This window comes from Hyla sarda, chromosome 4 (assembly GCF_029499605.1).
Source record: "Hyla sarda isolate aHylSar1 chromosome 4, aHylSar1.hap1, whole genome shotgun sequence".
Classification (NCBI taxonomy): domain Eukaryota; kingdom Metazoa; phylum Chordata; class Amphibia; order Anura; family Hylidae; genus Hyla; species Hyla sarda.
The window spans coordinates 62,653,110-62,940,169 of record NC_079192.1 but is presented as its reverse complement, the minus strand read 5'-3'; the positions used below and the strand labels follow the sequence as shown (position 1 = coordinate 62,940,169).

Sequence of the window (287,060 nt, the reverse complement as noted above, 5' to 3'; positions counted from 1 at the left end):
ATAACACCTAGACATTTATATTATTTTTATGTATTAAATAATATACACAATTTATATGATGCAACCAGGAGTAAGCCCTGCAGGAGAGCCCTATGGGAATGAAGGGACTCTGGCTGAGGGGACTTTAAACAGGGACAGGACCAGGTCCTGTACCGGGACACCACACTTGTAATTTCTGCTGCGCTATCCATAAGCCATTCTCTGAGAAAAAAAAATATAAATAAGCCATACTGACCCCGATTCCCTACATCACCTTGTCCTCTGTGCTCTCTACTCCTTCCGATTAAATTCTGACCCTGCAGTGGCCAGTTATTGGCTGAACAAGCATTTACTACATGAACAGGATCTTGTAGGAAGCAGGAAGAAGACCGTACACAATAAGAACGGAAGCAGTGGGGGATCGGGGCAGGTGAGTATTGCTTACTTTTTGTTTTTGCAGCACCCCTTTTTACAAAACCCTTTTAATGGTTTGACATCGATATAGGAGAACTCAGTTTTTCTGACCCAATACATTTTATAATTCTAGGTGCAAGCAGATACTACAAGGGAGCATTAACTGTTTGTGGGTTTATAATGTGCAGCAGTGGTCTTCAAACTGTGGACCTTCAGATGTTGCAAAACTGCAACTTCCAACATGCCCGGACAGCCAACGGCTGGTCCACAGTTTGGAGACCCCTGAGGTACAGTAATAAACCCAATGGTTGCCTCACATATCTGTATCTCATGAGCTCCCCCTTGTGGTGGCTGCAGAAAGAGGAATCAGTTTGTTGTGAATGCTCTCCTACTGTTAGGTCCATAACAAATATGAATTTATAATATTGCCAGAAGCAAAAAAAACTTTTTTTTTTTTTAATGGTAGACAAATAGTTGGATCTGTAGGCACTTCATATGCCTCTTTATGGTGGTTCGTGTGGCACCATATTACAAGTTTATTTTCCCGAAAAATTTTAAACGCCTGTTTTGCATATGGGAAACCAGTTAGCGAATATTTTTTTCTTACAGGTACCATAAGAAGTGGTCCTTCATTTCCAGTGGTGCTGCAATATTGGAGTGCAATGGATGGCAGCAGAGATGGAAGCCTCTTGGGCTCAAGTATGAGAAAAATAAACTTTAAAGGGGTTCTCCGGTGCTTAGACATCTTATCCCCTATCCAAAGGATAGGGGATAAGATGCCTGATCGCGGGAGTCCCACCGCTGGGGACCCCCGTGATCTTGCACATGGCACCCCGTTTATAATCAGTCCCCGGAGCGTGTTCGCTCCGGTTCTGATTACCGGCGACCACAGAGCCGATGGCGTGTGACGTCACGCCTCCGCCCCGTGTGACCTCACGCTTCGCCCCTCAATGCAAGCCTCAATGCAAGCGGCGGGACTCCCGCGATCAGGCATCTTATCCCCTATCCTTTGGATAGGGGATAAGATGTCTAAGCACCGGAGAACCCCTTTAAAAAAAATAAGCTCACTGGGAGAGATTTATCAAACCCTGTGCAGAGGAAGAGTGGTGCAGTTGCCCATAGCAACCAATCAGATTGCTTCTTTCATTTTCCACAGGCCTCTAAAGAGGCCTGTGGAAAATGAAAGAAGCAATCTGATTGGTTGCTATGGGCAACTGCACCACTCTTCCTCTGCACAGGTTTTGATAAATCTCCCCTACTGAGTACTATAGAATAGGATCTCACTATTCAGCTCAACATGGAGTTCACTGGGGCAGAGACGGTGTCCGATGGACAACGTGCATAGGTAATCATTATTTAGTTTGCGTTAAAAACAGTGCGGTGGTTCCTGGGTCTGACACATTTTAAGTTACAGCACCGAAACACATCAGACCCGGGAACAGCACCACTATGTGTTTTTAACATGGATTAAATAAAGATTCAAGTTATTACTTCAGTGCTGAATTTCTCCCATACCTTGGTGATACAGGTCTGAGCACAGGCCCTGGAGGGGCCTAGTATTAGCAAAGAATCGTAGGTGGAACTTGTGCTTCTCCATGACATTGAAGGGTAGCAGTCTGGTCGAGGCTCTTGGTGCCAAGTGGGTAAACGTGAGGACGTTGCTATTTGAGGCGCAGTGGGTAATGCTGTGGGCATGTTTGCTCTTGAAGAACAGGCCTGGGCTTGGACACCAAAGCACTAACTTGCCCCTATGCAGCTGAGTCCGGGGGCACTGGAGAGTGTTGAAGGCCTCTATCAATCTGATCAGGGGGTCTTCTGTGTAGTAGTAAGGGTGAATTGTCATGGGAGAAGCAGTGCTATTTTGACAAGTAAGGCCAAAGGTGAGCTAGTGAATGGCTTTTACTATTTTTGGCTTAGTAAGTCACTGGCCCTTGGAAGTGAGTGAGGCGATGTAGGTTGAGTAACTAGCTCTGGGGAGTTCACTAGGGCTGAGGGACAAAGTTATTGCAGTATGGGCAAACTGTAGGGAATGACTGGTGGAGTGCTCAAACTCAGGGGAGGCTGCAAACACAGTCCATGAACAGCTCACCACCAGGGCCGGCTCTGTCTATAGGCAAAATAGGCAGTCGCCTAGAGCGCCCTCTTAAGAGGGGGCGCTGCTCTGCCTGGTGCAAGAAACTTAGCCAGCTGGCATATGAACCACCCGCTCACAGCCGACACCACTTCCCCTGTTACAGTGTGTCACCCCAGTAGTAAGGCGATTACATGAAGAGGAGGTTTGTTACAGTGTGTCACCCCAGTAGTAAGGAGATTACATGAGGAGGAGGTTTGTTACAGTGTGTCACCCCAGTAGTAAGGAGATTACATGAGGAAAAGGTTTGTTACAGTGTGTCACCCCAGTAGAAAGGTGATTACATGAGGAGGAGGTTTGTTACAGTGTGTCACCTCAGTACTAAGGAGATTACATGAGGAGGAGGTTTGTTACAGTGTGTCACCGCAGTAGTAAGGAGATAACATGAGGAGAAGGTTTGTTACAGTGTGTCACCCCAGTAGTAAGGTGATTACATGAGGAGGAGGTTTGTTACAGTGTGTCACCCCAGTAGTAAGGAGATAACATGAGGTGGAGGTTTGTTACAGTGTGTCACCCCAGTAGTAACACCATTGAAACAATGGGTGGAGATAATCGACGGGGTCAAGGGGGCAGCAAAATCTGCTTTCACCTAGGGTGGCAAAAATCCTTGCACCAGCCCTGCTCACCACAGAGTCCCATGCACGCGGCGGAATTTACTCAGTGAAAACATCTGCTGCGGAATTTCCAATTCCGACCTCCGCAGAAAGAATTGACAGGTCAATCCCATGTGCGGATTTCGCTCAGAAATAAATTGTCCTCTGTGGAGATGAACAATTTCCGAGCGGTCCTAGCGCCAGCATGTTATGCCCAGTGTCTGCATATCTACAGGCCTGATGTCTTCACTTAAAACATAACATTTTGGCAAATTTTCATAAAATATAGCCATATCACATGATCACATTGCATTGTGGTGAAACCCATGTGACATGTCACCATTAAAAATGTAAAGATCGCTGTGGAGATATACAGTATTACAATGTAGATACACTAAACATGTGACATATGATCATTAGTGTTGCTCGCGAATATTCGCAATTCGAATATTATTCGCGAATATCGCATATTCGCGAATTCGCGAAATTCGCGAATATAGCGCTGTATATTCGTAATTACGAATATTCGTTTTTTTTTTTTTTTTTTTTTTCACAGTACACATCACAGTGATCACCCCTCTCTGCTTCCAGCTTGTGTGGTGTAAAGAAGGCTGTAATACTACTGTGTGAGACTGGCGTGCGAAAATTCGCATATGCGAACATTAGCATATGCTAATTTTCGCATATGCGGAAATTCGCAAATGTTAATTTTCGTATACGCGTATTTCCGCACACGCGAAAATAAAACGAGAATATAACGAATACGCGAATATTCGCGAATATATGACGAATATTCGTCCATATATTCGCGAATATTCGCGAATTCGAATATGGCCTATGCCGCTCAACACTAATGATCATATATAACTCTGGGTTCTATGGCAAATGCTCCAGATATCATTTACAAATTTAAGATACGTATAGAACTAGTACAGTATATAGCAGAATCCTGGCATAAATATCCAAGTATGAGATCTTGGCATAGGTTTACACCTTGCAGTATATAGCTACATTTTTAGGCAAATTACCTCTCCTCCAGAAGGAAGAAACTAGTCACATGTAGACTTTTTTGTATCTGGCCACAATTGGGCATCATTAATACATGGGGACACAGGGGGGACATTATTTATATATGGGGCACAGGGGGAGATTATTAGTACATTGGGGCACAGGAGACATTATAACTGCATGTAAGCTCAGTGGGGGAATTATTACTAAATGGGGGCACAGAGGACATTATTAATGTTGTACATGTACCTGAGTAGGAGGCACAGTCAGGGCATTCTTCGTGAGGACATTATTATCATATGGTACATTAAAGGGGCACTCCAATGGAAAATAATTTTTTTTAAATCAACTGGTGCCAAAAAGTTAAACAAATTTGTAAATTACTTCTATTTAAAAATCTTAATCCTTCCAGTACTTATCAGCTGCTGTATGCTCCAGAGGAAGTTGTGAAGTTCTTTTTAGTATGACCACACTGCTCTCTGCTGACACCTCTGCCCGTGTCAGGAACTGTCCAGAGCAGGAACAAGTGTGGTCAGACAGGTAAGAACTCTACAACTTCCTCTGTAGTATACAGCAGCTGATAAGTACTGAAAGGATTAAGATTTTCTAATAGAAGTAATTTACAAATCTTTTGAACTTTCTGGCACCAGTTGATTAGAAAAAAAATTGTTTTCCACCGGAGTACCCCTTTAAGGGAGACAGCAAAGTTCAGAGATGGTTCGCAGTTGGGAGAAATCATCCATTATTGTCATTGTAGTCTATGGGGCCCATCTCCTAAAGAGTCAGAACTAGCATTGAGCCAGGGAATGTAGCACACAGCCAACACAATACATGTAAATCCTAACACATAATCCCAGCATTGGGGATATATACTGTACAGACGAAGGAGAAAATGCATATAGGCAGAAAGTGATATATCTTTGTGGTGGCCCAGTACAGGAGTTGCAATTCTGTACCCTTGCTGTCCCTCTGTGTCCCCTGAGTCCCTCTTTAATCTATGTACTGTAAATGGTTAACTATACCTTGTGTTATCTATCATAATGTCTTTATACTGTTATGTGCCTTTAAATACTGTTACCAAGTGTTGTAACCAAGGAAGGTACCAGTGATTACGTGACTAATAGGATGACCTATGGGACCCCTCCTTAGTCTCTACCATATAAACCCTGGGAGGAGCTAGTTCAGTTCAGTTCTATGCATGCTGAGGAACAGTCAATTCCTGAGAGAGTGTCTGGTGTTCTGAGGAGACCCAAGGCCGACCACGCAGCCACGCTTCCACTAATCCAGTGCCCCACAGGTGAACGTCAAAACCGGGAAAGCTACATACAGGGTTAAGTCAAGTCAGTCAAGATCAGTTTGTACCAAGACAGCGGGGGCCTGCAGCAAATTGTCCAAATCCACTATAAGTCCCAGCGAGCCCTAGAGTCTCTGAAGTCACTGGTCACCTCCTTGGGCCTAACTGAGCTGTCAAGACTATTACACCTGTCTACCTCAGTAAAGCTGCTGTTGTTCCGTAACTTGGTGTCAGAGTAATTATTTGCCCTGCGCCTGGCCCAGGATCCAGCGGTATACCTTCGGGTGGTGTAGAGGTAAAACCATGCCCTGGCATCACGAACACAAGGGGTTAATGCCATCTGCCCCTAGGGTAATTCCAACTGCCCTCACCACACCCTCACCACATCCAGCAGTCTGCACCACTCATCTATGGAGCTGGAGTGGTATACAGTATGTAACATCTATACACTACACAAGAGTTTATGTTTGACTATATTCTTCTATATATTACTCCCTACCATGGAAAATGTTATTTTTACTGGGAACAAAAGTTAAGCTAGGAGCAATAAACAGATCAGTTTCACATAAACAGCGGACTTATTAGAAACACATGTTCATTCATTACTTATCTAACCAACCAGACTGCAGATTAACCTGATCTCTGCTGGGTGCAACAATCTGAGGTCAATACAGGGGTTACATGGCCCAAAGCATGAATTGAGAGATATTGCAAATTTTTACAGTCATGTGACCACATGCAAAAAATGGTTAACATGTAGTTTGACAGAGCTGTCCCATTCATAAGCAATGCATCACCTAATATGATATAGTGATATAGAGATATACCTGCTAAGGGTGCGTCCACACAGTCGTCTGTCCCGTTTTTTTTATCCCCGTTTTGTTTCCTTTTTTGCAGGCTGTAAATGGATTCAAAACGGTTTAAAAAAATCCCATTCATGTCAAAGGGATTTTTTTACAATCCGTTTGCACCCATCGGCAGAAAAAACGGCACATGCAGTATTTTTTCTTCCGTCCAAAAAAACGGAAGAAAAAATGGATACAGTAAATTTAACATTGAAGTCTATGGAAAACGGATGAGCATTTAATGTCAACCGTTTGCATCCGTTTTTTCAATCCATTTTCTGTACACTTCATCAACACAACAGTCTCTTATCATAACAACAGCTTCCTTTGGAGATTGACAATGGTTGGGACTTTAGCTTTAAGAGTCTTTTGTTCTATTGCGCTGTTCCACTGGATTTAGGGGAATTAGTTGCGGTCCAGTAGTCATGCTAGCATTAGCAGGAATTAGGGTAAAACTCACGATTTTTAGCGTGTCGTTGAAAGTTGAACAGAACCGTCCTGTTAGTCCGGCATCCACGAGAGCAGCAACCCAAGAGAGCGATAATTGGACGCAGCTCCCTTATATGGGCAGGGGCTGGACTAATGTTAATTGGTCCAAACTGATCACCATTTAAGAGATTTCTGGGTAACATGTGACCCAAGGACCTCCTTAGGTCCTGCAACATATCATAGAGGTTACTAGCATGGCTAGATGACTGAAGGTCCGGCGACGCTGAACAAGGTAAGTACTACACATTTCTATACAATATAGATATAATTATTAATATATACATTTACCAATATTAAAGTTAGACTTAAGGAGCGGCGACTAGGGACTGTCCCACCTGAGGAACCCTACCTGAACGTAGTTACTCTGACTTTGGGGACCTCTACACTAGGTACTGGATGCAATACGGTACCGGGACACCACAAACTCATACAAACAGATAATATCCGTTTGCATCCGTTATTTCCGTTTTTTTTTAAGTCCGTTTTTAATTTTGACGGGAAAAGAACGGAACAGGTCTAGACGGCTGTGAACAAAGCCTTAGCATGACTAAGGCCTGGTTCACACTAAGGAATTCCGAGCGCGGCCAGCGCCAACTGGAACAGTTGGCACCAGGACCGCACAGACGTTGCTGTCCCCATAGACGGCAATGTCTGTGGTGCGGAAATCTGCCAGAACGAGTTCAATGTTCTGGTGGAATTTTTCAAGGGTATTTTCCAGGACTTGAAAATTCAGCAGTGTGCCTGTGCAGTGGAATCTCATTGCCAGCAATAGGACAACGCTGCACCAGAATTTCCGAGTTGAGTTTCAAAAAAAATGTTGCACGGAAATTTCATATTGTGAACCCGGCCTTACACTGCCATCATTTTTATATGTATGACTAATAATGCCATATAGTGCCCATCGCATGCCATATCATGTTACCAGACATTGAAGGCTATGTATGAAGGCTTTTACACTGTTCTATTGACTGTGTTTTGTCGCTATTTTCTTTATATGTTACTTTTTGCGACAAACAGTTGCGCCAAATGGTTTAGAACATTGTCACTGATTTGACAGTGTTAGTTGTGATTTCAGTTGAAATCATGCATTGGTTTGAAATTCGTTAATTGCGTATTTTCGATTTGGCACAACTTTTTGGCAAAAATACTTTCATTAACCCCTTAACGACACAGGACATATTTTTACATCCTGCGCCGGCTCCTGCGATATAACGGATCAGTCCCGGCGCCCATCAATGGCCGGGACCCGCGACGAATACCGGACACCACCGATCACGGTGATGCCCGGTATTAACCCTTTAGACGCGGCGATCAAATTTGATCGCCATGTCTGAAGTGAAAGTGAAACCTTCCCTGCAGTTCAGTTGGGCTGATCGGGACCACCGCGGTGAAACCGCGGCATCCTGATCAGCTGTACGGACACGAGGAGGATCCCTACCTGCCTCCTCACTGTCTGATTGCCGAATTACTTCTCCGTGCCTGAGATCCAAGTAGGAGTAGTCAAGCGGTGATAACACTGATCAATGCTATGCGATTGCATAGCAGTGATTAGTGTAGGAAATCAGTGTGTGCAGTGTTGTAGTCCCCTATGGGGGCTATAACATTGCAAAAAAAATGAAAATAAAGTGTTAATAAATGTGATTTCACCCCTTCCCTAATAAAAGTCTGAATCACCCCCCTTTTCCCTTTAAAAAAAAAAACTAAATAAAAATAAATATAAACATATGTGGTATCGTGGCATGCGTAAATGTCTGAACTGAAAAAATATATTGCACAGAAGAAAAAGACATCCTGGCACTGCTATTGCATACACCTGTCGGATGTCTTATCAATGGACACTTCATAGACAGCAGATGGTGGTGCAAAATTTATCATAGCATGAAGATAGAGTCCATAATATCCAGTTGAGTAAAGAACAAAATAAGTGCACTCACCACAATTGCAGCTTCATCTGTGTACTTTATTCAACATCCGTAAAAACGAACAGTGCAGGGAGGCGACGAGGTGAGCTTGGGCTACGGACCCGTCTCGCGCTAGCGCGAGACGGGTCTGTAGCCCAAGCTCACCTCCTCCCCTTGTCGCCTCCCTGCACTGTTCGTTTTTACGGATGTTGAATAAAGTACACAGAAGAAGCAGCAATTGCGGTGAGTGCACTTATTTTGTTCTTCACTCAACTGGGTAGTAAAAAAATATATTGTTAATTAAACAACACAGTCAATGGCGTACATGGAAAAAAAAGTACAAAATAGCATATTTTTGGTCACTTTTTATGCCACAAAAAATGAATAAAAAGCGATCAAAAAGTCAGATCAAAACAAAAATGGTACCGATAAAAACTTCAGATCACGGCGAAAAAAGTTAGCCCTCATACATCCCATAGCGGAAAAATCAAAAAGTTATAGGGGTCAGAAGATGACAATTTTAAACGTATTAATTTTCGTGCATGTAGTCATGATTTTTTCCAGAAGTACGACAAAATCAAACCTATATAAGTAGGGTATCATTTTAATCGTATGGACCTACAGAATAAAGAGATGTTATCATTTTTCCTGAAAAATGTACTGCGTAGAAACGAAAGCCCCCGAAAGTTACAAAATGGCATTTTTTTTCTCCGATTTTGTCGCACAATGATTTTCTTGTGGTTTCGCTGTAGATTTTTGGGTAAAATGACTGATGTCATTACAAAGTAGAATTGGTTGCGCAACCAATAAGCTATTATATGGATTTTTAGCTGGAAAACTAAGGGTTAGGATTTTTAAAAGGTAAGGAGGAAAAACGAAAATGAAAAAAATTGAAAAACGCTGAGTCCTTAAGCAAATCCACACCAAAAATAAAATGACAGAGAAAATAGCTAAAACAATAGAATGTAGAACATTTAAACAGTGCCCAACCAGAAAGTGGAAAAAAGGACCATGAACAATAAAAGAAGCAACTTGATTGGTTGCTAGGGGAAAATGCAACACTTATCCAAGGCAGAGGTGGGGATCATTATCCCCCCTAGGGTCTATTCACACGTACAGTATTCTGAGCAGATTTGATGCGCAAAGTTTGCCTGGAATTCTGGGGCAGGAGTCTGCGCCTTTTGTAGGGCTGCATTTATGCTAAAATTACAAACTTGTGTGCGACAATTAATAATTTTGGCGCAACTATGCTCCATTTGATGCAAAAAAACATACATAAAATCACACATTGCCACACCATTATTGATACATACCCTTCATAGGTCCCATACAACAATGACAGCAGTACCAGATACACTGATAAACACATTTATCAGTGCAAGGACGTACATATAATAGAGGCAACCCTTAAAGGGGTACTCCGGTGCTAAGACATCTTATCCCCTATCCAAAGGATAGGGGATAAGATGCCTGATCGCGGGGGTCCCGTCGCTGGGGACCCCCGTGATCTTGCACGTGGCACCCATTATAATCAGTCCCGGAGCATGTTCGCTCCGGGTCTGATTATTGCCGACCACGGGGGCCGGAGCGTTGTGACATCATGGCCCCTCCCCCATGTGACGTCACAATGCTCTGGCCCCTGTGGTCGCCAGTAATCAGACCAGGAGCGAACATGCTCCGGGACTGATTATAATGGGTGCTGCGTGCAAGATCACGGGGGTACCCAGCGGCGGGACCCCCGCGATCAGGCATCTTATCCCCTATCCTTTGGATAGGGGATAAGATGTCTTAGTACCGGAGTACCCCTTTAAAGAAAGTGCACCCAACACTGGTTACTTCTATCAAATATTAGATGGTGAGTCGTTTGTACCACCCTTTGTGGCAATAAGCCTTTGGCTGGCCATACCCTATCTACACGGGTAGATGTGTGGCTGATGGTCAATGATTTTTGAGTGGGTCAAAAAGACCCAATTGCTGGTCTTATTATAAAGGGCGATACTGGGCTGTTTGGCCAATGAGTGCCCCATCTAATAGAGCCCTAACTATACTTTTATTGCTGTCAGAGCTTTGTTTTTCTAAAACAGAGCTTCTAATCAAGTAGATTTAAAGGGGTACGCCGGTGAAAACCTTTTTTCTTTTAAATCAACTGGTGCCAGAAAGTTAAACATATTTGTAAATTACTTCTATTAAAAAATCTTAATCCTTCCAGTACTTATTAGCTGCTGAATACTACAGAGGAAATTCCTTTCTTTTTGGAACACTGATGACATCACAAGCACAGTGCTCTCTGCTGACATCTCTGTCCATTTTAGCAACCGTGCATAGCAGATGTATGCTAAGGGCAGCATGGTGGCTTAGTGGTTAGCACTGCTGCCTTGCAGTGCTGGGGACTTGGGTTCAAATCCCACTAAGGACAACAATAAACAAATAAATAAAAGACTTATTATTAGAATAACGTCAGCAGAGAGCACTGTGCTCGTGATGTCATCAGAGAGCATTCCAAAAAGAATTTCCTCTGTAGTATTCAGCAGCTAATAAGTACAGGAAGGATTGAGATTTTTTTAATTGAAGTAATGTAAAAATCTGTTTAACTTTCCGGAGCCAGTTGATTTAAAAGAAAAAAGGTTTTCACCGGAGTACCCCTTTAACAATACAAATATTTTGGCTACCTGCTGCCACCACTAGGGGAGCCTTGGAGCTGTATATTGGTTATACTTTGAATTCAATAATAAAAAAGCATGCAGTTAGCTTCCTCTACTGGCGCCTGCAGGTAGCCAACATCTAACTCATATTAGCCTTGAGAATCCAGCAAAAGCAAAGTTTTCCGTTTTTGTTGGCTTCACTGCATTCTAATAGTCATAACTTTTTTTCATTTATTGGAGGGGCTTGTTTTTATGTTTCAGGATGTTTTTTTTTTAAATAATATTTACGTACATCTAATAGAGCATTTAATGTATATTACATAATTATTCTGTGGGGGGAGGGGGTGTACACTTTAAGGGTACATTCAGACCTACAGGATCTGCTGCATTTTTTGCTGCATATTTTGTGCAGCTGATGTTGCTAAGGGTGGGTTCACACTACGTTTTCTCCCATACGGGAGCGCATACGGCAGGGGGGAGCTAAAACCTCGCGCTCCCGTATGCCACCGTATGCGCTCCCGTATGTCATTCATTTCAATGAGCCGATCGGAGTGAAACGTTCGGTCCGGTCGGCTAATTTTTGCGCTGTATGCGCTTTTACAACCGGACCTAAAACCGTGGTTGACTACAGTTTTAGGTCCGGTTGTAAAAGCGCATACGGCGCAAAAATGAGCCGACCGGACGGAACGTTTCACTCCGGCCGGCTCATTGAAATGAATGACATACGGGAGCTCATACAGTGACATACGGGAGCGCGAGGTTTTAGCTCCCCCCTGCCGTATGCGCTCCCGTATGGGACAAAACGTAGTGTGAACCCAGCCTAAGTCAATGGGTAGCAAAATCAGCTGCACACAATGGGGGGGAATTTATCAGTGGATTTACGCAGGTTTTTTTGTGTATATTTGTCGCAAAAATGACGCATGTGCGACTTTTTGTGCAACTATTAGTGGTACGCCAGCCTGCACGATTTCTCACTGAACAGATGTTTTACACGAGATCTCCTTTTTACTTTGTAGTTGTCAATGATTTACAATGTCGCAGATTTGTCGCTCAGCCTTCATTTACACAAAAAACCTACACCTAAAAAGAAAGTCACGCGGGTGGAAAAAGTCCCATAAAAGTCGCAGAGAAGGGGCCATACAAAGTGGTGTTCCGAAGTGAAATTTCACGTAAATGTGTACTAGCCCCATATTTATCAAAGGCCTGCATCATTTTATAAATTTGGTGCATGTACACTCCAACTACACCATCAAAACCTGTGTATAAAACAGCGCACCTACTCTGACTTTGATTAATATCCCCCAATAGAAGCAAAATCTGTAGAAGATGCTGTATGTGTGAACGTACCCCAAGTGTTCGTTCACACAGGCAGATTTGCTTGTTTTACGCTGCGAGTTTTAATGGAGGCGGGCTCTCCTTGGCAGATTTTTGGCAGCAGAATTGAAGTCAATGGGCAGCAAAATCTGCAGCAAAAAGAAGGATGTGTGTACTGACCCTTAAAGGGGTACTCCGCCCCTAGACATCTTATCCCCTATCTAAAGGATACGGGCTAAGATGTCTGATCGTTCCCACCGCTTGGGACTCCTGCGATCTCGACATTGGCCCCCCAGACATCCGGTGCACGGAGTACATGACTAGCGATGCGGGGCGGAGGCTCATGACTTCACGCCCCGCCCCTCCAATAGACTTGCATTGAGGGGGCGTGGCCGTGATGTCATGAGCAGGGCGTGACTGTCACATCACAAGCCTCTGGCGCTGCACCCGACGTTCTAAACCAGTGGTCTTCAAACTGTGGCCCTCCAGATGTTGCAAAACTACAACTCCCAGCATGCCCGGACAGCCGTTGGCTGTCCGGGCATGCTGGGAGTTGTAGTTTTGCAACAACTGGAGGGCCACAGTTTGAAGACCGCTGCTCTAAACGAATGCAATCAGACATCTTATCCCCTATCCTTTGGATAGGTGATAGGATGTCTAGGGGCGGAGAACCTCTTAAGGATCTATTCACACGTACAGTATTCTGCGCAGATTTGATGCGCCAATTTGATGCCCAGGATTTCAAGCTGTGTTCAGTCATTCAGTTTACATTGAAATCTGCAGATCAAAATCCTGCAGATCAAATCTGTGCATCAAATCTGCGCAGAATACTGTATGTGTGAATAGACCCTCAGGGTACGTTCAGACGAGCATAGTTACATAGTTACATAGTTACATAGTTAGTATGGTTGAAAAAAGACATACGTCCATCAAATCCAACCAGGGGATTGAAGGGAAGGATGTAAGGGGATAAGGGAAAGGGATGTAGTTTTATAATTCTGCATAAGCATTAATGTTATTTTGTTCCAGGAATGTATCTAACCCTGCTTTAAAGCTGTTAATTGTTCCTGCTGTGACCAGTTCCTGAGGTAGACCGTTCCATAAATTCACAGTCCTCGCGGTAAAGAAGGCGTGCCGCCCCTTTAGACTAAACCTTTTCTTCTCCAGACGGAGGGAGTGCCCCCTCGTCCTTTGGGGGGGTTTAACCTGGAGCAGTATTTTACGCTGCAGATCCGCCGCTGAAGGACCTCTGTATGGTACCTTTACATGTGCCTGCTCGGAGCGGCAATAAGCCGTTACATGCAGACACACTAAAGCGATGTGCGTGTCTTCGCGCATGCTCGGTGTACTCGCACACATCATGGCCGCTCCCCCAGCTCAATGAGCCAGGCCGAGAGCTGCCATGATGTGCGAGTATACTGCGCATGCGTGCGGCAACTCGCACATCGCAGTGTGTCTGCTCGTAGCGGCGTATTGCTGCTCCAAGCAGGCACATGTAAAGGCAGCATACAGCGGTCCTTCAGCGGCGGATCTGCAGCGAAATACGCGCAGAAAATCCGCTCGTCTGAACGTACCCTTAAGGGGTATTCTGAACTAATGACCATCCAAACCAACAGTAGCCATTTATTATGTTCAACAAAGAAACCTAAACTACATTTATATTAAATGGCATCAAGAGGTTGAAATGTGCACAACAAACCTTAAGATTATGCAAATAGAGGAAGCCGCAGATCTGCACATGATCACATTTTTCAGTACCTAGCTCCCACCCGTGGCATGTAGGAAGGGCTTCAATTGTATCAAAGCAATTTCAGGCACATGAAACCTCAGAAATTGGATCAAGTCAGTACAGTATAATTGTGTGGGTCTGTGGTAGCCCTTGGGGGGGTGTATGGTAGTGGTGGTATGGGATCCGTATATAAGGGGTTAATGTTAACCCTATAGTTCGTGACGCCAGGCTGAGGGTTGGTATGCTGAGTCAATGCTCCGGCCTATCGCCGCCCTTCACAGTAACGATAGGTGCATGAAATGACTGAAGGTCCACAAAGAGATTGAACTTGAACTTGAACAACTTTACAGAAGTGCTTGCAGTATCCAAGGCACAGTAACAGTCTCATATAAACAGTCCTTATCTTGCTTAGTGACTGACAGTTGTTGCGGACCTTGAGCTAGTCATACAGTCTCTGAATTTAGGGTAGATATTTGCAGATCCGTCCAGATTTAGGGGTATTATTAGGTCCGGTGATGCTGCAGAGTGTCTGGGGATTGATACACTCTAGATTTAGAATTGTTCAGCCGTCACCGCAAGGCTCGGGCCTAACTCACTGCGTTAGTTGCTGCGCAGATCCTTCTCTCATGACAGCCCACGAGGTAAGAGCTGTTGCTTGCTAAGCAACCCAGGAAAAAGAGAGAGAAACATGGCCGCCGCTCCCTTATATGGGCCAGGGGCGGGGCGAATCCGATTGGTCCGAACATCTGCCATTCACCATTACAGAAAGTAATGGGATTGCTTACATCACAGGGCCTCCAAAGGTCCTTAAGCTTAATACCATAGAGTTCACCTAGTAACATGACCCGCAGGTCCTGCAACGCCATAGCACAGGTAATAAACCATTTATTTACAGATATATCATTATATTTACATTAACCTTATATAGATCACTGGTCTATTAGTAGAAATAGAGGCGACAAGGGGTTAATTAAATGACAGGGATCCCTACGTCCTAGGGACCCACACATACATAGGTACCGTATAGGATGCGGTACCGGGACACCACAGGTCCTCCAATGAATGTGCCAGTTATCACCACTTGTCAAAAACTGAAAGGTACAGAATCCTTGAACTGAAAGACCTTGGTTTATCACTCCGGCAGATCGCGATGCATAGACCGAGATGTCAACGTTGCGTGTCCTAGATTAGAATGATGTGTAGTGATCTATTATGAAATTGGACATCATATACCAAGCCTAAAGGATTGAACAGTGTCTACACAAACCATCAGACAGTGCTTGCACTACAATGGGCTACAAGCCAGATGTCAAGTAACAGGTATTTCATTGACCTCACAACACAAATCTGAAAGGCCATCATGGTGCAGAGCAAGATGGCAGTGGAGTGAATAAAGGTCTATCCTACAGCAATGAATCCCGCTCTTGTCTGGGAAGCAATGCTAGGAGATTGGTCTAGTGACCCAAGGGCAATGCCATGAAGAGGCCTTCATGAGGGAGCATCACAATGGTCCTACTCCTGGGGTTATGGTGTGCATAATGTATGGTTGCAAGACTCACCTAGACTTCATTCCAGGTACACTAACAGCTCAGCATTCCATTGATTCGATCATGGAAACGGTTAATTTTTCGGAAATGTCCCAGGAAACATTTTTCATGGATCAAGATATACATGGATCAAGATGTAGATTGACCGACCATGGTATTTTGTCACTCATCTATATTAATCATAGGCACCCTCCAGCAGATGGTTGTGTGGGTACAGCTTTTATGCCCCCGCATGAACACCATCACGTACATGTGTGTAGATGTGTGGGAAGGTGAAAAGAAATCAATACTAAATATATGTTTCCTCTCCCATGCCAAAGTCATTGTCCTTCTTCTTTAACACCTTTCTTGTCTAACATATTTTGTTTCTTGGGTAGGCTTGTATTTTAAGTAATGGTACCACCAAATCACTATTTCTCACTACGGCACAAATAAACATAAACTGAGGGAACTGATCTGGACTAACCAGTAAAGATTATAGTGGTGTCTTGTCATTGTCATCCTGGAAACAAGAAGAGCAGGTTTTGGAAAAATACACAACAATGTGCTCCTTAGTGTGCCCAGGACAATGTCAACAGACCAGTGTTTCTTATTCAGTACTAGTAGGTCTTACCAGTCATGTCAGATGATGACGTCATCTATACATAACCAATGACATAAAAGAGTCATGACAAAAGAAGTATTCAACATCCTGAGATCAAGGATCTCTGATGAGTTCACAGAACTGGTTAGACCGGCCATGAAGTCATAGCTGATATGATCAATTCAAGGCTTCAGAATATATTAAGAGATAAGTCAAGGTGACATTCACTGTCAGTCAGAAACAGGAGAGCAGATCTTGAGTGCCATTACAGGACAATGAAAACTAAGAGCCAAGCTGGTATACATGAAAGGCTGATACTGCAGTTGGCACTTATGTGTTTGTAAAATTCTCAGAAGACCTAAGATTTCATGAAATGGAAATTAGTTTGTTTTTCATAATAAGTTAGATGACCTGGACATATTGGGTGTCAATAAAGTAAATTCCTCCAAAAGGAAGGAAGCTGTCTCTATAGTTTTTCCCAGGGATCATTGTCCTAAAGACACTCTACATGAGGATCGCTATAGAGAGAATCAGTACAGTCAGAGATTCATTGGAAAGTACAGTTGGCTATAACAACTATCGCCCCTGTCCCCCAGAACAATGGGGAGAGGAGAAAAATTCACTGGTGGTGGCTTATCTCCTATGATTCTCTCCCTCTATCTGCTGTTGGGGTAGAGATTGGAGGCTCCCAAACAAATCAGATCATTGGCTGACCCTGTTGAAATTGGCAGGCTGATCTGACTTTAGTTGTCAGTTTTAGTGTAAACCTATGTCTTAGGGCTGGAATTGGGAATAAAAAAAAAACCCTACCTATACTTACCCTCTCTGTTGTCCATGGTCTAGTGGTGCTGCTGCTCTGGAGAGTTCCCTGCAGAAGTGCTCCGTCGTCATCACCACATACTCTGCATGGGACGCTTTGGCCATTGACTGGCCTCAGCGATCACATGCACTTTCTCCTACCATGATCCTGCTCAGAGTTTACAGGATGTCGTAAAAGCACTTCTTCCTGGGGCTTTAGAGTGGTGAATGGCGAGAACAACAGAAGGGGTAAGTATATGTTTTTTTGTTTCCTCTCCTTAGCAACATTTTTTTTCTTATTGGAAAACCGTTCTAAAGTTGAGGTCACCGAAATTTAGAACCAGAAGATGTTGTGAAATGTGCATAGAAATGTAATACACTGACAGAGCAGGGGTTGTCATGAAAACAACCCCTGTTTATGTCACCTATCAGTACTCCCACTCTGAAGCCCCCTCTATAAACTAGAGTGGAAAATCATGTTATTGCCCAATGTTGTCCCAACCTACCAACTATACAACTTGGTTTATGCTCTCTTTAGAAATTATGTTCACATGTGGCAGATTTGTGGAATACCACCTAAACCATGCCACCTCACCTGGGTGACAGGGACCTAGCCCACTGATAGAAGATGCAGATTGTTGCCAGAGACAAGCCGCTTTGAACCACTTATTGGGGATATACAGCCTTTCAAACTCTATTATTTCAAAGCCAACTTCATTGACCACCACTGCCAAAGCTGCGATAACAGAAGGAACTCCATCCTGACTGGAGAAACCATGCAGAAAGAAAAACAGGACAAATAGCGCTGCCTTGTGCCGTTACCTTTGGCGATGCAGGTATTAGGTGCAATAGCGTTGCCTATGTACTTGGTGGTGTTGGGCTAAGAGCTCAACACCCCTAAGCGCATAGAAATAATTGTGTGGCTGCCCCGACCTGACTTCAGCCTCACGGGACGGGTATAGAAGAATCTCTGGAAACCGCTGGGGGACATCCAACGGAGGAAAAACGTCAAGTTTATGCCAGGCGTGCCGCGCTGCAATGGGATTCACTAAGAACTCCGTGTTAGGAATAAATAGGTTGTTTTTATTATTTAAAAAGTGACAACGCGTTTCAAGAGCCACCTGCTCTCTTTTTCAAGTCATACCTTTTTAAATAATAAAAAAAATAACTATTTATTCCTAACACGGAGTTCTTAGTGAATTCCATTGCAGCATTGCGTGCCCGGCATAAACCTGACATTTTTCCTTCGTTGGATGCCCTCCAGCGGTTTTCAGAGATTCTTCCATCCTGACTGGGTAATTCAATCTATTCCACCAAAACAAACTTTGAAACTGTCTTCACGCCCCTCTTAGAGTGACCCTCTACCACCCTATTTCAGTTCATCCAAATAATGTAATTGCCCATATGCCACGAGGGTGTAAAGTTGGCACAGAAGTAGAGAATTCCTTGGTTGTAGACGTTAGGATTTTCTTTTGACCTTTGTATATCGTCCCGAGTTCTGCACCAGGTGGAGGGTCTAATCCCAGGTTTAGGATGGGAAACAATCTGCGCTTGCCTTGCATTTTTCATGTGATGCAAGCAAAGATTCCGAAAAGGAGCTAAAAACATTGAACACACAACACAACCCTGTCTAGACACAATTCATTTCCAGATCTGCTCTTTTATTCCTAGGAAGTGAATGAAGACTAGCCTGTGTTGCTCGTTGCTCGTAGCCTGTGCGGAGGAAAGCGGATATACGCACCTGTGCTTGCATTACAAAGTACATATAATTATTGCTTGGATCCTAATATTTTAGGGGTCAGGTGTGTATATCGGGGGAGGAGCTGTTGATTTAATGGGTGAGTATGTTACATTTCTCCTTTCTAATAGGCCACTGGCACTTCATTGAGCACGACTAGTATACGCTCCGTGTGCCAAGAAATCGTCCATACACAAGTATATCCATTGTGGCAGAGCTACTTCCCTCCTAATGCAGGATTATTACAGGCCATAAATCTGCACCAAGCTCAGCAGACAGACCGCGCTCTCGCTGCCAGTGCCTTAAAGTCCTTAAATCTTTTCATAAAATATTCCTGAAAACATTTACTTCAGGAACTCTGGAACAGATTCAAGCAATGGCTAGAAAAACAGAAGTAACAGAAAGCAATAGGATTCTACTTCATGTCCAACAATCCTAATGTCTAATATCCAGGATCCCACAGTGCTGAGGATGTACGGTATGTGGTACAGTGGTCCCTCAACATACGATGGTAATCCGTTCCAAACGGACCATCATTTGTTGAAACCATCGTATGTTGAGGGATCCGTGCAATGTAAAGTATAGGACAGTGGTCTACAACCTGCGGACCTCCAGATGTTGCAAAACTACAACACCCAGCATGCCCGGACAGCCGTTGGCTGTCCGGGCATGCTGGGTGTTGTAGTTTTGCAACATCTGGAGGTCCGCAGGTTGTAGACCACTGTTAGAGGAAGTTGTACTCACCTGTCCCCGCCGCTCCGGACCGTCACCGCTGTCCTGGATGTCGCCCTCCATCGCTGTCGCCGCGTCCCCGAGGTGTCCCCGACGCTCCGGCAAGGCCTCTGCTTCCCCGGCATCCGCGCTCTATCGCATCGCTATGCACACCGCTCCTATTGGATGACGGGACGGCGTGCGCAGCGACGTGATGACGTCGATGGAGATCGCCGACAATGCAGGGGATCCCGAAGAGGATGCGCCGGAGCCCCGAGGACATGTAAGTGATCGTCAGCGGACCACACGGGGCACCGTAAACGGCTATGCGGCTGCAGCTGAAGCAGACTGACCTGCCGGATAGCCGTTTATGCGATGGCCCCGACATACAAAAGCATCGTATGTTGATGCTGCCTTCAACATGCGATGGTCTCTGAGAGTCCATTGTATGTTGAAATGATCGTATGTCGGGGCCATCGTAGGTCGAGGGGTCACTGTATATGGAAATCTTCTGCCTAAAGGATCAGGACAGGATCACACAATTTTGCAATGTATTTACTGTAATATCTGGTGATCTCCTGACGGCAGATTATCAGGACAGAATTAACCCCTCAAGGACCAGGGGTTTTTCCGTTTTTGCACTTTCATTTTTTCCTCCTTACCTTTAAAAAATCATAACTCTTTAAATTTTGCACCTAAAAATCCTTATGATGGCTTATTTTTTGCGCCCCAATTCTACTTTGCAGGAACATCAGTTATTTTACCCAAAAATCTACGACGAAACGGGAAAAAATATAATTGTATGACAAAATTGAAGAAAAAGCACCGTTTTGTAATTTTGGGCGCTTCCGTTTTAAATGACACCTTATCTTTATTCTGTAGGTCCATACGATTAAAATGATACCCTACTTATATAGGTTTGATTTTGTCGCACTTCTGGAAAAAATCATAACTACATGCAGGAAAATTTATAAGTTTAAAATTGTTCTGACCCCTATAACTTTTTTATTTTTCCGCGTATGGGGCGGTATGAGGGCAAATTTTTTGCACCGTGATTTGAAGTTTTTAGCGGTACCATTTTTGTATTGATTGGACTTATTGATCGCTTTTTATTCATTTTTTCATGATATAAAAAGTGACCAATAATACACTATTTTGGACTTTGGATTTTTTTGCACGTACCCCATTGACCGTGCGGTTTAATTAACTATATATTATTATAATTCACACATTTCTGCACGCGGCGATACCACATATGTTCATTTTTATTTACACTTTTTTTTTATGGGAAAAAGGGGTGATTCAATCTTTTATTAGGGAAGAGGTTAAATGATCTTTATTAACTTTTTTTTTGCAATGTTATAGCCCCCATAGGGACCTATAACACTGCACACACTGATCTTTATCATTGATCACTGGTTTCTCATAGGAAACCACTGATCGATGATTCTGCCGCTTGACTGCTCATGCCTGGATCTCAGGCACTGAGCAGTCATTCGGCGATCGGACACCAGGAGGCAGGTAAGGGGACCCTCCTCGTGTCCTACAGCTGTTCGGTGAAATCACGGCGGTCCCGAACAGCACACTGAGCTAGCCCGGGGTAGTTTAGTTTCACTTTAGACACAGCGATCAACTTTGAACACCACGTCTAAAGGGATAATAACGTGCAGCACTGCGATCAGTGCCGCGCACTATTAGCCACGAGTCCGGACCCGCTGTGGCCCTGCGTCATAGAAAGGGAGCATACAGGTACGTCCTTGGTCCTTAAAGGGGTACTCCGCCCCTAGACATCTTATCCCCTATCCAAAGGATAGGGGATAAGATGTCAGATCGCCGTGGTGCCGCTGCTGGGGAGCCCGGGATCCCCGCTGCGGCACTGCACTATCATTACAGCACAGAGCGAGTTCGCTCTGTGCGTAATGACGGGCGATACAGGGGACGGAGCCGCGTGATGCCATGGCTCCTCCCCTCGTGACATCACGGTCCGCCCCCTTAAAACGTCACGTGGCTCCGTCCCCTGTATCGCCCCCGTCATTACGCACAGAGCGAACTCGCTCTGTACTGTAATGATAGCGCTGTGCCGCAGCGGGGATCCCGGGGATCCCCAGCAGCGGCACCGCGGCGATCTGACATCTTATCCCCTATACTTTGGATAGGGGATAAGATGTCTAGGGGCGGAGTACCCCTTTAACAGGTTAAAGATGCCAATTTCAGGTCCGTTTAGTTAGATCTGGCAGTTAGATGTGATTCGGTCTAAATAAATTCAGTCCAAATCAAATGTGTCTCTATGGCCCTGCAAAGTCATATGACAGATTCCCAGCAGCAGTACAGTATGGGACATGATGGACAAGGCTGGAGATGTGTGGCTGTGTAGGACTAGTAGTAGTAGTAGTAGTAGTAGTACAGTATGGGACATGATGGACAAGGCAGGAGATGTGTGGCTGTGTAGGACTAGTAGTAGTAGTAGTAGTAGTAATAGTAGTACAGTATGGGACATGATGGACAAGGCAGGAGATGTGCGGCTGTGTAGGGCTAGTAGTAGTAATAGTAGTAGTAGTAATACAGTATGGGACATGATGGACAAGGCATGAGATGTGTGGCTGTGTAGGACTAGTAGTAGTAGTTGTGGTAGTAATAGTAGTACAGTATGGGACATGATGGACAAGGCAGGAGATGTGCGGCTGTGTAGGACTAGTAGTAGTAGTAGTAGTAGTAATAGTAGTACAGTATGGGACATGATGGACAAGGCAGGAGATGTGCGGCTGTGTAGGACTAGTAGTAGTAGTAGTAGTAGTAATAGTAGTACAGTATGGGACATGATGGACAAGGCAGGAGATGTGCGGCTGTGTAGGACTAGTAGTAGTAGTAATAGTAGTACAGTATGGGACATGATGGACAAGGCAGGAGATGTGCGGCTGTGTAGGGCTAGTAGTAGTAATAGTAGTAGTAGTAATACAGTATGGGACATGATGGACAAGGCAGGAGATGTGTGGCTGTGTAGGACTAGTAGTAGTAGTTGTGGTAGTAATAGTAGTACAGTATGGGACATGATGGACAAGGCAGGAGATGTGCGGCTGTGTAGGACTAGTAGTAGTAGTAGTAGTAGTAGTACAGTATGGGACATGATGGACAAGGCAGGAGATGTGTGGCTGTGTAGGACTAGTAGTAGTAGTTGTGGTAGTAGTAGTAGTACACTACTGAACATGATGGACAAATCAGGAGATGTGCGGCTGTGTAGGGCTAGTACTAGTTGTAGTAGTACTAGTACAGTATGGAATATGATGGACAAGGCTGGAGATGTGCGGCTGTGTAGGACTAGTAGTAGTAGTAGTAGTAGTAATAGTAGTAGTAGTAGTAATAGTTGTGGTAGTAGTAGTAGTAGTACAGTATGGAACATGATGGACAAGGCGGGAGACGTGTGGTAGTGTGGAACTTGTAGCAGAGGCCGCCATTTTGAGAGACTTGTCCAAAAAAATAATATCCAATGATATCCTGACTAAATGATCAGGACAGGAACATACATTCTGGAATGTCTAGTGATCTCTAGAAAGTAGCTGGGAAAACACAGTGCTGGTTATTTCTTATTTCCAGAAATCTCCTGGCTATTGACTATCATATCAGGATCAGGACAAGCTCACACTGTTTTTGGCTATATCTAATATCCAGGCTTCCCCTGAGTACATTACTGGGACAGAATAACATACTTCTGGTTATACCTAATATCCAGCAATCTCCTAAATAATGATCATAAAATGATCACACCATGCTGGTTATATGTAGTTTTAGTATATGGCAGCATACTTAATATGTACAGTATATGGAAATATTTTTTATATGTTCAATATGGTGGTTATAATAATTATTTTGCTTATAGTATGTAGTAATGTTCTTTATACGTACAGTATATGTCAATATTATTTATATGTATACTTTAGTGTTTGTTATTACTTATGTGCCAAGTACATTCATTTATTTATTTATTTTTTCACTTAAAATTTTGGTCTCTTTTTTGGTGATCTAATGTTACCTTTTAAGAAATTAAAATAAAAGTGGGCACCAACTAAATTTTTGCCTGAAGGCCTCTTAGTCGGTTATATCCCAGTCATATAGTGCAGTTTATGATTTAGGTTCTCTTCTGCTTTAAACTTAAAATTCTCCCCTAACAAAAGCAGCTTAATAAATTCATCCCATTGTTAAACCCCAAGAAACACCCGAGGGTCATTTAATAAACTTAAATCCATAGACATTGTATTATAAGGACAAGCAACAAGTTCCAGATTGTACTCAGAATCACTCCATTAAACCTTCATCTCATTTTTCTTTCTCTGGCATGTCCCTTAGCTCCATGAAATTAATTTTCCATGTTCTTATCAGTCTCCGCCATCAGAGTCCATTACATGACAAGGCCTTCTGTTGTAATTTACTGCAAAGGAAAAAAATACACAATAACAGTCTAAGATGAATATCACAGAAAATGCAGCCTACGAACATTTTATTTAAGAATTATTGTATTACTTTAATACTATAATACTATATAGGAAAAACAAACTTGAGCTTTTGCTGGGCGCTGGTTCACCAAGGTAGAGATTTGGACACAGTTACAAGTCCAAAAGGTTTTTTATTGCACTAAAACAACGGGTTTCTGGTCCGAACAGGACCCTTCCTCAGGTAAGGTGCTTACCTGAGGAAGGGTCCTGTTCGGACCAGAAACCTGTTGTTTTAGTGCAATAAAAAACCTTTTGGACTTGTAACTGTGTCCAAATCTCTACCTTGGTGGACCAGCGCCCAGAAAAAGCTCAAGTTTGTTTTTCCTGAATTGTCTGCCTCCTGGACTTGCAAAGCTAATGCCGGACAAGCCGAGGCTGCAGGTTCCCAGCCATACTCTAGGTGTCTTCTTAGGTGTTGTGCTCTGAGCGCAACCCTACTCGGTAAGTGGTTTTCTATCTACCTCTATTACACCACTGTGACGTACTTAACCATAGTGCGTATCGCCTTTTTTCTTTTTCTCTGCTATAATACTATATAGAACCTGTAATTAAATAATGTCATGTTCTGGACAGCTGTATATGGTATGAGAGGTAAAGTGTCACGCTGGACAGGGACATGTGCAGCCCTTAGCTTACCCACAACCTCTATCCCTGCCTACTTGCGACCCAAACATCAGACCCTCAACTGAATGAATGTCAAAACAATAAAGTAAAACATAGTACAGAGGTCAGGGACCAGGTTGGGATACAAAGGGTTAATCAAAGCAAAAATCAAGAAGAAAAAAACACAAGAAATGTCCTAACTGACAAACAAACAAATAAAGAGTAGACAAAAGAAGCCAGGCCCAAACTGAGATAGCAACAAGGTACTGTAACGATAGGCAGAGAATAATTAGGTAACAAGCAAAAGAGGTCAAAGCAGATAAACAGGAGATCACAGATATGAAGCCAGCGACCGGTTACAAACCAATATCACAGGCAAGGTGATAGGAAGGCATGGACATCAAGATAGATAACATTTAGGTCATTGTTCACACCTCCTGATAGGTCCGGGCATCATTACGGCAACAAGCAAACCCTAATCCAAGGATGGGAGGGGTTCCAGCTGCTGCTAGACTCAGAAGTAGACACAGCCATAACATAAAGTTAAAAGCAAAATAAATTTAATAAAATCTGTACATCTGCATTAAAACAATATGGCCATCCTTGCAGAAAAGATAGAACTCTGCAGATCGGAAGCAGTATCGGTGGAACTGTCATGTTAGGAACTGTCCAGAGCAGGATAGGTTTGGGGATTTTCTTCTGCTCTGTGCAGTTTCTGACATGGACAGAGGTGTCAGCAGAGAGCACTGTGGTCAGACAGAAAAATTAAAAAAGAAAAGAACTTCCTCTGTAGCATACAGCAGCTGATAAGTACTGGAAGGATTAAAAAAATTTATAGAAGCAATTTACAAATCTGTTTAACTTTCTGGCACCAGTTGATTTAAAAAAAAAAACCATTTGCACCGGAGTACCCCTTTAACCCCTTAATGACGCAGGATGTAAACTTATGTCCTGGTGCGGTGGTACTTAACACACCAGGACATACATTTACATCCTATACATTACTGCGAGCATCGGAGCGATGCTCGGGTCATGCGCGGCAGGTCCCGGCTGCTGATAGCAGATCACAGCATCTACAGCGCTGTGGTCACTAAAATGGATGATCAGATCGCCTGTAGCGCTGCCATGGAGATCTGATCATCCAGAATGGCTGATGGAGGTCCCCTCAGCTGCCTTCCACGGGTCTTCTGCTCTGGTCTGAGATCGATCAGACCAGAGCAGAAGATGACCGATAACACTGATTAGCGCTATGCCCTATGCATAGCACTGAACAGTATTAGCAATCGAATGATTAAAAGTGTAAAAATAAAAAAGTTAAAAAAATTTGAAAAACCCCCTCCCCAATAAAAATGTAAATTGCCCCATTTTCCCCCCAAAAAGTGTAAAAAAAAAACTTTGTGCTATGGCTGACAGTAATCCGGCACAGAGTAAAGATCGCTCCGTTTATGAGGATTACCAAGGCGCTGTGCTGAGGATCGCAGGGGGGGGGGGGTCCCAATGGTCGGACCAGTGGATAGGGCAGAAGATGTCCTGTAGCGGAGTTCCCCTTTAAAGTGAGAAAGGTCAAATGTGAAAAAATGGGGCATAGGTGCCGAACTAACACTAGGTGACTTTATTTGGATGATTTAAATGAATGGCATCTGTTGATCTCCGTTACAGTATATGGTGACAACCCAATTACAGCACGATGCTGATAGCGACACTTGACATAAGTACTAACACAGTGTGGACCTGGCCTTATAAGGGATCCTCAATGAACTCGGACTACAAGGTATACGAACAGTTACTCCAACAGCACCAACTCAGGTGACATCATTGGGACGGACCCTACACTGTGAATATACCTCTGTGAAATCAGTTTAACAGGCATTGCAACGTCTGAGAGGTCCAGCACCTTATACACAACAAATAGAGATGGGTGGGGTGCAGGAGCCAACATGGAGGTAGCCACTCCCCTGTATGTATAACATAAACAAGGATGAGTTGGCCAGCACTACTGATACCAGAACTACTGCATGGACTTGGCGTACAGATGCATGCTGCTAGGCTTAATAAACATAAACAGGAGAATACAGCAGCACACTGCTAGCACAAAGATACAGATAAAACATGAAATGCGTGACCTTGCAATGCTTGTTAAACTGATTTCACAGAGGCATATTCACAGTGTAGGGTCCGCCCCAATTAGGTCACCTTACCGTGGTGGGATGGTCCAAACTCTTTGAGGTAAGTACCTCACTTTTTCATTTTTTGCACTATAGCTGTATAGCATGTCATGTTTTATCTGTATCTTTGTGCTAGCAGTGTGCTGCTGTATTCTACTGTTTATGTTTATTCAGCCTAGCAGCATGCATCTGTATGCCAGGTCCTTGCAGTAGTTCTGGTATCAGTAGTGCTGGCCAACTTATTCTTGTTTGGATAGATAGATAGATAGATAGATAGATAGATAGATAGATAGATGGATGGTTGGATGGATGGATAGATAGATAAATAGATATGAGATAGATATGAGATAGATAGATAGATATGAGATAGATAGATAGATATGAGATACAGACAAAGAATAAGTCAGCCAGCACTTTAGTTGATACCAAACTATTATATGGACCTGGCCTACAGGTGCACGCTACTAGGCTAGATATACAGCAACAGAAGAATGCAGCAGCACACTGCCAGCACAAGGATATAGGTGAAACATGAACATGCAGATAAAACATGGAGAGCTATACAGCTATGGTGTAATAGATGCAAATGTGAAACTATGAAATAGTGAGGCACTTAGCTCGCAAATTTGTCTCCGCCGGCAGTCAAATAGCTTGGACCGTCCCACCGCGATAAGGTGGCCTCATTAGGACGGACCCTACACTGTGAATATGCCTCTGTGTGAACAGTTCAGTAAGCATGGCAGGATCTGGAACATCCAAGACACCTTATATACACCTAATGGAGGTGGGTGGGGTGCTGTATATTTAGCCTAGTAGCGTGCACCTGTAGGCCAGGTCCATATAATAGTTTGGTATCAATTAAAGTGCTGGCTGACTTATTCTTTATTTGTATTACACATACGGGGGAGTGGCTACCGCCATGTTGGCCTTGCACCCCACCCACCTCCATTAGGTGTATATGAGGTGTCTTGGATGTTCCTGACCCTGCCATGCTTACTGAACTGTTCACACAGAGGATATTCACAGTGTAGGATCCGTCCCAATGAGGCCACCTTATCGCGGTGGGACGGTCCAAGCTATTTAATTCACAAATGCCCCCTAGAGGGTCTACGGGCACTTATATACCAAACAACAACCTTGGGGATGTAAGTCCCCTCAGGGAAACCCTGAATAGAGACCCTCTGCGGTCTAAAACTTAACTTTTAATGATTACAAATTAATATTCAATGTGCTCAAAGATTTTTAGGTGGTGATGTATATTTAAAATTACAGTCCCTGTTAGTAAAGTTTTTTAATGCATGCTATGCAGGATGGTCTTAATCACGGAGTTCAGTTTGCAGCACTCTGCTCTGACACCGCCTATAGACATAGTGTCACTGCGCACCGTGATCCATCCATTTTATGACATGGGACTGAGCTAAAATCTACTCCTCTGGCTCAACGTTTCGCTAGTTGGACCTAGCTTTTTCAAGAGTATGAGGTACCTCATACTCTTGAAAAAGCTAGGTCCAACTAGCGAAACGTTGAGCCAGAGGAGTAGATTTTAGCTCAGTCCCATGTCATAAAATGGATGGATCACGGTGCGCAGTGACACTATGTCTATAGGCGGTGTCAGAGCAGAGTGCTGCAAACTGAACTCCGTGATTAAGACCATCCTGCATAGCATGCATTAAAAAACTTTACTAACAGGGACTGTAATTTTAAATATACATCACCACCTAAAAATCTTTGAGCACATTTAATATTAATTTGTAATCATTAAAAGTTAAGTTTTAGACCGCAGAGGGTCTCTATTCAGGGTTTCCCTGAGGGGACTTACATCCCCAAGGTTGTTGTTTGGTCCAAGCTATTTGACCGCCGGCGGAGACAAATTTGCGAGCTAAGTGCCTCACTATTTCATAGTTTCACATTTGCGTCTATTACACCATAGCTGTATAGCTCTCCATGTTTTATCTGCATAATCATGTTTCACCTATTTCCTTGTGCTGGCAGTGTGCTGCTGCATTCTTCTGTTGCTAGATATGAGATAGATAGATAGATAGATAGATAGAAAGATATGAGATAGATGGATGGATGGATGGATAGATAGATAGATAAATAGGAGATAGATCATTACAAAACAGACCTGTGGTGCCAGAGTTCCAGTAAATGCAAAGTACATTTATAAAAAAAAAGAAAAAAAAGAAAGTGTTTTTGGGAATGGGCTGCATACATGGCACACATTTCTCAGCCTGTATATATACATTACAGTGTCAGCTTGGCATTATGTTTCCCTTAGAGGGAACTCATACATCAGACAGCAGTCAGTAACCCCTTATATGTTTACAGGATCTTCCTTCCTCCATTGCACCACTCTGGCTCTGTTTCACGTTCCAGGGATCAGCGAGATGATTCAGACATCATTATGGGGATTCTCACTAAACAGAAGTGTAATGGATGACACCATCCTGAGAATTATTTATGTCATAAATCATCAAGCGCTGTCTTACAATAATACTACAAACACTCCTGCTGTATCTTCCCGGCTGATATGAATAACTAGACACAATATATTCATAAGTATTACGGAGACGGTCTAAACTTTAACATTATGCCTACCAACAATATAGATGCCACATTTACAGAACCAAAAAAATTAAAGAGAACATATAGATGAATATTTAATGATCACATTCAGTCAATCACACCTATCTTGTCCCCTTAGTTCACACAATTTAGTTTAGAAAAAAGAAGGCTTAGGGGCGACCTAATAACTATGTATAAATATATCAGGGGACCGTACAGAGATCTCTCCCATGCTCTATTTATACCCAGGACTGTATCTATAACAAGGGGGCATCCTCTACGTCTAGAGGAAAGAAGGTTCCTACACCAGCACAGATGGGGGTTCTTTACTGTAAGAGCAGTGAGACTGTGGAATTCTCTGCCAGAGGAGGTGATCATGGGGAACTCTGTAAAAGAATATAAAAGGGATTTGGATGCATTTTTGGAGAGTAATAACATTGCTGGTTATGTATACTAGATTTATAGGGACAGACCATTGATCCAGGGATTTATTCTGATGCCATATTTGGAGTCGGGAAGGAATCTTTATCTCTAGTATGAGTTTTTTTTTTGCCTTCCTCTGGATCAACTCAGTAGGGACTCAAGTAGGTTGAACTTGATGGACTCTGGTCTTTTTTCAACCTTATGAACTATGTTACAATGGAATTTCCATGCGGAAGTAAGAATTCTGCAGAGATTCTGCAGCAGCTGAGTCCCATTGATTTCAATGGGATTCTTCTGCACTATGCACACGGTGGAATTTCCACAGCAGATGTTTCTGCTGCGGAAATCCCATTCTGGAGTCCACAGAAAGAATAGACATGTCTATTCTTTCTGCGGAGTCAGCACAAAATTGCATTACTGTCTATAAGGTGCTGCATTTCCGAGCGTTCCTAGTGCCGGCATGTTCTGCTGGCGCTCCTCTGTCGGAGGATGGTCCGCATGTAAATTTTCATTGCGGACAATTGCCTGTCTGAACATAGCCTTAGGGTATGTTCACACTGCGGAATCCCCGCTCGCTGAATTCGGCGAGCAGAGATTTCTTCCGGCGGCCCCCGCTGAAAATACTTCAGCGGTAGGACCGCACGGGACATCGCCGTCACCATTGAAGGCTATGCAGTGCTCGCGGACTTCTGCGCAAAGAATGAACATGTTCTTTCCTTGCGCAGAACAATTTCAGCTGCAGAATTGTCCGCCGCTGAAATTCTGCAGTGTGAATGGGTCTCGCGGAAGACCCGTTCACACTGATGGTAATGTTCACTGCGGAATTACCGCTGAATTCCATGAGCGTAATGCCGCAAGTGGAATTCTGTGAGCGAAATTCCGCAAGTGGAATTCCGCTCACAGAATTCTGCGGGAATTCCGCAGTGTGAACATACCCGAAGTGTTCTCATACCCTAAGTGCTCTCAGGTTTTCTGAATGGATCATAAATAGAAAAGATGTATAAAGAAAAAGACTGAGACATCTCTTTATAAATCCTCTTTATAAATAAGTCCTAATGTTGGATTCAATAACTGAACCACAATTGTGGGAACACATCCTTTAATAACGAGGCTCATGATAACCTCGAGGCAGATTTTTTTTTTTACTTTTGCCTTTCCATATACTGTCAACTTTTTTCAATTTTCTGTCCTTTAACAAAGTACAGTTCTGACTTGAACAAGGCAAAAGCTTGTAATGAGACTTGATGCTGGTCTTCTTCTTGAAGGCCTCGGAAGAGATGTTCCTCAGGACAGGGCAAGCAAAGTACCTGGGTTATTACTTGAGGTGCCTGGCAAGAACTGGCTTGGTCCCAAGGGACCCAGGGTAGGCCTTGCCAACTAGCTACTCACAAGCTTCTCATGCGTGTGCTCTTACTCTACTCTACTGGTGGAAACAAGTAGAAAACAAATGTTTTCAAATCAACTGGTACCTGAAAGTTAAACAGATATGTAAATTACTTCTATTAAAAAAAAATCTTAATCCTTCCAGTACTTATTAGCTGCGCTATAAAAAAGAGAAATTTGTGAATTTCTTTTCTGTCTGACAACAGTGCTCTCTACTGACACCTCTGTCAGTGTCAGGAACTGTCCAGATTAGAATCATATCCCCATAGAAAACCTCTCCTGCTCTGGACAGTTCCTGACACGGACAGAGGTGTCAGTAGAGAACACTGTTGTCAGACAGAAAAGAAATTCACAAATTTCTCTGTTTTATACAGCTGCTAATAAGTACTGGAAGGATTAAGATTTTTTTTTTATTTCTCTGTAGTATATCTGTATTATACAGCAGCTGATAAGTACTAGAAGGGATTTACAAATCTGTTTAACTTTCTTGCACCAGTTGATTTGAAAACATTTTTTTTCCACTGAAGTTCCCCTTTCAGCTCTCTCTACTCATGCCCAATACAACTCAGCTCCAGTTCGAGTTAAAGGGGTACACTGCTGCTCAGCGTACCATAGACTTGCATTGAAGGAGCGGGGCATGACATCATGGGAGGCCGGGGCTATGACGTCACAAGCTCCTGGCACCGGCTCCAGCGTTCGGAACAGTTTGTTCCAAATGTTCAGCAGCTGAGTACCCCTTTAACGAAGGTTGGGTTTATACTACAGACTTTCATCTTTGAATTTCCTCTACTTCTCCATGAAAAAACCATGGCACACAAGTAACTTAAGGCATTTCCAAGCAGGATTTGTGAAAAAATGTGAATCATCGTGGAATCAAAGCTCTATTGATATAAATGGAAGTTCCTAGTGAGGATTATTTTCAACGGAGTCGCATTGTTTTTTATGGCAGATGTTTCCTCCGTGGAAATTCTGATTCCGATGTCTGCAGAAAGAATGAACATGTTCACAGATTGCATTGCTGTGTGTGGTGTCCAGGTACAGGACATGGTCCTGTACTATCTCTAGGTCCCCTCCAGAAGAGTCCCTGCAGTCCATAGGGTTCACCTGCAGGGCTCACCCCTTGCTCACCTTCTGTTAATTCATCGAAAATGTGTTGTGTAGATACAGCCTGTGAAGAAGAAATGTCCAAGTACGAGATGCCCATCATGGATCCTAAGTACATGAAGAGGTCAACGTCAAAAATACATGAATATAAAAAGGTAACAGTAAGTGAAATTGTTATCGAGATCCAGAATTCTAGGGGTAAGTGTGTAGTACCGATAGACCCTAGTAGCTAAGGCATTGGGCAGAAAGCCTGAGGCAACCCAATCCGCAGCCAGTGTATAACAAGGGAAATAATATTTGGTATTATATAAACTATATGTCAATAAAAAGGTAACAGTGAGATTAATTTCAGTATGTAGAAGCATTACAGTTAGAGATGAGCGAATTTACAGTAAATTCGATTCGTCACGAACTTCTCGGCTCGGCAGTTGATGAGTTTTCCTGCATAAATTAGTTCAGCTTTCAGGAGCTCCTGTGGGATGGAAAAGGTGGATACAGTCCTGGGAGACTCTTTCCTAGGACTGTATCCACCTTTTCCAGCCCACCGGAGCACCTGAAAGCTGAACTAATTTATGCAGGATAAGTCATCAACTGCCGAGCCGAGAAGTTCGTGATGAATCGAATTTACTGTAAATTCGCTCATCTCTAATTACAGTCAATAAAAAAAAAAAAGGAAAAATATGTCCTAGTCATAGTCAAATATCAACATGTCATTCAAAAGTCATACGTCAATAAAGTTTTAGCTATAGAGGGATGTTATAGCTAGGATCAAGTTAGTCATATTGTATGCCTAGTTGTTAGAGATGCATCATTCTAGTGACCACTACTCAACTCAAGAATAATATTAGTAGCACAGTAGCCTGCATAGATATTCTCAATACTACAAGTCCCAGCAAGCCTTCGAGGTATCCTGTGTCCCGGTTGCCTCAGAGAAACTGCATTACTGTAAAGACTGTGTGATGTCCCGGTACTGTACGTGTACTGTACCTTGTGTAATAAGTCCCCAAAGTCAGAGTTTCTCCATACTGATAGGATGCTCTTAGTGGGATAACCCCTAGTCGCCTCTTCCTTCTTTGATTTTATGTATATATTTTATATATTGTATAGTGTAAATGTTGCTTCCAGGACCTTAGGTCACATGATTAATAATTATGTTGTTCTGCTAAGGTTAAGGACCTTCCAGGTCATGTGCTCATGTCACGTGATGTACCACAATGCTTTGTATTAGGACTGACAGGTCTGTGGGACCAATAAGCTTGAAGCCTGCCCTTTTAGATATAAGGGCGCTGTTATCCAATCCTCGCTCTCTTGTCCGACTCTTTCCCTTGGGATATGACAGCGAGCGGAGCTCTGTGCTTACCTACAAGACAAATTAGGCCTGAATCCTACCAATCCAGAGCCTTACTAAACTGTGAGTCTACTCAATCCAAATTCCGTTAATCCTACGTGACTGCTGGACCTAAACAATACCCCTAAATCCAGTGGAACAGTGTAAAGCAAATCCTTCAAGCTTATTCCCTACAAGGTCCCAACCAAACCTGTGAGGAGCCTAAAGTCTGGTCCTCTGTAAAGACTGTTACTACGTTTAACCTGCATAAAATCTGCAGTAAAGTTCTCTTCAGTTTACTCAAATTCCGGTTGTGGACAATCCCTTATTCCTCCCTATCGTTCCTGGGACGGGTGGCGGTAGGATACATATACAGAGAGGAACCCGCACCCTGGTGTCACGACAGTTAAGGGTTAATCCAACACCCTTTCATCACTGCACAGCTACACCCTACCTACCCTACACCCCCAAGCAACCACAACTGTTTCTTAAGAATTACAAGTAAAAGTTCCAGTTCCTGCAAAATTCCTGCTGTGGACATTCCTTTATTGAAGACTGTTTTTGGGTTGGTTGATGGCGGTTACCATACCGGAATAACCACATCCTGGCATCACGAATAATCAGGGGTTAATAACACCTTACCCCACAGGGTCGCAGGACTATCACTGGGAGGCTGTCAGCATGTCACAATTAGGTAAAGTGTTTTGAGATATTGTCCTATTATACACTGACTAAACCTATATTGTAGGATTGTGTTATTGGCAACATTGTGATATTTGTACTTATCCCAGAGATATCCTGCTCAGCTTTTTGTTGTTTTTTTTTTAAGGGTGGATCATTTTATGAGTGTTTTTTCTACCTGTTTTGTATACATAATAAAGATTACATTTTTTAACATAATTTTGGGCTAATTTTGTAGGTTGTTTTAATACCACCAAACCCTGCTACACCATTTCAACACCCCGGCACCACATGTGTATGGGGACTTTTGGAGAATCCGCTCAGAAATGCATTGCCGTCTATGGGGGCAGCAATGCAGTGTGCGTGGTCCTAGCGCCACCCGCGAGATCTCCGGTGGAAATTCCATCTGGGGATTCCGCCGTGTGAACCCGGCTTTACTCTCTTTTTCAATGCTAGTAGCCTGGGCTGCACACCCACTTCCAAGCACCTGTTATGAGCGCTGCACATGGAGCATGCTGGCTTTAGCTCTTTGTTTCCTTACACCTGAAGAAAACCCATGCAAACACAGGGAGAAAATACAAACGTCATGTAGATGCTTTCTTTGGTCCAGTTTGGACCCAGGATCCCAGCGCTGCAAGTACTAACCTACGAACTATGCACTGTGCTGCCCTTCTTACATTGTATTTTTTATTATTCGTATATATAACAGGATAAAGTTGGGCTATTATTTCATCATGAACAGTGCACAAATCCGCTCTGTAAACCATTCACAATTGTGTCGGGGGGGAAAGCTGTGATCTCACCTCTGCACTGAGACCCCCAGTGTGGGAATTAAGGACTGATAGGGAACAGATGCTTGTACATTGTAAGCCATTCATCGCTCCGCTCTTGACTCTCTGTTTAACAGTACTTTACTAATGAGTTGTATATCCTAAGCCTGGTCATGAATACAGGAGTTACTCACCATAATAAATGGATTTTGCTGCACGGTAGTGTGGAGAATATATAAAACATATGACCAAATTGTAGACAGGGGCTGTCCTGCTGGATCCTCAGATCATGCCGACTCTCTATGTTAGTGAATAATAAAGTCACAGTCCTATATAGTATATCGTATAAGGTGAAATAAAACCATAAAATGTATAAAAGTTGACCACCGGCTGGGATGGCCACCTGTAAGTGGGATACCGTGAGCTGGTATGGCAGTTCACCATTGTTGGCCTGGTAGAGACAAGAATACCAGTCTGGAGAGCTGACGAATGTTTAGGGAGCAAGCTAGGCACAGGTGGGGGTTCAGCTGGAGTGTATAGGTGGACACTCACAGGTGGGCATATCCAGCTGCCAGGGTGAGACATAAATTGGGAGATAGACTTGCCCCCAGCAGGTGGGTGGTGTCATGGTAGTGTCAGTCCCACTGGATAAGTACAGACCCAGGGAGTACATACCATATTTGTAGGGCAGTACACTCTTCACGAGCTGTGTTTTTTGACAGTTCTGCACAGTTTATGACTGTAGGGTCGGGGGTATTGTAATTTATGTAAATAGGAGGTACCTGGCTTAGAGAGGTTGGAAAACACTGGCCTAGACAATTGTACAATGCTGGAAGCCTCTCCTGCAAAGCTCCCCCAACCTCCATACCCTGTAGATCAAAGGTATTCAGTATGTCTGATCCTAATTTTACCTGATATCTGCCATGAAGGGACATTTGGAGGCCACCATGCACGTAAGATTTCTTGTGTAATCTCACGTCTATGGGTAGAATATGTGGAAACTTAAGAGATTTTTTTTTTTAGATTCCTACCAAACCCAGAAGATATTGTTACGCCGAGCGCTCCGGGTCCCTGCTCCTCCCCGGAGCGCTCGCGGCGTTCCTCTCTCTGCAGCGCCCCGGTCAGACCCGTTGACCGGGACGCTGCACTGACATTGCCGGCGGGGATGCGATTCGCATAGCGGCACGCGCCCGCTCGCGAATCGCATCCCAAGTCACTCACCTGTCCCGGCCCCCGGCTGTCATGTCCTGGCAGGCGCGGCTCTGCTCCTTAGGGCGCGCGCGCCAGCTCTCTAAGATTTAAAGGGCCAGTGCACCAATGATTGGTGCCTGGCCCAATTAGCCTAATTAGCTTCCACCTGCTCCTTGGCTATATTACCTCACTTCCCCTGCACTTCCTTGCCGGATCTTGTTGCCTTGTGCCAGTGAAAGCGTTTAGTGTTGTCCAAAGCCTGTGTTCCAGATCTTCTGCTATCCACATTGACTACGAACCTTGCCGCCTGCCCCGACCTTCTGCTACGTCTGACCTTGCCTCTGCCTAGTCCTTCTGTCCCACGCCTTCTCAGCAGTCAGCGAGGTTGAGCCGTTGCCGGTGGATACGACCTGGTTGCTACCGCCGCAGCAAGACCATTCCGCTTTGCGGCGGGCTCTGGTAAATACCAGTAGCATCTTAGAACCGGTCCACCGAAACGGTCCACGCCAATCCCTCACTGACACAGAGGATCCACATCCAGCCTGCCGAATCGTGACAGATATACAGTAAGTGATCTACTACATCTTATACACAAATGTCTAGAAAGGAATTTGGCATTCAAAACGAAGACAAACTATTTCTGGTATATGAGCAGGGTTCCTTCCCAGAAACTAGAAAAAAAAAAAACCTTTCAGCCCATTATAATCTCTGTAGACTGTTGTTCCTGTTGCACGGTTCACATGTCTTCATCATCTACATGCCAGACTGTGACATCACCCTATCACTGAATCAGCTGTAATGTAAAGTCGGAACAATGTGGAAATCTGCCTATGTGTCTAGTGCAATGTTGATGAGCTGTAGTCTTCAATAATGTGAACAAACCCAATTTCTGCTTGCTGAAAGTGGACAACTTTGAATGTTCTTAACCTTGACCAATCTTTTGTCCCTGGAGGAGATAAGCCACTGGCATTTAGGGGTCTGACAGCAGCTTATTCCGTATTTCTATTGCAAAAAACGGCATGCTTAACAGTACATATGGGCGCGTATACTTTGACATCAATTGTAGTCATTGGCGGACATATGTAACTCTATAGACATACAGCCCTGTATATCTGAATATAGGTTCAGCAGAACTTTGACAAACAATCCTCCCAAGTGTAAACCCCAAACAAGGTGTGAATTTACCTCAAAATTGTCATTAAAGGGGTACTCCTCCCCTAGACATCTTATCCTCTATCCAAAGGGGACCCCCACGATCTCCCTTCTGCACCTGGCATTCATTTAGAGCATCGGGTGGAGCGCCGGAGGCTCGTGATGTCACGACCGTGCCCTGCTTGTGACATCATGGCCATGCTCCCTCAATGCAAGTCTATGCCAGGTGGCATGGCCGTGACATCACGAGCGTGGCGTGACCGTGACCTCACAAGCCTCTGCCCCTCATCGCCAGTCATCCGGCACAGAGCGAAGTTCGTCATGTGAGTTGTCATGTGATTGTTACCCAGGAGGTATCAGTAACCAGGAGACTTAAGGGTGACCAATGGCACCCCACCAGAGTCTCCCCCATAAAAGTCCTGGGAGTAGTCTCTTCTCTCTCTTAGTTCCTGAGTCTTTGGTGCAGTCGAGCCTAAGAGTGTGCTGTCAAGTCAACGTGGCCTGCACTAAATTGCCCAAAACCAAGTCCCAGCAAGCCTTTAAGGTCTCTGAAGTCACTGGTCATCTCCGTGGGCCCTGGCTGTATTGTATAGACTGTTCCATCTGTCACTCAGTAAAGCTACCGTTGTCCGTAACTTGGCGTCGGAGTCATTATTGCCCCCGTGCCTAGCCCAGGATCCAGCAGTATACCTTCGGGTGGTATTGAGGATAAACCATGACCTGGCGTCCCAAATACAAAGGGTTAGTGCCATCTGCCCCTAGGGTAATCCAATCTGCCCTGCATCTTATACCCCTACCACAGTTTAAAGAGATTTTTTGAATCACATGATCAAAGAATCTCACAACATTTATTAGTAAAAAGGCTACAGAACAACCAAATGCAACCACAAATGCATGTACTAGAACACACACTGGCCCACGTTCAGTATGCCTAATGTGCAAAAATTTGGCCCAGACAAGCATCTAAATTGTGGTGCACAGCAGTAGATACATATTTATTATCCTGCGTACTCCAAAAAGAACAGGAAAATGTTATGGGGGCACAACTATATGGGGCACAAAAGAGGAATATTAGAGTATGGGGCACAAAATTAGTCCATGTTCACACGGCGGAATTTCCGCAATTTCGCACAAATTCCGCTCATCAAAGCTTGCTGAACTGAATTTTGTAATTCCGGCAGAATTTCTGTGTTTTCTAAACACAGAATTCTGATAAAATTCAAGCTCCGTTGAGTTCAATGGGATTCCGCCCGCAAATTTCACAAAATGTAAAGACAGGTCTGAGGCAGAAATTGCGCTATGTGAATGGGACAGTGGAATCCCAATAAACATAACATAAAAAGTGAGGGTGTACCTGTCCTGGACCATGTGATTATGTGTTTATATGTTCCAGGTATTTTCCTTTAGTATAGGGAGTGGTGAAGGATGTGCATAGCTTCAGTCCTCAATAAAAAAAAGTTAAAACAAAATTTGCTGCAGTACAATATGCACTGCTGTTTTTCTGCAATGTGTGCAAGGTGGAGGTGGTGATGGGGAGTGGGCGAGGATACAGTATATGGGCTGGTGGGGGTATTGTGCCAGGGCTGCCTTCTAGATCCCAGTTCAGCCCCGGGTTTAGCAATCAGCCTGAGCCACTGTGGTCGGCACATTGGAAGTCTGTCTGTCTAAGTTTTCACTGTCTTAGACAGTTTGAGAAAATCCCCCCCCCCCCCCCCCCCCACATAGAAAATAATCACAGACATTTATAAGTTTTAGACAAAAAAGGCCACATAAAAGTATGTAAAGGAGGCCTTAGATATTTTTGGAAAATCTCCATATAATGAGAATCAGGACAACCGCCTCTTCTATATACAAATCAGCTCATCAGGATGGATCTGGCACCTACTGATGAACCCACCACTGAGGAACCTATGAAGTCCGTATGTTCTAACAGAGAGCATATGGAAAGACTAGGCGTTGTCTTAAAGGGGTATTCCGGGCAAAAATATTTTATCCCCTATCCAAAGGATAGGGGATAAGATGTCTGATCGTGGGGGGCCCGCTGCTAAGACATGAATGGAGGGAGCGAGGTTTCCGAAACTGGAGATTTAGCACACGCCTAGAAAGCGGGGGTCTCAGCAGCGGGCCCCCCGCGATCAGACATCTTATCCCTTATCCTTTGGATAGGAGATAAAATGTTTTTGCTCGGAATACCCCTTTAACCTTTCAGCCGTCTCTTTTATTATGGAGTTCATTGCTCAGGAGCTGGGACGTTTTTTTCTTATTAAAATTCTCATACTTATTAGAAAAAAATTGTTGGATCTCGACTTTTTTTCCAGAATAGTAATATTTGTGTAAACAGCGCCAAATCATTTTCCTAGGAATTTTGCCATTTTTACCCTAATGTGCGGCAATTGTTTTTAAATGGCATGGCTCCGAAAAAGGGAAGACAAGGGGGTAAGGCTCAAATTGCGCCACATTTTCAATAGTATGCAGCAAAAAAACTTGGCCTTAACTCCACCACCTAAACGGTGCAGACTAAGAGTAGAGTCTACTCAGTAGACAGTGGTAAGATGCGCCAGATTTTTAAACAGCCTGATACAATGTTAAAAATCTGGTGCCATCTTAGACTGCAAGTTTTGGAATATCTCTCCCAATGTGTTTTAGGCCAGCCCAAATGTTCCCCAATGTACGTGCCCAGGAGATGGCAGCGGGCAAATCTGAAAGCTGCTTATTCCCTTTTCTTGGCCAAGAGAAGATGTGGGGCTTTTTCACCTACGGTTGGCATAGTCCATTAGGCTTGTAATACACATAAGATTCATGTGTATGGGGGGGGGGGGATAGGGAGAGATAGCTGTAGGCCAAATGATCACTCAGCTGACAGCTATCTCTCCCTTACCCCCACATAAATGCACTCTGGGCTGGGCCCTAAATTGGGAGAGGGGAGGCAAGCTGCTGCCCGACTACCATGGTGATGGCTTATCTCTCCAAGAACAAAAGGATCAGTCATGTGAAATCCAACATTCCTGATCCTTTTGTCCCCAACAGAGAAGATTCGGGAGGTCACCATACACATTAGATTGTCAAACAGTTCCACCAAAATTGATGGATTCAGCTCATGCTCATCGAATGTGTATGACCAGCTTAAAGGAAACCAGTCATCTGTTCACCCACACTAAACCCAATACACTGGGTTATAGTGTGGGTGAACAAGAGACCGATGAGAGGTTAATGGGTTAAATACATACCTGCACATACCTGGACAGAGATCTGTCCCTCTGAAAATCGTCATCCAACTTCAGTGAATTGCGCGCTGGAGGCGGGCCCGCCTGCTCAATATAAATATTCATTGTCACGGGTCATGTAAGCACTGTGCTGACTGAGCGCTCAAGTGACCCGTGTCAATGAATATTCAAATTGAGCCGGCAGGCCCGCCTCCAGCGCTCAATTCACTGAAGTTGGATGACGATTTTCAGAGGGACAGATCGACAGGTATGTATTTAACCCATTAACCCCTCATCACATCCTGTTCATCCACATTATAACCCAGTGTATTGGGTTTAGCGTTGGTGAACAGATGACTGTTTTCCTTTAAGGAGACTGTACCGGTGGGGAAACACCTTAGAGGTATGACAAAAAGTTTTTTCCCAATGGATATTCTGACATTTCTTTGCTTTAAATGTAAAATGTATCTTAAGATTAAACTCAACACAGGTCTGACATATTTCCAAGATGGTTCATCACCATAGAAGAAGCAACTTTACTTCCCACCCATAGTTATTGGTCAAACTGGACAAGTAATCTACACATAAAAATTCTAATGCCAGTGGCAATACTACTGGTGAAACTGGAGCCTGTAAGCGAATATCCCTATTTTGTTTCCCTATTTCATTATATTTTTCTTGAATTCAGTCAGAAAACAGGCTTTCCATTCTCAGGTTCCTTGTTGGCAAAGGTCAAAGGTTAACAGTCTTTGTGATAAGGTTTTTATCAGCACAGAGCACTGCTAGACCTGGAGCCTGAAGGTCGTACAATTCTCAGAGTTTAAGATTTCTAAAAAAACAAAATCCAGGACTGTGCAAAGAGGGTGTGAGGGTGACAGCGTCTCTCAGTGCCCCAGGGGGTGCCTGAATTCTGGCAGGAAAAGCAAATTCTGTAATAACGCTGTTTTCTTTAAATGAAGGAACCATGCCCCCGAGACTCACCCTGCTGCATGACTATTAGATGAGGCAATCAACCATATAGCCCTCTGTCTATACACATGGTATATATGAGAATGTATATATGGGTGAGGGAGAAACTATCCAGATACATGATTGCCCTGGTAGCAGATAATCCACTTGGTGAAATGGATTTAGCATATTTCCTTTGGTCTTAGGTAAACAAGATACTGCGCTACTGTCTAATGTAGCAGAGTTCATTCTTAGGATCATATGCATGTTATCAACCCAATTGTTGAGTCAGGCAGAAGAGTGGGTAATAGGGGATAAGAGATAAGACCCTCACTTAAAGGAGTTATTCCAAGATTAAAGATAATACCCTATGGCCAAGATAGGTGAGATGTATTTGAACGGTGAGAGTCTGATGACTAGGACCCCCACCAATCGCGAGGGTCTCTTGTCCGGCATGCACACATCCTTACCTTTAAGGGGTATTCTGATGACAGGTAAAAAAAGAAGAAGCTGCAAATGCATACAGCATTGCTCACCTGTCTGCCCCAGTTCTCGATCATGTAAAAAATCACTACTTCCTGATTGAGGAGTCACTCAGTCTTACAGTTCCCAGAATGCATTGCTTTCCTTCAGCTCTTCATCATAACCCATTCACCCTGCCTATTCACAAAGCAATTCTGTCAGTTTTCTAGAACATAGCATTCGTCCACTGTCTGCTCCTCTGCCTGTGACATTGTTTAGCACAAGGTAGCATAGTATAATACAACTTATTCTTTCCCAAATGTCCCAATAAAAAAAATACACCTGCTCCCTTCCCCACCCCTTCCTGCAAAAAATGATTTTTAAATACTGTTTTTATCGGGGTATAACATGCACCGGCCTATAACACACACCCTCATTTTTTCAAGGAAATTTGGGTAAAAAAGTTTTTTTTACCCAAATATCCTTGTGAGGGTACGTTCACACGAACGCAGATTTGATGCACAGGAATTTCTGCTGCAGATTTCAATGTAAACTAAATGACTGAGCACCGCTTCAAATTGGCAGTTACAAATCCTGCGCATCAAATCTCCACAGGATCTTGTAAAATGAGGATGCGTGTGAATGCGTGTATGCCACAAAAAAAAATTTGGCCCCGCAGAAGCCGCTGCGGTTCAAAGATTTAAAGCTGCCGCTTTAAATCATGTAACCGCAGCAACTTCTGCGGGACCAGAGTCCCACCGCCGCCTGATTTCCATGTCCCTCCCTATCCCCAGCTTTCATATTTACCTGTCCTGTGGGCGCGCTCCAGCAGGCTCCGGCAGTGTCCTGTTCTGTTGTTGTGCACTGCGCACTGACAAGTGACATCGCTTTTCATAAAGCCATGTTTCTACAAAAAGGAGATTAAAAAAACTTTTTGGTGTATATTAGAAAGGTGAATATTTTGCCAAAATGTATAACATATAAAAAGTATTTAAATAAGACAGTGCACATTTCACTTCCAATACTGAACCTTGTACATGAATCATGCTGGGAGGCATAAGGGAGGGAGTAGGCATGCATCCTGCAGCTCAGCATGGCCTCTTTGCTCTTTGACACTTGAGCTTGGAAAGAAAACATGATTTTATAACTTTGCCATAACCATGAGCTTAGAAACAGGGAGATAAAACAAATTATATCTATCAGCTATCTGCCTATATTTGCAGCTCTGAGTATAATAAAGAGCTGAAAGATTTCCTTTAAAGGAGTAATCATATAATCGAAAAAAATCTATTGGGAAGAACACAACTAATGGATCAACGTGGGTCCAACCGAGCTGGCAATGTTCAGAACAGTTTTAAGTGTACATATTTTTCTCCTCCGTTTACCAGAGGAACTAGATTGCCAGCAAACACGAAGGTGGAGGTTTGGTCCTATGGCGATGAAGAAGGGGGAAATAAACCAATAGAAACTTCTCATTTATGTTTAACTTGTATACCAACAAATAAGAAGGTTCCAATAGTGTAAATAAACAAGTTGTAAAAAAAAAATTAAAAAAAGGGCATCGGATATAGCCCATAAGCAGAAAGTAGTTTTATTGTGTACCTTTAAGAACGCTTACATACCACAAGCATTAAGATTGGATAGGTAGGACACTGCCAAAAGTGGAAGTATAAATAAACACGCGGAAATGCCTGGATATGGGAGACTAAACTGTTACCACTAAGTTCTTCACGCAAACACCAAAAGGGTTAAGTGGGTTCAATAACCTCTAGAAATGATACATAAAAATGGAATGAAAAACATATTTCCTAGTTAGGGCAGATGGATGCCAAATTCTAAAATTTAATTGGCCAAAAACTTTGCAGCTCTCCAAATGTTTACTGTCCAAGCGTAGACACGAAGGAGGACATTACCGAGACGTGGAACATAATCATTTCTATTCCTCTGTATACTAATTTAGGGGGAATATAATTGGGAGAAATACTTTGTATTGCTTTAATTACGGTACATCATACTGTACACAATCATTGTGCGGTGGGACATAATGTACACGCACGCAAACTGAATAAAACCCGACAACAAGTAAAGTTCAGACTGCGCAATCTGAATCACGTCTTTCTCTAAATTTAAGAAACAAAAAGGGGTAAATGTCAGGAAATCCTTGTGGTGGAAACACTTGAGATGTATTTCATTTCATAATTTTCTTTGACAAGGAACTTGAGGTGGAGTTTGCGGGTGTGACTACATGTTGCTATTGGAATCATAAGCTAAGGGGATCCACTCAAGCGGAAGGGGGAGTGTTAATTGGGAAAAACAGCTACACAGAATTAGAGTTCAATGATAAAATTATACTGATCAGCTCTAACATTAAAGGGGTACTCTGGTATAAATCAACTGGTGCCAGAAAGTTAAAACAGATTTGTAAATTACTTCTATTTAAAAATATTAACTCTTCCAGTACTTATCAGCTGCTGTATACTCCAGAGCAAGTTATTTTCTTTTTGAAGTTCTTTCCAGTCTGACCACAGTGCTCTCTGCTGACTCCTCTGTCCATGTCAGGAACTGGACAGTTCCTGACATGGACAGAGGTATCTTCAGAGAGCACTGTGGTCAGACAGAAAAGGAATTAAAAAAGAAAAGAACTTCCTCTGTATTATACAGCAGCTGATAAGTACTGGAAGCATTTAGATTTTTAAATAGAAGTAATTTATCTGTTTAACTTTCTGGCACCAGTTGATTTAAAAAAAATATTAAAGTTTTCGACTGGAGTATCCCTTTAAAACCACCTGTCTTATATTACTTCGTACCTTCGTCAAAAAAGCTCTGTCTTTGCAGGAAATAGACACCATTCTATATCTCTGGAGTCTGTGTCCTGCAATCGATCAGCGAGCTAGGGAGTAAAGTGCACAACTACACGTTCCTCCTAGCTAAATGTAGAGATTGTGGGGGTCTCAGACCCAACCGATCAACACATTTGAGACAACTTTGTGACATGTCGAGTTGTATAAATTGTGAGGTGCGGCCTCTATGAATCAGACTTGTTTTCCAGAACACCCCACAATTGCTTGATCCGATTGAGATCTGGGGAATTTGGAGGCCAAGGTATCACCTTGTGAAACACATAGGAATCTTCTGGCATCGCTTCCTTATTACAGCTTTAATCCTGGCAGGAAAAATCAGCGCTACTGTGGACACAGGTCCACTCGTATCTTATTGTGATGGTGCTCAATCAAATAGACATATGTACACAGCAAAAACCAGTAGAAAAGATGAAGATGGCACTCACCACTTGAAGAAAAAAACTTTATTTCATGCGTGCAGGAACAAACACCAGCACCAGGGAGCTGAACACAGGTGCAGGGGCATTACTTGGGACTGCACAGTTTTGTGACACGGCACTTCCTCTAGCTAAGACACACACCTGTAATAAAGCTTTTTTCTTCATTAAGTGGTGAGTGCCATCTTCATCTTTTCTCCTGGTTATTGCAAGTTATCACCTTGTACTGTATTCTTTGTCATGTTCCTCAAACCATTCCTGAACAATGTTTGCTGTGTGGCCAGGGACATATAAAGAAAAAGGCCACTACCATTAGGTAATACCACGGGGTATGCTGCACTATAAGGCTAGCTGTTTGTGTTTTACCAACTTCTCAAGCTCAGTAAAAGCAGTTAACCATAACCTGACATTGGTGTGTTTCTTGACTCATCTTGTCTGGCCCAGGAAGACTGCTTCCCACCTTCGGACCGTGGTTCAGATAAACGGTGCCCTGGCATCACAAGGTATTAAAGGTACATCCTATTAACACCCTGTGGCCACCACAACCGTTTTTTGGTGCCACGAACAGGATAAATCCCTCATCGTGCACCAACGCCACACCACTGCCATAAAGTACAGACTTTGGGGGAGATTTATCAAGGAAAAGATGCCCAGTTGCCCATGGCAACCAATCAGCTTGCTTCTTTTATTTTTAACAAGGCCTCAGCAAAATGAAAGAAGCAATCTGATTGGTTGCTATGGGCAACTGAGCAACTTGTCCTTTGCACAGGTTTTGATAAATCTCCCCCTTTGTCTGTACAATGTTTAGGTAGATGGCACATGAAGCTGTGGTATGGGGTATACACTAACATGAATACTCACTTGTACGAAGATATGAGCAAAAATATATTACTCGAATATTTACAAATTTCTTTTTTTTTTTTAGTACCGCTCCACAGTTCTGGTACACTTTAGAGTCCTTAGTAAAGAATCACGGCTAAAAGCCGGGCACATACACTTATGCAAATGGTTACATATAAACTTCTTGACAAGTTCGTCAGGCATTCCTTCTTAAACGTTGCATAACCTGTGGAGAACAAAAGCACTTCACAAAGTAAAGTTAGTGACACATAGCAAAGCAGATTCTTCAACCTGGAAACTTGGCATCCCAGCTTCGCTGATCGGACTGCTTCCGAGGCTGGGACATGTAGTGGGGGTCCACAGGACTGTGCCCCCTCTAATGGACTCACGCGGGTGTTCCAGTACACCCGTGACAAAGAGAACTCTGTAATGGTGGGGCTGATTGTGACCCCCATTTGTACTGCAGCAGCTTGCGCCACTGGGGGAACAGCAGTTGGTTGTTGTTGGGCCGGCCAAACCTCCTCGATCAAAGGAGTAGGCCTGGGTACATTCACATATGACTTAGGACGGTATTTTGCTGCCACAACAGGTGCCTCGGGCATGTAGATTTCTTACTCTTTACTTCCTGAGGATTACTTTCTGAGTTGAGGAGGTAGTAATCCGATGGGATCTGCGTCCCAATCATCAGAGGGAAAATATGCAAAAGGAATCTTTGTGGGGTTCTTCAGACGGGTCACCGCTGCAGCCCACTCTCCTCGCATGCTCTGTATAGGAGTATACTCCACGATCTCCACGCTCTCTAGAGAATGCAATGATGGGGGAAGATAGTCTCTCTGCACTGCCCGACGATTGACCAAGACAGTCCCTCCATGACGACAGTCCATAAGAGTGCTAAACCCTCGCACTTTGTCAAATTTTATGACCATCGCTCTGCAACGATCCAGGGGTGGCTCTCCCTCTCGGGTTTGTTCTAGCTTCCTAATGTACAGGGCCTCCAATGCTTTTGTGTCCTGCTGCTGCGCTTGTCGCACCTCATATGGCAGCAGCTTCGGCCCATATCTTTCCATTCTCTGTGCTTCTCTTCTGGCCCTCTTGAACTGGGCTGGTGGGACTGGGGGATGGGACTTCCCTGGCAGGGTAAGAAGGTGCTCCCTCATATATTGTATTAGTCCAGGCTCATCACCAAACAACCACTTTGGAAAAGGTGGGGACCGGGGGACGTGCTGCAGACTTCTGGGCCTGGCGGGTTTGCTCTGGGCTAGGGGTAGAAGGAGGGGTAGAGAAAGCGGCTTCAGCCGGGGTACTCACATCTGACTCCTCGGTGTGGACTTTGGCCCAAGACCCCCAGGTCCGGTGATGAGGGGACAGCCTCAACGGCGATGATCCACGAGAAGATGCCGACGTGCCCTCCGCCGGAGTTGCTGGCCAGTCTCCATCGTCCTCAGGCAACGGGATTTGGTAGCAGGCCTCTTCGGCCCTGTTGGAGATCTTCTTGAGATGGTCAGCTAACTCTTACAACATGTGCGCCGCGGCGAGTTTCCGGGCCTCTGGCGCCATCTTGGGACTCTCTGCACCCTTGCTTGCCTGTTCCGCCATGTTGCTCCACTTGCTGACTTCCGGCAAACCGGCAGCGCTGCTCCTTTTATACAGGGCTTCGGGAGAATGGTCATCGGCCGGAAGTGCGTCAGCTGTGCAGTGCTGACTTCCGCTCCCCCAACAACAAGGGGCGGATCTTTACAGTTCCACTTCGGCATCGATACAGAAACATGGTTTCCACACCCAGGGGCAGGACACTGACCAGCGCGGGACATTTTCGCGCACTTCTTCGGCACATCTTTAACCCTTGCAGGTACAGGCAATACTTGACAACGTAACATAGCTTCTGATCTGATTTTGCACATGGTCGACACAATACAGTGATGCCAAAAGTTGTGGTATGGGGTGTGAGATGCTGGGCAGATGGAATTACCCTAGGGGCAGATGGCATTAACCACTTGTATTCATGACGCCAGGGCGTGGTTTATCCTCAATACCACCCGAAGGTATACCGCTGGATCCTGGGCTAGGCACGGGGGCAATAATAACTCCAGCACCAAGTTATGGATAACGGTAGCTTACTGAGGTTAGACAGGTGGAAAAGTCTATACAGGTCAGCCAGGGCCCACGGAGGTGACCAGTGAATTCAGAGACCTTCAGGGCTTGCTGGGACTTGTAGTAGATGAGGTCAATTTAATGCAGGCCACGTTGACTTGACAAATTATGACTGTGACTGACTTGACTTGTGACTGATGACTGAGAAGACTGTGACTGTGGTTACTTGCAGGTTTGTAGCTTGTGGCTGCAGACTGGACTTGGGGCCTCCTATGACTCAGGACACACACTTAGGCACGACTTGACCTCATCAGGAAGCAAGAGAGAGAGCAGAGGCTTTAGCCAGGGCTTTTATGGGGGAAGTTATGGGGGGACCCCATTGGTCACCCTTAAGTCACCTGGTCACTGATACCTCCTGGGTAACAATCATATGACAACTCACATGGTAAACAGTCTTAAAGTGACAACGCTTTCTTCACACATTACACAGTATAATACATAATAAACATATTTAGATGGGGACACTGAAGGGAGGCTGCCTGAAAGGGCAGCAAGTGTACGGGCTAACACCTCCCGTACTGGGCCACCACATTATAGTAACATCCACATGAAGCTAAGAACAACGTTGCCCAGATAATCACACTGCCTTCTTCAGGTTGTCTTCTTCCCATAGGGCATCCAGGTGCAATCTCATCTCTAGGTAAGGGACCCACACGCACCCAGGCATCCACATAATGTAAAATGAAATGAGATTTATCAGGAAACCTTTTTCCATTGCTCCATGGTCCAGTTTTGATGATCAGTTAGTTACCCATTGTAGAAACTTCTGGTGGTGGACAGGGTTCAGCATGGGTGCTCTGACTGGTCTGCAGCTACATGCTCCATGGGAAGGGGACCCCCCAATGCCCCCCGCCAACCAACTGCCCCTTAAATGAAAACACATACACTTGTATGGGGTAAAAAGGCCACGGCCGTTTATTGAGGGTAAATAAATAATTAACTTATTAATAAATAACCATTAAATAACCATCAATAATTCATAATAATAATTAACCTATAAACCATCAATCAAATTAAACCACTAGTAAAACTCTTTCACCAAAGCTGTCCACCCAGCAGATCTGGGTGACATACCCCACTCTTCAATATGTATCTATGTCCACCCAACTGGTGACCCCCTCAACAAACAGACCGTGACAGGGAGGGAGGGACGGGCCGCTGTTATTTCTTCAGGTAACTCTTCTTTGACTAGCCAACTGCCCAGTCATCCTTTTCTTAAATAGAATTCTGTTTTCCCGCCGTGGCATAGGTAGCCAATCCGTAACTCCTCTTCTTCTGCCCAGCAACAGCAACAACCTGTAATAAACGACTCCAAGTACAAGTTAATAACACTGTTAACCCTTTATATCCTTCACCTACTTCACTATCCTTTTTTTTTTTTTTTTTTTTTTTTTTTTTATATCTAAAACCTGGAAGAAGGGGGAATGGGGGGCCCATCCCATGGGGCCCTTCCATTACCTTTCAGGGCCCATTCATACACAGGGTTCTGACACCTTCCTATCATAGCCAGTAGTAAGTTAACCACTAAGCCATCCTAGACCCCTAGGGATATTAGTTTTTTTAGGTTTTAATCTATAACCACCCTAGAGCACTATGCATATTTCTGTCACCCTTATCACCACCAGCAAAGATATTATGAACTAACCCCAAATCCACTTAAATGGGCACTCTAATGAAAGCAAATTTTTGCTATTGCACTCCTTATGGGAAATAAAAATATTTCTAATATACTTTGTTTACAAAAATTTTAATTTTCTAGGTTTTATTTGTGCTTAAAAGAGCTCAAAAGCACATTTTCCCCCATCTCATACACAGACTTTGGACCGAAGTCCAAACACAGAAAGTGCAGCCTGGAGTGCTGAGGGGGGGGGGGTGTCCAGCCTCATCCAATCATAGCTCCTTTCACACATAACTGCCATATGCTGTTGGTTGGACACACACCCTCAGCACTCCAGGCTGCACTTCCTGCGTTTGGGCTTTGGTCCAAAGTCTGTGTATAAGATGGGGGAAAATGTGCTTTTGAGCTCTTTTAAGCACAAATAAAACATAGAAAACTTCTTTTTTTTTTAAACAAAGTTTATTAGAAATATTTTTTTATTTAGCATAAGGAGTGCAATAGCAAAAATTAGTTTTAATGAGAGTGACCATTTAACACTACTAAGGACATCATCAGGAATACTGTCGCAAAGCAAGTGAGTATATCAGGTGGTATTTTGTCATCTCAGTCCGGGGCATTAGTAAAGCACAAAGATAAGCTCACCAGCTTACTAGCTTACTCCTCGCTTACCTCCTCAGCAACACAGATGGTGCTTGGCAGCACCCTGGAACTACTTGAAAAGGAGGAATATTCATCATAGAAGATAGTGCTGGAAAATGTCCACCTTTATTGATAAAAATCAGATACACAGGTAGTATAAATAAAGTCACGCATTTCGGGTATTGTGATAGTCCTTGGCACTATCACATTTTAAAAACTCCTCTGTACGCTGTTTCTTTTTTTGTGTGTAAAAACCCAGCAATATGTATTAGGCATGGCCCTGATAGTCTTGTATAAGACATGGGCCTGAGCTCTAAATAGAAGTTCAAAACCTTTACTTATTGTCTGAACTAGAGATGAGCGAATTTACAGTAAATTCGATTCGTCACGAACTTCTCGGCTCGGCAGTTGATGACTTATCCTGCATAAATGAGTTCAGCTTTCAGGTGCCCCGGTGGGCTGGAAAAGGTGGATACAGTCCTAGGAAGGAGTCTCCTTGGACTGTATCCATCTTTTCCAGCCCACGGGAGCACCTGAAAGCTGAACTAATTTATGCAGGATAAGCTATCAACTGCCGAGCCGAGAAGTTCGTGACGAATCGAATTTACTGTAAATTCACTCATCTCTAGTCTGAACGGTCTCACAAGACCTTTCAGTTAGCAGCCCACATAACACATCACCTACAAATATGGGGGTCCACATTTACAGTAGATTTTCACAGTAAAGTTAAATATCTTTCCATTCTTTCTATCCCAACATCTGCTACCGGTGGAAAACATTATTATTATTTTTTTTTTTAATAAACTGGTGCCAGAAAATTAAACAGATTTGTAAATTACATCTATATACAAATCTTAATCCTTCCATTACTTATCAGCTGCTGTATGCTCCACAGGAAGTTCTTTTCTTTTTCAATTCCTTCCCAGTCTCACCACAGTGCTCTCTGCTGACACCTCTGTCCATGTCAGGAACTGTCCGGAGCAGGAACAAATCCCCATAGCCAACATATGCTGCTCTGGACAGTTCCTGACATGGACAGAGGTGACAGCAGAGAGCACTGTGGTCAGACAGAAAATAACAACTCAACTTTCTCTGGAGCATACAGCAGCTGATAAGTACTGGAAGGATTAGGATTTTTATATAGAAGTAATTTACAAATCTCAGTAAAAAAAGATGAAGCGGAGCACTCACCAGACCTTGAATGCAGATGGATTTTATTGACCGGTTTGATCAAAGGCACATCAGGGGGGGAAGAATATAGCGCTTTGATATAATATTGTATACCTTTATATCTCATATGTTAAGTAGATGCTTTTAATATGCACTTTTTTATGTGTTGTTGCAAAGTTTGTTACACAATCAAGTCAGCCTACCAATAGGATGTTACTTACCTGTAGCGTCATGGCTTGCTTGATCCCATAAAGCACACCTTTTCCTGTGACCTCATCATTCCCGGTCTGGAGAAGCGCTTCGGCGCGCAACGGTCCGTCACCGAGAGGATACCCCCGCGTCTCTAAGTCACACTCCCCTGTCTGTACCACCTCTTCCCCCCCTGATGTGCCTTTGATCGAACCGGTCAATAAAATCCATCTGCACTCAAGGTCTGGTGAGTGCTCCGCTTCATCTTTTTTACTGGAATTTCACATTGTCTATCAGCGTGGTAGCACCTGTATGTACCTCCAGCAGTTGCAAGGGGAGAAGCAATCAAGGGTCCTAGCCTTTCCCGTCCTTTTCATATACAGAGAGTGGTGCCGAGCTCCCTTCGATACAGAAATTTACAAATCTGTTTAACCTTCTGGCACCAGTTGATTTAAAAAAAAAAAAATTATTTACCGCCGGAGTACCCCTTTAACAGATGTCACCAAGTTAGGAGGCTGGAGTTGTAGTCAGGCAGCGCAAGGGTCATGGCAGACAGTGATCTGTAAGCAGCAGAAGACAGGCAGAGGTCAGGGCTGCTGACGGACCACTGAACATGGCCAACTTTGCGAGTTGGTACACCCCCTTAGTGTCAAATGAACTTTTTTGCTTAGGCCTAGAGTGCAGGGCGAGGGTCCTCTATAAAACAGGTGTCCTGGATGTCGTAAGACCCTAGATTAGGTCTCAAACTGTGGCCCTCCAGATGTTGCAAAACTTCAACTCCCAGCATGCCCGGACAGCCGTTGGCTGTCCGGGCATGCTGGGAGTTGAAGTTTTGCAACATCTGGAGGACTACAGTTTGAGGCCATTGCCCTAGACCTCGCAGAAATTACATTTATGAGACAATTTCAGAATTATGCGGAAATTGCTAATTTGCGCCATTCATTCTTGTGAAAACCGTTCAGTTGCGACGCCCTGACATCTGAAATAAAAAATAATAATATATTGCAAAAATCAATGTACATTGCTGAACTCCTTTGTTTATACTTATATACTCCTCCGTGCCTCTTGTAGCTGCACCACTAACAGCTGCTTATCCCCCACTAACACACAGGAAATCTGGCAAATACACAATCTATTGTCTCCATTGACCTTCATCCCCAGCTCGGCTGCCTGACACAGGGAGGTATCAATTCCTGGCTCCCAACTCTTGGCTAATGTGCTGCAGATAATGAGACATGGCCTGTTTTATATTATATTACAAGCATGCAAGCCAGGGAGCAGCTGTGACAGTGCAGGACATTGTTATACACAGAAACATGTGGGTTATTTATAAGAATAGTATGACATGGATCATCATGCAGCAATGTGCGGAGGCTTCAGATGCATTAGAATGGTCATTCCAATTGAATTCCGTGGCCAAGACAAGTACCTCAAACAATTTGTTTTAGACATACATAAAAATATCTATTTCATATTGGAGAGTTTTGGGTATACAAGAAGACTAAAGTTAACCATAAGAATAGTATGACATGGATCATCATGCAGCAATGTGCGGAGGCTTCAGATGCATTAGAATGGTCATTCCAATAGAATTCCGTGGCCAAGACAAGTACCTCAAACAATTTGTTTTAGACATACATAAAAATATCTATTTCATATTGGAGAGTTTTGGGTATACAAGAAGACTAAAGTTAACCATAAGAATAGTATGACATGGATCATCATGCAGCAATGTGCGGAGGCTTCAGATGCATTAGAATGGTCATTCCAATTGAATTCCGTGGCCAAGACAAGTACCTCAAACAATTTGTTTTAGACATACATAAAAATATTAATTTCATATTGGAGAGTTTTGGGTATACAAGAAGACTAAAGTTAACCATAAGAATAGTATGACATGGATCATCATGCAGCAATGTGCGGAGGCTTCAGATGCATTAGAATGGTCATTCCAATAAAATTCCGTGGCCAAGACAAGTACCTCAAACAATTTGTTTTAGACATACATAAAAATATTTATTTCATATTGAAGAGTTTTGGGTATACAAGAAGACTAAAGTTAACCATAAGAATAGTATGACATGGATCATCATGCAGCAATGTGCGTGTTACGCCTAGCGCTCCGGGTCCCCGCTCCTCCCCGGAGCGCTCACGGCGTCCTTCTCCCTGCAGCTCCCCGGTCAGCGCTGACCGGGAGCGCTGCTCTGCCATGGCCGTTGGGGATGCGATTCGCACAGCGGGACGCGCCCGCTTGCGAGTCGCATCCCAGGTCACTTACCCGTTCCCGTCTCCTGCGGTCATGTGCTGGCGCGCGCGGCTCCGCTCTCTAGGGCGCGCGCGCGCCAGCTCCCTGAGACTTAAAGGGCCAGTGCACCAATGATTGGTGCCTGGCCCAATTAGCTTAATTGGTTCCCACCTGTTCCCTGCTTATATCTAGTCTCCTCCCTTGCACTCCCTTGCCGGATCTTGTTGCCTTAGTGCCAGTGAAAGCGTTCTTGTGTGTTTATACCCTGTGTACCAGAACTATTGCTATCTCCCCTGACTACGAACCTTGCCGCCTGCCCCCGACCTTCTGCTACGTCCGACTTTGCTTCTGCCTACTCCCTTGTACCTCGCCTATCTTCAGCAGCCAGAGAGGTGCCGTTGCTAGTGGATACGACCTGGTCACTACCGCCGCAGCAAGACCATCCCGCTTTGCGGCGGGCTCTGGTGAAAACCAGTAGTGTCTTAGAACCGGTCCACTAGCACGGTCCTCGCCATCCCTCTCTGGCACAGAGGATCCACCTCCTGCCAGCCGGCATCGTGACAGTAGATCCGGCCATGGATCCCGCTGAAGTTCCTCTGCCTGTTGTCGCCGACCTCCCCACACTGGTCGCCCAGCAAGCCCGACAGATTGCCCAACAAGATCACCAGCTGTCGTACTTGACCACCATGACTCAGCAACTCCAGTCGCAGCTACAGCAGATTCAGTCTCAGCTACAGCAGCAGCAACCATCTCCTCCGCCAGCTCCTGCACCTCTTCCGCAGCGAGTGGCCACTCCTAGCCTCCGCCTGTCTTTGCCGGACAAATTTAATGGGGACTCTAAGTTTTGCCGTGGCTTCCTTTCCCAATGTTCCCTGCATCTGGAGATGATGTCGGATCAGTTTCCTACTGAAAGGTCTAAGGTGGCTTTCGTAGTCAGCCTTCTGTCTGGAAAAGCCCTGTCATGGGCCACACCGCTCTGGGACCGCGATGACCCTGTCACTGCCTCTGTACACTCCTTCTTCTCGGAAATTCGAAGTGTCTTTGAGGAACCTGCCCGAGCCTCTTCTGCTGAGACTGCCCTGCTGAACCTGGTCCAGGGTAATTCCTCCGTTGGCGAGTACGCCATACAATTCCGTACTCTTGCTTCTGAACTATCCTGGAATAATGAGGCTCTCTGCGCGACCTTTAAAAAAGGCCTATCCAGCAACATTAAGGATGTTCTGGCCGCACGAGAGACTCCTGCTAACCTGCATGAACTCATTCATCTAGCCACTCGCATTGACATGCGTTTTTCTGAGAGGCATCAAGAGCTCCGCCAGGAAAAGGACTTAGATCTCTGGACACCTCTCCCACAGTCTCCACTGCAATCTGCGCCTAGGCCTCCCGCCGAGGAGGCCATGCAAGTGGATCGGTCTCGCCTGACCCTGGAAGAGAGGAATCGCCGTAAGGAAGAGAATCTTTGTTTGTACTGTGCCAGTACTGAACATTTTCTGGTGGATTGCCCAATCCGTCCTCCACGTCTGGGAAACGCACGCTCGCACTCAGCTCTCGTGGGTGTGGCGTCTCTTGATGCCAAGTCGGCTTCTCCACGTCTCACGGTACCTGTTCGGATTTCCACTTCAGCCAGCTCTCCCCTCTCAGCCGTGGCCTGCCTGGACTCTGGAGCTTCTGGGAATTTTATTCGGGACTCCTTTGTGAATAAATTCCGGATTCCGGTGACCCGTCTTGTCAGGCCACTCCACATTTCCGCGGTCAACGGAGCCAGGGTGGACTGTACCATACGTTTCCGCACGGAGCCCCTTCTTATGAGCATCGGATCTCACCACGAGAGGATTGAACTTTTGGTCCTCCCCAATTGCACCTCGGAAATTCTCCTTGGACTTCCCTGGCTTCAACTTCATTCCCCAACCCTGGATTGGTCCACTGGGGAGATCAAGAGTTGGGGGTCCTCTTGTTCCAAGAACTGTCTAAAACCGGTTCCCAGTAACCCTTGCCGTAACTCTGTGGTTCCTCCTGTATCTGGTCCCCCTAAGGTCATTAAGGACTCTGCCTGCCACAGGAAATGCACCTCCCCCCCTCCCAGTTCCATCAGGCAAGCTTCTGTGTCCCCTCATGGCCCTCGTCCTGGTGTCACACTGCCCCGTGCCAGGTCCCGCCCTCTGCCCTCTCTCCCCATTCCTACTCCTGCGGTTCTGCCTGCCGTTGAGGAATCCCTCCATCCTTTCCCGGTGTCCTCATCCCAGGGGAGGCAGTTACCCGATAAAGAGAAGGGGAGACCTAAGGGGGGGGGTACTGTTACGCCTAGCGCTCCGGGTCCCCGCTCCTCCCCGGAGCGCTCACGGCGTCCTTCTCCCTGCAGCTCCCCGGTCAGCGCTGACCGGGAGCGCTGCTCTGCCATGGCCGTTGGGGATGCGATTCGCACAGCGGGACGCGCCCGCTTGCGAGTCGCATCCCAGGTCACTTACCCGTTCCCGTCTCCTGCGGTCATGTGCTGGCGCGCGCGGCTCCGCTCTCTAGGGCGCGCGCGCGCCAGCTCCCTGAGACTTAAAGGGCCAGTGCACCAATGATTGGTGCCTGGCCCAATTAGCTTAATTGGTTCCCACCTGTTCCCTGCTTATATCTAGTCTCCTCCCTTGCACTCCCTTGCCGGATCTTGTTGCCTTAGTGCCAGTGAAAGCGTTCTTGTGTGTTTATACCCTGTGTACCAGAACTATTGCTATCTCCCCTGACTACGAACCTTGCCGCCTGCCCCCGACCTTCTGCTACGTCCGACTTTGCTTCTGCCTACTCCCTTGTACCTCGCCTATCTTCAGCAGCCAGAGAGGTGCCGTTGCTAGTGGATACGACCTGGTCACTACCGCCGCAGCAAGACCATCCCGCTTTGCGGCGGGCTCTGGTGAAAACCAGTAGTGTCTTAGAACCGGTCCACTAGCACGGTCCTCGCCATCCCTCTCTGGCACAGAGGATCCACCTCCTGCCAGCCGGCATCGTGACAGTGCGGAGGCTTCAGATGCATTAGAATGGTCATTCCAATAAAATTCCGTGGCCAAGACAAGTACCTCAAACAATTTGTTTTAGACATACTTAAAAATATCTATTTCATATTGGAGAGTTTTGGGTATACAAGAAGACTAGCGTTAACCATATACCGTATTTTTCACCATATAAGACGCTCCGGTATATAAGACGCACCCAATTTTAAAGGAGGAAAATCTAGAAAAAAAAGATTCTGAACCAAATACAATGTAAAGTATAGGACAGTGATCTTCAACCTGCGGACCTCCAGATGTTGCAAAACTACAACTCCCAGCATGCCCGGACAGCCGTTGGCTGTCCGGGCATGCCAGAAGTTGTAGTTTTGCAACATCTGGAGGTCCGTAGGTTGAAGACCACTGGTATAGGAGGTAATACTCACGTGTCCCCGCCGCTCTGGACCCATCACCACTCGTCACCGCTACCCTGGATGTCACCCTCCATCGCTGTCGCCGCGTCCCTGTGGTGTCCCCGTCGCTCCGGAACGTCTCTGCTGCCCGGTATCCTCGCTCTCCGTCGCCGCCATGACATTGCTACGGACGCCGCTCCTATTGGATGACGGGACGGCGTGCGCGACAACGTTATGACGACGAAGGAGAGCGCCGGCCATGCAGGGGATCCCGGCACGGAGCAGAGACTGAGGAGGCAGGTAAGGTCCCTCTGGGTGTCCTGTAAGCTGTTCGGGACGCCGCGATTTCACCCCGGCGGTCCCGAAAAGCCCGAATGAGCAGCCAGGTTAGTGTCACTTTCACCTCAGACGCGGCGGTCAGCTTTGATCGCCGCGTCTGAAGGGTTAATACAGGGCATCACCGCGATCGGTGATGTCCTGTATTAGCCGCGGGTCCCGGCCTTTGATGGCCGCAGGGACCGCCACGATAGGACAGGGTTTTGATGTGTATTTGCCGTATAAGACGCACCAACTTTTCCCCCCCAGTTTTGAGGAAGAAAAAGTGCGTCTTATACGGCGAAAAACAGATCGTTATGCCGCGTGCTATTAACCCTTCAGACACAGCATTGATTGCCGCGTCTAAAACAAAAGTAAAAGCTTCCCGGCAGCTCAGTCAGGCTGACCGGGACTATCCCGATAAAATCGTGATGTCCCGATCCGCTAGGACGCGAGCGGGGGTCTCCTTACCTTGCTCCGTCGCGTCCGATCAGCATTTGATTCCTCCAAGCCTGAGCTACAGGCTTGAGCAATCAACCCCCTATAACGCTGATCTATGCAAAGCTATGGCTTTGCAGAGATCAGTGTAAAAGATCAGTGTGTGCAGTGTTATAGCTCCCTATGGGAGCTATAACACTGCAAAAAAAATAAAAAAATAAAGAAAAAAGTTAAGGGTCATTTAACCCCTTCCCTAATAAAAGTTTGAATCACCCCCCTTTTCCCATAAAAAAAAAAAGTGTGTAAATAAAAATAAACATATGTGGTATTGCCGCATGCGTAAATGTACAAAGCATAAAAATGTATTGTGAATTAAACTGTACGGTCAATGGCGTACGCGCAAAAAAATTCCAAAGTCCAAAATAGCGTCTTTTTGGTCACTTTTTATATCATGAAAAAATGAATAAAAAGCGATAAAAAAATCCGATCAATACAAATGTAGTACTGATAAAAACTTCAGAACATGGTGCAAAAAATGAGCCCTCGTACCGGTGCGTACGCGGAAAAATAAAAAAGTTTTTTTAACGTATAAATTTTCCTGCATTGTAGTTATGATTTTTTTCAGAAGTACGACAAAATCAAACCTATATAAGTAGGGTATCATTTTAACCGTATCGACCTACAGAATAAAGAGAAGGTGTCATTTTTATTGAAAAATGTACTGTGTAGAAACGGAAGCCCCCAAAAGTTACAAAATGAAATTTTTTCTTCAATCCTTTCACACAATGAATTTTTTTTTTGTTTCGCCGTGGATTTTTTTGTAAAATGACTAATGTCACTGCAAAGTAGAATTGGTGGTGCAAAAAACAAGTCATCATATAGAATTTTATGTGCAAAATTGAAAGCGTTATGATTTTTAGAAGGTGATGAGGAAAAAATTAAAACGGAAAAACACTGAGTCCTTAAGGGGTTAAAGTTTTTACTGTCAATAAAGGCGTTATCCAGGGAAAAAAAAAAATTTGATATATCAACTGGCTCCAGAAAGTTAAACAGATTTGTAAATTACTTCTATAAAAAAAATCTTAATCCTTTCATTACTAATGAGCTTCTGAAGTTGAGTTGTTCTTTTCTGTCTAAGTGCTCTCTGAAGACACCTGTCTCGGGAACTGTCCAGAGTAGGAGCGAATCCCCATAACGAACCTCTTCTACACTGTGCAGTTCCCGAGACAAGCAGAGATGTCAGCAGAGAGCACTGTTGCCAGACAGAAAAGAACAACTCAACTTCAGCAGCTGATAATTATTGGAAGGATTAAGATAATCAAAGTAATTTACAAATCTATTTCACTTTTTGGAACCAGTTGATATACCCCTGGAATACCCTTTTAACATTCAACATGTTGTCTAGACTTGTCAAAAGTTTAGATCACACGTCTGTCAATTCCGATTAATTCACTCCATATACTGTACTGGAGTGAATGTGACGGATCGGGGGGGGGGGGGTCAGCCAGACAGTGAAGCTCGCTGCTGGGCGCTTCGTTGGGTTTTAACTGCAGCAGGTCTCAGGACAAAGGTTTAGTGTGAACTAAACTTTTGACATGTCTGGACAACATTTCGCAAGTTTATTATTAATTATAATTAATATAATTATTTAATAAATGCCAGATAAACCTGACAATTTTAGCAGGAATGGCTAACCATCTCATGTTAATGGCAGATTCTGACTGCCACCTCCCACCCCACGACTGCAGATATTGGGGGTCACACAAGGATTGAGCAGCTGCAATATGCTTTTGTTCCCGTAAGATAAACTGCCTTAGAGGTGTCTGGCAGCAGCTTCACCTCTTCCCCTTACATCCATTGAAAACACATGGCTCAATGTGTATGTGGTGTTCCTGGGTCAGATATCTAAAGTGTACGGCTAGTTCACTGCAGGGTAGAAACATAGAATGTGTCGGTAGATAAGAAGGCCCATTTCGTTTTAAATACTATGAATAGTCCCTGGCCCTATCTTATATAAAGGATAACCTTATACTTATCCCTATCTTATATGAAGGATAGCCTTATATCTATCCCTATCTTATATGAAGGATAGCCTTATACCTATCACGATCTTTTATAAAGGATAACCTTATACTTATCCCTATCTTATATGAAGTATAGCCTTATACCTATCTTTATCTTATATGAAGGATAGCCTTATGCCTATCTCTATCTTATATGAAGTATAGCCTTATACCTATCTTTATCTTATATGAAGGATAGCCTTATGCCTATCTCTATCTTATATGAAGGATAGCCTTAAATCCATCCCTATCTTATATAAAGGATAGCCTTATACCTATCCCTATCTTATATGAAGGATAGCCTTTTACCTATCTCTATCTTATATGAAGGATAACCTTATACCTATCTCTATCTTATATGAAGGATAGCCTTATACCTATCCCTATCTTATATGAAGGATAGCCTTATACCTATCCCTATCTTATATGAAGTATAGTTTTATACCTATCTCTATCTTATATGAAAGATAGCCTTATACCTATCCCTATCTTATATGAAGAATAGTCTTATACCTATCTCTATCTTATATGAAGGATAGCCTTATACCTTTCTCTATCTTATATGAAGGATAGACTTATACCTATCCCTATCTTATATAAAGGATAGCTTTATGCCTATCTCTATCTTATATGAAGGATAGTCTTATACTTATCCCTATCTTATATGAAGGATAGCCTTATACCTATCTCTATCTTATATGAAGGATAGCCTTATACCTATCTCTATCTTATATGAAGGATAGCCTTATACCTATCCCTATCTTATATGAAGGATAGCCTTATGTCTATCTATATCTTATATGAAGGATAGCTTTATGCCTATCTCTATCTTATATGAAGGATAGTCTTATACCTATCTCTATCTTATATAAAGGATAGCCTTATGTCTATCTCTATCTTATATGAAGGATAGCCTTATACCTATCCCTATCTTATATGAAGGATAGCCTTATACCTATCTCTATCTTATATAAAGGATAGCCTTATGCCTATCTCTATCTTATATGAAGGATAGCCTTATGCCTATCTCTATCTTATATGAAGGATAGTCTTATACCTATCTCTATCTTATATAAAGGATAGCCTTATGCCTATCTCTATCTTATATGAAGGATAGCCTTAGACCTATCCCTATCTTATATGAAGGATAGCCTTATGCCTATCTCTATCTTATATGAAGGATAGTCTTATACCTATCTCTATCTTATATAAAGGATAGCCTTATGCCTATCTCTATCTTATATGAAGGATAGCCTTATACCTATCCCTATCTTATATGAAGGATAGCCTTATGCCTATTTATATCTTATATGAAGGATAGTCTTATACCTATCTCTATCATATATAAAGGATAGCCTAATGCCTATCTCTGATAGAAAACACAAGCAGGACCGGCACTACTAGCTCTTTGAAAAAGGAATGCCTCTTGCAATATAAGTGTAGGAGTACTGTTCACACGGTGAGATGCGGTGGTGCTCTAGCGTAACAAGCAGATGAAAAGATTTTCGAAGAACAAGAAATGCTGGCAACTCACCGATTCTTCTCAAATCTTCTTTATGGAAGCAACATACTCACATACAGGTAACTTATGGGGAGGGACACATATCAGGGGGGTACGAAGGCGACAGCAGCAGCCGTTGTTTCGCACGGGTTACATGGTTTGTCTGGCCGTATACAGGTGTCAGCAGAGAGCACTGTGGTCAGACTGAAAAAAAAAATCACAATTTTCTTTGTATTATACAGCAGCTGTAAAGTACTGGAAGGCCTCAGATTTTGAAATAGAAGTCATTTACAAATCTGTTTAACTTTCTGGCACCAGTTGATTTGAAAACATTTGTTTTCCACTTGTTTCCACCGGAGTTCCCCTTTAAGGTCCTTTACCTTTTCTGGTGAATCTTATACTGTAATCCATTTACAGTGATCCCCCAAATTACAATATGAATCAGCTCCAGGACGACCATTGTATGTTGAGACCATAACTCTATGGAAACCTGGTAATTGGTTCTAAAGCCCTGAAATGTCATCCAGAAATAGGAAAAAGTGAGGATTAAAGAAAAATAAGTAGATAACTAATATAGATAAAGCAAATCCTTATATATAAAAGTAAGAAAGATCTGCTGGGAGCTGTAAATCATTGTGTATGTAGAGGACAGGAGCTTCTTATTTCTATTACTTGGATAGAAGGTGGTACAGTTATAGGATGGGTAGACTTTGTGATTTAGCAGTGTTTTTTTTTCGTTTTGAAAATGTTTTTTTATTATATTTTTTTTCACACATTTTTTTTTCAGGCATTTTGACAGCCTTTCTATGATCTACGCACATTTGACCCTAAAAGCTCCCCAGACATGTCTGTTTTAGTAAATCAACAATTCCTAACCTATTTATTGTGGGGTCGGGGTGTGAGGTGCAGGGTAGATGCAGGGCAGATGTTATGGCCCAAGGGGCAGATGGTATTATTCTTGTTGTGACGCCAGGGCGTGGTTTAGCCTTAACTAGGTAACAGGTAATACCGCTGATCCTAGGCCGGGGCAATGAAGACACCAACACCATATTAAGGATAACGGCAGCTTTACTGAGGCAAGACAGGTGATATAGTCTTTGCAGTACAGCCAAATATCCCAGGGAGGAGACCAGTGACACAGGGGGACCTCGCAGGCTTGCTGGGACTTGCAGTAGTTAGACTGACTTTAGTGCAGGCCACGGTGACTACAGATGGACTTGACAGAGATGGTGACTGGCAATAAGATGACTTGACTTACTGATGACCGACTAGTGGCTGCAGGACTTTAGGCTTGAGGCCTCCAATGCTCTGGACACAGACGACTGCACTGGACCTCAGCAGGAAAGAGAGAGATTGCAGCCCCTCCCCTGGTTATATAGGGGGGCTGTGCAAGGAGCAAATAGGTCACTTTGGGGGGTTACCTGGTCACTGGAGCCCTCTGGGCAACAATCATGTGGTACAAACATTAAAGTACATCATTTATACACAACTTATGTACATAATGGGGGTATGCTGCAGGGGAGCTCTGGGGACATGCAGGGACTGTACGGGGCCACATCCTGTACTGGGACATCACATTATTATAGGTCTGCAGCCCATAGACTGGTTTGAGTGGCATTGGGGCCGCTTTACCGGTGGGTCGTTCCCCCCTGTGGGCATTGGTATCGCGGCGGTGGTGGTCGCCGCCCGGTGCTGCGCCATTTTATGCTAGGGACGTTAGGGACCCACTCTGGATAGGTGGCCTTGACGTGGCGAGTGGGCTTGTACTTTTTGATCAAAAATGTATACTAACAACCTGTTAGTTTTTTATATTATGCTGAGAAGCAATCAGATCATTATACAAGATTGTAGATGTGCACCATGTCTGTTTTTCTACCCAAATTCACATTATTATAGGTCTTTTCTTTGCAGCCAGAAGCTACTATAAAGTCTATAATGCATAATAGAACAAGCTACATACAAACCATTGTGGTTTGTGGCATTTTTTCAGTAAGGCTGCGTTCTAGACCCGTCCCGTTCTTCTCCCGTCAAAAATAAAAAAGGACTTTAAAAAAAAACGAACAAAACAGATGCAAACAGATGTTGTCCTTTTATATCCATTTTGATCCATTATTGTTCAGTTAATAAACCCCCCAAAAAATTTTTTTTGTTCTGACCATGCTCAGAAGTAAAAATGGATCAAAAAACGGATGCAAACGGATGACATTAAAGGCTCATCCTTTTTCCATAGACTTCAATGTTATATTTACTGTATCTGTTTTTTCTTCTGTTTTTTTATGGGAGAAAAAAATACTGCATGCACCGTCTTTTCTCCCGTAAAAAAAAAAAAAAGGAAATGAGCGCAGACAGGTGCAAACAGATGTGAAAGGATTGTAAAAAAAAAATCCCATTGACATCAATGGGATTATTTTACAACCGTTTGTAATCAGTTTACAAGCAGCAGTAACGGAAACTAAACAGGGAAAAAAAACGGGAAAAGACGGCTGTGTGAACGCACCCTTCCATTTTATTTGACGGCAGAAAAAACGGCACGTGCAGTATATTTTCTTCCGTCAAAAAAACGGAAGAAAGAACGGATGCAGTAAATTTAACATTGAAGTCTATGGAAAACGGATGAGCCTTTAATGTCATCCATTTGCATCCGTTTATTCAATCCATTTTTTGATCCATTTTTACTTCTGGATTTAATGAAGATGATTCTTCTACTACATGTTTTTATATATATTTTGCACAATTCCCCAATTTGGATCCCCTTGGTTTATTTTCATAGGATTCAATCTTTATTTAGAGAGTTAATTTAAAATGGTAAGCCGGCTAGGATTTGGATGGAGATTATTCAGAGGGATAAAGAAGCAGGGGGCTGGCTATTGCAAACCCTTTTTTTTTGTTGGTGATACAGATACAGCAACTAAAAGGTTGAGCACGTGTAGGTACATTGGGCCCAGTAGGCAAGCTTCTCGTGTATAGGGCTGGGGGGATGCTTCCGATTTATATCTTGTAACTTTAAGGCCAGACTGGGCCCCAGACACGACTCCTACATTGATCTTAATTCATATGGTCTGGAAAAAGCTTAAAGTATTGGTGCATTATGAGAGCTTTACTAAGTATACCCCGCTGTGGAACAGCCCTCTCCTGTCAGAATTGCAGGGGCTCCATTTTGGCTGATCGGCTCTCTAAACTTTTTCAAGAGGTGGACTTTTCGCTCAACTACATTAGGACATTTCTTTATAACATTCCTCTTTCTATCTTTATTTCCAATTGTGTCATGCAATTAATGCCCAGGCCCAGTTGACTCCTCTCGTTATCCAGTCACTTACTGCTGTGGACTCTCTCCTCACTACTAAGGATACTAAAGGGGTCATAATGGCTATATATGTGTGGATCTGCTATGTACTTATTATCTGGCTTTTCATTTAATGGTAAGAGCAAAATAGGAGTCGGGGGTAGGCCCTGTTCCAGATGACCAATGGTTTCATATTGTCTCTGTAACACTCACGTTTCTGAAGACAGGAACCCCGGTGGATGTGGATCCGCTGGACCTGTGTGGCAGATGACTCGGACCGTACCAGGGAGCAGAGTCTAAGGTGCTGTTGGTTTTCACCAGAGCCCGCCACAAAGCGGGATGGACTTGCTGCTGAAGGCGACACCCAGGTTGCTACCCATGGCTCGACCACACAGGCGACTGAGGAGATGCGAGGTATAGGAGGGATAAGGCAGTTCGTAGTCTGGATAGCAGAAGGTCAGGGCAGGTGGCACAGTAGCAGGAGGTCAGTAGGCAGGCAACAGAGGAGCAAGGTCGAGTCACAAAGAAAGAGCTCAGATACACGGCAAGGCAATACCAGGAATGCTTTCTCTCAGGCTCAAGGCAACAAAGATCCGGCAGGAAACTGAGGAGGGTGGAGGAATTTATAAATGAGCCACAGGTGGATTACACTAATGAGCATACTGGCCCTTTAAATCAGGTAAGGGGACCATGCGCTCACGGCCAGTGTGCCCGGCCAGAGAGCATAACGTAACAGTACCCCCCCCCCCTTTGGTCTCCCCCTCTTTTTACGGGAGAGAAACTCCTGAGAAGGTCACAGTCCAAGATATTCTCCTCAGGCTCCCAATATCTCTCCTCAGGACCGTAACCCTCCCAGTTGACCAAAACAATTCAGACTTTATACGAGAGAAGGCCTCTTCAGCCTCTTGAGGCCAAGATTTAGGATTACAGTGAGGATTAAAAGTTTGGGCACCCCAGGTAAAAATTTGTAATAATGTGCATTAAGAAGCCAAGGAAAGATGGAAAAATCTCCAAAAGGCATCAAATTACAGATTAGACATTCTTATAATATGTCAACAAAAGTTAGATTTTATTTCCATCATTTACACTTACAAAATAACAGAAAACAAGAAAATGGCATCTGCAAAAGTTTTGGCACCCTGCAGAGTTAATATCTTGTACTGCCCCCTTTGGCAAGTATCACAGCTTGTAAATGCTTTTTGTAGCCAGCCAAGAGTCTTTCAATTCTTGTTTGATGTATCTTTGCCCATTTTTCCTTACAAAAGTCTTCCAGTTCTTTGAGATTTCTGCGCTGTCTGTCACGCACTGCTCTTTTAAGATCTATCCATAGATTTTCAATTATGTTGAGGTCAGGAGATTGTGAAGGCCATGGCAAAACCTTCAGTTTATGCCTTTTGATGTAATCCCCTGTGGATTTTGAGGTGTGTTTAGGATCATTATCCATTTGTAGAAGCCATCCTCTCTTTAACTTCAGCTTTTTCACAGATGGCATCAAGTTAGCATCCAAAATTTGCTGACATTTTATTGAATCCATTTTTCCTTCTACTCGTGAGATGTTCCCTGTGCCACTGGCTGCAATGCGACCCCACACCATGATTGATCCACCCCCATGCTTAACAGTTGGACAGAGGTTCTTTTCATTAAATTCTGTTCCCCTTCTGCTCCAAATGTACCTTTGCTCATTCCGGCCAAAAAGTTAAATTTTAACCTCATCGGTCCACAGAACTTGTTTCCAAAATGCATCAGGCTTGTCTATATGTTCATTTGCAAAGTTCAAACGCTGATTTTTGTGGTGAGGGCGTAGAAGAGGTTTTCTTCTGATGACTCTTTCATGAAGACCAAATTTGTACAAGTATCTCTTTATAGTGGAATAGTGTACCACAACTCCAGTGTCTGCCAGGTCTTTCTGGAGGGATTGTGCAGTCAAACGTGGGTTTTGAATTGCTTTTCTCACAATCCTGCGAGCTGTTCTGTCTGATATTTTTCTTGGTCTTCCAGATCTTGCTTTAACTTCCACTGTTTCTGATGACTGCCATTTCTTAATTACATTCCGAACAGAGGATATTGACATCTGAAAATGTTTTGCTATCTGCTTATAGCCTTCTCCAGCTTTGTGGGCGTCAACTATTTTCAGTTTCAGATTCTAGACAACTGCTTAGAAGAACCCATGGTGCTGATTTTTGGGGCAAGGTCAGATGGGTCTGGGCATTTAGAAACCTTTGAGATTGACATCACCTGGTCTTCCCAGATGATGATTGAGAACAATCCATGACACTGGCAGGTCTCAGCTTTGCAAAGAGGGGAGTGCATGCTATAAATTATGCAGGGTGCCCAAACTTTTGCAGACGCCCTTTTTTTGTTTTGTGTTATTTTGAAAGTGTAGATGACGGAAATTAAATCTAACTTTTGTTGACATATTATAAGAATGTCTAATCTGTAATTTGATGCCTTTTGGAGATTTTTCCATCTTTCCTTGGCTTCTTTATGCACATTAATACAAATTTTTACCTGGGGTGCACAAACTTTTGATCTGGACTGTAGATGCCTTCTTAGTGAGATCCACAATAGGAACAACCAAGGATGGAAAATGTGGGATAAACTGGCGATAATAGTTAGCGAATCCCATAAAACGTTGAATAGCACGTAGGTCCGAAGGACGAGGCCAATCCAATACTGCAGACAACTTATCTGGATCCATCTGCAGGCCCTGATGAGAGACAATGTAACCAAGAAACGGAAGACTAGATTTCTCGAATAGGCATTTCTCCAGTTTGGCGTAGAGATGATTCTTCCGTAGTCGCTGAAGAACCAGATGAACATGAGTACGATGCTCCTCTAGATTGGAAGAGAAGATCAAGATGTCATCTAGGTATACGACAACACAGGTGTAGAGAAGATCACGGAAGATGTCATTGACAAACTTTTAAAAAACGGCAGGAGCATTGCAGAGACCAAAAGGCATTACAAGATACTCAAAATGTCCGTCACGAGTATTGAAGGCCGTTTTCCATTCATCTCCCTTGCGGATACGAATGAGGTTATACGCACCTCGTAAGTCCAATATTGGAGAAGACCGTAGACAGTCAAAAAGTAGAGAGTCATAAAGTTCTGAGATAAGAGGTAGAGGGTAACGGTTCTTGACCGTGATTTTGTTAAGTCCCCTGTAGTCAATGCATGGACAGAGTGAGCCATCCTTCTTCCCTACAAAGAAGAAACCTGCTCCAGCAGGAGAAGAGGACTTACGGATAAATCCCTTTTGGAGATTCTCCTGGATATACTCAGCCATGGCTTTGGTCTCAGGAACTGAAAGAGGGTATATCCTTTCACGAGGAGGAGTGGTACCAAGCAAAAGATAAATAGGGCAATTGTAAGGACGATGTGGAGGCAGACTCAGCCTGTTTCTTGCAGAAAACGTCAGAGAAATCTTGGTAAGGTGGCGGCAGGCCAGGTAAAGGAGGAAGACGAGAAACAACTTTAAAAATGTTGACAGGATTGTCCCCAGCTAATTATTTCTCCAGTTCTCCAATCCAGTTGCGGGGAATGGCATTGCAGCCAAGGAAGACCAAGAAGAATCTCAGAAGTAAAGTATGGCAGAACATAGAATTCAATCTTTTCTTTATGCGATACTCCCACTTGCATGACGAGCGATTCAGTATGGAAGTGAACCTTACAGTCCAGATTTTGTCCATTAACAGAGGAGATGAACAAGGGCTTGGCAAGCCGAGTAAGGGGAAGATGATAATTGTGGACTAAAGCTCAATCAATAAAGTCACCAGCTGATCCAGAATCCAAAAATGCTGTAGCGCTGAAGGAAGACTTGGCTGAAGTGAAGACTTGTTATGACTAGTTAAGGGTGGAAAGTTAGTATTCACACCCAGGGAAGCCTCTCCCACGTACCCTAGGTGCGGGCGAACTGTACAGTCCTCCGGGCTAGCACAATACAAGCACAAATTCTCATTACGTCGTCGTGATCTCTCCTGTTGCGTAAGACGAAAACGATCTCCTTGTACAACCTCTTCAGCAAGAGGCGCAGGAAACTGAAGAGGTGGACATTGAAACATGGGTATCAGGCGGGCAGGTTCCCTCTCTAAGCGCAGTTCCTCCTGTCTCTCAGCAAAACGCACATCAATGCGTGTGGCCAAGTGGATAAGTTCTGTCAAAGAAGATGGAGGATCACGTGCTGCAAGGGCATCTTTAATCCTGCTTGACAGTCCTTTTTTGAATGTGGCACAAAAGGCCTCATCATTTCAGGTTAGAATGGGGAATTGAACCGCGTAGTCACCAACAGTAGAATTCCCTTGACAGAGGTGTAACAATGCCTTTTCAGCTGAAGGGGTTAAATCAAATTTATTAACTTTTTTTTTTTCATTTACACCATTTTTTAGTCCCCATAGTGGAATATTGCATGCAATCTTCTGCTTGCATACACTGTTCCATGCTATGCCATAGCATAGATCAGTGTTATCTGTGCTCTGGTGATCAAGCCAATTTCATTGCGGTGGTCCTGGACAGCCCGACTGAGCTGCCGGGAACGGTTTTACTTTCATGTTAGATGCGGCGATCAACTTTGATCGCCATGTCTAAGGGGTTAATGCTTGGCATCACAGCGATCGGTGATGTACGGCATTAGACATGGGTCCTAGCAGCTGATAACCGCCGGGATGCCATGGCTATGATGTGGGGTCAGCCCAAGAGCCTGTGTCATAGCAGGGGAGCAGGCGCAGGGCATACAGGTAAATTAAGAGGTTAATAAACTTGCAACACTCTTGGCATGCTACATCCTGAATTAACTAAATGTGACTGACTTGTTTGGCTTTTGGGGCCCCACTTTTAATTTTGCCCAGGGCCACATTAAGTCTAAAACCGGCCCTGGTGGTCAGACTGGAAAGAACTACACAACTTCCTCTGGAGCATACATCAGATGATAAGTACTGAAAGGATTACGTTTTTATTTAAATAGAAGTAATTTACAAATCTGTTTAATTTTCTGGCCCCAGTTGATTTAAAAAACAATTTTTTGTGTTTTTGCCTTTTCCTTCTCCTATTCTAGGAGCCATAGCTCTTTCCTTTTGCCATCAACATAGCCATATGAGGGCTTGTTTTTTGTGGGACCAATTGTTCTTTGTATGATGAAATTAATCTTATGAGATCATAAACATTATACTTTAATAGCCTGGACAATGCTGCATGCAGGAATATCAAATATGTTTTTTTTTTTTTTTTTTACAAAAATTTGAATTTTTATAAAGGGAGGGGCTTTTTTTCAAAACTTTATTTTACACTTCTCATGTACCTGTTACGCCGAGCGCTCCGGGTCCCCGCTCCTCCCCGGAGCGCTCGCTTCACTCCCTCCGCTGCAGCGCTCCGGTCACGTCCTCTGACCCGGGGCGCTGCGATCCTGCTGTCAGCCGGGATGCGATTCGCGATGCGGGTAGCGCCCGCTCGCGATGCGCACCCCGGCTCCCCTACCTGACTCGCTCCCCGTCTGTTCTGTCCCGGCGCGCGCGGCCCCGCTCCCTAGGGCGCGCGCGCGCCGGGTCTCTGCGATTTAAAGGGCCACTGCGCCGCTGATTGGCGCAGTGGTTCCAATTAGGGTTTTCACCTGTGCACTTCCCTATATTACCTCACTTCCCTTGCACTCCCTTGCCGGATCTTGTTGCCTTAGTGCCAGTGAAAGCGTTTCTTGTGTGTTCCTTGCCAGTGTTTCCAGACCTTCTGCCGTTGCCCCTGACTACGATCCTTGCTGCCTGCCCCGACCTTCTGCTACGTCCGACCTTGCTTCTGCCTACTCCCTTGTACCGCGCCTATCTTCAGCAGCCAGAGAGGTGAGCCGTTGCTAGTGGATACGACCTGGTCACTACCGCCGCAGCAAGACCATCCCGCTTTGCGGCGGGCTCTGGTGAAAACCAGTAGTGGCTTAGAACCGGTCCACTAGCACAGTCCACGCCAATCCCTCTCTGGCACAGAGGGTCCACTACCTGCCAGCCGGCATCGTGACAGTAGATCCGGCCATGGATCCCGCTGAAGTTCCTCTGCCAGTTGTCGCTGACCTCACCACGGTGGTCGCCCAGCAGTCACAACAGATAGCGCAACAAGGCCAACAGCTGTCTCAACTGACCGTTATGCTACAACAGTTACTACCACAGCTTCAGCAATCATCTCCTCCGCCAGCTCCTGCACCTCCTCCGCAGCGAGTGGCCGCTCCTGGGATACGCTTATCCTTGCCGGATAAATTTGATGGGGACTCTAAGTTTTGCCGTGGCTTTCTTTCCCAATGTTCCCTGCATCTGGAGATGATGTCGGACCTGTTTCCCACTGAAAGGTCTAAGGTGGCTTTCGTAGTCAGTCTTCTGTCCGGAAAAGCCCTGTCATGGGCCACACCGCTCTGGGACCGCAATGACCCCGTCACTGCCTCTGTACACTCCTTCTTCTCGGAAATCCGAAGTGTCTTTGAGGAACCTGCCCGAGCCTCTTCTGCTGAGACTGCCCTGTTGAACCTGGTCCAGGGTAATTCTTCCGTTGGCGAGTATGCCGTACAATTCCGTACACTTGCTTCAGAATTGTCCTGGAATAATGAGGCCCTCTGCGCGACCTTCAAAAAAGGCCTATCCAGCAACATTAAAGATGTTCTGGCCGCACGAGAAATTCCTGCTAATCTACATGAACTTATTCACCTAGCCACTCGCATTGACATGCGTTTTTCTGAAAGGCGTCAGGAACTCCGCCAAGATATGGACTCTGTTCGCACGAGGCGTTTCGTCTCCTCGGCTCCTCTCTCCTCTGGTCCCCTGCAATCTGTTCCTGTGCCTCCCGCCGTGGAGGCTATGCAGGTCGACCGGTCTCGCCTGACACCTCAAGAGAGGACACGACGCCGTATGGAGAACCTCTGCCTGTACTGTGCTAGTACCGAACACTTCCTGAGGGATTGTCCTATCCGTCCTCCCCGCCTGGAAAGACGTACGCTGACTCCGCACAAAGGTGAGACAGTCCTTGATGTCTACTCTGCTTCTCCACGTCTTACTGTGCCTGTGCGGATGTCTGCCTCTGCCTTCTCCTTCTCTACAGTGGCCTTCTTGGACTCTGGATCTGCAGGAAATTTTATTTTGGCCTCTCTCGTCAACAGGTTCAACATCCCAGTGACCAGTCTCGCCAGACCCCTCTACATCAATTGTGTAAATAATGAAAGATTGGACTGTACCATACGTTTCCGCACGGAGCCCCTTCTTATGAGCATCGGATCTCATCATGAGAGGATTGAACTTTTGGTCCTCCCCAATTGCACCTCGGAGATTCTCCTTGGACTTCCCTGGCTTCAACTTCATTCCCCAACCCTGGATTGGTCCACTGGGGAGATCAAGAGTTGGGGGTCCTCTTGTTCCAAGAACTGTCTAAAACCGGTTCCCAGTAACCCTTGCCGTAACTCTGTGGTTCCTCCAGTAACCGGTCTCCCTAAGGCCTATATGGACTTCGCGGATGTTTTCTGCAAAAAACAAGCTGAGACTCTACCTCCTCACAGGCCTTATGATTGCCCTATCGACCTCCTCCCGGGTACTACTCCACCCCGGGGCAGAATTTATCCTCTCTCTGCCCCAGAGACTCTTGCCATGTCCGAATACGTCCAGGAGAATCTAAAAAAGGGCTTTATCCGTAAATCCTCCTCTCCTGCCGGAGCCGGATTTTTCTTTGTGTCCAAAAAAGATGGCTCCCTACGTCCTTGCATTGACTACCGCGGTCTTAATAAAATCACGGTTAAGAACCGCTACCCCTTACCCCTCATCTCTGAACTCTTTGATCGCCTCCAAGGTGCCCACATCTTCACTAAATTAGACTTAAGAGGCGCCTATAACCTCATCCGCATCAGAGAGGGGGACGAGTGGAAAACGGCATTTAACACCAGAGATGGACACTTTGAGTATCTGGTCATGCCCTTTGGACTGTGCAATGCCCCTGCCGTCTTCCAAGACTTTGTCAATGAAATTTTTCGTGATCTGTTATACTCCTGTGTTGTGGTATATCTGGACGATATCCTAATTTTTTCTGCCAACCTAGAAGAACACCGCCAGCATGTCCGTATGGTTCTTCAGAGACTTCGTGACAACCAACTCTATGCCAAAATTGAGAAATGTCTGTTTGAATGCCAATCTCTTCCTTTTCTAGGATATTTGGTCTCTGGCCAGGGACTACAGATGGATCCAGACAAACTCTCTGCCGTCTTAAATTGGCCACGCCCCTCCGGACTCCGTGCTATCCAACGCTTTTTGGGGTTCGCCAATTATTACAGGCAATTTATTCCACATTTTTCTACCATTGTGGCTCCTATCGTGGCTTTAACCAAAAAAAATGCTGATCCCAAGTCCTGGCCTCCTCAAGCAGAAGACTCCTTTAAACGACTCAAGTCTGCCTTTTCTTCGGCTCCCGTGCTCTCCAGACCTGACCCTTCCAAACCCTTCCTATTGGAGGTTGATGCCTCCTCAGTAGGAGCTGGAGCTGTTCTTCTACAAAAAAATTCTTCCGGGCATGCTGTCACTTGTGGTTTTTTCTCTAGGACCTTCTCTCCAGCGGAGAGGAACTACTCCATCGGGGATCGAGAGCTTCTAGCCATTAAATTAGCACTTGAGGAATGGAGGCATCTGCTGGAGGGATCAAGATTTCCTGTTATTATCTACACCGACCACAAGAACCTCTCCTACCTCCAGTCGGCCCAACGGCTGAATCCTCGCCAGGCCCGGTGGTCTCTGTTCTTTGCCCGATTTAATTTTGAGATTCACTTTCGTCCTGCCGATAAGAACATTAGGGCCGATGCTCTCTCTCGTTCCTCGGATGCCTCAGAAGTTGATCTCCCTCCGCAACACATCATTCCACCTGACTGCCTGATCTCCACTTCTCCTGCCTCCATCAGGCAGACTCCTCCAGGAAAGACCTTTGTTTCTCCACGCCAACGCCTCGGAATCCTCAAATGGGGTCATTCCTCCCATCTCGCAGGTCATGCGGGCATCAAGAAATCTGTGCAACTCATCTCCCGCTTCTATTGGTGGCCGACTCTGGAGACGGATGTTGGGGACTTTGTGCGAGCCTGCACTATCTGTGCCCGGGATAAGACTCCTCGCCAGAAGCCCGCTGGTTTTCTTCACCCTCTGCCTGTCCCCGAACAGCCTTGGTCTCTGATTGGTATGGATTTTATTACTGATTTACCCCCTTCCCGTGGCAACACCGTTATTTGGGTGGTCGTTGATCGATTCTCCAAAATGGCACATTTCATCCCTCTTCCTGGTCTTCCTTCTGCGCCTCAGTTGGCTAAACAATTTTTTGTACACATTTTTCGTCTTCACGGGTTGCCTACGCAGATTGTCTCGGATAGAGGGGTCCAATTCGTGTCTAAATTCTGGAGAGCTCTCTGTAAACAACTCAAGATTAAATTAAATTTTTCCTCTGCATATCATCCCCAGTCCAATGGACAAGTAGAAAGAATTAACCAGATCCTGGGTGATTATTTGCGACATTTTGTTTCCTCCCGCCAGGATGACTGGGCAGATCTCCTTCCATGGGCCGAATTCTCGTATAACTTCAGGGTCTCTGAATCTTCCTCCAAATCCCCATTTTTCGTGGTGTACGGCCGTCACCCTCTTCCCCCCCTCCCTACCCCCTTGCCCTCTGGTCTGCCCGCTGTGGATGAAATTTCTCGTGACCTTTCCATTATATGGAGAGAGACCCAAAATTCTCTCTTACAGGCTTCTTCACGCATGAAGAGGTTCGCGGATAAGAAAAGAAGAGCTCCCCCCGTTTTTTCCCCTGGAGACAAGGTATGGCTCTCCGCTAAATATGTCCGCTTCCGTGTCCCTAGCTACAAGTTGGGACCACGCTATCTTGGTCCTTTCAAAATTTTGTGTCAAATTAATCCTGTCTCTTATAAACTTCTTCTTCCTCCTTCTCTTCGTATCCCTAATGCCTTTCACGTCTCTCTTCTCAAACAACTCATCCTCAACCGTTTTTCTCCCAAATCTGTTCCTCCCACTCCTGTTTCCGGCTCCTCGGACGTCTTCTCGGTCAAGGAAATTTTGGCTGCCAAAAAGGTCAGAGGGAAAAAATTTTTTTTAGTGGACTGGGAGGGTTGTGGTCCTGAAGAGAGATCCTGGGAACCTGAGGACAACATCCTTGACAAAAGTCTGCTCCTCAGGTTCTCAGGCTCCAAGAAGAGGGGGAGACCCAAGGGGGGGGGTACTGTTACGCCGAGCGCTCCGGGTCCCCGCTCCTCCCCGGAGCGCTCGCTTCACTCCCTCCGCTGCAGCGCTCCGGTCACGTCCTCTGACCCGGGGCGCTGCGATCCTGCTGTCAGCCGGGATGCGATTCGCGATGCGGGTAGCGCCCGCTCGCGATGCGCACCCCGGCTCCCCTACCTGACTCGCTCCCCGTCTGTTCTGTCCCGGCGCGCGCGGCCCCGCTCCCTAGGGCGCGCGCGCGCCGGGTCTCTGCGATTTAAAGGGCCACTGCGCCGCTGATTGGCGCAGTGGTTCCAATTAGGGTTTTCACCTGTGCACTTCCCTATATTACCTCACTTCCCTTGCACTCCCTTGCCGGATCTTGTTGCCTTAGTGCCAGTGAAAGCGTTTCTTGTGTGTTCCTTGCCAGTGTTTCCAGACCTTCTGCCGTTGCCCCTGACTACGATCCTTGCTGCCTGCCCCGACCTTCTGCTACGTCCGACCTTGCTTCTGCCTACTCCCTTGTACCGCGCCTATCTTCAGCAGCCAGAGAGGTGAGCCGTTGCTAGTGGATACGACCTGGTCACTACCGCCGCAGCAAGACCATCCCGCTTTGCGGCGGGCTCTGGTGAAAACCAGTAGTGGCTTAGAACCGGTCCACTAGCACGGTCCACGCCAATCCCTCTCTGGCACAGAGGGTCCACTACCTGCCAGCCGGCATCGTGACAGTACCTCTGTCTAGGGGACTTTTCTAAGCAATCATTAGATTAGATTGCTTGTACTTATCAATGCTATGCCACAAACAATTGCTCTCTCTGTTCTTCTATCCATGGTGCAGTTGCTGTGGCGTTTTTCCCCAAAATAGTGCGTAATAGTATATGTTTTTTTTTTTCTTGTGAGTATTTCCCGTGTTTTTACTCATCACAAGTTTCTTTCATCATTGACTCTGAGCTAACATCTGGTCACAGCGTTTCAGCAACAAAAACTTTTTTTAAATGTGCAAAATATGATGTTTTGTCACATTTTCACTGAAAATGGTATTGCTGACTCTAGCCTGAAGCAGTTTTGGGGAGCATTTATCTCTAACAAAAAACAAACAAAAAAAACACACACACGACAAAATAGGTGTGAAAGAGACATCAGGCTATAGCCACAGTTTTATGGAGTACTTTTTGGAAGGTTTCATTTATTTATTTTATTATTTTCAGGTATTTATTACTAATCAGGTCTTCGCTTGCTCTTTTCAAGTTTTTTTTTTCTCTTTAACCTCTTAAGGACTCAGGGCCTACCTGTACGCCCTGAGCCTGGTCCCGGTGTTTAAAACGGGGTCACGCCGTGACCCCGCATCACACCGGGTCGGTCCCGGCTGCTATTCATAGACGGGACCCAGGGCTAACAGTGCGCAGCACCGATCATTGTGCTGCGCGCTATTAACCCTTCAGACGTGGCGATCAAAGTTGACCGCCGCGTCTGAAAGTGAAAGTAAACGCTTCCTGGCAGCTCAGTCGGGCTGATTGGGACATCGCGATAAAATCGCGATGTTCCGATCAGCTGGGACGCAAGCGTTGTTCTCCTTACCTGTCTCCGCGGCGTCCGATCGGGGTTTGATTGCTCCAAGCCTGAGCTACAGGCTTGAGCAATCGAGCCCCTATCTCGCTGATCCATGCAAAGCTATGGCTTTGCAGGGATCAGCATAGGAGATCAGTGTGTGCAGTGTTATAGCCTCCTAAGGGAGCTATAACACTGCAAAAAAAAAGTGAAAAAAAAAGCGATCAAAAAGTCAGATCACTACAAAAATGGTACCGGTAAAAACTTCAGAACACGGCGCAAAATATGAGTCCTCATACCGGCCCATACGCGGAAAAATAAAAAAGTTATAGGGGTCAGAAGAGGAGAATTTTTAACATATACATTTTCGTGCATGTAATTATGATTTTTTTTCCGAAGTATGACAAAATCCAACCTATATAAGTAGGGTATCATTTTAAACGTATGGACCTACAGAATAAAGATAAGGTGTTATTTTTACCGAAATATGCACTGCGTAGAAACGGAAGCCCACAAATTTTTTTTTCTGTTTCGCCGTGGATTTTTGGGTAAAATGACTGCCACTGCAAAGTAGAAAAAAATAAGCCATCAAATGGAATTTTATGTGCAAAATTGAAAGGGTTATGATTTTTAGAAGGTGATGAGGAAAAAATGAAAATGCAAAAACGGAAAAATGCTGAGTCCTAAACTTTTTGTGTGCTAACAACTAGATGATGTTTAGGCATAAAATGGAGTTTTTTGTTTTTTTTTCAATTTTGCTCCATAATTTTTTTTTTTGTTTGGCTATATATTCTGAGGTAAAATGATTGAGGTCATTACAAAGTACAATTGGTGGCGCAAAAAATATAATCTGTGGATAAAAAATAGAAAACGTTATAAGAAGGCACGGAGATCGCTCTGCGCATGCGGATTACTGGGGTACCGGGCCGGAGATCGCCGGGGGTCACAGCGACCGAACACCCGTGATCAGACACTTATCCGCTAACCTGTCAATAGGGAATACGATTTCTAGTACCAAAGTACCCCTTTAAGTGGTTAAAAGGTGAAATAGAAAAAACAACCACGATAAAAAATTTATTTTTCTGCGTTATTAAGAGGTTAAAATGCTAAAAATCTGTATTAAGAAACCCCATGGAATGGATTACTGCAGATTTATTGCAGCCATAACTCTCAATGGAATTCTAATACACAGTCACTAAATACTAAAAACCGCCACATTATCTGCTTATAAGCATCGCTGACAACCGACAGCAGCACAAACAGCATAGTGTGGACACTGTCCTACACTACTGGACAGTCGGTACTGAAGCGCGAAGTGCGCATGCTCCACTGGGGGAGGAAAAAAAAACAAAAACACGCTATCTCTGGCAGTCATGTGACTCTGGTCACGTGCCCCTTCCGGTACGCCCTTTCACGCACTTTACGGCTGTTGCTAAACGCTGCGAGAGCCACCAGACGGAAGTGGGTGAGTACGGTCTGTGGGGTGGGGGGAGGATTTGGTGACATTTATGTCTTGATATCGGGTCATGATGACGTAGGATCCTGTGGTATATACACGGTGCTGTGTGTATATCGTGCTGTATAGTCTAGGGGCAGGACTACTCCACTACTCTCACCATCATCTAGATTATGTTATTTGGCAGTGGTTGGTTTCTCCTCCATAGCTTGGGGGGGGGGGGGGGGGGGGGGGTGTGTGTGTGTGTGTATATATATATATATATATATATATATATATACACACACACACACACACACACACACACACACACACACACACACACACACACACACACACACATATATATATATATATATATATATATATATATATATATATATATATATATATATACACACACACACACACCCCAAGCTATATATATGAGAGAGATGACAAAAAGTGATACTGGCTGTGACACCCTATCTGTACAGAAACTACAACTCCCTGAATGCAGGCATGCTGGGAGTTGTAGTTTTGCTCCAGCTGGAAAGTCACAGGCAGTACTTTTGGTCAGTGTTTCCCAAACAAGGTGCCTCCAGCTGTTGCAAAACTACAACTCCCAGCATGCCCGGACAGCCTTTTGCTGTCTGGGCATGCTGGGAGTTGTAGTTTTGCAACAAGGGGGGGGGTGGGCTCCCTACTTGGGGAAACGCTGCTTTTGTTTAGATGCAAATGAATATACATTCAAATAAAGTGCCTTGTTTCCCATAGCAACCAATCACAGAATAGCAGCTTATGGATTGGTTACTAGGGGCAACAAGTTGACTCTTTCTGGTAGATACAACAGGCTAAGGCTGGGTTCACACTACGGTTCCCGTATACGGCTGGGAGGAGGGGGCGGGGCTTAATCGTGGCACCCGCACTCAGCCGTATTCTGGAACGGTAGTTAATGTATGTCTATGAGCCGACCGGAGTGAACCGCAGCCTCCGGTCGGCTGCTTTTTTGGCCGTATGCGGTTTCCCGACTGCAAGCAAAAAACGTGGTCGACCACGTTTTTGCTTGCGGTCGGGAAACCGCATACGGCCGAAAATGTTTTTGCAATACAGTTCCGTATCAGTTTTTCGATGAAAAACGGATTCCTTAAAACGTATGAAAACGTGTGTACAAATTTTTTTTCTTGTACACAGTTAAAAACCATATACGGATTGCATCCGTTTTTGTTTTTTTTTTTAAAGAAAAAAAAGTCAACGTTTTTAAGTTTTCACCTCATTATGAATAAAGTTTCACTTGTTTAATTGAAATTCCAAGAAAAAAAACTGTGCAAAGTCAAAAACCGTATGGTGAAAACCGGATGGAACCGTACGCACATACAATTCTGTACGGTTCCCGTTGACTCCCATGTTAAAAAAAAAAAAAAAAAAAAAAAAAAAAAAACTTATACGGTTTAATACAGTTTTTCATCTGGACCAAAAAACGTGGTAGAGGGTGGGTTCACACCATGTTTTTGCAATGCAGTTTTTTTATCAGGTTTTTGATAAAAAAAAAAAAAATGGATTCCTAAATTGTATCAAAACGTGTGTACAAAGTTTTATCTGTATACGGTTTGAAAAATGATGTCCGGTTGCATCCGTTTTTTTTAAGAAAAAAACGTATACGTTTTGAACTTTTCACTCCATTATGAATAAAGTTTTCACTTGTTTGATTGAAATTCCAAGAGAAAAAAAACGTGCAAAGTCAAAAACCGGATGGTGAAAACCGGATGGAATCGTACGCACATACGATTCTGTACGGTTCCCATTGACTCCCATGTTAAAAAAAAAAAAAAAAAAACGTATACGGGTCAATACGGTTTTTCACCCGGACCAAAAACCGTGGTAGACTACAGTTTTCTGACCAGAAAAAAAAAAAGTAAAAAACTGTGTGGTTTAAAAAACGGAGACACCCGTATACAATATGGTCAATACGGTTTTGAATGGGAAGTCTATGGCCTCGGTTTGCTGTACGGTTGCATACGTTTTTAAAAAAAAAAATTTAACATTTTTTTTTTAAACGTATCCAAAAACTGTAGAGAAAAATCGTGGTGTGAACCCACCCAGACTACGGTTTTGGGTACGGGGGAAAAAAACTGACAAAACCGTACAGGATGCAAAACGGACACAACCTGATGCATCTTTTGGCATACGGTTTTCAATGGAGAGTCAATGCATACGGTTTTCAATACGGTTCTGTACGGTTTTCACATTGAAAACGTATACAGGAACCCCTCCCCCCCCAAAAAAATGGACCCCATTCAAAGTGTACAAGGAGCGTAAGGCTACATTTCCATCCGTACCATAGGCCAGTGTTTTCCAAATTAGTGAACCTCCTGCTGTTGCAAAACTACAACTCCCAGCGTGCCCGGACAGCCTTCGGCTGTCCGGGCATGCTGGGAGTTTTAGTTTTGCAACAGCTGGAGACTAGTGTTGAGCACGAATATTCGAATAGCTAATTTTTATTGTCAATATCGGCACTTCGAAATTTTTCGAATATCTAGAATATAGCAGAATATAGAGGGACATTTATCAATGTTCGCTTATGTATTCTTTTTTTTTAGTAATTTTTTCCTTACTTTTTTTTTGCTTATGTGCGACTTATTTATCATCTGGTTTCAGTCTGTTGATAATTTTCTTTCACGTAAGCAATTTTTCCTTTTTTACTTTGGTAGTAGCTTTTTCTGCTCCATGTTTGAGCTGGAGTAAAACGAATACCTATGTGTGTATGTTCCAGCATCACGTCCAAACGGCTAAAGATATTAACATGAAACTTGGCCACATGTTACTTATATGTCAACAACAAACATAGGATAGGTGATTTAACCCTTACTCACCCCCATTTGCCAGGGTCGGTTTTTTTTGTTTAAAGTCCCATACAAGTCTATGGGAAATATGTTACTGCATAACTTCCAAACAGCTGGAGATATTTCGATAATACTTGGTCACATGTTACTTATATGTCCACTAAAAATATAGGATCGTTAATTTAACCCTCAACAACCCCCATTTGTGAGGGTCCGGGTTTTTGTTTAAAGTCCCATGCAAATCAATGGGAAATGTATGTTCTCACATAACTTCTGTACGGCTGGAGATATTTCAATACCTGGTACACATATTACAGGTCAACATAGGAGGTCGGGATATGGGGTCGGGATATGAGAACAATATATGAGGATGGGATATGAAGTCAAAAGCTTCCTCCTTTGTTTATTTTCCTCCCCAATAAGGATTAGGAAGGAAAAACCGGGCAACGCCGGGTACTCAGCTAATATATATATATATATATATATATATATATATATATATATATATGCATGCATATTATGATTTATATTTTCTATACCACAAAAAATCATACAAGTAGCTAAACGTGACGTATATTTGACTACATTGGCATAACGGAAGTCTATGGGTATATCACAGCATACGTTAAGGTCCCATTTACACGTATCTCCCGGTGTACTGCTGTTATATAGATGTGTACCAGCCCTATGATTGGTCTGCACTGTACACATAGTAGGGTATAATAATCTACATAGGAATGCTGCTTACTGGAAGCAATGACCTCTCATGGTGATACTAGGTCATGAAGGCCATGTGTGTCAATGGATTACATGTGCAGCCTGACAGACATACCATAACGTCACATCACATCCTAAATTCTATGCTCGTTGCTTATATCATCCCTAACCTGTATGTAATGCTCTCAATATGGAGCAGTGATGTCACTAGATAGTCTCTTCTGGACTGCTGCAACTGTCCCTATGAAGTGCATAAAAGTATATAAACTCAATAGAAGGCACCCCGATCACACTTTTAAAGGGGACTCCGCTGCTAGACATGTTGTCCCCTATCTAAAGGATCAGGGGGGTCCGGCCGCTGAGGAACAAAACTCCATGCAGTGCTGGATGACTGGCGCTCCATTCATGTCTATGGGAGGTGGCGTGACGGCTGTGTACAAGCCGTCACGCCCCCTTCTATAGACATGAATTGAGGGGGTTTGGCATGATGTGGTGCCACATAAAAGGTTGGTGCATAAAATGAGAATGCTTGGGCTGGGGGAAAATGTGTGCATATGGGTAAGTAACTGGCTCAGTGATGGGAAACAGAGGGTGGTTATTAATGGTACTTATTCTGATTGGGTGACTGTTACTAGTGGGGTACCACAGGGGTCAGTCTTGGGTCCTGTTCTGTTTAATATATTTATTAATGACCTTGTAGAGGGGTTTAATAGTAAAGTAGCAATCTTAGCAGATGATACTAAACTCTGTAAAGCGGTAAACACAATAGAGGACAGTGCACTGTTACAAATGGATCTGGATAGGTTGGAGGTTTGGGCTGAGAAGTGGCAAATGAGGTTCAACACTGATAAATGTAAGGTAATGCACATGGGGAGGAAAAATCTGGGCTGGGATTATGTATTAAATGGGAGAACACTTGGGACGACTGACATGGAAAAGGACTTGGGAGTCTTAGTTAATAGTAAATTTAGCTGTAGTGACCAGTGTCAGGCAGCTGCTGCCAAGGCAAATAAAACCATGGGGTGCATCAATAGGGGCATAGATGCCCACGACAAGGAAATAATTCTACCGCCGTACAAATCACCAGTCAGACCACACATAGAATACTGTGTACAGTACTGGGCACCAGTGTACAAGAAAGATATAGTGGAGCTGGAGAGGGTTCAAAGACGGGCAACCAGGGTAATACGGGGAATGGGAGGACTACAGTACCCAGAAAGATTATCAGAATTGGGGTTATTTAGTTTAGAAAAAAAGACTTAGGGCGACCTAATAACTATGTATAAATATATCAGGGGACAGTACAGAGATCTCTCCCATAATCTATTTATACCCAGGACTGTATCTATAACAAGGGGGGGATCCTCTACGTCTAGAGGAAAGAAGGTTCCTACACCAGCACAGACAGGGGTTCTTTACTGTAAGAGCAGTGAGACTGTGGAATTCTCTCCCGGAGGAGGTGGTCATGGGGAACTCTCTCTAAAAGAATTTAAAAGGGGTCTGGGTGCATTTCTAGAGAGTAATAACATTGCTGATTATGTATTATTCTAGATTTATAGGGACAGAACGTTGATCCAGGGATTTATTCTGATGCCATATTTGGAGTCGGGAAGGAATTTTTACCTCTAGTATGAGGGTTTTTTGCCTTCCTCTGGATCAACTCAGTAGGGACTCATTAGGGTTATGGGTTGAACTTGATGGACTCTGGTCTTTTTTTGAACCTTATGAACTATGTTACTATGATGTCACAATCACGGAAGCCTGTCACACGGCAACGCCAGCCTGGAGATCACGGGGGGGGGGGGGGGGTTGGGTCGAAGGCTGGCCGGGCATGCTGGGAGTTGTAGTTTTACAACAGCTGGAGGCCCACTGAATGGGAAACACTCATAAAGCACAGCACTGGCGAGAGTAAGGGCTCCTGTGGCTAGTCTGTGACCTGCCTTCCAACGTGTTTTCAGTGCAGAAGAAATTAAATATCATAAATAATCATTATTGTGGTTTACTGTGAACTAGGAAGCGTATTCCTATTTTAAACATTCGGGATGTGCACTGTGTTCGTCTTCCTTCTTCTTATTTTGGTGTGTATTACACATCTTAATACGTGCAGTTCCCGTAGTGGGAACATTGCCTAAGGTGAATTTAAAGGGGTACTCTGCCAGAAAACACCTTATCCCCTATGCAAAGGATAAAATGTTTGATTGAGGGGTTCCCGCCACAAGGTACCCCCGCAATCTCCGGGCCGGCAGCTTGGAGCTTCCGCATTCCTGAGGTCACTCCTTGCCTCCTCCATTCATGTCTATGGGACGGGGTGTGACGGCTATTGCATAGCTTTCCCGCCTCCTTCTATAGACATGAATGGAGGAGACATGGCGGCTGTATTCACCAGTCATTCGGCATGATGCAGAGTTCGCTCAGTACACGGACGACTGGAGTGCCGCAGCAGAGATCGCAGCGGTCCCCAGTGGCGTGACCCCCGCGATTAAGACATCTTATCCCCTACCCAAAGGATAAGGGATAAGATGTTTTCCAGCAGAGTACCCCTTTAAGGGGTTACCTGTTGTTACACACACGTTGTTGTCTTTTCATACATTGATTTTATATGTAATTCTGTACAGTGAGAAGTAATTGTTTATAATGTTTCTTTGCATTGTCCCCTCCAGATTGTGGCGTTTGTTGCCATGAGACCGCAGGCAGCTGTGGCTGGGAAAGTCTTTGTCCAGAGAGACTACACCAATGGCACCCTGTGTCAGTTCCAGACCAAGTTCCCCTCGGAGCTGGAGACCCGGGTAGGTTGGGTGAAACCTGCAGCAGTGTATCTCCACTAATAAATTAGAGCAGTGTTTCCCAATCAGTGTGCCTCCAGCTGTTGCAAAACTACAACTCCCTGCAAACCACCTGAACAGCCAAAGGCTCTCTGCAACAGCTGGAGGCACACTGATTGGAAAACTCTGGATTGGAAAGCTGCAGGTATGGTGTTTCTTAATAGAAACCTAATGCAAATTACTGCACATTAAGGTCTTAAGAACTAGTAAAATGACTTGTACAGGGTAATTCTATTTGCCAGTGCACCCAAACAGGCAACAATTTGCAAATGTGTAAAATAGTCTTTTTCTGTCATGGTTTCCTTACACCTACTAAACTGTGGTCAGGCCAGGACCTGTTTTAGTTTATTAACATATATATTTAAAGGGGTACTCCACTGGAAAAAAATTTCTTTTAAATCAACTGGTGCCAGAAAGTTAAACAGATTTGTAAATTACAGATATGTAGAAAGAGGAGTGGTCCCGGCACTAACTACCTGCTGCTGTTCAAACCTTGACACTTAGGGGGGTTTAGATGCTATCCCTTGGAGTCAAACCTCTAGCCTATCTGGTGCTATACACGCTGTGTGGTATAGTGCAGTCAATTATAGTAGAAAGAACAAAAGCGGAGCACTCACCAGGTTCTTGAAACAGGGACTTCTTTAATTCACTGCAATAGTGTAAACGGGCTTACAGACAGGGGAGCGAGGTGGAATACATGCAGGGGTATGCAAGCTGGCGACAGACCGCTCTCGCGCCGAAGCGCTTCGTCAGGCCGGTGCTTGATGACGTGGAGGAAGAGGTGTGCTTATAACAGGTAAGGGTTACCATAGTTACATATTAAACAAAAAACACCTAACATCATGTGCAAGTGTGAATCACATTAAAAACACATCCTATCTTGGGTTTTCATACAAAGAACATTTTACCTGAATTCATAAAGTTTCAAACGAATTTACTATACATAGAAATAATCTTATATGAGTGCATTTCATTCATACGCATCATTTAGGCAAAGCGGGCCCATTTGGCCTAAATGATGCGTATGAATGAAATGCAGTGAATTAAAGAAGTCCCTGTTTCAAGAACCTGGTGAGTGCTCCACTTTTGTTCTTTCTACTATAAAAGATTAGTAAATTTACTTCTATTAAAAAATCCCAATCCTTCCAATACTTATCATCTGCTGAATTTCCTTTCTGCTTGATGACAGTGCTCTCTGCTGACACTCCTCTCCATGTCCAGAGCAAGAGAGGTGTGCTATGGGGAGTTGCTCCTACTCTGGACAGTTCCTAAAATGGACAGAGGTGTCAGCAGAGAGCATTGTGGTCAGGCAGAAACGAAATTCAAAAAGAAATGAACTTCCTGTCTAGTATACAGAAGCTGATTAGTAATGGAAGGATTAAGATTTTTAAATAGAAGTAATTTACAAATCGGTTTAACTTTCTGGCACCAGTTGATTTAAAAAAATAAAAAAGTGGAGTTCCCCTTTTAAATAGCACCAACATATTCTGCAGCTCTTAACAATTTTGAGGTTACATACGAAGACGAGAAAATTAGACCTTGCAAGATTATACACTATTCAAATAAGAGGCTTGAGGGCCCTACCCTGGGGAGCTTATAATCTAAGAGGTATGGGTACATTTACACTTCCAGATCCTCCTGCTGCAGGTTTAGGCTGTAAACATCTGCAACAGACCCCATTGAAGTCAGTGTAATCTACAGTGGATTTTCTGCGGATGGAAACTGCCAAAAGTTATCCCCACCTCGAAAGACTCACAGAAGATCTGGCCATGTAATTGTAAATGTACCCTTAGGCTAGGTTCACACTACGGAATTTCCGCCTGCAATTCCGCTTTGAATTTGCAGCCAGAAATTCTGCTTGCTAAAATGTATATAGTGTAGTGAATGGGTTTCCGTTCACAAATTGACACTTCGGAATTTCTGAACAGAAAATCCGCATGGAAATTTCTATTGGAGACTGCAGTGTCTGCGCGGTCCTAGCACCAACTGATCCAGTCGGTCCTGGCCGCACTCGGAATCTCCGGGCGGAAATTTTCTGCCTTAGGCTATGTTCAGAGCAAATTTCCGAGTGGAATTCTGCTAGTAAATTCCGCTGCAGCAGAGTTCCATTGATTTCAATGGTATTCTGCTGCACGTGGTAGAATTTCTGCAGCATAGGTTTCTTAGTATGTATTGAATAGGATGTAGGATTTGCTCCTACTCTAGAGAGTACCGGACATGGACAGAGGTGTCAGCAGAGAGCACTGTGGTCAGGTAGAAAGGAAATTCAAAAAGAAAAGAACTTGCTGTGGATCATACAGCAGCTGATAAGTACTGGAAGGATTAAGATTTTTTTTTTAATAGAAGTAATTTACAAATCTGTATGCTACTTTCTGGCACCAGTTCATTAAAAAAAAAAAAAAAAAAAAGTTTTTTAATTGGAGTACCTCTTTTAAACGTTTGCTACCTGGTTTCTTGCCTGTGTCCACACCTACATACTAGAGCAGTGTTTCCCAACCAGGGTGCCTCCAGCTGTTGCAAAACTACAACTAGTTTTGCAACAGCTGGAGGCACCCTGGTTGGGAAACACTGTTCCAATGTATTATAAGACATCATTGAGACCGCAGTGTCTAATAATGTATTGAGACTGGATCAAAACTACAACTCGGGACAGCATGCTGGGAGGTGTAGTTTTGCAACAGCTGGAGGCACCCTGGCTGGGAAACACTATACTAGAAGATAAAGTTACCAGTGACTCAGCTAATGGTCGTCTTTCCACAGAGCTCCCAGAGCCATAACTGCATAAGCCAGGGGTCTTCAAACTGTGGCCCTCCAGATGTTGCAAAACTACAATTCCCAGCATGCCCGGACAGCCTTCGGCTGTCCGGGCATGCTGGGAGTTGTAGTTTTGCAACATCTGGAGGGCCACAGTTTGAAGACCGCTGGCATAAGCCAACCATGGTCTGTGTAATATAAAGAGTTTATTTAGGACGGCTACAATGTCTGGTTCTCTGCACCTTCTCTCAGGAAGAGTCATGAAGATTTCGGTGGATATTGTCAGATCCAGTCTTGGCATGGTGACTGTCTGGCTTAACTTGAGTGGGTGATACTGATGGGAATGCAGAGTTTCCTTGGCTGCTGCCCGCTCTTCGATGGTGTAAAGTATCATTGTACAAGGATCCAGTTTATTATTTTTTCCTCCCATCGCCTGTTTAGTTTGAGATCCTTTCAGCGTTGTATCTTCATTGTGTCTCTGTGGAGGGATTACGCTGACTTGCAGTTTTCCACAGAACCTTTATTCATTGTGCTGCGGATTGTTTCAAAGGGCTCGTTTGCAGAAATGTTGCTGAGTTAGATGCAGGCGGCCCTGGGCATAATGTGGGCAGCTTGTCTGATGCCATCTGCATCCAAAGTCCTACTCAGTAAGAGGAAGCTCATTTTATAGGACTTTATCCTTCCTAGTGGTAGGAGAATGGTAGCAATGGGTAAAGTCAATACAAGCTGCCCTTAAAAGGGGTACTCCAGCGTAATTATTATTATTTTTTTTAATATCCACTGGCTCCAGAAAGTTAAACAGATTTGTAAATTACTTCTATAAAATCTTAATCCTTCCAATAATTATCAGCTGCTGAAGTTGAGTTGTTCTTTTCTGTCTGGCAACAGTGCTCTCTGCTGACATCTCTGCTTGCCTCGGGAACTGCACAGAGTAGAAGAGGTTTGCTATGGGGATTTGCTTCTACTCTGGACAGTTCCCAAGACAGGTGTCATCAGAGAGCACTTAGACAGAAAAGAACAACTCAACTTCAGAAGCTCATAAGTACTAAAAGGAATAAGATATTTTTTAATAGAAGTAATTTACAAATCTGTTTAACTTTCTGGAGCCAGTTGATATATAAATAAAGTTTGTTTTCCTGGATAACCCATTTAAACAGATTTGTAAATTACTTCTAATTAAAAATCTTAATCCTTCCAGTACTTATTAGCTGCTGGATACTACAGAGGAAGTTCTTTTCTTTTTGGATTTTTCTGTCTGACCACAGTGCTCTCTGCTGACACCTCTGTCCTTCTAAGGAACTGTCCAGAGCAGGAGAGGTTTGCTATGGGGATTTGCTCCTACTCTGGACAGTTCCTGACATGGACAGAGGTGTCAGCAGAGAGCACTGTGGTCAGACAGAAAGGAAATTCAAAAAGAAAAGAATTTCCTCTGTAGTATTGAGCAGCTGAAGTACTTTAAGGATTAAGATTTTTTAATAGAAGTCATTTACAAATATGTTTTGACTTTCTGGAGCCAGTTGATATGGAAGAACCCCTTTTTCCACCGGAGTCCCCCTTTTTAATACATCAAAGGTCAATGAGGGATCTCTCTTCTGCTGGAGTGTATCCAATAAAACAAGTATGATGAATCCTGCCATATGAAGGAGGAGGGTATTTCCCAAAACAGGTTTATGTAGTACAGTAAAGTGAGGATGCCTTTGCCCTTGCGTCTTTTGCTATGTCTATAAAATATATATACGGTATATTTCAAGTTTTGTTAAGTATTATAGATTCACCTTTGACTCTTCAATAGTCAGCCTGTAATTTAGGGGTGTGCATAGCACAGTGTTTCGGGAACACTGAGAATTGACCCAGTCTCAATACATTAGACACTGCAATCTCAATGACATCTTATAATACATTAGAAGAAGTGTTTCCCAACCAGGGTGCCTCCAGCTGTTGGAAAACTACAACTTTTTAAGGGGTTGAGGTACGCTGCCACTAACTTCCCTGGCTTACAACTGGTGATCGTAGTGGGTCTCAGAAGTGAGACCTGGTGTGATCAAACCTTTTGTGCTCGGTCTGTGTTCCCAGAGAAGAGAATAAATGGAGTAAGAAAAAACACGGGGTTGTGCCCCTAGTGAGGACCGTTATGAGGGTAAAATAGCGTAAAAAACTATAGGGTCCTTACCCCTAGGTGTTGTGCTCAGGGCACAACACCTACATTAGTGTCTGGAGAGAAAGATGATTGGCTGCCACGAGGAACTCCCGGGGGGGACGTCAGTCAATACGGTAGGGAAATGATACGAGTATGTAGAAAGGGGTTCCTCTGAATGAAGGCGCTCCGCCCAGTAGATGTATGGTTAATATTTTATTGCAACACATTTCGATCCCAAACTGGGATCTTCATCAGACATATATACATGAGACATGTCATGTATATAACTTGTCCATCAGACACACAGTACACGAGACATGTCATGTATATAACGTGTTCATCAGACATACAGTACACGAGACATGTCATGTATATAACTTGTCCATCAGACATACAGTACACGAGACATGTCATGTATATAACTTGTACATCAGACATACAGTACACGAGACATGTCATGTATATAACTTGTACATCAGACATACAGTACACGAGACATGTCATGTATATAACTTGTACATCAGACACACAGTACACGAGACATGTCATGTATATAACTTGTCCATCAGACACACAGTACACGAGACATGTCATGTATATAACTTGTACATTAGACATACAGTACACGAGACATGTCATGTATATAACTTGTACATCAGACATACAGTACGAGACATGTCATGTATATATCTTGTACATCAGACATACAGTACACGAGACATGTCATGTATATAACTTGTCCATCAGACATACAGTACACGAGACATGTCATGTATATAACTTGTACATCAGACATACAGTACGAGACATGTCATGTATATATCTTGTACATCAGACATACAGTACACGAGACATGTCATGTATATAGCGTGTACATCAGACATACAGTACACGAGACATGTCATGTATATAACTTGTCCATCAGACATAAAGTACACGAGACATGTCATGTATATAACTTGTCCATCAGACATACAGTACACGAGACATGTCATGTATATAACTTGTACATCAGACATACAGTACGAGACATGTCATGTATATAACTTGTACATCAGACATACAGTACACGAGACATGTCATGTATATAACTTGTACATCAGACATATATACACGAGACATGTCATGTATATAACGTGTACATCAGACATACAGTACACGAGACATGTCATGTATATAACTTGTACATCAGACACACAGTACACGAGGCATGTCATGTATATAACTTGTACATCAGACATACAGTACACGAGACATGTCATGTATATAACTTGTCCATCAGACATACAGTACACGAGACATGTCATGTATATAACTTGTACATCAGACACACAGTACACGAGACATGTCATGTATATAACTTGTACATCAGACACAGTACACGAGACATGTCATGTATATAACTTGTACATCAGACACACAGTACACTAGACATGTCATGTATATAACTTGTACATCAGACACACAGTACACGAGACATGTCATGTATATAACTTGTACATCAGACATACAGTACACGAGACATGTCATGTATATAACTTGTACATCAGACATACAGTACACGAGACATGTCATGTATATAACTTGTCCATCAGACATACAGTACACGAGACATGTCATGTATATAACTTGTCCATCAGACATACAGTACACGAGACATGTCATGTATATAACTTGTCCATCAGACATACAGTACACGAGACATGTCATGTATATAACTTGTACATCAGACATACAGTACACGAGACATGTCATGTATATAACTTGTACATCAGACATACAGTACACGAGACATGTCATGTATATAACTTGTCCATCAGACATACAGTACACGAGACATGTCATGTATATAACTTGTCCATCAGACATACAGTACACGAGACATGTCATGTATATAACTTGTACATCAGACATACAGTACACGAGACATGTCATGTATATAACTTGTACATCAGACACACAGTACACGAGACATGTCATGTATATAACTTGTACATCAGACACACAGTACACGAGACATGTCATGTATATAACGTGTACATCAGACATACAGTACACGAGACATGTCATGTATATAACTTGTACATCAGACACACAGTACACGAGACATGTCATGTATATAACTTGTACATCAGACATACAGTACACGAGACATGTCATGTATATAACTTGTCCATCAGACATACAGTACACGAGACATGTCATGTATATAACGTGTACATCAGACATACAGTACACGAGACATGTCATGTATATAACTTGTACATCAGACACAGTACACGAGACATGTCATGTATATAACTTGTACATCAGACACACAGTACACGAGACATGTCATGTATATAACTTGTACATCAGACATACAGTACACGAGACATGTCATGTATATAACTTGTCCATCAGACATACAGTACACGAGACATGTCATGTATATAACTTGTCCATCAGACATACAGTACACGAGACATGTCATGTATATAACTTGTCCATCAGACATACAGTACACGAGACATGTCATGTATATAACGTGTACATCAGACATACAGTACACGATACATGTCATGTATATAACTTGTACATCAGACACACAGTACACGAGACATGTCATGTATATAACTTGTCCATCAGACATACAGTACACGAGACATGTCATGTATATAACTTGTACATCAGACATACAGTACACGAGACATGTCATGTATATAACTTGTCCATCAGACATACAGTACACGAGACATGTCATGTATATAACTTGTCCATCAGACATACAGTACACGAGACATGTCATGTATATAACGTGTACATCAGACATACAGTACACGAGACATGTCATGTATATAACTTGTACATCAGACACAGTACACGAGACATGTCATGTATATAACTTGTCCATCAGACACACAGTACACGAGACATGTCATGTATATAACTTGTACATCAGACACACAGTACACTAGACATGTCATGTATATAACTTGTACATCAGACACACAGTACACGAGACATGTCATGTATATAACTTGTACATCAGACATATATACACGAGACATGTCATGTATATAACTTGTACATCAGACATATATACACGAGACATGTCATGTATATAACTTGTACATCAGACATATATACACGAGACATGTCATGTATATAACTTGTACATCAGACATACAGTACACGAGACATGTCATGTATATAACTTGTACATCAGACATATATACACGAGACATGTCATGTATATAACTTGTACATCAGACATACAGTACACGAGACATGTCATGTATATAACTTGTACATCAGACATACAGTACGAGACATGTCATGTATATAACTTGTCCATCAGACATACAGTACACGAGACATGTCATGTATATAACGTGTACATTAGACATACAGTACACGAGACATGTCATGTATATAACGTGTACATTAGACATACAGTACACGAGACATGTCATGTATATAACTTGTCCATCAGACATACAGTACACGAGACATGTCATGTATATAACTTGTCCATCAGACACACAGTACACGAGACATGTCATGTATATAACTTGTCCATCAGACATACAGTACACGAGACATGTCATGTATATAACTTGTACATTAGACATACAGTACACGAGACATGTCATGTATATAACTTGTCCATCAGACATACAGTACACGAGACATGTCATGTATATAACTTGTACATCAGACACACAGTACACGAGACATGTCATGTATATAACTTGTACATTAGACATACAGTACACGAGACATGTCATGTATATAACTTGTCCATCAGACATACAGTACACGAGACATGTCATGTATATAACTTGTACATCAGACACACAGTACACGAGACATGTCATGTATGTAACTTGTTCATCAGACACAGTACACGAGACATGTCATGTATATAACTTGTACATCAGACATACAGTACACGAGACATGTCATGTATATAACTTGTACATTAGACATACAGTACACGAGACATGTCATGTATATAACTTGTACATCAGACATACAGTACACGAGACATGTCATGTATATAACTTGTACATCAAACATACAGTACACGAGACATGTCATGTATATAACTTGTCCATCAGACATACAGTACACGAGACATGTCATGTATATAACTTGTACATCAGACACACAGTACACGAGACATGTCATGTATATAACTTGTACATCAAACATACAGTACACGAGACATGTCATGTATATAACTTGTACATTAGACATATACATGACATGTCTCGTGTACTGTATGTCTGATGGACAAGTTATATACATGACATGTCTCGTGTACTGTATGTCTGATGGACAAGTTATATACATGACATGTCTCGTGTACTGTGTGTCTGATGGACAAGTTATATACATGACATGTCTCGTGTACTGTGTGTCTGATGGACAAGTTATATACATGACATGTCTCGTGTACTGTATGTCTGATGGACAAGTTATATACATGACATGTCTCGTGTACTGTATGTCTGATGTACAAGTTATATACATGACATGTCTCGTGTACTGTGTGTCTGATGTACAAGTTATATACATGACATGTCTCGTGTACTGTATGTCTGATGGACAAGTTATATACATGACATGTCTCGTGTACTGTATGTCTGATGGACAAGTTATATACATGACATGTCTCGTGTACTGTGTCTGATGTACAAGTTATATACATGACATGTCTCGTGTACTGTATGTCTGATGGACAAGTTATATACATGACATGTCTCGTGTACTGTATGTCTGATGGACAAGTTATATACATGACATGTCTCGTGTACTGTGTCTGATGTACAAGTTATATACATGACATGTCTCGTGTACTGTATGTCTGATGTACAAGTTATATACATGACATGTCTCGTGTACTGTATGTCTGATGTACAAGTTATATACATGACATGTCTCGTACTGTATGTCTGATGTACAAGTTATATACATGACATGTCTCGTGTACTGTATGTCTGATGTACAAGTTATATACATGACATGTCTCGTGTACTGTATGTCTGATGTACAAGTTATATACATGACATGTCTCGTGTACTGTATGTCTGATGAACAAGATACAGTACACGAGACATGTCATGTATATATGTCTGATGTGCAAGTTATATACATGACATGTCTTGTGTACTGTATGTCTGATGTACAAGTTATATACATGACATGTCTCGTGTACTGTATGTCTGATGGACAAGTTATATACATGACATGTCTCGTGTACTGTGTGTCTGATGTACAAGTTATATACATGACATGTCTCGTGTACTGTATGTCTGATGTACAAGTTATATACATGACATGTCTCGTGTACTGTATGTCTGATGTACACGTTATATACATGACATGTCTCGTGTACTGTATGTCTGATGTACAAGTTATATACATGACATGTCTCGTGTACTGTATGTCTGATGTACAAGTTATATACATGACATGTCTCGTACTGTATGTCTGATGTACAAGTTATATACATGACATGTCTCGTGTACTGTATGTCTGATGTACAAGTTATATACATGACATGTCTCGTGTACTGTGTGTCTGATGTACACGTTATATACATGACATGTCTCGTGTACTGTATGTCTGATGTACAAGTTATATACATGACATGTCTCGTGTACTGTATGTCTGATGTACAAGTTATATACATGACATGTCTCGTGTACTGTGTGTCTGATGAACAAGTTATATACATGACATGTCTCGTGTACTGTATGTCTGATGAACAAGATATATACATGACATGTCTCGTGTACTGTATGTCTGATGAACAAGATATATACATGACATGTCTCGTGTACTGTATGTCTGATGAACAAGATATATACATGACATGTCTCGTGTACTGTATGTCTGATGTGCAAGTTATATACATGACATGTCTCGTGTACTGTGTGTCTGATGTACAAGTTATATACATGACATGTCTCGTGTACTGTATGTCTGATGTGCAAGTTATATACATGACATGTCTCGTGTACTGTGTGTCTGATGTACAAGTTATATACATGACATGTCTCGTGTACTGTATGTCTGATGGACAAGTTATACACATGACATGTCTCGTGTACTGTATGTCTGATGTACACGTTATATACATGACATGTCTCGTGTACTGTATGTCTGATGTACACGTTATATACATGACATGTCTCGTGTACTGTATGTCTGATGTACACGTTATATACATGACATGTCTCGTGTACTGTATGTCTGATGTACAAGTTATATACATGACATGTCTCGTGTACTGTATGTCTGATGGACAAGTTATATACATGACATGTCTCATGTACTGTATGTCTGATGGACAAGTTATATACATGACATGTCTCGTGTACTGTGTCTGATGTACAAGTTATATACATGACATGTCTCGTGTACTGTATGTCTGATGTACAAGTTATATACATGACATGTCTCGTGTACTGTATGTCTGATGTACAAGTTATATACATGACATGTCTCGTACTGTATGTCTGATGTACAAGTTATATACATGACATGTCTCGTGTACTGTATGTCTGATGTACAAGTTATATACATGACATGTCTCGTGTACTGTATGTCTGATGAACAAGATACAGTACACGAGACATGTCATGTATATATGTCTGATGTGCAAGTTATATACATGACATGTCTCGTGTACTGTATGTCTGATGGACAAGTTATATACATGACATGTCTCGTGTACTGTATGTCTGATGGACAAGTTATATACATGACATGTCTCGTGTACTGTGTGTCTGATGTACAAGTTATATACATGACATGTCTCGTGTACTGTATGTCTGATGTACAAGTTATATACATGACATGTCTCGTGTACTGTATGTCTGATGTACAAGTTATATACATGACATGTCTCGTGTACTGTGTGTCTGATGAACAAGTTATATACATGACATGTCTCGTGTACTGTGTGTCTGATGAACAAGATATATACATGACATGTCTCGTGTACTGTATGTCTGATGAACAAGATATATACATGACATGTCTCGTGTACTGTATGTCTGATGAACAAGATATATACATGACATGTCTCGTGTACTGTATGTCTGATGAACAAGATATATACATGACATGTCTCGTGTACTGTATGTCTGATGTACACGTTATATACATGACATGTCTCGTGTACTGTATGTCTGATGTACACGTTATATACATGACATGTCTCGTGTACTGTATGTCTGATGGACAAGTTATATACATGACATGTCTCGTGTACTGTGTGTCTGATGTACAAGTTATATACATGACATGTCTCGTGTACTGTATGTCTGATGTACAAGTTATATACATGACATGTCTCGTGTACTGTATGTCTGATGTACAAGTTATATACATGACATGTCTCGTGTACTGTGTGTCTGATGAACAAGTTATATACATGACATGTCTCGTGTACTGTATGTCTGATGAACAAGATATATACATGACATGTCTCGTGTACTGTATGTCTGATGAACAAGATATATACATGACATGTCTCGTGTACTGTATGTCTGATGAACAAGATATATACATGACATGTCTCGTGTACTGTATGTCTGATGTACACGTTATATACATGACATGTCTCGTGTACTGTATGTCTGATGTACACGTTATATACATGACATGTCTCGTGTACTGTATGTCTGATGGACAAGTTATATACATGACATGTCTCGTACTGTATGTCTGATGAAGATCCCAGTTCGGGATCTAAACGTGTTGCAATAAAATATTAACCATACATCTACTGGGAGAAGCGCCTTCATTCGGAGGAACCCCTTTCTACATGCTCGTATCATTTCCCAGAGAAGACACCAGGAATTGTAGTCGCTGTGAAATGGACATACAGTAGCATTTGTATTAGGGAAGAGGCTGACTGTCCGCTCATGTTCCCTCAGTATAATTTCAGTAATGCTGACTGAGCACTTATGTAGAAGTTTAGTCAGCAACGCTGCTATACAGGGGGATGGGTTGGGGTCGTCCGTCCTGTAATAAGGCTCCCACCATTCTTCCTCTGTGTTATTTCTCCACATTCCAGACCCGCGCTCTGTGTTGCCTCAGGGCTTCTCAATATCACTTGCATAAAACTAATATTTTTCTGTACAAAACCCGGGCCTCATTTGATTTTGTTGGCTCCGTTTTAAGCTGAGAATGAGATGGCCGAGCCCCTGTCTTAGGTCAGTTCACTACTGTCCAGATCTCTTTGGTACAGGCGGGACTGCCCCTGTATAGATGTATACGAATGTGCCCAGTGGTCCTAGGTTATCTCTATACATGGACGGGGAGAGGACCAGTTAAAGGGACACTATCAGAAATGATTTGGGGGTGATCACGGTGACCAGACACAATGGTCGACATTTATCATTGTCTTTAGACAGTTTTGTGCCTAGAAAAGGTGCAAAAAAGGCACAAGCAGGTTTATTTACTTCTGGTTTACACATTTCTGCTGATTTTGAGTTGCAATCCACTGATTTTGGCAATAAACGTGATATGGATGGGTTTTATCAACTGCGCCTTTTTGCGAAAAGGCGCAAAGCCACTGAAAAGTCTCTAAACTACACCATCCCAGACTTAGCTTAGGTTCTTGGTGTATGTGAACTTGTGAAGAGAGACATTTCCGAAGATGTGACCTGCACAAAATGTATGAAATGCTCTGCGACCATTTAATACATGTGGTGCTCCTACACATTACAGCACACAAAAAAGGTGATAATGACAATGATAAATGCCGGCCAACATGTATGAAGACCTTTACAAGCAGAAACCAGGTAACTAAAATGTAAATAAATAAAAATATCGTGCAAAGCTTTTTTTTTTTCTCAGTAATGGGACTTAAACGGTGAAACTAATGAGAGAGACTCCTTACATACAAAGCAAGATAGTTCAAGCCGTGATTTGTCATAATTGTGGTGATTATGGCTTACAGCTCATAAAAAAAACCAATATATTTATATGATTTGGGGAGCCATGTCATCTGCTGGAGTTTGTCCACTGGGCTTCACTAAAGGGGTACTCCGGTTGAAAGAAAACTATTTTTTTTTTTTTTTTATGAACTGGTGCCAGAAAGTTAAGCAGATTTGTAAATTATTTCTGTTTAAAAATCTTTATCCTTCCAGTACTTATTAGCAACTGTATGCTACAGAGGAAATTCTTTGCTTTTTGAATTTCCTTTCTGTCTGACCACAGTGCTCTCTGCTGACACCTCTGTCCGTGTCAGGAACTGTCCAGAGCAGCATAGGTTTGCTATGAGTATTTTCTCCTGCTCTGGACAGTTCCTGACACGGACATCAGGTGTCAGCAGATGTCTCTCTACAAATCTGCTTAACTTTCTGGCACCAGTTCATAAAAAAAATAAAAAAAAGATATATAAACACGTTTTCTTTCAACCGTAGTACACACACATACTCAGTCACCCTGGGCAGAAGTTAGGTTAGTGTTTCCCAACCAGGGTGCCTCCAGCTCTTGCAAAACTACAATTACCAGCATGCCCGGACAGCCGGAGGCTGTCCGGGCATGCTGGGAGTTGTAGGTTTGCAAGAGCTGGAGGCACCCTGGTTTGGAAACACTGGGTTAGGTAGTGGTATTTCATCCTACACTGCGCTGGAGTTGAGCTGTGTTCAGATTGTGGCTGAAGGGCCTGTGATGATGACATAGAGTAGGCGGGGCTGAGCTGTGATGATGACATAGAGTAGGCGGGGCTGAGCTGTGATGATGAAATTCTGGCTGAAGGACCTGACACAATGAGATAATAATATAAAATATATATATATCATTTTTTTTTTTTTTTTTATAATATTTTGTTTTAAATAATTTTTTTTATAATAATGACTATAGTATTGAGCTGTGTTTTGGCCTTTTCTTAGCTTTTTTTTCCCCCTTCATGATCAGTTTGTTCCCCATTTAAAATAATTCTCTTGCCTCTTCCTCAGATCGACAGACAACAGTTCGAGGAGACTGTACGGACACTGAACAACCTGTACGCAGAAGCGGAGAAGCTTGGGGGCCAGTCCTATCTAGAGGGCTGCCTGGCCTGCCTTACTGCCTACACCATATTCCTGTGTATGGAGACACACTATGAGAAGGTGAGTGGGTGTGTGTGTGTGTGGGCCATAATAATTCTACTGGCTTAGTGTGGCTTTCCTCACTCTCGCTATAGTAAGAGTCCGCATGCCTCCATCTTGGCGCCCTTTAAGCTCCTACTGAGGAGTTTATTTTTCTCCTGAAGAATTAAAGCTGAGTGCGGATAGAAAATGAGCCTTTTTTTTTTATTCCCGGTCAGCTGTGTTTAGTTGAGGTTTTTTTTTGGAGAATGAATTGAAACCTTTCAGCAACTTGCAGATGAAATGGCTTGCCACGTACAGACATCCTGGATTTATTTATCCAGTCAGGGCTGGCCAGACTCCGGTAAACCCTCTCCCTGCCACTGAGGAGAAAGAGACAGTGCTCCCACCTAAACCCATGTATGTGCCCACCATCAAAGTGGTTAATAAGCGCAGCCTGTGTCTTCTAACCCCCCCCCCTGCCCCTTTCAACCCGACCGTAAATATTGGGTCCTTGGACAGCGCTTCCTAAGTGGCAGCAGAGAAAGCGATTGATTTGGATGAATTCACCTCTGTGAGAGCTATATAGCGGACGCACACAAATATGTTCTCAAGCAGGGGTTTTATGTACTTATCCACCTCCCATCTTCCTGAGGGTTAACCCCTCTGCTGCTACAGCAATGTATTTTTAGATGCACCTGACAATCATACACATAAAGGGACACTTAAGCCAAATTTGGAAGCTACCCGGAATGAACTGTCTCCTTTTTTTTTTTTTTTTAACTTTAAAGGGGACCTAAAGCTTTTATATAAAAAAAAATATATATATAAAAAAATAAACTTCTGACATGTCATAGCAACATTTTCAAAAATAATTTTATCCAACAGCGATGTAGTGGGCATGGTGTCTAAGTCAGTGTTTCCCAACCAGGGTGCCTCCAGCTGTTGCAAAACTACAACTCCCAGTTTCCCAATATCATCATCACAGGTCCTTCAGCCACAATCTGAACACAGCTCAGCCCCACCTACTCTGTCATCATCACAGGTCCTTCAGTCAAAACCTTGGCAGGTCCTTCAGCGACAATCTGAACACATCTCAGCCCCATCTGCTTCACTCTTCATGTAGACCGCTCTCCAGTGCAGTGTAGGTTGAAATACCACTATGTAACCCAGTGTTTCCCAACCAGTGTGCCTCCAGCTGTTGCAAAACTACAACTCCCAGAATGCCCGGACAGCCTCCGGCTGTCCGGGCATTCTGGGAGTTGTAGTTTTGCAACAGCTGGAGGCACACTGGTTGGGAAACAAAGGTCTAAGTAGACAATGGGATGCAAGTCAGTAGGGTAACAACTCCATCAGATGGCTCTAGGTAAACTTCAAGGAGATCTGACAGCACCCAGAAGTACAGAATCTTTAAATGTTTGAGTCACTTAAGAACATACATGCAACAGGTCAAACGGGTTTTGGTGACTCAATAAACATTTAAAGATTCTACACATCTTGATGCTGTTGGATTTCCTTCTTTAGGCCATGTTCACACGGCAGAATGTCTGTGCAGAATTCCGCTGGAATATTCTACATGGACATTTCGCTGCAGCAGAGTCCCATTTTTTTTTTTTCAATGGGATTCTCCTGTACTGTGCACACGGCAGATTTTCTGCAGCAGATGTTTCTGCCTCAGAAATCCCAATTCTCACAATCGCAGAAAGAATAGACTTGCCTATTCTTGATGCGGATTCCGCTTGGAAATGCATTGTCGTCTTTGAGACAGCGCATTTCCAAGTGGTCAAACACAAAATTCCCCAAAGGGAAGACAGGGATCCAAATGTATGTCCATCACAAAAACCCAGGGCACACCCTTCAAAACCCTTCCCTAAAACATAACTTTTATTGTGCTTAATAAAACAAATATACAGTCATGAAATTTTTCAATAAAATGAAGTATTTGTCACAGAAAAGGATTGCAGTAACACATGTTTTGCTATACACGTGTTTATTCCCTTTGTGTGTATTGGAACTAAACCAAAAAATGAGGAAAAAGCTAATTGGACATAATGGGGGAGATTTATCAAAACCTGTGCAGAGGAAAACTTGCCCAGTTGCCCATAGCAACCAACCAGCTCGCTTCTTTCATTTTTATGAAGGCCTGTGAAAAATGAAAGAAGCAATCTGATTGGTTGCCATGGGCAACTGGGCAAGTTTTCCTCTGCACAGGTATTGATAAATCTCCCCCAATGTCACCAAACTCCAAAAATGGGCTGGACAAGATTATTGGCATATTATTTATTATTGTGGATAAATGAGATTTTTCAGCATATGATGCTTCTTTAAACTCACCTGGGGCAAGTAACAGGTGTGAGCAATATAAAAATCAGACCTGAAAGCAGATAAAAATGAGAGAAGTTCACTAAGTCTTTGCATTGTGTGCCACACTAAGCATGGGCAACAGAAAGAGAACTGTCTGAGGACTTGAGAACCAAAATTGTGGAAAAATATCAACAATCTCAAGGTTACAAGTCCATCTCCGGAGATCTAGATGTGCCTTTGTCCACAGTGCGCAACATTATCGAGAAGTTTGCAACCCATGGACCTGTAGCTAATGACTTGATGATGAAAGGTGTCAATGCAGGATAGTCCGGATGGTGGATAAGCAGCCCCAAACAAGTTCCAAAGATATTCAAGCTGTCCTGCAGGCTCAGGGAGCATCAGTGTCAGCGGGAACTATCCATCGACATTTAAATGAAATGAAACGCTATGGCAGGAGACCCAGGAGGACCCCACTGCTGACACAGAGACATAAAAAAGCAAGACTACAGTGTGCCAAAATGAACTTGAGTAAGCCAAAATCCTTCTGGGAAAATGTCTTGTGGACAGATAAGACCAAGATAAAGCTTTTTGGTAAAGTGCATCATTCTACTTTTTACAGAAAACAGAATGAGGCCTACAAAGAAAAGAATACAGTGGAGTATGGTGGAGGTTCAATTATGTTTTGGGGTTGCTTTGCTGCCTCTGGCACTGGGTGCCTTGAATGTGTACAAGATATCATGAAATCTGAGGATTACCAATTAATTTTGGGTCGCACTGTACAGCCCAGTGGCAGAAAGCTGGGTTTGCATCCGAGATCTTGGGTCTTCCAGCAGGACAATGACCCCAAACCTACGTCAAAAAGCCCCCAGAAATGGATGGCAACAAAGCGCTGGAGAGTTCTGAAGTGGCAGCAATGAGTCCAGATCTAAATCCCATTGATCACCTGTGGAGAGATCTTAAAATTGCTGTTGGGAAAAGTCGCCTTCCAATAAGAGAGACCAGGAGCAGTTTGTAAAGGAAGAGTGGTCCAACATTCCGGCTGAGAGGTGTAAGAAGCTTATTGATGGTTATAGGAAGCTACTGATTTCAGTTATTTTTTCCAAAGGGTGTGCAACCAAATTTTAAGTTAAGGGTGCCAATAATTTTTGTCTAGCCCATTTTTGGAGTTTGGTGTGACATTATGTCCAATTTGCTTTTACCATCCCTTTTTTTTTTTTTTTTTTTGTTTAGTTCCAATACACACAAAGGGAATAAACCTGTGTATAGCAAAACATGTGTTACTGCAATCCTTTTCTGTGAGAAATACTTCATTTTCTAGAAAAGTTTCAGGGGTGCCAACATTTACCACCATGATTGTATATACATATATACTGCAGTCATCCTCAAAATGTGGTCCCACAGATGTTGCAAAACTACAACCCCTAGCATGCTGTTCAGGCATGCTGGCAGTTGTATTATTGCAACAGCTGGAAGTCCGAAGTTTGGAGAGCAGGGCCATAGCATCTAAAATATCATCATGCCCACACGGGTTTCAAACTGGTGGCCCTCCAGATGTTGCAAAACTTCAACTCACAGTAACCCAACAGCCATTAGCTGCACCAAATGGCTGTCTGGGCTTGTCCGGGCATGCTGGGAGTTTTGAAGTTTTGCAACATCTGGAGGGCCGCCAGTTTGAGACCACTGTGCCCACATGTTCCACTTTGTGTTTTTTAGGTTCTGAAGAAGATTGCAAAGTATATTCAGGAGCAAAATGAGAAGATCTATGCCCCGCAGGGCCTGCTTCTGACTGACCCCATTGAAAGGGGCCTTCGAGTGGTATCCTTTTTCCTAATTTCTTTATTATATTTTTTGTGATCACTTCTAATTCCAGCAGGTCTTTATTCTTACAGAAGTCTGTATTCTGTAAATATCAAAAGTTATGCTGATTACAAATCTGGTTAAAAAAAAATAGTATTTGGAAATTGCTGTCAATGAACTTGAAATGCTATTAAAGGGGTTTAGGAAATGTTAAAGGGGTACTCCGGTTGAAAACCAATATTTTATTTAAATTTGTTATTTTGTTTAAATCAACTGGTGCCAGAAAGTTAAACAGATTTGTAAATGACTTCTATTTAAAAATCTTAATCCTTCCAGTACTTCACTTCTTTTTGAATTTCTTTTCTGTCTGACCACAGTGCTCTCTGCTGACACCTCTGTCCGTGTCAGGAACTGTCCAGAGCAGGAGAGGTTTTCTACGGGTATTTGCTCCTACTCTGGACAGTTCCTGACACGGACAGAGGTGTCAGCAGAGAGCACTGGGGTCAGACAGAAAAGGAATTCGAAAAGAACTTCTGTAGTAGACAGCATCTGATAAGTACTGGAAGGATTAAGATTTTTAAATAGAAGAAATTTGCAAATCTGTTTAACTTTCTGGTGCTGGTTGATTTAAAAAAAAAATAATACATTTCCACCGGAGTACCCCTTAAGGACCAAGCTAATTTTCACCTTAAGGACCAGGCCAAATTTATTTTTGCGTTTTCGTTTTTTCCTCCTCTCCTTCTAAAATCCATAACTCTTTTTTTTTTTTTTTTTTTTTTATATTTCCATCTACAGACCCATATAAGGGCTTGTTTTTTGCGTGACCAATTGTACTTTGTAATGACACCTCTCATTTTACCATAAAATGTTTGCTGAACCCAAAAAACAATTTTTTTTTAAGGGAGGAAATTAAAAAGAAAACCACAATTTTACACATTTTGGAGGGTTTCGATTTCACACTGTACAGTGTGTGTTCTTTATTCTGAGGGTCAATACGATTAAAATGATACCCATGGCTAGATACTTTTATATTTTTGTACCACCTTAAAAGAAATCAAATTTTTTTTTTTCAAAATCAGTAATCTAAAATCGCCCTATTTTGACCACCTATAACATTTTTTTCATTTTTCCGTATATAGGGCGGTATGAGGGCTCGTTCTTTTGTACCCTCATCTGTACTTTATCGAGACCACATTTGCATAAATAAAACGTTTAGATACTTTTTTTGGGGGGAATAAAATGACAAAAAAGCAGCATATTTGGACTTTTTTTTTTTTTTTTTAAAGTTTACGCCATTAACATCTTTAACATTATATTTTGATAGTACGGACATTTACACACGCGGCGATACCAAATATGTTTATATAAAAAAAATTGCGCTGTTTGGGGTTAAAATGGGAAAAACCGACAATTTTTATTGGGGGGGGGGGGGGGTCCTTTATATTTTAAAATTTTTCAACTTTTTTTTTTTTTTTTTACACTTTTTATGTCCCCATAGGGGACTATCCATAGCAATCAATTGATTGCGAATACTGTTCAGTGCTATGCATAGGACATAGCACTGATCAGTATTATCGGCTATCTCCTGCTCTGGTCTGCTTGATCTCAGACCGGAGCAGAAGACGCGGGAAGACGGACGTAGGCAGGTGTCCGCCATTACAGATGATCGGATTGCCGCAGCAGCGCTGCGGGCGATCCGATCATCTATTTTATCATGCGCATTGCCGCAGATGCTGTGATCTGTACTGATCACGGCATCTAAGGGGTTAATGGCGGACATCCGTGCGATCGATGCTCGCGGTCATACACAGGACGTAAATGTACGTCCTGGTGCGCGAAGTACCGCCAAACCAGGACGTACATTTACGTCTGTAGTTGTTAAAGGGTTAAGGTTAATAACATGCCCCCCTCTGCATTAAAACACTAAGACCAAATATTTACCTTCCCTTCTCCCCTGGCTCTACAGCTGTAGAGGGGATTGCAAATGATTTAGTACAATAAAAATGTGTTTCCTATGAAAACTACAACTTGTCCCACCAGATACAAAGTCTCTTACAGCCACAGATAAGAAAAAATAAATAAAAAATGACAAGTTTTTACCCATCATTAAAATTAAAATTTAGTTCTGTCACTTACGGTTGAAATAGACTGAGCGCTCCTGAATTATGCGTCGAATAGAGACATGAACTTAAAATGTACAATAAAACATGGAGACATTTTTTTTTTTCAAATCTTTGTTACTGTTAAGTAAAAACTGTCAAAAAAAATAAATAAAAACAGCACCAAAATCTGCACTTTAGGTTCTGCATGATTTTTGTGGATTCTTCAGCAGGGTTTTTGGCCATGTGAATATGTCCTTAAAGGGGTACTCTGGTGGAAAACTTTTCCAGTTTTTATTTTTACTTATTTATTTATTTTTTGTTTGTTTTTTTAAATCAACTGGTGCCAGAAAGTTAAACAGATTTGTAAATTACTTCTACTAAAAAAATCTTAATCCTTCCAGCACTTATTAGCTGCTGAATACTACAGAGGAAATTATTTTCTTTTTGGAGCACAGATTTCTCTGCTGAATCACGAGCACAGTTCTCTCTGCTGACACCTCTGTCCATTTAAAGAACTCTCCAGAGTAGGAGAAAATCCCCATAGCAAACATATGCTGCTCTGGACAGTCACTAAAATGGCCAGAGATCGCAGCAGAGAGCACTGTGTTCCAAAAAGAAAAGAATTTCCATTTCCTGTAGTATTCAGCAGCTAATATGTATTGGAAGGAATAAGATTTTTTAATATAAGTAATTTACAAATCTGTTTAACTTTCTGTCCCCAGTTGATTTAAAAAAATAAAAAATTCCACTGGAGTACCCCTTTAAGGGGATGTCTCATGAAACACAACTGGCTCAGTAAGCAGCTGGTCTGTTAGCATCTAGCTTCTCTAAGGGTCTAGTCACTCGGCAGAATTTCCACTTGCGGAATCTTCTTGCGGAATTCTGGCTCAAATTAAAGCCCTTAGACTTCTATGGGATTCCGCACTCCCATTCACACTTCTGAATTTCGGAAATTCAGAAGTGTGAATGAGAGTGCGGAATCCCATAGAAGTCTAAGGGTTTTAATTTGGGGTGAAAATCCTGCCGTGTAAATAGATCCTAACCCTCCGCAACCTACTGTAATTGTTTGGGGAAGCTGAATCTGGCTGCTTCTCAATTTAGGATCAGAATGGGGGGGGGGGGGACGCTCTCCTCAATGAGGTCTGTGTACATCCTTTTAAAGGGCCCCTGCTAGTTCAACTTAGTTATATTATATCATTATAAGGATCTATGGCACTGTAAGTTTAATTCAGTGGACCCTGTCGAGATGCAGGGATTTAAAGGAGTTATCCAGGAAAAAACTTTTTTCTATATATCAACTGGCTCCAGAAAGTTAAACAGATTTGTAAATTACTTCTATTAAAAAATCTTAATCCTTTCAGTACTTATGAGCTCCTGAAGTTAAGGTTGTTCTTTTCTGTCTAAGTGCTCTCTGATGACACCTGTCTCGGGAACCGCCCAGTTTAGAAGCAAATCCCCATAGCAAACCTCTTCTAAACTGGGCGGTTCCCGAGACACGTGTCATCAGAGAGCACTTAGACAGAAAAGAACAACCTTAACTTCAGAAGCTCATAAGTACTGAAAGGATTAAGATTTTTTAATAGAAGTAATTTACAAATCTGTTTAACTTTCTGGAGCCAGTTGATATATAGAAAAAAAGTTTTTTCCTGGATAACCCCTTTAAGCACACATACGCTATGTCTGTCTGAATGAGGTCATAGACCTTGCAGACTTTACAAGTCACCATTTGCTGTTCCTTGACCTAATTTGCAGATTGAGATTACCATCTATGAGGACAGAAGTCTGACTGGCAGATAGGACAGGTATGTTGGATGTGTATCTTCTGTTTTGGAATGTCTGATAGAAATCCATTTCTCCATCTTAAAATCTTGTTCCACTTTTCTGTAAGGTGCGGTTCACATGATGATGCTCTTGGCCAAGTGTATACACTTGAATAGAAAAAACAAACTTATATTCAAACCTATTGCTCTATGTTTGTATTAAGGGGTATTCCGGCCTTATACATCTCATCCCCTATCCAAAGGACAGGGCATAAGATGTCTGATGGCAGGGGTCCTGCTGCTGGGACCCCCGCGATCTCTGTGCAGCCCCCGGCATGGGGCGTGGCGGTGACGTCACATCTCGGTCTTAGGCAGCGCCGGGGCTCGACAGAAATAGGGGGGTTCCCCTGCAATCAGACATCTTATACATCTTATCCCCTATCCAAAGGATAGGGGATAAGATGTCTGATCACAGGGGACCCCCGCCATTTCTGTGCAGCCGCCGGCGCTGCCTCCAAAACTGGGACGTGACGTCACCCCCATGCCGGGGGCTGCACAGAGATTGCGGGGGACTCAGCAGCGGGACCCCTGCGATCAGACATCCTATCCCCTATCCTTTTGGATAGGGGATAAGATGTATAAGGCCGGAATACCCCTTTAAGTTTAAAAGGTTGCTGTTATTTTGTAAAGACTTTTGACCTGTCTAAAGTTTAGAATGCACAAACTGGCTGCCCGATCCAACTCATTCCCTCCATAGACTAATGCAGCCAAAAAGTTGGATTTGATTGACTGGAAGAGACGCAATCTGTTCTTAGCTTTTGAGATGTGACTTCCCAGCAGGCCCTGATACAGCCCATAGCCCTGCAGACGACCCAAATCAGAACTACAACTACAACATGTTTTACTATATAGCAATAATATGCAATATATAAGTTCTAGTGCGACATGCTGGGAGTTATAGTTTTGGTTTGGGTCGGCTGCAAAACCGTAGGCTGTGTCCGGACAAGCTTCGAGTTGTAGCTAGTAACTATTTGCAACTCCTATCATTCCCTGAAACAGCCCAATTCTCTGCAGCTGAGTCAAAGCTAGTAGTTTTGGGTCAGCTGCAGAGCATTTTTTTAAAGTGGTACTCGGGTGGAAACCTTTTTTATTTTTATATTTTTTTTATTTTTATTTTTTTTATAAATCAACTGGTGCCAGAAAGTTAAACAGATTAGCAAATGACTTCTATTAATCTTTCCAGTATTTATAAGCTGCTCAATACTAAAGAGGAAATTATTTTCATTTTGGAAAACAGAGCTCTCTGCTGACATCATGAGCACAGTGCTCTCTGCTGACATCTGTCTGTTTTAGGAACTGTCCAGAGCAGCATATAATTGCTATGGGGATTTTCTCCTACTCTGGACAGTTCCTAAAATGGACAGATGTCAGCAGAGAGCACTGTGCTCATGATGTCAGCAGAGAGCTCTGTGTTCCAAAAAGAAAATAATTACCTCTGTAGTCTTCAGTAGCTAATAAGTACTAGAAGGATTAAGATTTTTTAATAGAAGTAATTTACAAATCTAAACAATTTATTAAAATAAGATAAATAGACTATAATTAGTTACTTTTCACAGGGCCCATGTGAGAAGAACATATACAATAAAAACAACCTTTAAATAATATTGTGCATAAAAATGTGAATAACAAAAATGAAGACAATATTATTGGCATAATGACAATATCACTGGCATAGATTTAGTTTCTAATGTGCAGCTGGTGTAGAAGCGGTGGCGATTGGCGCTGGCAGGCGCCGATGGTCACAGATCGCCGAGCCAGTGCCAGCGTCCTCTCGGCGATCTGTGACCATCGGCGTCTGCCAGCGCCAATCGCCACCGCTTCTACCAGGACCTTGCTGGATTTCACCGTTACCACCTGGAACGTTGCACAGAGGACCCAGTGTACCGGCACCATCTAGACACTGCGGTAACAACGCCTCTTACCCAGGTTGCCACTATAAGGATCGGTAACATTCATTTGAAACTCTTGCAGATTGTTGAACTATTACAAGGATACATTATATTCTAAAGAGGGAAACGAGTATTCAGGCACCCTCAGCTATATTTCGCTTGTTTTGTGCAGTTGGTGCCTATATACCAGCGGTTAAACACCAGCGGCACATTAGAAACTAAATCTATGCCAGTGATATTGTCATTATGCCAATAATATTGTCTTCATTTTTGTTATTCACATTTTTATGCACAATATTATTTAAAGGTTGTTTTTATTGTATATGTTCTTCTCACATGGGCCCTGTGAGAAGTAACTAATTATAGTCTATTTATCTTATTTTAATAAATTGTTTATATTATTATTATTGAAGCACGATCCAGACAATCATTCATTTAAATTTCTTTATCCAATATCTATACTATTACCTACTCACTTAGAAGGTCCGGGCAATTTTTTACTATTGGTTTTTCCTTTTTTGTGCAATTAAGGTATAGTTGCATGCCCTAGTTTGACCTCGGTGTGTACTATTTATTGTGAGCTGCACATACACCCCTTTTTTCCCAAATTTACAAATCTGTTTAACTGTCAGGCACCAGTTGATTTAAAAATAATAATTCCACTGGAGTATCCCTTTAAGTAATCTATCCAGGATGTGTAATAAAATAATCCCCTCCGAAACTCGACAAATTTTTGGTTTTGGTTTTCAGCCTTTAGTTGAGCTTTGCTTAGATCAGTGTTTCCGAACCAGTGTACCAAAGGCTGTCCGGGCATGCTGGGAGTTGTAGTTTTGCTACAGCTGGAGGCACCCTGGATGGGAAACACCGTTCTAGATATTGGGTTCTACAGCACAATGCTGCCAGCTGAATTCTATCTCATACTGACGCTTTCTCTGTGTATATCCAGGTGATTCGTCTTCTGTGTTGTAAATACTTTTCCGCTGCAAGACCGTCCTCCCTGACATTCCTTCAGTTGCCATTCCCATGTGAGCAGCACATCCTTACTGTACCTCATGGACCCAGTACCCCCTTCCTGTGCCAATCTGTGACCCTGCCAGATTTGCCCTTTTTTTTTGGAAGATGGCATCTTCTCCTCCGGGACCTGATGAGAGAAGGTTGACTATGGCTCAGCAGGACGGACATCATCCGGTGGGGGTAGTGCCAAGATTTACACCTCCTTTAATGCTGTGACTTTTTTTTTTTCTTCTTGCGGTCACTTAATTATTTTTAAGTATATACAGTAAGGATGTATACAGTGATAACTTCAGGAAATCAGGCTGGTGTGCGGCTGGACTGTGCTTGTGCCAGGTTGCTACCCATCAGTCTCTAGATGGATTATTTGTATTATTACCATTGTCATTTCCCCTTTGTGTTTTCTCTTTTTATGCCCCTCCCTATTTTTTTGGATTATTACATTTTTGGTATTTATAATATATGTTTAGCAGCGAAAGGTTTGTGAAGGTAATACATTGAATAAGACTGTGGTGGTTTTAAATACCGTATTTTTCGCCGTATAAGACTCACTTTTTCTTCCCCCAAAACTGGGGGGGGAAAGTTGGTGCGTCTTATATCTCGAATACACCCCTATCGCGGCGGTCCCTGCGGCCATCAACGGCCGGGACCCGCGGCTAATACAGGACATCACCGATCGCGGTGATGCCCTGTATTAACCCTTCAGACACGGCGATCAAAGCTGACCGCCGCGTCTGAAGGGAAAGTGACACTAACCCGGCTGTTCGGGACCGCCACGGTGAAATCGCGGCGGTCCCGAACAGCCCGACTGAATAGCCGGGTTAGTGCTTACAGGACACCGGGAGGGACCTTACCTGCCTCCTCGGTGTCTTCTCCGTTCAGGAATCCCCTGTATGGCCGGCGCTCTCCTTCCTCGTCATCACGTCGTCGTATACATGCGTCGGCGTGCGTAACAACGTGATGGCAGCGACGGAGAGCGAGGATACCCGTCCGGCAGCAGAGACGTTCCGGAGCGACGGGGACACCCCGGGGATATGGCGACAGCGATGGAGTGACATCCAGGGCAGCGGTGATGGGTCCGGAGCGGCGGGGACACGTGAGTATTACCTCCTATGCAGTGGTCTTCAATCTGCGGACCTCCAGATGTTGCAAAACTACAACCCCCAGCATGCCCGGACAGCCAACGGCTGTCCGGGCATGCTGGGAGTTGTAGTTTTGCCACATCTGGAGGTCCGCAGGTTGAAGACCACTATTGGGTTCAAAATCTTTATTTTTTTAGATTTTGCACCTATAAATTGGGTGCGTCTTATACGCCGGTGCGTCCTATAGGGCGAAAAATACGGTAGCTTTGTCTATTCTGAATGTTGGCATAACTATATTTACAGTTGCTCCGGTGCCCACACATGGATGAAGACCACCAGCCGATGTGAAGGAACAAATATACATGGATAGGTTGAGTTGTGGGTAGCCTAAAGCATCTGGAGAGGGAGGGAGAATGTGTTTGCCATATGCCAATTCATTTTCCAGCTCGGCCAGATGTTGCTGATCGGCGCAGTTCTTCGGCTCGGAGACCACCCTCTGTTCCCTGGCACAGCAGGCTGGTAGCAGATCGGTAAACACATCAGCTGTGTTTGGTAATTGGTATCCTGGTATTGAATATAAACCCGCCGCTCATGCCATGTAAACCTCTCCACCTACGTACACTAAATCACTGTAACAAACCATGTGCTTTTATGTATTGGATTTATTATAAATAAACAATAATTTATATGGAAATCCGGATTTGATCATTTTAATTGTTTTTTGGCATTTTAGTTCTTAAAGGGGTACTCCGCCCCTAGACATCTTATCCCCTATCCAAAGGATAGGAAATAAGATGTCTGGACGCAGCGGTCCCAGCGATCTCCCTGCTGCTACCGGCGTTTGTTTAGAGCGTCGGGTGCAGCGCGGGAGGCTCATGATGTCACGGACGCGCCCTGCTTGTGACATCATGGCCATGCCCCATCAATGCAAGTCTATGGGAGGGGGCGTGATGGCCGTCACGCCCCCTCCCATAGACTTGCGTTGATGGGGCGTGGCCGTGACGCCACAAGCGGGGCATCACAGTGACGTCACGAGCCTCCACCCTGCATCGCCAGGCATCCGGCACGGAGCGAAGTTCACTCCAAACACCTGATGTCTGGGGTGCTGCAGCTGAGATCGTGGGGGTCCCCAGCAGCAGGACCCCCGCTAACAGACATCCTATCCTTTTGGATAGGGAGTAAGATGTCTAGGGGTGGAGTACCCCTTTTTAACCTTTTCCAGGTCAGTATTCGAACACTACAGGCACGAATAACACCTGAATATAACAAAATCTCATTTTACCTCTTACATATAAATGTAAATACCTGACACGCTGTGAAAAGGGCCCTCAGCACTTTACAGCAATTGACGCCTTCAATTTTGCATCAGATTGTAGCATTTTATAAGAATGCATGAAAGGTTTTGTCTAAAAGTCTGACCTAAGCAGAACCACACTTTTTCTCCTCTAAACTCGCGTTGTTCCGACAGAGCTCCATATAACTGGGCCCTATGACAATATGAAAGAGCCCTAAAAAGGTGGGTGATCAGGACTCTGAGCTATTTAAAGGGGTACTACCGTGGAAAACTTTTTATTTTTTAAATCAACTGGTGCCAGAAAGTTAAACAGATTTGTAAATTACTTCTATTTAAAAATCTTAATCCTTCCAGTACTATTTAGGGGCTGTATACTACAGAGGAAATTCTTATCTTTTTAGATTTCTCTGATGTCACCACCACAGTGCTCTCTGCTGACCTCTGCTGTGTATTTTTTAGGTTCTGTCCGGAGCAGCATATGTTTGCTATGAGGATTTTCTCCTGTTCTGGACAGTTCTTAAAATGGACAGCAGAGGTCAGCAGAGAGCACTGTGGTCGTGACATCAGAGAAATCTAAAAAGAAAAGCATTTCCTCTGTAGATTACAGCCCCTAAAAAGTACTGGAAGGATTAAGATTTTTAAATAGAAGTAATTTACAAATCTGTTTAACTTTCTGGTACCAGTTGATTTAAAAAAAAAATAAATAAAAAAGTTTTCCACGGAAGTACCCCTTCCCGACCTATGACATACCTGTACGTCATGAGTGGGAAGGTGTTCCCGACCCATGACGTACCAGGTACGTCATGAACATTTTTGCCCCCCCCCCCCAAGCGATCGCTGCTATATCAGCTAGTCAAATCTGACTAGCTGATAGCAGCGCGGTGTGTGAATCCCGATCACGGGTATCGGGACACACACCGCTCTGCTAAGTGTCCCTACCCGTCCCCCGGCGTCACTTACCCGGCCATGCGGTGTCCCGGAGCGAGCGGCATCCTCCAGACGGTCCTGGTGGTGGTGCATCCCCGCGGTGAGTTTGCAGCAGCAGGGCGGCATCTTCATTGGCAGCAGTGAGATCGCCGTAAAGCGATCTCACCGCTGCCTCCGGGAGTTTCACTTTCACTTTCTGTGCATGCTGGGAGTTGTAGTTTTGCAACATCTGGAGGTCCACAGTTTGGAGACCACTGTTTCATGGTCTCCAATCTGTGCTCTTCCAGATGTTGCAAAACTACAAATCTAAGCATGCTCAGTCTGTCCAGGCATGCTGGAAGTTGTAGTTCTGTAACATCTGGAAGAGCACAGATTGGAGACAATTATACAGTGGTCTCCAAACTGTGGACCTCCAGATGTTGCAAAACTACAACTCCCAGCATACCAGACTGCCCAAGCATGCTGGAAGTTGTAGTTCGGCAACATCTGATCCTTCAGATATTGCCAAACTACAACTTCCAGCATGCCTGGGCATGCTGGGAGTTGTAGTTTTGCAACAACTGGAGGCACACTGGTTTGGAAACACTAAGTAATAAACTTTCAAGTGTTTTGCAACCAGTGTGCCTTCAGCTGTTAGATAACTACAACCCCCAGCATGCACGGGCAGCCAAAGGGCATGTTGGGAGTTGTAGTTATGTAACAGCTAGAGGCATACTGCTACAAGTCCCAGCATGCCCTTCTGCTGTAACTGCATGCTGAGATTTGTAGTTTTTGCAACAGGTGAAGGCACACTGGTTGCGAAACACCAGTTTGTTATCTAACTCTGTTTCGCAACCAGTGTGCCTCCAGCTGTTGCAAAACTACAACTCCTAGCATGCACGGACAGCCAAAGGGCATGCTCTGAGTTGTAGTTCTGCAACAGCTGGATGTTTGCCCTCCCCCCAATGTGAATGTACAGGGTTCACTCACATGGGCGGAGGTTTACAGTGAGTGCTGCAAGTTTGAGATGGCGCAAATTTTGCGCTGCAGCTCAAGCTCCCAGCGGCAAACTTGCTGTGAACCTCTGCCCATGTGACTGTACCCTAAAAACACTACACTACACTTACACTAACCTAAAATAAAAAGTAAAAAACACTACATATACACATACCCCTACACAGCCCCCCTCCCCAATAAAAATGAAAAACGTCTGGTACGCTACTGTTTCCAAAACGGAGCCTCCAGCTGTTGAAAAACAACTACTCCCAGTATTACCAGACAGCCATTGACTGTCCAGGCATGCTGGGAGTTTTGCAACAGTTGGAGGCACCCTGTTAGGGGTATTCTACGCCAATGATTCCCAATGTCCACCCCTATGCAAATCCCTAATTTAGGCATCAAATGCGAATGGCGCTCTCACTTTGGAGCCCTGTCGTATTTCAGGGCAACAGTTTTGGGACACATATGGGGTATCGCCGTACTCGGGAGAAATTGCCTTACAAATTTGGGGGGGCTTTTTCTTCTTTAACCCCTATGAAAAGGTGAAGTTGAGGTCTACACCAGCATGTTAGTGTATAAAAATTAAATTTTTTACACTGACATGCTGGTGTTGCCGCATACTTTTAATTTTCACAAAAGGTAAAGAGGAAAAAAGACCCTCAAAATTTGTGATGCAATTTCTCCCGAGTACGGAGATACCCCATATATGGGCGCAAAGTGCTCTGGGGGCGCACAAAAAAGCTCAGAAGGGAGAGTGCGCTATGTACATTTGAGGCGATTTGCACAGGGGTGGCTGATTGTTACAGCGGTTCTGACATAAACGCAAAACAATAAATATCCATATGTGACCCCATTTTGGAAACTGCACCCCTCATGGAATTTAATAAGGGATACAGTGAGCATTTACACCCCACTGGTGTATGACAGATTTTTGTAACATTGGTCCGTTTCAAATATCTGTCAAACGACAGTGGGGTGTAAATGCTCACTGTACCCCTTATTAAATTCCATGAGGGGTGCAGTTTCCAAAATGGGGTCACCTAGGGGGGGTCCACTGTTCTGGCACCATAGGGGCTTCCTAAATGGGACATGCCCCCCAAAAACCCTTTCAGAAAAACTCACTCTCCAAAATCCCATTGTCGCTCCTTCCCTTCTGAGCCCTCTACTGCGCCCGCCGAACACTTTACATACACATATGAGGTGTTTACTTACTTGAGAGAAATTGGGTTACACATTTTAGGGTGATTTCTCTCCTTTTACCCCTTGTAAAAATTCAAAAATTGGGTCTACAAGAATATGCAAGTGTAAAAAAAAATGAAGATTTAGAATTTTCTCCTTCACTTTGCTGCTATTCCTGTGAAACACCTAAAGGGTTAAAACACTATTTGAATGTCATTTTGAATACTTTGGGGGGTACAGTTTTTATAATGGGGTCATTTATGGGGTATTTCTAACATGAAGACCCTTCAAATCCACTTCCAACCTGAACTGGTCCCTGAAAAATTACGATTTTGAAAATCTTGAGAAAAACTGGAAAATTGCTGCTGAACTTTAAAGCCCTCTGGTGCCCTCCAAAAGTTAAAACTTGTCAATTTTTTTATGCAAACACAAAGTAGACATATTGTATATGTGAATCAATATGTAATTTATTTGGAATATCCATTTTCCTTATGAGCAGAGAGTTTCAAAGTTAGAAAAATGCTAAATTTTCAAAATTTTCATGACATTTTTAGATTTTTTACCAAGAAAGGATACAAATATCAGTGAAATTTTACCAATAACATAAAGTAGAATATGTCACGAAAAAACAATCTCGGAATCAGAATGATAAGTAAAAGCATCCAGAGTTATTAATGTTTGAAGTGACAGTGGTCAGATGTGCAAAAAATGCCCAGGTCCTGAAGGTGTAAAATGGGCTGGGTCATGAAGGGGTTAATGATAATGCAAGGTGTGTCATATTTATTAATTGGGTATTGCAAAGATTTTTTTTATTTTATATTTATCTATCTGTACGCGGGTTCCATAGAATAGAAAATATCCAGCTGGTTCCCCTCCATGATGAACTTACTTGTGCAGAGAGGGTGCAGAAAATCTAGGGGGAGACTTATCAAAACCTGTCCAGAGGAAACGTTGCCCAGTTGCCCATAGCAACCAATCAGATTACTGCTTTCATTTTTAACAAGGCCTCTGCAAAATGAAAGAAGCGATCTGATTGGTTGCTATGGGCAACTCAGCAACTTTTCCTGTGCACAGGTTTTGATAAATCTCCCCCATAATGTTCTTTTTGTTTTTTTTTTGGGTATGCCAGAGATCTGACACATACCGTCTTGATGAATTACCCCCATAGTCCAACACTCTGCTGCCTCAATAACTGCGGAGTTCCAATCTTTATCTGGCAATAAATTCAGCACTAAAACTGCCAGGAGCTTCAAGTCATGGGGTGTTCCATGGCGGAGCAGCTGCAAGAAAGCTTTAACATCACCAAGCACAATGCCAAGTGTTGTAAAAGCATCATCAGTGGACTCTGGAGCACAGGAAACGGATTACTCCTAAGGTGTCTGATGGATAGGTTTAGGCAAGAGAATGTCAGGAGAATGTTACCTGCCGGACAGCATTGTGCCAACTATAAAGTTTATTGGCGGAAGTATGATACTATGGGGTTGTTTTTCAGGGGCTGAGACTAGAGATGAGCGAACTTACAGTAAATTCGATTCGTCACGAACTTCTCAGCTCGGTAGTTGATGAATTTTCCTGCATAAATTAGTTCAGCTTTCAGGTGCTCTGATGGGCTGGAAAAGGTGGATACATTCCTAGGAAAGAGTCTTCTAGGACTGTCTCCACCTTTTCCAGCCCACGGGAGCACCTGAAAGCTGAACTAATTTATGCAGGAAAAGTCATCAACTGCCGAGCCGAGAAGTTCGTGACGAATCGACTTTACTGTAAGTTCGCTCATCTCTAGCTGAGACACTTTAGTCCTAATGAAGGGAAATCTTACAGCTTCAGCATGCCAAGACATTATAGACAATTGTATGCTACTAACTTTTTGTTAAAACAGTCGTAATATGGTGTGGAGGAACCTGACAGAAGCCTCATAGACCCCTGAACGTAACCCAGTGTTTCCCAAGCAGGGTGCCTCCAGCTGTGGCAAAACTAAAACTCCCAGCATGCTCGGACAGCCAAAGGCTGTCCGAGCATGCTGGGAGTTGTAGTTTTGCCACAGCTGGAGGCACCCTACTTGGGAAACACTGCCTTAAAGGGGTATTCCGGTGGAAAACTTTTTTTATTTGAAATCAACTGGTGCCAGAAAGTTAAACAGATTTGTAAATTTACTACTATTAAAAAATCTTAATCCCTCCAGTACTTATTAGCTGCTGAATACTACAGAGGAAATTCTTTTCTTTTTGGAACACAGAGTTCTCTGCTGACATCACGAACACAGTGCTCTCTGCTGACATCTCTGTCCATTTTTAGGAACTGTCCAGAGCAGCATATGTTTTCTATGGGGATTTTCTCCTACTCTGGATAGTTCTTAAAATGGACAGAGATGTCAGCAGAGAGCACTGGGCTCATGATGTCAGCAGAGAGCTCTGTGTTCCAAAAAGAAAATAATTTTCTCTGTAGTATTCAGCAGCTAAGAAGTACTGGAAGGATTAAGATTTTTTTAATAGAAGTAATTTACAAATCTGTTTAACTTTCTAGCACCAGTTGATTTAAAAAAATAAATAAATAAATTAAAAAAATTCCACCGGCGTACCCCTTTAACCCCATCCAAAACCTTTTGGGGTGAACTTGAATGGAGTAAATTGTCCCTATAAGTGTACCTCCCCAAATGTGGCAATCTGAGAGCACATTTCCTTGGTGACTGGTAAGAGAGGTGGTGAAAAGAAGAAAAGTTCCTACATGTATAGTCAGCTTGAGAACTGCTGTTTTATTAGCTCTGGATGATAAAGAGGGTTTTCTCGGACTAATCCTCTTCAACCTCATCGGACACTTTTTTTTCAGCATTTTGCTTTACTGTAGCTCTTCTGTAGGATAGGGCCAAACACAATAGTCTCCTCTCCCCATGCACATAGAAGAGGCTTGGGTACCCACTATTGCCACTTTTGGTAGGTACTAACTGCTATATACCTGGGACACCCCACAAGACCTACCATTTTGGAGATTCTCTGACCCTACCCATTATTATTTGGCTCTTGTTGCCTAAACCCTTATGCTTGACCATCTTCCCTGCTTCTAAAACATCAACATTAAAGGGGTATTCCATGATTTTTTTTATTTGACTATGCTACAGGGGCTGTAAAGTTAGTGTAGTTCATAATATCTTGTCTGTACCTGTGTGTGACGGTTTTCTCACAATTCTTATGTGATTATTGCCCCAATTTATATTTTTAACAGCATACAAAATGACTGTCTCGAGATTTCCCAGGTTGCAATGCGTCGAGACCTGATGTCACTAGTCAGGTGATCAATTTTGCTACAGCTGTAGGCCCCCTGGTTAGAAAACACTGTGTTTCAATGGGTGGGGTGGCTGATATGTGTGGGAGGAAGGAAAGTGACCTCATACTTACAAGCATGGAACTATGGGATGTGTAGTTTAGAGAACAGAATCCAACAGGAAATACCCAGTTCTGGCAGGTAAGTACTAAAATCATCTTATGTTGGAAAACCCCATTAAAGGGGTACACCACTGAAAAACTTTTTCTAAATCAACTGGTGCCAGAAAGTTGAACAGATTTGTAAATGATTTCTATTTAAAAATCTTAATCCTTCCAGTATTTATCAGCTGTTATATACTTCACAGGAAGTTCTTTTCTTTTTGGAATTTCCTTTCTGTCTGACCACAGTGCTCTCTGCTGACACCTCTGTTCATTTTAGGAACTGTCCAGAGTAGAAGCAAATCCCCATAGCAAACCTCTCCTGCTCTGGACAGTTCCTGACATGGACAGAGGTGTCTGCAGAGAGCACTGTGGTCAGACAGAAAGGAAATTCAAAAAGAAAAGAACTTCCTGTGGATCATACAGCAGCTGTTAAGTACTGGAAGGATTAAGATTTTTAATAGAAAACATTTACAAATATTTTTAACTTTCTGGCACCAGTTGATTTAACAAAAATGTTTTCCGGTGGAGTACCCAATTAAGAACTGACTGCTCACATTCTCTCCTTCGCAGGTGCCGTTGTCACCAGATCCCCATTGTTACTCAGTTCCCCCATTTGTTATGACTGATCGGTGTAAATACTGGTCTGTAATCAGATTCATGTGCGTCTGCATTCATAGATTGGTGTCTACCCTACAAGTCTCACCATGTAGCCACATCAGTAGCCGCTCTTTTATTATTGTATTTAGGCCGAGGTCTTATCCTTGGTGTTTATTCTGTGTAGCTGTAAGCAGAGTTGTATCGCTGTCCTTCTTGGCAGTGAATTGGGAGCTTGTGCCAGCGCTGCTGAACCAGGAAATCTGGGAGGCCGGGACAGAAGTTTTAATTTCCTGCACAAGCTCCGGACTCTCGGGCCCTAGAGATTTAATTGTCTAACAGGAATTTGGAACCAATTAAAATTAATGTGGACCCATGGGCTGCAGGAACATGTACCCCGTATAGACCCCGCCAGGGTAATCCCTACTCGCTGCATTCCATTTTAATATCTCAAGTATAATTTATGAGGAAGATTTTCTACCCAAGGTGGCAAATGCCTTGCTGGCCTCTGAATTGGGAAGAATTATTTTTTGTGCATTTATTTCGAGCTTATATGTACCAGACGGTATGTAGACCAAGGGGGGAGGGCTGTTATTTTCCTCTGTAGAATGTTTGTCTTCTGTTGCTTTATAGTAAGACAATAAAATTTACAAGGGGCATAAAAAAATTATACGCCATTAGAAAAGCCCAATATTTTTGTGATGTACGGACTGGAAAAAACACCTTATTGGAGCTCTTCCTATCAGTCCTTAAAGGGGTACTCCTGTGGAAAACTTTTTCTTTTTTTAAATCAACTGGTGCCAGAAAGTTAAACAGATTTGTAAATTACTTCTATTAAAAAAATCTTAATCCTTCCAGTACTTATTAACTGCTGTATACTACAGAGGAAATGCTTTTCTTTTTGGATTTCTCTGATGCTACAACCACAGTGCTCTCTGCTGTCCATTTTAGGAACTGTCCAGAGCAGCATATGTTTGCTATGGGGATTTTCTCCTGCTCTGGACAGTTCCAAAAATGGACAACAGAGAGCACTGTGGTTGTGATAGCAGAGAAATCCAAAAAGAAAAGCATTTATTCTGTAGTATATAGCCCCTAAAAAGTACTGTAAGGGTAAAGATTTTTTTTATAGGAGTAATTTACAAATCTGTTTAACTTTCTGGCACCAGTTGATTTAAAAAATTTTTTTTCCAGGGGAGTAACCCTTTAAAGGAGTACTCCACTGCTCAGCGTTTGGAACAAACCGTTCTGAACACTGGAACCGGTGAGCTTGTGACGTCATAGCCCCGCCCCCTCATGATGTCAAACACCGTCCCCTCAATGCAAGTCTATGGGAGGAGCAATCATGCCCCCTCCCATAGACTTGCATTGAGGGGGCGGGGCTATGATGTCACGAGCTTTCAGCTCCAGCATTCGGAACAGTTTGTTCCAAACGCTGAGAAGTGGAGTACTCCTTTAAAATTAACCACTTCACTATAGAATATTTGTGCATAATTGTTACATTTGCAATTTGCCTGTAACAAAATTGCCAAATTATAGAGAATTATAGGTGGCAGTCACATGTGACTTGTGACCTAAGACAAAAGTAAATTAAATTTAAATTTTGAGGACATTTACTAAACCCTGCTAGTGGTGAATATGCTCAAAAGTCAGAGAGAGGAAAGGAGGCATAGAAGGGGCGGGAAAGAGGTGAGGTTTTGCATGGAGGGGGCAGGCAGGGGACACGCACTCACAAATGCGACTTTAGGGGTAATTTGCGACACGAAAAGTAAAATAAAAATGTCCACCAGCTCAGGACTGGTGGATAATTCTTCACTGGGTGCATTGGCAGCCGCAGAGCTGCGGGATTTACTAAGAGACATCTTTTATTAAATCCAGCAAACGGAAAATGGGTTGTGAGCTTTATTTCTGTGCAGTGTATGAATACTCCACACCGGAGCGACCACATAAACAATTACTAGATGTGATGTTACAATGTGACATAGCCTTAGCCTAAACATTACTCATGTTATTTATCTTGGTTTATTGACATGCATTAGAAAAAATGGAACTTCATTTAGGATTTGAAGAATTTTAATATCCACCATACTTTCCCCCCAACACACATATCCAATGCAGTAAATGTTGCAGGTTGGTATATCAGGTCAAGAATGGCTGGTACTGCCAGCAGGGGCCTTGATTCACCTCGTTCGAGAAATTTAGCCAGGGCTTTAAATAAATTGACTGATTCTGCAATATAGTAGGGCCCATTCCTTTATACAAAGTACCTCTGGGGTCATGCTCACAATACTGTATTCTGAGGCTAGCCAACAGGGACATGGAGCCGGAGGATGCAGCATGACAGCCGCTGTGCACCATTGGGTGAGGAGATGCCGACACATGCTGTAAGGTCCTCGTGGTACAATCATTAGCAGAGATACAAGCCATTGATACTTGGAGCCGCAAAGAATAAACTGCCCCCTCCTCTAAACAGCTAAATGATATCTGCTGACTAGGAAAATAGCTGTTCTGTGTCTATACTCACATCTATCCACATCTATATACACCATATGATGGTTGATGCTACTTGCTTTTTTTTTTTCTTGGGTTTAACTTAAAGGGGTACTCTGGCCCTTCCCATAGACTTGCATTGAGGGGGCGGGGAGTGATGTCATGGTGCTCCGGCTCCATGATCATGAGGCTTCAGACACAGAGCGATCGTCCCTTCATGCAGCTGAGACAGGTGGGTGCTGCCTGAGAGATTGGTGGGGTCCGCCGTGATCAGCCATCTTATCCCCTGTCCTTTGGATAGCAGATAAGATGTCTTAGGGCCAGAGTACCCCTTTAATTTAAGAATCTCATTATGGGTATATATTCAACTAGGGGCTATTTGGGGATTGATACAAATGTAGGGGTTTGGTTTGATCTGGACTGGGAATATTCATGACAAATGCGAAAATGGGAGTTCACAGAACCTGCAGGACCAGAAGCAGCTGTGGTAAGCTATAGGGGTGTAGGGTGAACAGGGGTGTTGCAGAGTAATGATGCAGGGTGTAGCATTAACCCTTGATTGTCGTGACGCCAGGGTGCGGGCTTCCTCTATGTATATGCCACCCATCCCAGGAACGATAGGGATGAATAAATGATTGTCCACAGCAGAAGTTGTAGTAAACTAGAAATAACTTTACTGCAGATTTTATGCAGAAGCAGATAACAAACAGTCTTTACAAGAGGACCGGGATACAGGCTCCTCACAGGTTGGCTGAGACTTTGTAGTGAAATAAGCTTTGATTTTGCTGTACACTGTTCCACTAAATTTAGGGTTATGTTTAGGTTCAGTAGTTTAACTGGTTTAGAAGGCTGCTGAAGTTGAAGGCTTTAGGCCTAACTGGAATTGTACGGAGTTGTACTTGCTTTCAGATCCCGAGGGAAAGAGAGAGATTATTGGATACAGCGTCCTTATATACTGAAGGGGCAGGATCAAAGCTTATTGGTCCCCAAACCTGTCGGTCCTGACCCAAAGCATTATGGTCACATCACATGACCCCATCGGTCCTTGAACCTTGCATAACACAATTCACTAGTGATCACATGACCTAAGGTCCTGTACATGTATTACACTATGACAAAATATTTTAAACATATACATTTTTGAATAGCATTATGAGGCGACTAGGGGTTAACCCACCAGGAGAGCCCCAAAAGTATGGGGGAACTCTGACTGTGGGGACTTACGACAAAGGTACAGGACCAAGTCTAGTACCAGGATACCACACAGCCAAAACTGCATCTTGGTGAGTGACTATGCTCAACTTCAATTCAATACATTTTTTATGTTGACCCCCCCCCCCACACACACACTCCCCACAGGGCCCTTGTCCAGTTGCCTCTCTCCACTAAGCTCCATCCCACCCTTGCCACTTTTTGTTGCCTAAGCTCACTTCACCCTGCTGCCTCGTCTCTCCTTCACCTTTGCATTATTATCCACCAAGGTTTCGGGTATTTTTGATAGTGAGAATGACACAGGATGTAGTGTTAACTGTGACATCAAAAAATACAAGAAACCTTAAGAAGTGGAGCCCAGCGGAATTCATCAGTTTTCACTTGCAGACAGATTCAGCATAGCTGTTGGGCTCCACTATAAACGAAAGCCATAAACCTATTGTGAAGCCTTACTTCTGTATAAATGGGTCATTATTTCTGATGTGTGTGCGGCACCTAAGGCTGTCTTCCCACTTATCTAACTGCCATGTGGCATTTAAAGGGGTACTCCAGCCCCAAGACATTTTATCCCCTATCCAAAGGATAGGGGATAAGATGTCTGATCGCTGTTGGGGACCCCCGCAATCTAGCATGCAGCACCCACCTGTAAGTACTGCAGGAAGCGCTGGAGGCTCTCAGTGTTATGCCTCCTGACAACGGGGACGAAGTATCGTGACATCATAACTCCGCCCTGTGTGACGTCACCCCCCGCCCCCTCAATGCAAGTCTATTGATTATTTGACATGACGGCTGTCACGCCCCCACCCATAGACTTGCAATGAGGGGGCAGGGCATGACATCACACGGGGGCGGAGTCGTGATGTCACGATACTCCGTAGTCAGGATGCATAACACTGAGAGCCTGCAGTGCTTACAGGTGGGTGCTGCATGCTAGATTGCGGGGGTCCCCAGCGGCGGGACCCCCGCGATCAGACATCTTATCCCCTATCCTTTGGATAGGGGATAAGATGTTTTGGGGCCGGAGTACCCCTTTAAGCAAACGGCAAGACTGCACATGTTTTACTCCAAATTGCAATGGTTATGTGGTGCATTGTTTTTAACATGTTTTACATGTGAAAACCACATGGTCAATGTTGTAAAACAACAACGATTCACACTTAAAAGCCTCGCAGGAGGAAATGGTGAAAGAATTGCGCATACACTGTTTCTGTGCCTGCTACCTCCCATCAGCAGCATGGTACACAGGGGTGGGATTCTCTTGTACCATGTTGCTAAACCACACAGAAAATGCAGCCATATGTACAAGATAATCAGGAAATGCCATGAAACAAAACATAGGTCTTGTGAGGATCGGAGATTCTGGGGAAAAGGTTACAGCATAGATGTATGGAGGGGACATGTTGTTGTGTGTCATTGTCTGTCTGTATTTTTAAATGTATTCACAAGGACATAAGTAGTGAAGGGACTGGCAGGGGGTAGAGGTGATAGAGGTATGATTGGAGAGGTGTTAGGCTGGGTTCACATCACATTTTTGCAATACAGTTTCCGTATCAGGTTTTTGAAGAAAAACGGATTCCTCAAAACCGATCTAAACTTTATCAAAACGTGTGAACAAATTTTTACCTGTGTACGGTTGAAAACGAAAAATGATGGCTGGTTGCATCCGTTTTTATGAAAAAAAAAGTATACTTTTTCATCTTTTCACTCCTTTATGAATAAAGTTTTACTTGTTTGATTGAAATTCCAAGAAAAAAAACTGCGCAAAGTCAAAAACCGGATGGAACCGTACACACATACGGTTCTTTACAGTTTCCATTGACTCCCATGTTAAAAAAACTAAAAGCTTATATGTTTAAATACGGTTTTTCACCCGAACCAAAAATCGTGGTAGACTACAGTTTTGGGTAATGGAAAAAAACTGACGAAAGCGTACAGGATACAAAATGGACACAACCTGATGCATCTTTTGGCATACGGTTTTCAATACGGTTTTCAATACGGTTTTCAGATTGGAAACGTATACGGGAACTGTATTGCAAAAACGTGGTGTGAACCCAGGCTTAGAGGGAAGATTACAGAGCAGGTTGTTGCTGTAAGGCCGGATTCATAATACACACACATTTGCAGTGGAAGTATATGTTGGAAAGATTTCCCAAAATACGGTATACTTCTAATAAGTGTCTTGGACATTTGCCGCAGCATTGCCCATAGGTTCTGATATAAAAAAAACTTTGCTACACTATTCCTAACAGAAACTGTAACTTTCCATAAAGCTAAAAAAAAAAAAAAAAACAAGTATACTGAGGTATACCACCCACACAGAGGAGAAAAAGGACACTAATGAGTAGATTAAAGCTCCCACCACATACAGTAAAAAAAAGTGTAAATTCAGATTCATGTACAGTAGGAGAGATATGATGTACAAGCCTTTAGTTATACAGTAACCCCCCGACCTGCGATATAAAAGCATCGTATGTCGATTTGATCATATGTCGGGGCCATCGCATTAACTGCTATCCGACAGCTCAAAATGCTTAAGCTGCTGTCAGATAGCAGTTTAAGCATCCCGGACAGGTTCACTTACCTATCCCAGCTGCTCCGGGTCCACTTCGCGATCCTCCGGCGTCTTCTGTATCTTCTCCGGGGTCCGGGCCTCGCTTTCCGGCGTCGTTATTACGTCACTACACACGCCATGCAGGCGCAGCAGCATAATAACGTCACCAGAAAGCGAGGCCCGGACCCTGCGGAAGAAGCCGGAGGATGCCATCATTTCAGGGGAGGGGAGGAGGAGGTGTGGGCCCTTTGGCTGGCTCACTAAAACCACTACACAGTCGCTTCACTAGCAGACAATTATAGTATACAGGCTGCCATGGACCTGGAGATGTAGCAAGCTGCTCATGAAATTCATACACGCTGGCCTGCACCTTACAGCAACCATTCTCGTGGTGGTGTCTTTGGTGGCTGTATTTGATTTCCACAATGCCAAAAACATTCCTAACATGTACAGTCTGCACAGCTGGGTTGGGCTGACTGTGGTCATACTTTTTGCTTTGCAGCTTGTTGTCAGTATGGTTGTCTATCTCCTTCCGATCACTCCCGTTTCTATACGAGCGGCTCTCATGCCGATCCACACCTACTCAGGCCTTCTTCTCTTTGGAGGTGTGATTGCAGCAGCTCTGATGGGATTCACAGAAAAACTCATATTTTCACTGAAAAATCCACCGTACAGTAGTTTACCACCACATGGAATCTTTGTGAACACTTTGGGGCTTCTGATTGCAGTTTTTGGTTGATTAATTATATGGATAACCACACGGCCAGGCTGGAAGAGACCACCAGAGCACGTTGAGAAAGACCAACACCCATTTGGAAGTACTGCGGATTATGCTAGCACGGCCGAATACAGCAAAGAAAAGTCTGATGTGGAATTAAACAGTGAAGCCCGGAAAAGGAACCTGAAACTAGATGAGGCAGGGCAAAGGTCAACCATGTGACAATGATCCAAAGGAAATATGTAGCATTATTCTTGGAAAAGCTTTAACTGAATTCAGTAGGAATTAACATATTTAAAGGGGTTTTACAGGACTTATATCGATGGCCTGGGCTTAAAATAGACTCCTGGCAGTACATTATTACCGATCAGATGATAAAAGAGCTATGGCGCTCTGGCTAGTGCTGTGGCCTCTTCATTGTTTACTAGGCACAGTGCCATACATTTTGTAGTGGCCGTGCCTGGTACTGCAGCTGTGACATTTCAAGTTAGCAGAACCAAGCTGCAGTGACAGGCACAGCTGCTACAAAATGTTCAGATGTATTAAAGTCCTGATAACTGCTTAAAAAAGGGGAACATCACTCACAATGTAAAAAGTCTGACATACCAAAGAGTGTTGTCAGTGGATCACAGTATGGCATCTGAATCGCTTGTGCCGCTGGAGCATCCATAAAGCCCAGGAATGAATCATAAGCTTTAATCATTGAACATCTCTGACACTATGCCATTTCTATTTTGGGTGGACTCCCCCTTTAAGTGTGGGTAGATTCACCCTTTAATTTTGTAAATAAAATGTATACTTAATATCTTCATATATGGTGAGACATATGTTTATCTTGATGAATAGTGATTAATCCACTACATAGTCATTGAAATCGCGATACATTTACCATTGATACGCATCAGGCAAACTGAGTTCTTACTTATCACAAATGTGGAAATCCAGTCATATATTTAAGGTGTTGTATGAGATCCCATTTGTCCATGGCCTGCCGGTACTGAAGCTAGCTAGATTCCAGTAAAAGTATCTCAGCTGCAATACCAGGCACAGCCTATGGATAAGGGTGGTGCAGTTTCTGTAAAAAAAAAAATATATATATATATATATATATATAATATATTTTAAGCCTTTTACTACCTGGTGAATGGATTGTGAGATGTAAAATGAATCAGGTAGATCAGTTTGCTTATGTTGTAATTTCTTTCAAGTAAACTTTTGTTACCAAGTAATAGCTGCTATATTACCTGAGCTGGAGTAAAAAGTTTAGTTTTCTTTAATAAAGTGACTTTTTTTGTAAGCTTCAAAAAAAAAAAAAAGAAGCCGGAGGATCGCGAAGAAGACACCGGAGCAGCGGGACAGCATCGGGAGCCCCTGGGACAGCATCGGGAGCGGTGAGGACCTGGTCCGGAGCAGCGGGGACAGGTGAGTATAACTTCCTATACTTTACATTGCACGGATCCCTCAACATGCGATGGATTCGACAAACGATGGGTCGTTTGGAATGAATTACCATCGTATGTTGAGGGACCAATGTATTTGTGAACAGGGTTTTTTTGTCAATGCATCTGCCCAAAAAATGGAAGTGTCCATAGATTTCCTGGCACTTTCCTGGCACTGTGGACTCTTTGTTCTAGTGATTGATGGTGGTCACAATGGTTGAAGGAACTATGTATATGGAGAAGAGGCCCATTCTTAACCTGCCCATACCCTTTGTTTCATGTAAATGTACCATCTATAGGTGATGCAGATATCATTTATGACAATTATTTTCCATGGTATATTAGATGCACGTTCTCAGGGGCATAGGATATTTCTATAAGTCTTTTCTTACTGCCCTGTGTGGTCATGACTGCAGGGATTGCGTTTTCAGTGCTATATCTGAATACAGATTTTCCTGTAAGATGGGGACAATGGCTGTTGTGTCTTGGTCAGGACATCCCAGTCATCCCATTTACAGGCCACCCTCCAGACGTGCCCCCCTCCCTGGGCACAGGGGTTTTATTACAATGCCTATTATTGGGGGGTCCTGAGAGTCCCCTTTCAGTGACAGTTTTGCTCGGCTGAACGCGGGTAATTCAAGTTGTATTCTGATGGGGTGTGTGGGAACATACGGAGCACAGTGCTCCTGTGTGTCTGGGCTGCACATAAAGGAGACATTATTCCCTGACGGCTCTCTCTCTATCCACTTCCAAATTAATTGAGATCCTTTTACACAGTTCAATGTGACGGTCATTTCCCTCTGACCTGGGCCAAGACACCGACCATTTCTATAGCTTACACAGTCACACAGCATAGGCCACCTCTGTCAGGCCCACACAGTGAGCGGGTTTTGCTATTTAGAGGCAGGCCTCTTATTTTATGATCCGACTTGTTCCATGAAAATTGGGGTCATGGGGGCAGAAGACTTGGTGGTGGTGGGGAGGGGGGGTGGTTAATGGGCCAATTTTAGGATTCTTCCTCCTTTAACCTAAAATCACAATGCAACGGATCAATGATGAATACTCAAGGCATGAGACTGTTAATAGACAAAAATTATGTGTATGTCATACATGGACTTTTTTACGAAGATGGTTCACTAGAGGAAATCCAGTCAAAATAATCATGTTACATCATGGATTGAATGTTCTATATAGAGCTCAACCCTGTTGGTGCTGTGTAGAAATGGTAGTCAATGGATGGTAAATTTTAAAAAAAAATGGCCGCCGCTTAACTTTCAATTTCTATGTGGAAATTCTTTCAGGAATCCTTGTGGAATAAAAACCCCATTGATGTCAATAGGTGTTCCTGATGAGGATTGTTTAAGTAAGCAATTTCAGTGAGAAAAATATGCCATGTGAACCCAGCCACAGTCCTCTGAAATATTGACCTCTAAATCCCTTTCCTCGGATTACTGAGGAATGTAGTACTGATTCTATATTCTGCCTGAGGGTTTTTACGCCCCAGGTGCATTATTTTGCACTTATCCACATAAAATTTCAGTGGCCAGAGTTCTTACTATTCCTCTAGCTTACCTAAATCCTTCTCCATTAGGCAGATCCCTCCAGGAATATCACAAATCTTCTGTCATCAGCGAAAAGACATACCTTACAATCAAGACCTTCTGTAATATAACTGATAAAGATATTAAACAAAATTGGTCCCAGTAAGACCTTGCTCTGAATATTCTCCATTGACTACAACCCTCTGTTGTCTGTCACTCAGCCACTGCCTAATCCACTCAACAATATGGGAGTCCAAGCTTTTATTTTTTTTATAATTTTTTAGTTTTCTAACTTGATATTGCTCTGTATTTTCTGCTCACTCTCAGTCAGATTCAAAGTCTGGGAGGGGCGTTCACTAGCAGGTGTGACATCATCTGAAGCCATACAGGGGAGAACTTCCTCCCTGACTCTGCTACACACAGCCCAGAGCAGTTCAGTTTGAGATGAGCTATGATTGGCTAAGGATGCACACACCCCCCTCAGCATTTCCTGCTTTTGGACCTCTGCCAGGCCAGCAGGAGTCCAAAGTCTGTGCAAAAGATGGAGGAAAATGTGCTTTGGACAAGTAGGGGAGACACCTAATGGCAGCCTTTTTAAACACAAATAAAACATAGAAAACTTCATTTCTTTTAACCCCTTGGGGACACAGGGCGTATGCATACCCCCTGCATCCCTGATCCTTAAGGACCCAGGGCGTACCTGTACGCTGATGGGAACTCTGGTCCCCACCGCTCGCCGGGTGGGGACTGGACCGGGATGCCTGCTGAAATCATTCAGAAGGCATCCTGTGCCAACGCCTGGGGGATGCCCCCTTCATGAATCAATCAATCAATTCAGACCGGCGATCTGCGGCGATTCCGGGTCATATGGGTCTCCGGTAACCCGGAAAATAAGGGGGATCGGGGCTCTTCAGGACAGCCCCTCTCCCCCAGAAGGGATAGGAGTGAGGTGGCAGGGGTGCCACCCCTCCTATTGGTCGGTCAGAAGCGAATGACCAATAGCAGATCAGGGTTGGGGGGGGGATTAAAGTTCGGTTCCCCGCTCTGCCCACCCACGGTAGTCCGCGCAGAGCGGGGAACTGTCCTGTGACTGGCGGCGGAGGTCCTTCCCCCGCGATGCTGCTGGTATGTTGTTGCCTGGCAACAGCTGGAGGGCCACAGTTTGGAGACCACTATACAGTGGTCTCTAAACTGTAGCCCTCTAGATCTTGCAAAACTACAACTCCCAGCATGCCCACACAGCAGTTTGCTGTCTGGGCATGCTGGGATTTGTAGTTTTGCAACATCTGCGAGGGCCACAGTTTGCAGATCATTGTGCGGTGGTCTCTAAACTGTACCCCTCTAACTCTTGCAAAACTACAACTCCCAGCATGCACAAACAGCAAACGGCTGTCTCGGCATGCTGGGAGTTGCAGTTGCGTGCCTCCAGCTGTTGCATAACTATAAGTCCCAGCATGCCCTTCAGCAATCAGTACATACTGGGAGTTGTATTTTTTGCAACAGCTTGAGACACACTGGTTGGAAAATACTGAGTTAGGTAACAGAACCTAACTCAAGGTTTTCCAACCAGTGTGCCTCCAGCTGTTGCAAAACTGCAACTCCCAGCATGCACGGTCTGTCAATGCATGCTGGGAGTTGTAGTTTTGCAACAGCAGGGTACATTCAAATGGGTGTGGGTTTACAGTGAGTTTCCTGCTTCAAGTTTGAGCTGTGGCAAATTTTCCGCTACAGCTCAAACTCCTAGCGGGAAACTCACCGTAAATCCCTGACATTGCGAATGTACCCTAAAAACACTACACTACACTACACAAAATAAAGGGTAAAACACTACATATACACCCCCTTCCCCCCCAATAAAAGTGAAAAACATCTCGTATGGCAGTGTTTCCAAAACGGAGCCTCCAGCTGTTGCAAAACAACAACTTTCAGCATTGCCGGACAGCCACTGACTGTCCAGGCATGCTGGGAGTTTAGCAACAGCTGGAGGCACCCTGTTTGGGAATTACTGGTGTAGAATATTTTTGGTAGAGGAGGCAATTGTAAGGCCCTATTCACATGGCAGGATTTCTGCTCATCTGCCCCAATTCCGCTTCCGCTTTTGAGGATTTTGTGCGGAATCCAAGCTGAAATTCTGCAGAAGTGTGAATGGGAGTGTGGACTCCCATAGAAGTATATTAAGCTTTCATTTAAGAAGGAATTCCTCAAACGAAATTCTGCTTGAGGAAATTCTACCGTGTGAATAGGGCCTAAAGCTTGCATGCGGGTCCGCCCCTATGCAAATCTCTAATATAGGCCTCAAACGCGCATGGCGCTCTTTCACTTCGGAGCCCTGTTGTATTTCAAGGCAACCGTTTAGGGCCACATATTGGTTATTTCCGTACTCGGAAGCAATTGCATTACAAATTTTGGTGGGCTTTTTTTCCTTTTACCCCGAATGAAAAGGATGTTAAATACATTTATGTATGTTAAATACAATTTTTTACACTAACATGCTGGTGTTGCCCCTTACTTTTCACAAGAGGTAAAATTTGTAACGCAATGGGAAATACCCATCATGTGGACATAAATTGCTCTCCGGGCGCACAACTTAACTCAGAAGTGAGAGCACACCATGTACATTTGAGGCCAAAATTCTTGATTTGCATAGGGATGGCTGATTTTACAGCGGTTCTGACATAAATGCAAAAAAATAAATACCCACGTGTGACCCCCATTTTGGAAACTACACCCTCACGGAACTTAACAAGGGGTATAGTGAGCCTTAACACCCCACAGGTGTTTGACAAATTTTTGTGAAAGTTGGATGGGTAAATTAAAAAAAAAAAAAATGTTCACTAAAATGCTGGTGTTACCCTAAAATAGGAAAAAAAAGCCCCCCAAAATTTGTAACCCCATTTCTTCTAAGTAAGAACATACCCCATATGTGGATGTAAAGTGCGGGCGAACTACAATGCTCAGAAGAGAAGGAGCGCCATTGGGCTTTTGGAGAGAAAATGTATCCGGAATTGAAGGCCACGTGTGTTTACAAAGCCCCCATGGTGCCAGAAAAATGGACCCCCCCCACACATGTGACCCCATTTTGGAAACTACACCCCTCACATAATGTAATAAGGGGTACAGTGAGCATTTACGCCCCACAGGTGTCTGACAGATTTTTGGAACAGTGGTCCATGAAAATGAAAAATTTAATTTTTCATTTGCACAGCCCACTGTTCCAAAGATCTGTCAAACGCCAGTTGGATGTAAATGCTCACTGCACCATTTATTAAATTCTGTGAGGGGTGTAGTTTCCAAAATGGGGTCACATGTAAAGGGGGTCAACTGTTCTGGCACCATGGGGGCTTTGTAAACACACATGGCCTTTAATTCCGGACACATTTTCTCCCAAAATTCAAAATCCCATTGTCGCTCCATCCCTTCTGAGCCCTCTAGTGCACTCACAGAGCACTTAACATCCACATATGAGGTATTTCCTTACTCGAGAGAAATTAGGTTACATTTTTTGGGGGGGGGGGGGGGGGAAATGGGGGGTGTATTTCTCTCCTTTTACCCACTGTAAAAATTCATAAAATGGCTCTACAAGAACATGCTAGTGTAAAAAATAAAGATTTTGAATTTTCTCCTTCACTTTGCTGCTATTCCTGTGAAACACCTAAAGAGTTAAACTTTCTGTATGTCATTTTGAATACTTTGAGGGGTGCAGTTTGCAGTTTCTATAATGGGGTCATTTATAGGGTATTTATCACAGAAAGGGCCCTTAAATCTGCTTCAAACTTAACTGGTCTCTGAATAATTAGATTTTGAATTTTTCGTGAAAATGTTGAAAATTGATGCTATACTTTGTAATGTCTCTGATGTTTTCAAAAAGTAAAAACATGTCAACTTTATGATGCCAACATAAAGTAGACATATTGTATATGTGAATCAATATATAATTTATTTGGAAATGTCCATTTTCTTTACAAGCAGAGAGTTTAGGAAAATGCAAAACTTTAAAAATTTGCATGAAATTTGGGGATTTTTCACCAAGAAATGATGCAAGTAACGACAAAAATTTACCACTATGTTAAAGTAGAATATGTCACGGAAAAACTATCTCGGAATCAGAATAAAAAGGTAAAAGCATCCCAGAGTTATTAATGCATAAAGTGACAGTGGTCAGAATTGTAAAAAAGGGCTGAGTCCTTAAGGTAAAAATGGGCTGAGTCCCTAAGGGGTTAAACAAAGTACATTAGAAAGAATTTTTATTTGTGGTCGGGGCTCCATAGATGACCGGCAAGACTTACCTACACCAGTAGATAACACTTCTTCAGTGGTTCCTGTAAGGAAACTAATAAGACAAAAGCATAACACTGTATAGTAAAGCTGTTGAACTGTGCCCAAAAACCGCGACCGAGGGTTAGCCTTTAGAGGGCAAAAACACAAAACCGTGCAAGAATAAAATAATTTATTGGAATTACAATACCAAGTATCTGAAGACATCAGCTATTTTGTTGTGGAGATTTGGGACATAATTAGCATGGCAGCCTGACTTCCACCTGCCTAATTTCTGTATAATGTGCGGAGGAACCTTGTGTCGTGATGCTGCAGATGCTGCCCCAAGGCAAAAAGAGTAAGTGAGAATTCCCGATGATTACCTCTCAAAGTGGTGATCAATGACCTTATGTGGGAAACGAACTGTGACGTGGTCAGAGCAACTTCCCATCGTGTTTACGTCACAAACTTTCTATGTACCTGCATGGAGGGTTAAACCTAACAACAACGGCTGAACTGTGCCCATCGCCGCGACAGAGGGCAGGCCTTTAGAGGGCAAAACACCTGACCTGGTAGGTTAAGTAGTAGAATACATAAACCTCATAAACACCACCCCCCTAACTTTAAGTACCCTGAAAACCTAATACAGACCCTGTGAAAGTAGTATCAGCCAACTAATTGTGAACGAAGGCTCTACCTCGTGATGGATAGCTATAACCACTATACCTACTCTGAAGAATAAGTCAGCACTGACTCTAGACCATGCTAGCATACAAGCTAAATATACTGGCGTGTGTCATTAAACAAATAGAAACTGATAGCTGCCTGTCAGGCCTAACTACACTATCCAATCCTTATTTCGGAGGTCAGAAACACAAACTGTTAGCCAATTGACATACAAGTAACCTGACCCCATGACAGACCTTGACCATGATGTGGATATTTACCTGTAACCAGAACTAAGCTCGAGAAACTTACCTGAAGACTTCCCGAACTGTACCGACAGCCATACCATGAACTACCATCCAACTGTACTCCGAAGCATTTGCCTGTTGTGGGTAATCAAACCTTGCATCGCCATCGTACCTGTAGACAGGCCAGGACTATGCGTAGACAATGTGCCTATCCAGCTGAGAGGTCTTACGTGCCATCGACAACACTCTATATAACCCCAACCTGGACACTGACCCAACCTTAAACTACCAAACTTCTGCCTCAAAACTGACCCCCGGGGTAACGTCATGCCACGATTGACAGATAACTTCATATCCATCGTGCCTGTAACCATGACAGTGCCTTAAGTAACCCTCGGACCTGTAGTTCTATTCGAGAACCACCATGCCTGAACCTTTACCAGGTCTTTTCGTACCGTAACCGTCATGCGTGTAGGTGTGTTCTTTGCGTAACCCTCGTGCCTGTACACATGACAGGTCTGGCATAACCATTGTTTAATTTTTTTTATTTATTTATTTTTTACTGTGTGTCATGAAACTATATCTCAAAAAGTATGTTAGTGACTATAATTACGCAGTGTATCACACTTCAGGTGTGGCAGGTATGAAGGGACTACAACCCTTATGTGCCATGCCATTGTTGCTCTGAGAGCGTGTCATTAACAACAACTCCGCAGTGCATCCTCCTCCAGCCATGTTAGGTATAAAGAGTATACAGCCACCTGTATGTCGTGATGTTGTTGCCCTGAAGACATGTCATCTTGTAGCGGGTGTGGGAGGTAATGCAGACCTGACGAAGGAGGGAGCCCCTCCGAAACGCGTTGTCCATCCGACACTGATTCTTTTTACGACTATACATTAAAAAGTTATCACCATCCTCTGCACCATCTCCGATTGCTAATTTCATCCTGCCGATGTAGCGCCGAAATTGTTACCCACGGGAAGGTTAGGAGACTCTTGCCGGGATTCCTACCTCCCACACCCACTACAGGATCGCACCCACCGTCTCTGACGGGACCGACGGCCAGCTGCTCCCGGCGCACCTACAGAAAAGATACCTGCTTAAGGCTTTCAATCAGCGTTGCGCCAGACATTAGCGCAACCTATAAAAGGTGAACAGGCTCTTATCTACCTACCATCTGTTATCCACGGATAACCAGCACTATTAGCACCGCATCTGTCTTCTTTTTTTTTTTATTCCCCTATATATTACTGAAGACGTGTCAGTGACAACAACAACTGCGCAGTGTATTCCTCTGCACACGAGGCATGTGTATACCCTCTATGTCTACCGTTTATGAGTCGTGAGGTTGTCGCTCTGAAAACGTATCGGTACTAACAATTATGCATTGTATCCCCTGCAGATATGGCAGGTATGATGGGAATACCACCGCCTATGTGTTGTGATGTTATCGTACTTAAGACCATAACAACAACTGCTCAGCGAATTCCCCTGCAGCCATGTCACGTATGATCGGTATACAACCGCCTATGTACGGTGATGTTATCGCTCTGAAAACATGTCAGTAACAACAACTATGCAATGTATCCCCCTGCAGACATGGCAGGTATGATGATTATACCACCGCCTATGTGTCGAGATGTTATTGTACTGAAGACGTGACCATAACAACTGCTCAGCGAATTCCCCTGCAGCCATTTCGCGTATGATCAGTATACAACCGCCTAAGTATGGTGATGCTGTTGCTCTGAAAACGTGCCAGTATCAACTATGCAATAAGTCCCCCTGCAGACGTGGCTGGTAAAATGGGTACACCATCGCCTATGTGTCGTGATGTTGTTGCTCTGAAGACGTGTCAGTAACAACAACTGCGCAGTGCATCCCCCTGCAGAGGTGTCATGTATGAAGGATAAACCACCACCTATGTGACATGATGTTGCCCTGAAGATGTGTCAGTATCAACGACTATGCAATGTATCCCCCTGCATATGTGGCAGGTACAAAGGATACACCACTTATGCGTCAAAATGTTGTTGCTCTGAAGACATGTCAGTAACAACAACAGCGCGGTGCATCCCCCTGCAGACGTGGCAGGTATGAAGGGTATACAACCGCTTATGTGACGTGATATTGTTGCTCTGAAAAACGTGTCAGTGACAACAACTATGCAATGTATCCCCCTGCAGACGTGGCAGCTATACAGGGTATACAACCGCCTATGTGTCGTGATGTTGTCACTCTGAAAACATGTCAGTAGCATACTAATGTATCCCTCTGCAGTCGTGGCAGGATTAAGGGGTACACACCACTGATGCTTCGTGATGCTGTTGCTCTGAATATGTGTCAGAAATGAACAACCACGTCGACCGACCCCCTGCAGAAGTGGCAGGTATGACGGGAAACAACCGTAATACTATGAGCGTATAAACTGTATAATGCCATGTGCAATATATTAATATATGCAATAATGAATCCAATGCACAGGTGCATGTGCAGCATAAAACACCACAAGTATACATACCGCATGAATGCTATGAGTGTATGAAGAACGGGAGTGTATGAACAGTGTGAATACCCTGATCGCAAGACCGTATGATCGCCATGAATGTGAACAGCACAAATGCCATGAGTACCCGACCAGTACCTGCTGAGAATGTATGAACAGTATAGATGCTACGAGCGTGTGAACAATAATATGAGGAAGCATAGCATAAAGAGCATAAGGGCATTATAAATGCCACGAGCATGTGGACAGTGAAATGCCATGAATGTATAAAACAGTATAAATTACTACGAAGCTATGAAACCCATATCAAGAGCATAAGAATCGTGTAAACACCAAAATTGTATGAACAATATAACTTCCATAAGCGCATGAACAGTATCAATGGCCCGATCATGTAGTGTATGTCTATGTACTGTGCCTGTGTGTGCTACTACTGTGGATGACTATATGTAAAGTGCATGTGTGTATCTATACCAGTGTTTCCCAACCAGGGTGCCTCCAGTTGTTGCAAAACTACAACTCCCAGCATGCCCAGACAGCCAAAGGCTGTCTGGGCATGCTGGGAGTTGTAGTTTTGCAACCTCTGTAGGCATCCTGGTTGGGAAACACTGATCTATTCTATCTGTGTGTGTTTGATGCATGTATAGTATGTAATGTGTACAGTGTGTGTGTGTATAAAGAATGTATGGTATGTAATGTGTACAGTATGTAATGTGTACAGTATGTGTGTGTATGATGCATGTACAGTATGTAATGTGTATAGTATGTGTGTATGATGCATGCACAGTATGTTGTGTGTATGAAGCATGCATGTACAGTATGTAATGTGTACAGTGTGTTGTGTGTGTATGAAGCATGTACAGTATGTAATGTGTACAGTGTGTTGTGTGTGTATGAAGCATGCATGTGCAGTATGTAATGTGTACAGTATATGTGTGTATGATGCATGTACTGTATGTAATGTGTACAGTGTGTTGTGTGTGTATGAAGCATGCATGTACAGTATGTAATGTGTAGTGTGTTGTGTGTGTATGAAGCATGCATGTACAGTATGTAATGTGTACAGTATGTGTGTATGATGCATGTATAGTATGTAATGTGTACAGTATGTGTGTGTATGATGCATGTACAGTATGTAATGTGTACAGTGTGTGTGTGTGTATGATGCATGTATAGTATGTAATGTGTACAGTATGTGTGTGTGTATGATGCATGTACAGTATGTAATGTGTACAGTGTGTGTGTATAATGCATGTACAGTATGTAATGTGTACAGTGTGTTGTGTGTGTGTATGAAGCATGCATGTACAGTATGTAATGTGTACAGTGTGTTGTGTGTGTATATAATGCATGCAGTGGCAGATCCAGGGGGGGGGGGATGCCCCGTCCCGTGCGTGCGCCCATTGGAAAGCAACGGAGGAGCGGAGCAGCGAACAGGACATGCGCTGGCCAGCATGGTAAGTGACCAGCAGCACATCAGCTTCAGTGCTCCGACCACCGCTCCTCCAGTCCCGGGACCTAATGCTATGGTGGCCGGACAGAAGGAGCAGTGGTCGGAGCACTGAAGTAGGGCAGTAAACAGGCATACAGCCTCCATCCATACACCGTATGGCTGGAGGCTGTATGTCTGTGGGGGAACATACTACACCTAATGTGGGGGGGACTATACTGCACCTAATGTGGGGTAAATTATACTACCAACCTAATGTGGAGAACTATACTGCACCTAATGTGGGGTAAACTATACTGCCAACCTAATGTGGGGAGAACTGTACTGCTAACCTAATGTGGGGAGAACTATACTGCCAACCTAATGTGGGGAGAACTATACTGCCAACCTAATGTGGTGAGAACTATACTGCCAACCTAATGTGGAGAACTATACTGCCAACCTAATGTGGGGAGAACTATACTGCCAACCTAATGTGGAGAACTATACTGCACCTAATGTGGAGAACTATACTGCACCTAATGTGGAGAACTATACTGCACCTAATGTGGAGAACTATACTAATGTGGAGAACTATACTGCACCTAATGTGGGGAACTATACTGCACCTAATGTGGGGAGAACTATACTGCACCTAATGTGGGAGAACTATACTGGACCTAATGTGGGGAGAACTATACTGCACCTAATGTGGGGAGAACTATACTGCACCTAATGTGGGGAACTATACTGCACCTAATGTGGGGAACTATACTGCACCTAATGTGGGGAACTATACTGCCTAATGTGGGGAACTATACTGCCTAATGTGGGGAACTATACTGCCTAATGTGGGGGAACTATACTGCACCTAATGTGGGGAACTATACTGCACCTAATGTGGGGAACTATACTGCCTAATGTGGGGGAACTATACTGCACCTAATGTGGGGGAACTATACTGCACCTAATGTGGGGGAACACTGCTAGCCTAATGTGGGGAGAACTCTGCTGCACCTAATGTGGGGGGAACTCTGCTGCACCTAATGTGGGGGGAACTCTGCTGCACCTAATGTGGGGGAACTGTGCCGCACCTAACATGGGGGAAACTGTGCTGCACCTAATGTGGGGGCCTCGTATCGACGTTCGCTCACGTCGCTCTCCCAGCATTCAAGGGCCGGCGTTACTACGTCCTGACGCCGGTCCTAGAGCGTGACGTACGTGAACATCAAGGGGGGGGGGGGGGCCCCAAATTCCTTCAAACGGCCCTGCAAACATATGTGCACTGCAATACTATAATGTATATACAAAGGTAAAAACACTATAACGTGTGAAACTACATGAATGAAATTTACGCACTGTAAATGCTACCATGAAAAAACATATCTTATGCCTACTATAATAGTTATGCCACATATAGATAAAACACCTATAAACAACCAAATGTACTGCAATTAACAAATACAATACCGTACTGCCACATATAATGCTATAGCCGTAAGGACCATGTGTTGCTATGAAACGTGTGTACTGAATACATACCTATAACCGTACCCTCTGCATGTAACACTGTGCGCCTGTACTGTATACAACATTATACCTGAAACACTGTGATAGTATGGACTGTATACCACGCTGCCACCGTACCCTCTGCACAAACCATTACGAGTATATGTACCGTACACAAGCCATGACTGTACACATTGCACATAACACGGAAAAGGATGTACAGTGATCCCTCAACTTACAATGGCCTCAACATACAATAGTTTCAACATACAATCGTCTTTTCTGGACCATTGTAACTTGAAACCAGACTCAATATACAATGCTATTGTATCTGCGAAACTTGTCAAGGACTGGAAGAACCGACCAATCAGAATGGACATTTCACTGGTAAAACCCCTGTATTCCTAAAGTGCATGCACTGACTGGTAGCTCCCCCTACAGTACAGAGAGGTATTACATGTTCTGTACTCTTTACCTGTGCCAGGGTTAGCTTCTCCTTTGTACACCAGGTGAGGGCGGCTCCATTTTACTTTTTTTAGGACGCTGTGTACTGTTCAGGCCCTGAAGAAGCTTCTTTCCTCTACATAGACCAGTGTTTTCCAAAGAGGGTGCCTCCAGCTGTTGCAAAATTACAACTCCCAGCATGCCCGGACAGCCGAAGGCTGTCCGGGCATGCTGGGAGTTGTAATTTTGCAACAGCTGGAGGCACTCTGGTTGGGAAACACTGAAATAGGCAGTGATTACAGCTCCCAGCAGATCTTTCTTACTTTTATATGTAAGGATTTGCTTTATCTGTATCAGTTATCTACTTATTTTTGTTTAATCTTCACCGCAGCGGCATTCCAAACAGCTTGCAGGACACGAGGAGGATCCCTACCTGCCTCCTGCATGTCAGAACGCCAAATGACTGCTCCGTGCCTGAGATCCAGGCAGGAGCAGTCGAGCGGTGATAACACTGATAAATGCCATGTTAATGTATGGCAGTGATCAGTGTAAAAGATCAGTGTGTGCAGTGTTATAGCCCCCTATTGTGAAAATAAAGGCCCTCATTTACTTAGAAAATCGGGTTGTAAGTCTATGTTGCTTTCTTACCCGACTGCTTTTTTCCCCTGGTATTTATTATTATGTCGCATCCTGTTTGTCGCACGTGGGTTTTGTAGGTTTTGGTTTCCAACTCCTCTGAGTTGTCGGGAAAAAATCCACAACAATTCAACATATTCAGGTTGGAAACCTTTATAAATATGTGGGAAAGCTCAGAAATGTCGGGTTACGCCCCTTTTTTGGGGTTGGGAGAATCCAAATCAGGGACTTCGGGAAAAAATGTTGCATCGTGTCGCAGACTGGCGCACGATGTCTGCGACATGTCGCAGACAAAGATGCGCCAAAAAAACCCGACAAAACAAGTCGGGTTTAGAATAGTAAATGAGGGCCAAAAGTGTTAATAAATGTGATTTAACCCCTTCCCTAATAAGTCAGAATCACCCCCCTTTTCCCATAAAAAACGTAAATAAAAATAAACATATGTGGTATTGCCGCGTGCATAAATGTCCGAACTATAAAAATAAATCGTTAATTAAACCGCACGGTCAATGGCGTACACGTAAAAAAAATTCCAAAGTCCAAATAGCGTATTTTTGGTCACTTTTTATACCACAAAAACTTTTATATAAAGCGATCAAAAAGCCAGATCAAAGCAAAAATGGTACCGAAAAAAATACTTCAGATCACGGCGCAAAAAATGAGTCCTCATACTGCCTCTTAGGCGAAAAAAAATTAAAAAGTCAGAAGAGGACATTTTTAAACAGATTAATTTTCCTGCATGTAGCTATGATTTTTTCTAGAAGTAATACAAAAATCAAACCTATATAAGTAGGGTATCATTTGAACCATATGGACCTACAGAATAAAGATAAGGTGTCATTTTTACCAAAAAATGTACTACGTAGAAACGGAAGCCCCAAAAGTTACAAAATGGCATTTTTTCTTAAATTTTGTCGCACAATGATTTTTTTTTTTGCCGTTTCACTGTGGATTTTTGGGTAAAATGACTGACGTCACTGCAAAGTAATTGGTGGCGCAAGAAATAAGCCATCATATGGATTTTTAGGTGGAAAATTGGAAGGGTTATGATTTTTAAAAGGCAAGGAGGAAAAAGCAAAAATTGAAAAACGCTGAGTCCTTAAGGGGTTAAATATCATTTGCATAATAATTTGGAACAGGGTATAAAGTTGTGTCCTCCAGTGATATTTCTTAAAAATGAGTACAAGCACCATATTTATCACGTCAAGTGTCCATAATTTGGCGCACATACACATTACCGCCACACAATAAAAAAAGGCGAGAAAAAAAAAAAAAGGAGTCCACTCACGCCAACCGCCATTGGCTGTCCGGGCATGCTGGGAGTTGTAGTTTTGCAACAGCTGGAGGGACCCCGGTTGGGAAATGACAAGGACAAAAGTCATGAGGAGATTTGTGCAGTTGCCCATAGCAAACAATCGAGTTACAGCTTGTTACATAATGTAACTTACATTCCAAAGAGAGCTGCAATGTGATTGGCGGCTCCAACCAATTCTATTATATGTGCTTCGCCGGAGCTCTAGGTGGCGCTGTGACCTCTAAATAACCTAATAAAAAAAAATAAAAAAAAACGAGGATCCACTAGAGGGCGCTGCGCAGGATCCAAATCATTATTAGAGACTGAAAGCCCGAGGAAGACTTGTTTGTCCCCGCGACGAGGTCTCCAGGGAACGAGAAAACAGCGCCAGAGACAGACAGCTTGTGACGGGCACACGCTGAGAGACAGACAGTCCCCGCAGGCTCCTGTGTAAGAGACGTCCCGAGTGTACGGACCAGCCGCTCGGCTTCCCCACTTATAAGCCCCCCCGGCATTTTACAGGCACGCAGTGCATGCTGGGAGATGTAGTTCATTTGGCAGCGGCAGTTTTACATTCATAATAGTATTGTACTCGGGATATCATAGTTTGTTTTAGAGCAGAAACAACGAGGGATGACGAGGAGTGCAAATAGGGGAGTCATTCTCAGCAACCAATCGCATTGCAGCTCATTGGTTGCTATGGGCAACTGCAGAAATCGCCACGTGACTACTGTCCTGGTCCATACAAGCTTTTAGATGAGAGTTTTCCCATTAATGTGGCTCAAACTGATGTAGTTGTAGTTTTGCAACAGCTGGAGCCACACTGGTTGGGAAACCCTTCCCTATATGGTTACCGGGCCTAGTCGCCATGCATGTCTTGTAGTCCTATATTGCACACTTTTTGCAATATTTTCACTCCAGACGCGGCGGTCAGCTTTGATCGCCGTGTCTGAAGGGTTAATACAGGGCATCACCGCGATCGTTGATGTCCTGTATTAGCCGCGGGTCCCGGCCGTTGATAGCCGCCGGGACCGACCCGATATGACGCGGGGACACCGCGTGACCCCGCGGCATATGGCGGGAGCCGGTGGAGGACGTAAATATATGTCTTGCGTCGTTAAGGGGTACTCCGGTGAAATTATTATTTTTTTTTAAATCAACTGGTGCCAGAAAATTAAACAGGTTTGTAAATTACTTCCATTAAAAAATCTTAATCCTTCCAGTACTTATTAGCTTCTGAATACTACAGAGGAAATTATTTTTGGTGCTCTCTGCTGACATATCTGTCCATTTTAAGAACTGTCCAGAGTAGGAGAAAATCCCCATAGCAAACATATGCTGCTCTGGACAGTTCCTAAAATTGACAGAGATGTCAGAAGAGAGCACTGTGTTCCAAAAAGAAAATAATTTACTCTTTAGTATTCAGCAGCTAATAAGTACTGGAAGGATTAAGATATTTTAATAGAAGTCATTTATAAATCTGTTTAACTTTCTGGCACCAGTGGATTAAAAAAAATAATAATAATAATAATAATTTCCGCCGGAATACCCCTCTAAGACTGATCAAGCCTGAAACTTGGTACTTGTGCTTTAAATGGGTACTCCGGGGAATTAAACCCATAGCCCATCCTTTCCCTCTCATCAACCTATTTAATTTCTCTAAATATCATTCATTACCTATATAGAGCAGTTTCTCCTCTTTGGTTGTCACTTACGTTCATAAAGTGAGGGAATAACCAGGGGTGTGAAAGTTTAATAAAAACCTACTTGTCCACGGGATTAAAACGGAGCAAAATCTACTTGTCCCTCATGACGATCCACTTGTCCGGACCAATTAAATTTTTCGCTTTTACACTCTAATTTTTTCCTCCTTTTCGCCCTATAATAGCCATAACTACCTACTATAATGATACCTTTTAATTTTTCAATAACATATTCTCCGAACCAAAAATATAGATATATAATTGGTGAAGTGAAATTGAAATAGTAAAAGAGAATTTAGCAGATTTGGTGGTTTTCTTTTCTACGCCATTTACCTTGTGGTTGAGATAACATGTTGTTTTGATACTTTAGAGCTCCTGATTACAGCGATACTAGATTTGTATAGTTTCCGTCATGTTTTACTAATTAAAAAAAAATTCTGAACTTTTTCGAAATTTTTGTAATAGCCATTTTTGACCCCTGTAGCGTTAAAAAAATAATAATAATAATTTCCGCATACCAGGCTGTATGAGGGCTCATTTTTTGCGCCATAATCTGTTTTTTCTATCGGTACCATTTTGGTATTGATCTGAGTTTTAAATTGCTTTTTAACTTTTTTTTTTCTGGGATATTATAAAAATTGCAATTCTGTGGTCTCTAATTTATTATTATTTTTTTTTACATTTACGCCATTTACCGTACAGGATACATAATGTTATATTTTAATAGTTCGTACAATTACGCACGCAGCGATACTAAATATGTTTATTTGTATGTTTACATGTTTTTATATAAGAAAAGGGGGTGATTTGAACTTTTAACATGGAAGGGGTTAAGGTGTGTCTTTTAAACTTTTATTAAAACTTTTTTTTTTTTTTTACCCTTTATTAGATTTTTAGGAGGAATCATTAGATTCCTCATACAGATCAATAGAGTTCTATTGAACTCCATTGATCTGTGTGCTCTGCGATGCATTGATAGAGCCTGGTCCAGCCAGGATCTATCAATGACAGAGCCACAGACACCAGGGAACAGACAAGGGCTGTGGAGTCGGTAGATAAATGTTCCGACTCCGGAGTTTTCTGTACTTCCAATTCCGAACAACTGCGAATGTATTTTATACATTCCTTGAAGGAAAGAAAGCTAACATACCTGTCACTACCACAGGACTACTGGCTGGGAAGCCAACAGTCTACTGTATTGAACAGTTTGTGTGCTGATCTGCTGCTGAAGATAGGGCAGTGGGAGGATCAAGGAAGGGGCATTTATTATAAAACCTGATTTCCCTAGTAGAATCCCATAGTCATGGTTAAAGTTTAAAGGGGTATTCCGCCCCTAGACATCTTAGCCCCGGGGTCCCGCTGCTGGCGAGACCCGGGATCGCCGCTGCGGCACCGCGCTTTCATTACTACACAGAGCGAGTTCGGTGGATGGATACAGAGCGATACAGTGGACGGAGCAGCGTAATGTCATAGCTCCGCCCCTCGTGACATCACGGCCCGCCCCCTTAATGCAAGTCTATGGCAGGAGGCGTGAAGACCGCCACGCCCCCTCCCATAGACTTGTATTGAGGGGGCTGGCCGTGGCATCACGAGGGGCAGAGCCATGACGTAGCGGTGCTCCAACCCCTGTATCGCCCTTCATTACGCACAGAGCGAACTCGCTCTGTGCAGTAATGATAGCGCGGTGCCTCAGCGGCAATCCCGGGGGTCCCCAGCAGCGGGACCCCGGCGATCTGACATCTTATCTCCTATCCTTTGGATAGGGGATAAAATGTCTAGGTGCGCAGTACCCCTTTAAGCTAACAATTGAGTTTAAAAGTTTTTATAGCCTTAGCTGAATGGCAGCAGTTTTTCCAATGGTTTACAGCTTCAGTCTTGAACTATTGACCCTCCATTCCCTTCACTTATACAAGTGTCTCTAGTCCTGCAAAAACATATTTCCTTAACCCCTTATCAGTGAGAGGCTAGGTTACCCTTGGGTTCCCTGTAACAGCAGAACACAACACTATGGAAAGTATAAGTATTACCGCTTCTAATTGTGCGTTGCGTGCCATATAGTGAAGCACATGAAAAGCATGCTTCTTCACGGTCACTTAACGTGTTCGTTTTGCGGTTACGTGAGGCACTGCATGCATTGGTCTTTATTCTTAAAGTAGAGAAGTCATTAATTATAACTTTTTGTGAATTGGGACATTTAAACTTGCTTTTTTTTTTTTTTTTTTTTTATTCCAATCTAAATTTAGTAGGAGTTGGAGTTGGTTTATTGTTTGCCGACTCCGACTCCAGGTACCCAAAATTTCGTCCGACTCCGACTCCACAGCCCTGAACAGAGCATTCATATGTCCCTTTAGACGCTGCTGTCAGCGGCAATCTAAAGGGTTAATAGCCAGCCTCGGCGGATCGCTGCATGCTGACTATTAGCGGTGGCCCCTGGCTACTGAAATCAGCCGCGGGCTGCAGAGTATGCAGGGACATGAGTCGGGAGCCTGCTCCATACAGACTGCTGAGCACCGCCGCACTTGTCAGGTCCGGCCCTGTTGCGAAGCCGGGCTAAGGGCTGGAAAAATTCACCTGCCCGGTGCCCGGAACTGCATGTCCTGGGCGTCGGGTGATAGGAATTCCACATCCCTGGCTGCTTTAACACCTTATGCCTTGAACCAGTGTTTTTCAACCAGTGTTGCAAAACTACAACTCCCAGCAGGTCTGGCCAGCCAAAGGCTGTCCAGGCATGCTGAGAATTGTAGTTTTGCAACAGCTAGGGGCACTCTGGTTGGTAAGCATTCCCTTATACTATATATATTGCAAGAAGTAATCAGCTCATTGTCCAAGAGAGAGATTCTTCTTACCTGATATTTTGTTTGTTTTTCCTCAGATTTGTGTTATCTTGTGGTCTTGACCCTCTGTCGCGCTGGATCCACCGTGCATTGATGGGGTCTACCTTTCTGAAAAGGAGGATGAATTTTACACGCTTGTATCTGCAGAACTAGACCACTTCTCACAACAGGGGAACCAGAAAGCGTGAGTACATTGTATAGACATATATCGGATTGTTAGGTGTAAAAGACACAGCGTTATTACACGAGAGAAATCAAGAATCTGGTCATCTGATGTGTGCAATGTCATAGGACATTGATCTCCAACCAGGGTGCCTCCAGCTGTTGATAAACTACATCTCCCAGCATACCCGGACAGCTTTTGGCTACAGAATGTGATCGGACCTCCATGATTCCGTGACAGCCTCTGCAACCTTTTCCAGGATAGTGGTTACAATGAAAGTGGGGAATTAATTTCCTGCAGGTTTATTATCCAAATCGCATTCATTACACGTTACTGCATTTATTTTATTTAATCACATTCACCTTATAGTAACTCCTGGTAAATAGGGCCTTAAAGGGGTACTCCGCTGCTCAACGTTTGCAACAAACTGTTCTGAACGCTGGAGCCGGGAGCTCGTGATGTCATAGCCCCGCCCCCTCATGCCGTCACTCCCCGCCCCCTCAATGCAAGTTTATGGGAGGGGGTGTGACGGCTGTCACACCCCTCCCATAGACTTGCATTGAGGGGGCGGGGAGTGACGGCATGATGGGGCGGGGCTATGATGTCACGAGCTCCCGGCTCCAGCTTTCAGAACAGTTTGTTCCAAACGCTGAGCAGTGGAGAACCCCTTTTAAAGGGGCTCTCAGGGATTCAACTTGCCCAGAATGCCAGAATTTAAAATATCAAACTGGACTTACCTCCGGTCCTCTTCAGTGATCCTCTTTCATAACGCTTGTGGGCAACTTGTTTCTCAGCTTATTGCCGGCCGTAGCGATGTCCCACCTTGGCCAGTGATAGGCTGAGTGTTAGTGTGATGTCTTAAGTCCCATCTCCAGTCTTCATCCTTCTGCTAAGGCTCAATACATCACACTGCAACTCGGCCTATCACTGGCCAAGCCGGACATTGCTGGCAGCCGTAATATGACGAGCTGTGCACAAAAAGCAGGGGAAGCTGCAGGAGGCAAGTCCAACTTGTTTTTGTAAGTGCCAGCATTCTGGGCAAGTAGGAGGAAAAAAAATGTTATATCCCAGAGTGCTCTTTTAAGGTTTTACTCACAGGCTCAGACTTAACTCTTTTAGAAATCATTTTATTTTTTAGGCTAAGGCATTGACACAGAATACCCATTCTGAGGTAAGGAGTCCTATGGCTGGACCTCCAATGATCATTAGAATATTGGGTCCTGAGGTACCCTGTTCGAAAAAACAAACAAACAGCAGTCTAGTGGAAGGTGAGGGTAAGTGAGGAGACATGCCAGCCTGTGGCACTTGAGTAGCTCAGCCTTGCTTCCTTGACATTTGACTGAGAAATGAAGGCAATTGTTAAAAGTTTGGCAACCACCATTGGCTCCCGGTTAGGTACCAGTTACTTTATACCCAAAGGAATCATTCATACTACAGAATTTATGCACAGATGCTCCACCAGGTAATAGAGGACTAAAAATTGTGATGACTGGAATGCTATGGCATATCACTGATCAGTAACATCTGCGATCTACTGCTAAACGGCAGACCATACAAGTGGATCCCGCAACAGTGACACAGAGTAAGGGAGCAATAAAGTGACTGAAGATACAGGAATCAATACGGCGCTGGACGAATAAATGCAGTGGAGTAGCAGGTGTAAAAGCCAGGTAGGTTTATTCAGCAAAGATGCAATGTGTTTCGCTGCGCATGCGCAGCGAAACGCGTTGCATCTTTGCTGAATAAACCTACCTGGCTTTTACACCTGCTACTCCTTTGCACTTACTCATTCAGCGCCAGGTTGATTCCTGTATCTTCAGTCACTTTATGGCTGTGGATGGTTCCCATCCCCCTCTATCTGATCCTGATGTTCTACACACGGAACGCCTTCTACCTTTCTTTCTTACAGAGTAGGTGAGGGGATTTCCGGCCACCATCTTCACTCATTGCAATCGTGCTGTGGATTTTCCTATGATATGCTTTGCTCAGGATTAATAGCAGCCCGAGTACGTAGATCCTGCTTACATTTTCACCCTGTGACCTCTAGGAGTTAAAGGGGTACTCCGGTGGAAAACTTTTTATTTTTATTTTTTTTCTTCTTTAACCCCTTAAGGAGCCCTTTTTCACCTTAAGGACTCGGCCATTTTTTGCAAATCTGACCACTGTCACTTTAAACATTAATAACTCTGGAATGCTTTTAGTTATCATTCTGATTCCGAGATTGTTTTTTGGTGACATATTCTACTTTAACGTAGTGGTAACATTTTTTGGTAACTTGCATTCTTTCTTGGTGAAAAATCCCCAAATTTGATGAAAAATTTTAAAATTTAGCATTTTTCTAACTTTGAAGCTCTCTGCTTGTAAGGAAAATGGATATTCCAAATAATTTTTTTTTTATTCACATACATATGTCTACTTTATATTTGCATCATAAAATTGACGTGTTTTTACTTTTGGAAGACACCAGAGGGCTTCAAAGTTCCGCAGCAATTTTCCAATTTTTCACAAAATTTTGAAACTCTTTTTTTCAGGGACCAGTTCAGGTTTGAAGTGGATTTGAAGGGTCTTCATATTAGAAATACCCCATAAATGACCCCATTATAAAAACTGCACCCCCGAAAGTATTCAAAATGACATTCAGTAAGCGTTTTAACCCTTTACGGGTTTCACAGGAATAGCAGCAAAGTGAAGGAGAAAATTCACAATCTTCATTTTTTACACTCGCATGTTCTTGTAGACCCAATTTTTGAATTTTTGCAAGGGGTAAAAAGGAGAAAATTTTTACTTGTATTTGAAACCCAATTTCTCTCGAGTAAGCACATACCTCATATGTCTATGTAAAGTGTTCGGCGGGCGCAGTAGAGGGCTCAGAAGGGAAGGAGCGTCAAATGGTTTTTGGGGGGCATGTCACCTTTAGGAAGCCCCTATGGTGCCAGAACAGCAAAAAAAACCACATGGCATACCATTTTGGAAACTAGACCCCTCGGGGAACGTAACAAGGGGTAATGTGAACCTTAATACCCCACAGGTGATTCACGACTTTTGCATATGTAAAAAAAAAAAAAAAAAATTTTTTTACCTAAAATGCTTGGTTTCCCTAAAGTTTTACATTTTTAAAAAGGGTAATAGCAGAAAATACCCCCCAAAATTTGAAGCCCAATTTCTCCCGATTCAGAAAACACCCCATATGGGGGTGAAAAATGCTCTGCTGGCGCACTACAGGTCTCAGAAGAGGAGGAGTCACATTTGGCTTTTTTGAAGGAAATTTTGCTCTGGGGGCATGCCGCATTTAGGAAGCCCCTATGGTGCCAGGACAGCAAAAAACCCCACATGGCATACCATTTTGGAAACTAGACCCCTCAGGGAACGTAACAAGGGGTAAAGTGAACCTTAATACCCTACAGGTGTTTCACGACTTTTGCATATGTAAAAAAAAAATAAAAAAATTTACCTAAAATGCTTGGTTTCCCAAAAAATTTACATTTATACAAAGGGTTAAAGCAGAAAATACCCCCCAAAATTTGAAGCCCAATTTCTCCCGATTCAGAAAACACCCCATATGCGGGTGAAAAGTGCTCTGCTGGCGCACTACAGGTCTCAGAAGAGAAGGAGTCACATTTGGCTTTTTGAAAGCAAATTTTGCTCTGGGGGCATGCCGCATTTAGGAAGCCCATATGGTGCCAGGACCGCAAAAAAAGCCCACATGGCATACCATTTTGGAAACTAGAGCCCTTGGGGAATGTAACAAGGGGTTAAGTGAACCTTAATACCCCACAGGCGTTTCACGACTATTGCATATGTAAAAAAAAAAAAAATGTACCTAAAATGCTTCTTTTCCCAAAAACTTTACATTTTTAAAAAGGGTAAAAGCAGAAAATACCCCCCAAAATTTGAAGCCCAATTTCTCCCGAGTACGGCGATACCCCATATGTGACCCTTAACTGTTGCCTTGAAATACGACAGGGCTCCAAAGTGAGAGGGCCATGCGCATTTGAGGCCTAAATTAGGGATTTGCATAGGGATGGACATAGGGGTATTCTACGCCAGTGATTCCCAAACAGGGTGCCTCCAGCTGTTGCAAAACTCCCAGCATGCCTGGACAGTCAACGGCTGTCCGACAATACTGGGAGTTGTTGTTTTGCAACAGCTGGAGGCTCCGTTTTGGAAACTGTGGCGTACCAGACGTTTTTCATTTTTATTGGGGAGGGGGGCTGTGTAGGGGTATGTGTATATGTAGTGTTTTTTTACTTTTTATTTTATTTTTTGTGGTAGTGTAGTGTAGTGTTTTTAGGGTACAGTCGCACGGGCGGGGGTTCACAGTAGTTTCTCGCTGGCAGTTTGAGCTGTTGCAGAAAATTTGCTGCAGCTCAAACTTGCAGCCCGATACTTACTGTAAGCCTCCGCCCATGTGAGTGTACCCTGTACATTCACATTGGGGGGGACATCCAGCTGTTGCAAAACTACAACTCCCAGCATGCGCTGACAGACTGTACATGCTGAGAGTTTTAGTTTTGCAACAGCTGTAGGCACACTGGTTATGTATCACGGAATTTGTGACCTTACTCAGTGTTTCAAAACCAGTGTGCCTCCAGCTGTTGCAAAACTACAACTCCCAGCATGTACGGTGCATGGTGTAAGGTGACTGCTGGGAGTTGTAGTTTGCAACAGCTGGAGGCACACCGGTCGTGAAACACTGAGTTAGGTAAAAAAAAAAAACTAAGTTTCACAACCAGTGTGCCTTCAGCTGTTGCAAAACTACAACTCTCAGCAGTCACAGACAGCCAACGGGCATGCTGGGAGTTGTAGTTATGCAACCAGCAGATGCACCACTACAACTCCCAGCATGCACTTTAGCTGTTTGTGCAAGCTGGGAGTTGTAGTTATACAACAGCTGAAGGTACACTTTTCCATAGAAAAAATGTGCCTCCAGCTGTTGCAAAACCATAAGTCCCAGCATGCCCATAAGGGAATGCTGGGAGTTGTGGTGGTCTGCCTCCTGCTGTTGCATAACTACAGCTCCCAGCATGCCCTTTTTGCATGCTGGGAGCTGTTGCTAAGCAACAGCAGGAGGCTGTAACTCACCTCCTGCTGCTGCTGCTGCTTCATCACAGGACTGTCCCTCGCCGCCGCCGTCGCTCCTGGGGCCCCGATCCCAACATTTACGCCGGGGATCGGGGTCCCCAGCACCCGGGGTCGTCTTCCCGCACCCGCTCACGCCCTCCGGAAGAGGGGCGGAGCGGGTGCGGGAGTGACACCCGCAGCAGGCGCCCTGATTGGTCGGCCGGTAATCCGGCCGACGAATCAGGGCGATCGTGAGGTGGCACCAGTGCCACCTCACCCCTGCAGGCTCTGGCTGTTCGGGGCCGTCAGAGACGGCCCCGAACAGCCAGTAATTCCGGGTCACCGGGTCACTGGAGACCCGATTGACCCGGAATCGCCGCAGATCGCTGGACTAGCGGTGGGGACCGGAATTCCCACGGGCGTATGGATACGCCCTGCGTCCTTAAGGACTCGGGATGCAGGGCGTATGGATACGCCCTGCGTCCTTAAGAGGTTAATCGACTGGTGCCAGAGAGTTAAACAGATTTGTAAATTACAAGACAGAAATGGTCAGCTCTCAGGACACCCAACACAGCTATATGCTCCAGCATAAGCAATCGAAAGAAGGTAGGTAGCCAGTGGTAACGATGTAAAACTCTGCTTTATTCGGATCCTCATAAGACCGCGTGCAAGCGGGATTCAGCCAACAGACAACAATTACAGGTAAACGTGGACGCGTTTCGGGAATACACCCTTTGTCTTAAGATCGCAACCCCGCCGGCAGTGACAGTGCAGCGCTCCCGGTCATCGGGTCTGACCGGGGCGCTGCAGAGGGGAGAACGCCGTGAGCGCTCCGGGGAGGAGCAGGGACCCGGAGCGCTCGGCGTAACACCTACCTTCTTTCGAGACTTGTAAATTACTTCTATTAAAAAATCTTAATCCTTCCAGTACTTTTTAGCTGCTGAATACTACAGAAGAAATTTTCTTTTTGGAATACAGAGCTCTCTGCTGACATCATGTCCACAGTGCTCTCTGCTGACATCTCTGTCCATTTTAAGAACTGTCCAGAGTAGGAGAAAATCCCCATAGCAAACATATGCTGCTCTGGACAGTTCCTAAAATGGACAGATGTCAGCAGAGAGCACTGTGTACCAAAAAGAAAAGCATTTCCTCTGTAGTATTCTGCAGCTAATAAGTACTGGAAGGATTAAGATTGTTTAATAGAAGTCATTTACAAATCTGTTTAACTTTCTGGCACCAGTTGATTTAAAAAAAAAAAAAAAAAAAAAGTTTTCCACTGGAGTACCCTTTTAAGCTTGGTCTAAACTTTGACTAAACAACCTAAGAATATAAAACATTTAACTAACAGTCTGATACATTTTAATAAATCTGGCACATTCCTATACACTAGTCGAAGTGTGTATGTATATATGTGTGTGTGTGTATGTATGTATATATATATAATATAATATATGTGTGTGTATATATATATATATATATATATAGTCGAAGACGACCGTTTTAGAAAATGTGAGGCTCTGTTCTTTGAGTCTCAACCACACAAAAGCATCTTACAGTTTAGTGCAGTGTTTGATCCCCCCCTAATGTTCACATTAAGGTATTACAAGTGCATAAACTTCCAAGCTGTAGTTTTTATATCTTGCTTTGTACTGTCAGGATATCTTCACTTTACAAAAATAAATGACACAGGTACATCTAGCATGATCAAGAATCTAATGAACTAGTTTGTGGCAAAGGTGGCGTCCTTTAACAAAGCCACAAATAGTTACTGAGCTCTTCAGTGTGACAGGTACTACTGCCATGGCATAGCAGTGTACTCGATTGTATACATCTATCACTGTGTAGAGTGGTCAGGAGCTCCTGAGTGCGCACAGGCTTTCTGCTCACCCTGCTTGGCTTTTCTCAGCACATTCATCATGTCTGACTGCTACAGGCATAGTACGTTAGCTTGGAAGCTGTCAGACATAAAAGAACCGAAGCGGACAACCTGCTTTTAACCCCAGTCCTATCCACAATAATCCTGCAGTGTGATGTGACAGCTAAATCAGAGAGAGGGTTAATCTGCCAGATGGAAATACCCCTTTAATGTTCAAGCTGTGCTTTAGTGAAGAGATTTAATCATGACCGTACACTTTGCAAGAAACGTTGTTCAAACCCATCAATAGGATTGGTGTTATTTGGGGGGGAGGGACTTCAGACTGTCCCCCCCATAGCTGATGGCAGGGAAGAGGGAGCATGTTGTATTTTCTTAAAATACCTTTCTGAAGCTTAGGCAAATGACTATGCAACTTAATAAAACATTATAGTCAGATGTGGTTCGGTCTGTTATTTCTTCCCTTTTTCATTTATAGGGAGTTCATTAGTGTTCCATATTGGCTTGGATGTAAGCAGCATAGCTTTTCTTTTATTATTTGGGTTAATATGCCTCATCTCTTTTGTTTTTTCCCTTTGTAGAGTCCTGTTGTTCCCAGCGGTCTCCAGCCGCCTCCGATATCTGATCCACCGGCTCACAGAGTCTTATAATACATTAAGTAGCTTTTCGGTAGGCGAGGGATGGCAGCGCCGTACTGTCATCTGTCATGCTGGCATCAGGTGAGAAAGTATTTTCTAGTGTTTCATGACTCTTTTTAGGTCCTTCTCGCACACTCTTCTGATTGTCTTACAAGGGTTATCCCGAGATGACAACTGAGCGATAGGGGGGTTCCCACTGATCACAAATGTAGGGGTCACTAGTCCCCCCTTCTGAATAGAGTGAGGTTAGCTCAGCCATCTTCTGCAATTTCATATATTTTGGAGTGGCAATAATACATGACTGCCGCTTTGTTTAAGCAGAGGCACCTGGGACCTTTTTGTTTTAGGTACTACATCAGTCACCAGCTGAAGTAATGGCAAGATAGTATATGTGTATGTCAATATTAAAACGCATATTGGTCACTAATATGTTTTATGTTCTGCACTCAGAACATGGCTTTTCTCTATTATGGATTATGATGCATATCATTTTTTTATACATAGATATGTAGTTTCTTTTTTATTTGTATTATTATAGCATGTTACCTTGTAGATAATCTCTTTCCACTCACTGCAGGTTACCCGATGAAGATGGAGAATCCAAAACCAGTTCTCATGATCAAAATCGTGGGCGTTTTTGGAGTGCACCCTCACACAACAAAAACTGGGAGTCAGGCAGAGGAAGACAAAACTGGAGGCAGCGAAAGGATAGGAGACCAGACAGAGAATTTTATGGAGGCAGAGAAAAGCCCTGGCCAAGAGACAGAGAAGGACAATGGAGGAGTTATGTTAAGGACAATCCAGAGGAGAGAAATAGGAGGCCACTAGACTATCAGCAGTATTTGGACAATGGAAATGCAGAGGCTCTGCAGAGACCTAAAATTGTGGAGGCAGAGATGACACCATGCCAGAAAGAAATATCTGAGGGACAAGAAGAGGTTCACCATGAAGCAGAAAGCCAAAAGAAAACATCTGGAATCATTGAGAGCAGGGGTGATGATAGAGTAGAGAACTTTGCAGCATTCCAAAAATGTAATGACTATGCAGGTGAGAAAAGAAGAGCAGCGCAGGACAAGGGACCAAATAGTGTGGATATGGGACAAGATGGTGTGGAAAAGACAGCAATAAAATCAGTAGATGAAGTGGTATCTGAGAAGACTGCAGGCAGTGATGGGAGACCAGCAGAAAGTTCAGAAAGGGTGGAAGAGGAATTTGAGACAAGTATATTGACTGAGCATTTGCATGAGCTGAAAGTGGTGGATCAGGAGGAAAATGGGAAAAGGATGATGGCTTATGAGGAGCCAGGAATAGTGGCTGAGGCTCAAGAAGAAGCAGGGATGTCATTTGAGCCCAAAAAGAAGGTAAATATACCAGTAGAGGGACAAGAGCAGGCAGAGATGGCAGGTGAGGTTCGTGACAAAGAGATAAAGGTTCAGAAGCAAGCAGAGATGGCTGTGGTGGTTCATGAAGAGAAGGCAGAGGTTGAGCAGCAAGCAGAGCAGGCAGTGATGGTTCAGGAAAAGAAAGTGGAGGTTGAGAAGCAAGCAGAGCTTACAGTGGTGGTTCAGGAAGAGAAGGTAGAGAAGCAAGCAGAGGAGGCAGTGATGGTTCAAGAAGAAAAGGATAAGCAAGCAGAACAGGCAGTGATGGTTCAGGAAGAGAAGGTTAAACAAGCAGAACAGGCAGTGATGGATCAGGAAGAGATGTTTGAGAAGCAAGCAGAGCAGACAGTGATGGTTCAGGAAGAGAAGGTTAAGCAAGCAGAACAGGCAGTGATGGTTCAGGAAGAGAAGGTTAAGCAAGCAGAACAGGCAGTGATGGTTCAGGAAGAGAGGGTTGAGAAGCAAGCAGAACAGGCAATGATGGTTCAGGAAGAGAAGGTTGACAAACAAGCAGAACAGGCAATGATGGTTCAGCAAGAGAAGGTGGAGGTTGAGGAGAAGGCCCATAGTAGAGTGTATGCTCAAGAGGAGACAGAGAACAGAGTGCGGCCCCTGAACGAGGCAGAGATTGAACCTCCGTCATCCAGAAGTGATGTAGAATCAGAAAATGACCAAACTGTACAAAAGGAAACAACTGCAAAAAGCTCTAATCAAGGAACCAAGCTTATCCAGACAGCACAGAGCGATGAAGAGCAGCAGAAGATAATGGAGCAGCTCTTGACAGAGGTGAATAGGGAACACTTTACCTATTGTGGGAGTATTGAGTCATGTGAAGTTGCATGAAACAAGTGCTAAAATAGGAGGATAAATCAAAATAAGCTTGATATGCAGAGTAATGCATTATATCGAAAGGCATACAGATAGACCTCTGAGGGCACTGTGTAGCCAGACATGGCATTTAAGTAACATGAACCATAGACTAAATCGTGTTCCGTCATATCAGAAGCTCTAGTAGGATTTAATATCCTGAATGGCTTGTTTCATAAATTAAACCCCTAACCATGAATATGATTGAGTTTAGGTAAAAAAAAACATGCATATGTTCAAGTGATTCAGCTGAAACACAGCAGTGTCGCCTCTTCATCCTCTTGACCATGGGAGACCCAATAATTGAATCCTTTACCTCTTATAAAGTGGCGGCATATCCTTGTCATATGCTATCACTTTATAAGAAGGGAATACGTATTAAAGTGTCATTAAAAACAACTCGTGAGACCCGCTGTAATTTGAGATTTTCCTAGTTTTCATGAAGGAAAATATGGATTTTATTAAAGACAAGAGGTGAGTATTATAGTGCCATTCTTTCTTTACTGGCTCAGAATAACAGCAAATAAACAGTTAACAGAACAGTAGAAAAAAAGGCTTTCAGGTGGTAACAGGTATGCTATTAGATAATGGTTCCACCAATCAGCATGTAGCACAGGTAATATAAGGTCCATGTGACACTGTAACTCCCTCTTTCTTTGGTGTAAAGTTGATTGAAGGTAAGTAGAACAAACAAAGACAACCAGAACAGTAACCATAGGAAAAGGCGTCTCTGAGAACACGTCAGGCAAGGAGCTGATTCAACTGAAGTATGGTCCGGAAGGAGCCAGGAGCAGGTAGGGGACGAGATCCAACGATGTAGAATCTATGAAGCTGAATCAGCCTTATTGATAGGGTGGGTCTTGTAGGGTGTGATAATACTCACCTCTTGTCTTTAATAAAATCCATATTTTCCTTCATGAAAACTAGGAAAATCCCAAATTTTATTACAAGGCAAGAGACTTCTATTATAGTGCCAGTTTAAAGCTTTATTATAAACGTGGGTGAGACATGCAATAACACAATTAGAGAACTCTGCCAGATACATGAGATTCTGATTCTAGGTGAAAATAAAAGGTCTTGAAAGTGTATTCCGAAGACCAATCAGCTGTTTTAAGAATATCGGACAAGGAGCCGCCAGCCTGAAAAACTTTTGTGGACATGGCTCCCCTGGTAGAGTGGGCGCCAAATTGAGAAGTATCGATACCGGCTTAATGCATAATGGTTTTTGACCCATCTATCTAAAGTAGAAGAGGAGACGGAAAGAAAAAGTCTACAATACGATATAAGTAATTGGGATGAATTGCTGTGTCTGAAAGGAGAAGATTTTGATTCTTAAGCTTTGAGGCAACAAACTATGCATCGTTTTTCGTGATGAGGAAAGGCCGGATAAAAGACCGAATGAAGATTAGTCTTAGTACGTTTGGGTATGGTAAAATGTACACCTTGAGGGGAAAAAGTTCTGTGGGATATGTCTAATGCTCGAACATCAGATATCCTTTTTATTGACATGAGACAAAGTACAGTCTTTGAAAGACAAATTGTAAGAGAGAAGAGATCATTATCTTCCCAGGATTTGAATAAATTAAATATTAGGGTAACATCCCATGTAGAATATCTGGGGCAAGGAGGTCTTTTGAACTTAATACCTTTTCATTATTTTACGAATTGGAGGATGTTGGCCAATGGGAGTGGAGTCTATCGGAGGGTGATAAAAGGAGATGGCGGAACAATAGACGTTGATAGTGCGGTAGGCCCTACCAGCCTCCAATGAAGAAGAAAGGAAGTTCATGATGTTGGCGATAGAGGCATGTAAGTGATCCAAATACCGTTGCATGCACCAATGAAACCAAAGTCTCCAGGCTGATCTGTAAGCCGATCTGGTGCCTGGAGCCCAGGCTTCAGAAAGGATATTTCTAGTAGCCTGTGAAAATTCTGAATCAATGGTTGTTGTCTGGAGATCAACCATACTACCAGAGATAGAAGCTCTGATATTATGAAAGGATGAGGATTCCCTGCTGGGTCCTGCAGAATTCCCTGGTAATGAGGAAGGATACGAGGAAAATCAACTGCCATCCCCAGAATCTGGGGAAACTATGATTGGGTAGCCACCATGGGGTTATAATGACAAGAGTCGACTGATGAGTTAACATTTTGAAGAAGAACTCTCGGAATGAGAGCGACAGGGGGAAAGGCGTATAGGTCGAGGGAGGCCAGAATTGAAGGAAAGCATCCACCCCTAGAGCCTTGGGATCGGGTCGCCAGCAGAAGAATTGAGGAATCTGGCAATTTAAGAGAGAAGAGAAGAAATCTATGGCAAATGGACCCCATAATGAGTTGAATTGAAGGAAGAGTTGATGATTGAGTTTCCAATCGCTGTTGTCGACTAGGTAGCGGGAGTTCCAATCTGCAACGGTATTGGAAAGTCCCAGAAGATACTCTGCCTTGAAGACGATGTTCCTGTCTAGACAAAAGTGCCAAAGCTCTTTGGCAATGTTTGCCAAGAGTTTTGACTTCGTACCTCCGAGACGATTTATGTATTGTACCGTTGAGATGTTGTCCATCCTCAGGAGGATACAACAATGAGATTTGTCTCTCGCAAAACTTTTGAGAGCAAAGAAACCTCTAGAAGTTCCAAGCAATTGATGTGCATGGAAGTTTCCTCTGCTGACCATTTGCCTCCCGTGGATAAGTGACTGCAACGGGCGCCCTAACCAAGGCGACTGGCGTCCGACTCCAATATAAGGTCTGGAATGGAATTGAAGAGAGCCTTCCCATTCCATTCTTGAATGTGGTGTAACCACCACAAGAGTTCTTCTTTGGTATCTGGATTTAAAGCCACTTCGTCGGAGTATGCCAAGCCCTCTCTCAGGTGTTGAGCCTTGAGATGTTGTATGGCTCTGTAATGGAGAGGTGCTGGGAATATTGCCTGGATAGAGGCCAAGAGAAGTCCTACTACTCGGGCTATGCTCCTAAGGGATATAAGTTCCTTGTTCAGAATCAACCGGATCTCTTTCCAGATTAATGATAACTTCCTGTTCGAAAGACTCAAGAGGGCTGAGTGGGTGTTTATTGAAAAACCGAAGAATTCTAACTCCTTTGAAGGGGTTATGACAGACTTCTTGGCATTGATTAGATGCATCTATGCATGTAGTTTGATCAGGCAAAGGAACTGAGTCATAATGAGGATGTCGTCCAGATAAATTGAGATGTACTCCTCTGCTTCTTAAAGTTGCCACCACTGGTTTTAATAGCTTTGTAATGCACCAAGGGGCTGATGATAGACCGAATGGTAGACTTTTTGAAATTGCCATTTCTGGCCTTCCCATATGAATTAAAGGTATGGTTGATGTGAATGATGCACAGATACTGTCAAGTAGGCATCTTTTAGGTCTATCTTGACTAGGGATGTCCCGATATCGGGGACTCCTTTAATGTCCCCGATACCATGCCCAATACCTGGTGCCGCTCTGCTGCCCCATTCTTCCATCCTCCCGTCCGCATCATAGTGTTTCTTGGAGGAGCATGTGACACACACATCATGCCGCCTCTTCCCATGAGCCCAGCGTAACGCTACGCAGGAAGCAGTGACGTGTATGTCACATGCTCCTCCATAGGACGACACGATGTGGACCGGAGGCAGCAGAGCGGCAGCACCCGACCCGAGGAGGTTAGCTGCCTGCAAAGAGGGGGCTGCTACTAATGTCTAAGCTTGGGGGGGCCCTGCTGCTGTCTAAAGGGGGGGCCTGCTGCTGTCTAAAGGGGGGGGGCCTGCTGCTGTCTAAAGGGGGGGCCCTGCTGCTGTCTAAAGGGGGGGGGGGGCCTGCTGCTGTCTAAAGGGGGGGGGCCTGCTGCTGTCTAAAGGGGGGGGCCTGCTGCTGTCTAAAGGGAAGGGCCCTGCTGCTGTCTAAAGGGGGGGCGCCCTGCTGCTGTCTAAAGGGGGGGCGCCCTGCTGCTGTCTAAAGGGGGGGGCGCCCTGCTGCTGTCTAAAGGGGCGGGGCCCTGCTGCTGTCTAAAGGGGCGGGGCCCTGCTGCTGTCTAAAGGGGGGGGCCTGCTGCTGTCTAAAGGGGCGGGGCCCTGCTGCTGTCTAAAGGGGGGGGCTGCTGCTGTCTAAAGGGGGGGGGCCCTGCTGCTGTCTAAAGGGGGGGGCCCTGCTGCTGTCTAAAGGGGGGCCCCACTGTTTAAAGGGCGGATGTGGTCTACAGGGGGGGCTGCTACTAATGACTGCCACGGGGCTGCTGCTAATGACTGCAGGGGGATACTACCTACTATTAAAGGCAATCTTACAGCAGAGTCACCTGCACTAATTTGAATTTATAAGTAGACAGACAGTGCAGGTGACCCGGTTTCTACCGCTGCTCACCATGTGATCATCAGTCTCGCCGCCAATGCATATGCTCTGTTCTGTCCAATGGAGAAGAGAGAAATCTTGGCTCATACTACAGCAGCCGCCTCCATTTTACACAACCAGGACCCACATATCATACAGTAAACCGCTAGAAACCGGGTCATCCTGGTGTCAGATTTCCTTTAAAATATAAGTACTCCTACTTTGTATCGGCAAGTACTAGAATTAAAGTATCGGTACTCGTACTTGGTCTTAAAAAAAAATGGTATCGGGACATCCCTAATCTTGACCATCCATTCGTCTTTGATCAAAAGATCTCTTAAGAGATGAATGCCTTCCATCTTGAAGTGTTGGTACTTCACAAAATAATTTAAATGGGGTTATCCACCATAAGGTTATTTTAGTATGTACCTGGCAGACAGTAATGGACATGCTTAGGAAGGATCTGCACTTGTCTTGGGGCACAATTCCATTTTCCTCCCTCTCACACATCAGCCACCCCACCCATTGAAACAAAAGACCTGTGGTTTTCAATCAGGGTGCCTACAGCTGTTGCATTAGTTGCAGTTGATCTCTCTCTCCCACCAAGCGATCACTCCACCGATTGAAGCAGACAGGCTCCCTGTCATCAGCTGACTAGTGAGTCAGGTCTCGGCCGCATTGCAAGCTGGGAAAAATCCGAGACAACATTCATTTTGTATGCTGTTAAATAAATAGTGGGGTGAAAATCACAGAAGAATTGTGAGAAAACGTCACACACAGGTACAGACACTATCTTATGAACTACACTAACTTTACAGCCCCTGTAGCATAGTCAAATAAAAAAAATCCTGGAATACCCCCTTTAATTCTCTCAGGTTTATTACAGACCTGTGACCGCCATCCTTCTTTTTTTTTTACCAAAAAGAGGTTGCTGAGAAAACCCTGAGAATGAAGAGGGACTGGATAAATTGCTCCTTTTGGTATGGAGATCCAAGACCTCTGAATTTACTAGATCTTCTTGGGAAAAAAATATGGGATGGGGAAGTTGTTCCTGAATCGGAGTCTGCCAAAACTCTATTTGCTAACCTGCTATGGTGTTCAGAATCCAAGAGTCTTAGGTAATCATACGCCACTCCTGGGAAAAATATCTTAATCTTCCCCCTAAGGGAACTTGGGGGTGGGGGGGGGGGGGAAGCAGGGTGTGTTACACTTACCTGAAGGACGTAATCTTGGGATGCCTTGATGACCTCTTGCTTTCCATGGTCTGCCCCTTGATGGGATGAAGGGGGTGGCTTGGTATGAAGTAGATCATTGGTAGCTTCTGAGTTGGACGGACCTCTGTAAGGTTGTCTGTCTTGGTTTTGGCAGCCGGGGAAGTGGCCCCTTCCTTTCCCGGGCTGACCAAAAAATTTTGTGAGAAAAACTTTTTTAAGGGATTCTGCGCTTTGTCCAGCGACAAGAACAGCCCTAAATACTTGGAGATTTCTTTTATGTACGAATCGCCAAACAGCAGACCCTCAGATTGGGACTCTGGCTCCGTATTGGCCAGATGCATGGGTTGGGGATCTAGCTTAAGAAGTATAGCCCGACGTCTCACACTGCAAAAGGCTGAGTTGATACTACCAAAGAAGCAGACTGCTCTTTGAGCCCAACCCCGTAATACCTCCACATCAATAGGTTGGTCAGAAGCAGCAGCTTCTTCGGACATGTCAACAATTTTTGAGAGGGATCCTAGCAGGTCAAGAAATTTGTCTTGACAAAATTTAAATGATTGGTCAATCCCTTTATTAGGGTTACTACCCAATTTTTGTAAATACTTTGCTATGATAGGATCCAGTTCAGGGGTTAGGGAAACTTTGTTTGCTAAAGTAGGTCTGGGACACTCGGACCTCATCTTATTTCTGGCGGATTTGTCCAAGGGTTTTCTGAGCCAAGCGCACAAAAATGTTTTGTGTTGGAGGTGGGGAACCCACTCCCCAGAACGGGGATGTTTGATATTATCAGGGTCAAAAAATGGTAGATCCTTACTATCTAGTATAACAGATCCTGATTTTTCATTGACCATTTAAGAACTGTCCTCTTGGTCAGCCAGGCCCTCATATTCTGAGTCTGAAACGGCCTGGATCTCAGACTCCTCTGAGGAGTCTTGACTAGAAGAAGTGGTATTATAGGAATCTGGCTTTAACCTCTGAGAGGCTTTGGTAACCCGCTTAATAATTAACTTCTAGCGGGACGTGGGTATGGGGTGCTTTTCATGCAAACCTTTATGTACGCTGCCTTTTAATGGCGCATCAGACATATGTACCTGATCCTCTAGGCATTTTGCCGCTTTTAGGAGGATTGGTTTTACAATGATGTCTCTTTTGAGAACATTTGCCAGATAATTTTTATCCTTTAGCCAAGCCAGAGGTGGAGTCCTCCGCTGACCAAAAATTGTCAGACGGAGTTGGAGGTTTCTTTTTTATGTAAGAAGGGGCAGTGTGTGCTACTGCCTTAACCACTGACTTGGTAATTGATTCCTGAATGGAGCCCATAGCTGACTGTACAGCTAGATTAACAGATTCGTCCACAAATTTTTTTTATATGCTCATCCAAAGCATAATGAAAATCTTTATCCCCTGAAGGAAAAACATGAAGGGGGGAAAAGCCGTATCCTCATCTATCATTATTATTCAAAGTTAGTGGACAGCAGAATGAGGAGAAAAAATATTACTGCTGTGTATATATAAAAAAAATATATATAAAGTAATAAGTAACACTAATAATGTAAACAGTGAGAAAAAGCAATAATATTTTCTGACAGCACGGGTATGAGGAGAATAACTCGGCCTGACAGGAGTTCCGAGGCTCTGAATAGCCAGAGCGCTACAGGAGTGAGATATCAGCGATGAGAAGCAAAGTCTCGCGAGACCTGACGGCATCGCGTCAGGAGCGAGGAACGGAGTCTGCCCAGCAACATAGAAAGCGAAAGATATTTTCGGCGACGGTGAAAAATCTGCCCAGTAACACGTAATAGAAGCAGTAAGGTATGTGGTACAGGGAAAAGTGTGTGAACACGTAAGTTAAAGTATAGAAGTCTATCAATATATGATTAAGGCCCGGTAGGGTGGAAACGCGTCAGAGGGGGAGGTTTCGACCTCTATCATGCTGGTTTGCACCTTTTGTATTCTGTGGACTTTTTAATGGATTTCTATTAAATTGATGTTTTACCGATGCTGTGACTACTACTGGATTTTTTTTCCGTCTGGAGGCAGTGAAGGAGGACTGATTGCACGTGCACGGAGAAGCTGAGCGCTTTCCAATTTTTTCCTTATTAAAGGATAGAAGTATCTCAAAAGGAACAGTAAATAAGCTTATAGAGAGGGATGAAAACTGAGCGGGAAAAGTGCCCCCCTGGGGAATAGAAAATGCTTATTGCAATAGGGGAGACAATAATGATGATTGCAAACACTATCAATTGAATGAAACTACCAGATAATGTGATATAATGTAATAACAATAAACAGTACTTATCTTCTGAACTGAGCAGCAAAGAAAGAGGGAGTTGCAGTGTCACATGGACCTTATATTAGCTGTGCTACATGCTGATTGGTGGAGCAATTACCTAATAGCATACCTGTTACCACCTGAAAGCCTTTTTTTCTACTGTTCTGTTAATGGTTTATTTGCTGCTATTCTGAGCTAGTAAAGAAAGGATGGCACTATAATAGGAGCCTCTTGCCTTGTAATAAAATCGTGAGTTGTCAGCCAGAGAAGTGGGTGGAATTGTGCTCAGCTCATCGGCCGGGAGATCTGTCAATTTCTCTGCATAGAAGTTTGTTTATAGAAATGTGCGGATCTCTTAGCCGAGGGGAGCAAAGCACAATGCTGTCTGCTTCCCTGGCAATAACTCACTATTGCAGTGGTTCTCAGGAGTGAGACCCTGTGTGATCATCAACCTTTGACACTTCTGACATGTTAAAACATGCTTTTAAAGGAGTATTCCAGGAAAAACTCCACTTTTAACTGGCTCCAGAAAGTTAAACAGTAAATTGTAAATTGCTTCTATTAAAAAATCTTAATCCTTACAGTAGCTATCAGCTGCTGAAGTTGAGTTGTTCTTTTCTTTCTGACATCAGTGCTCTCTGCTGACACCTCTGTCTCAGGAACTGTCTGAAGCATTAGAGGTTTGCTATGGGGATTTGCTCCTACTCTGAACAGTTCCTGAGACAAGCAGAGGGGTCAGCAGAGAGCACTGTTGTCAGACAGAAAAGAACAACTCAACTCCAGCAGTTAACTACTGGAAGGATTAAATATTTTTAATAGAAGTAATTTACAAATCTGTTTAACTTTCTGGAGCCAGTTGATATAAAAAGACAAAAAAATTCCCCTGGAATACCCCTTTAAAACAGTAACTCTTTAATATAAGTAGCATGTAAGCCAGTAGTCTCCAAACCGCGGCCCTCCAGATGTTGCAAAACTACAACTCCCTGCATGCCCGGACAGCCAACGGCTGTCCGGGCATGCTGGGAGTTGTAGTTTTGCAACATCTGGAGGGCCGCGGTTTGGGCACCACTGATGTAAGCGATACTGTGACAGCCTTGGTTAGATGGTGCCACCTAATGGTTAATAGTGAATACTTCAGGAGGATAATTCATACAGCGACCATCGTATGTCTGCTCACTGCAGCTGTTTTCCTGTTTACTTCCACTAGATAAATTCTCACGTTTGTGAAAAGGACGTCCACATACAACCCCTTCGGGGGGATTTTTCAGAGTTTTCAGACGTTCAGGTGGATCGTGGAAGGTTTGGACACGTTATTGAAGTTTATGGTTTCTCCTCAGAGCTCAGTGCTGAGGATCTCATGGAGCCCTTTAAGGAATATAGGTAACAATGCTGATCAGGTCAGCAACATGTATGTATTACAACCCCATGACATTTTTTTTACTAACAGTTTTTAATGGTATGAATAACAAAAAAAAAAAAAGTAATACTTTACCAATCCCCTGCTGACGCTGTACCAATCCTGTCTCACTGGTCTCCCAAAGGTCTGGATGGGACAGTCACAAGTATCTCTGTGACAAATCTGTTGCTTAATAATTCACTATTAAAGTGGACATTCACTTTAGCATTGTCTGCCTGTCCCCACTCCCTGTAACATTGTCATTTTCTCTTTCGTATCCCTTGGCCTGAAGGACACCCAAGTAGAACCCTAACAGCAAAACCAGTAAATAAACCTTAGTATTCCAGACTGTCAGTGATTAATACTAAAGTCCCAACATGTTTCTGTCATCTATGACAATGAGTTAATCGGGGCATGAATAACCAGACTTTTTGGAGAGAGACAAGTCAGTACTTTTATTCGGTCTGGGTTTTAGTGCGGAGACCCCCACGACTAGGAGAAAGCAGGGAGAAGCACACGGTTGCACAGTTTAAAGGGGTACTCCGGGGGGGGGGGGGGGGGGCATTATTATTATTATTATATATTTTATTTTTTTTATCAACTGGTGCCAGAAAGTTAAACAGATTTGTAAATTACCTCTATTAAAAAAAAATCTTAATCCTTCCAGTACTTCTCAGCTGCTGCATAATACAAAGAAAGTTCTTTACTTTTTTAATTTCTTTTCTGTCTGACCACAGTACTCTCTGCTGACACCTCTGTCCTGCTCTCGACAGTTCCTGACATGGACAGAGGTGTCAGCAGAGAGCACTGTGGTCAGACAGAAAATAAATGTAAAGTGAAAAGAACTTTCTCTGTATTATACAGCAGCTGATAAGTACTGTAAGGATTAAGATTTTTTAATAGAAGTAATTTACAAATCTGTTTAACTTTCTGGCACTTCTGCTTCCCCATAGACTTATATTGAAGCACTGAGACAAAGATCGCTGAGAGCCGGGGAATAAAATGCGTTGGCATGCGTTTATCCTGATCTTTCTCCTGATCGGTCCTGGTCTCTGCATGGAGATCCTGACTGATCAAAACATTTGAACTTTTGACATGTCTCTAGGACATGGCAGAATTATTATTATTTTTTTTTTTAAAGTGACAGCGCCCATTTAAGGGGGTTGACGTGTACAGCTTTCTTAATGACAAGAAGCTGTGGCCAGTTTTTACATTGCAGAGGGGCCGTAAGCTACAGATTTTTTCTGTTGAATATTATGTAACAATTTTTTACAGCAGGCAGATAATCTCTAGGAATTGTGTTGCACAATTTTTTCCTATCATAAATCTTTGTTAATGCAATTGAATCAGGAGGTATATGGAATGAAGCCAATGGTGATTTTTTTTTTTGTGTGTGCTTTGCAGAAACAGAGGCTTCCGCCTGCAGTGGGTCGACCAGTCTCATGCCTTGGGAATATTTTCCAGCCCTGAGGATGGTGAGTTGTGGTTTTGATGTTAACACTGAGGAATGCAGCATGCCTAAAGAGTGCCGTACAGCCCAGAGCCATGTTACCTGGCACTGCTTTGGATATTATGTATCATTCTCAATGTTAGCATTATCATGTTGTACAAAAAGTATACAATGGTTAGATGTATGTAATGACTTGCTCCAGATGTTGTACATGATCAGACATAGATAAACTCATTGACAAAAAAAACCACACCAAGATGGAGTTGTTTGGGCTGAATAAAACTTTTTTCATGTAAATGTAATTAGGATATATGATTACAATATTGGACTTAAAGGAGTACTGCAGCCAAAATTAACTTATCCTCTATCCTGTTGATAGGGGATAAGTAGCTGATCGCCCGCAATCACTGGAACAGGACATGGCTCTCATTGAGGACCGCATTCGGTAGACTGCAGGCGCTCCATTGATTTTCATGGTAGCACCGAAGAGACCAGAGTCAAGCACTCTGCAGAGACAAGAGGATAAAAAGGACTGTCTCCACTAGGCACTATCTCCAAACAATGAATAAAAGATGAGGAAGTTCCTCTTTCTTCAATAAAATAACGGATTACATAAAAGCAAGACGCGTTTTGAGTGTTGTACCACCCTTCCTCTTCTGCAACTGATCTACAACACCCGAAACGCATCTTGCTTTGATGTAATCCGTTATTTTTATTCAATAAACAAGTTTTTGTTGAAGAAAGAGGAACTTCCTCATCTTTTATTCATCGTTTGGAGATAGCGCCTAGTGGAGACAGTCCTTTTTATCCTCTTTTCTCTGCATATTCCTATACCGGTCCCATGCAGTTGGCACTGGTTGTACCCGAGACGGCTTGCAAGTCTCCTAGAGTACCCCAACCACAGGGGTGATACGCATAACCTCAAGGTTTTATCCAGGTGAGAGTCCCATCATAAACCCTCACAGACAGACACTAGGACCCACAGAATTACATGAGGCGCTGTCCTTGAAATTTTTTTTTGTCTTTTTCCTCACTCTGCATCATTCTTTTTCCAGCACTCTGCATCATTGGCGCTCCCATACAAATGAATGGAGTGCATGGCATCTAGTGGTCGACGACTCTCGCTCCTCAGTGAGCGAGTCGGGGTCCTGTTCCGGAGATCGCGGGGGTCCCAGCGGTTCAGCTATTTATCCCCTATCATTTGGCTGTAGTACCCATTTAAGTTTATTGGCGGAAAACTGTAGAAATGAAAGAAGGCTGTAATACCCTGTTGGGCTGCCTCTACCCTTGTTACAGGATGAGGTACGATTGGGTATATTGGTATACATGTTCCCTGGTGGGCTGTCTGAAGCCTGTGTGCGGGTGCCCTCACATAACTAGTGCTCCCTACAGCTCGGTCAGAACTGCCTAAATGTCGGGCAATTCATCTAAATCAACTTCCTTTTTCTTTTAGTCCAATTATGTGCCCCCCTCTCAAAATCTGTCAACTGGGCAAAATGTCAAAGTGCATGTCTAGCAGTCTTTGATCTCCCGCCAGTAGTTAAACTACCCAAAAGTAATCTTTGAGAGCCCTTTCATAGGGCAACAGGGGAAGCAATTTTATGCCCTCTTGTGGCAAGACCCAGTATCTAATCAGACTACACCTGTAATACTTTACATATTTTCCTAAAAATATAACTGCATGCAGAGTTTTGCAGCATTCGGTCATTTCTGTCTTGGTGTGTGTGTGTATGTGTGTGTATATGTATATATATATATATATATATATATATATATATAAAATATTTTATTTTATTTTTTGTCATTGAGATTATATGCTTGTATCAATGTTGGACTAGTATTTTTCGAACAGTTTGTCTCCTGCTGTTGCAAAACTACAACTCCCAGCATGCCCGGACAGCCAAAGGCTGTCCGGGCATGCTGGGAGTTGCAGTTTTGCAACAGCTGGAGGCATCCTGTTTGCAAAATACTTAGTTAAAGGGTAGCTCCCACCATCCTATTTTTTTATTTTTTTTTTGCTAGCCCGTTACCCCCCCCCACCCTCCCCACTAAGGCACTAGACTGTTCCCCCCGCCCCGCATACCCCGTTCCCTCATTTCACTTGCAGTTACTGCAGAGTCCGGCAGTGGGCGTGCAGGGACAGCGGCGGCGATGTGCGGGAGGAGTGGCCTCCCAGCCAGTGGCCGGGGAGCCAATGCGCTCGCTCCCGCCTGTCTGATTGACAGGCAGGGAGCAAGTGCAGCCTAACTGAAAAAGGACTGATTGCCACTCCAAAATCAGTCCTTTTTCAGTAGCCGGTTTTTAAATGTAAATTAAACCTTTTTAATGAAAAAAAAAAATTATAAAAGTATATTAGAGATATGTTGTAGTACATAAGTACTACAACATATCAAAAAATAAAGTTGGTGACAGTGCCCATTTAAGATTTTTGCCAAGATGTACAACATAATTTTTTTGAATCTGACAGTGCCTATTTGAGATTTAATGTGTACAGGGGTTGGAAAATATAACTAGAACCCCCTTTCTGACACACCTGCCATCACCGGTAAGGGTGCATTCACACGGCCGTCTGTCCCTTTTTTTTTTTTTCTCCCTGTTTAGGTTCTGTTGTTGCTGCTTGTAAACTGATTACAAATGGTTGTAAAATAATCCCATTGATGTCAATGGGAATTTTTTTACAATCCTTTCACATCAGTTTTCACCCGTCTGCGCTTATTTACGTTTTTTTTTTTTACGGGAGAAAAGACTTTGCATGCAGTATTTTTTCTCCCGTCAGAAAAACGGAAGAAAAACTGATACAGTAAATTTAACGTTGAAGTCTATGGAAAACGGATGAGCCTTTAATGTCATCCGTTTGCATCCGTTTTTTCAATCAGTTTTTTGATCCGTTTTTACTTCTGAGCATGCTCAGAACAAAAAAATAATTATTTTTTGTTTTATTAACTGAACAATAATGGATCCAAACAGATAACATCCGTTATTGTCCGTTTTTTTTAAAGTCAGTTTTTATTTTTGACGGGAGAAGAACAGGAAGGGTGTGAACGCAGCCTTACTTTTCTTTTTATTTTCCCTCAGCCACATATTGCTATTGATAAACTTTATTACTTGTGCTTTTCTTAAAATCTGCTTTAGGGACATGATATGCTAGAGCTGACAGGGGAGAGATTGTTGCGGTGCACCTGATAAGGGCATCTGCGACTTGAGGTGATGGGTGTGCTAAGGTCTACTGCAGTGTTTCCCTACCAGAGTTGTAGTTTTTCAACAGCTGGAGGCACACTGGCTGGGAGACACTGATCTACAGTTTTCTTGATGTCATCCAAATATGCAAAGACCGGCAAAACATTTGCAGACAGAAGTAGCTGTGGTCGAAAGCCAAAGCTTGACCCAAGGGACAGAAAAGCACTTTGACAGTGAAACAAGCTACACGTGGATGTGTTGCCACTGGACAGGTGTGTCTGGAAGCATTCAACCTTACTATGTGAAAATGGGGGTGCTCTAGTTTTTTGCCCAACCAGTATATGTAGCATTAACATAGAATGTAGTCAAGTGAAAACAGTAGAATCCAGCTCACCCCTGCACAGGCGCCCAGACTGGACTTGGACTCATCCACATAACATAGAAAAGGAAGGAAATGTCCAGCGCCAACTTCTTTATTAATTCATGCCCTAGGAAACAACAAGGACTCAAGTAACTTGACGCGTTTCGGCCCGTAGGGCCTTAGTCATACCCTACGGGCCGAAACGCGTCACGTTACTTGAGTCCTTGTTGTTGTTACCTATGGCAACTGAATGAATTAATAAAGAAGTTCCCTTTTCTACGAGTTGGCCCTGGACATTTCCTTCCCTTTCATAGAATTTAGTGGTCAAGCAGCTGAGACCCCAACAATTTTGAGAATGGCAATTTTGTAATTACACCCATATTTTCTTGTAATTTGTGGGAAACCTTAGTGAATGTCTGTCCATATGACGTTGGAATGTATGAGCAGATGGCCCATCTTTTAGGGGTTTAATTTTTTTTTTTTGTGGTTTTTCTTCTCTAATATTAGACTTAATGGACAGTTTTTTTATCCCTGCAACTGAATTTTTAAATGACAGGACAGAGAAAAGCTGACCACAAGCGGGCATCGCCTGGTTGGTGTAAACACCAGGTGCATGGCATAAGGGTCAGGTCATACAGCAGGATATCCTAAACATTTCCCATATGTGGGTGGCCACATATCGCAGTGGACAAGATTTAGCTGTTCAGCGTAATGAATTTTAATTTAATAATCACAGTGTAAAATGTTGAAGGACAGACCTTTAACCTATGACATGCCATTTCCTGTTTAGGATTTAGCCGGTTTCTGCTTTTGCACCACCTGTTTCACGCCCGGCAGGATGGCTCGCCAGTCAGCAGAGCGGATAGCTCAGTTAACATGCAACATGTGCATTTATGTGCCAACCTGTTGGGATGGGGGGGGGGGGGGTTTGCACCTTACACTGGCCTTCTTAGGACATCCCATTTGGATCTATCCACATGTCTATACATTGCAAAATCTCTGCTTTTCCAGTTACTTTGTGAAGCTGTTTTCACAATATGCTTGTGGTGCATGTTTGCTATATACATTAGGAAATCTACCAGTACATACAGCAGTGTTTCCCAACCAGGGTGCCTCCAGCTGTTGCAAAACTACAACTTCCAGCATGCTCGGACAGCCGAAGGCTGTCCGAGCATGCTGGGAGTTGTAGTTTTGCAACAGCTGGAGGCACCCTGGTTGGGAAACACTGACATACATAGACCCCCGGTTCGATGGTTAACACTGTTGCCTTACAACACTGGGTTCCTGGGTTCAAATCCCACCAAGGACAAATTCTGCAACAAGTGTGGATGTTCTCCATGCGAAGGTTTCCTTCCACAGCAGAAAAAAATAAAAGATGTAAAACACTTTGTACATTTTTATTTATTTTTTTAAACATGGGAGGCTAGTGTGTTGGAGGTATACATAGCGCAATAGCCTAATGTACCATTGAAATTAAATGTACAGTGATCCCTCAGCTTACAATGGCCTCAACATACAATAGTTTCAACATACAATGGTCTTTTCTGGACCATTGTAACTTGAAACCAGACTCAACTTACAATACTACAGACAGTCCAGATCTGTGAAATGTGTCAATGGCTGGAAAATCTGACCAATTTGAATGGGCATTCACTGGTAAAACCCCTGTATTACTGAAGTGCATGCACTGACTGGTGTCTGGTAGCGCCCCCAACAGTACAGGGAGGTATTACATGTTCTGTACTCTTTACCTGTGCAGGGTTAGCTGCTCTTTTGGACACCAGGTAGGGGCGGCTCCATGTTACTTTTTTAGGACACTGTGTGTACTGTACAGGACCCTGAAGAAGCTCCTGTCCTATAAATAGACCAGTGTTTCCCAACAAGGGTGCCTCCAGCTGTGGCCGAACTACAACTCGCTGTCCGAGCATGCTGGGAGTTGTAGTTTGGCCACAGCTGGAGGCACCCTAGTTGGGAAACACTGACATAGACAGTGATTACAGCTCCCAGCAGGGTGTGTGCGGGTGTGTCTCCTGAGACTTCCAGCAGAGCAGAAGCAAGCAGAGATTTCCAACAAGCCTTCCCCAGGTTTGTGGCAGATTCCTGGGGAAGAAGCTCCTGCAATGGAGCCTCGTGGCTCCACTCCCCGTTCCAGGCTGGCGGGAAGTGGAGTGAAAACTTCGACAGCCATTATTCCGGCCGGGAGAAGATCGGGCAGAGTCTGCAGCAATGCAGGCTCTGCTACCCAGGCTACGGGTGCCAGCCAGAGATCCACTGGTGGAAGAAAGGCACGGAAAAGCAGTGTGGAGATGTGGTCGGAGAGTGGGCCCGGCGAGTCCAGTTCCACGTACTGCTCCCGCATGGCCGCAAGGTTTGCGGAGTACGAGCAGCGCGGCAGGGAGCTGAGGATGGCCAGAGAGGATCTGCGTGCGACCCAGAGTCTGATGAGTACCGGATCCAGAAAGAGCAAGCCAGAACTGAAGAAGAGGATAACATCGCTGAAGGGCGAGATTGTGAAGCTGGAGGCGAGGAGAGCGGAGATAGTGGAGGGGAGCGGTCTCTTCAAGGAGAAGCTGATCAACAGCGATCGGTTTGCCGCCACGAAATCCCCAGGTAAGGTGGAGGTGGATGATGGGGAGAGTAGTGGCGGCGAAGATAGTGAGGATGGTGGTGAAGAGGAGAAGATGGAGGAAAGTGTGGGAGTTGTAGCTACTCCAGGTGACACCCAGACCCAGGACAGCTACATTGAGGCTGGACAGGTGGCACTTCCGCCAAGCGAGAGTGAGGAGGATGACGTGGAGGGTGAGGCTGGGGGTCTGCTGAGGGCAATTGTAATGCAGGAGTCCCCAGCCCACCTCCAGAATTTCACCTTTGGGGACGAGGAGTGTGAAGATGTGGTGGTCAAGCAGAGGTCCAAGAAAAGGAAGACAAAGGAGACGGTACAATATGTATTTGTCCCCTTCCAGCAGTCTGGGCCAGCTGCAAAGCTGGTTCAGGCTGCGGGCTCCCCCAAACTGCCAGACCCCGTTCCTGTGGTGGAGCGGGGCCAGCACGGGGAGTACAGTAAGGCGTCAGCAACGGCTAAGGGCGCAATAGTTGTGAAGCCCACCCATCCTGTCGGTAGGGAAGGGCAGGATGGGCACATGCCGGGCAGCTCTGGCACTGCAGGACCGCCCCAGGGTGGCAGGGGGCGTGTCCAAGTGCCAGAGGCAAGTTATGCTGCCGTGTGCTCGGGGGGCGGTTCCCCGAGTACTGTGGGCACTACTGGCGCCGCGGGGCACTCCCCTGTGAGGGGGGGGAGTGTCCGGGCGCCAGAGAGCGTTGTGTCTGTGTGCTCGGGTGGCGGTCCCCCGAGTACAGTGTGTTCTGCGGGCACTGCAGGGCACTCCCCTGTGAGGGGGGGGGAGTGTCCCGGTGTCGGGATCAGTGTCCGGCAATGGCGCCGTGGGAGGAGCTGGGGTGCGCTCGGTGGGGCAGCCCCAGACTCAGGAGGCACCATTGATCATTCAGAAGGAGGAGCCATCATCATCATCATCAGCAGCAGCAGCCAAGCCGGAAATTAAGCCAGCGGTACTACAAATCCCAGCCAGCCCAGAATCAGTTAGGCAGGGTATGAGTGAGAATGCTGAGTGTAGTAGTGTTGTGGATGAGAGGAGTGTCAGTGGAGTGAATGTTGGTGGGAGTAGTGGTATGAATGGGAAAAAGGATGATGTGAGTGGTGGTGTGAATGGTGGTTCTGGGTCTGGGTCTGGCCCGGCTGCCCCCCCGGCAGTGACTGCTCCTAGGAGCTATGCTAATGTCGCTGCCGGGGGTCCAGGGGGGTCCCCGTCTCCGTCCGTCCCCGGGGGTTACTTGCAACAGCGCCTCCTGGAGGCTCTGCGTAGGGGAGACAGGTCGATCCAGGTAGAGGGAAGGGGTGAGGTCGACCTGTCTTTCTGGATAGAGAGGCACGGTTTGGGGGCTTTCCGAGAGCAGAATGGGGAGGTGGTCTGGTCCCTCCCGACAACCGGGCAGGACAATAACCGTAGGAATGTGGTCCGTCTGATTTGGAGGGGTGAGGATGCGTGCCCACCTCGCGCTAAAGTGGTTGAGCTCCTCCTCCAGATGGAATTCAGGGCGAGTGACATCTTTGCCCTGATCCACCCCTACGGTACGTCCGAGTTTGACGTCAGTTTCGTTCGGCCAGAGGGTCTCGAACTCTTCTGGTCAAACTACGAGGTGGCGAAGAACGAGCCCGGCTGGCGGGATTTTGCCGTAAAGGCAATTTCCCGTCAGAACTCGGTCAAGAAGGTGACCGTTTTGACCCGTAACGAGTCACTTTCTTGTTACGACATCATGACCTGGCTCGGTCGGTATGGGGATGTGACGGACATGCCCAAGAAAAACATTGATGAGCACGGGATCTGGTCCGGGGCCTGGACGTTTTCCGTCAAACTCAGGCGTTCAGGGAGTACGGTTGCCCACATTCCGTCAGCCGCCTTCCTTGGACGTGACAGGATCCAGGTCTTCTACCAGGGGCAGCCTAAGGTCTGTCACAGGTGCGGTAGCCCCACCCATTTTAGCGCAGCTTGTACTGTACAGGTCTGTGCTTTGTGTGGTGGGGTGGGTCATCTGGCCGCATCCTGTAGGCAGATCCGCTGCCATCTGTGTGGTGTCCTCGGGCACCCTTTCAGCCGTTGTCCTAGCGCCTTCGCCCGTGCGGCGGCCGCTCCGGCTGGGGAGAGCTGTGAAGTCGCCTCGGCTGGAGAGGGTACGAGCAGGGATGGGGGCGCACCAGGGCTAGTGAGGAAGAAGGGCCCCGCCAAACTAAGGCGGGAGGAAAATCGGAGGAGGAGTAGGGAGCAGGAGAGTGCCCAAGTGACGGGGGTAGCTCCGGCCCCTGCTCCTGAAGCTGGCCCTGAAATGACTGAAGCCCTGGAGGAGGACGTGCTGGATGAGGAGGTCAGGAGACTGGGCGAAGAGGTAGGCAATATGGCCGACTCTTCCGATTCCTCCCACTATGAAAGTGTGGATGAGGAGAGTGTAGAGAAGGCCAAAAAGAAAGACAAGGGCAAAAGGAAAGGGAGAAAGAAGAGGTCCAAGCCCTCTCTCCCTCGTACTGCGGGCCGGGTCCAAAGCGGAAGCCTGACTGCCCCCCCTCTGGTTGACCTGTCAAACCGGTACCTCGTCCTTGATAACATCTCCTCCCCCTCCTTGGAGGGGGAAGGTGAGGGCGAGGTGCCTAGGGAGAGAGAGCCTCTGGGGGGAACTGGGCCCTGTCCTGTTGGGGCACCTTCCTCAGGGGGCAGGGCTAGACCGGGGTCGGACGGAGACGGGGACCATATGGACCAGAGCGAGTCCAAAAAAAGGGGTAAAAGCGGTCCTGCCCTTTCTTCTTCTTCTGGGGATGAGGGCACGAAGAAGAAGGGGAAGAAGAAATAAAGGTGAGGCCGTCTAACTTAATCACCCATGATGGCGGCACTCACCCCATTGACGCTGGCATCCATTAACTGTGCCAGCATAAAGTCTGATACGGCTAGATTCGCAGCCTTTGATTTTCTCGGCCGTGTTGAAGCCGACATTTTGTATCTGCAAGAGACCAGGTTGTCAGATCTAGCCTCCCTGGTAAAAGCCAGAAGAGAGTGGAGGCGCGGTCCCTCCCACTGGTCTCTTGCGGCTGAGCCGTATAGTGGGGTGGCGGTCCTTTTTACCGCTCCGGTTGAATGCCGACGGGTTATTGAGTTAGAAATGGGGAGGTGCCTCATCTTAGATGTCCTCATGAAGGGGCAAGAGCTCCGGCTCATTAACATCTACGCCCCACAAACCAAGTGGGGCCGCAAAGATCTCTTTATGAGGATTAAGCCCTTCCTTTTTACTAGCCGGCAAGTGATTTTTGGAGGGGACTTCAATAATGTCACGAGGTCCCAAGATAGGAGAGGTTCCAATGGTCCGCTGGCTTACGATAGCGTGGCCCTCAATAATATAGTTAGGGAAGCTCGCCTAGAGGACGCCCACATCCGGAGCCCCTCAGGCCACGTGGGTTTCACCTATCATCGAGGTAGCTGCAGGTCTAGGATAGACAGGTTTTATTTAAAGGAGGAAGCCGTCTCTTCCGCAGTGTCCGTGGTTGAGGTGGAATTCTCCGATCACTGTATGATTTTGTTTTCCTTGAATGTTTCAGAGACCCCCCGGATGGGTAAAGGTTATTGGAAGCTGAATTCGTCCCTCCTGGAGGAAGCGGAGATAAGACAGTCCTTTGAGGACTTTCTTCAGAGTCAGGTACCTTTACTGGACTTTTGTAGTAGTAAGTCAGAGTGGTGGAAGATATTCAAGAAGCGGGTTGCGGGGTTCTTCCGCCAGCTCTCGAGCCTCAGGTCCCTGAATAGGTACCGCCTGTATCGGGGTCTGAGGAGGAAACTCGAGCTCCTTGTCTCGACTGGAGGTAGCCGGGAGGATATCTCCAGAGTGAAATCCTTGCTGATGGGGTGTCAGTACGATAGGCACGCATCTTTGGTTTTTGAGAGGGATTACGGGAGGTACCGCTCGCCCGACCCTTACAAGAACTGTAAGATGTCAGTGAGTAGTAAAGTGGTCTCAGGACTGATTGATAGTACGGGATCTCTGAATCGGTCCAGATCAGGGATCCTGGAGGTCGTCAGATCCTTCTACTCGCACCTCTTGGGAAGGAAGGATCTAAATCGAGACGGGATGTCGGCTTTCCTGGCTGAAACTATTCCTGAGCCAGGGGTAGACCCCTCTCTTGATGTTTTGGCAGAAGAAATCAGGGAAGAGGAAGTGAGACTGGCGATCGAGGGGCTCGCCCCCAAGAAGTCGCCAGGCCCGGATGGCTTAACATCCGAGTGGTACAGGACCTTTAAGGAGTCTTTAGCTCCCCTCTTGACTGAGGTATTCAATGAGTGTCTCTCCTCGGGCACTCTACCAAAGTCAATGAGGAGGTCAGCCCTGATTCTTCTGTCAAAGGGTAAAGATCCTAGCCGGATTGAGAATTGGAGGCCCATAGCTCTTCTCAATACGGACAGGAAGCTTCTGGCCAAGATACTGTTTAATCGGTTGGTGAAGTTTGCACCCCGGCTCCTTTCGGGGGCCCAGCACTGCTCTATTCCGGGCCGAAGCACCTTAAGTGCTGTCCTCAGTGTCAGGGAGGCAGTGGAGCGGAGTAGTGCGGGTCTCTGGAAGGGGTACATGCTGTCCTTGGATCAGGCCAAAGCATTTGATCGGGTGAACCACGAGTACCTCTGGTCCGTCCTCCTGAGATATGGCTTACCGAGTACTTTTGTGAATTGGCTTGTCACCTTATATGCAGGGGCAGAGAGTTTCCCGCTGGTGAACGGTTGGTCTGGCAGCTCTTTTGAGGTGGGGTCCGGAGTCCGTCAGGGTTGTCCTTTGAGCCCGCTGTTATACGTGTTCGCAATCGATCCCTTCGTCCGGAGGGTAGATTGTGGGCCGTTGGCGGGAGTCGGGATGACTCTGGCGGAGCCGGATGTCGCCCAGAGAGTAGTGGCGTACGCTGATGATGTCACTATTTTCGTCTCCTCACGGGAGGAGGTCGATGTGGTGATGTCAGAGGTGGACCGCTACTCGGAGGCATCCGGGTCCAAGATCAACCGGGATAAGTGTGAAAGTCTCTGGCTGGGAGGGGGAGATCCCACGTTTGATCTCCCTGACACCCTTCCAGGGCTCCAAGAGTCAGCAAAAATTCTGGGCATCACATTCGGCCAGGATGATTATCCCACCAAAAACTGGGACGGTAAGCTCCAGGATGCCACTCAGAGGGTGAACCAGTGGAAGGGTTGGTCTATGACCCTCAGGGAAAGGGTACACCTGATCAAATCGTACCTGCTCCCCTTGTTTATCTATCTGGGCAGTGTATGTATCTTACCAGAGGCTTACTACACTAGGGTCTACAGCCTGTTTTTCCAACTGTTATGGGGGAACAGGTTGAACCTAGTCAAGAGGGAGGTTACGTACCGCACGAGGAGACTAGGGGGTTTATCTATGGTAAACCCCGTGGTGTTCTTAACGAACACCTTCTTGAAAGCCAACATTGCAAACCTCTGGAAAGAGAGGGCTCCTCCGTGGGTACTCTCCTGCAAGGAGTGGTTTCGACCTTTCTTCCAGGAATGGGAGACAGGAGGGCAAGTGAAGGACCTCCGTACGCCCCATGGATATCTTCCGGCTTACGCTACCCCGACTCTGAAGGCGATACGTCGGTGGGGTCTGGGAGTGTGGGAGATCAGGACCCAGTCAAGGCAGTTCCTTGACAAACGGGTTCTGTTGACCCACTTCCAGAAGCCTCTGGCGCTCAGGGACTGCCCAGGTCGGGATCTGAGGGAGGGGTTGTATCTTTTAAACATGAAAAGGATCCCCCAGAAGTTTTGGGACTTGGCCTGGCGCTGCTTTCAGGGGAAGCTATGTGTAAAGGACAACCTGAAGTACAGGAACTCTGATGACCGGGGATGTCCCCGAGAAGAGTGCGGGGACACGCTGGAAAGCATGGACCACTTCCTGCTTCATTGTCCCTTTAACATAGGGGTCTACAACAGGGTGGGCGCTTCCATCGGCTGGAGTCAACTTGCCGGCCTTGCCTATCCGGAGTGGGCTTATGGGGCATTCAGGAACCTGGGTGGCCGAGATCGGGGCACTTTATTCTTAGTCAGTTTAGTGGTTAGGTACTACACGTGGAACGCACGGTGCTTAGTGTCGACCCAACAGAAAATCCTCTCCGAGGTGGAGGTCTGTAGGAACATCACCGGTGACCTCGGGAAGATCAGGTCTTTGGAGTATGGCAGTCTTGGTACCAGTAGGGCATCTCTCCTGTGGAGAGGTTTCTCATTTCACGTGCCCTAGGTACTAAACCTTTTGGGTAGAGTACCTTTTATTTTTGGTTAGGGGCAGTGTTATAGGGGTAGAGATAGGGTGAGGGCAGGGTCAGATTTATTGTAGGGATAGAATTAGGGAGAATTGTAGGGGGAGTTAGGGAAAGAGTATAAAATGATTTATGTATCAGGTCTGCCATCCTTCTCCCTGGTGGTGGGCTGATGCATGTGCACATTAGCTTTTTGTTTTGTTTTCAATTTACATGGTATGAAGGGCTTACAGGCAACCAAACTTGGGCCTAAAGGGGGTGGTGGTTCAGAATGTATAAGTTTGTATATAAGTTGGTTGGGAGGAGTGTTAGGTGGGGAGGGTGTATTTGTGGGTGGTGGTTTTGTGGTGTTTTGGAGTTCTGACATGGGTCAGTTAAGGACTGGACTTTGAGAACTGTATGGACGGTATGGACGGTATGGACTCTGACCCATGTACAGGAGGGGTGGTGTGGGTGAGGGGACAGTTTTAGTGTAGGTGTTTTCCGTTGTTTTCTGTAGTATATTTTTGTGTATTTTCAGTAAGTTTTGTATATATTGTGTTTTGTATATATTGGGTTTTGTATTTATATTGTTTTATATTATATAGTGTATAGTGCAGTCGGGCCAGTAGTTAAGTCGTGTCATATGTGTTTATGTGTATGTATATGTGTGCGTTTATGTGTATATGTGTGTGTATGTATATATATATATATGTATATATATATGTATGTGTATGCTTGCGTATATGCATGTATACATGTTTGTGTATAAAATTTTATATTTTATTTTTTCCTCCTTGGGGGGGCTGCTCCCCTCTGGTGTCTCTGTTCTCCTCGCCTCCGGCTTCGCGGTCTCGCTTTTCGGCGGTGTTGTCCTTTTCTTCGGTTGTGGCTTGCTCTTTTTGGGTCCGGCTCTCGCCGGTTTCTGGGCCGCGCGCGGATCCTCTCTGGCCGTCCTCGGCTCCTTGCCGTGCTGGGCGTGCTTCGCGGGCCTTGCGGCCGTGCGGGGGCGGTGCGTGGGGCTGGGCTCTTTGGGCCCTCTCTCCGGCCGCGTCTCCGCGCTGCTTTTCCCTGCCCTTCTTTCACCGGTGGATCTCTGGCTGTGAGGCAGAGTGTTATTTATTAGCAAGTTGTGCTGAAATTTTATTTTTTTTTTTTACTATTTTTTTTTTTTATTTTTTTTCCCCTGGGTAAGGGTCATTTTTGAGTTACAGCCAAGTTGTGCTACCTTTATGTTCCTTTTCTTTTGTTTTATAGCCAAGTCGTGCTTATTTTATGTTTTATATATTTTTATAAGCCAAGTTGGGCTATTTTTATGTTCTTTTTGGAATGCGTGTTTGAGTGTGATATTTAGTTTTTTGGTATGTGAAAAAAGTAAAAGTATATTTTAGTAAATTTGGGCTGGCCGGTTAGGCAGATTTTGTTTTTGTAATTTTATTTATGTTATGTTTGTTATAGCTGGTTAAGCTTGTTTTTGTTTTATGTTTTGTATCAGATTTGTTTTTCATTTTTATAATAAAAAGAGTTACAGCTCCCAGCAGATCTTTATTACTTTTATATGTCAGGATTTGCTTTATCTATATCATTTATCTACTTATTTTTCTTTAATCCTCACTCTTTTTCCTATTTTTGGATGACATTTTGGGGCTTCAGAACAAATGACCAGGTTTCCATAGAGTTATGGTCTCAACATACAATGGTTTCAACATACAATGGTCGTCCTGGAACAGATTTTAAGGCTTCTTTCACACTACATTTTTTTTCTGCATTCTGACACCCATTATTCAGCAATAACGGGTCATGAAAAAATGGATGAAATAACGGATGATAACTGATGAGAACCGATGACCAATTGTATCGGACATTGGCCCTGATTTACTAACCTGATCCCGACTCTTTTTTTATCGGGTTATGCAACACAATTTGTGTTGCGACATATTTTTACTGGTAAAAAAACACAGTTTTCCAATTACTCTGAGTATTTTTTTTTTACCTGACTAAAGGGGCGTGGTTTGCATAATTAGGGGCGTGTTCCCGACCTTTTCCTGAAAATCCGACAATTGTGTTTAAAAAAAAAACCACTAGAAAAATAGGGAATTGTTGAACTTGAAAACCCGACTGCCTTGAAGTGTGGGGAATCTGTTAAAAAGTGTGTTTTTTTTTTTTTTTTTAAATCTTAGTCCCCTTAGTAGCATTTAACAGTACATTTTGTTATTTATTTTAGATGGAATTTCTTTTTATTTATTTGCTTTTTTTTCCCCTCCATGCGACAGAATTTAAAGGGGTAGTCCAGTGGTGAAAAACTTATCCCCTATCCTAAGGATAGGGGATAAGTTTGAGATCGCGGGGGGTCCGACCGCTGGGGCCCCCTGCGATCTCTCTGTACAGGGCCCCGGCTCTCCGGCCTGATAGCGGGTGTCGACCCCCGCACGAATCGGCGGCCGACACGCCCCCTCAATACATCTCAATGGCAGAGCCGGAGATTGCCGAAGGCAGCGCTTCGGCTCTGCCATAGAGTTGTATTGAGGGGGCGCGTCAGCCGCTGCTTCGTGCGGAGGTCGACACGCCCCCTTCCCGCGGGCTGTCGGGGCTCCGTACAGGAGATCGCAGGGGGCCCCAGCAGTCGGACCCCCGCGATCTGCAACTTATCCCCTATCCTTAAGATAGGGGATAAGTTGTTCACCATTGAGTCACCACTAGACTACTCCTTTAATATCATGCGACAGAATTTTCCCGGGGGGTAAAAAAACACTCTGAAAATAACCCGACATTCTTAGTAAACCAGGTCAAATCATGCCATGATTAAGGGTCCAGTTTGACCTGAAATGCGTTGGTGTTTCTGTGTGCTCCATGTGGTCGCTAATAAAGTTCCTTTGTGACCTTATCCTGCGCTGGACATTCCTTCATCTAATTAAAAAAAAATGGACAATAACCGATAATAGATGTTTTTTTTTTTTTTTTTGTGAACATCCGTTTCCCATAGACTTCAATGTTAAATTTTACCGGACGTTACTTCACCTTTTTATTTTTGCCGGAACAAAAATTAGTGCATGCAACGTCTTTTGTGCCGGCAAAAATAACGGAGATTAGTAAAAACTGACATATACCTGATGCAAAAGATTGGTCGAAAAATCCCATAGACAGAAATGGGATTGTTCGACGGCCGTTTTCGGGACTATTTGACGGGAGTAATAACGGAGGTTTCTTCAGGATGATACTTGTAGTGTGAAAGGGGCCTAATATTGTAACTTGAAGGGCTACTGTATTATATTTCTAATAAGTTTCACTAATGTCTGCGCACACACTTTTTTTCTGTCTTGTCTGTATAGACACTAACATGGTGTAGAGTTGCCCATAGCAACCAATCAGATCACTTCTTTCATTTTGCAGAGGCCTTGTTAAAAATGAAAGCAGCGATCTGATTGGTTGCTATGGGCAACTCAGCAACTTTTCCTCTGGACAGGATTTGATAAATCTCCCCCATACACCATGTTAGTGTCTCCTATGTTATAGAGAAGGAAAACCTGCTGGGATTATTCATCCAACAATACAATAAAACACTGTATCCTGAGCAGGGTCCTTGCTTACTGGGTCAGAGACTTATAAATTAAATTATATGTATATTTATAACATTTTATATTTATTTCAATTTATTTAATTTATAAGTCTCTGACCTTGTAGCAAGGACCCTGCTCCGGCTACAGCGTTTTATTGTATTGTTATATGGATACAACTATATTGTAAAACCAGCGGCATCTCCAGTCTTGTATTACCATATTTTTCGCCGTATAAGACGCACTTTTTCTTCCCCAAAACTGGGGGGAAAAAGTCGGTGCGTCTTATACGGCGAATACACCCCTATCGCGGCGGTCCCTGCAGCCATCAACGGCCGGAACCCGCGGCTAATACAGAACATCACCGATCGTGGTGATGCCCTGTATTAACCCTTCAGACGTGGCGATCAAAGCTGACCGCCGCGTCTGAAGGGAAAGTGACACTAACCCGGCTGTTCAGTCGGGCTGTTCGGGACCACCGCGATTTCACCGGATTAGTGCTTACAGGACACCAAGAGGGACCTTACCTGCCTGCTCGGTGTCTTCTCCGTTCAGGGATCCCCTGTATGGCCGGCGCTCTCCTTCCTCGTCATCACGTCGTCGCGTACGTGCGTCGGCGTGCGTAATGACGTGATGGCGGCGACGAAGAGCGAGGATACCCGGCCGGCAGCAGAGACGTTCCAAGGCGACGGCGACAGCGATGGAGCGACATCTAGGACAGCGGTGACGGGTCTGGAGCGGCGGGGACACGTGAGTATTACCTCCTATGCAGTGGTCTTCAATCTGCGGACCTCCAGATGTTGCAAAACTACAACTCCCAGCATGCTGGGAGTTGTAGTTTTGCAACATCTGGAGGTCCGCAGGTTGAAGGCCACTATTGGGTTACAAATCTTTATTTTTTTAGATTTTGCACCTATAAATTGGGTGCGTCTTATACGCCGGTGCGTCCTATAGGACGAAAAATACGGTATATAATATATTATATCTTATTTTATTGTAAATGATGAAAAAGAGAGATGGTTTCAACTGGCAGGTAGGAGTGTGCTCTTGCAGTTGTGCATATATACTGGGGGAGCAGATCCTGCCCTTGTGGTCTGTTGCTAAGGGCGATCCCCAGCATAAAATGCATACAGGGCCACAATAAAATCCTACACCAGATAAGCGGTGCGGATGTGTAACAATTAGAATAATAACATACAGGGATTGTATGTTATTATTTTATTGTAAATTACCCTAAAATCATATCGTCATCCCTCGAACTGTTCCTTAAGGTCTGAATACCCATTTTTTATTCCCCTTCAGTAAGAGTCTGTACGCCCTCCTGGGTTAGGGGGGTGTCTGATATACTTTTTAGTATGTGATGAATTTGGGTCCCAGCTTGCCTTTGCAGTTTATAAGTTTTCTTTATCAGTTCCAATTCTTATTTATTTATTTTATTTTTTATTTTTTTCCATTTTTATTCTGCAATACACGTGCTATTCATATGTAACTTCTGTTCTATGTTGCAGCCTATGCAGCTTCCAGCCAGATGCATCCAGCTATGAAATTCCGCCCTTTGTCTCAAGGCAGCCGCCAATCGAAGTTTAGGGCATATGAGAAAGTAGGTAAGTAAAGTTTTGATTTTCATAATGGATCACACTGAGATAGCAGTATAATAACGGTTTATGATGTATGGCAGCACATTTTGTTTCCTGGACATCTGGTCTTTACTGTAACTCAGCAGGAGTGATGAGAGCAAAAGAGACAGATTGCAGCTCCTCCCTTCCTTATAAAGGGGGGGGGGGGGAGTGCAAGGAGCCCATAGGTCACGCTGCAGGTCACCTGGTTAGCTGGTGCTTCCTGGGTAACAAATAGACATGTGCACAAGAGAAATTTTTGTTTAGTTTCGTTTTGGGTAAAATTTTCGGTTCGGAAACAGAAACACTGGGTTAGCGCAAGTGTAAAACAATTAACTATCTATTTCTAACATATTTTACATTTTCAAAATAATCCACATTACATAAAAATTTATGTATTAACAATAAGTATATATTAAAATCACATATTTTACTATAAATATCTACATGAAGAATACAATAAAAATAACCAACATGACACGTTATACATAAATCACACGTCAAACACATCAATCATTCATTTATTCATTCATTTAACCTTACATCATGTATTCATAAATCACATAAAATTATACATTAACTTACCTGTCCTCCAATGTTCTGATCTCCGCGGGTCTCTTCTTTTCCGTGCACCCGCTCCCTTGCTTCTAAATGTAAACGAATTTTGCTTTAACAAAAATAAAATTCGTTTTTCACAATTTTGTAGGCATGTACAATTCGTTTTGTTTCGGATTCATTCGGATGTAAATATTTCCCACATTCGGCTCAATCCGAATGTAGGAAATATGAAGAATTCGGACGAAAACTAATTACGTCCAAAGCGAATTGTACATGTCTAGTAACAGACATGTGACAAAAACATCATGTGACTAACTCAAAGGTCCTTTATACCTAATACACAGATAACACTATGGGGGAGACACTGCAGGAGAGCCCCTAGGACACAGAGGGACTCAACCTGACAGGGCCTAAGTACTGTACGGGACCATATACCGTACTGGGACATCACAGATTGGTTACTTTATAAAAACCGGGTCGTTGCGCTAAAAAGCGTGTAACCATAAGCATGATCACCTCTAATTGATACAGTATACGTGTAATTCACAGCGGGGGAACAGTTCGAGGCATCGGTGTTCTACTCGCATATGTTGCTCCTTAGCTTTAAGTCATGTGCTGCCTTTCTTATCTTCATTGTGTGCATAAAAAACCTTACCGGGAATGGTACCACATGTAAATGTTCTGCAGATGCCTGAAATAGTACCTCCTCTGCGACTTATTTGATGTGGTGCTTGACGTGGTGTATTTAATATATAAATGCCTAGTGGGAACAGCTCTCGCTGCTTTGGGATGTGAAAACCTCTATTTTACTGGAGCTTGGTTACCAGAAGTAAACCGCTGGGACAATAACTTACATCAGTGTTTCCCAACCAGGGTGGCTCCAGCTGTTGCAAAACTACAACTCCCAGCATGCCCGGACAGCCTTTGGCTGTCCGGGCATGCTGGGAGTTGTAGTTTTGCAACAGCTGGAGGCACCCCGGTTGGGAAATACTGACTTAGATCCAAACTCAGGTAAAATTTAAAGTTTCTCAAAGGGGTTCTCCGGTGCTTACACATCTTATCCCCTATCCAAAGGATAGGGGATAAGATGCCTGATCGCGGGAGTCCCGCTGCTGGGGACCGCTGGGATCTTGCACGCAGCACCCCGTTTGTAATCAGTCCCTGGAGCGTGTTCGCTCCGGGTCTGATTACCGGCGACCACAATGCCGGTGGCGTGTGACGTCATGCCTCTGCCCCCGTGTGACGTCACGCTCCGCCCCTCCATGCAAGCCTACGGGAGGGGGCATGACAGCTATCACGCCCCCTCCCGTAGGCTTGTATTGAGGGGCGGAGCGTGAAGTCACACGGGGGCAGAGGCATGACGTCACGCCACCGGCATTGTGGTCGCGGGTAATCAGACCCGGAGCGAACACGCTCCAGGGACTGATTACAAACGGGGTGCTGCGTGCAAGATCCCAGGGGTCCCCAGTGGCGGGACTCCCGCGATCAGGCATCTTATCCCCTATCCTTTGGATAGGGGATAAGATATGTAAGCACCGGAGAACCCCTTTAATGCAATTAACAAGGCAGTTGTCACGATTCTAGAGGATGAGGTTGTGAATTCTAAGGTCTCAACTGGCTAAGGCTACATTCATACCACGTTTTTGCAATACAGTTCCCGTTTCAGGTTTTTAAGAAAAAAGCTGATTCCTTAAAACCTGACTAAACTGACCTGACTAAACTGATCAAAACGTGTACAAATTTTGATCCATATACGGTTTGAAAAAAATGTCCGGTTGTATCCGATTTTTAAGAAAAAAAACACATATACGTTTTTAACTTTTCATTCCATTATGAATAAAGTTTCACTTGTTTGAAGTTCCAAGAAAAAAACTGTGCAAAGTCAAAAACCGGATGGTTAAAACCAGATGGAACCGTACGCACATACAGTTCTGTACAGTTCCCATTGACTCCCATGTTAAAAAAAAAAACGTTTCAATATGCTTTTTCACCCGGACCAAAAACTGTTGTAGGCTATTGTTGAAAACCATATACGGTTTGAAAAACCGTAAGTCTGGGTTCACACCACATTTTTGCAATACAGTTTCCGTATACGTTTTCAATTTGAAAACCATATGGAACCGTATTGAAAACCATATGCATTGACTCTCCATTGAAAACCATATGCCAAACAATGCATCCAGTTGTGTCCGTTTTGCATCCTGTACGGTTTTGTCTATTTTTTTCCCCGTACCCAAAACCATAGCTTACCACGGTTTTGGTCCGGGAGAAAAACTGTATTGACACGTATACGTTTTTGGAGTCAATGGGAACCATACAGAACCGTATGTGCGTACAGTTCCATCTGGTTTTCACCATACGGTTTTTGACTTTGCACAGTTTTTTTCTTGGAATTTCAATCAAAGTTGTTAAACTTTATTCATAATGGAATGAAAAGTTAAACACGTATACGGACATTATTTTTCAAACAGTAGAAGTACTGTAATTAGTACACACATTTTGATACAGTTTGGTCAGGTTTTTGAGGAATCAGTCTTTTATCAAAAACCTGATACCGAACTGTATTGCAAAAACATGGTGTGAACCCAGTCTAAAACAGGGTGTGAAGTCTAAGGACCCTTGCACAGTATGGGAATTCTGTGCGGAATTCCGTTTGCAGCAGAATCCCATTTTGTTCTCAATAGGATTCTGTTGCACTGTGCACACTGCAGAAGGTCTGTACAGAATTTCCAAGGCAGATCTGGATTCTTCTAAAAGAATTAAAGGGGTTATAAGGTGATATTAGTACGTGCCTGGCAGGCAGTAATGGACATGCTTAGGAAGGATCTGCGCTTGTCTTGGGGCTAAATGGCTATGTTGTGAGATTACCATAACACTGTGGATAGCTTTTTGTGAACTGGTATTTCCTGTTTGACTTTTTCTTTTTCGCCTACAAATCCCATAATTCCATTTTCCTCCCTCCCACACATCAGCCACCCCACCCGTTGAAACATAAATGAGCTGCATCCATTCAAAAGACCTGTGGTTTTCAATCAGGATGCCTACAGCTGTTGCATTAGTTGCAGATTGATCCCTCCACCCATTGAATCAGACAGGCTCCCTGTCTTTAGCGGAGGTGCTGCACAACTGTAGTCATGAAGAGAAGACTCGAGCAGCACAGGACAATAAAACTTTTATTGGTATAGTTGGGAACAACATGATTCGGCATACCCTAATGCCTTCCTCAGGTCAACTTATAGTTCCCAGAGGTTGATTGTGCTCAGTTCTGGGTTGCTGGTTGTGGAAGTCCTGCGTGTATTTGTGCTGCCGCAAACCGCGGCAGGACTCTCACAACCAGCAACCCAGAACTGAGCACAATCGACCTCTGGGAACTATAAGTGGACCCGAGGAAGGCATTAGGGTATGCCGAAACGTGTTTGAAACTTTTATTGGTATAATTGGGGACAACACGTTTCTGCATACCCTAATGCCTTCCTCAGGTCCACTTATAGCTCCCAGAGGTTGATTGTGCTCAGTTCTGGGTTGCTGGTTGTGAGTCCTGCTGCGGTTTGTGGCAGCACAAATACACGCAGGACTTCCACAACCAGCAACCCAGAACTGAGCACAATCAACCTCTGGGAACTATAAGTGGACCTGAGGAAGGCATTAGGGTATGCCGAAACATGTTGTCCCCAATTATACCAATAAGTTTCATTGTCCTATGCTGCTCGAATCATCTTTGTATTCTACAGAGGAATTTGTGTAGTTATAATAATGCAGAATAATTCCAAGCAGAATTTCTGTTGTGTGCAAGGGTCCTAAAGGAAACCCTAGTCTTAACCCTAAGGGTAAGGTCCCAGGTACTGCAAACGCTGTAGGGCTCACCATACACACAGGGTTTCCAGTGGTAGCCCTGTGTGTAGTGAGTTTCGGAGGTGGGGCACTCGGCCCCTCCTCCTAGGCTGCAGGAAAGCCTTTGTGTATGGTGAGCAAGGAATACGCAGCGTATCTCTCGCTGCTGCAAATTTTGCGCAGTGGAAAATGTGCTGCGTATGTGTCAAGTCGGACTGCACCCTAAACTGGTAAAGAAAAAAAAAAATTCTGACATGTAATAGAGTCCTGTCAGAAGTTTGGATAGATAAAGGTCCAGGTGCTCAGACCCCCCCCCCAGATCACTAGAACAAAGGGACAGCAGTGCTTGGCTGAGTATTGTGCCCATTCTTATCTGCTCAGCATTTAGAATTTGTAGTAATGTGTTGGATAGAGTCATTGATTCCTTCCTGACTAGACTGATTCCAGCAGGCATGTGCACAGATCCTAAATGATTCCATATGTACTAGGTAGCAGCCGCCCTCTTGTTATTGTAGGTATGTGATCCCAGGCCGATTCCTTCACAAGCAGATGTATCATGGTGGTGGAGCCTACCCCACAGAGCGCTGAGCACAGAGGAAAATAATGAAAACAAATTGTTAGTCCTAGAATATTGGTTAGAACTCTTAGGCAATAGTACAGGATCCTGCACATATTTTAAGCAGATTTCAGTATAAACTAAATGACTGAACTCATCTTCAAATCCTGCGCATCAAGTATGCACAGGATACTGTACGTGGGAATACACCCTAAAGCAGGTCTTTTATTATTTTTCGCTCCAGTTTTTCAGACTTTTCTATATTAATACTTTCCTGCTTGATGATTTTGTGTGTTCCTGCAAATTAAGGTAAATGTATGACATTGTGATGGGCCGGGCACAGCTGTCACATCAGGGGTCGGAGATTACTCTGGTCCATTTTAACCCTATGGTCAATGCTGACTGGAACATCTAAACTGTTACGGTGACAGAAGAAGAGGGGTCCCTCTATCACCCCCCAGTAATTCCCAGGTTGAAGTGCGGCCTGAGACAATGCATCACTAGTCAGGTGTTGAAAAGAAGCGTATTTGGGCTTCAATGGGTGAAGAGAGGTTGTAGGAAGATCATTCTCCACAGGGTTGCAGGGAATTGTAGTTTCAAGCACAGCGCACATGGAAGGGAGCCTAGCTGTGCTGTAGTGGTGGGGTGGTTGATAAGTCACCTCTCACCTAAAAACAAAGGATCCTGGGGTTTGTAGTTAGATGGAGGACACAGAAACAGGAAATAGCCAGTTCATACAAACAAGCCAGCAGCGTGATGGGGGACACAGAACACGGCCATTTACAACCAACACAAGCACAGATCCTTGGTAAGTATGTCCATTAATGGCTGAGAGGTAATTAGTAAATTGACCTTATGAGGAGTCCTATTAGGGGTCACTTTCTTAAATATGCCCAGTAGGTCCTGAGATATGTCCCTTAGAAGATAGTCTGTTGAATTCAGTGAATAGTGTGCAGGGGCAGGGCTTCACAGGGGGTGGGGCTCAATTTACATATTCATTGTCTGTGACTCCACATCCTAGTGAAGTGGAGTCACAGACATTAAATATGTAAATTGAGTGGGCAGGCCGCCGCCTCCTTTGTGTGATTCGCGCACTTAAGCAGAGGCTTTTCTGGGGGACATATCTCAGGACCTACTGGACATATTTAAGTAAGTGACCCCTCGTTGGACTCCTGTGGTGGAGAGTTTTCCTTTTGGAGGCTGCAATTGAACTGAGCATGTGGGACCCATCTCAGTGGGTTGTAACCAAAGGCAACATTTCTCAAAACAGAGTAAATGGGCAAAAGGGGACATTGCACCTAGAACCTTGCAGGTGCCTTTTGGCCCAGAGGGGATGGGTTTGGTTTATTGGGGGGGGGGGGCCCTCTCTCCTTTTGGTGAAGGGCTTGTGATGGACCGCATTGTGGTGCACATTTTTTGGGTGGACATGCTCTGAACGTTTTGCCTGCACCTGGGTGACTTGTGAGCACGTACCTATGCAGCACATAGGGATTTAGTAAGCTTTATATCGCTCAAACAGGACATTTAAAGGAAAACTGTCACCCCCGCCCCCCACCTGCAATAACCAGAGGCACTGGCTGGTAGTGCGGGGGACGCTGATCAATGGGATGCCTACCATGCCCGGATCCGCCCCGCCTTTCGCCTGCTATCTTAATTTTTCAAGATATGCAAATAATCTTCTAACTGGCACGGGCGGGGTTACTGCCTTCATCTGGCATTGTGACATCACTGCCGCCTGGCCCGCAGCACCGCCCGGCTTATGCATATTCATGCCCTTCCTCCGTATCTCCTCCCCGCTCTGTACAGGACTCCACTGCGCTGAAGCGGCTTCCAGGTGTAGACAGGAAGCCAGCACATACACAGTGGAGTCCTGTACAGAGTGGGGAGGAGAGGGAGATACAGAGGGAGGGCAGGAATATGCATAAGCCGGTGCTGCGGGCCAGGCGGCGGTGACGTCACAGTGCCAGATGAAGGCAGTAACCCCGCCCGTGCCAGTTAGATGATTTGCATATCTTGAAAAATGAAGATATCAGGCGAAGGGCGTATCCGGGCATGGTAGGCATCCCATTGATCAGAGTCTCCCGCACTACCAGCCAGGACCTCTGGTTAGTGGTGGGGGGGGGGGGGGGGTGACAGTTTTCCTTTTAAATGTCTTATTTGAGAGATATAAAACTTACTAATCCCCCCACTACTAAATGTGCTGCATTTTTTTTTTTTTTTTTTTTTTTTTTGCGGGGGTCCAACTGCTTAGGCCTCCCACGATCTCCTCTATGAGGGAAGGGGGCTTGTTGCCCACCGCACGAAGCGGCGGCCGACACGCCCCCTCAATACATCGCTATGGCAGAGCCGGAGATTGCCGAAGACTCTGCTCCCGTGGTCTGCCGGGGCCCCATACAGGAGATCACAGGGGGTTCCCAGCAGGGGATAAGTTTTTCAGGACTGGATATCTCCTTTTAAAGAAAAACTGCAGTTAAGACCATATGTTTAGCTCCAGGGGTGGCCGGTCCCCTCATCCCGGCTTAAATATCTGGTCTTTGTGATTTTAGTGAGAGGCCTCTGATAATCCGACATAGCTTCTTTCCAAGTTGTGAGTATAGCAGCTCCATTCTGTGGATTGTGGAATATCTGTGACTAGAACTCACTATCGCACTTCATATTAGCTGAGATTTGATCGGAGGCTACTGCCAACTAGAGCGATCTCCAATCTTCATGCTATACTTGTAACAATCCTTTTTATTGTGTGTATGTGATCTCTACTCTGCATACATATCCACCACAGTCTGGTTCCTAACAACCGCTAAACCTCTGTCACATCTTGTTAGTGTAAATTTAGCTTCAGCAAATATGGTGAACACATGTCAGCAATTCGATCACTCTTCGGTGTGCATACAGCACTGAGGACATGGAGGGGTCTCTACAGTATACTGGGAAACGCTGGTAAGTGTATTGTGGTGCTCTGGCTTATGGATAAGTATTCATAGTAGTCCAGCATAGAAGATAATAGAAATAAAGCCGGCACTCACCATTCTTCTCAAAATTCTTGCTTTATTGTGCTTCACATATGTTCAGGGGTAGGGAACAGACGTGGGGGGGGGGGATTACAAAGGCGACAAAAGCTCCGTTTCGTGCTGTGAATGCACTTCCTCCGGCCCTCAGGGCCGGAGGAAGTGCATTCACAGCACGAAACGGAGCTTTTGTCGCCTTTGTAATCCCCCCCCCCCCACGTCTGTTCCCTACCCCTGAACATATGTGAAGCACAATAAAGCAAGAATTTTGAGAAGAATGGTGAATGCCAGCTTTATTTCTATTATCTTCTATGCTGGAGATGTCAGCAATTCACAAAGACATCCAAGAGTCCAAATGGCCGCGGACAGTCAGTGGTTGTCTCACGTGTGAGCTGTGCTTACATCTACAGAGAACTCGTACAATGGAAACAGAGATTCTCAGCTTTTGCAAAAACCTATAACTAAGAAGCAGTTAAATAGAAATTTACTCCCAGTTTGGGGTTTTGGTAATTGACAAATAAATGTGTCATTCACATACAATAAGAATATATTGGGTTCAACAATTTCTCAAGTTTGAGCTTTGCTTGTAGGCAATTTGATTCTCTTCTTTAACACGAAATCTAGAAATGAGTGCTAAAAAATAAACAAGAAATCTGGATGGCTGCACTGTGTGTTAAATTCATCCAGAAAATGCTACATACTGACCAACAGACTTAGGCTGGGTTCACGCCACGTTTTTGCATATACACAGTTCCCATATACATTTTCAATTTGAAAACCGTACAGAACCGTATTGAAAACCGTATGCATTGACTCTCCATTGAAAATCGTATGCCAAAAGATGCATCAGGTTGTGTCCGCTTTGCATCCTGTACGGTTTTGTCAGTTTTTTCCCGTACCCAAAACTGTAGCCTACCACGGTTTTTGGTCCAGGTGAAAAACCGTATTGAAACCGTATGCGTTTTATTTAACATGGGAGTCAATGGGAACCGTACAGAACCGTATGTGTGTACGGTTCCATTCGGTTTGCACCATACAGTTTTCGACTTTGCACATGCGCAGTGCACACCGAAAGTTTTTTTTTCTTGGAGTTTCCATCAAACAGTATATGGGTTAAAATTTGCACACACATTTTGATACAGTTTAGTCCGGTCTTGAGGAATCCATTTTTCATCCAAAAATCTGATCCGGGATTTGTATTTCAAAATTGTGGTGTGAACCCAGCCTTACACAGCTTTTAAAACTTTGCCAAGACTAGTATGTCCCTTTTGGATATGACTGCCCCGTTCTGGAGATTGCAGATTGGTGAAGGGGCAGTTATGTAAATGATTACAGGTGTAGTTTGTTTAGATACTGGGTCTTTTACCACATGAAGGTGTAAAAATGCCTCCCCGATGCACTATAAAAAGGATCTCAAAGGCTACTTTAGTCTAGTGTACCTCTTGGTGAGAGATCACTGACTGCCGGACATGCCTCTATGATGCCCTGGAAGACATTTTGCCCAGTGGTCAAACCTTTGGGAGATCATTGGACTGAGAGAGACAACAAATTGCTCGCCATCTAGACTTTTCTTACCAAGCTGTTAGGTGGTGTTGGGAGCAGTGATTATATGAGGGCACATATGGCAAACAAGCTCCAGATGGCTCAGACAGACCCATCAATGGGGAGGATAATGTGATCCACTGACAAGCACTTACAGTTTCCTTGTCCACCATGCAGACACAGGTTGCCCTATTACTATACACCTGTGTCGTGACCATTTCCAGGCATTTGGCAGAAGATAATTTGGTGTCTTGGTGCCCATTATGTGTCCTGCCATTGACTGCCAGCTACCAACGCCTTCATTTCCAGTGGTGTTGTCAACAAGAAAACTGACTGCTACGAACTCTTGTGGTGAGGGCTTCAATTCTTCTTTTGCTGTGAAGCAGCACACTTCCCCCACCGCTGGTGCGATGATCTGGGGAGCCGTCACATATGACAGTCACCCCTTGTAATATGGCTGCAGGATGTCCTGCACATGTGTCACCTCTCATGAAACTGGCAGGATAATGCTCGCCCACACACAGCGAGAGTTTCCCAGGAATGTCCAGATTGCAAAACTTCCTTGGCTTGGAGTCCAGTGGGCGGTCCTATCTTTAATTGACACGGACTACTGGACTCGTAAGAGCGGTGATTTCAATTTATAAGTTACAAATTATACTAAATCTTTCCCCACATAGATATATATCCATCTGCTCGGCTCTTCCTGCCTATAGATTACATAGCATTATCTTGGTGACAGTTCCTGAGTTGTCTATCAGATGATGACGTCCACTAATGGCTGCCATTACAATGCTCATAGAGAGGTTTTCACCTATCAGGGAGGTCGATCAGGCTTAGCTTACCTGGTCTGCATTACAGGCAGTGCAGCCGGATAAGATTTCTGCTGTAGCAAGGCTTCTGTTCATACACAAAGTTGTGGCGGAGACGTCATATCCCTCAAATGTCACGTTTCACATACTGTATAGCTCTGGCTGCACTTTTTCTCTTTGAAGTGATTCAGCTTATTATATTATATTGCCAGAAATCATCAGAAGAAAGAAAAATGTCTCTGGTGTCATCTATGCATTAGGTTATCCAGAATAAAAAATAGAATAAAAAAAAAATTATTTTGCTTTTAAAATCAGCACCACATCTGTCCTCTGGTTGTGTGAGGTATTACAGTTTGGCTCCATTCACTTCAATGCAACTAACCTGCAATACTAAATACAACCTAAGGAGTATGATGCAGTTTCTTGCAATCCTGGATAACCCTTTTAATATCCTTTAACAAGACTTACAATGTAAATAGGTATCATAGAAACCAATATGTACATAAATGAACTACATGTTGGACTTTTTATTTATTTATTTATTCCATCTGGCTATTTCATCCAACTTGGGTCCTAGGCTGGGGCTTTCCTACTTGCAGCCATTCTGGTATTTTGGAGTTGTGCTACTTCTCCATTTATTTATTTCTATATATATATATCTCCTGAATACATTCTCTGTCACCCAAGTGCATAAAGAGTGCAGCGTGCCCCACAAACACAGTGGACAAGGGCAGTCTTTTGCAAGCCATCTTGAAAATTAGTATAATAGCCCCCAAAACCTTCCATTTTCTTTCATGCCGGAAGCTCCTGCAAGAGTCTACATTGATGGCTGCTCTTCCCCGAAGCTTAGGGAGGGATCATCTTGTCCCTGGCTTCTACTTGGGCTACCACCTCAGTGTCCAACAATAAATGTAGGTTAGTCTCCCAAGAGGGGGGGGGGGGGGGGGGGATCAGGGTGGCAGAACCTCATGGTCACACACAGCCCACTAGCCCTCCAGGGGGGACTTCCCAATTGGGCTCTACACTCTGGTAAGGTCCAAGAGACAAACAGTGAACACACAGTGAAAGATGAAAGAAAAAGTAAAAAATATGTGGGTTCTTTGCTTAGATGCAGCATGTGGGGGGGGGGGGGGTCCTATTTCTCATTGAAGAGGTCCTGCTCTGTATGAGGTATTACAGACAATGCTCTGTTTCTGGTTTGGTTAATATGCCTGGTCATATTAAACCCCTTAATGACCAAGGATTACCGCCGTTAATGGCGGACATCAGCGATTGTGCTGATGTTCACCATTACAGATCACAGCATCTCCGGTAGTGCAGCACTTTGAAATCTCTGATCTGATCTTCTGCGGGGATCAAATCAGCTAGGATGGCAGACTGAGGTCCCCTCACCTGCCTCCGCCGCCTTCCAGGGGGCTTCTGCATTGATCTGCATTCCAGCAGACCAGAGCAGAAGATCGCCGATAATACTGATCAGTGCTATGCATAGCACTAAGCAGTATTGGCAATCTAATGATTGCCACGAATAGTCCTCTATGGGGACATACGGTAAGTTAAAAATAAAACATTTTATGTGGGGGGGGGGGGGGGAATTTTTCACATTTTACATTTTTTTAAAAACTTTTTTTTCTTTTATCACCTCTTTTCCCCATTGTACCCCTAAAAAGCATAAAAAATTATTAAACATATTTGGTATCGCCGCATGCGTAAATGTCTGATCTATCAAAACATAATGTTAATGATCCCGTACTGTGAACGGCGTAAACGTAAAAAAAAAGTCACATCACATTCACAAAAATTTTTATAAAAAGCGATCAAAAAGTCACATATACACAAAAGTGGTACTAAAGAAAACTACAGGTCATGGTGCAAACAATTAGCCTTCATACAGCCCCATATACTGAAAAATTAAAAAGTTATAGTTGGTCAAAATAGGTCGATTTTGAACATACTGATTTTTATTTTTTTATATATTTTTCAAAAGCTGTACATTAATAGAAAAGTATGTACAGATGGGTACCGTTTTAATCGTACTGACCCACAGAATAAATAAAACATGTATTTTTTACCATAAAGTGTACAGCGTGAAAACAAAACCCTCCAAAATTTGCAAAATTATGGTTTTCATAAATGTTCTCACAAAAAAATTTTGGGGGGGGGATTGGTCGTACATTTGTGTCATTACAGAGTACAATTGGTCATCCACGTGGGTCTGTGAATGGAAATATAACAGAGTTATTGATTTTAGAAGGCGAGGAGGAAAAAATGAAAAGGCAAAAATAAAATTGGCCTGGTCCTTAAGGGGTTAAAGGTTTGTTAAAAGGTCAACAGTGAATTATTCAGGCTACCTCCAATAGGTGGCACTGCAGAGGAAGGGAGCAAGTGGGTGACTTGGTATAGATTCATAACTTTTACTATTTGAGTTGTGATATAAGACTATATATGATGGGCGTGTGGACCTGCGCAGCCCTTATTGACGGCAATGCAGTCCGTGCAGTAGTCCACCAAAATAATTAACATGTTCATTCTTTCGGCTAAATCCGTCATTTGAATTTCCACTGTGGAGATTCAGCAGTGTACACAGTGCAGTAGAATCCTATTGGACACATGGGAGGCTGCTGTACCGAAATCTCCGCCCAGAATTTCTCCAGGCAGGCATTCTTCAGTGTGCATATACCCTAAATGTCTCAGTAGCTGTCCCTTCTATGTGTAACCACTTTGTCTCTCTTTTTCAGCCCTTACAAATCCACACGGGGTGAGACCGCGAACCGATGCAGCTGTGGCCAGGAGAATGGTGAGCCAAGCGCTGGCACTGCCAAAAGAAGCGCCGGAGCGGTCTGTGGTAGAGGAAGGCCAAACCTAACAGCCTGTTACTCCCGAGGAACTGCATGTGCTACCCGCATGTGTGATGGGTGAAGAAGCTTCTATATGAGTTGATTTTCTGCAGAAAGAGCCATACGTGGCAAACCGGCTCCATCTGTACAAAGAATTTTTAGTTTTGCATATGGACGAGGTCTGTAAAAGCTGACAGGCTTCAGGGGTTCTTACTTTTTAGGGAGCCAAGATTCCCCCTTTCCTATAGTTTAATTTGCCCTGTTATTTTACCTTGTACTAGAGGAGAATACCACCTACAGTGGCATGGGTGCTCAAGGGGTCTGTCCACTGGGCTGCCACGCTTCTTTTCTATAACCTGGGGGGGGGGGGGAGTATATGTTTATTTGGACCAACCAGATGTTAAAAGCAAAGTGCGTGTATTTGATTATGAGGCCATTATCCCATAAATCTCTGTGTCAGAGGGAGGGGAGGGGGTCTAGTCTTCCATTCCAGATGCCTTAAAGCTGCAATACCTCAAAGTAGACTTGTTTTTGTGTGTTAAATAAATCTTAGTTGCAATTTAGTGCCATGCACAACAATCTCTTTGCTATTTGCAATACCGGTGTGTTTTTTTTTTTTTTTTTTTCTCTCCATCCTCCCCACCCCATACCTCTGTAGGAAAGGATACACATATATTCACAACCAGGTTTATTTCCCCCATCATCACAGTGCCCTCCAGACGGGGAAAACAACATGGAAGCCCCGATTTGCTGCCGTAGCCGTTCAGTGAGTCATGCATACTGGTGGATTATAAAGTGGTCAAAAAGCAAGTGTAAATAATAATAAGTTATCATTTATTCCTAGACATACACAGAAAGGATATAGATATATATTTGTACTGAGTGGACATAGTGCCTCTGCTGGTAGTGTCTTTTGGTTTCCTAGGCCATAGAGAGTACAGAATAGACACCAGAATTGAGATCTGCTACAACGTATGAGCATTTCTGGCCTTGTAGGATGTGTAACCTTAATGTGTGAAACAGCAAAGTGCTGACGGGCCCATTGGTTAAGAGTTTATAGCACCATAAGAACCAAGTGGGTGCCCATAAAGTGTGGATGAAATGATCCCAGTATAGAGAGAAAAAATCAGGAATATATGGTCTAAAAATGCAGTCCCTGATAATCCAGGGCTCACCATCATGGCTGCTGACTAGTACCATACTGTAGTGCAGGGATTTTGCTGTCCTGGCAGCAAAAAAAAGTTACATCCAGCAGATGGTTAGCCTGCTGCTTACTGTACTTGTCCTGTCACATTCTCTGGCCCTAGATTTAACTGGAATTTCCTGTAATGTCTCTTTGGAAGAATCGTGGTATCCGGCGTACTGGCCTGGAAATCCTATGACTGTGACGTGTATACATCTTATATTTGGACAGTGACACATAAGGGATTGGATAGGATGGAATAGAACAAGTTCCTTCAGGCTGGTCATCGTTCTGGGTCGGCTCGGTACCAAGGAATGTAAGATGAGCTGGAAGAATTTGCCTCACACATGCCTCACACTTTGCAGGTGCTCAGGCCCCCCCAGGCTACAGACCTTCCCCACCCCAAGGCCTGTCTGGAGCGCTGAGGCTATAGTCTTCTTCTCTCCTTGGCGTAGAAGAGGTGACGGAAACTCACTGTCACTTCTACCGGTGAGACAGCTGATTGTTTATGAGCCCGCTGAACTGTTCAAACTTCTCTTCTGTCTCTGTGCTGTAAGATCCACCTAAAAAAAAAAAAATGTTGTTAAAATACATTGTGTACTTTGCATGGACACATTTCATTCTACCTACACCAGTATTTCCCAACCCGGGTGCCTCCAGCTGTTGCAAAATTACAACTCCCAGCATGCCTGGACAGCCGGAGGCTGTCCAGGCATGCTGGGAGTTGTAGTTTTGCAACAGCTGGAGGCACCCTGGTTGGGAAACACTGACCTACGCTATAGTTGGCGCAGCACGCATTGTGGCTGCCTGCTGGATTACTGAAATGTACTCACCTATATGGCAGTTGTACATCCAGATGCGGTGGCCATCATATCGACAGCGACACTTCATGACGTTGTTGGTGTAGTCTGATTCTGCCACTTCCTGGTTTGGATTGATTACAATCTGCGGGAAGAGAAGATTCAATTACTGTTCTAGCTGGAATGTGACATAAAGGTTCAGTTGTCACCAGACTGCATATTGACAAGACTATGGACCACTAGATGGTGCTGCATGGAATGGATCACGCACACCCCAAACCAAGAAAAAAAATAGTGCACAAACACAAAAAAAAATTGTATGCTTTATTGAAACACAAAATGACAATTTAAAAAACATAAAGAAAAAGCAGATAAGCACCAGAATACACACAGACAGACATAAAGCAGGGAAGGGACTAGAAATATACAGCAGAATGCAGCTGTGTCCTAACTGTAAGCGGAAAGTGCAACCATGCAGGTATACGATAAATTGCAATACCGAGGACATGAGCAGCTGCCAAATTGTTACTGGGGGCCAGACCTTACCTACCCCAGGGGTAGGTAAGGTCTGGCTCCCTGTAACAATTTGGTTTCCCTTTTTGTCTATTTGGCAGCTGCTCATGTCTAATGTAACCTTGAGATCGTTGATATTTTCCACAATTTTACAAGTCCATCTCCAGAGATCTAGATTTGCCTTTGTCCACAGAGCGCAACATTATGAAGAAGTTTGCAACCCATGGCACTGTAGCTAATCTCCCTGGGCGTGGACGGAAGAGAAAAATTGATGAAAGGTGTCAATGCAGGATAGTCTGGATGGTGGATAAGCAGCCCCAAACAAGTTCCAAAGATATTCAAGCTGTCCTGCAGGCTCAGGGAGCATCAGTGTCAGCACAAACTATCTGCCGACATTTAAATTAAATGAAACGCTATGGAGGAGACCCAGGAGGACCCCACTGCTGACACAGATACATGAAAAAGCAAGACTACATTTTGCCAAAATGAACTTGAATAAGTCAAAATCCTTCTGGAAAACGTCTTATGGACAGATGAGACCAATATAGAGCTATTTGGTAAAGCACATCATGAATGGGTAAGGTCTGGCCACCTGTAACAATTTCCCTTTTTGTCTATTTGGCAGCTGACTGTCTCTCTGCCGTCTCAGACATCATGTCCTCTTTATATCTGAAACTAAATCTTTCTAAAACAGAACTTCTTGTCTTTTCTCCATCAACTGATGCTGTACCTAACCCTGACATTTCCATCTCGGTATGTGGTACTACCATAACGCCCGGGCAGCAGGCTCGCTGTCTTGGAGTTATACTTGACTCTGATCTGTCTTTCACTCCCCATATTCGGTCTCTTTCACGTTCTTGTCACCTGCATCTCAAAAACATTTCAAGAATCCGCCCGTTTCTCACTACTGAAACTGCTAAAACTCTCATTATTGCTTTGATTCACTCCCGCCTCGACTACTGTAACTCTTTACTAATAGGCCTTCCTTTCTCCAAACTCTCTCCTCTCCAGTCCATCCTTAATGCCGCAGCCAGACTCATCTTCCTCTCCAGCCGCTACAACGATGCCTCCTCCCTGTGCCAGTCACTACACTGGTTACCAATTCAGTCCAGAATACAGTACAAAATTCTCAGTCTCACACACAAAGCTCTCCACAATGCTGCACCTCCCTACATCTCCTCCCTCATCTCTGTCTACCATCCTACACGTTCTCTCCGATCTGCTAATGACCTCACACTAACATCTTCTATAATCCGAACTTCTCACTCCCGTCTCCAAGACTTCACTCGTGCTGCACCGGTTCTCTGGAATGCTATCCCTCAATCCCTCAGACTCAACAACAACATCCATAGTTTCAAACGTGGCCTAAAAACACATCTCTTCAGACAGGCCTATAACAGTCTCTAATTGGCCTCAACATATCCCCAACAAATCCCCAACATATCCCCAACATATCCCCAACATATCCCCAACATATCCCCAACATATCCCCAACATATCCCCAACATATCCCCAACATATCCCCAACATATCCCCAACATATCCCCAACATATCCCCAACATATCCCCAACATATTCCCAACATATCCCCAACATATTCCCAACATATCCCCAACATATCCCCAACATATCCCCAACATATCCTCAATATATCCCCACACCTCTTGTTTGAATAGTTATTGTGTAATATTATGTCTGATACTTGTCTTTGTTTGTACCCATAATTGTAAGCGCTGCGGAATCTGTAGGCGCTATATAAATAAAATAAAATAATATTGCACTTTATTGTATACCTGCATGGTTGCACTTTCCGCTTACAGTTAGGACACAGCTGCATTCTGCTGTATATTTCCAGTGTGTGTCCAGTCCCTTACCTGCTTTATGTCTGTGTGTATTCTGGTGCTTATATGCTTTGTCTTTCTTATGTTTTTTTAAATTGTTGTTTTGTGTTTCAATAAAGCATACACATATATATATTTTCTTATTTTTTTGTGTACAATTTTTTTTCTTGGTCTGGGGTTTGCATTTAGTGCACGCTTACTTCATTTAGTAAGGTTTTTTTCTGTAATTGGTGATCATGTAATGGATCAAGCTCAAAACTGGAATTTTATTTAGGCAGATCGTACCCTGAGGGTCCATGCACACTATGGAACTTCCGAGTGGATTGTAGCTTGCAGCAGCCTTTTCAATAGGTTTCTGCTGCTCAGTCTTTACCTCGAAGTTTCTCTACAGGGCAAGGCAGATCCGGATTTTGCTAATTTATGCAATATACGTCATCAGCGCAAGAAAATAAAATGCTGGAATATACCATAGCAAGACCCCGCACATTTTGGGAGCTCATACTGGTTTTTAGTGGGACTCAAAAGTGTTGTCGACCATGCTTTTGAGTCCTACTAAAAAATCAGTATACATTGTATTACTGGCACTTATAAATCCTCCCAATATTTGAGGTCTACAAAGACTGGTAAGGGTACGTTCACACTGTGGAATCTTTGCCTAGAGAGATTCCTTGTCAAAGATTCCGTCTGAGTGGCCGAAGCCAAAATCTTACGACACTAAAGCTGTGTGGAACCTGCGTTGTCAACATTGATGGCAATGCAGTCAGCGCATAATTCCATCAAAAGAATGAACATTCTGCTGCTGAAATTCCACACTGTGAATGGGTCAGCGAAAGATCCGTTCACACCAATGTTAGATTACAAAAGATCCATTCACATCGATTCGCGGAAGCGGAAATTTAGTGTGAGTGCGGAATCCCATAGAAGTCAATGGGCTTTAATTTGAGGTGGAAATTCTGCCGTGTGAATAGATACTCAGGGCCCATGCACACTATGGATATTCTGAGCTGAATCCTCTTGCAGCAGGATCGAACTACACAAGAGTTTCTATTACCATGGAGATACATAGTCTACGGCCGTCTACACATGGCGTAAAATGTGCCATATGTCCGCAGGGAAAAGGCATGCCTACATTCTGCACATGTGGCGGGTACTAGGACCGCTTGGAAATGCACCATTTCAAAATTCCACCATGTGAACAATGCAGTACAATCCCATGGAAATCAATGGGACTCTGCTGCAGCAGAATTCCACAGGGACAGTCTGCCGTGTGGACATACCCTATATAGGAGCTGTACAAGCAAAACGGTAGAACATTGTTAATTCCGACCTGCAGTAAAACTTCACTTTTCCTTTTATATGCAGAGAGAATAGGAAAAAGTTGTCTGTGAAGCTGTGCAGAGCCGTTCACAATTTGTCGGATTGTGACATAAAAACAGTAAGTTCCAGGATAGCTTTAAAATGAGTAATCCTTTTCCTGACCGCGCTATGACAAACAGCTGTGTCTCTTGAACACTTTCCAAATTTTTCTTTTTTGTGAGGTAGCGAAACACTCCCCTTGTCACATTTTCTGTCCACGTTTTGAGGATGAAACTCAGGAAGCATTTATAACAAATTGCTGAACTGGCCAGAAGCCAAAGCGTGGCTGCAGAAATCGTACGTCGTCAGTCTGGAACGTATGAGTATGTGAAGGGATGTGCCGGCGTATACTGGACATACTTCTGATTCCCACAGGAACCGGAGTAGTTACGCCATAGTTTGCCTGACTGGGGAGAGTTGGAGTCTCATGAAATGATCTAGTAAGATCTGGGGCGGGGGGTTCTGTAAGAGAGAACTGGAACAATTGTGGATTGGTGCTATTCGAGTTCTGAAGAAATCCAAAACTCTTTAACGGGGTTCTCCAGTTTAGGAAAATGTATCCCCTATCTGCCAGTGCATATGGAATAAGTGTCTGATCGCGGGGTCCGACTGCTGGGACCATCGGTCATCTCCTGTACGGTGCTTCGCCTCCCTTCGTGCACAGAGCAGGGGTTGGCACGCGCCCTTCATACATCTCTGTGGGAGAGCCCAAGCGCTGTACTCGTGTATTTCTGGCTCTCCCATACAGATGCATGGAGGGGTGCATCAAACACCGCTTTGTGCAGGGGTCGACACAGCTCTGTGCATAGGGAGAGCTGGAGCACCAGGCAGGAGATCGTGGATGGTGCCTGCGGTCGGACCCCCCCTCCCCCCCCCCCCCATAAGGGGACACATTATCCTAAACTGGACCACTCTACTCCTTTTTAATGTCTATAGGTACAGGCTTTGTTCAGAGGCCATCAATCTTCGTGTTTTATTCAGATGTATATTGTAATGGTCCCACAGTTTCTATGCAATCTAACCAGTAACTCCTACTTTAGGGTACGTTCACACGAGCGGATTTACAGTGTATTTTACGCTGCGGATCTGCTGGTGAAGGCCCCGCTCTATGCAGTCTTTACATGTGCCTGCTGGTAGCAGCAATACGCCGCGACGAGCAGACACAGTGATGTGCGCGGCGTACTTGCACTTTGCGGCCGCTCTCCCTGCTCTGACCTAGGCAGAGAGCTCCCGTGATGTGCGAGTATACTGCGACTCGCACATCGCAGTGTGTCTGCTCATAGTGGCGTATTGCTGCTACCAGCAGGCACATGTAAAGACAGCATAGAGCGGGTCTTCACCAGCGGATCCGCAGCGAAATCCGCTGCGAAAATCCGCTCGTGTGAACATACCCATAAAGGGGTACTCCGATGAAAACTTTTTTCTTTTAAATCAACTGATGGCAGAAAGTTAAACATATTTGTAAATTACTTCTATTAAAAATCTTAGTCCTTCCTGTACTTATTAGCTGCTGAATACTACAGAGGACATTCTTTTCTCTCTGATGACATCACGACCACAGTTCCCTCTGCTGACGTTATTATAATAATAATGCTTTATTTATTGTTGTCCTTAGTGGGATTTGAACCCAAGTCCCCAGCACTGCAAGGCAGCAGTGCTAACCACTGAGCCACCATGCTGCCCTTAGCATACATCTGCTATGCACGGTTGCTAAAATGGACAGAGATGTCAGCAGAGAGCACTGTGTTCATGATGTCATCAGTGTTCCAAAAAGAAAGGAATTTCCTCTGTAGCATTCAGCAGCTAATAAGTACTGGAAGGATTAAGATTTTTTAATAGAAGTAATTTACCAATATGTTTAACTTTCTGCCACCAGTTGATTTAAAAGAAAAAAGGTTTTCACCGGAGTACCCCTTTAAAGTAGATTCCCAAGAGCTTAGAACAGGTGTCCATGGGTTCAATGACCTGATTTTCACTGACTCTTATGTTTAGGTCAGTAAACACATGGTCACCCCAAGACCACAAGTCACTTCTGCTGCTGTATCAATGTCATACTAGCATTCCAACAGTACAGCAAGTAGATTATAAAGCAGTGGTGGTTAAGTGGGGGCTTAGATCCAGTCCCTGACTCCACCTGAGGGCCTCACGTTACATTCAATATCCAGCATACATATGCAGCTGTATAATAGCCACATGCACAAACCTCTTCCATTATAGTATAGGTCAGTGGTCTTCAACCTGCAGACCTCCAGATGTTGCAAAACTACAACTCCCAGCATGCCCGGACAGCCAACGGCTGTCCGGGCATGCTGGGAGTTGTAGTTTTGCAACATCTGGAGGTCCGCAGGTTGAAGACCACTGGTATAGGTATTTCCACATCTCTTGTTTAGTTGTGAGGCCACCTCTGTCCTACAAATTTCGGTCCCATCAAGTCAAACTCACCTGGAAGAAGTAGTCTCCAGGAGCCACATCTGTGATATCTATCCACTGACAGTCAATATCATGTCTGTAGACGTCCCAACAACCAACGCTGATGCCTTGTTCTCCAAAATTAGCGCATACAAATTGTTTCTGGACATCTGAAGAGAGAGGAGGACAGAGATGAGCTCTGGGAAGTGGTGGTATAGAGGTCTGCTTCCTCCAAACAAGGGAAATATTAAAGGGGTACTCCACTGACCAGCGCGAAAACATCGTTCGGAACATTTATTTCCACACTGGCCAGTGGAGTACCCCTTTAAAGGGGTACTCCAGTGAAAACCTTTTTTCTTTTAAATCAACTGGTGGCAGAACGTTAAACAAATTTGTAAATTACTTCTATTAAAAAATCTTAATCCCTCTAGTACTTATTAGCTGCTGAATGCTACAGAGGAAATTCCTTTCTTTTTGGAACACTGATGACATCACGAACACAGTGCTCTCTGCTGACATCTCTGTCCATTTTAGCAACCATGCAGATGTATGCTAAGGGCAGCACGGTGGCTCAGTGGTTAGCACTGCTGCCTTGCAGTGCTGGGGATTGGGTTCAAATCCCACTAAGGACAACAATAAATAAAGCATTATTATTATAATAACGTCAGCAGCGAGAACTGTGGTCGTGATGTCATCAGAGCGCATTCCAAAAAGAAAAGAATTTCCTCTGTAGTATTCAGCAGCTAATAAGTACAGGAAGGATTAAGATTTTTTAATAGAAGTAATTTACAAATATGTTTAACTTTCTGCCACCAGTTGATTTAAAAGAAAAAAGTTTTAAAGAGTACCCCTTTAAGAAAAGCTTTTCTTCTCCTGTTTGCTGAGAAGGGACTTTAGAATTGACCACAAAAAGAGATGGTGACCCGTTTTCCATACCTGTTTCACATTCTGAGTCCTCCAAGCAGAAGCTGGCCTTATGTCCCTCAGCAATCTTGGTTCCATTTAAGCTCAGTAGATCGTAGTGTGTGAACACCTCCATGCTGTGGAAGTGGCTGAAGGGAGAAAATTATTGATTCTATTAATGCAATATGTAAAAAAAAAGATAATGTCAGCAGCACACTTGGTCAACAAAATGGAGGCTCTTAGCGCACTTTTTGATCAAAACGTGTCCCCCCCATCCACCACGTGGAGGTGGCCTCATATAGGATGGGACCCTAACACAAATATTGAGCCTAACACTTATAACACTCACCTCTGCTGGGCATATGGCCTCTGACTGGGTGACATGTTGGATCCACTATCAATCCAAACCACCTCCAGTGAAAATAGGGGAGGCGCGTGTTTTAGGTTTAGGTGCTGGCTACATTTATTCATTTTATTTTTTATTTTTTTGCTGTGCAATTTGGGGGGAGTCGCTCCTTCTGTAGCCGTGCATCCCCTCCCCTATTTCACAGGGTCCCATCCTATATGAGGCCACCTCCGCGTGGTGGATGGGGGAACACGTTTTGATCAAAAAGTGCGCTAAGAGCCTCCATTTTGTTGACCAAGTGTGCTGCTGCCATTTTCTTTTTTTTTTTTTTTTACATGTTTTGTACTAGCCACAGCAGCGTGCACCCGTGTATTGGGTATAGGTGCTAGCTACATTTTATTTTTATTTTGTTTTTGCTGTGCTATTAAAGGGGTTATCCAGGAAAAAACTTTTTTTTATATATATCAACTGGTTCCAGAAAGTTAAACAGATTTGTAAATTACTTCTATAAAAAAATCTTAATCCTTTCAGTACTTATGAGCTTCTGAAGTTTAGGTTGTTCTTTTCTGTCTAAGTAATCTCTGATGACACGTGTCTCGGGAACCGCTCAGTTTAGAAGAGGTTTGCTATGGGAATTTGCTTCTAAACTGGGCGTTTCCCGAGACACGTGTCATCAGAGAGCACTTAGACAGAAAAGAACAACCTTAACTTCAGAAGCTCATAAGTACTGAAAGGATTAAGATTTTTTAATAGAAGTAATTTACAAATCTGTTTAACTTTCTGGAACCAGTTGATATATAGAAAAAAGTTTTTTCCTGGAATACCCCTTTAATGCAATATACCTTATGAGATACTGAAGTGAAACATATATACAGGAGAAGTTGTGGATTCAGGTTGAAAATGCTATAGGTATCAAGTTTTAGTAGAAAACATTGTTCCAAACACCTCTAGATATCTTTTCTGTGGTCAAGATGAAAACATAAAGATAAAAGAAACTCGTTGGAACGAGCAATAAAGAGATCTTGGACATGTTCAGATGAGATATGAAAAGCAGAATTCTGACTTTGATTTGCCGGTTTACCTCTACCCCCCCCCCCCCCCCCTCCATTATAACCTTGGACTTCTGCATTCATCTGTAACAAACACATCAGGACCTGATAAAATGCATAAAAAACAGCTGCATGGCCTAACACAGTACACATGGAAGAACTCAAAAGAAATACACAATTTCACTCCAAATTAAAGCAGCTCCAAGAGATCAGCACATGTCTACAAGAGGGTTATACGAAGACTCCTCACTAACCCTCTTGGTGCCTCTTATTACAGATGGGAAACCTTTCCGACATCTTTGGAAGTAGAGATGAGCTTCTGCTTTGCTCAAAGAGAACCTGCATGTGGCGGAGGAATGGTAGACGTGGCTGGAGCGCACCGTGGCCAGCTGTTATTGCTGAAGAAAAGATTTTGGAAAGTCCTTTAAAGGGTACTCCACTTCCTTTTAAATCAACTGGTGCCAGAAAGTTAAACAGATTTGCAAATTACTTCTATTTAAAAAAATCCCAATCCTTCCAGTACTTATTAGCTGCTGAATACTACAGAGGATTTTCTTTTTGAATTTCCTTTCTGCCTGACCTCAGTGCTCTCTGCTGAAACCTCTGTCCTTGTCAGGAACTGTCCAGAGCAAAAGAGGTGATTTGCTCCTGCTCTGGACAGTTCCTGATATCGACAGAGGTGTCAGCAGAGAGCACTGAGGTCAGACAGAAAGGAAATTCAAAAAGAAAAGAACTTCCTGTGCATTATACAGCTGCTGAGAAGTACTGGAAGGATTGGAATTTTTAATAGAAGTCATTTACAAATCTGTTTAATTTTTTGGCACCAGCTGATTTTAAAGGAAATGTTTTCCAGTGGAGTACCCCTTTAAAGGAGAACTCCAGCAAAAATGACCTTATTCCTTATCCTCTAAGAGAACCAGGGTCCCATGGTTCATTTTTACTGGAGTTCTCCTTAAAGAGGAAATAAGGAATTGCATGGTACCCTATAAATTAATGGTTCTCTCAGGTAAGGTAGGGATGGGCTGTGTCCTCCAAAGTGCAAGCAATTTAGTAGGAAGGGGGTACTTGACAAGGATGAGCTGTACGAAAACCTTATACAGTACATAATACTCTGAAGCTATGGTAAAAAGAGGTTCCTTCCAAACTTGACACGTACAAGGCAATGCCAACATGTTACCCTGCTGTATTAAATCTACCGTATTTTTCGCCGTATAAGACGCACTTTTTCTTCCCCAAAACTGGGGTCTTATACGGCGAATACACCCCTATCGCGGCGGTCCCTGCGGCCATCAACGGCCGGGACCCGCGGCTAATACAGGACATCACCGATCGCGGTGATGCCCTGTATTAACCCTTCAGACGTGGCGATCAAAGCTGACCGCCGGGTCTGAAGGGAAAGTGACACTAACCCGGCTGTTCAGTCGGGCTGTTCGGGACCGCCGCGATTTCACCGCGGCGGTCCCGAACAGCCCAACTGAATAGCCGGGTTAGTGCTTACAGGACACGGGGAGGGACCTTACCTGCCTCCTCGGTGTCTTCTCCGTTCAGGGATCCCCTGTATGGCCGGCGCTCTCCTTCCTCGTCATCACGTCGTCGCGTACGTGCGTCGGCGTGCGTAACGACGTGATGGCGGCGACGGAGAGCGAGGATTCCCGGCCGGCAGCAGAGACGTTCCGGAGCGACGGGGACACCCCGGGGATATGGCGACAGCGATGGAGCGACATCCAGGGCAGCGGTGACGGGTCCGGAGCGGCGGGGACACGTGAGTATTACCTCCTATGCAGTGGTCTTCAATCTGCGGACCTCCAGATGTTCCAAAACTACAACTCCCAGCATGCCCGGACAGCCAACGGCTGTCCGGGCATGCTGGGAGTTGTAGTTTGGCAACATCTGGAGGTCCGCAGGTTGAAGACCACTATTGGGTTCAAAATCTTAACTTTTTTAGATTTTGCACCTATAAATTGGGTGCGTCTTATACGCCGGTGCGTCCTATAGGGCGAAAAATACGGTATTTAATAGTCATAGTGATTGACTGCCTTTAAATTTGAGTTTACATACAAAGGAAGATGTCAGCTACTGAGCAGGACCGCCCACTGGACTCCTATACCCAGAATAAGCAGAGATTTAAATGAATAAAAAGTATACTGAATATTTCCTCATGAAAATATATATTCTTCTGCTCAGCTCCTCCTGCTCTATAACATGATGCTAACAGATCAGACAGCATAGAAAATGTGATAACATGACCATATTATGGTTCCATGCAGGAGCCATACACAGTCATGGCCGTAAATGTTGGCACCCCTGAAATTTTTCTAGAAAATGAAGTATTTCTCACAGAAAAGGATTGCAGTAACACATGTTTTGCTATACACATGTTTATTCCCTGTGTGTGTATTGGAACTAAACCAAAGGAGGGAGGAAAAAAGCAAATTGGACATAATGTCACCAAACTCCAAAAATGGTCTGGACAAAAATTATTGGCACCCTTTCAAAATTGTGTAAAAATAAGATTGTTTCAAGCATGTGATGCTCCTTTAAACTCACCTGGGGCAAGTAACAGGTGTGGGGAAAATAAAAATCACACCTGAAAGCAGATAAAAAGGAGAGAAGTTCACATAGTCTTTGCATTGTGTGTCTGTGTGTGCCACACTAAGCATGGACAACAGAAAGAGGAGAAGAGAACTGTCTGAGGACTTGAGAACCAAAATTGTGGAAAAATATCAACAATCTTAAGGTTACAAGTCCATCTCCAGAGATCTAGATTTACCTTTGTCCACAGTGCGCAACATTATCAAGAAGTTAGCAACCCATGGCACTGTAGCTAATCTCCCTGGGCGTGGATAGAAGAGATACATTTATGAAAGGTGTCAAGGCAGGATAGTCCGGATGGTGGATAAGCAGCCCCAAACAAGTTCCAAAGATATTCAAGCTGTTCTGCAGGCTCAGGGAGCATCAGTTTCAGCGCAAACTATCCGTCAACATTTAAATGAAATGAAACGCTATGGCAGGAGACCCAGGAGGACCCCACTGCTGACACATATAAAAGCAAGACTACATTGTGCCAAAATGAACTTGAGTAAGCCAAAATCCTTCTGGGAAAACATCTTGTGGACAGATGAGACCAAGATAGAGCTTTTTGGTGAAGCAAATCATTCTACTGTTTACCGAAAATGGAATGAGGCCTACAAAGAAAAGAAGACAGTATCTACAGTGAAATATGGTGGAGGTTCAATGATGTTTTGGGTTGTTTTGCTGCCTCTAGCACTGGGTGCCTTTAATGTGTACAAGGCATCATGAAATCTGAGGATTACCAACGGATTTTGGGTCGCACTGTACAGCCCAGTGTCAGAAAGCTGGGTTTGCGTCCGCAATCTTGGGTCTTCCAGCAGGACAATGACCCCAAACATGCATCAAAAGCCCCCAGAAATGGATGGCAACAAAGCGCTGGCGAGTTCTGAAGTGGCAGCAATGAGTCCAGATCTAAATCCCATTGAACACCTGTGGAGAGATCTTAAAATTCTGTCTGTTGGGAAAAGTCGCCTTCCAATAAGAGAGACCTGGAGCAGTTTGTAAAGGAAGAGTAGTCTAACATTCCGGCTGTGAGGTGTAAGAAGCTTATTGATGGTTATAGGAAGCAACTGATTTCAGTTATTTTTCCAAAGGGCGTGCAACCAAATATTAAGTTAAGGATGCCAATAATTCTGTCCAGACCATTTTTGGAGTTTGGTGACATTATGTCCAATTTGCTTTTTTTTCCTCCCTTCTTTGGTTTAGTTCCAATACACACAAAGGGAATAAACATGTGTATAGCAAAACATGTGTTACCGCAATCCTTTTCTGTGAGAAATACTTCATTTTCTTGAAAAATTTCAGGGGTACCAACATTTACGGCCATGACTGTATTTAGAGTCTTTCCTCAAGATGTCTTGGTGTTCCCGATGTCACATGTCAGGACAAGATCATGTCCTTGGTCCTAAATACAAGAGTCCTGCACGGAGCGATAATATGTATACTTTAAAGAATTGGGGATAAATGTACGGTCTAGGGTAGTGGTGTCTAAAACTGCAGCCCTCCTGATGTTGCAAAACTACAACTCCCAGCATGCCCGGACAGCCAACGGCTGTCCAGGCATGCTGGGAGTTGTAGTTTTGCAACATCAGGAGGGCCACAGATTAAAGACCACTGGTCTTAACGGTGATGGTCATGTGTGCGCATTGCCACTCAATTCATTGTTTATAAAACTGCTGAAGAGGGATATATATATATATATATATATATATATATATATTATCCGTTTTCTTTTTTTTTTTTTTTGGGTTAAGGATACAGTTCCATCCCAGACTGCAGCCGACTTGTGTTACACCCAAGGTAAAAAGAACAAGCTCAGCCCAGGGTTACCTTGATAAAAGGTTTTGTGGAGCGGTAACGTTTTGTTCAATTGGGCAGAGAAGGAAATGGCATCCGGCTCCCAGACTGGATAAAATAATGGCTTTATTGTAACATATTAAAAACCAAACTGGAACATATTGTGGATAAGAACAAACGAAACGCAACCAACGCGTTTCGACCTGTTAACAAGTCTTAATCATGGTAACGTTTTGTTCACCCTTTTGCGTATACATATACTTGGAATATGTATTGATTTTTACCTATTTGCAGGAGATATATCTGAGAAGACACCTGCACACAGTTAAAAAGAACTTGTCCTTAAAGGGGTTCTCCGGTGGAAAACTTTTTTTTTTTTTAAATAAACTGATGCCAGAAAGTTAAAAACAGATTTTTACCTTTTACCCAAAAAACCTTTACCCTTCCAGTACTTTTTAGCAGCTGTATGCTACAGAGAAAATTCTTTTCTTTTTGAATTTCTTTTTTTTTGTCTAGTCCACAGTGCTCTCTGCTGACACCTCTGTCCGTGTCAGGAACTGTCCAGAGCAGCATAGGTTTTCTATGGGGATTTTCTCCTGCTCTGGACAGTTCCTGATACGGACAGAGGTGTCAGCAAAGAAAAGAAAAATAAATTCAAAAAGAAAAGAACTTCCTCTGTCGTATACAGCTACTAAAAAGTACTGGAAGGGTAAAGATTTTTTAATAGAAGTCATTTACAAATGTGTTTAACTTTCTAGCATCAGTTGATGAAAAAAAAGTTTTCCGCCCTTTAAGTGAAAAAGACAAAGCGCCGCCAGATGATATGAACTTACTTGGCAGCTACTATGGGGTCAATCAAGTTCTCTCATTTAAGGTGGGTTATACGCCCCCCAGCACTGACACCTGCTTCTCTCATACCTTTCAGTACAGTATGTTCTGTACGCTGTCCTGCCTGCACACCGAATAAACTCTACGTGTTCCTTTCAGACTATTGATCCTGTACCTTTACTGCCCAGAGCCACAACATACAAATCCTACCACCCCACCTCATACCACCCAGCCGTGGCTTTACCGTACACTAAACCATAGTTATGTAGCCACCCCACCCGGTTCTGAATCGCAGAAGCACAAGCAGGTCTTTCTTCGGATTCTGCGTTCCTCGACTCCAGTCTGGGACGCTCTTTATGGCGTATATATAATTAGGTGCCGGGATGTACTGAAGTGCCGCTTGGCCCGGCTACTCCTCGATACTATATTTAAGACATATTTTGGCTTCCATTAGCTTGGAAACTCTACATTTAGATCAACTAATCTAATTCAGATCAATAGTAAATAACTGCATAAAGGAGTATCAGGTTCATGAGGGCAGGAAAGGAAAATGTTCCAGGTATTTTAAGAGGGAAATAAGGTTTATTTTTGTAACCGGTCACCTCAATGGCCTGATCTGTTTACTGGAACATTTCTGCACTTAGAACCAAAGTGAGTGGACGGGAAGTAGGAAGGTCATATCTGAAATTCCAGACTTATTTCTTGCTAATATTTTGGCCAGTTTGAGATGAGTGTAACAAGGGTGCAATTTTATGTCCATATTATAGATGCAAGTCCTCACTCAACTACGGGTCTAAATGACCCAAACTGAAAAAGATTTGTGATCGGGCTGTGACCCGAGTTCTTAAAGGGTGACTCCGGTGGAAAACTTTTTTGGTGCCAGAAAGATAAACAGATTTGTAAATTACTTCTATTAAAAAATCTTAATCCTTCCAGTACTTATTAGCTGCTGAATACTACAGTGGAAATGCTTTTCTCATTGGAACACAGAGCTGTCTGCTGACATTACGAGCACGATGCTCTCTGCTGACATCTCTGTCCATTTTAAGAACTGTTCAGAGCAGGAAAAAATCCCCATAGAAAACATATGCTGCTCTGGACAGTTCCTAAAATGGACAGAGATGTCAGCAGAGAGCACTGTGCTCGTGATGTCAGCAGAGAGCTCTGTGTTAAAAAATAAAATAATTTCCTCTGTAGTATTCAGCAGCAAATAAGTACCGGAAGGATTAAGATTTTTTTTAATAGAGGTCATTTACAAATTCTGGCACCAGTTGATTTAAAAAAAAAAAAAAGTTTTCCACCTGAGTACCCCTTTAAGATGGGCACAAAAATGCTTCATTATTACGACCACATATCCTATGACTATACTAAAGGGATCACTGCTCGTTTTGGAAAAGGAGCAAACTTACATCTTCTGGTAACACAATGGCCCTGATTTATTATTGGAAACCCGACCTGTTTTGTCGGGTTGTGCCACAAATTGTGTCTGCGCCAGAATTCCAAAAACGCGACCAACTCTACATTTTACTCAGAAAACTCACAAAAAGGGGTGTGGTCAGTGAGAAAAGGGGCGTGTTCCCAAAATTTTCAAAAAATCCCAACATATTTACTAAGGTTTCCACAGAAAATGTGGTGGATTTGAGCTGAGGAAAACCCTACAGATCAGAAAATGTGTAAAAAAAGCAAAACATAGGGAAAGTGGAAAATGTAGGGAAACCTTAGTAAATACCGTGGAAAATAAATTGTAGGGAATTAAAACCCACAAAGAAACCTACACAACAATCTTAGTAAATAAGGGCCAATGTGTGTATGAGAACACTGAGAAGAAGGCACAAGCCAGACTATAGTCAGGAGCCATATTACAGTGGTCCCTCAACATACAATGGTAATCCGTTCCAAACGGACCATCGTTTGTTGAAACCATCGCATGTTGAGGGATCCTGTGCATTGTAAAGTATAGGACAGTGGTCTACAACCTGCGGACCTCCAGATGGTGCAAAACTACAACACCCAGCATGCCCGGACAACCGTTGGCTGTCCGGGCATGCTGGGAGTTGTAGTTTTGCAACATCTGGAGGTTCGCAGGTTGTAGACCACTGGTATAGGAAGTTGTACTCACCTGTCCCCACCACTCCGGACCGTCACCACTGCCCTGGATGTCGCCGTCCATCGCTGTCGCCGCGTCCCCGGGGTGTCCCCTACGCTCCGGCAAGGCCTCTGCTTCACCGGCATCCTCGCTCTCCGTCTCCGCCATCACGTCGCTACGCACGCCGCTCGATGTCGATGGAGAGCGCCGACGATGCAGGGAATCCCGAAGAGGACACTCCGGAGCCCCGGGGACAGGTAAGTGACCATCACCGGAGCTCACGGGGCACCGTAAACGGCTATCCAGTGGCAGCTGATGCAGTCTGCGCTGCCGGATAGCCTTTTATGCGATGGCCCCGACATAAAAAAGCATTGTATGTTGATGCTGCCTTCCACATGCGATGGCCTCTGAGAGGCCATCGTATGTTGAAATTATCATATGTCGGGGCCATCGTAGGTCGAGGGGTCACTGTACATAGTAATGTCATTTATCCATTACTATTGGACTTAGTGCAGTTCGTCTTCATATTGGTTTTAGAGAAATTCATGCATGTCATGTTATTTGCTTTTGCACTCAATTCTCACTTACCGGTGACATTCGTGCCATACCCATGCATGGCGTCCAGCCTTGGGTCGGAAATCGGCTTGTCCATTGTTGTGTATCTGAGAGCTAAAGCGCAGAAGCCGTCGGTATCCTGTGGTGTAACTGGTGCGGTCAGCTGTGGAGGAGAGGCAGCGCTCTTCATGTGCACACTGAAGCATGAACATGGGCCGGTCCTCCAGGTATGTGGTCTGCTCAACCAGCGGGGCATTTAAGACCAAATCCGGAGCAGCTATTGGATAAAATTATAGTGTCAGGTTGTTCGCCTCAAGCTATATCATGCCTTATACATGGTGATTTACTAAATACCTACTCTCTGCACAAGCTACCCCGGCAGCAAAACGTCCTCCACCTTTTGGGCAATTGAGGTTGGGTCCATCATGTCTGCAATGTGCAAGAGACATCTCTGTGCCTGAACATTTGACACCACTCATGATGACGTCATCTGCTGTCACATCCCCCTGCCAGTACCATGTTTCCTGGAAAAAGCAGAGAATGCAGTTAGTGAGGGTGGTACTAAAACATTGGTGCCAGCAGTCCGCCATATTGTCTGTGAAACAATGCTATAATCATTGTCAGTGGACCATGAAATATGTTATTTAGCCATTGTTTGATATGACCAATGAAAAAGACCTCAAGAAAAATGGCTAAATTATTGGCTCACCAGAATTGGCCACTAGTGATAAGTGGCTACTGAGTCACCAGAGTATAGGCACCACTGTTGCTTGCTTATCTAGGCTTGGCATGGGAAATAGAGGTTTAGATTGCATTCACACCACGATTGCAGCCTAAGATTGCAGGATCAGGCTGGGGGAGGGGGAAAACCGGGCGCTCCAGTACCCCAGCCAGACCGGCGCTGAAATCCATTCACTTTAATGAGCCGACCGGGGTCAAACAGTGACTCCGGTTGGCTCATTTCTGCCCCGTATCCAGTTTTGTGACCGGACCTAAACCCATAGTATACTACTACTACCGGGCGCTCCTGTACCGGCGCTGAAATCCATTCATTTTAATGAGCCGACTGGGGTCAAACAGTGACTCCTGTCGGCTCATTAAAGTGAATGGATTTCAGCGCCAGTACGGGAGCAACCTGGATATGGGGCAGAAATGAGCCAACCGGAGTCACTGTTTCACTCCGGTTGGCTCATTAAAGTGAATGGATTTCCGCGCCGGTACGGGAGCGCCCGGTAATTCTAGTATACTATGGTTTTAAGTCCGGTCACAAAACCGGATACGGGGCAAAAATGAGCCGACCGGAGTCACTGTTTGACTCCGGTCGGCTCATTAAAGTGAATGGATTTCAGCGCCGGTCCGGCTGGGGTAAACCGGGAGCGCCCGGTTTTTCCCTCCCCCAGCCGGATCCGGCAACCATGGTGTGAATGCAGCCGTAGAGGGAGAACAGAATATTATTTGACTTACAAAGTAGCCTGGAAGTTTACCAGGAACCATCAATATTATAGAGGCATGAAGTAATGTAGGTGACATGGAAAGTGAATTATAATAATTAGCTGTAATAATCCCACAGAGTCTGAACAGTTACACAAGCGGTGGATATGACACTACCCAGAGGAGTCAAAATAGATGATTATATTAAAAATAGCAATGGCGTCACCCTACCAAGAGCCAAGGTTAGTTCATAAAAGTCATCGCAGTACTAAATATTCAGTGCTTACCTGGAATGCATGACTGGCAAAACCCAGCCCTAGCTGCCTGCACACAATCATGGCCTCCAGTGTGCCCCAGTTTTCACTGCACACCGTGCCCCATTTCAGTGTGCCATTACGTTCCATCAGCACCTCAACTCGTCCCTCATAGGGGTTACGGCCTCCACTCAGACGGACCTGTGTAAAGACACGATCTGGGATGAGATATATACACATGGCGGAATGTAGTTTTTACTTCTATGATCACATAAGATACACATGATTAATGTTGGCCAAACCTGCTGATTCTGGTGGGACCTCTGGTGTATGTGGGCCTCCTGTCTCAGAAGTAGATGTTATGGATAGGGTTGCCACCTAGCTAGTATTTTATATTAAAAATACCGGCAATGTAATGTCCGGTATTTATCCAACCAATCCTCCAACTCCTGGAATGTTGCACCATATACTATACCAGTGTTTCCCAGCCAGGGGTGCCTCCAACTGTTGCAAAACTACAACTCCAAGCATGCCCGGACAGCCGTTGGCTGTCCGGGCATCCTGGGAGTTGTAGTTTTGCAACAGCTGGAGGCTCCCATGGTTGGCGAACATTGACCTATACTATATTCTACTATATAGTCCAACATGCTGGGAGTTGTAGTTTTGCAACAGCTGGAGGCTCCCCTGGTTGGGGAACATTGACCTATACTATATACTACTATATAGTCTAACATGCTGGGAGTTGTAGTTTTGCAGCAGCTGGAGGCTCCTCTGGTTAGGGAACATTGACCTATACTATATACTACTATATAGTCCAATATGCTGGGAGTTGTAGTTTTGCAACAGCTGGAGGCTCCCCTGGTTGTGGAACATTGACCTATACTATATAGTCCAATATGCTGGGAGTTGTAGTTTTGCAACAGCTGGAGGCACCCCTGGTTGTGGAACATTGACCTATACTATATTCCACTATATAGTCCAACATGCTGGGAGTGGTAGTTTTGCAACAGCTGGAGGCTCCCCTGGTTGGGGAACATTGACCTATACTATATTCTGCTATATAGTCCAACATGCTGGGAGTTGTAGTTTTGCAACAGCTGGAGGCTCCTCTGGTTGGGGAACATTGACCTATACTATATTCTACTATATAGTCCAACATGCTGGGAGTTGTAGTTTTGCAACAGCTGGAGGCTCCCCTGGTTGGGGAACATTGACCTATACTATATTCTGCTGTATAGTACAACATGCTGGGAGTTGTAGTTTTGCAGCAGCTGGAGGCTCCTCTGGTTGTGGAACATTGACCTATACTATATACTACTATATAGTCCAACATGCTGGGAGTTGTAGTTTTGCAACAGCTGGAGGCTCCCCTGGTTGTGGAACATTGACCTATACTATATTCTACTATATAGTCCAACATGCTGGGAGTTGTAGTTTTGCAACAGCTGGAGGCTCCCCTGGTTGGCGAACATTGACCTATACTATATTCTACTATATAGTCCAACATGTTGGGAGTTGTAGTTTTGCAACAGCTGGAGGCTCCCCTGGTTGGGGAACATTGACCTATACTATATTCTGCTGTATAGTCCAACATGCTGGGAGTTGTAGTTTTGCAGCAGCTGGAGGCTCCCCTGGTTGGGGAACATTGACCTATACTATATACTACTATATAGTCCAACATGCTGGGAGTTGTAGTTTTCGTTCGGGGCAGTTGCTGAGCCACAGGCTGTATTAGGGCATGCTGGGAGTTGTAGTTAGTAACTAACTGCAACTCGTGAATTTAATTTAAAAAAAGGGTTAAAAAGTCACATCAAAACAAAAATGGCCCTGTTACAAAACTACAGATCGGGCGGAAAAAATGAGCCCTCATACAGCCCATATAAGGAGAAATAATAACATTATAGGGGTCAGAATAGGACAAAATTCTCCCCCGCATATGTGTATCCTGTGATGTCACGCATGTATAATTATTTATGCAAATTAGCATAGGCAGTATTTTTTTTTATATATACCGACAACCCTAGTTGAGGGATCAGACTGCGGGATTTCAACATGCCTGATTCTCTTATTCTTTTTTTATTTTTATTTTTTATTTCAACAATAAACTTTATTGAGCACAAAGCATAATACAAAGTGTCACATCATAACATTCAAAATCAGTCCATAGAACAAAGTGAACAAGACTGTAAGGGGGTCCCACATAAGGGGACTAACAGTCACTAAAAGTATGGAGAAGCGTAGAAGTCTCAAGAACGATTCTCTTATTCTTAGAGGAGATAAGAAGCCTCCATAGGTAAGTAGTTACATTACAATAGATAAGACAATTGGGGTAAGTTCAGTAACCATCAAATGCCGTCATTTTCTGGACAGTGAAGGTCCCATGGCCAAAATGTGAACCAGACTTGGTGATACCCCTTGAAATTGTTAGTGGAATCTAGTCTTCCCAGGAACAATGGTAGGTTCATCATATGGATGCAATGGTTTCAGAACAATATCATTGCACGATCTCACTAGTTAATGTATGCACCGAGCACCCGTCTCTGTTTTATAACTGACTTTGGCTTTTTTTTTTTATATCAACAGATTTGTAAATTACGTCTATTAAAAAATCTTAGTCCTTCCAATAATTATCAGCTGCTGAAGTTGAGTTGTTCTTTTCTGTCTGGCAACAGTACTCTCTGCTGACATCTCTGCTTGTCTTGGGAACTGTACAGAGTAGAAGAGGTTTGCTATGGGGATTTGCTTCTACTCTGGACAGTTCCTGAGACAGGTGTCATCAGAGAGAACTTAGACAGAAAAGAACAACTCAACTTCAGCAGCTCATAGGTACTGAAAGGATTAAGATTTTTTAACAGAAGTAATTTACAAATCTGTTTAACTTTCTGGAGCCAGTTGATATATTAAAAAAAAAGTATTTTCCTGGATAACCCCTTTAAACCTAGTTTATCTCACCTGGTTCTGAAATCCCATTGCTGGTACATTACACCTCACCCCCGCATCCTCCTCGTGGTTGCAGGTTGTGGAGTGCATGTTAAATTTGCAGTCTATAATCGACTTTTCAAAACCAGTGCACTCGATCTCACTCATATGGATATGACCCATTCCTAAGAAGAGACAGACAACAACCTACGTCACTTTTTCCATCCTTGCATTATATAGAAGAGCTTCTTATATCTATTCGCATTCTTATATTACCTTGTCCCAACTGTGCTCCCACCAAGGCCTCTTTGGCGCTTCCAAAACCGAGTTCCCTGCAGACCACACTGGCTGACACCAAGTTCCACCGATCGTCACAGATGGTTCCCCACTCGTTGTTCTTCAGGACCTCAACTCGTCCTTCTCCAGTACCAGCTCCACCCCTCAGACGGACCATTGGATGCTATAAAGTCGGGTAAAAATGACAGCAAAGTGAGACAAAGAACGTATCCCCATTGTAAACTATCGCAATGAATAAGCTTATGGTATAGTAAAGGGGTACGCCGCTGCTCAGCGTTTGGAACAAACTGTTCCGAACGCTGGAGCCGGCACCAAGAGCTTGTGACGTCATAGTAATGCCCCCTCATGACGTCACGCCCCGTCCCCTCAATGCAAGTCTATGGGAGGGGACATCGCGAGCTCCCGGCTCCAACTTTCGGAACAGTTTGTACCAAATGCTAAGCAGCGGAGTTCCCCTTTAAGGTGGTACTGTGTATATGGGCACTTTTCTGATACTATTGCTCATGGAGAACATTTTATGAAGGGGGCAATCTAGCATGAGAGTGCAATTTATGTCTATCATCACTAAGCTAATTACTATGACGAATACAGGGTCATGTTAAAGGGGGAAAAAAAAGATTCCAAGTCAACTGGTGCCGAAAGTCATGCAGATTGGTAAATTAACTCCAAAGAAAGATTTTCTTGGGAGTTAGTGTACTTTTGTGCACTTTCAGCAGTATTGCTATATGTATTGATTAGTTGGGTGACAAGATTTGTAAATTACTTCTTTTTAAAGAGCCTTCCAGAACTTATCACTGGCTGTATGCTCCAGAGGAAGTTTTGTAGTTCTTTCATGTCTGACCACAGTGCTCTCTGCTGCCGCCACTGTCAGTTTCAGGTACTTTCCGGAGCAGAAGCAGTTCGCTATGGGGACACGCTCCTGCTATGGCAGTTCCTGACACAGAGGTGGCAGTAGAGAGCAAATTGGTCAGACTGGAAAGAAATACACAACTTCCTGTGGAGCATACAGCAGCTGGTAAGTACTGGAAGGATTAAGATTTTTAAATAGAAGTAATTTACAAATCTGTACAACTTTCTAGCACCAGTTGATTTGACAACTTTTTTTTTTACCCCTTTAAGATTCCAGAGAAATATTTCTGGGATTGGTTTCGGGACGAATTCTATTTGATTCAGGAATGACGGCCATCTTGCAATCTTTTGAAGGTCATTATCATAACCGTGACATAGACCCGATCCTACCTCTTGACGGAACGCTTTGCGGAATCCGGTGTTCGGACTAGGGGCGAAAGCTCTTCCAGGAGTACAGCTAACAACAGCGGGCATTCCATCTGAACAAGTCTCGTTAGTGGTAGCATCGGGGGTGAGTACTCCACCCACAGTGCAGGAGGAGAAATGCGCCTCATTCCCGGTGCAGTTAGCCGAAAACTGCCAATAGTTGTGCTTCTTGCGAGTCGCAAACATTCTGGGGAAAGATGCAATTTAGTTTAGTCAGTAGAAATCTAAGAACTCGGTGGAAAACTTTTTTTTTTTTTTTTTTATAAATCAACTGGTTCCAGAAAGTTAAACCGATTTGTAAATTACTTCTATTAACAAATCTTAATCCTTCCAGTACTTATTAGCTGCTGAATACTACAGAGGTAATTCTTTTCTTTTTGGAACACAGAGCTCTCTGCTGACATCACGAGCACAGTGCTCTCTGCTGACATCTCTGTCCATTTTCAGAACTGTCCAGACTAGGAGAAAATCCCCATAGCAAACATATGCTGCTCTGGACAGTTCCTAAAATGGACAGAGATGTCAGCAGAGAGCACTGTGCTCGGGATGTCAGCAGAGAGCTCTGTGTTCCAAAAAGAAAAGAATTTCCTCTGTAGTATTCAGCAGCTAATAAGTACTGGAAGGATTAAGATTTTTTTTTTTTTTTTTAATAGAAGTAATTTACAAATCTGCTTAACTTTCTGGCACCAGTTGATTTAAAAAATAAAAAAAAAGTTTTCCACCGCAGTACCCCTTTAACTCAGCACCGCTCTAACCAATGGAAGCCAATAGATTATTGGGACTAGTAAACAGAATAAAATGATAGAACCTCATTAGTTCTGACTTTGAGTCTCATTATATTGATATTGTATTAGAATAGTAACGGCACTACAATACCTTCTAGAACAGTGGTCCCAAAACGGTTGACCTCCAGATGTTGCAAAACTTCAACTTCCAGCATGCCCGGACAGCCGTTGGCTGTCCGGGCATGCTGGAAGTTGAAGTTTTGCAACATCTGGAGGTCCACAGTTTGGAGCTGTTCTAGAGGATCTGCTAGGCCTTCCATTGTGAGGATAGCCAACTTACTTGTACACCTTCTGGTTGTATCTCCTCTCTCCGGGGAAGCCGAACATGCCACATATTACTCTGCTGTTCTTCTGGGTCCACTTAGTGTCGCACACCTGCTTCCAAGTGCCACCGGTCTTGACTTCTACATAGCCCTCCGTTGTGGGTATGCGTTTTCGGTATGTGGCCAGAATTGGGCGTATACGAACTTCTTCAACCTGGATATGCATATCCTACCATGAAAGAAATATTTCATAAATGAATTTATACTTTTATTATACTTTGTATTATTCAGTGATGATGTAACGTGGTGAATCACTACGGGAATGGCAAGTTACAATATGAATTGGTTCCAGGACGACCATTGTATGTTGAGACTAGAGATGAGTGAACTTACAGTAAATTCGATTCGTCACGAACTTCTCGGCTCGGCAGTTGATGACTTATCCTGCATAAATTAGTTCAGCTTTCCGGTGCTCCGGTGGGCTGGAAAAAGTGGATACAGTCCTAGGAAAGAGTCTCCTAGGAATGTATCCACCTTTTCCAGCCAATGGGAGCACCTGAAAGCTGAACTAATTTATGCAGGAAAAGTCATCAACTGCCGAGCCGAGAAGTTCGTGACGAATCGAATTTACTGTAAGTTCGCTCATCTCTTGTTGAGACCATTGTATGTTGAAACCATAACTCTATGGAAACCTGGTCATTGGTTCTTAAGCCCCAAAATGTCATCCAAAAATAGGAAAAAAAGTGAGGATTAAAGAAAAATAAGTAGATAACTAATACAGATAAAGCAAATCCTTACATATAAAAGTAAGAAAGATCTGCTGGGAGCTGTAAATCACTGACTATGTAGAGGACAGGAGCTTCTTCAGGGTCCTGTACAATACACACAGTGTCCTAAAATAGTAACATGGAGTCGTCCTCATCTGGTGTCCAAAGGAGCGGCTAACCCTGGCACAGGTAAAGTGTAGTACAGAACATTTGATACCTCCCTGTACTGTAGGGGGCGCTACCAGACACCAGTCAGTGCATGCACTTCAGTAATACAGGTAAAGAGTAGTACAGAACATGTGATACCTCCCTGTACTGTAGGGGGCGCTACCAGACAGGAATTCAGTGCATACGCTTCAGTAATACAGGGGTTTTACCAGTAAAATGTCCATTCTGATTGGTCGGTTCTTCCAGCCATTGACACGTGTGACAGATCTGGACTGTCTGTACATTGTATGTTGAGTCTGGTTTTAAGTTACAATGGTACAGAAAAGACCATTGTATGTTGAAAATATTGTAAGTTGAGGGACCACTGTATTTATCCAGCAATGACCGTCGCTTATGGTCATGTATGACTCATCTTATACCAGAAAAGTGACTTAAAAAGATATGACAAACAAATTGCTCCACAAGACCCCAGATCTAGACCTGTCTACAGATTTTGGTCAATCCTTGGCGCTCACCAAGCAGAGATGATCAGAAATGATCAGGCATAGCACTCATTCATTTTAGGGATGGGGGGGGGGTATCTTAGCGCTCGGACCCCACCAATCAAAACTTATGACATGTCGCTATCCCATGTCAGACGTATGATGCCAACCTCTTTAGATTGTTGGGCAAGTATAGGTATTCTGGGTCCTCCAGGGACTGAAACATTGGAGCAGATTAACTATTTACAAAATATTGGTACAATTTGCGACCAAAAAATTATGCACATGTATTATGTATTTCAGACTTTTATGTGGCCTTTTTATTTTTTGGGCCAGAAAAAAAAATGCTACTAAAAAACTTTATTTTGTACTCCCCCAAATTTTCCATAAATAGTGGGTTTAAAGGGGTTCTCCGGCGCTTAGACATCTTATCCCCTATCCAAAGGACAGGGGATAAGATGCCTGATCGAGGGGGTCCCGCCGCTGGGGACCCCCGTGATCTTGCACGCCGCACCCCAGTTAAAATCAGTCCCCGGAGTGTGTTCGGCCCTGTGGTCGCCGGTAATCAGACCCGGAGCAAACACGCTTCGGGGACTGATTTTAACTGGTGTGCGGCGTGCAAGATCACGGGGGTCCCCAGCGGCGGGACCACCGCGATCAGGCATCTTATCCCCTATCCTTTGGATAAGGGATAAGATGTCTAACTGCCGGAGAACCCCTTTAATAATTTTTTTCATTACCAGTCAGGTAATTCATATTACTCATCATGTAACTTCATGGGATTTCTATTGAAGAATCGTGGAAAAAAAATCCCCAAAAATAATTCCCATTTGAAATTCACATTGTGTTTTTTTCCTCCTATAGCTTTAGGACAAAGTTTCCTTAAAAAAAAAAAAAACATACCCTTAACATGATGCAATTTTGGAAGGCTAGCCCTGAGCCTAAAAATGCCACGAAATGGTGAAAAATCAGCAAAAGAAAAAACGCCATATGGGTCTGGCATTTCATAATTCCCTATTGACTTCCAGATAACATCTGGCCAAAGTGTTTTTGTCCAAAAAAAAAAAAAATGCCATATAGCGAGTATGTTTTTTTTGGGGGGGGGGTGTTTTTTTCCCAAAATGAGGCAAGCAGAATCCCAGATACTTTTCTTACAGCTTCCAAAGTGATGCATGGCTTTCACAAAATAGTATGGCTTCGGTCAAAGGTGGACATAGTATAAAACGCGACACTGTGTACCAAAACTGCATTCGAATTCTTTCACACAATTCTGCCTCAGATTAAGCCAACTAATAGTCTAAGACTACGGCAGATTTATCAAACAGCCTGGACCATGTAAGGCTGGGTTCACACCACGTTTTTGCAGTACAGTTCCCGTATGAGGTTTTTGATTAAAAAAAAATGGATTCCTCAAAACCTGACTAAACTTGTGTACAAATTTTTATCCGTATACGGTTTAAAAAATTATATCCGGTTGCATCCGTTTTTTTTAGGGAAACAACGTATATGTTTTTAACTTTTCACTCCATTATGAATAAAGTTTCACTTGTTTGAATTTGTTTGAAATTCCAAGAAAAACTGTGCAAAGTCAAAAACCGTATGATGAAAACCGAATGGAACCGAACACACATACAGTTCTGTACGGTTCCCATTGACTCCCATGTTCAAAAAAAAAATACGTTTCAATATGGTTTTTCACCCGGACCATAAACCGTGGTAGGCTACGGTTTTGGGTACGGGAAAAAAAACTGACAAAACTGTACAGGATGCAAAACTAACACAACCTGATGCATCTTTTGGCATACGGTTTTCAATACGGTTCCATACGGTTTTCAAACTGAAAAACGTATACAGGAACTGTATTGCAAAAACGTGGTGTGAACCCGCCCTTAAATCTGGTGCATTCTTAGACTTTCTGTTTCTGTCTACAATGTCTGAGGGTTAGACAGATTATCCACTCTAGAAAACAATGGTGGTCTAGTATGAGGGATCTAACCATACCCTCAAAGGGGGAGATTTATCAAAACCTGTCCAGAGGAAAAGTGGCCCAGTTGCCCATAGCAACCAATCAGATTGCTTCTTTCATTTTTAACAAGGCCTCTGCAAAATGAAAGTAGCGATCTGATTGGTTGCTATGGGCAACTGGACAACTTTTCCTTTGCACAGGTTTTGATAAATCTCCCTCAAAGAGGTTACAAACTACAGAGCCATAGATGAGAAGGTACCGTATATTACGTGTGAACAATAGCCAGGACTATAATGTGTGATGAGGAATACAGACAGTACTGTGTAAGGCTTGGGAAGGGCCATCTTCATGGCTGACCTTATTCCTTGGTTTGGGGGTTATGGGGTTAAGGTTGACCAACAAGAAGATGCATCTGAAGAGAAGCGGGTTGCCATTGCAGAGAGTGTTAGCTCCGCAGTCTAGCCGAGTGTCAGGATAACAGTGCTCTCTTATAGCTCATCCCACACACCCCGGTGAGTCACAGACAGTATTCCACTCTACGTGACCACAGCAGAATGAAGGGGGCGGCTCTGTCCTATAGGGGGTGTCTGCCAGATGTCTGTTTAACCCCACAGGACCTGTATAGACACAGATGGATTTTATAGATGTCTTTTTCCATTATAAAAGGACATTTTTGAACTGAACGTCATTCAGGATAAGTATTCCAATACCTTTATTTACCCCCTCCACGCTGGTATACTGAAGGCGCTATTACTGTCTGGATCCATTGGTCACAATGGGCCTGCAACTCCTGGGAGCCAACAAGACCCCAATGTTATGAATTATATGTAGGTGGCATCGTGATATAGTGATGCCATACCAGATGAGTGCTAACTTTTGGACCCTTTACATTTAACCTACTGTATTGCTGTTGCTGGTTAAATCATGGGACCAAAACAAGTTTTTGCACCAAAGTTGAGAAGGGGCCTAAGAGCAATAACTTCTCCATCCTAGTTTTTGCCACCACACAATGAAACCTCTTTGAGAAGACCACCCAAAATTGCTTTAAAGTGGTTCTCTCGTGGAAAACTTTTTCTTTTTAAATCAACTGGTGCCAGAAAGTTAAACAGATCTGTAAATTACTTCTATTAAAAAATCTTAATCCTTCCAGTACTTTTTAGGGGCTGTATACTACAGAGGAAATGCTTTTCTTTTTTTATTTCTCTGATGTCACGAACACAGTGCTCTCTGCTGACCTCTGCTGTCCATTTTAGGAACTGTCCAGAGCAGAATATGTTTGCTATGGGGATTTTTTCTTGCTCTGGACAGTTCCTAAAATGGACAGCAGAGGTCAGCAGAGAGCACTGTGGTCATGACATCAGAGAAATCCAAAAAGAAAAGCATTTCCTCTGTAGTATACAGCCCCTACAAAGTTGTGGAAGGATTAAGATTTTTTAATAGAAGTAATTTACAAATCTGTTTAACTTTCTGGCACCAGTTGATTTAAAAAAAAAAAAAAAAAAAGTTTGCCACAGGAGTACCCCTTTAAAGAGTGGCCTTCTGTGGGGGTGGGCTTCTCATAGAAAATGGGCACTGTACATAGTGTAACTGATATCCATGAAAGCATCAAATCTGGTCTAGATAAGGAAATGGTCTTCTCAAAAAGGCATTTTTTGTTGGAGAGGGTTCATCACACATAAACATACAGTAGATAACAGAGCCTGGTACTTGTTCCTCTGTGTAGGCCCACACTGCCTATAGGAAGGGAAATGGAGCCAACAAAGGCTGTTCCCAAACTGCAAGGGTTACATAGCTATACCCTAGGTCAAAGGCATAGCTATGGGGTTATCTGTAACCTTGCATCAGAGTATTTATTGTCAGGCCCAGGAAAAGCTGGCTCAACCTCGGACGGTGTATAGGTTAACCATGCCCTGGTGTCACGTAAAGGTTAATTTTCACATTACCCTCACCCGACACTACATGAGCTTAATGATATGCCTCTGGTGGATGTTTCCACATGCTGGGAGTTGTAGTTTCAACATCTGGAGGTCCACAGTTTGGAGTCCACTGCCTTAGTAGGATCAGTGGAATCTCTGTGTCTCCTGCCTTTCTATAATGGGTAAGGAGGCGAGATATACACAGAAACCAGATGGGTTTACATAAAATAAACTAGAACTGGTAAACAGGGCTTATCTGCACTGAAAACATGTCTGATGAATAAACGACTCCAAATCTAGAGAAGGGATGAGCAAGAGCCTAAATATACTGTGTTGAGCTGTGTACACACAGTGTGGCGATGGCCTGCTATATATAGACGCCATGGCTAGCCCTCTTTTAGATATGACCACGCTCTCGGCAAACACAGCTTCTTCGCGCAGAAGGGATGTTGAACTTGCGACCCAGACACTTCACCTGACGCCCAAACCAAGCACCGGATTCCAGGTTCAGACAGAAGGCGGCACAGGGTAAACAGAGCTGAGGATACGCCGGTCGGTAGGGGCACACCTAAAGCAAATCCTTCACATCATGGTAAAACTGATGAGGGACAGAAATAGGGAGATGACTACAGTGAGCGAAGGTGAAGAATACCGTAACCCTGGAACTTATTATAGCAGCGGTGTCCAACTTGTGGCTCTGCAAAACTACAACTCCCAGCATGCACGGACAGCCTTCGGCTGTCCGTGCACGCTGGGAGTTGTAGTTTTGCAATAGCTGGAGGACACTGATACTTTCTGAGATGATTATCTCAGCCGGACACGTATAGGAAGCACAATTCAGCACTGTGTATACAGAGAGCTTATGTGCTTGGAAATGTGTACCGTAGGTGTAAAAGCTGTGCAAACACTAACCCCCTCAGTGCAGCGCTGTGCTCCCACTCTGTACAGCATAGACCAACCAGGATATCCTATCAACTGCATGTGAGCTGTCAAAATGGTCAAGTAAAGGTTAACTAGTATATAAATCGAATTGGTATATAGGCTGTATACAGCCTTACATTGATGCCAGTAAAATATCTGTATTGCAATGATACAATAACCGTATGTACAGACTAGTATATGCAAGTACTACATTGACTCTGTATATAGGCCGCAATAGAAAAAAGGTATATTAACTATAGGTACAAGCTATACAGGCTGCTGTATGAGTTATACACAGGGTATATGAGATACAGGCTGCTGTATGAGTTATACACTGGGTATATGAGATACAGGCTGCTGTATGAGTTATACACTGGGTATATGAGATACAGGCTGCTGTATGAGTTATACACTGGGTATATGAGATACAGGCTGCTGTATGAGTTATACACTGGGTATATGAGATACAGGCTGCTGTATGAGTTATACACTGGGTATATGAGATACAGGCTGCTGTATGAGTTATACACTGGGTATATGAGATACAGGCTGCTGTATGAGTTATACACAGGGTATATGAGATACAGGCTGCTGTATGAGTTATACACTGGGTATATGAGATACAGACTGCTGTATGAGGTATACACAGGGTATATGAGATACAGGCTGCTGTATGAGTTATACACGGGGTATATGAGATACAGGCTGCTGTATGAGTTATACACTGGGTATATGAGATACAGACTGCTGTATGAGGTATACACTGGGTATATGAGATACAGACTGCTGTATGAGGTATACACTGGGTATATGAGATACAGACTGCTGAGTTATGCACTGGGTATATGAGATACAGACTGCTGTATAAGGTATACACTGGGTATATGAGATACAGACTGCTGTATGAGGTATACACTGGGTATATGAGATACAGACTGCTGAGTTATGCACTGGGTATATGAGATACAGGCTGCTGTATGAGTTATACACTGGGTATATGAGATACAGACTGCTGAGTTATGCACTGGGTATATGAGATACAGGCTGCTGTATGAGTTATACACAGGGTATATGAGATACAGACTGCTGAGTTATACACAGGGTATATGAGATACAGACTGCTGTATGAGTTATACACTGGGTATATGAGATACAGACTGCTGAGTTATACACTGGGTATATGAGATACAGACTGCTGTATGAGTTATACACTGGGTATATGAGATACAGGCTGCTGAGTTATGCACTGGGTATATGAGATACAGGCTGCTGTATGAGTTATACACAGGGTATATGAGATACAGGCTGCTGTATGAGTTATACACTGGGTATATGAGATACAGACTGCTGAGTTATGCACTGGGTATATGAGATACAGACTGCTGAGTTATACACAGGGTATATGAGATACAGGCTGCTGTATAAGTTATACACTGGGTATATGAGATACAGACTGCTGAGTTATACACTGGGTATATGAGATACAGGCTGCTGTATGAGTTATACACAGGGTATATGAGATACAGGCTGCTGTATGAGTTATACACAGGGTATATGAGATACAGGCTGCTTTATGAGTTATACACAGGGTATATGAGATACAGGCTGCTGTATGAGTTATGCACTGGGTATATGAGATACAGGCTGCTGTATGAGTTATACACAGGGTATATGAGATACAGGCTGCTGAGTTATACACTGGGTATATGAGATACAGGCTGCTGAGTTATACACTGGGTATATGAGATACAGGCTGCTGAGTTATGCACTGGGTATATGAGATACAGGCTGCTGAGTTATGCACTGGGTATATGAGATACAGGCTGCTGAGTTATACACTGGGTATATGAGATACAGGCTGCTGTATGAGTTATACACTGGGTATATGAGATACAGGCTGCTGAGTTATACACTGGGTATATGAGATACAGGCTGCTGAGTTATACACGGGGTATATGAGATACAGGCTGCTGAGTTATACACAGGGTATATGAGATACAGGCTGCTGTATGAGTTATACACAGGGTATATGAGATACAGGCTGCTGTATGAGTTATACACTGGGTATATGAGATACAGGCTGCTGTATGAGTTATACACTGGGTATATGAGATACAGGCTGCTGTATGAGTTATACACAGGGTATATGAGATACAGACTGCTGTATGAGTTATACACTGGGTATATGAGATACAGACTGCTGAGTTATACACAGGGTATATGAGATACAGGCTGCTGAGTTATGCACTGGGTATATGAGATACAGGCTGCTGAGTTATACACTGGGTATATGAGATACAGGCTGCTGAGTTATACACTGGGTATATGAGATACAGACTGCTGAGTTATGCACTGGGTATATGAGATACAGGCTGCTGAGTTATACACTGGGTATATGAGATACAGGCTGCTGAGTTATGCACTGGGTATATGAGATACAGGCTGCTGAGTTATACACTGGGTATATGAGATACAGGCTGCTGAGTTATGCACTGGGTATATGAGATACAGGCTGCTGAGTTATACACTGGGTATATGAGATACAGGCTGCTGAGTTATACACTGGGTATATGAGATACAGGCTGCTGAGTTATACACTGGGTATATGAGATACAGGCTGCTGAGTTATACACTGGGTATATGAGATACAGGCTGCTGAGTTATACACTGGGTATATGAGATACAGGCTGCTGAGTTATACACTGGGTATATGAGATACAGGCTGCTGAGTTATACACTGGGTATATGAGATACAGGCTGCTGAGTTATACACTGGGTATATGAGATACAGGCTGCTGAGTTATACACTGGGTATATGAGATACAGGCTGCTGAGTTATACACTGGGTATATGAGATACAGGCTGCTGTATGAGTTATACACTGGGTATATGAGATACAGACTGCTGAGTTATGCACTGGGTATATGAGATACAGGCTGCTGAGTTATACACTGGGTATATGAGATACAGGCTGCTGAGTTATGCACTGGGTATATGAGATACAGGCTGCTGAGTTATACACTGGGTATATGAGATACAGGCTGCTGAGTTATGCACTGGGTATATGAGATACAGGCTGCTGAGTTATACACTGGGTATATGAGATACAGGCTGCTGTATGAGTTATACACAGGGTATATGAGATACAGGCTGCTGAGTTATACACAGGGTATATGAGATACAGGCTGCTGAGTTATACACTGGGTATATGAGATACAGGCTGCTGAGTTATACACTGGGTATATGAGATACAGGCTGCTGAGTTATACACTGGGTATATGAGATACAGGCTGCTGAGTTATACACTGGGTATATGAGATACAGGCTGCTGAGTTATACACTGGGTATATGAGATACAGGCTGCTGAGTTATACACTGGGTATATGAGATACAGGCTGCTGAGTTATGCACTGGGTGTGTGAGGAACATCATGACGGTGATTAATGGAAAACTTGATAAGTGATTGATGTCATAGGTTCCTCTATCCGGCCTGGTCCCTTGGGGAGTGTAGCCAGTCCCTTCAGTCCAGCTGTACCTCCAAGGAAACCAGCTGTCCTGTAAATGAAGAGCATGCACAGCGGAGAGAGGGCTACATGCTGCTGATGGTTCATGTCATCACATTCCACCATCTGGGGCAGCAGGACTCCTCGGATCCATTAGGACAACTCTCTTCTTTCTTCATTGATATTTATAGAAAAATGGTCTCCAACATAAGTTCACACTACTCATGAAGAAGAGAGTGGGAGAACCCGAGTTGTGGTCCCTCTCCTTACTATAGGATCTACAATTATTCTTAAAGGGGTACTCCACTGACCAGCATTCAGAACATTTAGTTACGAACACTGTGTGCTCGCTGCGGGGGTCGGCCACGCCCCCTCAATGCAAGCCTATGGGAGGGGGTGTGGCATTCGCCACGCCCCCTCCCACAGACTTGCATTGAGGGGGCGTGGTCAATCCCCGCAGCGCGCACACAGCGTTCGTAACTAAATGTTCCGAACGCTGGCCAGTCGAGGACCCCTTTAATTCCCTTTTACCCTAACTTGTCAATGATACAGTAAGAACATTCAACTTCTTGTACTAACATTTTAAAATTTTTTCCTCACCTCCAGCCTCTCCACCAATGCATTGTCATACTTGAATCCAGGAATCTTCCGGTCACTGCACTGAATTCCTACATCCTCGCTGTGCTTACAGTCCGTCACTCCCCAGCCATTGTGGCTGCACTCAGCAATGCTTCTCTCCCTGCCGTTACAGTGCACATTGTCCATCCAGATATGCCCTGTTGGAGGCAGCAAACATGTCATATCGCAACATGGTGTAGCATTATAGAGCACATGTAATAAACCTTACACAGAATACGTAGACGATGCATCATACTAGCCTGGCTACTAGTCACTCCATTTCCACTGACTTGGATGGGAATGAAGAGAATTACACTACAGTCTCGCTACAGACATATCCTAGAACAACATTACATTGAATAAATGAGGATAAAGATCCATAGATCAATGGGTGATCTGATGTTTGGGCCAGAATGTAAAGTCAGGGGCATAGAAATAGAGGGTGCAGAGCTAGCAGTTACACCCAGGCCCTGGTGTTTGGGGGCTCATAGGACATGGTTGGTGGGGACACTGTTACAAAATATGCACTGTGGCCCATGAGCTTCATGAGCAAAACATCTAAGACACAGTGCATACTTCCAATGGTGTGCGCCAACTGGTTGTTTCTTATTAACACTGCCAAATCAGGTTATTGGTCAACCTGGCCATGGTTTAAGGGCTAGGATAATTTAGGAATTATCACCGATCTATTGTACTTTGCTGCATGCCAGCATGGGGACTGAAGAACAAGTTATACTGATCCCTCCCTCTGAGTTTCTTACCTTCTCCTTTACCATACTTGGAGCTGGGTGCCCATGAAATTGCCTCCATGTAGCCCAGGTCTCGGCAGGCTATGTGAGCCGCATACAGAGAAAAATCGTCATCGCAGATAGTGCCCCACTCTCCATTATAGAAGACTTCCACTCTCCCCTCATTGTGTTTGCGTTTCTCTCCGGCCAGACGCACGTGAATTTTTGGTGGTGGCTTAGGTGGCTGGGTGGGTAGTGGGTCAGGAGCCTGGGGCTGATGATATTCAGGATAATACTGCCAGTGCTCATATTGCCCCAATGTGGGTACAGTCAGGGTGAGGAAGAAAAGAAATATGTGAGCCACCAACATAGTTTATAACTTATGTGACACCTCGACCTGTAAGGAAAAGGAGACGGAGAGTAGAGATCAATACTAGTATTAGAAATAAAGCTACTCCAACACACAAACCATACAATCAGTAATATAGTAAAATCTCCTTGAGAGAACCACACAAAATTGTGCAAAATGTATGGTGGACTGAACATCTGGTACATGATATCTGTCCTGGGTAAGGGTGGTCTTCTCAAAAAGGTGATCTTTTGGAGAAGTTTCACTGTACGGTTACAATAGGCTCAGGTTACATTGTAACTTGAATCCCTACTCAATCTACAATGGTACAGTCCAGATCTGTGGCTTGTTCGAATGGCTTGAAGATCTGTCCATGCAAGGGATATTCCCACGTAGGTGGGCAGAAAAATGTGCTCCTATAGGTGCTTCACCCGTGCGGAATGTCTTCATAGTCTTCTTTATTAATAATACTCACACATAATACAGATGGAGAGGGACAAGCGTGAGGGGGGGTACAGCTAGGCAGCAACAGCAGCCATTTCGCACTTGGATAGTGCTTCTTCTGGCCTTCAAAGGATGCCAGATCCAAGTGAGAAACGGCTGCTGTCTCCGCCTAGCTGTACCCCCCCTAACGCTTGTCCCTCTCCGTCTCTATTATGTGTGAGTATTATTAATAAAGAAGACTATGAAGACATTTCACATGGGTGAAGTGCCTATAGGAGCACATTTTTCTACCTACGTGGGAATATCTCTTTCATCGCCTGACCGACCTGAGACCATCTCTGGACGGGATAGCTCATGGCTGCACCCTGGCTACCTGCCCACTTAGTGGGGCGAGATGCTACAATAGATGTTGTGCTCTCAGTACAACATTACCAGGTTAGCATAAACAATTACCCTACCCTCCATGTATAAAGTGATTTATAACTTCCAGAAGTTACTTTTGACTTATATGTAAAAACTTGTGAGACTTTGGAACAAATGACTAGTTTTCCATAGAATTAGGATCTCAAGATACAATGGATTCAACATACAATGTTCTTCCTAGAACCAATTCATATTGTAACTTGAGGGACCACATATGGCTATATGTTATAATAGACGTGTCACTAGATGGTGCTATTCTATTGAAGGATCAATAACACCCAACACTTCTGTACATTTAATTCCACTTTAAATTTTCCTAACATTTCTTTGTACAAATCTTTAACCATTTATATGATGATATTTATATACTTTGTTGTATTTTTGTATTATGACTCTATGGGATTTCCAGCTCATGAATTTCCACAATTGTTATTTTCTTACATCTTACAGGGAAACATCCAATAAAAACTAAAGGTGGAATTCCCTATTGTAAGTGCATTTCTATGTCTGTTATGACCAGGCTTTGTTTTTTACTGTACAAATCACAGTGACATAATCTTTGTATCCCATTCTACTGTACACGTTTGCCAATCCAAAGTATTGTCATCCATATTATATACAGTCGCAATAAGCCTGCCAGAAAAAAAAGTCTGTTTGTTAACATCTTCTTACTCCGGTTAATAAAATGGGGTCCAACGCCGAGGACTTCACCATGCTATGACATTCATATGCATTAACAGCATACTTGCTAATTTTGGTGGGACAATCCTGCAAAACAGACAGGGTGAATGCTTATTCTGCCCCAAAACGGGCATTTGGGGGGGTATCTTCACCATTTTAGGTTCCCTCCCTTGAACAAGATTTCAATGGGTATTCCGGAAAAAATATGAAATCAGCTGATTCAAAGTTATACAGACTTTAAAATTACATCTATTTAAAAAAAATAATCCTTCCAGTGCTTATCAGCTGCTGTATGATCCAGAAGAAGTTGTGTAGTTCTTTCCAGTCAGTCCACAGTTCTCTCTGCTGCCACCTTTGTTTGTGTCAGTAACTGTCCGGAGCAGGTGAGGTTTGCTATAGGGACATGTTCCTGCTCTGGACAGTTCCTGACATGGACAGATGTGGCAGCAGAGAGCAGTGTGGTCAGATTGGGAAGAACTACACAACTTCCCCTGGAGCATATACTGTAGCAGCTGATAAGTACTGGAAGCCTTGAGTATTGTAAAAAGAAGTAATTTGCAAGTTGATTTAAAAATATATATTTTCCAGAGTACCTCCTTACATGTAATTGGAGATATGGAATGGGGTTATTCACGTATTAAAATCCCAAATGGAACGTAGAAGAAGTTTGAATTATTTAATTTATTTTCTATACATATGTGTTCTCAAAATTTGTCTGGTTGCCCATAGAAACAGACTGTGGTTCTATTAATTATAATGTATTTAATCTAGTATATAAAAGGAAAACATTAAATAGCAAAGATTACAAGTAAGGATTTATGTACATAGATGCGCTAGGACTCCATTTTGTTCTGAGATGTAAAAGGGGTGCCATAGAGGAGCATAAAGCCTTATTTTGTCTCGATATGGCAGCATACAGAGGTTGCATGCTCCATCAGGTGTATACAGAGACGGTATGGCAGCACATAGAGGCTGTGCAGCTAAGTACTACATGTGTGTATAAGCCCTAAACCAAAATTATGCAACGTCTTATGTAACCGTGGACCAGGAGATGTTGTCCATTGCTGTAGAAAGCTGATTTTTTTCATTAATAACAACAGAGGAAGGAAGTATATAGTGAGGGGCTTCTTTATATTACGATGGAGGGTAAACACCTCATTCGGGCGGTGTAATCTCCATTATGCTATTGTAATGTCTGACAAACTGCAAATGCAAATCACATTTAGCTTGTGCAAATATGTGCAAGTCGAGACCCATGGAAAAAATGTAGAGTACATTCACCGAGATAAGAGAAGGGAACACACAGGGCCTCAAAAATTCCTCAGAGGAAATGAGGCCTAGTTCCCCATAGCAACCAGAGTTCAGCCATCTTTGTACAAACTACATTGTGGTTGATATGAGCAGCATGACTATTTCCTCAGAGACATCAGGAATTTTTTTTTAAATAACATTTTGTTGAAATAATTACTATGGGGAGATGTATGAAAACCAATAAGACCCCAGCTTTGATTGTATAGAGGCCTTTACAAAAAATAAATGCCCGAATCTGACTGGTTGCCATGGGCCACAGCACCAATAATCCTCTGCACAAGTTCACACTTTTGGAGATTCTGCTCTGAATTGCCTCAAGGAAATTGCCAGAAAGACTCCAATGGGATTCTGCTGCTTAGTTTACACATCAGAAGTTCCATAGCGCAACTTCCGACAAGGCATTGGATTCAGAATCTGCAGGGAAAACCCTAATATCAATGGTACTTGGGATTTCAGCGCTTATTTTCGTGGGCAAATTCTGCACAAAATAAGCACCAATTCCTGGCTGTGTGAACATACCCAGAGTGAAGCTAAGGGGGGCGGTTTTGAGAAGACAGGTGTCTTTGGCACTGGGTGCCCTCCACAGCACCATAAAGCCACTCATCCCTGGGCAGTTTATACCGACCAGCCAAGGGCCGTGCGGTCATGCTGGGAGTTGTAGTTTTGCAACAGCTGGAGGCAGCCTGGTTAGAAACACTGATATAGACACAGGGCTATGGTAGCCATGTGAACGTAATGCCCCAATGAGAAGAAAAGACCAGCTACTGCTTCAGCCATCATGGCAAGATATATTTTACACATATTTAGAAGAATATTCCACATATGGGGTAAGCATAAAAACTGAATGCAATACATGGGACATGGGGGGAGATTTATCAAAACCTGTCCAGAAGAAAAGTTGCACAGTTGCCCATAGCAACCAATCAGATTGCTTCTTTCATTTTTAACCTCTGCAAAATGAAAGAAGCAATCTGATTGGTTGTTATGGGCAACCGGGCAACTTTTCCTTTGCACAGGTTTATTAAGGGGTATATACCAGGATGTTGATAAACCTTATTGGATGGGGTTAATCCGTTTCCAAAACCACAATTAAAGCTAGTGGGAACATGGCCTTACAGCAGTGTTCCCTTACCTATCTGTGGTTACAGGGTGTGATGAGGGCAGATGGAATTGCCCTAGGAGCAGATGGCATTAACCCCTTGTGTTTGTGATGCCAGGGCGTGGTTTATCCTCAATACCACCCGAAGGTATACCGCTGGATCCTGGGCTAGACACAGGGGCAATAATGACTCCGATGTCAAGTTACGTTACAAAGGTAGCTTTACTGAGGGTAGACAGATGTAACTGTCTATACAGCTTGGCTAGGCCCAAGGAGGTGACCAGTGACTTCAGAGACCTCAGGGCTTGCTGGGACTTGCAGTGGACTGGGACAATTTGAATGCAGGCCACGCTGACTGTAGACAGGTTGACTTTAACTGAGACTGACTATACCCTGTTTGTTGCTTAGCAGCCTCTGACTGGGACCTGGTGGTTGTGGACTTGTTTCTGCGTGGTTGACCTGGACCTCAGCAAAGACTTACCTTGAAATCAAGAGAGTGAGCTAGCTCCTCCCAGGGCTTATATAGGGGAGACTAGGAGGGGGTCCCATAGGTCACCCTAAGGTCACATGGTCACTGATACCTCACTGGGTTACAGTCACATGACAACAGGTTCTTAAAGCTATAACACATTACAAGTATAATACACTGGATAATATATATATATATATATATATATATATATATATATATATATATAGTGAATGCAGAAGGGGAACAGGTGCAGATGTCTACTAGATTTGCACCCCTACAGCATTAAGCCCCAACCTATGGCTCTCCAGCTGTTGTAAAACTACAACTCCCATCATGCCCAGCTGGAAAGCCACAGGTTGGGGATCACAGACGTATCGGGGGGCAAATGCTACCTCTGCATCCCATATGTCAGTGATCCCCAATCTGTGGCTTTCCAGCCGTTACAAGACCACAACTCCCATCATGACGGGTGTTATAGTTTTGTAACACCTAAAAAGAGTTAGTTTGAAGAAAAAAAATTACCTAACTTTATCACAGTTGCATGTTATCATCAAAGAATATAACTTTATGAGAAGTATGTTGTATTTTTTTTGTGGGGTCCCATATGTACAAGTGGCAAATTTTAATAAGGGGCAACACAGTTCTCTTCTCTGGTGAAAATGGGGGACTCTATTGAAGTGTAATCTAAGCATGCCTTAAGAGAGTATATAAGACATGATCTAAAGAGGATCAGAAGAAGTTATTTTTGGGGGTCCCATATAATGTCCCAGGGGCTGGTATTATGGGGAGCGACACAGCTCTCTGCTGTGGCGAAGTGGGGGGTGGGAGGGGGCCCTATTGATAATCTAAGCATGGCCTAAGAGAGTATATAAGAAATAATCGAAATAGTATAGAAACAAACACATGTGCGCATATACCAGGCGTCTTTGAATATTATCTCGGAATTATGAATGGGTTAATATACAGAATGTCCTCAGTAGCATAATCATTATGTGTAAGTGAAAGTTCATATCCCCATGTAAAACAAAGTTTTCCTGTACCCCTTCCCTTAGCAGCCTTACAGAAGCCGCCCCCTCCCTGTCTGGTTCTCCTAGACTACTCCGAGTAGGAGGGGGGGTTCCTGAGTCTGAATTTTTCCATAGTGAAGTCATGCCGAAAATGACATCACTGGAAGAAGGAACAAGGGGATGCCCCTGATGTGCATTATATTTGCTGAGCTGGTAGAGTCAACAGCACATCAATCAGACCCATCGCTATAGACACATTGCTCAACATATAACCACAGCTAAGATGACCAGCCCGTCCCATGGGAAGCATTATTGTATATAGAACACTTTCCATGCCTTGCTAGAAATAAAATATTTCAGACAGCTTGAGTTTTATGGGTGAGGGGCCCTTGTTCCGGACCATTGACTTCTTCTGAAGTCAGAACAAAAGGCCTTCTTGTTATAGTATGAAACAGTATAGCTGGCTGTCACTCACATAAAATATGGGGAAAACCAGCAAATTAAATTCCAAGATGGCATTTTTATATACCTATCTAATTACTTTCACCATAATATCCTTCAGGAAAAGTTTACTATTATACTATACAGGAACGTATTACAGTACAGAGGTTGTAGGAAGCTGAAGAGACGCATATAGCTCGGCATTGGTCCATACACATAACTATGTTTTAACATAGCCATACACGTAGGATAGCTATCGGGAGAATGTTCGTTCAGCCAGCAGCCATCGTTCAGAATCGTTCAGCCAGCAGCTATCTCTTTCGTAATTCCTTCATACACATAAACATTTGACTTGGCCGAGCATTCATGTGTTTTGAATAGTGAAAGGGGTAAGGCTAGGGGTAGAGGGGTTAGGCTAGGTTCACATTGCCATTCGCATCCAACCCATTAAGGGTCCCATAGACTCTTTTCTTTTCATTTTCTTTTTGAGCCGATCGGACCCTGAAACGGGTCGTATGCAAATGGCTACTACCGGGGACCCCACTTGCATGGAGTCCGTCGGTGATCTGGTAATTTTACTGGAATTTAGTGGAGAAAAGAAATATTTTTTTCTCCGTTAAACTCCCATCGTTCTGGCCGGATTGGCGACGGAACTCCGAATAGCAGAGTCCGACAGCAATGTGAACGAGGCCTAAACCGTTCTCTGATGGTGGCTTATCTCCCAAAAAACAAAAGGAGAAATTGATATGTACCTGTACCTTCTGTCCCCTGATATCATCTGTTGGGTTAGAGTTGGACAGTGCTGCCAAAAATAGTGGGTTCAGCCAACTTGTTCTAATATGTGTACGGCCCTTAGTCTGGGTTCAGCTGACGGTTGAAGGAACATGTTGGCACTAAGGTATTGTTACTTTGATCCAATTCAAAAAATCGCAGGATGGTACTACTAGCATATGCTATTGACAACATATGCTCAAGGAGGAACTCTTAGGGCTAAGTTTACATGGGGGAATGTCCACACGAAAATCTCTGCGGACATTTCCCTGACAGTGGAACGCTGGCAGATCATCCCGGCGCTAGGACCTCTCAACATTTCCATGCGTAGTCCATAGAAAAAATAGACAATTTGAATTTCTGCGCCAGATGTTTCTGGTGCAGAAATTCTGCTATGGGAACAGCGCAGCAGAATCCCATTTAAATCAATACTGCGGAATCTCTGCGTTGGAATTTGGCACGGAAATTCCATCGTGTGAACATAAACTTAATCAGAAGTGTCTAATGTTGGACCTCTCTTATTATTTAAAGTCCGACATTTACATAGCATTCTCAGAAGGATGAAAAAAAATATGTGTAGCGGCTTTAATGACTTCTTATGGGTTAAAAATATCTAGTAAGGTTAGAGAAGGAGTGATGTGTCACACAAAACCCCATTCTCATCCAACCTTCTGCTTTCCAAAAAAAATTAAATAAAGATAGGACATTTTTCAGCCATAAGTAGTGGTGAGTGCCGCCACAATGGGGGAGATGTATCAATGTTGTTGTTGGTAGACGTTTTTTGTAGATCATTTTGGTTGGTCTAAATTTGGTGCATTTTCTCCAAATTTATCAAACTTGTGCCCCATGATAAATTTTGTGCAATGGTCTAAATCTCCACAAAGTTCTATTTGTAGACCTGTTCTACCCCTCACAGGAAAAGTGGTGTATCCTGGACGCTGGGATTTTGTTCTATTGTTTTTCAGGATTCCACTGAGGTTTTTTTTGTCCACCAGCAAAAACGCCTGAAAAACGGTCCCAGCTTTTCCTGCATTTTGGTAATTTTTCTTGGGGGAGATTTATAAAAAACTGTACAGAGGAAGAGTAGTGCAGTTGCCCATGGCAACCAATCAGATTGCTTCTTTAAAAAAAAATGAAAGGAGCGATCTGATTGGTTGCTATGGCCAACTGCACCGCTCTTCCTCTACACTGGTTTAGCAAAATCTCCCCCTCTGATCATGAAATGTTGTCAGCATGTGAGATATTTGACACAGAGTGGAAATCACGCCAGACCATCATTTTCTGTCCATATGAAAAAAACAGACATGAGTTGACCCAAAAAATATTGTACGCCCTAGCAAACTACAATCAGGTCAGCAGTCCACTAATAGTTAATGAATACGTGCATGTTTCGGCACAGATTCGAGGTCAGCTGATTATAGATTAGGAAATCGCATCTGTTGTGCAGACACTAAAATTGTGTTCTTAAGACGACCAGCAGATTCACATATGTTTATGGTTTGGTGGGAAAATAGTCAAAATGGTAAAAGTACATGTTGAGAATGTAAAAAAAAAAGGATGCTGACTACATTGTGAAATAACAATGTAGTTAATTTGGAATATGTTTTTTTTTTATGTTTGTAAAAAATAAAAATATTTTTGAAAAAAAAAAAAGTTTGTTAAGTGTAAACGGAAATAACGGAAAGCACTGGCCAATTACATCACATATTCTAGAGACACTTGCACCAAAAAATGAATTAACACACAATTTCAACACCCATGCTTGCTTGGCTTTAAACAGTGGAGCATCAGACACTTTCTACGTGTCCTTGCTACCACTCGTAGATTTGTAGACGATTTTGACAAAAATAACGCAATTGCGCCAAAAAAAAGTCTACATTTTTTGAGCACAAATGATAAATAACAGTCCACTGGATTAAGTTGTCTACGGTACACCAAAATGGTGACAACTTTAGAAAATTATCCACCAGAAAAAACGCAACCCAAATGCAAAAAAAACGCAATTGCGCAAAATCGGTAGACGGGAAAAGTGGTCTAAAGGCAATGATACATGTCCCCCAATGTATGTATAGAGCGGTGTATAGCAGTGCTGTTGAGTTTAGTGAACCAAATGTAGTCAACTAGTGATTACCCGCAGCTGACCATGCTTTCGAGTCCCGCAAACGGATTTAGTGTAGTCAATAATAGACTACATTCATTGTGGACCGAATCTTAAAGGGGTACTCTGGTGAAAACCTTTTTTCTTTTAAATCAACTGGTGCCAGAAAGTTAAACATATTTGTAAATTACTTCTATTAAAAAATCCTTCCAGTACTTATTAGCTGCTGAATGCTACAGAGAAAATTCCTTTCTTTTTGGAACACTGATGGCATCACGACCACAGTGCTCTCTGCTGACGTTATAATAATAATAATACTAATGCTTTATTTATTGTTGTCCTTAGTGGGATTTGTCCATTTTAGCAACCGTGCATAGCAGATGTATGCTAAGGGCAGCACAGTTGCTCAGTGGTTAGCACTGCTGCCTTGCAGTGCTGGGGCCTTGGGTCCAAATCCCATTAAGGACAACAATAAATAAAGAGCTATTATTATTATAATGATGTCAGCAGAGAGCACTGTGCTCGTGATGTCATCAGAGAGAATTCCAAAAAGAAAGGAATTTCCTCTGTAGTATTCAGCAGCTAATAAGTACAGGAAGGATTAAGATTTTTTTAATAGAAGTAATTGACAAATCTGTTTAACTTTCTGGCACCAGTTGATTTAAAAGAAAAAAGGTTTTCACCTGAGTACCCCTTTAAAGAGCCCATACAAATTAGGATACATGTGATGAAGACTGGTGACATCAACCAAAAAAATTTTGGGTTGGTGAAATTTAACAATGGCTGATTGTTTTGGCCAACGTAAAAAAAAAAAAAGTCGTTCAACAGACAGACAAAAGATCCTTTGCTTACGGACAATCGGAGAACGGTCAGTTAGAATGTTCTCAGAACATTCTCAAAAAGATCACTCAATTATCACCCATGTCTATGACCATGTATGGCCAATTTGAGCAACAGTTTGAACAATTGCTTGTTCAATGGTTGGCCAACCATTAAAATAGTTATTTTTAATGTGTATGGCCGCCTATAGTTTTCTGTTACCACTGAAACCACCTCGTTATGTGGCATAGGCAATGTGCTGAATCCATGTGGAGAGGCAATGGAACTCATTGGCCATCACCCAGCTTTTTCAGTTGCAGATGTAAGTCATTAACATAATCACAACTGCAAAAACCTTCACATCTATACTTGTTTACTATCTTGCTTGTTTAAGAATCTTCTTCAAAGGGGTACTCCGGTGGAAAACTTTTTTTTTATTTTTTTTAAATCAACTGGTGCCAGAAAGATAAACAGATTTGTAAATTACTTCTATTAAAAATGTATACTACAGAGGAAATTCTTTTCTTTTTGAATTTCTTTTCTGTCTGACCACAGTGCTCTCTGCTGACACCTCTGTCCGTGTCAGGAACTGTCCGGAGTAGGAGAAGATCCCCCATAGAAAACATATGCTGCTCTAGACAGTTCCTAAAATGGACAGCAGAGAGCACTGTGGTCCTGACAGAAAATAAATCCAAAAAGAAAATAATTTCCTCTGTAATATACAGCCGCTAATAAGTACTGGAAGGATTAAGAATTTTTAATAGAAGTAATTTACAAATCTGTTTAACTTTCTGGCACCAGTTGATTAAAAAAATAAAAATAAAAAATAAAGTTTTCCACCGGAGTACCCCTGTAATAATACCATGATTCAGGAATTGTTATTTATGCAGTTCCCTACTATCATTGTTTTATGCCTGTATCCAGCACCCTCTAAGTCTCCAGTAATATATCTTGCACCTACAGTAAGGCATTCTTCCTACAAGGTGTGGGATGTTACAGAGTTTCCATGCCCGGGAGACAAGCCTTCAGAGACCTGCATTGACTATGCACATACTGTACTTAGATTTTATTGTCATTTGGAAATATTTACCAAGCACCTTGCAGAACACCCGAAGCTTCCTGTAAAACCGCTCAAGCATGTAATTTGCTGTCGTGTAAAAAAGTCAAGTGTCTCAAAAATGGAGATATGATGAGACGTACCAGGCACGGGCATCTAAACCTGACCGTATACCAGAAGACAGATTATGTGAACAGTTATGGCATAAAGTGGCTCTGAATTCTGGTATATAGAGGGGAGCAGGTACCCTCTGTGACATCTACCGTATTTTTAGACATATAAGATGCACTTTTTCTTCCCCAAAACTGGGGGGAAAAAGTCGGTGTGTCTTATACGGCGAATACACCCCTATCGCGGCGGTCCCTGCAGCCATCAACGGCCGGGACCCGCAGCTAATACAGGACATCACCGATCGTGGTGATGCCCTGTATTAACCCTTCAGACGCGGCGATCAAAGCTGACCACTGCGACTGAAGGGAAAGTGGCACTAACCCGGCTGTTCAGTCGGGCTGTTCGGGACCGCCGCGATTTCACCGCGGCGGTCCCGAACAGCCGACTTAATAGCCGGGTTAGTTCTTACAGGACACCGGGAGGGACCTTACCTGCCTCCTCGGTGTCTTCTCCGTTCAGGGATCCCCTGTATGGCCGGCGCTCTCCTTCCTCTTCATCACGTCGTCGTGTACGTGCGTTGGTGTGCGTAACAACATGATGGCGGCGACGGAGAGCGAGGATACCAGGCCGGCAGCAGAGACGTTCCGGAGCGACAGGGACACGGCGACAGCGATGGAGCGACATCCAGGGCAGCGGTGACGGGTCCGGAGTGGCGGGGACATGTGAGTATTACCTCCTATGCAGTGGTCTTCAATCTGCGGACCTCCAGATGTTGCAAAACTACAACTCCCAGCATGCCCGGACAGCCAACGGCTGTCCGGGCATGCTGTGAGTAGTAGTTTTGCAACATCTGGAGGTCCGCAGGTTGAAGACCACTAATGGGTTCAAAATCTTTATTTTTTTAGATTTTCCACCTATAAATTGGGTGCGTCTTATACGCCGGTGCGTCCTATAGGGCGAAAAATACGGTATAGGTCCTAATAGCTCACATGGATATGGGTGTCTTCATTTAACAACATGTTTAAAGGAATATTTCCATTATATAGCATATGACATCATTTTCTGATCTGTGAGTAGGGTTGCCACCTTTCTTGCAAAAAACATACCGGCCATGCTAATTTGCATAATTAATTATATATGCGTAACATCACAGGATACACATATGCGGGAGAAATTTTGTCCTATTCTGACCCCTATAACCTTTTTTATTTCTCCTTATATGGGCTGTATGAGGGCTCATTTTTTGTGCCCCGATCTGTTGTTTTTAACTGTACCATTTTTGTTCTGATGTCACTTTCTGATCGCTTTTTTTATTTTTTATTAAATTTGGGAGTTGCAGTTAGTTACTAACTACAACTCCCAGCATGTCCTGATACAGCCTGTGGCTTAGCAGCTGCCCAGAACAAAAACTACAACTCCCAGCATGGTGGACTATATATTGGTATAGAGTATAGATCAATGTTTCACCACCAGGGGTGCCTCCAGCTGTTGCAAATCTACAACTCCCAGCATGCTGGGAGTTGTAGTTTTGCAACAGCTGGAGGTGCTCTGGTTGGGAAACACTGGAATAGCATATGGTGCAACATTCCGAGAGTTGGAGGATTGGTTGGATAAATACTGGCCATTGCATTGCCGGTATTTTTTATATACAAATACTGGCAGGGTGGCCAAAATATCGGCTGTGCCAGTAAAATACCAGCCAGGTGGCAACCTTATCTATGAAGGTATCTGGTGTCTAGGACCCCTACAAACCTAATAATAACGGGTCAGCAAGAGCCTTACTGTGCAGGACGCGGCCCCACCACTTTTAAAGAGTGGTAATAAACCTTAAAGGGTGCGTTCACACTACAGAATGCCTGCGGAATTCCACGGTGTGAACTTAACATTAGTGTGAATGGGTCTCCGCGAGATCCATTCACACTGCGGAATTTCTGCGGCGGACAATTCTGCCGCTGAAATTGTTCTGCGCAAAGAAAGAACATGTTCATTCTTTGCGCGGATTCCGCGAACACTGCATAACCGTCAATGGTGACGGCTCAGTGCCCCGCGGCCCTATCGCCGAAGTACTCTCGGCAGCATCCGCCAGGCGCAATCTCTGCTCACGGAATTCCGCGAGCGAAGATTCTGCAGTGTGAACGCACCCTAAAAGGGTACGCTGCTCAGTGTTTGGAACAAACTGTTCCAAATGCTGAAGCCGGCACCGGGAGCTCGTAACGTCATAGCCCTGCCCCCTCATGATGTCACGCCCCACCCCCTCAATGCAAGTTTATGGGAGAGGGCGTGGTGGCATGAGGGGGCAGGGCTATGACATCACAAGCTCCCGCCGCCGGCTCCAGCGTTCGGAACAGTTTGTTCCAAATGTTGAACAGAGGAATACCCCTTTAAAGTTGTGGCACATTTCCTAGAGGTGGTATGACCTAATCCTATATTTCTGCATAACTAGGCAGATATGCTATTAAAGGGGTACTCCGGTGCTTACACATCTTACCCCCTAGCTATCACGCCCCCGTAGGCTTGCATTGAGGGGCGGAGTGTGACGTCACACACCGCCGGCCCGGTGGTCGCCCGTAATCAGACCCGGAGAGAACACGCTCCGGGGACTGATTACAAACGGGGTGCCGCGTGCAAGATCACGGGCGTCCCCAGCTGCGGGACTCCCAGACAGATCAGGCATCTTATCCCCAATCCTTTGGATAGGGGATAAGATGTGTAAGCACCGGAGAACCCCTTTAATAGCATATCTGCCTAGTTATGCAGAAATATAGGATTAGGTCATACCACCTCTAGGCAATGTGCCATTCACTAGCAGTGAAAAGCAAGAACAATATGTCTCTGTATGTAGGCACATTGCCTAGATGTGAGCCGGCCTATTATGGTGCACAGATACAACAGAACTGAATTCAGTGAATTGCATTGTTCTCTACATATTCCAGTGTGGAGACAACGTAGTAGTTGAACAATCTCGGTTCTGCTACACGACACGGTAATGAGCTACACATGTAACTGGAGCTCAGCTTTTAGAAGACACCCCTGACCTTCTCAGTGAGGCATCGCAGTCTGTAGACACTTCCTTAGGAAATGTCTTTATCACGTGTGAACCCCATTGTACAAGGATGTGTATGTTATTCTCATTAGACGTAGGATAATTTATTTGGCTGTAGATATATAAATATATATATTTGTTCTTTGGTCTTCTTTCTGTGGAAAGAATGACATCATGTTTTCCTAGCCCACAACTTCTTGGTAACATCCACTATTCATTATACATGGGAAGATCATGCAGGGACAGTGGTTGGTTGGGTGGTCTCCAGTGGAGGGATCTTGGAGAATCTGAGGAGGAACTGGGATACAGAGTCTTTTCTTTACAGCACACTAGGACATCAAAGTGTCTCTCCCAATATAGCATCACAAGAAGTCATGTCTAAGATCTTCTGATGGAGCCATGAAGCTGTGTGACCATGAGAAATGACAGCCAGATGATGAGCAAACAAGTGTTCTTGTCAAACATTAGGGGGTGGCTGTTATTTTGGTCAGCCAGTCAGAAATATCTTTACCCTGTGATATTTTACTAGAGGTTCCCCGTACACTTATGCCCAGTAAAACCACCATTGTTCCTGTTATGCCAAGGTTACTTCAAGATCACACCCGTCTTGCAGTAAATCCTACTATCCGCTCGGACAACCAAGTTAAAGGATATCATCCGTGGGTCAAAGGCTAAGTTTCCACTTGGTTTTTTTTCTGGCAGTTTTTGGAATACTGCCACTGTAGTTTTCGAGCCAAAGCCAGAAGTGTATTCAAAAGTAATAGGACATATAATGAAAAGACTTATACTTCTTCTCCCTCATGGATACACTTCTGACTTTGGCTCAAAAACTGCAGTGGCAGATATCCAAAAACTGCAAGAAAAAAAAACAAGTGGAAACTTAGCCTAAAGGCATAGACCGGTCCCTCGGTGGTGCTAGGACAAACAATGACTAGAATCAACGAATGCAATATCATAAGAACAAGACATTCCTGTACTCACTGCATTGGTACCGTAACTTCGGCTCCTTCTCCCGGAGTTCCCGTAGCTTACCAGACAACCATCGCGTGGGGCGCTCAGAGGCAAAGCCTCTGAGCGTCCCACGCGATGGTTGTCTGGTGCGGTGAGTACAGGAATATCTTGTTCTTATGATATTGCATATATATATATATATATATATATATATATATATATATATATAGCCCAATATGTCAGATGCCATGTTGGATCTCTATATGCTGGGACACCCTTTTCTTTTTTCAACTAAACCAATAAAACGCCTAGTCATCTGTACTATTTTGTGTAGAGACACCCTGCAAAAAATTTTACCATGTGGTTCTAACATTTTAACATGGGTGCCTTGGTGCATCATATACCAATATGGTGGCATATATCAGAGCCTTCTGTCAAAGGTATACATGGAAATATCTTCACAACATATACATCTGATGGAAAGCTTAAAACTTATGGACCCCATATACCTGACAGGGGGCCAAAAGTGCGTTATCTTTGCCACCATTCGGGATGTATGCAGTGGGGGTGAAAAGGCATGGAGCTCCGCACTATTCCATTGAGTGGACATTGCTTAACACAGTCTTAAAGCCTTAGTGTCCATATTAGTTCTATATCTTTGAGTCCCCATTTTAGATGTATTTTCAGGTTTCTTAGACTGATATGACTTAAATCAAGGTGACCATATTTTGCATAAAATCAACTTGAATGTGGCATAGTTTATTTTTCCACCAATTGTTATCATGAAGAAATGTCTTTTATAAATGTGTCAGTTTCTATTTCCCCACCTATACAAATAAAGAAAGACGGACTCATACCTCCAAGTCCCTACTTTTGACCCATGTCCCCTTTTTCACATTAAAGGGGTTGTCTGGCAATAGAAACAGCCTGTGTTTGGTGTCAAAAAGTATAACAAAGCATCTTACTAATATAACGTTATTAACAACAGTGCACAGATCTTCCATCATTTCACAGGCTCTCAAAACAATCTGCTCCATCCCTTCTCCCCTTCTATCATTATGGGAAGAGACCAGTGATGTGAAGGAGGGAGCTGGTATAACTGCCCATTAGATTTATGACTTATAAGATAAGGCAGCAAGGAGCCTGTTCTGATGGAAACTACTGTGACTGGGAACAGCTCTCAGGTGCCTAATCTAATGATTCATAAATCTAATGAACAGTAATACCAACTTACCCCTTCACATTACTGGTCTTGTCCTGTGCTAACAGAAGAGAAGAGAAGGCATGGGAAGGTCTGCATTCAGAGCCCATAGAAACATAGAATGTGTCAGCAGATAAGAACCATTCGGCCCATCTAGTCTGCCCAATAATCTGAATCCAATCAATAGTCCCTGGCCCTATCTTATATGAAGGATAGCCTTATGCTTAGCCCATGATGCAACATCATAGTTTATATAAAGAGAGAGCACAGATGATGTGCAAGATCTCTGGACAATGACTAATGACATTATATTAGCAAGTTGCTTTATTAATACTTTTTGCATTAATAAACTTTCTACAATGCTATAGAAACTATCTGCCTGGCTCCTAAATGTACAATAGCCATATTGCCTATTACTCCATCATCTCATGATATTTGGATTTTAAAGGGGTACTCCGGCAGAAAACTTTTTTTTTATTTTTTTTTATCAACTGGTGGCAGAAAGTTAAACAGATTTGTAAATTACTTCTATTAATAAAATCTTAATCCTTCTAGTACTTATTAGCTGCTGAATACCATAGAGGAAATTCTTTTCTTTTTGGAACACAGAGCTCTCTGCTGAATCACGAGCACAGTGCTCGCTGCTGACATCTCTGTCCATTTTAAGAACTGTCCAGAGTAGGAGAAAATCCCCATAGCAAACATATGCTGCTCTGGACAGTTCCTAAAATGGACAGAGGTGTCAGCAGAGAGCACTGTGCTCGTGATGTCAGCAGAGAGCACTGTGTTCCAAAAAGAAAATAATTTCCTCTGTAATATTCAGCAGCTAATAAGTACTGGAAGGGTTAAGATTTTTTTAATAGAAGTAATTCACAAATCTGTTTAACTTTCTGGCACCAGTTGATTTAAAAGATAAATAAATTAATTAAAAAAGTTTTCCACCGGAGTACCCCTTTAAGGATTGTTATATTCAGATGAACTGTGTGATAATATTTAAATTAAATAGTTTTCAGGCATACAACAAAGCATGTAACATCTAGTTTCTCTCCATCCAAAAAGTTGGAAGGTATCCAGACATAGATGATAGACAGATAGATAACCATAATCCACGTGGACACGTGTTATATTTAAAGAAACAAACGCCCGTCCGCAGTCTGCATATCTGTACAGTGTCGGGGTCCGCGCCATTGTGTCAGGCAGCGCTGCAGGGATGGATCATCTGCGAATGGAGACTTTGTTAGGTTCAGATTCCTGCATGTCTGCCCCAGGCCCAACCACGTTAGCAGACCCCTGGATAAACCCACCGAGCCTGTGTCTGCTTGTACTGAAGTGGTGTCATCCCATTGTACTAAAATTAGGTGATGAGGGATCCATATGTGCCAAATTAGGTTATGAGGGATCCATATGTGCCAAATTAGGTTATGAGGGATCCATATGTGCCAAATTAGGTTATGAGGGACACCAAGTGCTGCCAACAGATCCCCAGATAACATTGGCACTATGGGAGAGATTTATCAAATACTGTGTAGTGGAAGAGGGGTGCAGTTGCCTATGGCAACCAATCAGATTGCTTCTTTCATTTTTAAAGAGACCTGTGAAAAATGAAAGAAGCAATCTGATTGGTTGCCATGGGCAACTGCACCACTCTTTGATAAAACTCCCCCTATGAGTATATATGGTGTAAATCAGTGTTGTTTAAATTGTGGACCTCCTGAAGTTGCAAAACTACAACACCCAGTATGCCCGGACAGCCGTTGGCTGTCCGGGCATACTGGGAGTTGTAGTTTTGCAACATCTGGAGGTCTACAGTTTGGAAACCACTGCTGTAAATGATGGCATGTACCTTGGTGCCAGTCTCCTCAGTACAGTGATCCCTCAACTTACAATGGCCTCAACATACAATAGTTTCAACATACAATGGTCTTTTCTGGACCATTGTAACTTGAGACCAGACTCAACATACAATGTACAGACAATCCAGAAACGTGTCAATCGCTGGAAGATCTGACCAATCAGAATGGGCATTCACTGGTAAAACCCTCGTATTACTGAAGTGCATGCACTGACTGGTGTCTGGTAGCGCCCCCTACAGTACAGGGAGGAATTACATGTTCTGTACTACTCTTTACCTGTGCTAGGGTTAGCTGCTCATTTGGACACCAGGTGAGGGCGGCTCCATGATACTTTTTTAGGACACTGTGTACTGTACAGGACCCTGAAGAAGCTCCTGTCCTCTACATAGACCAGCGTTTCTGTACCAGGGTGCCTCCAGCTGTTGCAAAACTACAACTCCCAGCATGCCCGGACAGCCAAAGGCTGTCCGGGCATGCTGGGAGTCGTAGTTTTGCAACAGCTGGAGGCACCCTGGTTGGGAAACACTGACATAGACAGTGATTTACAGCTCCCAGCAGATCTTTCTTACTTTTATAAGTACGATCTTGGTTTATCTGTATTAGATGTCTACTTATTTTTCTTTAATCCTCACTTTTTTCCTATTTTTGGATGACATTTTGAGGCTTCAGAACCAATTACCAGGTTTCCATAGAGTTATGGTCTCAACATACAATGGTTTCAACATACAATGGTCGTCCTGGAACCAATTAATATTGTAACTTGAGGGACCACTGTACTAGTACATTGCCCCTACTCTGTCTATGTATAGAAATTTCTGCTATCATTGCAATTTTACTGTTCCTCAAATGCGTATCCAGTTACCAGGCAAAGGTCTGAGTGAGCCCAGAGGCCTTCTTCACAAAACCTCATATTCCAATGATGTCATCTCCCAGTTATGTCTGTGGACTGGAGATGGGTCCGGGGGGGAGAAGGTAATGAACGGGGAAGACTAAGGGGGAACTCCAGGAAAATTAGATCATCCCAAGCACACCGCAAAACAGTGCCCTCTCCTTGAAAACATCTCATTGGCACTAATAGTAAAAGAAGTAGACAGTAAAATGCATTTTCTCAAAGGGTTACTCCGGTGGAAAATATTTTTTTTCAAATCAACTTGTTCCAGAAAGTTAAATAGGTTTGTAAATGACTTTTATTAACAAATCTTAATCCTTTCAGTACTTATCAGCTGCTGTATACTACAGAGGAAGTTGAGTTCTTTGTTGTTGCTCTTTTCAGTGTGTTCTGAGACAGGAACTTTTTTTGCAATTTGTGCTACAGGACTTTTCTGTGAAAGGTCCCGTAGCACTCTCCACGCATATCAATGAGCATTGGGCGCCCACGATCCTGACGCTGGTTCATCAGTTGTCCTTGAATCACTTATGGTAGGTACGGCATACCAGGATCACCAGACAAGTCCTGCCATTTTGGAGATGCCCTAAAGCAATCATCTAGCCAATATAATTTGGCTCTTAGATCCTTACATTTCTCCGTCTTCAAACACATCAACTTCAAGGACTGACTGGATGTTTGGAATAAGTCTGGGCGTTTTAGGGTGCGTTCCCAAACGGCGTATACGCAGCGTATTTGACGCTGCGCAAAATTTACGGCAGCAGCGGGAAATACGCTGCTCATTCCTTGCTCACTATACACACAGGGCTTTCAGGCGGCAGCCCTATGCGTGTATTGAGTTTTAGAGGGGGAGTCGCTCGTCACAGACACGCCGACACACGGCCCCGCCTCTAAAACTCACTACACGCATAGAGCTGCCGCCGGAAAGCCCTGTGTGTATAGTGAGCAAGGAATACGCAGTGTATTTCCCGCTGCTGCCGTAAATATTGCGCAGAGTCAAATACGCTGCGTATACGCCGTGTGGGAACGCACCCTTAAAGGGGGTACTTTGGTGGAAAACTTTTTCTTTTAAATGAACTGGTGCCCGAAAGTTAAACAGATTTGTAAATGACTTCTATTAAAAAAATCTTTACCCTTCCAGTACTTGTTAGCAGCTGTATGCTACAGAGGAAATTCTATTATTTTTGAATTTCTTTTTTTTCTTGTCCACAGTGTTCTGTCTGTGTCAGGAACTGTCCAGAGCAGCATAGGTTTGCTATGGGGATTTTCTCCTGCTCTGGACAGTTCCTGATCCGGGCATCAGGTGTCAGCAGAGAGACAAAAAAAAAGAAATTCAAAAAGAAAAGAATTTCCTCTGTAGCATACAGCTGCTAATAAGTACTGGAAGGTTAAAGATTTTTAATAGAAGTATTAAACCAGTTGATTTAGAATTTTTTTTCCACCGGAGTACCCCTTTAAATGTTGTGGTTTGTTGGTGTAGTACAATGTGTGATGCAAAATGGAAGACTCTTATGGAAAGCCATTCAAATGCTTGAAGACACAGATTTTAGGTGTAGGTTCGTAGCTACAGGGGGTGAAGAGGTAGTGTAGCAGCCGCACCCTGGCCCTGATGGGTGGGAGGAGCACATTAAAAGACATCAGTATTATTAATATCATTTGGGGGTTGTGGGCCCTACAGGTTTTCCACTGGGGCCATATAAATTTGTAGGACTCTGGATCCGCCCGCATACAGACTGCAGTTTCATCAATCATCAGGGTTACACCTGGTTCTCACAGATAACTTGTAATATTGAGATATTAGGTCTTATCAGCACAAAAGTTGCCTGAAGGTGCAAACTGCATCCAGCGTGTACAATTCGTAACCTCAGGGTAGTGTCACATGTATTCTCTGTTGTGGTTTTCATTTCTTGCTGTCCAATTGAAATAAATGGATTTTGCCTAGGGGACATTACCTAGAGAGTCTTCTGCTCTAGCACCTGTTTAAAGGGGTACTCCGGTGAAAACCTTTTTTCTTTTAAATCAACTGGTGGCAGAAAGTTAAACAGATTTGTAAATTACTTCTATTAAAAAATCTGTACTTATTAGCTGCTGAATACTACAGAGGAAATTATTTTCTTTTTGGCATGCTCTCTGATGACATCACGAGCACAGTTCTCTCTGCTGACGTTATTATGATAATAATAACGCTTTATTTATTTATTGTTGTCCTTAGTGGGATTTGAACCCAAGTCCCCAGCACTGCAAGGCAGCAGTGCTAACCACTGAGCCACCATGCTGCCCTTAGCAAACATCTGCTATGCATGGTTGCTAAAATGGACAGAGATGTCAGCAGAGAGCACTGTGCTCGTGATGTCATCAGTGTTCCAAAAAGAAAGGAATTTCCTCTGTAGCATCCAGCAGCTAATAAGTACTGGAAGGATTAAGATTTTTTAATAGAAGTAATTTACAAATATGTTTAACTTTCTGCCACCAGTTGATTTAAAAGAAAAAAGGTTTTCACCGGAGTACCCCTTTAATGCTATTAAGAATGTTTAACGCCGCCTAAAATAGCTAAGATAAAAAGTATTCAAAAAGGATGGTTCTGTTCTTCTTAGGGCTAGGGAGTATATATAAGGGAGTATATATAACTTCCAGAACTCGATACATGACCCCAGTACACCTATAGCATTGCTCTAACCCTTAGTGGTGGCGATTGAATATTACAGTCATGTGCTGGGACGTCTCTGCAGTAAAAGGGTCTTCAGTCTATGGTAGTGTTTCCCAACCAGGGTGCCTCCAGCTGTTGCAAAACTACAACTCCCAGCATGCCTGGGCAGCCTTCGGCTGTCCAGGCATGCTAGGAATTGTAGTTTTGCAACAGCTGGAGGCACCCTGGTTGGGAAACACTGGTCTATGGATAAGTGATGATCCCGGACACCACACAGATCACACATTGGACTATGAATGTATATTCCTGAGAACATATATATCCTGGCAGATGGTGAAAGTAATATTTGGTAAAAGCCAGTAGCCAGACAATCAATGCACAATCTGTGGATTCACATATCTTGGTGGCTTAACAATGGCTCCAGAAAATTAAACAGGTTTGTAAATTACTTCTATTAAAAAAAATCTTAATCCTTCCAATAATTATCAGCTGCTGAAGTTGAGTTGTTCTTTTCTGTCTGACAACAGTGCTCTCTGCTGACATCTCTGCTTGTCTCAGGAACTGCACAGAGTAGAAGAGGTTTGCTATGGGGATTTACTCTGGACAGTTCCAGAGACAGGTGTCATCAGAGAGCACTTAGAAAAGAACAACTCAACTTCAGCAGCTCATAAGTACTGAAAGGATTAAGATTTTTTAATAGAAGTAATTTACAAATCTGTTTAACTTTCTGGAACTAGTTGATTATATATATATATATATATATATATATATATATATATATATTATCAACTAGTTCCAGAAAGTTAAACAGATTTGTAAGTTACTTCTATTAAAAAATCTTAATCCTTCCTGTACTTATTAGCTGCTGAATACTACAGTGGAAATTCTTTTCCGTTTGAAACACAGAGCTGTCTGCTGACATCATGAGCACAGTGCTCTCTGCTGACATCTCTGTCCATTTTAGGAACTGTCCAGAGTAAAAGGAAATCCCCATAGCAAACATATGCTGTTCTGGACAGTTCCTAAAATGAACAGAGATGTCAGCAGAGAGCACTGTGCTCGTGATGTCAGCAGACAGCTCTGTGTTTCAAAAAGAAAATAATTTCCGCTGTAGTATTAAGCAGCCAATAAGTACAGGAAGGATTAAGATTTTTTTAATAGAAGTAATTTACAAATCTGTTTAACTTTCTGGCACCAGTTGATTTAAAAAAAAAAGTTTTCACTGGAGTACCCCTTTAAGGGATCGCCTCTCTGGTTGGCCACCATTTGAGTGCAGGAAGGTATGCGACAAAATAAGGACTTTCACTGTCCTTGTTATTTAACAAGACTTTTGAAATGGCCCAGAGACATGTAAAAAGTTTTGATCGGTCAGGGTCTAAATGTTCAGACCCCCATTATTATTAGAACAAGCAGGGTGAAGCACGTGGCTGTGTGCTTTACTCCCTGGCTCGCTGTAATATCCATCCAGTTGCACTAGATGGGCTCCATTAGAAGTGAATAGAGCCGTCCCCTGCAACCGGACAGAGATTGTAGCGAGCTGGGGAGTGAAGCGCACAGGCAGACATTTCTCTCCGCTCATTCTAGTGGCGGTATGAACACCCAGACCCCGACCGATCAAAACCTTGGACACCTATCTGTGACATGTCAAACGTTTTGTTAAATGACAGGGACACTCTAAAAAGTGGTTTGCATTTTCTATATACAAGAAGAAATCTTAGCCCTTAGACCTACTGTATACATTAGGAAGGCATGCCAACGTTTACCGCCTAATGAATACTCATATTTTGCAGGAAGTCTGCAGTTTTTTTTTATGAAAAGCTACAAAACAGGGGAAAAAAGGCCGGGGCAATGTTCTGCTGTATATTGGTATGTTTTGGGAATCTGTGTAGGGAACACTTGAGGTACTAACATTATCTACTAAAATCTGGACACATTTGGTTCATTTTAGGCCCCTTTCACACTACAGGTATCATCCTGCTTTTTTACTGACGGATGAAAAAAAAAACGGAAGCAATAACTGGTAATAACGGATGATAACTGATGACCATCATCCGTTATTTTTAATGCTTCTTTTTTTTCTTAAAAAACCTGATGTTGTTCATCCGTTATCATCCGTTATTACCAGTTACATCCGTTTTTTTTCATCAATATTTTAACCCTTTTTTTGTAATGCTGTACTGAGCATGCTCAGTACAAAAAACGGATGTTAACAAAAACCTGACAATAACAGATGATAACGGATGTTTTTTTTTGTACATCCGGTTCCCATAGACTTCAACGTTAAATTTTAACATCCGATTTTTCACCATTGTTTTTGTGCATGCACGATCTTTTGTGCCGGTGCATTGCAATAGAATGAGATTTGCCTTCGGATGAGATGCTCTGCCTCCATCACATCCTATTGGCTCACACTTGTCACGTAACATATTTAACCGTCACGCATCGACGCGCACAGCGTCGATGCGTGACGGTTAAATATGTCACGTGACAAGTGTGAGCCAATAGGATGTGATGGAGGCGGAGCATCTCATCCGAAGGCAAATCTCATTCTATTGCAATGCACCGGCAAAAATAATGGACATTAGTAAAAAACGGACATGCCTGATGCAAAAGGATGTCCAAAAAAATCCTATTGACATGAATGGTATTTTCTGACGACCATTTTCAGGACTTTTTACCGGGAGTAATGACAGAGGTTTTTTTTTACAGGATGATACCTGTAGTGTGAAAGGGGCCTTATTGTGATATATGACACTATACGTGATTAGCGGCAGGAATGCCCCTAGGGACATTAATAGGATAAGAAAATACCTTTAAGTTGAACTTCAGTGATGGCCTCGGGTCATGTAGAGAGTGCAGATGGAGGATAGTTATTTCTACTGATTCTAATGGGACCAGTGCATTATACAGCACGGACTGGGGGAGGTCTGGCTGTAAACTTTGGAGAAAAATATCCTGTTTAAAGCCCTTTATAATAATTTGTTCTTAAGGTCTTCTCCCGTTGAGATCAACGCAATAAAACAAGAGTTCAGTTTCCCTACAGCGCCATCTCAGTAGAAATTAGGCATTGCACGGTTCAGTTAAAGGGGTACTCCGGTGAAAACCTTTTTTCTTTTAAATCAACTGGTGGCAGAAAGTTAAACATATTTGTAAATTACTTCTATTAAAAAATCTTAATCCTTCCAGTGCTTATTAGCTGCTGAATGCTACGGAGTAAATTCCTTTCTTTTTGGAACACTGATGACCTCACAAGCACAGTGCTCTCTGCTGACATCTCTGTCCATTTTAGCAACCATGCATAGCAGATGTATGCTAAGGGCAGCATGGTGGCTCAGTGGTTAGCACTGCTGCCTTGCAGTGCTGGGGACTTGGGTTCAAATCCCACTAAGGACAACAATAAATAAAGTGTTATTTTAATTATAATAACGTCAGCAGAGAGCACTGTGCTCGTGATGTCATCAGAGAGCATTCCAAAAAGAAAATAATTTCCTCTGTAGTATTCAGCAGCTAATAAGTACAGGAAGGATTAAGATGTTTTAATAGAAGTAATTTACAAATACGTTTAACTTTCTGCCACCAGTTGATTTAAAAAGAAAAAAGGTTTTCACCGGAGTACCCCTTTAAAATTAGGCTGTTTGTGCACTGCAGGTAAGGACAGGTCCTCCAGAGCAAGGGATGCTCTTTGTAAGGTATCCAAGAGATAAAGTTCCTGAACATAGGATGTGTTTCCTAAATTAGAGAACCCCTTAAGTATTAAGGGGCAAATGTTGTTTCTTTTCGCCTTTATGGTCTATTCACATGTACAGTATTCTGCGCAGATTTGAAGCGCAGGATTTTCTGCTGCAGATTTCAATGTAAACTGAATGACTGAACACAGCTTCAAATCCTGCGCATCAAATCTGCGCAGAATACTGTACGTTCTCGCACATGCTAGCAGCAGCGAGTTACCCGCCGTGGGAAACATGCTGCAAATTATGCTACTATTCATCTGAATGGGTCTGACACTACTGCGGGCTGTCTATGGACGCAACCTAATGAATAGTAGCGTAATTCGACGTGGGTTTCCTGCAGTGGAAAAACCACTGCTAATTAATAGTGTGTGAACGCACCCTAATGGTACGTTCACATGTATAGGATCCGCTGAATATTTTCTGCTGCTAATTTCGTTTCCCATTGACTTTAAACGGTAGCAAAATGTGCAGCCGATCCTGTATATCTTAACGTACCCTTAAAAGGGTACTCTGCCCCTAGACATCTTATCCCCCTCTTGAAAGGATAGGGGATAAGATGTCTGATCGCGGGGGTCCCCCCGCAATCTCCCTGCTGCACCCGGCGTTCGTTTAGAGCATTGGCTGCAGCGCCGGAGGCTCTTGACGTAACGGTCACGCCCACTCGTGATGTCAAGACCACGCCCCCTCCATGCAAGTCTATGGGAGGGGGCGTGACAGCCGTCACGCCCCCTCCCATAGACTTGCATGGAGGGGGCGTTGTCGTGACTTCACGAATGGGGTGTGACCACGACGTCAAGAGCCTCCGCCTTGCATCGCCAGTCATCCGGCACGGAGCAAAGTTCGCTCTGTGCACCAGATGTTTGGTGTGCTGCAGCCGAGATAGCAGGGGTCCCCAGCGGCGGGATCCCTACGATCAAACATCTTATCCCCTATCCTTTGGATAGGGAATAAGATGTCTAGGGGCGGAGTACCCCTTTAAGGTATTCATCACTAGCTATTCACCCACAAGTTTGCTTGCAGTAATTCTATCTGGTCTGTACCATGCTGCACATCTGCCTCCCCACTAATTCCTTTGTATGACCAGATGATCACAAGAGACTAGTAAGATTACCATATGCCCAATGCCATATGTCTGCTGAGTAAGGGACCACAATCCCATTGTTATGTTACATATCTCTCAAAATCAGATAATCAGATCTGTAATGTAGGTTCTGTATTATAGGTATCTTGTACATCTATCTCGAAGATAGGCCTGCTTGTCCATTAACAATCTAACCGTGGCCTATTCAACATGCAACTTTTGTACAATTGCCTAAATTAGCATTTATGATAATAATTATTACAAAAAATCATAAGGTAAAACAATAAACTTTTATGATTAAAAATTCAATATACATTATCATTCTTATCGCATTGTCACAATAACAATAGTGATTATTTTTTACCAAGCACTTTAAGAGGTAATCCCAGATACATTGTCCCTATAGGCCTCTTAGTGTGTTGCTATTTATTGCAGTGACAAAATTTATCCGTGACCTGTGAAAGCTGTTAACCTTTCGACAGCAAGTCAGATGCTGCACGTCAACCACGACTGCATCTGGTGTCAACGGAGGAAGAAGGTTTCAAGAAGAGAAGACAAAGAGCATCTGTGGTGGAGCAGATCTGAGGGCCCTGAGGTTATTCAACATCATCCTGAAAAGTCATTTCGTAATGAGAGCGCTGGGAGGTGTGACGGGGAAGGAATGGAGGGGAGACAAAAGGGAAAGTGATAGCAAAGCACTCTGCAAATGGTGACAGGTAGTGCAGTCAAGTAGAACTACATGGTAGACCTAGATGAGAGAATTGGAAGACAAATAAATCAGTTGGCTAATGGTATATATGATGTGCTCCAATTATAATAGAACTTTTTAGGAGCCCTATTGAGGAATGCGCCCTCACCTCAACATCTGTAGTCTAGAGATGAGCGAACTTACAGTAAATTTGATTCGTCACGAACTTCTCGGCTCGGCAGTTGATGACTTATCCTGCATAAATTAGTTCAGCTTTCAGGTGCTCCCGTGGGCTGGAAAAGGTGGATACATTCCTAGGAGACTCTTTCCTAGGACTGTATCCACCTTTTCCAGCTCACCGGAGCACCTGAAGGCTGAACTAATTTATGCAGGATAAGTCATCAACTGCCGAGCCGAGAAGTTCGTGACGAATCAAATTTACTGTAAGTTCGCTCATCTCTTATCTCGACGGTGTACTGTACAGACCATTATCACTCATCTATATACTGTACAGACCATTATCACTCATCTATATACTGTACAGACCATTATTATCACTCATCTATATACTGTACAGACCATTATTATCACTCATCTATATACTGTACAGAACATTGTTATCACTCATCTATATACTGTACAGACCATTATCACTCATCTATATACTGTACAGACCATTATTATCACTCATCTATATACTGTATAGACCATTATCACTCATCTATATACTGTACAGACCATTATTATCACTCATCTATATACTGTACAGACCATTATCACTCATCTATATACTGTACAGACCATTATCACTCATCTATATACTGTACAGACCATTATTATCACTCATCTATATACTGTACAGACCATTATTATCACTCATCTATATACTGTACAGAACATTGTTATCACTCATCTATATACTGTACAGACCATTATCACTCATCTATATACTGTACAGACCATTATTATCACTCATCTATATACTGTATAGACCATTATCACTCATCTATATACTGTACAGACCATTATTATCACTCATCTATATACTGTACAGACCATTATTATCACTCATCTATATACTGTACAGACCATTATCACTCATCTATATACTGTACAGACCAAAATTATCACTCATCTATATACTGTACAGACCATTGTTATCACTCATCTATATACTGTACAGACCATTATTATCACTCATCTATATACTGTACAGACCATTATCACTCATCTATATACTGTACAGACCATTGTTATCACTCATCTATATACTGTACAGACCATTATCACTCATCTATATACTGTACAGACCATTGTTATCACTCATCTATATACTGTACAGACCATTATCACTCATCTATGGACATTGCTTTCACTCCACTAGATGGACTGTATGGGCCAATGCCTTCAGTCAACTACAGTAAATGGACTGTATTGACCATTGCTGTCACTCAACTAGACTGACTGTACCATCGCTTGTCACTTAATTATACAGATTGTGATCTCCAGTGTAGGTTGCCTAGATGTATTGTAATGATCACTCAATGGTCACTCACCTAGATGAACTTCACTGACCATAGCTTGTTGTATAACTGATTGAAATGCATTGACCAGTCCAGGTCACTCAACTAAACTTTAGGTTTTACATGTATATGATCTGTAATGTCCAGCCCAAGTTGTTTGACTAGATGGTCTTTATTGACCACTCCAAGACACCCAACTAGATAGGTTTAAAGGGATCAGTGAACCATTAAGGAACCATGAGGATCAAAAACAAGCAATTCCTTCTGGTAAAGGGGTTATCACAAAATTGTATCATATCCCCTATCCACAGGATTGGGAATAAGTATCTGATTGATGGGTGTCAGATTGCTGGGACCCCACAATGGTCACTAGAATGGGGGACTTCTGCCTCTGAGTGAATAGAGAAGAAGCATGCACGCTCGGCCACCGCCACAGTCACCCTCTCTAAGAACCTCCAAAGATATATAAACTCTATTGAAGGTTGAACTGCAGATCACCAACAATAAGATATAAGATAGAAGATAAGTCATTGGTAACGTTGTGTGAATTTACCATCAATGATAATAATATCTGACAGTTTTTAATATGTAAGAAATGTATTCAGTCTAAAGATCTTATGAAGAAATTGGAGCTGTAGATTTCTGCACAGAATGCTGACAAACAAGTCTATACACCTCATATTGTATAAAGTTAATTAAACGGAGCAAATGATTTCTCCCTCTCAGAACAGAGGCGGAGTGTGTCTGGGGGCAGCAATCCCTCCCTATGTGTCCTCCAAGCATGTGCTTTATCTGGAACAAAACCAAGAACCATGCGGACTTAAGACAATAACCAAGCTGACGCTGAGAGGCCATTACTACAAATTGGTCTTTAGCAAAAATTATGAAGATTGTACTATGGCTGTGGTGGACAATTGGATATTTGCTTCCATTGGCTAAAGATGATTGTATGGCTTATTGGAAACCCATCCCTATGACAATGGTCCACAATCTTCTGGCATCATGTTATAGAACAGGACTACATACAAGAGGAAACTACATACTGGGGAAACTATCTTGAGGGGACACAGTATACTGGGGAAACACCCCACAGGGGGTGCCAGCTTATTAAGGAAAACTGCATACTGTGGGCACATAACTGGTAGAGAAAACTGCCTACTGGAGTAACTACCTACTCCTCCCCAACAGACCTACCGCTCCCCACCAACCCACTTATCTATCAACTTTACTGTGCATGACACCAAAAGGCGACTATTTGGGATCTTGAGCAGAAATGAGTTGTGGCTAGAAGAAACTATCATGGCGGTCTGGGTCAGATGGAGAAGAAAAGGGAAAGGGAACAAATTTTTGTCTTTTGTAGCAAATTATTTAGTAAAGGTGGCCCAATGTAAAAATAAAAAAAATAAAAAGTTGGGAAACGCTGAAATAACCTATAGAAAAGTAAGAGATTTCACATGTAACTTTAGACATTTGGTTATTATTTATTGGTCCTCATAGGTTTTTGATAGATGTTTAAAGAGTTTAGGAAACTGAGATCTAAGTTGCACTTATGTTGGTCATAAATGGAGCACTTTTTCATAAGATTAGAGGAAGCTTTCATAAACTGTGATGATAATTGAACCATTACGGACTGATCAAACCAGATATCTGACAAAACACATCATTATGGCGGACAGGTTATTTCAGGCAGATGTTAGTAATGTGGGTGCTCATCATTGAGACCAGTGAACACCTAAAAAAAATGTGTTGCCTAAAATGATGTAATACATTCCTATAGTGAATCTATATTTGAAAAAAGTTCCCTGATTCAGCCATCATTCACATATTATTCCCGTTGGGAAATCCCAGAGGTATCTCCTCTGGGGAAGGAATCAGGTCAGCCATATTAGATTCTTTTTTTTTTTTTTAACTGTAAATTTTTATTAAAGTTTTCAAAGGTTTAGAATACAAAGACAATATGTCACATACAGAGAGCAACAAGATAAACAATTGTGATCTGAGGCTACAATGTAAGTGTCAGATAACGCATCAAAACAAAAACCGAAAGGGATCATCTGAGTTGCGACTGAAAAGACCTCAAAGGTCCAAATAGGAAGGGGGGGAGGGGGGACCAGCCCCAACATCACAGAACAAACAAAGACAACGACATCACAACATACAAAAAACAATAAGGGGAGAGACATGGGGAGAGAGGGCAGGGGGGTGGAGGGGATAGGGAGAGAAGCTAGGGGGCTGTCTGTCTACAAAGCTGTCCCATGGCTCCCACACCGACTGAAAGAGGGGCAAAGCATTATTAAGAGAGGCCGTGAGAAATTTGAGGGAGCGAATCTCCCAAATCCTCACAACCAAATCCATCTCAGATGGGGGGGGGAGAGTCTGCTTCCAAAATTTTGCAATAAGGGTTTTAGCTTCCAAGACAAGATGCATAAACAGTTCAAACGAGCGCTTGATTAGAACCCTAGAGGACAGGAACAGTAAATATACAAGTGGGTCTAAGGGGACCTGAACACCCAACACATCCATCACCACCTCCCCGTACCAAGTTCCAAAAGGGGACTATCAGAGGACAGGACCAAAATATGTGGTAAACCGCACCAAGCCCCACTCCACAACGCCAACATTGCGGTGGAATGTCAGGATTCAAACGGTTTAGCAGGGCAGGGGTGTGATACCAGCCCATCAGCATCTTATATTATGTCTCTTTATAAACTGTGCAGATAGAGGCTTTGGAAGCCCTCTCCCAGATGATCCTCCACTGGGACAAGGTAATGATGGCGTTCAAAGCCTCCTCCCAGCGACTCATGTAACGGTGGGATGGCCCATTCCCGCCAAAGGCGCGTTGAGAATGGAGTAGATATCAGTAAGGAGACCCTTGGTCTGAGGCCCCGAACGGCACAGCCTTTCAAAGGCAGTGGGTAGGGAAACCGTAGAGGTACCCAACACCGACATCATGAAGTGCCGCAGCTGGAGATAGTGGAGGCACTCGGAGGAGGGAAGGCCATATCGGGAGACCAGATTATCAAAGGATAGCAAATCACGGGAGAGGGGATCCACTAGGTCCGCCCAACAAAAGAGGTCCTGACCTCCCCACTCCCTAACTACACCCGACGTGAGTCCCGGGGAAAAGGCAGGGTTGTAGAGAAAAGACTGAAGGGAAGAGACACGGGAAAAAAGCTGAAATTTCCTGTAGCAGTAGTACCCCCAGACGTAACTAGAAAAGGACATAGGTCCCAGTAGGGGGCCCGAAGGAACAACTGGAGAGGAGCTGCACCAGAGAAACATATTCGGGTGATATGAAGATAGTCACAACTTCTCAAGCTCCATCCAGTGACTATAAGCCTGATAAGTAGCCCAGGCCGCAAGATGGCGCAAGTGTGCCACCCAGTAGTATTTAGTAACGTCTGGTACAGACAAACCCCCCATGGACCGGCCCGCCATCCCAAATAAAACGAAAAATAGCGGACTGGAACGCCTTCAAGGCAGACAACAGGACACGGACAAGAGCAGAGGGAGACCAACGAAAAGAGTAGGTAGCACGCAGCTGAGCGGCCAGCAAAGGAGGGAGATTCAAAGGAAGAACTTCAGTTTTTCGGCCATATTAGATTCTTAAAGCCTATACGCCTGTCCTGCTCCTGTCTCAAAACAGGCATGTCCTAAAGAGTCTTCAGGATGCTCACTCAAACCTTCATAGGAATTAAAGGGGTACTCCGGTGAAAACCTTTTTTCTTTTAAATCAACTGGTGGCAGAAAGTTAAACATATTTGTAAATTACTTCTATTAAAAAATCTTAATCCTTCCAGTACTTATTAGCTGCTGAATGCTACAGAGGACATTCCTTTCTTTTTGGAACACTGATGACATTACGAACACAGTGCTCTCTGCTGACATCTCTGTCCATTTTAGCAACCATGCATAGCAGATGAATGCTAAGGGCAGCATGGTGGCTCAGTGGTTAGCACTTCTGCCTTGCTGTGCTGGGGCCTTGGGTTCAAATCACTCTAAGGACAACAATAAATAAAACATTATTATTATTATAATAACGTCAGCAGAGAGTACTGTGCTCGTGATGTCATCAGAGAGCATTCCAAAAAGAAAAGAATTTCCTCTGTAGTATTCAGCAGCTAATAAGTACAGGAAGGAATAAGATTTTTTAATAGAAGTAATTTACAAATATGTTTAACTTTCTGCCACCAGTTGATTTAAAAGAAAAAAGGTTTTCATTGGAGTACCCCTTTAATAGCTATCACTGTTGTCTTAGTGGTAGTGAACAATGATTCCATTCAGTTACATTTCAAAAACCTGTAGTTTTTTCCTTGCCGACTTGGGATAGATTGCTCTTAAAGGGGTATTCCAGTGAAAAACATTTTTCTTTTAAATCAACTGGTGCCAGAAAGTTAAACAGATTTGTAAATTACTTCTATTTAAAAATCTTAACCCCTCCACTGGAGTACCCCTTTAAGCACTTGCAAACAGAGACTGGCTGTCCGGTCTTCAATAAGTGAGGCTATGTACATTTTTCGGAAGGTTGGAGTCAGTATCAACACATTGGTCCTGATTTACTATTGTAAAACCGACCTGTTTTGTCGGGTTATGTCTGCGCCAGAATTTGCGCCAGATTTGAAAAAACCCAGACCAACTCTCCCTGAGAAAACCCGAAAAAGGGGCGTGACAGTTGTGGAAAGAGGGTGTGGCCACCAAAAGGGGGAATGCTCCCGACATTTTAGAAAAATTCCAACATATTTACTAAGGTTTACATTGAAAATGTGGTGAATTTGAGCTGAGGAAAATGCCACAGATCAGAGCATGTTTAAAAAAAAAATAATAATAAAATAAAAAATAAAATAAAAAAAAACATAGGGTAAAGTGCAAAATGCAGGGAAACCTTAGTAAATATCTGCTGGGGGAAAAACCCCACAAAGAAAACTACACTCCACTGTTAGTAAATTAGGGCCATTGTCTAAATGTACTCTATAACACTTCTCTGGTACTGACGGAAATTTTATAGGATTGATACATGGTTTGGAAACACGTGCATGGAACATGGCCATAGACCCATTAATCCATGCAACGCCAGAGTTAAAGGGGTACTCCACTGCTCAGCGTTTGGAACAAACTGTTCCGAGTGCTGTAGACGGCATCGGGAGCTCGTGATGTCAAAGCCCCGCCCCCTCATGACGTCACAACCGACCCCTCAATGTAAGTCTATGGGAGAGAACGTGATGGCTGTCACGCCCCCTCCCATAGACTTGCATTGAGGGGGCGGGCGTGACATTATGAGGGGACGGGGCTATGACGTCACAAGCTCCCGGCTCCAGTGTTCGGAACAGTTTGTTCCAAACGCTGAGCAGTCCCCTTTAACACAGAGAGGACAGCAGGAAAATCCATCACAGGCAGGAAGTCCTCCAGATCGGTAAAGCAGAGGAGTCTGCAGAGCATTTTTGTAGCTAGGGTTTGGGGAGGGGGGGGGGGGGCTGAGGTTGCAGAGGGAGAACCGTAATGGTGGTGAACACCTCAGACCTAACCATGGAGGAGTATAATGACCATCCTGCACTAAATTTTGTATTGAGTGTTACATAGAAGAAACAAGTCTAAGACATTACATAATCACCATAGATCAGTCTCTATAAATATTAGCATATGCGGTCATTGTGTACGGATACAGACCATTATTTACTGACACACAGGATGAACAGCCATGTTGGATATTTCGTCCGGACCGCCAGCTTTTCCCAAATATGAGCTTCACGGGAGGTGTCTAGTAGACTCTTTATCTATGATCATAGATAGCCACTCTAGCACAGCCGACACCTCAGGATGCACCTAACTTATCCCTTGTGGACCTGATGAAGGCGCATGTGAGTGCCGAAACGTGTTGTCCTAAAATATTTCAATAAATTTGTCCTGTGCAACCGTGGCATTCTGAGTCCGTCCTTGACAGTAGGAGCACTCTATGCAAATTCCCCACTTTTTATCTACCCTCTCTCTATCTATGATCATAACATTCTTCTTTAGTTGAGGCTTTTTTTTTGCATGTAATTGGGGTCATTGTGGCCTATAGTTGTATATGTGTGGCAGGCAGAAAGTAATGTGCCATCAGAAAATGACCTATTGGTTTATATCAGGTTTTTATGTTACCCATATTTTTTTTTTTTTAAATGTTGGTAATGTTCTTTCCAATTTTTCATTTAACTATTATGTTAAATGGGCACTGTCAGATTCAAAAACTTTTTACATGCTTTATATCTTGGCAAAACATTAAAGGGGTACTCCGGTGGAAAACTTTTTTTCTTTTTCTTAAATCAACTGGTGCCAGAAAGTTAAACAGATTTGTAAATTACTTCTATTAAAAAAATCTTAATCCTTCCAGTACTTATTAGCTGCTGAATACTACAGAGGGAATTATTTTCTTTTTGGAACACAGTGCTCTCTGCTGACATCATGACCACAGTGCTCTCTGCTGACATCTCTGTCCATTTTAGGAACTGTCCAGAGCAGATCTTAAAATGGACAGAGATGTCAGCAGAAAGCTCTGTGTTCCAAAAAGAAAATAATTTCCTCTGTAGTATTCAGCAGCTAATAAGTACAGGAAGGATTAAGATTTTTTAAGAGAAGTAATTTATAAATCTGTTTAACTTTCTGGCACCAGTTGATTAAAAATGGCTTATAAAAAAAGATCACTAGGGGGTCCCCATACCATCCAGAACACAGTCCTGTGCGGCTGCAGTATCATCTTTGCCTGAGGACAGGACTAGCACTCCTCTGTGCTCACGCCTGTCCTATCAGACTGCAACATGGAAACAGAAAAGAGGGGGTTACAGAGCAGCCTGCAGTGATTGGATGAAGAGACCCAGCACAGCACAGCAGACTCAGGGAGAAAGTATGATAAATGAGTGGGCTCAGTGCTTGTCTCTAAGATTTGTGAGCCAAATACAAAAGATAGACACATAAAAAAAACATGTAAAGAATCTGCATGACCTAGTGAGTAACATATAGAAGCATTATTTTTGTCTGTGATAGGACAGGTATGCTTTCAAATAATCCTGAAATCTTGCAGTTTCTATTCTGGCCACTAGACGTAAAACTGAGCTGAAACTTTCTGTTCTGTACAGATCACTTCCCGGCAGTATCTCTCTTATCATCGCAGACAGGAGGACAGTGTATGGTGATGCCAGTGTATAGATAACAGAGGTACACGCAATAGCTGTTGCACACAGACCAGCCTCCCCCTCCCATAGAATGAGACCTGAAAAGCTCACAGAGCATGCCCAGACACCTTTTCCATTCATCTGAATGGCACAGCTTCAGTCTATTGTTGCCTATATCCATGAGGCTTGCTGAAGTTCCTCCGCCAAAAGAATAAACATGCTCATATTTTTGGTGGAATATCGTGTGGAATACATTGCCGACTATAGGGACCAGTTCCAGTGCTGACTGATTCGAAATCTCCACCTGGAGAAACTCTGTAGTGTACATTGACCCTTAAAAAATCTGTAGTGTGCATAGACTTCACTATGGACAATCTCTTCTTCCTAGAACAGTGTTTCCCAACCAGGATGCCTCCAGCTGTTGCAAAACCACAACTGCCCGGGCATGCTGGGAGTTGTGTCTTTGCAACAGCTGGAGGCACCCTGGTCGGGAAACCCTTTGTTAGAAGGATCCACTGATAATAAGCAGATCACAAAGTGTCACCTTGCTGGGACCCCCAGCAATCAGCTGCAATCTGTGGGGAAATTTGTCAGTAAGTGATCAATATTCCTGCAGCGCCACCACAGGGGAAATGAAGCATTACACAATGGCAATTCAAATCAATGGGTCATCTGTATAATGTAGTAGAGGACAGGTCCAGAGTGTGCGACGCTCTTTTTAACCCATTAAAATTCTCTAATAGGGTACTGTATATGATCTAATAGGGTAAGTATATCACAATGTGACAAACCCTTAAAATGGACACTGTCAGATACGAAAACTTTTGATATGTTATAAAGCATGTATAAACAATAGGTTTTGCAATTGCTTCCATTAGAAAATGCTCAGTATTTCATACTGAAAAAGCCAGTCAAAAAACTGCCCCCCTGCCTGCTTGGACACATACTAGTCCTGCTGTGTCCATGCGTCATCACCTAAGTCATGGACACACTTCCTTGATTGACAGCTGTGACCACAGGGCTCAAAGCTGGAGGAAAAATCCTCCCACTATCAGCTTGTGTCCCGCTACTGTCAGTGAGGACAAGCTGGGAGTTGTAGGGGAGATGTGAGCAGACAGCATACTGAGGGAGGGGGGCAGAGACATTCACAATGAGGCCACGCCCCCTCCCTTTGAGAGGAATTCAGACTAGTGAGCTAAATTAAAAGTGTAATAAAAAATAAATAACGGTGTTAGACACATAAAAATTAGATGTCCATGGTCAGGATTAGGTACTGAGTGATATATTAAAAAAAAAATGTTGTTGGATCTGAAGGGTACACTTTAAAGATAGGGAACGTCTGCAAAGCATCATTCACCACAGGGCTTCACATATATAGAGCATCTCTATCAATATAGTGGGGATGATCATAAGCTATACATCACTATGAGAGGCGTCCCTGCAGCAATTCACTCACTATAACCTATTACTTAAAGTGAGTGTAATGCGTGAGTTGCTTCTGCAGAGCATCACTTCCTACAAGAAATGACATTTACTTAATGTGCGGTATTATGTGTGGTATTCTGTACAGTATCACTCCTCATAGGCTTTACAACATCTGCAAAAGATCAGACCATAAAAGTGACATATACACTGCACTCAATATGAACTATATAAGTTTATGCAGAACATCAATTCCGCTGCAGAGCATTACTTATAGATGACATAAGTTGTGTATATGTGACTTTAATGCTCTAACTCCTCAATTTTAACATGTTACAATTTCTTCATGAAGACTATATTACTTCTGCAGACTATTGCACCATACTAGTGTAAAAAATGCCCTTTGCTCCCCATAAGCTACAGAGCATCACTCAGCATAAGCTATACAACTTCTGCAGAGCATTACCCTATAAAAAGTGACATCAGCATATCATTTACCATGAGCTATGTAACAGCTGCAGAGCATCACTCTATATAAATTATGTATACACTTTACTCTCCACAGGCTATATCACTTCTGCAGACCATTACTCTATATGTCATGTGTACAATTTTCTCCCCATAGGTTATATCCCTGCTGCAGAGCATCACGCCTTAAAGTCATATACATATAAATGGTTTAAAGAGCACTTGATCTGTAATGTTTTGTCTGGATGTCACTTACTCTGACCTGCAGTAAATTCCTCAATGAATCATGTAACGAACATTTCTTCCTATAAGCTATATGATGCCGCAGAGCATCTCTCTCCCATCCTCTGCATAACTTTTGCAATCTATGTCCATGTAACATGTGCAGAGCATCTCTTTTCTATACGCTGTATATCAATGTATAGCACTGTGTCCATGTAACTTTTATGAAACAAGTGCAGAGCATTCCTTCATAGGAGCTATATGATGTTGCAGAGCATCTCTTTTCTATATAACTCAGTGTTTTCCAACCAGGGTGCCTCCAGCTGTTGCAAAACTACAACTCCCAGCATGCCCGGAAAGCCAACGGCTGTCCGGGCATGCTGGGAGTTGTAGTTTAGCAACAGCTGGAGGCACCCTGGTTGGGAAACACTGATATAACTTCTGTGTATCCCACTCTGCCCATATCACTTCTCTGAAAGGTGTGCAGAGTATCACTCCCTAGAAGCTTTAAGATGTTGCATATAGGTTTTGGATATCGCACTGTGTCCAGGTAACATCTCTGAAAGATCTGCAGAGCATCCCTCCCTAGAAGCTATGTAATGTTGCAGAGTATCTCTCTCCCATACATTGTTCATCTAGCACCTGCAGAGCATCTCTCCCAATAGACTATGCAGCAGTTCATGAAACATAACGGGGGAGATTTATCAAAACCTGTGCAGAGGAAAAGTTGCCCAGTTGCCAATAGCAACTAATCAGATAACTTCTTTCATTTTGCAGAGGCCTTGTTAAAAATGAAAGAAGTTATATGATTGGTTGCTCTTGGCAACTCAGCAACTTTTCCTCTCCACAGGTTTTGATAAATCTCCCCCATTATGTCATAGACTTAGTGGTAGTGGGCACTCACTCCCAGCACCCCCCTCCATCCATCTCATAGACTGAGTGTGCACTCACAGGTCAGTAGCAGCAGTTGCAGGTCCCCCCTGATGGAGTAGTCTTTGTAGTGACAGGTCTCTGCTTGGATGTTGAGGGTCCCTGGCTGTCTTATGGAAGCTTTCCCTCAAGTGCCTTAGACTTCAGCAGACTTTTTGAACTCCCAGAAGCTCCCTCCTCCCTCCTCTTCCCACTCCCCTCCTCTCCCAGCCCCCAGCAGACTCTCACATCCTAAGGAGTGAGCTCATGGATGGGAGCTGTAATATGAGTTCAGGAGCAGCGCAGGAGCCCACACACCGGGCTCTGAAGGGTTAACCACCAGAAATGTTCCATCTGGGGACTTATATAAAATAATGTGCAGTCTGGTGCATATCCCAAATAATCTCAGCTCAGCTACATCAGACGCTCAGCTTCACAACATGTGTATGTGCTGTGTACGAGAAGCAGCAGATTGTATGGTAGAAGCTGACCCCAGAGATCATCTGTCCTGTGTGTTCGCTTCACATAAATGGATTTGCCTATAGTTGTTTTCTGGTTGATACATTTTACTAATATTTATATTTCTTCTGTACATAACATACAGGCGTGACCATGTGGATTATCTACTTTTCTTCTGTCTGTCTCATATCTATCTATCTATCTATCTCATCTATCTATCTCATATCTATCTATCTATCTCATATCTATCTATATATCTCATATCTATCTATCTCATCTATCTCTCTCATCTCTATCTCATATCTATCTATCTATCTATCTCATATCTATCTATCTATCTATCTAATCTAATATCTATCTCATATCTATCTATCACATATCTATCTATCTATCTCATATCTATCAATCTATCTATCTCATATCTGTCTATCGCATATCTATCTATCTAATATCTGTCTCCTATCTATCTATCTCATATCTATCTCCTATCTATCTATCTATCTATCCATCCATCTAATCTCATATAGAGATATCTTTATTCTAAGTTTCTATTAAAAGAAGAAAAACTACCACAAGAGGACATCGTTTTATATTAGAGGGGAAAAGGTTTCTGCAGTAATATCAGGAAGTATTACTTTACTGAGAGAGTAGTGGATGCATGGAATAGAATTCATGCAGAAGTGGTCGCTGCAAATACATGAAGGAGTTTAAGCATGTAAGCATATATGGAATAGGTATAAGGCTATCCTTCATATAAGATAGAGATAGGTATAAGGCTATCCTTCATATAAGATAGAGATAGGTATAAGGCTATCCTTCATATAAGATAGAGATAGGTATAAGGCTATCCTTCATATAAGATAGAGATAGGTATAAGGCTATCCTTCATATAAGATAGGGATAGGCATAAGGCTATCCTCCATATAAGATAGAGATAGGCATAAGGCTTTCCTTCATATAAGATAGTGATAGGCATAAGGCTATCCTTCATATAAGATAGGGATAGACATAAGGCTATCCTTCATATAAGATAGGGATATGTATAAGGCTATCCTTCATATAAGATAGAGATAGGTATACGGCTATCCTTCATATAAGATAGGGATAGGTATAAGGCTATCCTTCATATAAGGTAGAGATAGGTATAAGGCTATCCTTCATATAAGATAGAGATAGGTATAAGGCTATCCTTCATATAAGATAGGGATAGGCATAAGGCTATCCTTCATATAAGATAGGGATAGACATAAGGCTATCCTTCATATAAGATAGGAATATGTGTAAGGCTATCCTTCATATAAGATAGAGATAGGTATACGGCTATCCTTCATATAAGATAGGGATAGGTATAAGGCTATCCTTCATATAAGGTAGAGATAGGTATAAGGCTATCCTTCATATAAGATAGAGATAGGTATAAGGCTATCCTTCATATAAGATATGGATAGGTATAAGGCTATCCTTCATATAAGATAGAGATAGGTATAAGGCTATCCTTCATATAAGATAGAGATAGGTATAAGGCTATCCTTCATATAAGATAGAGATAGGTATAAGGCTATCCTTCATATAAGATAGAGATAGGTATAAGGCTATCCTTCATATAAGATAGAGATAGGTATAAGGCTATCCTTCATATAAGATAGGGATAGGCATAAGGCTATCCTCCATATAAGATAGAGATAGGCATAAGGCTTTCCTTCATATAAGATAGTGATAGGCATAAGGCTATCCTTCATATAAGATAGGGATAGACATAAGGCTATCCTTCATATAAGATAGGGATATGTATAAGGCTATCCTTCATATAAGATAGAGATAGGTATACGGCTATCCTTCATATAAGATAGGGATAGGTATAAGGCTATCCTTCATATAAGGTAGAGATAGGTATAAGGCTATCCTTCATATAAGATAGAGATAGGTATAAGGCTATCCTTCATATAAGATAGGGATAGGCATAAGGCTATCCTTCATATAAGATAGGGATAGACATAAGGCTATCCTTCATATAAGATAGGAATATGTGTAAGGCTATCCTTCATATAAGATAGAGATAGGTATACGGCTATCCTTCATATAAGATAGGGATAGGTATAAGGCTATCCTTCATATAAGGTAGAGATAGGTATAAGGCTATCCTTCATATAAGATAGAGATAGGTATAAGGCTATCCTTCATATAAGATATGGATAGGTATAAGGCTATCCTTCATATAAGATAGAGATAGGTATAAGGCTATCCTTCATATAAGATAGAGATAGGTATAAGACTATCCTTCATATGAGATAGAGATAGGTATAAGGCTATCCTTCATATAAGATAGAGATAGGTATAAGACTATCCTTAATATAAGATAGAGATAGGCATAAGGCTATCCTTCATATAAGATAGGAATAGACATAAGGCTATCCTTCATATAAGATATGGATAGGTATAAGGCTATCCTTCATATAAGATAGGGATAGATATAAGGCTATCCTTCATATAAGATAGAGATAGGAATAATGCTATCCTTCATATAAGATAGGGATAGGTATAAGGCTATCCTTCATATAAGATAGAGATAGGAATAATGCTATCCTTCATATAAGATAGGGATAGGTATAAGGCTATCCTTCATATAAGATAGGTATAAGGCTATCCTTCATATAAGATAGGTATAAGGCTATCCTTCATATAAGATAGGGATAGGTATAAGGCTATCCTTCATATAAGATAGGGATAGGTATAAGGCTATCCTTCATATAAGATATGGATAGGCATAAGGCTATCCTTCATATAAGATAGAGATAGGTATAAGGCTATCCTTCATATAAGATAGGGACAAGGACTATTCATCAGTATTCAGAATATTGGGCAGACTAGATGGGCCAAATGGTTCTTATCTGCTTATACATTGTTAGTTTCTATGTTTCATTTCTATCTAGTTATCTATGCGGAGTCCCTAGCCAAGGCTTTTATACCTGTGGGCACCATCAACATTTCTTTACAGTAGTAGTTGTGCTGTTCTTCTGGAATCTTTTTATCCATCATCCATCCCAACTATCTATGGGATCTATTACACAGACCAACATGTGGTTTAAATAAGATCGCCTGGGCAGGGCCACAGGAACAAATGCTGATCATTTGTGTCCCCTCCACTTCTGTTATTCATCGCCTGGAAATCCTCCATTCCCCGGGAAGATGTGTGACTGACAAGTGACTGATCACACGGGGAGGTGCAGTGATGGAGGGTTGGCGCTAGGTCTTCCTTCACCTCCATTTGCTGCCTGTGTCTATATACCCTGGTCATGGGATTTGATGCACTTATTGGACATTACGTTAAAGAGTCTTATTTGACCATTCCAGACATACCAAGCAGAGCCAAAGCAGGACAAAGTTTATGGGTGACCCCTTTGTCCAGGGGGAGATGTCAGGGGGCTTATTAGATGCTTTGTCCATGATTTTTATATTACTCATTTACTACTGGAACATTTCTGATCTCCCTGGAAACCCAGAGTATGGCTGGAAGGATGGGAGGGGGAGTCACATGCGGGATGAGAACTGTCAACGTGCTGCAAATCACTTCCCGCTGGGGAAGCCTCTAGTTATAACATTTACTAATGTTTAGATAAGATACAAGTACCCTCTGTAAGAATGATCTGTATAGGCTAAGAAATATTGGCCAAGAAAGTAAAAACTTCAATACAGAGCTCCCTGTGTGTCTTCCTATAGACTTACAGCTGCCAAGAAGGAGCAAAACTGCTTCCCAAACATGTTCCCAAAGTCATTTTATTTAATCATTTCATACATATTTTACAAGAGACATCAGGGAGATTGGAAAATGCACAGAGCTTTTTGTTCCGTACATTTTTACACAGAATGCTCCCTACCTACAGTACATATAACCTCCTTCTGTACATCCTAAAATGTCTACAGGCTATAGGTCTAAGACCAGACACCTTTTAGTACAGAACCCAGACCTTTAGAGACACCCCAGATCTGATCCATCCATGTACAGCAACAACAGAACCAAACTCCAGCTTTCTGATATTGGGCTCTACAGTGCGACCCACTGTGATAATGTTGCGCACTGTGGACAAAGGCAAATCTAGATCGCTGGAGATGGACTTGTAACCTTGAGATTGTTGATATTTTTCCACAATTTTGGTTCTGAAGTCCTCAGACAGTTCTCTTCTCTTTCTGTTGTCCATGCTTAGTGTGGCACACACAGACACACAATGCAAAAACTAAGTGAACTTCTCTCCTTTTTTCTGCTTTCAGGTGTGATTTTTATATTGCCCACACCTGTTTCTTGCCCCAGGTGCGTTTAAAGGAGCATTACATGCTTGAAACAATCTTATTTTTCCAAAATTTTGCAAGGGTGCCAATAATTTTGTCCAGACCATTTTTGGAGTTTGGTGACATTATGTCCAAATAGATTTTTTTCCTCCCTTCTTTGGTTTAGCTCCAATACACACAAAGGGAATACACATGTGTATAGCAAAACATGTGTTACTGTAATCCTTTTCTGTGAGAAATACTTCATTTTCTTGAAAAATTTCAGGGGTGCCAACATTTACGGCCATGACTGTATGTATATATATATATATATATATATATATATATATATATATTGTAGGGGAATATGCAAATCAGCTCATTACATCACCTTTTCAGGCGATGTTCCCTGGTATCAGCTTAGCTCCAGTTACGGAATATAAAAAGCTAATCGGGATTAATGCCAAGCCAGAACTCTCTCTCCAGAAGGAAAGAGCACCCATCTGCAGACAGCTGTTTCAGGGTGCTTGCCCCTCGTCAGTACAGAGCAGGGTAATCTGGCTTGGCAGATTCCGTAACTGGAGCTAAGCTGATACCAGGGAACATCGCCTGAAAAGGTGATGTAATGAGCTGATTTGCATATTCCCCTACCCAGAATGCCTGCAGAGTGCTTAGTGGCCCTTGAAAGCTCCGTCACACCAGGAGTGGTGAACTCCACCTGAGTTAAATACTCATCCCGTTTTATATATATATATATATATATATATATATATATATATATTTTTTTTTTTTTTATATATTTATTTTTTTCACGCCACCAACATATTCTGCGGTGCTGTTTGTTTAGAAGGGGTTGTATGAAAACAAAGGGTCTGTTCATTGTTCTAAAAACTGCTCCTCTCCAGGCTGTGTGTCTGTAACTGCAGCTTAGCCGCATTTAGGCATGATTTATGGTAGTGTGTCACATCATGACTGCTTGTGATCATGGAAAGTAACACCATATATCACATTGTTATTGCAGGTCTCCTGTATTTGTTTTTCGGAGACCCTAGGTGACAAGCATTACAGCTCTATCAAGGGTTGACAACCAGCTATCCCAGACTTTATAACAGTGGTCTCAAACTGTGGCCCTCCAGATGTTGCAAAACTTCCACTCCCAGCATGCCCGGACAGCCGTTGGCTGTCCGGGTATGCTGGGAGTTGAAGTTTTGCAACATCTGGAGGGCCACAGTTTGAGACCACTGCTTTATAATAGGAAATCTGCCTTCAGGAAGCCACAAAACCTATCACTGGATAAATAGACATTGGTGCCACCAACGACTCTAGGAAAGCAGAAAGTCAAAGCTTTAGAGACAGGATCAAGGATTGCAGATGAACGTCACCAGATGTATAATGCAGATGCTTATCCCTATGGCAAAAAGTGTGCATGCATTGTTATTGCCTATTATAGTGCAGGCAGAAGAATAGAGCTATAATGGGGCCATGGCCATTGTCCCCATGGACTACCTGAACTGATATTCACTATTGTCACAAGAAAGGTCTCCAAGATTCTCTTGCCTTAGCCAAACCAGACAGGACTTGTAGTGTGCAGCTTGGAACACAAGAACGGAAGGGGCTTCCCTGCTATACTGAGTTGGTGCTGATCCATGTAACATTGCATTGGTCCTTTATAAAAACCACATGTGCGCTGCGTACGTGAGATCCATGACATGGCAAAATGCCCACATTGTACGACTGCAAAAGCACATAACAAACAGAAGTTATTCTAATGCTATACAAAGAACTATCCGACAAGCCAACAGCTCCAGTATTAGAACACTTTGCCTATAGCAACGCTGGATACTGTATGCTTATATAAGCAGGGCCGGCTCTGCCTATAGGCAAAATAGGCAGCCGACTAGAGCGCACTCTTGATTGGGGCACCGCTCTACCCGCAACAATAAATTTAGCCAGTATCTGAAGCACCCGCCCATCCAGTAAAACCCTGCCACGCAGTCCCCCACAGTAGTAAGGGAGTTACATGGGTAGGGGGTTTGTTACAGTGTGTATATATATATATATATATATATATATACATATACACACACACATACATATACAGTCATGGCTGTAAATGTTGGCAGCCCTGAAAGCAGATAAAAAGGATAGAAGTTCACTTATTCTTTGCATTGAGTGTTTGTGTGTGCCACAATAAGCATGGACAATTGAAAGAGGAGAAGAGAACTTGAGAACCAAAATTGTAGAAAAATATCAACAATCTCAAGGTTACAAGTCCATCTCCAGATATCTAGATTTGCCTTTGTCCACAGTGCGCAACATTATCAAGAAGTTTGCAACTCATGCATTGTAGCTAATCTCCCTGGGCGTGGACGGAAGAGAAAAATTGATGAAAGGTGTCAACCAGGATAGTCTGGATGGTGGATAAGCAGCCCCAAACAAGTTCCAAAGATATTCAAGCTGTCATGCAGGCTCAGGGAGCATCAGTGTAAGTGTGAACTATCCATTGAGATTTAAATTAAATGAAACCCTATGGCAGGAGATCCAGGAGGACCCCACTGCTGACACAGACATAAAAAAGCAAGACTACATTTTGCCAAAATGAACTTGAGTAATCCAAAATCCTTCTGAGAAAACATCTTGTGGACAGATGAGACCAAGATAGAGCTTTTTGCCACAGCTCGCATTGATGTGCCATCCTGGATGAGCTGCACTACCTGAGCCACTTGTGTGGGTTGTAGACTCCGTCTCATGCTACCACTAGAGTGAAAGCAACGCCAGCATTCAAAAGTGACCAAAACATCAGCCAGGAAGCATAGGATCTGAGAAGTGGTCTGTGGTCACCGCCTGCAGAACCACTCCTTTATTGGGGGGTGTCTTGCTAATTGACTATAATTTCCACTTGTTGTCTGTTCCATTTGCACAACATCATTTGAAATTGATTTGTCAATCAGTGTTGCTTCCTGAGTGGACAGTGTGATTTCACAGAAGTGTCATTGACTTGGAGTTACATTGTGTTGTTTTAGTGTTCACTTAATTTTTTGAGTAGTGTATATATATATATATATTTATATATATATATATATATATATATATATATATATATATATATATATATTGTGGCCAGTGACAATCCAGCTCTGCTTCTCCAGTATATGTGGCTGTCCATAGTATACTGTTAACTCCGAGGCCTGTAAGTTATCATTGACTATTATTAGTTGGGACGTTCCTGTGGTCTTATAAACGTATCTGGCGCTCATCTGTGATTTCTAGTAACGTGTAATTTACTGTGAGGGATACAGTATTCTATGTCTATGGTCCACGTGATAAGAGAGAACGGGGATGGGGGGTGTAAGGAGGAATAAGATCATAACACCAGGGGGTGGAAGTCATTATTAGGCAATGATGCAGTGTCAGCACCCTGATGTAAGGAAACACAAGAAGGGACAAGTATGGAAGCGCTGAGGGATTACAGGCTGGCGCGATATTTGAGACGATTTATGATAATGTCTTACATTTCACAAAGGGCACAGCTGGCCCTTGACATGGTTATGTCTTTGGGGCCGGGCAGACTGTAACCCAGCATCTCCTGTCAGGGGAAACAACGTTCAAACCTGTTGAATCTTTACCTGTTAACTCTTTTTTTTTTTTACTCATGGGATAAGTGGGATCTGGTTGGCGCTCATCTCCCAGCCTTCATAGAAATAATATCCAAGAGGTCCTACCACAGAATATCTATGGAGTTGGTGCCTGTCGGCGGGGTCTTACCCCCAGTGTACTTCAGCACCCGGTGCTGACAGAATCTCCGCCTTAAATATCTCTTAAAGGGGCATTCCAGAATGTTTTATTTTTATTTTACTATGCTACCGGGGCTGTAAAGTTAGTGTAGTTCATAACATAGTGTCTGGACCAATGTTTCATGGTGGTCTCGCAATTCTTCTTTGATTTTTGCCCCAGTGATTTTTTTTGTTTTACAGCATACAAACAAAAGTGTCATCTCAGGTTTTCCCAGGTTGCAGTGCGGCCCGAGACATGACATCACTAGTCAAGTAATCAGAGGGAACCTGTCTGCTTTATTGGGTGGGGCAACTACTAGGTAGGAGGAAGATCATTCTTATTTTTTTTTAGTTTTCTACCTTGATATTGCTCTGTATTTTCTGCTCAGCCTTAGGTTCAGGTTCACAGACTGGGAAGGGGTGTTCCCCAGCAGGTGTGACATCATCTGAAGCCATACGGGGGAGAACTTCCTCCCTTAGGGTTCGTTCACACGTACGCAGATTTGATGCACAGGATTTTCTGCTGCAGATTTCAATGTAAGCTAAATGACTGAGCACAGCTTCTAATCTGCAGTTACAAATCCAGCGCATCAAATCTGCACAGGATTCTGTACGTGTGAACTCTAAGGCTACACAACCCCCCCCCCCCCCCCCCCCCTCAGCACTCCAGACTGTATTTCCTGATTTTGGACTTCTGCCAGGTCAGCAGGAGTCCAAAGTCTGTGCAAAAGATGGGGGAAATGTGCTCTGGACAAGTAAGGAGACACCTAGTGGCAGCTTTTTAAAACACAAATAAAACAAAGAAAACTTCATTTTTTTTAAACAAAGTATATTAGAAAGATTTTTTATTTACCATAATGAGTGCAGTAGCAAAAATTAGTCTTAATGTGAGTGCCCATTTAAGGGAGATATGCTGCCACTAGAGGTGTCTGGCAGTGGTTTAGCATTGAGAACAGATGCATACCCGGCTGAGCCAAGCGTGTATGATTGTGGAGATTGACTGAATGAGCATTTTGCCGAAAACTAGGTTATACAGTATAGTCTGTTTTAGGCTCTGTTCACACTAGCGCCATGGCTGCTGTTTCTAACAGAGCCGTGACAACTATACCAAACATTCTCTAATGACATTATCAATTTACAGTCAGGTCTGTGAGTAAGTTTCAGTATTTTTTCCTGGCAAGAATGGCACCATAGATATGTCTAGCTGTCGCGAAACTACAACTCCCAGCATGCCCGGACAGCCGAAGGCTGTCCGGGCATGCTGGGAGTTGTAGTTTAGCATCAGCCGAAGGCACCCTGATTGGGAAACACTGATATATGGAGTTAAAGGTATCTTAAATCATTATAAAAAGGCATTATAATGTGGCAAATATTTTCCTATATGTGTGCGATTTGTAAAAAGAATCCTTTCTAGATCTCAATGATATCACCACCCCTGACAGAATAAGACATGATGTAATCAGCGTCTCAGTAGTGTAACCTCAGGCTTTAGGCCTGTAACCATAGCTCAGCAGAGAATTAAAGGACATCTGCAGCGTGATTAACACTTATCCCCTATCCACAGGATAGGGGATAAGTGTTTGATCGCGGGGGGTCCGACCGCTGGGACCCCCTGTGATCTCCTGTAAGGGGCCGCGGCTGTCCCGTGCAGGGGGCGTGCCGGCCGCAGCATGACGTTGCAGCCGGCACGCCTCCTCCATATATCTCCATAGGAGAGGCAGCGTTCGTGCCTGTATGGGGACGGGGAGGAAATGGGGCGTCACCGTCGACCTCTAGGTCGACGCTATGTCACCATGAACGCTAATGGCGGCGCCCCGTTAGGGAGATCGAGGGGGGTCACAGCGGTCGGACCCCCCGCGATCAAACACTTATCCCCTATCTTGTAGATAGGGGATAAGTGTATATTGCGCTGCAGTTGTCCTTTAAGATATAGTAAAACCTTTAAATCTGTATTAATAAACTTAAAAAGAACATGTTTTGTCTTTCTTAGGGTAAATAGGTCATGAATCAGATATCCCATTTCCCAAAAGATGTATGGGAACAGAGGGATGACCACCATTGTTTAGTCCCAGTACACACTGATAAGCAGAACCCCCCCTCCCCCCACTTGGAGCTCCTCATGCTTTGTCACTGTGTCTGTCATAACTACTACATGTTGATGGTATTAGCACTTGCTGAGAACTTGGACGCTAGCCATTTGTCAACCGTCAGCGTCCTAGTCCAACAGGGTTGTGTGTATGTTACAAATCCACTGCTAACATAACACCAAGTCCATGCTGCGGTGGCAAAACTAAATGGGTCTGGTGGGGCCCCATGTGCCCTGAGTCCTAGGTGATGGGAAAATGAGGGGGTGCCAAGCTACTGTGCTTAGGCTAAAGAAGCACACTGTTTGCCGTGGTAAAGGAAAGCCTAACTACAAGATAGGAGATCATAACCATATTATCCTGCAGGAGAATAGAAGTTCCCACCCTGAGATCACGGAGTTTCTTGGTGGACATGGGGTGACAATATAGTGGGGGAGGAGGCGCTAGCAGCTGGGTGTGACATGTACATGTCAATGTTATAACCTTTGGACATTCCATTGACCACTACCTAGCGTGTGACTGTTCTAGTAATGTACTAGTCAGTATCTATAATGTTCCATCCAACAGAACTGGCTCATAATTTGGCCTCATTCCGTTCAAAAGTGCCATCACAGTGGTCATTGACAGGGATAGCACTGTGTCAACTTATGTGGGTACATGGCATTCAATGCCAGTGCCTAATGCCACTTGGAAAGACTCCATTGCTTTGTCCTAGTGTAGCAAGATCCTCAGTTGGTCATTTGGAAATAAAGTAGTGTGTCAATATTTAAACTTTTGGATATCCTATTGACCACTATGCTGTGACTGTATCAGTAATGTCTTAGTCAGTATCTATAATATTCCATCCAGGAGAACCAGCTCATGATTTGGTCTCATTCCCTTCAAATGCGCCATCAAAGTGGTCATTCATAGGAATAGCACTGTGTCAACCCATGTGGGTACACCCCATTCCCTGCCAGTGCCCAATGTCACTTGCAAAGACTCTGTTGCGTGGTCCTAGTGTTGCTTGTGACTGTATTAGTAATGTCCTAGTCAGTATCTACATTGTTCCATCCAGGAAAAGCAAAAGCAGGGGCGGATCCAGAGTCTAGTCTCAGGAGGGGCACTATCAGAATATTTTGTGTTGGCGGACAGAAAATAAGGTGTTGCTTACGGAACTTACAGGTACATAATGCCGCCAGGTAGGTAGTGTCCCCCAGGTAGGTAGTATGCCATGTAGGTAATGCCCCCAGTAGGTAGTGGCCCCTAGTAGGTCATGTCCCCCAGGTAAGTATTCATGCCCCCGTAGGTAAATCCCCAAGATAGCTGTCCCCTGTATGAAAACCCCAAATAAGCTATGTAGATAGTAGGTAGCCCCCCCCTATTAGCTTCCTAGTAAGTCCCCATATTAGCTAGGTAGCTAGTAGTCCCCCACATTAGTTAGGCATCAGAAGTCCTCCACATTAGTTAGGCAGCAGAAGTCCCCCACATTAGTTAGGCAGCAGAAGTCCCCCACATTAGTTAGGCAGCAGAAGTCCCCCACATTAGTTAGGCAGCAGAAGTCCCCCACATTAGGCAGGCATCAGAAGTCCCCCACATTAGGCAGGCAGCAGAAGTCCCCCACATTAGTTAGGCATCAGAAGTCCTCCACATTAGTTAGGCATCAGAAGTCCTCCACATTAATTAGGCAGCAGAAGTCCCCCGCATTAGTTAGGCAGCAGAAGTCCCCCACATTAGTTAGGCAGCAGAAGTCCTCCACATTAGTTAGGCATCAGAAGTCCTCCACATTAGTTAGGCATCAGAAGTCCTCCACATTAGTTAGGCATCAGAAGTCCTCCACATTAGTTAGGCATCAGAAGTCCCCCACATTAGCTAGGCAGCAGAAGTCCCCCACATTAGTTAGGCATCAGAAGTCCCCCACATTAGTTAGGTAGCAGAAGTCCTCCACATTAGTTATGCATCAGAAGTCCTCCACATTAGTTATGCAGCAGAAGTCCCCCACATTAGTTAGGCAGCAGAAGTCCTCCACATTAGTTAGGCAGCAGAAGAGTGGAATAGGCTTGAGGGTCATGATGCCCTTCCTGTGTTATAATGTCACCT

General features: G+C 43.5%; 3 protein-coding genes, 1 long non-coding RNA gene and 1 pseudogene across 14 annotated transcripts; 3 read left to right on the top strand and 2 right to left on the bottom strand.

The window, feature by feature from the left end:
• Positions 1-23,926: 23,926 nt before the first annotated feature.
• On the bottom strand, positions 23,927-37,688 carry LOC130366816 (uncharacterized). 3 transcript variants are annotated; one of them, XR_008891937.1, is made up of 4 exons: positions 33,434-33,955; positions 32,471-32,554; positions 29,263-29,388; positions 23,927-24,139 (listed from the first exon to the last, which is right to left on the bottom strand). It is a non-coding gene; the product is annotated as an uncharacterized LOC130366816 (long non-coding RNA). The 3 variants fall into 3 exon arrangements; XR_008891938.1 differs by lacking the exons at positions 29,263-29,388; positions 33,434-33,955 and adding an exon at positions 37,601-37,688; XR_008891936.1 differs by lacking the exon at positions 29,263-29,388.
• Positions 37,689-78,389: 40,701 nt separating this feature from the next.
• On the top strand, positions 78,390-111,318 carry GOLGA7 (golgin A7). The gene is made up of 6 exons (XM_056571191.1): positions 78,390-78,500; positions 84,691-84,816; positions 99,709-99,861; positions 103,837-103,938; positions 107,775-107,824; positions 110,678-111,318. The coding sequence occupies exons 2-5, from the start codon at positions 84,709-84,711 to the stop codon at positions 107,817-107,819; spliced, it is 408 nt and encodes a 135-aa protein (XP_056427166.1). The 5' UTR covers positions 78,390-78,500; positions 84,691-84,708; the 3' UTR covers positions 107,820-107,824; positions 110,678-111,318.
• Positions 111,319-122,886: 11,568 nt separating this feature from the next.
• LOC130367373 (plasma membrane ascorbate-dependent reductase CYBRD1-like) lies at positions 122,887-128,018 on the top strand (annotated as a pseudogene).
• A 15,428-nt stretch (positions 128,019-143,446) lies between these two features.
• LOC130368017 (golgin subfamily A member 6-like protein 22) lies at positions 143,447-199,582 on the top strand. 3 transcript variants are annotated; one of them, XM_056571190.1, is made up of 8 exons: positions 143,447-143,603; positions 147,729-147,874; positions 155,369-155,506; positions 156,003-157,593; positions 166,696-166,868; positions 168,289-168,359; positions 185,777-185,868; positions 198,921-199,582. In XM_056571190.1, the coding sequence occupies exons 4-8, from the start codon at positions 156,322-156,324 to the stop codon at positions 198,942-198,944; spliced, it is 1,632 nt and encodes a 543-aa protein (XP_056427165.1). In that variant the 5' UTR covers positions 143,447-143,603; positions 147,729-147,874; positions 155,369-155,506; positions 156,003-156,321; the 3' UTR covers positions 198,945-199,582. The 3 variants fall into 3 exon arrangements, with proteins under 3 accessions (XP_056427165.1, XP_056427163.1, XP_056427164.1); XM_056571188.1 differs by having other exon boundaries at positions 185,777-185,872; XM_056571189.1 differs by having other exon boundaries at positions 143,497-143,621; positions 185,777-185,872.
• A 254-nt stretch (positions 199,583-199,836) lies between these two features.
• LOXL2 (lysyl oxidase like 2) lies at positions 199,837-274,570 on the bottom strand. Of its 7 annotated transcripts, none has more exons than XM_056571181.1 (14): positions 274,445-274,570; positions 235,583-235,946; positions 234,804-234,979; positions 224,498-224,709; positions 223,397-223,619; positions 222,137-222,320; positions 221,894-222,045; positions 218,975-219,142; positions 217,615-217,780; positions 217,290-217,533; positions 208,058-208,173; positions 207,155-207,291; positions 201,036-201,147; positions 199,837-200,765 (listed from the first exon to the last, which is right to left on the bottom strand). In XM_056571181.1, exons 2-14 carry the CDS (start codon positions 235,917-235,919, stop codon positions 200,686-200,688), a joined length of 2,307 nt encoding a protein of 768 aa, XP_056427156.1. In that variant the 5' UTR covers positions 235,920-235,946; positions 274,445-274,570; the 3' UTR covers positions 199,837-200,685. The 7 variants fall into 7 exon arrangements, with proteins under 7 accessions (XP_056427156.1, XP_056427160.1, XP_056427157.1 ...); XM_056571185.1 differs by lacking the exon at positions 274,445-274,570 and adding an exon at positions 253,132-253,268; XM_056571182.1 differs by lacking the exon at positions 274,445-274,570 and adding an exon at positions 240,249-240,331.
• Between the last annotated feature and the right edge of the window lie 12,490 nt (positions 274,571-287,060).

Coding starts and splice junctions, on each gene's coding strand:
- GOLGA7 (XM_056571191.1), top strand. CDS start 84,709: ATGAGACCGCAGGCAGCTGTGGCTGGGAAAGTCTTTGTCCAGAGAGAC. Junction 84,817..99,708: donor CCTCGGAGCTGGAGACCCGG/GTAGGTTGGGTG, acceptor CCTCTTCCTCAG/ATCGACAGACAACAGTTCGA. Junction 103,939..107,774: donor TTGAAAGGGGCCTTCGAGTG/GTATCCTTTTTC, acceptor CCTAATTTGCAG/ATTGAGATTACCATCTATGA.
- LOXL2 (XM_056571181.1), bottom strand. CDS start 235,919: ATGTTGGTGGCTCACATATTTCTTTTCTTCCTCACCCTGACTGTACCC. Junction 234,980..235,582: donor CAAGTATGGTAAAGGAGAAG/GTAAGAAACTCA, acceptor TGCCTCCAACAG/GGCATATCTGGATGGACAAT. Junction 223,620..224,497: donor TACAACCAGAAGGTGTACAA/GTAAGTTGGCTA, acceptor ATCTTTCCCCAG/AATGTTTGCGACTCGCAAGA.
- LOC130368017 (XM_056571188.1), top strand. CDS start 156,322: ATGACACCATGCCAGAAAGAAATATCTGAGGGACAAGAAGAGGTTCAC. Junction 166,869..168,288: donor GAGCCCTTTAAGGAATATAG/GTAACAATGCTG, acceptor TGTGCTTTGCAG/AAACAGAGGCTTCCGCCTGC. Junction 168,360..185,776: donor ATTTTCCAGCCCTGAGGATG/GTGAGTTGTGGT, acceptor TCTATGTTGCAG/CCTATGCAGCTTCCAGCCAG.